At 40.1% G+C, this 288,358-nt stretch overlaps 2 protein-coding genes across 7 annotated transcripts; both read right to left on the reverse strand.

Moving 5' to 3' along the window:
• Nucleotides 1-28,597: 28,597 nt before the first annotated feature.
• On the reverse strand, nt 28,598-40,214 carry LOC309799894 (required for drug-induced death protein 1). Of its 2 annotated transcripts, XM_082613522.1 has the most exons (3): nt 39,883-40,214; nt 39,294-39,325; nt 38,942-39,019 (listed from the first exon to the last, which is right to left on the reverse strand). In XM_082613522.1, exons 1-3 carry the CDS (start codon nt 40,177-40,179, stop codon nt 38,962-38,964), a joined length of 387 nt encoding a protein of 128 aa, XP_082469648.1. In that variant the 5' UTR covers nt 40,180-40,214; the 3' UTR covers nt 38,942-38,961. The 2 variants fall into 2 exon arrangements, with proteins under 2 accessions (XP_082469647.1, XP_082469648.1); XM_082613521.1 differs by lacking the exons at nt 38,942-39,019; nt 39,294-39,325 and adding an exon at nt 28,598-31,104.
• A 12,145-nt stretch (nt 40,215-52,359) lies between these two features.
• MARK1 (microtubule affinity regulating kinase 1) lies at nt 52,360-195,283 on the reverse strand. 5 transcript variants are annotated; one of them, XM_082612507.1, is made up of 18 exons: nt 195,139-195,283; nt 118,736-118,939; nt 117,187-117,240; nt 103,204-103,252; nt 102,073-102,138; nt 98,131-98,201; nt 93,138-93,194; nt 87,752-87,988; nt 87,545-87,664; nt 76,190-76,289; nt 75,049-75,161; nt 72,313-72,466; nt 71,814-72,007; nt 67,866-67,966; nt 66,421-66,585; nt 65,190-65,441; nt 58,734-58,778; nt 52,360-54,902 (listed from the first exon to the last, which is right to left on the reverse strand). In XM_082612507.1, the coding sequence occupies exons 1-18, from the start codon at nt 195,187-195,189 to the stop codon at nt 54,548-54,550; spliced, it is 2,388 nt and encodes a 795-aa protein (XP_082468633.1). In that variant the 5' UTR covers nt 195,190-195,283; the 3' UTR covers nt 52,360-54,547. The 5 variants fall into 5 exon arrangements, with proteins under 5 accessions (XP_082468633.1, XP_082468632.1, XP_082468636.1 ...); XM_082612506.1 differs by having other exon boundaries at nt 65,190-65,444; XM_082612510.1 differs by lacking the exon at nt 195,139-195,283 and adding an exon at nt 127,237-127,304 and having other exon boundaries at nt 65,190-65,444.
• Between the last annotated feature and the right edge of the window lie 93,075 nt (nt 195,284-288,358).

Here is a 288,358-nt window from a genome sequence, read left to right on the forward strand (position 1 = left end):
AGATGTACAAATAAGATTATCAGAATGTGATGATAATCAACCTTCAATTCACATAAGAAATCTGATGAGTGTAAAATCTAAAATGTTGTAACCATCTCAAAATCTCAACAGCCTAACAAAGTAAAAGTTTATTTCTCACTTAATCCCAGTTCAGTGCAGACCAACAATGGAGCCAGTCATTCAAGGACCCAGGCTCCTTCAGGGTTGTTGCTCTACCTACCTTCCATTCAGTCAGTGAGAGGAGAAAGTGAGCAAGGCTCTTTCATGGGAGGTTTCATATTGGGCTGATCCCGGAAGTGGTGCACATTCTTCTACTCACATCCATGAGCCAAAAGCCAATCCCACAGCCACGTGTGTAGAGAGGTATAGAGAATTGAGAGTGTGCAGGCTGTTCAGGACAGGAGGAAGTAGAGTCTATCTGCTCCCAGCAAGAAGAGGGAATTTGAAAATGATGATGCTAGTGATCTCTACCACTGCTGGTGCCCCACTCAGAGCCCCTTTCTGAGAAAAGGTCCCCTTGGGGTTATTTCTGCACAAATGTGCTATTACCCTTGCCTTCTGGGATGAAGGAATCACCTTTCCTACCCTGGCTACGAAACCAGAAGTAACAATAAGGGAACCAACCATCTGTGAAGTGACTTGTCTCAAAACCTTATTGAATAAGAAAAATCCATATTGGATAACAACAAATTAGATCTCCTGAGAAATTAGAAATGGGAGATGCGCACAGGAAAGGAGGCTCACTGAACGGTTCCTAGGGACACCATGTTTTCTCCTTGGTGATTTCTCAGGCTCATCACTATCCACTCCGCTCAGATCCTCCTCCCTCTGCCTCCCCGACTCACTCTGAGTAGATGACCTGGCCTCCAAATTCACAGAGCAATAGAAGGCATCAGACATGACTCCCTCAATCCCCAGCCCCTAAATGTACACACTCTCACGCACCCCCATTTGCGCACCCTTCTTCCTCTCCTCCTGTTCATTGGGTCACACGTCTCCCCTGCTGCCCGAGGCTCATTCAGCCTTTGGTGCGTGGGATCCTGCTCCTGACCTGGGATCTACTGACTCACCAACCAGCACAAGATCACCTTTCCCTCTGGAGGCTTCAACCTCCTCTCACTGACTTAGTTCCTTCCAGCATTTAAACACACTAAAGTAATTTTCATCTTTTAAAAACTCTCCCTGACCTACCCCGTCTCCTCCTCTTTACAATCACACTCTTAAATGGGTTGTATGTAGACACCGTCTATAAACACTTTCTCAACCCTCACTTATGACCCCTCACAACCTGGTTTCCATCCTCATGCCCCAGACTGTTTCTTACCAAGGCACCATGCACCCTAGAACACTTCTCTCTCTTCCCTTAGTTGCACTATCTCTGATGATCTACTCTGTCTTTTTTATTCCAATTTATAATGCATAAATATTTCAAACCTACAGAAAAGTTAGAAGTATAATGCAACAAACATCTATACCTCCTTCATCTAAATTTATAAATGGTTAACTTTTGCCACATTTGTTTCTCTTTATTTCTCTCCCCCTCCATCTATGTATGTATATTTCCTGAAACGGTTGAAAGTAGGTTGCAGGCATCAAGACACTCACTTTGAAGTATCTAACTAAGTATCTCCTAAGAATAATAACATGCTGCTACATAAACACAAAACCATCATCACACCCAAGAAATTTGACATTAATATAATATTATCTTCTATGCAGCCCATATTCAACTTTCTCCAATTATTACTGGACTCTTTTATAGCTTTTTTTAAAATTCAGGATCAATGATGGATTATACACTGCTTTTGGTTGTCATGTGTCTTTAGTCTCCTTTAATCTAGAATAGTCACCACCTTCTCCTCTCTCTCTCTCTCTCTCTCTCTCTCTCTGTCTCTCTGCATGTGTGTGTCTCTCTCCCTCTCCCTCTGTCCATTTTTTTTGGTGGGGGGAGCAGGTGGAAGTCTATTATGACATTGATGTTTTTGAAGAGTCCAAATCATTCTCTTGTAAAAAGGTCCATAATCTACATTGGTGTGATTGTTCCTTCATGATTAGATTCAGGCAAAACATTTAGTAAGAATAATGTACAGGTGACATTTTGCACTTTCCCCTGCATCATATGAGGAGACATCTAATGTCAGTTAATCCAATTATGATGATGCTAAGTTTGGTCACATTATTAAGGTGATGTCCATTGTAATTAAGAAGTAATCTGTGCCTTGACATTTTGAGATTATCTGAATTTTTTGTTTTACAACAAAACTTCACTCAAGTGTTTCAGCCTCCACTGATGATCCTTGCCTGTAACAATTATTGTGTTTATAGTTATAAAATGGTGGTTTTAAAAATACTATCACTTCTACACTTATTACTTGGCTTTTTTATTTTTCTGTAAATAAGAGCTCTCCTCCCCCACGTTTATTTCTGGTAGCATTATGGATTCATGGATTATTTTTGAAGCTCCATTAATATTTTTGATGCTCAGCTTGACCAAGTTTGACCAGTGAAAGACCTTTCAATATGGATCCTTGACCTCATTAATCTTTGAGCATTTTCTGTTTTCTAGTATAAGATACTGTAGGCTCAACACTCCTTGCCCCAAACCTTGAATTCACCTTTTCTTCAGGGAGATCTGGTTCCTTTTAGAGAGAACGGTATTTAGAAACCAAGATCTGGGCTACAGGTGTTCTCACTGCTATTGGGTTGCTTCTAGGCCCATTCAGTGGGCAGAAATAGGAATTATAAACTTTATACCACAGGGTAATTTCTTATCTTTCTCCACTCCATATCCTGTCCCATTTCTTCCACAATGAGAACCTGGTCCCCAACAACATCATTATATTCTACAAGGCACACAAAATAGATTTAAGTTATACAATACCTCTGCCAGCAACGAATAAGTGAATTTTAAGATTTCCAGCTGACAGAACAAGGAAGTACATGTGTGTGTACTAAACCCATGTATGCACATTTCTATAAATATTTCTATAGATAGCTACCTGTATCTTTATTAAGCTGAACATGAGTTCATACTGATGTCTCCAACTCTAATCCACTACCTATAGATCCTTCTAGACTCTTCCCCTTCCTTATCTGAAAACTTTTAAACAAATGGTCCAGATATGTTAGCTAGTAAACTTTGGAGGTCAGAAATGAATGAATCTGATTTTCCCCTTCAGGAAAACAGTCACAGTTTGTTCCAGTTATCTGACTTAAATCACAGACATTCAGGATCAAGAACACTAAATACTTAGTAGAGATATATTCTGGCTCCCCTGTTCCCACAGGTGGGATGGTGCTGGGATCCTGAGAAGACCATTAATGGCCCCAGCAAGTGCTGGAGCTGGGTACCTAGTGATGACCACTTCCTGTGTCCTCAGAGCACCCAACCTGTATTAACCCTCACTCTTAGAATTTAATGCTGGGGAGTAAGAAGCTGAACATTCTCTGAGTGTCATTGTTTAATTTCTATTTATTGTATCCAATAATAGCAGAAATATAACCCTTGTTTTCCAAGTCTTAACTACTACTGAGAAATGAATGGTGGATTAGAGGCTACAGGTATATTTGGCCTACACTGCAGAACAGATGTCCTGTTCCACATGCACTTTGACCTCTCCCCTCTCCCACACTGTTCCCTTAGGAGATGGAATATTAGGAGGCTCCTCCCCACCCAGCTTCTAGGCATCATTGCATGATAATATGATGTTGACATTGTTACAACTTAACTTCTTGTTGCACACTGCCACCATCACACCGCACCATCGTAATACAGTCAGGCTTCAATCCCCAACGTCCAAATCTTTTGTTTGCTTATTTTTTGAGTGTTGAGACCTTTCCCATTTTTCTGTTTCAGACTTACCCTTCCTCAGCTGAGACTATAGAATAAATCCTTCCAGGCTGAGCCTAGAAGTTCTTTAGAGAAGCGTGTGCTGTACTGCATTACTAACCACCATTCTAGCCAGTCCAGCATCTGGAACAATAACCTGAGCACCGACTACTCCTCAGACCCAAAATCTGATGAAAAATTAAACCAGGGATACAATGTATGGGGTCATAGTTGGTTCCAATCTTAATGGATAAGAAAGCATTATTATCACGGTTGCAGAAGAGAATTGCAACTTCTTTTAATGTATATCCAAACATAGATATATTAATATATTAATAGAATGTATGTCATCTAATTCTGATAACATTTCATTTATCTGATGCTCATAATGGTTTCTTTCTAGACATCTGATTGCGGGAAGAGAAGTGTATGTTTGCCCCCTCACCAATGGCTCTGTTTTAATGTTTATCTCAAGTGAGTTTCCAGACTTTGGGTAACACGCTCTCCCAGAGACCAGTTTCATCTTGTCTTTAAGTTTGGAACAAGGTGTTGGTGCTGAGCTTGGATCTTGCTGGTCTTGGAATGACGTTAAAACTGTGACCGCAGAGTGAGCCACATACATAAATTAAATAAAGAGGGGTGCATTTAAACATCCGCAAGATGTGTGGCCCAGCTAATGAGGAAGAATTTGAAAAGAATGCAAAATGGAATCAAGCAGTACCTTGATTGTTTGAACTCAGTAAGTGCAGTATCAACCTGGCTGTGACTGCATATTCATCAGTAGAACACTGTGGAATAGGGGTAGGGCCACCCCATTAATAGGACATGAACTTGAAGTTCCTGCTTGGCATAATAGCTGATAAAAGAGTAGTATCCAGGGATAAGAAAAATATTTTGGGGTATCTGTAGCTTCAGAACCCCCATCCCACCAGAGTCTTTTTTTTTACAATATTTATTTATTTTTGGCTGCACTGGATCTTAATTGCGGCACATGGGATCTTTAGTTGCGGCATGCGAACTCTTAGTGCAGCATACATGCAGGATCTAGTTCTCCAGCCAGGGATTGAACCCAGGGCCCCTGAATTGGGAGCACAGAGCCTTAACCACTGGACCGCCAGGGAAGTCCCCCACCAAAGTCTTCATTCAACTTAAAATCTCCTCCACCTTTGATAATAACTCCATAATCCAAAATTACTCAATGAAATAACGGTAAGATTTAGAAGTAACTACAGAGATAATATAGAAGTAAAAGTTACTATATTAATGTTAAATATAGGAATGATCCTTGCATATTAGGTATTGTAAGTATTTGTAGAATTTAAGAGAGCTTAATGTATTACAGAATAGTTGGGAATACTAGAGATTCCAACTTAAATTATGTAATTGCTTACTTAATTTAGATTTTTTTAATGACTAAATGTCATAACTTTAAAAATATCCTAGGACTCTAAACAGTATTGGGAAGTTTAAAGGAACCTAAGCACTTCCATGTTTATAAGTTTAATTTATTAGATTACAAGAGCTATTGAAATACTTGGGAAGGTCTGTTTGTAAGTCAAACAGCTGAAGTACTTAAAAAGAAAAACAATACATTGAAGAATGCAATTCAAAAGTCTGTAAGGCCAAACTTTAATCAAAGGTCCCCTTAAAAAAAAGTGATCGTGAAAAGAAAAAAGTAAAATAAAAGAAGAAGCAGCTACGTAAAGTGAGCATAAAAATTAAGGAGACTTCTGAATTTGAAAATTAAGTAAATAAAATGCTAGTTAAAATAGTAATAATGGTAATGATCATAACACCTTGCATTTTACAGGACTTTACAATTTACGGAGTAATTTGACATTCCTTGAGATAGGGGTTGAAGTTTGAGGGAAAGCTGTATGTTGCACCGTGATGGCAGGAGGAGTGGGTGGATGACCTCGACACAGCTGTGTGTCCGTCTATAAAGTCCCCACTGAGTAGAGGGATCAAGGCAAACTCACCACAGCTCAAAATCTTCCTTTTAGCCTTTTAAAGCAGAACGTCTAACTTTTCTGTGTCCAAGAGTTGATTGGACTCAGGGAAGAGACTGATGATGAAAGCATCCTGCTCTTTTATCCATTGGCAATGAGGAATAGCTCTGCAGGCCCACAAGCTCGTGCATCAGTGTGACGAATACCTCCTCTTCCTCCCAGTGGGGACTGAACAGGGAGAACAGCCAGCTCACAGGGTTACTTGTGTGTTAGCTGGGCACCTCCCCTTCAGGCTACAAGGAGGAGACCCATCCAGATTACATTAGACTTAGGGGGGTTTGTGGTCAGGACACCCTGGGAAGTAATGCCTCAGCTGCCAAACGTGAATCCCAGAACATCCAGAGGCTGAGGGCTCAGAAGTCCAGTGGGGGAGAGAGCGACTTTCACTCCAGCCCTGCTGTGAGCTAGACGTTGGTCCTTAGTCTTTAATAATGACTAGTCTCAGATCTCAAGGGGTCAGGAGCCTACTGAGGATACACATAAGTAAATAGGCAGTTAGGTTACAAGGGGAGAAGAATTAGAGGAGGGGAGGGGAGGGGGTTCTTGGAGCCCACTGGACACTGGCACCCACTGCTAACAGAGACGCTGAGGTCCGACTGATCAGAAACATTTTGCTAGATGAAGAGAGGGTGAGGGAAGAGGGTGACAGAGAGCAGGGCATTCTGAGGAGTTAAATTCAGCATAGGCTGGAAAATAGGGGGCAAAGTTTGGGAAGATAAACCAGCCCAGGTAGTAGAAAGAATTACACTGTGTATGAAGGAATGTGGACTTTATCCAGATATATATACGATGAATAACACCATTTACTGATAAAAGAGAAACTGGTGGCTGGAAACCTGGAGGGATGGAAACTTTTCACTTGTACACAATTTATACCTTTTGCATTTTGAACAGTGAAAATTATTACTTATTCGAACTATTCAAAAATAAAAACATTTTAAAATATATTTTTAAACTATCTTACTTACAATGAATCTAGCTGTATATTAGGCCCTGGGTGAGCAAAACCTATCCTATCAGTTTCTAACCTATGAGGTGTTTTCAACACTTTATATCCCCTCAGAGACACAGCCCATGGGTAGATTCCCAATGTCCAAGATGTATAAACAAATAATTATATCATAAGCGAAGTGATTGTTATCCTAGAGATATGGGCTTAGAACTTTGAAAGCACAGGTTGGGGGTAGGCAACATACTATACCTGAAGGCTCGGGGAGGTATCCTGTAAATGGGGTTTTGGTGGGAAGTGACATGTAAACTGGGTTTTGAAGAACGCTTAGGAGCTTTAAAAAATAGAAAAGAGAGGAAGAGCACCTCAAAGAGAAATAGAATTTTCGGAAAAGGCGTGAAATATTCTTGGAGGAAAATAGTTTGGTATGATGATCAGGGCAGCATGGGAAATAGTAGGAGGTGAGGCCATCAGGGAGAATGAGGCCAGATTGTGCAGGCTTTGCATGTTGCACTGGGGAGTATGGATTTCTTTCCCAAAATGTTCAAATATACCCTCATGGACATTGATATTCTGGAAGGTGGTGAATATGTACCTTTATGATAATTTATTTTTTTCCCAAATAGCCAAAAAAAATAACAATGAAAAGAAAACTTTCTATTTTGCGTTTTTCCTCCCAAAATTTTGACTGAAATCTCCTAGTTTCAGGGGGTTACTATAAGAAGTTTAAAAAAAAAATCCATATGACAAGCAAATATAAATGGGAAACGTGAGAAGCAAGTGAGTTAGCTTGTTCTTTTTTTTTCTCCTTGTCAAATATGTTCATAGTGGCCATTTTTATATTTTATATAAAATGTTTCTATTACCAAGACCGTTCTTTGTTTATATGTTGGGATTAACTAATATAAATACTTTTCATCTTTTCCACGGAAATCAAGGCTTCCTGATGGTTTGCAGGCCCAAACTCTCACCCACGGCTTGTTTTCTTTGGCTTATACAATTGGTTTTGGTTTTGGTTTTTTTCAAGAAGGAAGTTTCTAGCTTGTCTTGAAAAATCAAAATAGCTGGTAATGCATGGTCTATATTCTGCATGACAATAGTCAGCTGGATGTGACTGGAGCCTGTTCCCTGCAGGCATCACCCCCCTGTGTAGGGCCCCAGTTCCAGCCCTTCCTGCGTTCAACCCCACGCACTCCACTGAGCCTTTGGGTTTGCCCTGGGTCTATGGAGCAATTGCTCCTGATTTCCACCAGAGAGCGCTGTGATCAACGTTTAGGAGTGAAGGCCAGGGAGGAAGTGCTGGGAGCTGATTCTATCCGGCAGCGAAAGGAAGCCCTCCCTCCTTTCCTTCCTGGAGAGTAAGTCTTAATGCACAACTTCCCTTGAGGCAACTCAGTGAAAAGTCAGGATCAGAGTTACTTGCAAGCCAAGTATTTTGAAATAGAAGGTGGAGAAACAAAGCACACTTTATGTTACCCTTGACCCTTGAATAATACTTTGCAGTCAATACAGTTCTGTCAGAGACAGAATGTTATTTGGTCCTCACAGCAATCCCGTGTCAGAAATAGGATACGGTGCCTATCTCTGTACCAGTGAGACAGAGAATCCCTTGTCTCGCCTAAGAGCACCCAGCCAGCAGGTGCCTCACCGCGGTTGCCTCCTCACACTTTCCCTTTGGTGGAGAGACAAAGGCCCTGGACAAAGCCAGGGTAGCAAGAATATGTGGCTGGAGATACGGAGCAAGGAATGGACAGACCAGAGAAATTTGAGATGTGTCCGTCACAGCCGACTTCCTCATTGTGAGGTGGCCTTCCGTCGGCGCTAGGATTGTGTGCCTACCTGTGAACCTTGGGCACGGTAGAATCTCAGTTTATATTTGGTGAATAAATAGATGATCCAAGGAATTCACTGGGCCTCTTCCTATACGGGAGGGGCACTAATATTCCATTGATGTCAAAGGCAAAACTGGAGGGGCTTGGGCCAGTGATCCTGAGGGACAGGACCTTCTCTCCTCTGGCCAACCTCTTCCAATGGCTGTGGCTGCGCGTCTTTGCACCTTTGATTGTGAGGATGTTATCAGCCAGGATGCAGAATCCTGCTTCCTCGCCCAGTTTTCGGTCGCTTTCCCCCTGTGTTTGTTTTCTTTGGCTGCTGTGGGGAGATTTGCTTTTCATCTGAGCAGCACGTGCTCTTCTTGGGGTGAAGGATGAGGCTGTAGCAGGATACCATCGTCTGGGAAGGGAAGAGAATCTCCTTGATTGGGGCTGTCCTTTCCAAAACACAGCCCCTCTACTGTAAATACCTGTTGCCATGTCTCTCCAATGTCCCTTAGTCCCCCAAGAAGAAAATAAGCAAGGTGCCTCCTCACCCACAATTAGTCACAAAATAATCTCTATTTCCCAGGCCCTCTTTCATTTTATGTATGTATGTATGTATGTACTTATGTATTTATGTATTTATTTATTTAACCTGCCAAAGTCTTGAACATCATTAGTATGACCGGAAAATAACGGCTTAGGTATGATTTACGGTACAACACTTGAGTAGCAAGCATTGTCCTGTTCTTTTTTGAAATTGAGATGCAATTCACATACCATGAAGTTCACTGTTTTAAAGTGTACAGTTCAGTCGGCTTTAGAGATTTCACTGTATTGTGCAATCATCACCTCTATCTCATTCCAGAACATTTCCATCACCGCAGAAACTCCATACCTGTCAGGAGTCAGCTCCAACTCCTCCCCCGCCCTCGCCTCCCCTGAGAACCACTCATCTGCTTCCTATCTTCATGGATTTGCCCATTCTGCACACTTTATGTAATAGACATCATACAGCATGTGGCTTTTTGTGTTTGGTGTCTTTCACTTAGTGTAATGTTCTCAGGGTTCATCCACGTTACAGCCTGTGTCAGCACCTCATTCCTTCTTGTATAAATGTATGTACCACATTTTGTTTATCCATGCATCAGTTTCCACTTTGAGTTATTATTCGTAATGCTGCTGTGAATATTCCTGTACAAGTTTTGTGAGACTGTTTGATTTCAGTTCACTTGAGGATATGCTAGGACGGAATTAGGCAGGTCAGATGGTAACTCTGTGTTTGATTTTTTTTTTTTTTTTTTCCCAGTACGTGGGCCTCTCACTGTTGTGGTCTCTCCCGTTGCAGAGCACAGGCTCCGGACGCACAGGCCCAGCGGCCATGGCTCACGGGCCCAGCCGCTCTGAGGCATGTGGGATCTTCCCAGACCGGGGCACGAACCCGTGTCCCCTGCATCGGCAGGCAGACTCTCAACCACTGCGCCACCAGGGAAGCCCTGTGTTTGACTTTTTGAGGGACTACTAAACCGTTTTCTACAGTGGTTGTACCACTTTACATTTCCCACCAACAATATATGAATTTCCCTTCCACTTTTTCCCAGTTGTCTTGAGATATAATTGACTATAACATTTTATTAGTTTAAGGTGTACAACATAATGATTTGATATTTGTGTATATTGTTAAACGATTCCTACAAAACATTTAGTCAAAATCCATCACCTCACATAGTTACAATTTATTTTTTTCTTTCTTGTGATGAGAACTTTTAGGATCTACTCTCTTAGCAGCTTTCAAAATACAATACAGTACTGTTAGCTATAGTCAAATTCTCTTCCAGGGAAGTCCCTGGAAGTCTGTACTTTTTAACCACCTTTTATTCTTACCTCTTATCATCCGATATCCCTTTCATTCTTAAGCCAAGCAATTAAGGGATTGTCTAGGTGGTCTTAGGTGAACTTACGTTGTCAAAGAGGTTAAACAGAGTCGAACGCTAGTTAAAATCATAAGGACAGATTTTAATCAGTAATAGCTGTTGCAACAAGGAAAAGAGTCCAACATGAACTGAATCCAGCTTCGATCTGTACAGAGGAGACTGGGCAATTTAAGAAGAGAATGAAAGCATAGGCAAGCAAGTGAGCAGGGGCTCAGAAGAGTCATAGAATTGAAAAACTACAAAAAGTGAGAAGGGGGCTTAGTCTTGTGAAAATCATCTGGGTTGCTAACTGGGGCTTATCTTCCCCCAGAGGCTGAGAGACAGGGGCCCTATCTTTAGATGTTGGCTGGAACAAACAGTAAATTCTTTCTTCCTGCAGCCTTGAGTTTCTCAGGCAGACACGTGAATGGGGAGCCAGGATCATTCTAGGTATTCAGCCCTGAGCTGTTAGAAACTATGTTTTAGTGTTTGCTTCAGTCTATACAGGACAAGGTTGAGGTCTAGCCAAGTCAGAGGAGCCTGGCTAGAGTTTAGTCAAAGAGAGAATGAAGAAATGAGAGGGGAATCTTTCTCTAGAGCTGTCCTCTTTTCATGTTCTCCTCAAAGTATACAATGAAACTTAACACTGATATCATCAACTAATTCATTTTAAAATGGACTCAATGCATCCTGCTATAGAAATTCCATCAACTTAATAGACAACTCATATATAGCATGGCTCAACCATTGAGAAGTAGCCAGAGTTGTATGTTTTCATGGATGTGGAATGGAAATACAGAACTGAAATCTGTATAAGGCCTGAGCAGGAACACTGCAGGTGGGGTGTCAATCTGACACCATCCTAAATGTGTAAAACACAACAGGAAATAAATTTGCCTGAATGATGTGCTAAAACACTCGTTGACACTAACAGAAGGAATCCTGGCTGATTTTAGATGAAAACTTCTAACAAAGAAGCTTTGGAGAGTGAATGTTTTTGGGCGGAGAATGCTGCTTTATAACTAACTCCACAATCGCTACCACTGAAAGAGTCTTTCATGATAAATAGGAAGTCAGATAAACTCTCTCGCTTTGGACAAGAGCCTCTGACAGCTTGAAAATGCGTAGCCCCTCACCACCCCCGCTGCTCTCTCTCTTTCAGTAATGAAAACAGGGACCAGTAGATTTAGTAACATCCCACGCACCCTACCCCATCTCTGTCTTCCCTGCACAAATCACTTTTACTCTTTTATCTGCTCACCATAAACTGTTATATTGATACACATGAATTATGACTGAGCATTTATTATATGCAAGATCCTATAGGGTTACAAAACAAATTTGGAGGCATTCTTCTCCCTAGAGACTTACAATCAATTGTGTAAAATAAATGTATAAATAAATAAATAAATATAATACAAGGTGAAAACCGTAAGCGTCATGTGGGAGTTTGGAATCTTGTGATTCAAAGGAAGGAGAAATAACTTCTGGCTGGAATCAAGAGAGAGAGAGTCCTTCCTTGTTGTTGAAAAAAGCCAAAAAAAAATCACCCTTTTGTGTTTTATTTGTTTTGGGGTTTTTTGGCCGCAGCATGTGACTTGCGGGATCTTAGTTCCCCGACCAGGGACTGAACCCAGGCCCTCAGCAGTGAAAGTACGGAGTCCTAACCACTGGACCACCAGGGAATTCCCCACAAAAGTACCATTTTGAATGGGGAGCTCACCATAGTACCAGGACAGCTATTAAGAGAAGTTTAAAAGGAAATGCACAGTCAGATTAATCAGATTTGGTGTGACTGCTGCTAGATACCCAGTTAGAGGAAGAGGGAATTTTTATATGTGTCACATCTAGGGCTTACTTCCTTCCCTTTGCAAATTGAGTAGTTCTTTTTTTAAGGCCTAAAAGCCTGTCTTTTGTCCAATTAGTTCCCCTAATTAAAAGCATCATGATGACAAATGCTTGCTCTCATATCCTGCATTTTTCCTAATCTAATTACACTGCTTCTAGATATTTCCTTCCAGTTCAAAGTTTTTACAACTTGTTTTAACACTTAAGAACAATGAGGAAAGGACCAGCTTTCCCCAATCATATATATAAGAGTGTATGTGCCTTAGGATTTTTATATTCTTTGGGGAAGTCCTTATAGATTTCAAGGGTCATAGAGGAAGCCCACAAGTCTAGAGCCTAGAAATTTTCTAGCCAATTATTAGGATATTAATGGGAAAAAAATTCCAAAAACTCACAAGGATTCAGAAGAGAAGCATCAGAATCTTCCCACGCTGGCTCTCTTTATCATAGCCTGGTTGGGTGGTATATGGGGTTAACGGTGACAGAGTGGGTTACTTAGGAGAAGATACTACAATAAAGAAACATAGGCCTCATCTTAAAAAACTTCAGGAAAGTTTCACTACTTTGTCTTGGCTTGACATGGTACGGAACCCACTTCCGTAATCTATTCATGGAACCAGTTATATCTGGTAGGTGCTAAGGATCTAATGATAAACAGGTAGAAACAATCCTGCCTTCAAGGTGGCCATGATGAGATCCATGTTTCCCAAGTTCATTTAGACCAAGCAGATCGCTTCCTTTTTTGCAATATCTTGAAGATCTGAGAAAGCAATGACTCAGAGTCTCTGGCAGTCATAACAGCAGTCATTATAAAAACAGAGGTTTGGTTTATAGTAATAATAGACTAGAAAACTCAGACACATACAAGAATATTTTTGGCAACATTATTGGTGGTAACCAAAAACAACCCAAATGTCCATCAGCAGTGGAATGGATAAATAAATTGTGTGAGTGTAGATGAATATCCAGAGCTGCTACAACACATTATTTTTATTTATTTATTTATTTTTAAATTTATTTATTTATTTTGGCTGTGTTGGGTCTTCGTTGCTGCGTGTGGCCTTTCTCCAGTTGCGGCGATCAGGGGCTACTCTTTGTTGCAGTGCTAGGGCTTCTCACTGCCATGGCTTCTCTTGTTGCAGAGCACGAGCTCTAGGCACACAGGCCTCAGTAGTTGTGGCATGCAGGCTCAGTTGTGGCTCATGGGCTCTAGAGCTCAGGCTCAGTAGTTGTGGTGCACAGGCTTAGTTGCTCCGCGGCATGTGAGATCTTTCCAGACCAGGGATCAAACCCATGTCCCCTGCATTGGCAGGCAGATTCTCAACCACTGCACCACCAGGGAAGTCCCCAATACATTATTTTTAAATGTCTGGTTTTCAACACAAAAATTATGAGACTTGCCAAAAACTGGGAAGGTGTGACCTATACACAAGAAAAATAGTGAGTAACAGAAATTACCTTTGATTATCTTCTGATGTCAGACTTACCAGACAAATACTTCATAGCAGATATTACAAATGTGTTCAAAGAACTAAAAGAAAAGATGCTTAAAAAAATAAAGGAAGATATGATGACATTGTCTCATTAAATATAAAGTATCAATAATGAGACAGATTTTTTTGTTTTCTTTAAGTATAACTGACCTACAGCACTATGTTAATTCCTGTCACACAACATAGTGATTTGATATTTCAATAAGTCTAGTTACAATATGTCACCATACATAGATATTACATAGTTATTGACCATATTCCCCACATTGTGCATGTCATACCCATAACTCATTTATTTTATAACTGGAAGTTTACACCTCTTAATCTCCCTCACCTATTTCTTTCCTCCTCCCTCTCCCCTTCTTCTCTGGTAACCATCTGTTTGTTCTCTGTACCTTTAATTCTGTTTCTGTTTTATTTGTTTATTCATTTTGTTTTGTTAGATACCACATATAAGTGAAATCATACAGTATTTGTCATTCTCTGTCTGACTTATCTCACTTAGCATAATACTCTCTAGGTCCATCCATGTTTCACAAATGGCAAGATTTCATTCCTTTTTATGGATGCGTAATATTCTCTTGTGTGTGTGTATATATATAGGTATACCATATCTTTATCCAAAAGATATTTTTAAATAAACCTGAAAAATACATCTTGCAAATTACAACCCATGAAAGCACAATAACAGCACAAAGGAGTTTGTTGGGAACAAAAGTGTATTGGAATAAGGGCACAATGCTGATGCTTACTCTACTCCTAAAGAACAAAGGAAGAGAACCAGAATCAGTATTAGTATAGTTTGTGTAGCTCTATTAGTAATCAGGCAATATAGACTTAAAAATATGTTACTAGTGATAAAGAGGGGTATTTTATGATAAAAGAACCAAGTCTGAAAAAATGTGAGTATTGAAATAATAGAAAATATGTTCTCCAATGACAGTGCAGTGAAATTGGAAAGTCAACACCAGAAAGAAATTTGGAAAATTCATGAATATGTGTAAACTAAACAAAATACTCCTAAATAACAAACGGTTCAAAGAAAAAATTACAAGGGAAATTAGAAAACACTTTGAGATAAGTGAAAATGAAATCACAACATACCAAAACTTATGGGATAAAACTATAGTAGTATTTAGAGGGAATTTATACATGTAAATGCCGATATTTTTAAAAAAGAAAGATCTCAAATTAATAATCTAAACCCCTACCTTAAGACTTCTGAAAAAGAAGAAAAAGTAAACCTAAAGTTATCAAAAAGAAGGGAATAATAACTATTATAGCAGAAATAAATAAAATAGAGGATAGGAAAAATAAAGAAAAACAATGAAACCAAAAATTTAATTAAAAATAGGCAAAGGATTTGAATAGATATTACACCAAAGAAAATATACAAATGTCCAGTAAGCACAAGAGAAGATGTCATTAGTCACTACAGAAGTGCAAATCAGAACCACAGTGAGATATCACGTCACACCCACCAAGGTGGCTATAACCAAAAAGATAATAACAAGTGTTGTTGAAAATGTGGAGAAATTGAAACACTCATACATTTTTGGTGGGAATGTAAAATGGTACAGTCACTATGGAAAACAGTTGGCGACTCCTCAAAATGTTATACATGGAGTTGCCGTGTGACCCAGCAATTCCACCCACAGGTATATAACCCAAGAAAATTGAAAACATATATCCACACAGTACACGTACACGAACATTCATAGCAGCATCGTTTGTAACCAAAGCACAGATGTTATGACTTTGTTAAATTAGCATGTGTTAAGTGGAGCACAGAGTGTTAGATGGTGAGCTTCAGTTCAACAATAGACCACAAAAGAAAGGGAAATAGAGAAGATTATCACTCACCAGTCCTAGAGGAAGTACATGCCATGCCCCAAGGGTCCACGTGGGGAGGTGAAGTCAGGGTACAGACAGAGAGAGAGAGACAAGACCAAGGGCACATGCCTCTCTTAGGGTCTGAGGGTAGAGTGCTTTGGGGTTCCCAGGCTAAGGTTAGATTGGTTAATTCAAATTTAAAAAGCAGGGTTTTGTTAAATCCCACAGTGGTCTTTTCTAAGGGGCACATAAGGAATACAGGCTCTGGGAGACAGTGGAGGCTTTTGGTCACAAAGGCTGTTGGGTAGTCACATCAGAAATGGGCTGCTATCCAGGGAATGTGCTTGCATATGAGAGGTGCGGGTGTCAGTTTAAGGTCCCTGGAGGCCACTTGGCCAAACAAAATGGATGCCAAGGCAGCAATCCCGTGGAGTAGCTTAGCTAAACTCGTGACAATGAAAGAACCCAAATGTCCATCAGCAGGTGAGTGGCTGAACAAAATGTGGTGTATTGATACAATGGACTATTATTCAGCCACTTAAAGGAATGGGGTACTGACACATGTGGGAATGTGGATGAACCTTGAAAACATATTGTTAAGGGGAAGAAGTCTGTCACAAAAGGTCACATCTTCTATGGTTTCATGTATACAGAACATCCAGAATAAAAAAATCCATAGAAAGATAAAGTTGATTAGTGTTTGTCTAGAGCTGGGAGGAAATGAGGAGTGATCACTAATGGGCACATGATTCCTTTTGAGGGTGATAAAAAGGTTCTAACTTTGATTCTGGAGATTTTGCACAACCCTAGGAACATAGTAAAGTGATTGAATTATGCACTTTGAATGGATAAACTGTATGGTATGTGAATGACAATCAATCTGATTTGAAAAAACACTGACTTTATATACAGCAATAGCTTAGAAACAGGGCTCATGTTCTAGTTGGGAATGCAGACTCCTTTCATACAAAAATAAATAAAACTGCAGTTCAATACGCTGATATAAAATGAGTGACACTCTCAGAGATATGGGATTTTCAGATAGGAGAGTTCCCCCAGGTAGAGGGACTGTTTTAGAAAAAGCTAGAACCTCAGCTGAGCCTGGAAAGGTGAAGATTCATTCCTAGGAAAGTAGGGAGAAGCCAGGTGTGTGGCCTTGCAGGTGCATCATGTCATGGACCAGGCAAAAAGAATGCAAATATGAAGGACGTCTCAGAAAGTTTGGCCCCAGCTCAGGGTTTCTATAAGGAAGCAATGGAAATTTTTTAAGTCCATTTGAGAGGTTAAAATGGTATATTTTTGTGCTAATTTGCATTTCTTCTATTATAGTGAGGGTGATCCATATGTTTATTAGTCATTTTATTTGAGAGAAGTTTGTATATTTGTGAGGTTTTTCTCCATTGAAATGTTTTCCTTTTTTCTTATTAATTTTGTAGAGTTCTTTATAAATTAATTAGTATATATTATAATTTATAATACATACATATAGGGCTTTTAAAAATATTTAAGTCACAATTCTATCTAAATTTTGGATGAGCCTATGGCATGGTATAGGGATTTTTTAATATATATATAAATAGCAAATTGTCCCAGAATCATTTATCAAGCAATCCATCCTTTCTACATGGATTGAAAATGCCTCTTTCATTACATAAGCAGTAGATCCAAGTACATGGGTCCCGTTTTCCCTCTGGTTTCTCATGCTCCCTGGCACACCACAGTGTCATGCAATTTGGAAAGCACCTTGCAAAGATTTCTCTCAAAGAGAAAGCTGGAAATCTCCTAAATAAAAGATAATAGAAGATCATGGTGCATGCCACACAATCACTTCAGATGATGCTGTGGAAGACCTAGAATGATCTGGCAAATGCCCCCCATAGTATCTTCGGCTGGGGGAATTACCAATGTTTCTCACTTTCCTCTTTTCTTCCATTCAAATCTTCTGCCACTAAAATATTCAGAAGACAAACAATAAATGTTAATAAAACAAAAACGCTTTCAAGAATTTAAATTCTTGAAGGTTTAAAAGAACTCAAACACAAGCATGTCTGGGTCCTGCACACAGAGTTATACCAGGTTCAGCAGCTGCTGGAGTTGGTCCTAGCAAAGTCCACACGGCGGGCTCCCCCAGGGAGATCTTTCCCCCAGGGAGCAGGGAGTCCACAGAGCCTCCTATCAGTGAGAGCCAACTGTTTTGGAAGCCACACAAAGGAGCTTCTGCCCCGAGCTTGGGGAAAACCAACATGGCGACCCACATACCCTCCAATGGGAAGACAGGTGCTGGGGGTGAGAGAGCGGTTCACTGTAAAGACCACTTGGATGCCCAGCATAAGGTATGTGGGAGGGTGGGGAACGATGGGGACCAGGGCAGAAAGAGTGGTTCAGTCTCCACCTGGAAGGAACGCGTGACCAAGAAGGTAGTGTTTGGATTTATGGGAAATGAGCCGCCTCCTGCAGGGCTTTGCGCACCCGTGAGGCCTTTCTGTCAGTTTCCTTAATTAAATAATGGGGATAATGATGTCTATGTCATTAAGTGACATGTGATATTAAGCGCCCAGCAGGACCTGGACTCTACTGAGTGTTCCTTTCCTCCACGTGTGCAGAAGGCATCCCTCCCTGCCCCCCACCCAGGGCCTGGAATGTGCCTTTAGGCAGACCCCGTGCCAGCAGAGACCAGCAGACCAGCAGGCAGAGCCTGTTCAGTAAGTCCCTGCCTCTCCTGCGGAGGCCAAGGTCAGGGACTGGGCCAGTCATGTGACTGTCCAGGCTCCAAGGTAAAAACTAGCGCAGGAGATATGCTGTGGCTGCAGCAGAAAACCCTAGGGCTTCCTTTTGTATATTGTATGTCCAGCCCAGCAAAGAGGCATTGTACAAATTCAACACATAAACAGCAGTTTTGGCCTTAAGCTCAAAAGCCTTTTGGCATTCTTCTGTTTCTCCTCCTAGCCGGCGCCTCCCCGGTGGCTGGGGCAAGAAGCCAAGAGAATTCTTTGATTCCCCTCTCTCTCCCTCAGCCCGGCACCCACCCCAGCAAGTCCTGCCACGTCTGTTTTCTAAACCAGGCTTTGGTGAGCACCCTCCTTCCTGCAGCCCTGACCCCAGGCTCTCTCTGGGGAGAAACCCAGCAGCCCCCTCAGAGCTCCCCGGGACCAACCTGTCCCCACTGCTGCTCTGGGGGGGGTCTTTACACACCGTGGAGTGGACCCCAATGCCTTCTCCCCAGCCCTGCTGAGGACCACCCCCTTCCCTTCCCTTCATCGCTGAGGCCCACGCGCTCTTTGGCTGCCTGCCTCTCCCCCTCCCCAGAACCTCCCTCTCGCCCTGTCCCCTGCTGGGTGATCCCATCACACTGGTTCTTCCTTCTCAGATGCTGCTGAGCCCCTTCCCTCCTGCAGGCGGCCCTGTTTCTGACAGCCTGGTGAAGCTTTCTCCTTGCCAGGAACCCCTGCCCCATGGCTGTCCTCTCCTTCAGCAGCCCTCCCCGCTCACCCCCTGGAGGCTCAAGGCCCCTTACTTCCTCCAGAGCAGCTGTTTACTCCCTTGTCTTTCTTTCCCTTTGGTCTGTCCCCCCAGGGATGCAAGGGGCAGGCACGCAACCTTGGTTACTTGTGTGCCATCCCAGCCCAGTGCTGGGCATAGAGGAGGTGTTCAGGTAACGCTTGTTGGACAGCTGAGGGACGGAATGTGTGGAAGAAGGAAGAAACTGATAAATGAATGACAGCGGACAGCCAAGCACCCTTGTCTGACCCTCCAAGATGCAGTGCCATGGCGGGGTGGGGAGAGGTCCCAGGCAGACACCCACACATCTGACCTCAGGCTGGCTTGGAGCCCCAGGACTTCCCATGGGAGCTTTGAGCGCTGAACCTTGGAGAGAACTCAACATCCGGTGTGCCAGCACCCCAGCTCCGGCTGTCGGCGTGTCCTCTGTCCTGGTCCCCTCATCAGCAAAGCCTCGTTGAACTCCTATTATGTGCCAGGCATCGTTCAAGGCCCCAAGGATGCAGCAGGGAAGCAGACAGCCCCTGCTGTCATGGCGCTTGCATTCAAGAGTGGGGAGGGAGACCCCCAAAGAGCGAGCAACTGAGAGAGAAGCAAATGCAGAGTGGGCCAGTAGGGAGCAGGGCACCGGGATGGAGAGTGACACGCATGGATGGCGGCTGGGGAGGGGGAAGGTCAGGCAGGTTCCTGACCTTCTCTGCTTCAGTCTCTTCATCTGTGAAATGGGCTCATGACAGTCCCTCCTCACAGGGCACCATTAGCCCGTAAATCAAGTCCCCCCCTCGCCTGTTCAAAGCCAGCAGTAGTGCCTCCTGACACTAAGAGCCCTGCAGGATGTCCCCACCGCCAGCTCCACGCCCCCCAGCCTTCACCTCCCTGAGCTCATCCCCTCCTACTGCACCCCCAACTCCCTCCGGGCACCCCACTGCTCCTCAGCCAGGCCAGGCAGCACATGGAACAAACTCCACTCCCTTCCAGACAATACGTAGGGCAGCCCCGAGACCAGACCCCTGAACCGAAGCTCAGGGTCTCACCCTCCCCACCATTCACACTCCATACACTCAGGGTGAGGGGCACCCAAGGGCAGCAGCAGGTTCATCCTGAGTAACTTTTCCAGCGCTGTCAGCAACTACACAGGGAGAGCTTCATGATAGCCTACTTCCTTGTTCCCGAGCCAGGTCATCCAACGGAGGTGCCCATGGAACCCATGCATTCTCCACGGATTTTTGTTCTGTGTTTTACGTTGGCCATAAAACGATAAACAGGGACCAATTTTTGCCCCAGATACACCACCAAGCTTCCGATAGAGATTTGTTTTGTTTCTGTCCCTTGCTTTCCCCACCACAACCACTTCTCCAGCACCTACTATGTGCAAACACGAGGCTGGAGGCGGTAGCGGGGGGATCACATGTGTTAACAACTCATTCTAACAGAGAGCAGAATACAATGGGGCTAAGGCTCATTGCTGTGTCCAGAAGAACTGATTCTTTCCAGCCGCAGAGCTCAGGGAAGGCTGCACGGAGGAGAAGCCCTTAAGCTGAGCCTTGAGAGAGAAGCAGAACTCCCAGTGCAGGGCTGGGAGGTGGCTTATGGAAGGGGGCAAAGACCAGGGGTGGGGGGCCTCTCCTGGCCAATCCTGGCAGTTCTCCCAACACAGGGAATCTTGGTCTGGAAGGAGAGCCGGGCAGAGGGTGTGGTGGAGCTGGGGAAAACAGCAGTGGTGCCAGAAAAACAACTTGGATACCTCTCGTTGGCAGGGGACTAAGGCTGCTGGGGAAGTGATTCCTATTGTTTCTGTTTCCTCCGTGGGGGGCTGCTTGAGAGGACGCAGCAGGTCTCTGATTGTCAGTGGCCTTGAGAGCTTCTCAAGAGGAAGGCAGAATAGGAAGAGGCCCCTTGAAGAAATAAAAGCTAAGCTAGGATCAAACGACAGCACCCGTGATCTTGTAAGAAGCAGGCTTCGAGAAAATTACTCAGATTCAGGATGCCGGAGCAAAGACGCACTCGGGCGCCATCCACTCCAGCCTCATTATTTTACAGAAGAGGATGCCCAGGTCCAAGGAGGTGAAGTGACTGGTACAAGGCCACACAGCCGATCGATTTCCTGACTCTGTACAGCACTCAGATTACTTCCTGGGGCCGAGAGCAGGTGGAGGGAAAGACAGAGGTCCCGTCTCCCTCCCTCCTGTGTTAGGAGAGGATGGTCCCCAATTCCCAGCCACGCAGGCCAACGCCTGCCCAAGCATCCATGAAGACCTCGTGTCACAGGGAGAGCCTCACACGGGTCCCGCGTGGCCCACCCCCTCCCTGCCCACCAGCCTCCTTGGCTCTGAGGCCCGGGAGGTCTGCCAGCTCTGGCTCCAGCCCCACCAATCAGGAGAGCAAAGCAGGACGGGCCGTGCTCACAGCAGAAGGATGTCTTCAGCGGGGGCCTTTGTTTGCCAAGGTCAAGGTCGGTGACTCAGGCGGCGACTCAGGCGGAGGCCGCTGCACTTTACCCACCCTCCCCCCGTCCCACTCCAGCCACCCCTGCTTTTGGGAAGCCTTCCCAAGACGGGGTGAGGGGCCCCTCCTATGGGCCCCTGGGTCCCCACACACACACACTCATCACACGGGGTTGTCTGAAGCCATACGATCAACTACAAGTTCCCTCAGGGGCAAACCCTACTTTGTTTATTCTAGAAATAACAACACCACAATGACACATTTTGAACTCTTTCTATGGGTTTCACTGTGGTGAGAATTAACTCACTCTCTCCTGATAACTCTACAAAATGGGTAGAGTTATTGCCCTCATTTGTCAGGTGGGCAAACTGTGATTCAGAGGCTGAGTCTCTTGCCCAAGGTCACAGAGGCAGTGAGTAGAGTCGTGGAGTCAGATTTCAGAGCCAGCGTGGTGGACACAGCAATGTGCCACCCACATTTGTCTGCTGGGATCGTTGTGTGCAGAGAGCTTTCCAGGCTCTTGAAGAGTCCTTTCAAGACTGCCTCAGTCCCTGAGAGCAGCCTCAACTAAAGTCACGCGCCTTCCCAAGGCAGCCCATGTCCATGGACTGATCAATGTGGGGTATTAGGCCTGGCCTTTCCCGGACAAGCCAGGTCAACCCTGAAGGGCCGTTCTAGCAGCAGAGCTCCTGTGAGTGGGAGAGGGCTTTAGTGGGCCTGCACTGCAACTCAGCTTCTCCCTCTGCTGAGTCCTGCTCCCTTTTCCTTGGGGGTTGATCCCAAGGCAACCCTATAATCACCCTGCACATGAATCTCCAACCTGCAATGGTCTGTTTGACACCAGGATACAGAGCAGTAACCATCCATCCAGTTGCCCTCCAGGGAAGCAGCTCCACCACCCAGCGTGGTGCCAGCTGCCAACTAGAAACTGGCACTTGCCATCTACCTCTACCAGGATGAAGTCACTAGCCACCGCAGTCACTGACCTTCAGCACCCCCTGAAAGGAGCTCAGGGTGGAGATCAGGAATGAGTTTTTCCCTGTGCTCTGGGAAACATTGGCAGAATAAGTCTTCAGATAGTTAGATATTTTCAGGAGAAGATTTTATGAGCCCAAATTCTTGCATCTTCTCAAATCTAGAAAAGCACTAAAACCATTAGTGCTTTAGGAGACACCTGTTCCTTGTGACTAGCAGTAAACTTCAGGAGACTAGCAGCCAGCCTCTGCCAAAATGTGTGCTTGACTTCATGTATCTTCCTTCCCCCAGATCACATATATGCTGACACCCCCCCACACACACTTCTTCAGAGTAGTTCCTCAGAACTATCTAAGAGGCTGCCTCCCAGGCTATATTTCTCATTTTGCCCCCAATAAAGCTTAACTCACAACTCTCATGTTGTGCATTTTTTTTCAGTTGACACGGAACACAGCAAAAGTGCTCGAAATGTATTTGTAATAAAGAAGACGTGGTGGGCTTCCCTGGTAGCGCAGTGGTTGAGAATCTGCCTGCTGATGCAGGGGACATGGGTTCGTGCCCCGGTCCGGGAAGATCCCACATGCCGCGGAGCGGCTGGGCCCGTGAGCCATGGCCGCTGAGCCTGCGCATCCGGAGCCTGTGCTCCGCAATGGGAGAGGCCACAACAGTGAGAGGCCCGCGTACCACAAAAAAAGAAAAAAAAGAAGAGGACGTGGTATACGCATACAATGGAATATTATTCAGGCCTGAGAAAGGAGGAAATCCTGCCATTTGTGACAACATAGATGGACCTGGAGGACATTATGCTGAGTGAAATAAGTCAGAAAGAGAAAGACAGATACTGTATGTTCTCACTTATATGTGGAATCTGAAGAAAGCCAACCTTGTAAAAACAGAGAACAAAATGGTGGTTTCCAGGGCCTGGTGGGCAAGAGAATGGGAGAGATGTTTAAGGGCACAGACTTGCAACTAGTAGATAAATAAGTCCTGGAGATCTAACACACAGTCTAGTGAATATAGACAACAATATTGTACTGTAGTCATCAAACTTGCTAAAAGACTAGACCTTAAGTACTCCCACCACATGCGTGTGCACACACACACACACACACACAGAGATAATTACGTGACATGATAGAGATGCTAGCCATGGCTACAATGGCGATCATATTCCAATATATAAATGTAACACATCAACATGTACACCATAAATTTACACAGTGTTATATAGCAAATATATTTCAATTAAAAATATTTTTTGAATAAATAAATGAACATAAATGAAGAGACTCCTTGGATGATTTCACAAAAGTGCGTATTTGCCTTCCCGGTCTTCACTGTTTAGAACACCTCACCAGCAGGTCCCCTGCATGTTTACGATGAGGGGGGCGGAGACCCCTGCCCGCCACCCCTCTTGAGCATTCTTGTGCTTTCCCACTGACGCTCAGGCTGCCTGTTTGTCCTCTGAACACTCTGTGCCCCGGCGACTGAAAGGACTTCTGCATCTCCATGTTACAGATGAGGCCAGTCTCGGTCTCCGGAAACAAGGCCCCTGGCAAACCAGACCAAGTTCAGGGTGAAAGTTCAGAGTCCTTCCAGTGGCTGGAAGAGACTAGAAGCTATAAATAAACCCTTTCCTGCTCTCGTCTGTCCTCTGCAGCCCTCTATCCTGTCCCTCCTGCTGTTCTTGCACACCACCCAACTCCAGCCCAGCTCCCCTGCAGCGCCAACTGGGTTTGTTTTCCAGCAAAGGGAAAGGTGGGGCTCTTAGATGATCAGGAGGACCCTGGAAGCCACTCACAGCAGATGAAGGATATGTTCAGGGGCAAGAGAGAAAAACACTAAGAGTGGATGGGGAAGCAGGCTGTCTCCCTGCCCCCAACTTCAGTTCTGCTGGGTTCCCTCCCTCGTACTCTACCCCCATCTCTCAGGCCTTCTTTTCCTTCCCTCCCACAGGTCAGGGCACATGCAGAGCTGAGCTGGGGCCACTGCAGAAGGCGAACCTTTAATATCCTGCACGCTCAGTTCTGAATACACCCCATACGTCATCTTCCAAAGAAACTGCTGAAGTAGATACTACTTACTCTACTTTTCAAAGGAAACTAAACCAAATCCTGAAATTCAGAGGAGTTGGGGACCTTGCCCGGGGTCACAGGGCTGGAGGATTTGAAGCCAGGTTGTGGATGCCAGTGCTGTTCCTATCCTGCAGGGGGGCTTCCCGCTAGCCTTGGGGCTTTGGCACGTGGGCCCGGGATGCTGGGATGAACAAGAGAGTGCCGGCTGCATGGAAGCACAGTTACCAGTCAGTGGGAATAGTAGGTGAGACTGCAGAAATCACGCTAAGCAAGTTTGGCAAAATAAAGTAAATTCAACCAAACTGACGTGGGGACACAGACCCCTTCCCCAGCCCAGCCCCACGTCCCCTTGCTCTGCGCCTTGACCATGGCAAAGCAGCAGCTAAGCAACCTCAGCATCTCAAAAATCCAGCGTATGATGGGCATGTAAGCACCTCGAGTCTTTTTTTGGAGGGTTTCTAACTACTTGGATGATAATATTGGAACCAGGAAGGCTCACTGGATGTAATTCCATTTAAAGCATTGCTCTTCCTCATGGTCGCTGGTGGTAACAGGAGCCTGAGAGGAAAGGGAATGAGAGCTGAAATGGGCAGAAAAAGTGAAGCCGTGGGCCCTGGTTTCAGGCCTCCTGGCCATCGCACTGGAGCAGAATTCCCTACCTTCCCTCAGCTTCCGTTTCCTCATCTATAAAACCCAGATAATAATATCTATCTTGTTGACTTTGTTAATGAGAAGTAGATGAAATTGAGAATTAAATTGATGTCCTCAAGCCACCCAGCACAATGCCTACAAAAAGCAAAAGTTGTGAGGTATGATTTATTCGGGGATCTTACTGAGGACTATAGCCTGGGAAACAGCCTCTCAGCTAGCTCTGAGGAGCTGCTCTGAAGAGGTGTATGGTCAGACCACTCAAGATGGCTGTTCTCTTGCTCTCTGTACATCCCCCCAACCTCCTGCTGGACCAGTGCCTGCTTCCCCTACAACCTACTCACAGGACTGACCTTCCTACATACTTGCCCCAAACAGCTTATCAAAGGGGAAGTAAAGGGCATGCCACTCTGCTGGTTTCCCTGGTAACCACAGGGCCAATTCCCCGTGGAATAATTCCCCCTATAACTGGTAAACTCCCCCTGCCCCTGAGAGTGAAGGCTGCCGCCTTGTCCTGCCCACTCTCTGCTGCACACAGTGGGGTGTCACCCCAGGACCTTGCTTCAGACATTGCCCCAGCCATTAAACCATTGATGTCTCTGTCACTGACTTCAGGTTCTGTCTTCGGTCTCAAGGCTGGGCAAGTACAAGGCTTGTCGGCCTGCAGCTGAACAAGAGGTAAGATAGGAGCCAGAAAAAACTATGCTAGGCTTCTGTTATCGTGGCTGACGCTACACGTATCACTATTCCAAGTGCACTCATCTGAAATTCTTTCATCTAGAGATAACAAATAAGCCTTAGAAGGCCTCATTCTCATGTTGCTATTTATGTACATAATTAAAATTCCAAGTTAAAGAACAGACAAAAAATATATGCACTTTTTTTTTTTGGCTGGGGAAAACATGTAGTCAAGCATAAAAGGAGGACTGCTGATCACAAAGAACAGGCATCGCAAGTTAATGATTTTAGTGTTTTTCTATCTCTGAGAAGATGCAAGAATCTTGGGTCACTGACATTTTTCCTTAGGTATGCATCTGAACTAGCCAGTATATCCAAAGTGCAGAATGCTTCTCGTCTCTCTGCATCCTGAGTTCCCCTCAGGGGCACTGTGGTTGGGTGACTGCAAGGGCTGATGGCTTGACCCTTGTAGAACTGGAACGACAGGCAACCTTTTTTTCTTGACAGCCTTGAATCTAGTAGATGTTTGCTGCATCTTGGCTTCCTTCTGATCCTACGTGCAGCAGAACCATGACCGGGGGTGGGGGGGAGCAGGTGGAATGGGGGCCTATCACAGGAGTGGCTCACTGATTTATTGAAGTGAAAACACTGAAAGACAAATGCAAGTCTGATTTTGTACAGAAACATGAGGTGATGAGGAAGAGTGCATAAATCACTTAGATGCCATTTTCTCCGCAACTCCAAAGATCTCCAAATACACGAATCATCGTCTACAACATAAAGTGTCTCTGCTTCCTAGCTCTGTGCCTGCAGGCATTATAATACCTAACTCAGGATTCTTTCAATGACTAAAGAAGATAAACAAGGGTTTTTCCAATGGGTAAGTGCCCCCCTCAAAAAAAAAAAAGGAAAAGAAAGGTTATATCACCACTTTCTACTTCTGCAGCAATTATAAACATCTTCCATAGGAAGCAAAACAAAAACAAGTGATCTTCCTTCATTTTCAATGAAGAAAGCTAGTCTGTGTGGAAGTGGTTTACTCTGGAATTACAGGGCAAGCAAGGGGAAGTGTGACCTCTCAGCTCTGTGTCTGTCATTACTTTTGCTCTGATTCTTTTGTCTGCTTTGAACCAGATATGTTTGTTTAGAGCCTTGTCAACAGATTGTGCAAGAGGAATCACCTGAGAAAACACCTTTAAAAAACGCAAAGCCAGTGCTTGAATGTGCTGAGTTCTGATCCTAATTTCTGTCTCTAGACGCAGCTGCAGGGTGCAAGGCACCAGGCACCCCTGGGGCATCAGGCAAGCCTCTGTTTTTCTCCTCCATTCCTCTCCCTTCTCTGCCTCCGCTCCTGTGTGGTTTGTGTACCCTCACCGGGATCTAGCAGTGAGACTTCTAAAAAATCTGAAGAGAGCTTCTTTCCCTTTGGCTACGATAGAGTGGTTTGGCTCAAAAACAACTTTGCCTCTAAAAAAAACCACGATTCCATGTATTATTAATTTTTTCCCATTTCTCCATGAATGGTCAAGGGAATTTGAGATTTTTTTAACTCAGGAACCATCTGGGCATTTGGCAAAATCACAGAACTTCTCAAATGCAGCCTGTACAAGGATGCTGAGGGCATTCGCTTTTTTTGTTTTATTTTTTGTTCTTCTTTAACTTTGGGTATGGTTTGTATTATAAAATAAGTTTACAGGAAAATCTATAAAGTTGTCACAACATTTTGGGCGTGATGGCATCACAAAGTTAAATTCAGTTTGTCTCTGCTCCCACAGAGGGAAAGGGGGACATCACAGGTGCAAAACCTGTCACAGCAGCCATCTGAATCTAAAATTGCATTGATGGCTTCTCAGCCCCACAAGCACTTTCTGTTGAGGGCACTGCCATGCCCAGGAGGACTATTGGTGGATGTGAGGGGGAGGTCTGAGTTCAAGTCCTGCTTCGGGGTACTTCTCGGTGACAGACAGCAGTTGGAGCTTCCCTGACAAAGCACAGGTGCTGAGCAGGGGGACAGTAGGGGTGATTCCAGGGCAGCTGAAGACATCAGGGACATAGCTTCTGCTTTGTCCTAAGCCTAAAGGTTGGTTGACACACGTGGCCCCAACCCTGCCTGGGTGGATAATCTGACAGCAATTCCAGAAGCTTCTGTAAGGCTGAGTGGGCATCCTATGTGTGCCCGGCTGGGGCTGGCACCTGCCTGACCTGAGGTCCCACCTTGGAGCCCACTGGCCAGTGTAACCTGCAGCAGCCCCTGGGTCCAGCATTTCCCAGCTCAGGCAGAGCAACAGCTGCTTCAGAGTCTTCTAGGCTGCTTGTGGAAAATGCAGCTTCCTGGCCACTAGACTCTCTAGATCCAAATCAGAGGTTCTGGAAATCTTCGTTATTAACAAATGCATCAGCTGAGGCTCCTGCACACTGACACCTGTTCTCTGGAGAACAGTCCCCCTTTAACACCCAAGCAGAGTCCCCAGTGAGTCAGGGCCCCTGTCACTCCTCTTGGTCTTGGGGCAGCATTGGGCTCCTGCTGCAGGCCCCAGGGAGGTGCCCCCCACTGCATGAAGGGGTGAAAAACTCTTCACGCACAGAAACATTAGACAAATTGGGGCTTTTATTTACAGGATACGGAAGAAAAGCATACAAAAGAAGCCTCTTGGTCAATCGTGTAAAGGGAAGGTTCCAAAACTCAATTTTTAGTAGGGTGTGAATGCTGATATATATATTTTAAAACTAAAGAGAAAGAAAAGGCAAAAAGGTAATCTGCAGCATGGGTGCCTTGTCTTGGGGGAAATGACAACTCAGCTGAGTGACAGTTTAGAGCAGTTCATCTTCTGTGCACACGAATCTGGCTCCCAGGACCATCCCTGCGATGTTTTGGCTTTTGAAATCTCTGGATTAATTCTTAACCAGAATTCTAAAACGTGAGGGCCAAATGTGCTTGGCCTTATAATGTCTCTAATTTGGGGGTGAGGGGGGGTGATTCTCCCTTGGACAGGCTTCAGCTGCTCTCTTCCCTGCCAGGTCACACTTCTACGTCCCCTGGGAGACTCAACGGGCTTCTCTGGGGTCAGGCCAGCAGCACTGGGCCACCGGGCAGGTGTCCTCAAACCCACACAGGCTCCTTCTTCCCGTCTGCCTTTCCTGTGACCAGCAGGTCTCACAGGCCTGACTCTTTCCCACCTGACGATGCTTTGCTTTTTCTTCCATGGATGTCGCCTCTTTTCCCTGACTCCCAGCGTGGCCAGGCACGCTATAATTATCGTACATGTGTGAAAATGTGCCATCAACTCTCATCATTTGAGCTAAAACAAGACCATTTGTTTTCTCTTTTCCTCACCGATATTAATGATGCAGGAATTGGGTCCAAGTTCATCTTCAGCGTGAGCCTCCAGAACGTGAAGCACAATCTAGCTTCATGGCTACAATGCTCTACTCCACTCGTTCCTCTTCCTGTCCATCTGTCTGTCTTCCAACCTTCTCCACTTCCCGTTGCCACCTGGTTGGGTCTGACGGGTGAAGCATGAGCACTGAGCCATTTCCCTGCCCCGGGGAACTTCACAGGGCAACAAGCAGCTGTTGCCACCAATCCTGCAGACTGGTCCGTAATAACTATTCTGGACTTCAGGACCTTCTGGAAACCAGGTCAGAACAGGGGCCTATCGTGGAGGCTGGCAGCGGGCACCCCCCTGTCCGATGGTCCAGTGGCAGTCCACGGGTCACCCTCCAGGCCCAGGACCCTCGCCCGCCCTAACTTTGAATCCAGCTGAGATGACGTCAAACTGGGCAGCACAGAAGAGGAAAGGCTGCTCCAAAGGCAGCCAGTGTGAGCTCACAGGCCTCAGAGGGTCTGGAAGAACGGTGTCTCTGGTCATCCAGCTTCCCCTGGACCCCGCCCAGAGCCTAAGATTTTCCGGCGCTGATAACGCAGACCTGGCACCTGTGCTTCCGCTTCTCTCGTCCAGCATCCTTCTTCTGCTTCCTTCGTACCTGTCTCCTACCTTCTGGGTCCTTCTCTAAATCATACACTTTCATTTCCAGGTATAGCACCTCCCTCTCTCCCCAAAGAGAGCACCCTTCGTTGGCTTGATGTTGAGGAAGAGGGGGCTGATGGTACCCCAGGCAGCTGAGTCAGGAGGCCCACGACCTCAGCCAGCCGTCTGCCTGCAGGAGAGTCTGGCCAGCTCCATGTGGCTGGGCTGGACTGGGCTGGACTGGGCTGGACTGGGTCCGGCAGCCCTCAGGAGCGCTCTCTCCCTCAAACAACCTGCACCTGAACTTGCAGATCCTCCCACCCTCATCACCACCTCCACATTCATGTCAGAGAAGGTGAAAGTGACAAGTCTTCATCTACTTGAAACAGTCATGACACATCGTCAACACAGTTTTCAAAGCATCGTAGCCTTCAAAGAGGTTTTTCTTCCTTCCTTCTTCTCAAGCCTGTAATTAAAACTCCTAGTGGCAAAGGGTACAGGAAGGAGATGGGGGGATGACTTCAGGAACAAACAGTTCCTTGGGTGTCCTCAGAACCAAAGCAGCTAAGGGCTGGGAGTCCTGTCAGCCTGTGAGCTTTCCAGAATTGAGCAAATCAGCTCACTCCAGATCCAAATCCCCCATCCGTGTCCCTGATCACCACTCTGCTACCCACCCAGAGCGCGGACTTCCGTCAAGTGTTTGTCTCCACACCAGCCCCTGCCCCCTTCACGGGCAGCTCCGGTTTTAGCGAACTAATCCTAATCCCAAGCCTGACCTCAGCCTAATTCTCTGCGGGATTGTCCACCAGGGCCACCTGTGTCCCAGACATGTGGAAAGCTCAGCAGCTGGACGGGGATGACTCATCCGAAACACTCATCCAATTCAACCAAGACATTTTCTTTCTTCAGAGTATTTTGTGAGTTCAAGTCTGAGATGCTCCTGGATTCGCACTCTTCCCGGAACAGAGGCTTCCAGTCACTCCCGTGGCATCTGCCCAGGCAGCTCCCACTAGCGGACAAATGACACCACACTGGTGGCCACTCCGAACGGGGCGGAGTAGGCAGCAGCGAATCCCTGCAGGCCGACCACGATGTAGCGGCATCCTTTGGTGATAACCTTCCCAACGTTCTATTTTTAGGAACAGAAGAAAAAAGCAAAGGGTTAGGCGAGGCACCTTTGTAATTTTCCATGCACCGTGGTGCCATACATAAAGAATCGTTTCACCTCATTTTCCCAGGGCAAATGAGCCAGCTAGCATCTTCTCAGCTCTCTGGGGTCCCACACCCAACCCCATCATACAAACACTCGGGGGCTCAGCACAGACATCAGCACCTTGAAAAGGGCTTTCCAGCCCCGCATGTTTCCAGAACATTCAGAGATCTTCTTGGAAACAGCAGTGAAGCTGCTACTTTTAAAACCAAACCAGTTTTGTTGTATTTTTTAAACCAAAGCCCATTCTCTTCTGTTCCAGCTAAGTTACTGGCTCTGCTGAAGGCTGGGTCGAGAGTTTTCCATCATTCACCTGATCTGAAAGCCCGCCCAGTCCCCCCTCTGCCTCCAGGGCACACCCCTTTCTGACCCACATTTGTGTGAAGAGTGCTTCCCTGGGCTTCCCTGGTGGCGCAGTGGTTGGGAGTCCGCCTGCCGATGCAGGGGACACGGGTTCATGCCCCGGTCCGGGAAGATCCCACATGCCGCGGAGCGGCTGGGCCCGTGAGCCATGGCCGCTGAGCCTGCGCGTCCGGAGCCTGTGCTCCGCAACGGGAGAGGCCACAACAGTGAGAGGCCCGCGTACCACAAAAAAAAAAAAAAAAAAATCTCCTACTGCTCTGTCATTGCTGCATCCACGGAAGTCTTGGGTTCCCGTTACAATTCTACACTCCTTGAGGGTAACGACTGGGCCTTCCTTTCTTGATACTGAGGTGAGTATCCACTCTCCCTCCTCCTTCTCTTCAAGGCCTGGTGCTAGACTGAGGGCATCCAAGGGATTCAAGTGGAATCACAACAGAAAAGTGAAGACCACCACCACCGACTAACCCTGATTGTGCTGCTGCCCCTCCCCCTTTCTCTCTCCACCCCCAACTTCTGTCATCCTTCTCCGTGACGACAACATCCATGTAGGTGACCTGGACATCATCACACATCTTGTCTCTACACCCTTGATTTTTCCAACCCCAATAACCACTTAAAATCCCTGATCACAATCACAAACCTGCCTTTGACTTCCAACACTGCCTGGCCAGCCTAGTCTGTCAGTCCAGTAGGCTGACTGTCCCTCTCTCCCAGATATTATTTCTTACCTTTTCCTTTCGCCAAAAGCCTCTCTGCCCCCAATGCACAGAGAGAAACACACAGTGTCCATACCCTCATTAGAGGATCCCACTTCATCTCTCCCTGACTCAGAAGTCATTAGGGAACCCATGCATCCTCTACCACTGTCTACACCTGCCCCAGCTTCTCCTCCCACCTTGCCGGTGTCCCAGTAGAGAAAATGGCCCTCTTCCCCCAAGGCCATTCCCTTGACACTTGCTGTTGGTACCCTCTCTCACCTTGCCCTCAGCTTTCCCTTCTCCAATATCACCATCCTCTTCCTCCCCATTGGATCATTCCTATCAGCTTACAGATATGCTCAGCTGTCCCCTTGACTCCATACCCTTCTCTAGGTCCTGCCTGGGTCTCTGCTCTCCTTCACGGCAAACCAGTGGAAAGCACCATCTGCATGTACAGCTTCCACTTCCTCCCTTCTTATTCCCTCTTCCTCTACCCTGACCCATCCAGGACTGCTTGGTCATGGCCATCTGCCACCGCCATGCTGCCTGAGCCAATGAGCATTTTTCTGTCTTCCTCCTGACTCTCAACAGCTTTGGACAAACTTCATGAAACACTCATTTGGCCTCTTTGACTCCATATTCTCTTGGTTTTTCCTTAACTCACATGAAGCCCCTCCTCAGCTTTCTTTTTTTTAAATAATTTTTTTTATGAATAAACACGAAAAATCCAATTTTATTCTAAATAAAGAAATCATGTGACTATCAAACTGGACAAGAACTTTTTTTTTAATTTTTTTTTTATTTTTTGCTTTATAACAAATTTAATCAGTTATACATATACATATGTTCCCATATCCCCTCCCTTTTGCGTCTCCCTCCCACCCTCCCTATTAAATAATTTTTAACTGAAATATAGTTGACACAATGGTTCAGGTGTACAGCAAAACGATTCAGTTATTCATCATATACATATATATATACATACATGTATATATTCTTTTTCAGATTCTTTTCCATTCTAGGTTATTACAAGATATTGAATATAGTTCCCTGCGCTATACAGTAGGTCCTTGTTGTTTATTTTATAAACAGTGGTGTATATCTGTTAATCCCAAATTCCTAATTTATCCCTCCCCCCACCCCCCTTCCCCCTTTGGTAAGTTTGTTTTCTATGCCTGTGAGTTTATTTCTGTTTTGTAAGTAAGTTCATTTGTATCTTTTTTTAGATTCCATATTTAAGTGGCATTATGTAATATTTGTCTTTGTCTGACTTACTTCACTTAGTATGATAATCTCTAGGTCCATTCATGTTGCTGCAAATGGCATTATTTCATTCTTTTTTATGGCCCTCCTCAGCTTTCTTTCCCTTCTACCAAACTTTAAAATGTTGGAGTTGTTCAGTACTGTTCTTTATTTTTTATTTAAAAAAATATTTTGGGCTATAATCTCTCCACAGGTGGTCTCATCCATTTCCAATGACTTTAAGTATTTCCTGTATGCTGATAAATCCCATATTTATATCTTCGGCTCAGACTCAAATATTCTGTTCTCTACTTGAGGGCTCTACTTTTTGAGGCCTCATGATCCCTCTGGCATACACTCTTCCTTGCTGCTATAAACAGACAGATCTAACTTGGACTGGCTACTAGTGCATTCCTAGAGGCCTTTGGCTATCAGGCTTCAACAAGAAGGATGCACCAAGGAGTTAAATTTATCCATGATTATACAGCTGGTAAGAGGCAGGGCTGAAGTTCAATCCCAAAGAAATGTCACCTTAGGGCCTGTGTTCTTACTCCCCACATACACTTCCCTTCTTTAAGGAAGTCAGTACATAACCTTGCAATTGATTGCTTGCAGCCTGGGCTTAAATTCCAGCCCAATCGCTTATTTAATTTTCTTTGGCTTCAGTTTCCTCACCTATAAAATGGGCACATTTAGTAACCACCTCATTGGGTGAAGAGGCTTGAAAAGGTTTACGCAAGGAAAGCCCTTAGGACAGTGCCTGGCACCGAATGCAGGCAGTAGGACTGCCCCCAAAGGTCAGCTATCTTTATTGGAAAATAACCTTTGCCTCTTTTTATTCTACAGTAATTTACATTTGTGGTGGTAATTTTGGAATCTAAGGTATTTTGTTATCTGTTCAGGAAAGTTTCTTAAGACTGTACTTTCCTATGATATCTGGCTTATGTCAGCTTTCAGAGACCTCAGGATAACAGGAGAGAAGGAGGTCATGCTCAGTACTGTATGCCCAGCATCCAGAAAGGGCCTGGGTGTTTCCTTTGGTTGTTCTCAGGCCAAAGGAGGAGATCTGGGAGAGGAAGGTAACTCTGATGGCCTCTTTAGACACTGATTCCCAGGACACTGCCTTGTCAACTTCCCAATGAGACATTAGGGTGTGTGTTGGGGGCAGGGAGGCAGTGATGCTGCTAAGAGAAACACCTCTATAAATGTGTAATAAGATTCCGTGGGAGAATTTTACGTACCTGTTAGAAATAACAACAACGAGAAAAACTGTCCTCCTGGAGTAAGTATTAACAGTCCAGAGCATCCTTTATAAGCCAAGCCCCTAGAATCATGGATGGCCTGCATTAAACTTGACATTTTGGGTATTTGTACATCCATTTCCCTCAGCCTGCTATTTTAAAAAACTGCTTGTCACTTCATCTTTGCAAATGAGAAAAAAACGTTACTAAAATAGCTCATTAGCTAGAACACAGTCAAAACACAGATTTGAGAAATGTGATGCAAAGAAATGTAAAATAGCATCCACCATTTCAGTGTCATTGAAGGGAGCAGATTTTGAAATCTTTTGATCCGAACAGAGTTTCAACACATATAATCTCTCAGAGGGGCCTGGGGGATCATGGGACAGTGTGGTAGGCTGAATAATGCCCTCCCCTCAAGATGCCCATGTCCTAATCCCCAGAATCTGTGAATATGTTACCTCATATGGCAAAAGGGATTTTGTGGATGTGATTTAATGAAGGATCTTGAATTGGGGAGACTACCATGGATTATCCAGGGGGCCCCAATCATTATAAGGATTCTTATATCTTTATAAAGATCCAAATAAAGACAACCACCCTTACAAAAGGGAAGCAGGAAGAGTCAGAGAGAAGGCAATGCAGTGCCAGAAGCAGAGGGACAGAGAGAAAGAGATTTGCAGATGCTATGCCACTGGCCCTGAAGATGGAGGAGGGGACCTCTGGAAGCTGAAAAGAGCAAAGAAAGGGTTTTCCTCTGGAGCCTCCAGAGGGAACCAGCCTGTTGACTGTAGCTCAGGGAAGACGACTTCTAGCCTCCAGAACTGTAGGAGAATAAGTTTGTGTTGCCTTAAATCACTATATTTGTGGTAATCTATCACAGGCAAACTAATACAGGGAGTGAGGCTTTTCTGGGGGTTCCCGGGTAACCCCAAAGATGTCGGAGATTTCCTGCCCCACCCCCAGTTTCCAAAAGGGAACCAGCTCTCAACAAAGATCCCTTTCCCCCAAGTATAAAAATCAAGTCTTCCCTTGTGAAATTTGGTCAGGACCCAGGCACAAAGCTGAGGTGGGCTGTCAGCTACAGAAGCTGATTTTTTTCTGAGTTAGAGCTCATTAAAAACGGATCAGAGAAGAAACAGTCAGATGGGACCTCTCCTCCATCCCCTTAGATAAAAGCCAACAACAATTACAGGACCCTCGCCATATGCCAGGTGCGTTCCAAGACCTGTACATGGACTAAACTCACTTACTCCTTACCACAGCCCTAGTATTAGCCCATGTGACAGATGAGGAAACTGAGGCAGGGAGGAGAGCAGAGCTCAAGGTCACACAAACAGTAGGAGGCTGAGCACAGCTGGCGCCTGGCAGTCTGGCTCCAGGGCCCCTGTCCTAACCCCCTACTTAGACGTGGGACATTTTTCTTCCTCTTGAGCTCAAGGTTATTCCACACCCTGTGTTTCCCCTCTCCAACCCCCTCCTAGCTGCCCGATTAACAAAATTTAATAACTTTCCTTATCTGCGCTTCTCCTTGTGGCTCTCAGAGGTGCCTGGGAAAGGCGACCTCCTATTGGAAGCTAAGTTTGGGGTTTGGTTCCCTCACCCCCCCTTCTCCCTCCACCCTAACTGCTTTTGAACAGGCAGGGGCCAGGGGAGACTCCTGACTCCCAGCTCTGCTGCTCTCCAGCTGTGTGGCCTTCAACAAAGAGCTTAACTTCCTGAAACTCCAGTTTCCTTCACTGCATAATGGGAGTCCATGGCTTTCTAAGGTCGTTGAGAAGATTCAGGGTTATTGTGCATCGTACGTGCAACAGAGCCCCCAGCAGCCTGTGAGAGCACAGCAAACCCACACCCTTTCCCCTTCCCTGCACCCAGAAAACAGCACTCTCCCAGCAACTCCTGACCATCTGAACACTCACATCATTACTTAAAAATCAACTGGGGCCACTGACTGCCAAGAGTCCCAGGCACCCAGCCTTTCGAGCCCAGAGGTTCCTGCCAGAGACTGGACCCAGCACAGCATTGGGTCAACCCTGTTTGGGGCCAAGGGGCAGCAGGGGAAGGGGAACCTATCCCAGGACAGTTCACAAAAGCCGAACACCTTTCTTTAAATAGAAGCAGGAAGGGACTTGGGTGGAGGATTTGAGCGGTTAACAGATAAAAAGGAACTTTATTCACCCTTCCTTGAAGGGTTGAGCTATTTGCAGGTCATTCCTTATTCTAATGGCCCACGTGCAATCAAATTTCACCTGGTGACCAAAGCAGGGAAAGTCACCTCCCCATATGTCTAGCGGAGACGTGGCTATTCTCATGGATTTTCAACAAAGAAGGGTGGACCATCTGCTTCCTCCATGTTGGGGCTTAGATGTCGACCTTCTTGGTTGCCATCAAGAAAATGGAAGTTCGGGGCTTCCCTGGTGGCGCAGTGGTTGGGAGTCCGCCTACCGATGCAGGGGACACAGGTTCATGCCCCGGTCCGGGAAGATCCCACGTGCCACGGAGCGGCTGGGCCCGTGAGCCATGGCCGCTGAGCCTGCGCGTCCGGAGCCTGTGCTCCGCGACGGGAGAGGCCACGGCAGTGGGAGGCCCGCGTACCGCAAAAAAAAAAAAAAAAGAAGATGGAAGTTGTAGGGCAGAAAGGGCACATCCAACTCCAACATGACAGCGTCCCCGCCTGGCCTCCGGGTCTATTGAACTAGCATGGAACACTCACTCCAGAGCTCTCACCTGCCTCATCTCTGCTAGCACTCTGCCCTCCGCCTTGGAGGCCACCCCTTCTTTACCTGGGGAAATTCTTTTTTTTTTTTTAGGTGAGGTGAAATTCACATAATGTAAAACTGAACCACTGTCAAGTGAATAACTCAATGGCGTTGAGCACCTTTACAATGTTATGCAAGCACCACTTCTATCTACTTCCAAAGTATTTCCATCATCCCCAAAGGCAAACCCCCACGCATTAAGCAGTCACTGTGCATTTCTCCTTCCCTTCAGACCCTGGCAACCACCCATCTGCCTTCTGTCTCTCTGGATTTACCTATTCTGGATATTTTATATAAATGGAATCATACATACGATACGTGACCTTGTGTGTCTGCCATGTACCTCCTTCCTTTTTACGGCTGAATAGTATTCCATTGTGTGTATGAACCACATGTTGTTTATCCATTTATCAATCGATGGACATTTGGGTGGTTGCCACTCTTTGGCTATTGTGAATACGGCTGCTGTGAACATGTACATGTATATTTGTTTGAGTGTCTGTTTTCAATTCTTTGGGGTATGTACCTAGGAGTGGAATTGCTGGATCATATGGTAGTTCTGTGTTTAATTTTTTGAGGAACTGCCAAATCGTTTTCCACGGCAGCTACCCCACTTTACACTTCCACCGGCAATGCACAAGGGTTCCGATTTGCCACGTCCTCACCCACACTTGCTATTTTCTGTTTTCTTTTTCCCTAATAATAGCTATGTTAGTGGGTGTGAACTAGCTCCTCATCATTAACCTGTGAAACCTTGACTCATCCTCCTGGGCCCAGTTTCCATGTCACCACTGATTTGAAAACTTCCCTGACTTTACAGCCTCATCCCTGAAGACTAACCACCCAGGCTCTTCCCATGCAGCTCCATGGTGGTGCCCCTATGGCAGCAGCTCCCTGGGAGGCTGTGGCCTCCTCTAGGGCAGGACTGCATCCTACCCATTTTTGTATCTCTAGTGCTCAGCACAATGCCTGGCACATAGTGAGAACCTTCAAAGCATCTTCAGCTCAGCCAGCCTCTGGGCTGAGATTTCCACATTATCAGTTTACCAACGGAGAGGCAAATGATGGCTTTTTTGTGTGTGGTACGCGGGCCTCTCACTGTTGTGGCCTCTCCCGTTGTGGAGCACAGGCTCCGGACGCGCAGGCTCAGCGGCCATGGCTTACGGGCCCAGCCGCTCCGCAGCATGTGGGATCTTCCCGGACCGGGGCACGAACCCGTGTCCCCTGCATCGGCAGGCGGACTCTCAACCACTGCGCCACCAGGGAAGCCTGATGGCTTTTTTTTTTTTGTGATCAGCTGGGACCAGGAAGAAGGATAGTTCGTGCTAGCATGATTCTAAGCCTGAAAGTCCCAACTTTATAGCTTTTATTAATATACTGTACCACTGCCTGCTTGTTTACTGTTCCCAAAGCTGCTGACATACCTTTAAAGAAGATGATGAAGCTAAGTTTCTAGGTGTGGCGACTTCGGTTTCAGGTATGATAAGAGGTCACTGGAGGACTGGATGATATATCAGATGGGGCCCCTGCCCTTTGGCCAGGATAGAATGAGTTTTGTGATTATCTTCTGGGTGGCCTTGTCCAGTCCCAGGGACCAGAGGCAGCAGTAGCTTCAAGCGCTTCCAGGCCAGAGCACCTGGGAACTGCTTTGGGGCTTTGGTCTCTGAGGAGGAAACTGCCGTTTTGTCCCATATTCATATTCTCTCTCTCTCTCTCCCACCCACCCCCATGCAAATGACAGTAGGTTTGCAGAGTACACAGATAGCTGTCTGGGAGAAAAGTAGATTCAACAAGTGAATACTTACGGATTGCTGAGCTCCCAGGCCCTGGAAATCACCTTGAGAATATTGGGAGAAATAACCAAACAATTCTCAGCTAGTAGGATATCCTCGAGAAGACATTGCGGGAAAACAGACAAACTGGGCGGTACCTCCCTGCTTTCCAACTGGGTCACCTTCTACAAGTCACCTAACCACGCTAAGCCCTCAGTATTCCCACTTTTAAAATAGGGACACTGATTCCCGTCCTACCAACTACACAAGGGAGTGGGAAGACACACCTAGGACAAGAACCACCTGGGTAAGCGACCCCTTGGGAAGGTTACCCACCCGCCAGCATCGGGATAGCCGTGGAGCGGTGCGCAGGGAAACCTCTGATTTAATCTCTATCACTCTCCGCAGCTCACTTTCCCCTTACTGCCCAGTTCACAGAGTGAGCAGTCTCGGGGCTCCAGGAGTGAATGCCGGGAAGGGGGTGCGCGTGGGAGGCCGAGGGGGTGCAGGGCAGCGCAGAGAGGCTGAGACCGTCAGACGGTGGGGAGCCGACTCCAGCTCTAGGGCGGGCGCCCCGCGCTCCCCGACCTCCAAGGGACAGTGGGGGCGGTGGGATGCCTACCTTGCCGTACTTCTTCAGCTTCTGCCGGTACCTCTTCTTGGGCTTCTCGCCCGGCGCCGGCTCCTCCAGCGGCTCGTAGCGCTCGGGGAGGACCGCGAGGTGCACCCTCCGCGCGCTCCGGGTCCCCGGGCGCTGCGCGCTCGCCCCGCTCTCCGCCGCCTCGGCCCCGCTCTCCAGGTGTTCCAGGATAGCAGCCGCCTCCTCGTCCCCCTCCGTCCGCCCTCGCCCCCGGGCGAGGGGCCTGCAGCGCGGGAGACTGCTCGCCGCCTTGCTTCGGAGCCTGGCTCCCACCGTCATGGTGCCGCGGGCCCTCCGGCTGAGGTCTGTGCACGAAGACACCAACCTTTGCGCCCAGCCTGCGCCTCCGCCCCCGCCGCCCGCCCTTGCCCAGCCCGGCCCAGCCTGCCCCAGCCCGCCCCAGCCCGGACGGGGCAGGGGGGCGGTTGTTGGGGGGCGGGGGCGGGGTGGGGGTAGGTGGATGGGAAACTTGGGATCGCAGCGCCCCCTGGCCCTAGGGCCCGGGATGGCGGCGGCTCCACCCAGGCCTGGCTTTCTGGGGGGCGGGCCCAGCCGCCAGCATCCCATCCTCCAGCCAAAGGGGTGAGGGATGCTCCAAAGCTCAATGCACAATGAACACGCAAAGCACGTTCAACCACACTTGCAACGAAATAAGTGAACCCCAAATAGTGAGACTTCCTTTGCACACGTGCAAGCTGGCAGAGATGATAAGAGATGGTGATGATGGTGGTGATGAAAAAGATGACAGTAAAAAAAAAAAAAAGATGACAGTAATAAAGATTATACTCAGACTTCCCTGGTGGCGCAGTGTTTAAGAATCCGCCTGCCGGTGCAGGGGACACGGGTTTGAGCCTTGGTCCAGGAGGATCCCACATGCCATGGAGCAACTAAGTCCCTGGGCCACAGCTTCTGAGCCTGTGCTCTAGAGCCCGCGAGCCACAACTACTGAGCCCGGGAGCCACAACTACAAAGCCCTTGTGCCTAGAACCCGTGCTCCACAACAAGCGAAGCCACTGCAATGAGAAGCCAGCGCACCGCAGGAAAGAGCAGCCCCGACTCCTCGCAACTAAAGAAAGCCCTCGCCCAGCAACAAAGACCCAACGCAGCCATAAATAAATAAATAAATAAACTAATTTAAAAAAAAAAAAGATTATACTCAATGCTGGTGAGGGTATGGTGAGAGGATAGTTATAATACAATATTCATGGGTCGCAAACTGGAGACAGGCTTTTGGAAAGGCAATCAGCAAATATTTATCAAGAGTTCTGAAAAACGGCCATACCTTTCTAGGTGCCTATGTTAAGGAAACATTCAGAAACACAGAGCAGCGTGTCCACGGTGTTAACCACAGTCCGACTTCAGCGAAAAGGTGAAGGAAACCAACGGGGATGGGCAGGTGAAATTCTGGTTCAAGCATATGATATCATATGAAGTAATCATTAAAATCACGATTTTCAAGAATATCACTCTGGGGGAAAAAAAGAGAATATCACTCTGGTAGGTATGCATTCTCAGGTCACTGTGAATCTCAGTCTGTTTGGGATGCCTTACTTTCTTATGTGGGTAAGTGTCTTTTAATTCTTGAAAACTAAGTATAAAATATATAAAGTATAAAATAAGTATAAAATAATGTGTTAGTATTTCATTAATATTTTAATACTATTAAAATGTGCGATATGTTTAAGAATGATTTGGTTACACTGCTCTAAGTACATAAAATAGTCATAATTTAACATATTAGAATATCAAAAATTACTGGGGATTTCAACGTAAAATGTAAAATCAAGTAGTTTATTTAGACTTATAAGTTTAACTTGAAAGGAATACAAAAATAAGTTGATGTCCAATTCCATGTAATGCTCAGAGACTTGAACTTGATTTTAAGTTAAGCCTCTCTCCTCCCTCAGAAAACTTAAGCACGTGCAGGGCTGTGATTATTCGCAGAAGGAGGGAAAACAGCAGAAGCGTGGCTTTCACCCTGGTCTGTTTTTCAAAGCAGGGAAGCGCACCTGATTATAAGCAGGCTTGCTACATTCCTTCCAGGACCCAAAGGACTCTGCAGCATGCTCATCTCCTAGCCTCTGCTCACAGGAAAGAGAATGGAAAGGGCTGAGTGCCAATCCATAGGAATCTTTCCTTCCTGGTAAGAATTAGGAACCTGACCTTCAAAGGAGCAAAAACATTGGAGGGCTAAGATTCATGAAAATATATCATCAGTTAGTGAGTAAAAAAAAAAAAAAACTTAGACACCTCAGAGTCTTAAAACTAATTGCTTATTTGGAATAACTTGCATAAGACAGTTACAGATATTGAAAACAAAGTTTCCATCTGTAGACATATAAAGGTTTTATGCTTTCATCTTTTGTTTTGTAATAAATGTGTGAATTTGGAAAGAAAGCAAAAAAAGGAAAGGGAGGGATTTTTATGGACCTGAAGTTTTATGCATTAAAATTGTTTAAAGCTATTAGTTTATTTGTGTAGGCTTAGACTCCAGAAGAAACATATCTCTGGAGCTGAAAAGAGCTGGTTATAAACAATGGAACAGATATAACAGGTTTAATTTTCCAAAGACTGCAATGTAAAGTGACAGGGTGAGCAGTTTTGAATCCTAGCTAAGTCTCAGTCTTGGGGCAGCCCCCCAAAAGGGAGGATGGTCTACCCTTGACTTTTCTCATGTTAAAACATTTTCTTTTAAAGATTTTTTTAAGTTTGGAGCCGTCTACATTAACTATCATTTAGTTCAAAAGGTGGTAAAAACAGATGGCATAATAGGAAGAGGAAATTTAACATTTGCATTTAAGTTTTTAAGTATTTTCTTTCTTTCTTTCTGTGGCTGCGTTGAGTCTTCGTTGCTGCACGCGAGCTTTCTCTAGTCGCGGCGAGCAGGGGCTACTCTTCGTTGCGCTGCACAAGCTTCTCGTTGTGGTGGCTTCTCTTGTGGAACACGGGCTCTAGACGCACGGGCTTCAGTAGTTGTGGCGCGTGGGCTCAGTGGTAGTGGCGCACGGGCTTACTTGCTCCATGGCACGTGGGATATTCCTGGACCAGGGATCAGACCCATGTCCCCTGCATTGGCAGGTGGATTCTTAACCACTGAGCCACCAGGGAAGTCCAGTATTTTCTTTAAAAATATCTCTGTAGTTGATCTGTGGTAATCCCATTCATGCAGATCCCAGTGAATGCAAAGTTGGGAATGTCAGGCACAGTACATTTTTATCTCACTTAAGGGGTTGGATTTCTGCACCAAAGATAAAGATCAGAGATTTGAGGTAAATACAATGGAAGCCTGGGACTGCAGTTAAAGGATGTTACAACTAAAATTTACTACAATTGTAAAGACTAGGGTCTTCCATAAATTGCTTCTCTTTGAAATCTGAAGAATTTTTTAAAAATTTTGTTTTCTCTTTCCCAGAGAGAGCAAGCTTTTTCCTGTCTTGTGATTACTGTGAGGGGCTGACCATGTGGAGCTCATCCAGAGTCATCTGAGCCCAGGCTGGGCTGGGCCACAGCTCAAATTAGACCCAGCTCACCTCTGATAAACCCAAGCCTCAACTTCTGGGTGACCACCGTCAAGAGGCCAAAGCAGTTGATCTTATCAGCACTGGGGTTGGAAGGGGATTGGAGCATAGTGTGAGCATTTGTTCACCTTGGCTTCAACTCCAGCAGGGCCCTGGCATCAACCACGGTGGGAAAGTTCGAGAAAGCCCACGTGCTTCCCAGAGCTGCCCCTCTGCGGCTTTCTCAGCACAATTCCAGGGATAAGAGGGCCATCGCGTGGCCAAGTGATTTGTTTACTTTTTATCTGGGGCTCGTCCAGATTCCAGTCTAGCTTGCCAGCCCACATGTAACTAAAAGCTTGGCTCTTTCCCCCTCACCTGTAGGCGTCACCTCTCAGTACCAGGCAAGCCCCCTTCCTCAGGTCCCCGCACCCAGCTCAGCAACTTGCCCGGGAGTGAAGGCTGCACGCCCGCTGCCCATCCGTGAGAGGCTTGTCCCTCTCTGGAATTCCATTCACCAAGGCATCCCTGCATCCCCCACTGGTGCATCATTCTCCATCAGAAGCAGAATCAGAAGTCTTCTGTGGATGAAGCTTTAAAGTGTAATGTATAACATTCAAAATCATCCTTCAACACTATAATGGAATTGTATCTTATTTGGTTGGATTTATTCAAAAGCCACTGAAGATTTGGAAAACCACTGAGCTATTTGCGCTGAATATTGATAACAGAAAAATGTATGTGTAGAGAAAAAAGGTCAGAATTATGACCTTATGAGTTAAAAGAAAACAAACATTTCTGACAAAACCTGAAAAACCTGCTTTGATATGTATTCTCCTTTGCCAACAGTGCATCACTCAATTATATATATATATATATATATATATATATATTTGAATATAATAAATAATAAAAATATCATGTATTTCCTGGAGGTGGGTTAAGATATTTTAATAACTGGTTCTGTATTTAGAAAACAGCAACATGGAAAACTATCTTGGCTTATATATAGTAAAACCAAGTAAATATTTAGTTTGATACAACAATACTTAGCACAAATAATGTACTGATTAGAAGGGAATGCTCTCATATATGGAAGAGAAAAGAAAAACTTGAAGCTGGCAGAGGGTGAGGTGGGGGAAGAAGGTCATTTAAAAGTTCTGATTTTAGGATAGAATTTAGTACAATGGAAAATTTAACTGGAGACATGAAACTGTAGATTCCAAATGTATTAAGACAAATTGAATAGGATGGGTTTGTCAGAATGGGTTTGTCTGGGTTTGTCCAGAATGCACATATATAAATCTCACACATATAGCTCTGCACAGAGTCATTGTAAGTGAGGCAAACAGCGACTAAATGAAATTCCTGTTCAGTACTCAGAAGATTGAACTGTTGAGGTATTTCTATTTATTTTCATGATACGAAGTAATAAAACTGACTTACCCTTTTGCCAGTGGCTGAATATAGCCCAAAGTAAAAAGCAGAAACTAAAATATTAGGAACTCAGAACTGTCAAATGTTGACCAATTCGACTGAAAATGAATGGAACCATTTGAACAGAACTTTGCTAACCCACAGAATGAGGGATTATTTCAGAGTTCTCTAGACCAAAGTAATTTTATTCTATATCCTTTGGTGCACTCTAAGGACGAAAGTAAGTACAAAGACAAATTTGAATTTCATGTAGCAGTTTAATAGTTACTGTTAATACTGGTATCACTCTTTTGGAACATTTTTCTTTTATTGGCAAGTAAAATAAATCAGTAATTCTGTTTGCTTTGTTATAAATCAAGAGTTTCAGAGTGACAATTATATGTGTCATTTATGATGAAAGAAGGCATAATTATAGTTTGGATATAAAATTAAGAATTTACATATTACAGTTGTGAAGTAATGTTAGGACTAAACTGAAAATGGCTATGAACTTATTACATATGAGTGTGTACATATAGACAGATGGATACATAGATAGAGAGGTATTTTTTTCCATCTGTCTACTGAAGTGGCCTACATCTCACATCATCCTAATAGCACAGAGTCAGATAAGCACCTCTAATGCTCATAGTTTGGTTTCTAATATCAATTTCCATGGAACGGAAATGCGGCTTAGGAGAAATTGGCTGAATGTATGTCTGGGATACAGAAGGTGTAAGATGGGCTTGGGATATCTTGTTACTAGAAAGCAAAGACAAGTAAATATTGTGCATTTTAGGCTACCTGGGCCAGTTAAAGGACTGCTTTAGCTAACATAACATTTTGGTCAAACACACACACACACACACACACACACACAACTAATGACCACAAATAATTGAAACAAATTGAGTCAATGAAAAGCCATTAGCTCATCACAGTATTCTAAGAGAAAAAAATGTGTACAGTATGAAAAGAATGTGGTTATAAAAGACTATGGTTTTTTTTAATGTTATTTTAATATCTCTAGGTTTTTGACTCTATTAGACTCACACAATATGAAAAGAATGCAGAATTCCATCAAGTTCCAGAAAATTTATAAAACCATTACATTTTGAAATGAGGGATCCAATGGAATGAAGTTGAGAGTGCCTTTGTAGCCAGATGGAAGGACATTTTAAATAACCTGAGTGAATCAAAAACGTGAAAAATTCAACTGAAGCAGCAAAGAATGTTAGCCTCAAATCCATGAGTAGGCAGAAGAAATAAACGTTCTCTTAGTTAAATCTAGAGAATGTGGGCCACAAGACCAAGCACTTTTCAGGGGCAACGGGGTGTCTGTTGTATAGACAGGGCTGTAGTGTTCCAACCACTGTGGGTAGTAGGACACAAGCACTGCATCCCGGACAGGGGTTTTCTGTGACCTCTAGCGGTTCCCTCTGGTAATAACTGGAACTAACAACAATCTCAACATGTCAAAAATTTTAAAAGAAATGGTATGGCATTTCTGTGCTTTGGGCTGGGATTATATCCATTCAATATGGTGGCAGGGGTTATCTCACCCTGACCCAAATCTTTGACTGACAAATGCATTATTACTCGAATGCAGCTCAAAAGACCAAACTTTTCTGAAGATGGTTCCACCAAGAGAAATATAAAAGGGGATGTTGGTGAGGATGCTGGAAAGCACTGGCAGCACAGAGACCAGAGTGTAAAACCTTCCTGGACCAGACTTTGGACCAAATCATTATGACATCTTTGAATTCTGTTTCCTCATCAGAGAAATGAGGGTGCGAATGAAATGATTTCTCAGGTCACATCTGTCCATGATATTCTGGGAATACAACATGCACAAGAGTTTAAAAATCTGAACCAGTTTCTCAGTCTGGATTCATTTCTTTTTTTATAACTGTAAGAAAATAAACATTTGTTAAACGTCTGGATTGGAGAAGGCTTTTTATGGTTAAGAGTGATGAAAGAAATTATAAAGGAAAGACCAGTAATTCAGAAGACAGCATTAAGAGAAATAAAAGACAAACAACAAGCTGAGAAATACTGGCAGCAAATAAGAAAAATAATAACAGCAAACTTCTATTGTGTCTAACATTTATTAGGGTCTTACAAAGAGCCAGGCATATTCTAAGAGCTCTACATGGTTTCATTTCATGGGTTCATTTCTTTCCATAGTTAATAAAATCCCTTTAACAAACAGGATCATACTTTTTAAAAGCAGCAGGTTAAAGAAAGCATTAATTTACTGCTCAAGTTTTAGATCCCATTTTGTACTTGACGTCTGAAGCAAAAGTGCTTGGATTATTTCACCCTGTCCAGCCCCTTCACAAGTAGCTAAGAAAAAAAATATGTCTGTTGCATATCTATTTGGAGGTCATTTAGTTTTCAAATAATAATAATAGTAAGAATCCATTTTTCATTTGCTGGAGAGAACAGCTGAAAAAAAGCTGTAGGAAAAGTGAAAAGGGGGACTGTCTTTTTAGAGAGAGAACAGAGATCATTTTGATGCTAGTGAAATTGAAATGCCACTGGGGAAGAATTTCCAGCATCATGTTTTCTAGTACTTGCCAGGTATTCTTTCCCCAAAATCTGTTCACTCTATAGGGAGGACGAAAGGCAATTTTAAGACACAAAGTTACCTGAAACTATACAAATTTGGAATCACCTATCTTGAAAGGAAAACATTGAAAGAGGCCTGCTAAATGAAGCCAAGCTGATTTTAGAAAACAATAATAATTAAGAATATGTGTATACCTACAGTGAGGGCATGACTCTTATGAGCTAGGGTTATTTCTGCCCTTTGTTGTTGTTGCTGTTCTTTTTTTTTAAATTGTGGTAAGATATGCATATACGATTGACCATCTTAATCATTTATAAGTGTAGAGTTCAGTGTTGTTGAGTACATTCACATTGTTGTGCAATCATTCTCCAGAATTATTTCCATCTTACAAAACTGAAACTCTAAACCCATTAAACAACAACTCTCCATTTCCTCTTCCCCCAGCCCCTGAAAATAACAATTTTACTTTCTGTCCCTATGAAATTAACTATGAGGTACATAAGTGGAATCATACAATATTTGTCTTTTTGTGACTGGCTTATTTCACTTTAGAGCATACTGCTTATGTTTTCTTCTGGAAGTTTTATGGTTTCAGGTCTTACATTTAAGTCTTTAATCAATTTTGAGTTTATTTTTGTATATGGTGTAAGAAAAGTAGTCCAGTTTGATTATTTTGCATGTAGCTGTACAGTTCTCTCAACACCATTTATGGAAGAGGCTATCTTTTCCCCATTTTATGCCTCGTTAGTCATAGATTGACCATATACATGTGGGTTTATTTCTGGGCTTTTTATTCTGTTCCATTGATCTATGTGTTTGTTCTTGTGCCCAATACCTTACTGTTTTGATTACTGTAGATTTGTAATTTGATTACTGTAGTTTGAAATCAGGGAGGATGTAAACTAAACAGGGTGTATAGTTTGACACAGCCAGTTTTGTTCTTTCTCAAGATCGTTTTGGCTATTTGGGGTCTTTTGTGTTCCCACGCAAATTTTGGAATTATTTGCTCTAGTTCTGTGAAAGATGCCATTGGTATTTTGATAAGGATTGCACTGAATCTGTAGATTGCCTTGGAGAGTATGATCAGGTTAGCAACATTAATTCTTCCTATCCATAAGCATGGTACAGTTTTCCATTTGTTTCTGTTGTCTTCAGTCTCATTTGCCCAATGTATACAAGTTGCTAGTTTTCAGATTTCTTTCAAAGGATATCGTTCCATATTTAGTTGTAGATTCAGTGTATCCATGGAAATAGGTGAGTTCAGGATCCTCCCACATCACCATCTTGAACAAGAACCAGCTTATCAATATTTTCTAAAAATTTTGAACATACGTCACTTTTATGAAAAGGAATAAAAGGCTTTATTCTTTCTTTAAACAGGATAGAGTATAAGATTTTTATTGCTATTATAAATTATTTTATGACTCTTCGATAGACAGGTAACATTCAAGGGACATCTCAACAGATGAAATTTCTGAATTGCTATAAATGTCCGTTGCAAAACTGAGCCAAGAAAAAACGGAGGCACTAAGACACTACTCTAACAGGTAAACATTGATCTCAGGAAAAATCTTTCAGCGACTTAGGAAGTAACTACTTGGGAAGGAAAATGAAAGATAATTATTAACAATTAGCATCAGTTCACTAATGAAACATTGTATCAGATAAACTTTCCCTTCTTCCTTTTGTTGTTTCGTTGTTGTTATTGCTATCATTATTAATGTGTACCATGGGAAGTGTATCTAGATTTAAGCGGAACATTTTGCAAAATCAAAACATGGAAGAGCGGGCAGAATAATAGATTTATTACTCATAATTGGTTACACGAAATACATGCAGATTCATTTCTCCATATGCTTGTGCTTCAAGCCCTTCCCAGTGCAGGCTGAAGCTGGGAGGGATGAGGGAGGGGATGAAGAGGGGTGTGCTTTGGGATGTGGGCTTCTACTTTGTGTCTGGACCTGCAAATATTTAGGGCAGCCTAGCCTTGTCTCTGCTGAAGCAGCATCAGCATGACCAGTTTTGGGGGATGGCTTAGATTCGGCATTAAAAGAGCTTTTCAATCATGATATTTTAATTCTTGGACTAAGTTTATTATCAATTAATCTAGACATGGATAACAATAATCTATACAAATTTCTCTAAGGGTTGAAAAATTTGTCCAAAGTGTTTATGGTGATATCAAACTTCAGAATGCCTCATGTAGAATAAATTAACTACTGATGGCATAAAGAAAAATAATCAACCCAATATAACTCAGGTTCCACCTTAATAAAATGAGCATTTTGAGAATCTATAGTAAACTTTAGTTGGCTTTGTTTATATAAAATAGACATGACTTGGACATATGTTTAAAAAATTTTTGATTTCTCACAATAAACAGGTGGGGTTTTCTATTGTTTTATTTGCTTTATTATATCCATGACACCATCTAAGTTAAAATATGACTTACCTAGAGGTGATCTGAGACTAGTCTTCCTCAGCTTTTTTCAACTTCATATTTCAATTCAAAGTGAATATCACTAAAATTTCTTTTAACAGAAAGAAATTTTAGTGAGTGTATAATCAAATATACCATTCAAACCACTGAGTGTAAGCTGAGTGAGCAGCTTTTAGGAAATTTTACAGAACATGTCTGTTTGTAATAATAATACAGTTGAGCATTAGTTATCTAGGTAAAAGTTTTTTGTTTTTTTTTAAAGATGATGTCTTTTACATATGATATTCCATATCAACAAACAGTTTTTTGGGACTTATTTCCATAACATACAGTATGTTGCTAAGCATGTTGAAAAAGTTGAAATATGTACTGGCTGTAGTATTACCAATTTTCTTTTCAGATAATTCCTCCTTATCATATGCCCTTCTCCTTTCCACACCCTTGCTTTATACTCATGAAAATGTAGTGTTCTGTTACATACAGAGAAAATGCAATGATGTTACAGACCAATGAGATGAATGAAAAAAATATTTAATTTTTAACCATGCTGGCTTAAAAAAAATTGTATTAAAAATGCTATGTAGACCAGTTTCTATATAAATATATGATCTAATTTTTTATAATAATTCAGTTAGAATATTAATATTTGCATGCTGGAAAGCTTTTGAATGGAGGCTATATATTGTGAATATTATTACCATGCCAGGTGATGCACACTTTGTATTCCTATTAATATTCTTGAGGACTGGTCTGGAACATAAGTTACCTAGAAATAGTTCTCCTGGATATTGCTTGTTAAACTTGGTTAAGCAGGACCAATGCAGTATTTAATCCAGGGTTAACTGGTTCCAACTACTGAGGCAAAACTGAGTACCCACTGACCCATGAATTATGAGGTTTTTCACTGTGGCTGATTGGAGCAGGCACTACTTCTGTATGAGGTTTGATGATTGTTCCAATTTTTCAGGTAGTTCTCTCATTGGCTTCATGTAGTTTCTTCACATGCATGCACCAATCTCTGCATATCTCTGGGGTTTGGGTACAGCTCTCTCCCCTCCAGACTTTAGCTGTCTTGGTCTCCCTGGTCTCTCAGCTCTGACTCCTTAATGAGGAGCTTCCACTGCATTTCCCCTCCATGTGTCACTGCCCGGAAATTCTCCTGAGGCAGAGAGCTGGGTCAATCCCCGGGTTCATGTGTTTCCTCTTACGGATCACTGTCCCCCATTGACTGATACACAATGTCCTGAAAACATTTCATCAAAATGAAAACATTGTATGAATCTATTGTTTCATATATTTTTGTCTTTTTCTTTCTTCTTGTTTTAGGTGGAAGGATAACTCTAGTACTTGTTATCTATGTTAGATGAAAGTGGAAGTCTTCATATGCAAGCTGCAAACCTGAATCATATGCCAGGAAGCTCTTTGTGCCACCCACTCCTCCCTTTTATAGTCCATATCCTACTCATGCTATCTTGTTGATACATCTTTTGAAAGGTCTCTCAAATATACCCTCCTTTTGATCCTGTGTTAACCACCTCTATCTAGACTATTTCATACATGCTTTATTGCTAATAGTCTCTGAAAAGATCTTCCTGGCTCTATCTAGACTTCAATCATCCCACAAATTTCTATTAGAGATTTTTTTTTTTTTTTACTGCTGTTTTCCCAGAACCTAGAATCTGATGTATATTGGTACTTGACAAATTTGCTGAATTACTGAATTGCTCTTCTTTTACAACCAATTTATTAGGTATTTCCTGGGCTTCAAAAGCCCTAACTACTCCCCTCTAACCACAAGTCAAGTCCAAGCTGAGGCTGCCAATCGATGCTTTACATAATCGTCTATCCATCAACTTAGGTGAACCCTGTCAACTCCCTAGAACAAGTGATTCATTTCTCACATGTGTCTTACAGCCATTATTAACTTCAAGCCTTTTCTCACATGTTCCTTCCATTCCGCCCCTTGAATTTTATCCATCCTCAAATCCCTTCCTTTCTCATGTTCATACAGCACTTGCCCCTCTCTGAATTCTTATAGCATCTATTCTTTGTGATTGAGCACTTTCACTGTCTCCTATTTGAGTGAGTGTTTTTTTGCCTTGTGCGTGTTTATATTTTGTCTTCCCAAATGGACCAAAATTTTGGAGAAGTAGGAACCCTCTTTTACAATTCCTCTATATACCTTAAGGCACAGTAGGTACCTCAATAGGTATTTTAAAAATGAAGGCAGAGATCTTGATTAACTGACACATGCTGTAAATCACTTTTTTATAGTAAATTGATGTCTCACTCATCACATGCCGTTTTGTTGTCCACATTGTGAAATGGTACCATTGGTGAAAATCACCTCACAATAAGGTCTTTTGGGTTTTAAATCAAGGCCTATCTTATTGGGTCAAGATTCTAGAGTGTATTTCAGCTTATTATTTATCAAATTAAATACTGTGCCCAAGTCTCTACAAAATAATTTAATATTAGGGATGTTATAGCAAATCATACTTAAACAGAAATGAAGGAAATCCTGATATCACATAGCCAGTGAACATAAACTGGTATTTATTTATGCAAACATACTATAAAATTCCTCTAAATCTTCAAAAAAAAGTTATGTCGCCATATAAAATGGGAAAATCTAAAGTGAATATTAAGATTTCATTTTTAGTTCATAAAAAATATTGAAGTAAAATTCCTTGCCCACAAACACAGAAGAGTTAACCAGAGAGAGAAAATGCGAAAGAACATCAGTTTTTTGCCTTGGAAAAGGCATGTCTATTTTTTTTTAAAGTGTTTTAATTGATAGGAACTCCAATAAAAAAGATTAAATTTTTCTTGTCATAATGACATCTTGGAAACCTACACAGCTTTCCCCCCATCAACTAAATTTAGCACACACAAAATAAACTCCCCATACAGAATACTTTTGCCCTAGAAAACAGGTAATTCACATTCTGATAAAGAGCAAAAGACAAGTGCTTTATTATGAGAACTGTTCAAGTAAAATTTCAGTGTGCACCAGTGAAGGTGAATAAAGATTTGCGTCAATTGTTTTGAATGAACACTAGGTTAAAAAGGGGCTACACAGTTGTTGTTGGTTTTTTTTTTTTTTTCCAAACACCATCCTTTGCTAAGGCAAAAATACACTTCATTTTAGAACAGAACTTTACAGAAGAAAGCTACATCACAGTACAGTACAGATCACCCTAGTCTGGAAGCCATCATGGAATGGCACATCACCTACGCTTAGAGCTTTCTAATGTAGGCTAGAATTACAGTATTTAATCACAGCTTTATTTTCCTTTAAATTGATAAAATTGGAATACACTTTCTATTTCTCAGGAGTGTGCAGATGGGGCCCATATGCTGATATTACAGTAATTACAACATTAAATAACATTGCACAGTCAACCTCCAAGGCTAATTCAGTAGAAAATAACAAGTATTAAAATGTACCTTTACTAGTGGTTTTACATCGCATAAATCACTAATTATGAAAGAAAAGTAGGCAAATGCCAATTACAAAGCTGCACATTATAGGCACAATGATGTGGAATAAATACAAGAAATCTGGCAAAATATTAAAAACAAACGGGTCACATGGGAACCAACTGAACAACCACATAAGCGTAAATCAATAATATACTGCTATAAATAGCATGTTTTGCTCGAAGTCTCTTAAGTAATGACAGATACTACTGTTCCGGGGGTGGGTGAAGAGGCTGGGAGGCGCATGAGGAAGATGCTCCCAATGCCAGTTAATTCCTGAGGTGGCGTTATTTCTTAACTGATGCATTGATCAACACTGTAAAGATGAGTTTGTGCTATGAAACAGTCCCAATATTATTGTACTTCCGCAATTAATGTTGTGGGATTTGGAAGGCAGCAAACCTAAGTGACATTTTACATTATAATAGCCAGATGAAGTATTGATTCTTTTAAATTTTGCTGCTACAATTAGCAGTGGGCCAGAAAATACTTTAAAGTTCAAAAGAAATTTGATATAGGTTTAACTTCTTCCCCAGTACTTCTTAGTTAGCTAAAGACAATGCTATTATTATTTTCACGTACTTTATTTTAAAAACGCTAAGTGCCAACACTGTAAACATTTTGTATCTTCTCAACTAAACCTTGTCTGATAACAAGGATAAGAGCAAAGATAAGCAGGAGTAGTTCTGTGTATAATAAAGCTGATCTATTTATCAGCTTCTGGTTTAAATTTAAATGTGATTTAAAAATAATTTTTAAAAGTCCATGCTATAATTGTAAAGACTATTTCTGTGCACTTTTAATTCTGGACACAATTCTCAATTTTCAAAATTGCATGACGGAGGTAAGAATTTTAAAAACCCACCAGAATGTAAATAACAGAAAGAACATTTTCAACTCAAAGCATCAAACGTACATTTACGTGCAGAAATCTAGACAACTATACAGGTTTTTAAGCAATCATCTGTTTTATTATACAACTCTATAAACAGAAAATGAACAGAAATACACAATATACTTACCTGTACATGTGAACCTACTTTTTTAGCTACAGATATTTATTATAGTTCATACTGACTTTAATTTTACAGTTCATAACTATGTATAACCTTATTGCAGTAAGGGCAAAATCTACATGGGGAGATTCACAGGCCAATCACATTAAGCATTGCCAGTACATTCAAAAACTGTACCTCATATATGGATGTATCTTCCCTGATCCTGTAAATTTGAGTTTCTTTACAGCTTAAGCTCATTTGCTATTTTAGATGCAATGTTCTTAAAGGCAATAGAAGTCCCGGATATTCGCTTGAAGCGGACCCCATTGAGGGACAGCCGTGGCAACTTGCAGACCTCCATCTCCCACTGCACAAGGCTATCCTGCCTGGCATCTCCATGGACACAGAAAAGCAAAAACCTCTCTTTTTGTTCATAATCACAGTTATTTGCATCTAACACTTTCCGGATTTCTCTCATCATGTCACTGGGGTCCATTGAACTAGTGGTCTTCATACTCCACGTGAACCGCAAAGAACGTGGCTTGGAATCTTTACCCTCCTCCTTGTCTCTTTCTTTTGGTTCCCCTGTTGTACTTCTGGAATAAGAGGACAGAGGGGGAAAAAAATGAAAACAGAGATTCCATTCAGCAAAGAAATCAAAACACACATAAAATCTAAGTGGTCATAATCCAGTGCTTAATAAAACTACCCAGTTTGCAGACTACCTTCAGGCAGATACAAAGATTTGTATCATCTTGCTGTTACAAAAACCAGACTCCAGGACACCATCTGTTTTGATTTTATTAATAGCTTCCATTTAAAATAGCACATTTCCTTAAATATATTTGTTTGTGGGAAATAAGTTTGCATCCAAAAGTAAAAAATTTGGTACTTTTCCTCCATATTTCTCTGTTTAAGTTGGAAAATGCAGATCCTCCATTTTCTGTACATTTATACAAAATGGATACCACTAGCATGCTGCTTATAAATACACATTTTTGAAATACAATGAAAAATTTCCTTTCTTTTTTACCTTTTTTGGGTAGGAGAAGGACTGGGGACAAGGAGAGCAGTAATGGCTACAGAGGGATTACTTGTACCTGATGATGTTGAGAAAGAACGTGGTACTGCAATGGGGTGAAGACGTCAGGCCATACCACACGCAGGGGTGTAGACATCAGTTCTAATGATTTCAACGTTTTGCTAAAGATATCCTTAAAATAGTCTACAAGGCTCCACATGACCTACACTCCAACTCCCAACCCCAACCCTTCATCTATTATTTTCCTCCTTGCTCATGCCCATCAAGACCCACTGGCCTCCATACTCTTCTCCGAACATACGGGGTATGCTCTTGCCTTATGGCTCTAACACAGGCTGTTCCCTCTGCCACGAATGCTTTTCCCTCACATAGATGAATGACTAACTCCCTTACTTCTTTCAAGTTTCTGCTCACTTTCTCCGTGTGGTCTACCCCAACTACCCTACGGCACCCCCAGCTCCTACACTGGCATGGCCAACCTCCTCACCCTGCTATTTTTTCCTCGATAGTACTTATCACATTCTTACATAGTATTTAATTCATTTATTTATTATGTTTATTATTTATTGTCTGTCTCCACGGCTAGATTGCAAAGGCCAGGAGGGTAAGGAGTTTTGTCTGTTTTGTTCACTGATACATCTCAGACATATAGAACCGTGCTAGGCAAACAGTAGATGATTAACACATATTTGTTAAATGAATGAACCTTATTGGATTTTCCTTATTGTAGGTCTCCCATAAATAATATAGTATCAGAAAACCTACTTCAAATAATCAAAGAAAGGCAAAATTCATAGATTACTTACGATTCAGAAGATGCCGTAATTAAATGTGTTGAGCAATTATCCACAGATGTTACAATTTTAACTTGTTAATCTATCTCACTTACATGTGATTTAAAGAAAAATACGATGTACTTTGAAAGTTTATATTCTACTATATAAATATTTTGTATCTGTTTATAGATTTTATATCACTACCATATAAAGTATATTCACGTATATATTTATATGTATCCATTTTTATGTACACATTTACATATGCTTTCCTCCTCATTCCTAGATATCTGGGCTGACAAAGCTCTGCCAACTATGCAAGCTTGAGAAAAGCAGGAAAGGAGTAAGTACAGAAAATATATTTCCAAAGTATGGAGAGTATTTATCTCAGTGGCTTCTCTATTATTCTCTTTTTTGCTCACTGAATCTAAGCCATGGCATCACAGGCCTCTGGGTGTGCAGGTCCGACCAGTATCATTTACTGGGACCACATGTACAATGCGGGCCATGGAAGCAGCCTGCTAGGGTGGGGATGCACCCACGACATCACTTGACTGAACACTCATTTTAAAAACAGAACTGTTGGCTAGGAAATGTAAATTACTTTCCTGAGGTCATAGAGCTAATGAATTGGAAAGCAAAGACTAGAAATCAGATGTTTTATTCCAAGGATAGTTTTCCTTCCATTCCATCAAGGAAACCTGGTGACCTTAAGACAACAGGCACATACAAGATATTTTTCTACCTGTATCTCAAAGGCATCAGCACAGGTAACGTTAACTGTAGAAAGTGCCTGGAAATACTGACACCAAGAGTAACAACTAACATTTACTGAGTACTTACTAGGTACCAGGAACTGTGCTAAGTGCCTAACATGTATTATTTACTCATTTACCCCTCACAACAACCCTAGGAGGCAGTCAGAATGAGGACGCATGGGCACAAAGAGTTAAAGTAACTTTCTTAAGGTAAGTGGTACAACACAGCCAACGCCCACGCGGTCTGCTATTCACCATCGTGCCCGACCATCCCTCTGAAAGGACAGAACCTCACTGTAACTGGTTTGGTCCCCCCGATGCTCCTTACTGCTTCTTCATCTGTAAAATGGATACTTTTCACTTGGTTGTTATGAGGATTAAATGACCAGCCAGTACCTTATAGATAGTAGGTATCAAATAAGTTTGCTCAAAAGCAAAACAGACAAACAGACAAAAAACCAAAAAGCAAAATTCAACAATGATCAAACAAAAGAGACATGCAGTCACATTAAAAAGAGAAATGCATGCAGATTAACTGCAACATCAGCAGCGACTTGTGACCCTACACGCGATTAAATGTCTCAGAGGGAAATCGAGTAGAAAGACAGGATGAGATGCAAGAACGGGGCTCAAGACTCAGTGACTGAGTGAGGGAGGAGTTGAAAACAAGAGTCCTGCATGTTTACTCAATAGGCAGAAGGAAATTAGACATATCTGTCCTGCCTCTCTTTGGCTCCGTACTATGGGGATTCAGGTACCTAACTCAAAAAATAAATATTTCAACTACTATGACTAAACATATATACAGCACAGTTTGTAAAATAAAAAGACTACATAGGAATGCTCGTTAAAGTCTTTCCATAGCTCATTGTGTTTTATGTTTCAAATAATTTTAAAAAGGAGAAATTAAACTGAGGCTTGTGTTTAGCTGGTCAAATATAATTCCTGAATGAAGCTGGGCCTCTGTCTTACTGAGCAACTGCTTGTTAAGGTTCTGAGATTTATACTGGACCCCTTAATGCTGGTGTCCACTCGAAATAATTGAATGCCTTCGTTTCTTAAATTTCCCATTTATAAATATGAACACAAGTACTAACATGTCACTAATGTGGGCCCCAGACCAGCGGCATCAGTGCCCCTCCCTGACAATCATAAACCCTGTGGGTGGGGCTCCGCCACCTGCTTCCTCAAGCCCTCCGCCTGATGCTGAATGTGCTCAAGTGTGAGACCCACTGCCAGAACGAATACACAACCAATATTAAATGTCAAGTAACCCATAAAGTATGACAGGGTGAGAGCTTTGAAATGTGGTCCACCAATGAAGAGTCCCCTAAAATATATTACTAATATCACATCTTCCTATGTATTTGGTAACCTCCATGTTCTGCATTATTTGACTGAGACTAATTTTTTTTTTTTTTGCTGCGCTGCAAGGCATGCGGGGTCTTAGCTCCCTGACCAGGGATCGAACCCGTGTCCCCTACAGTGGAAGTGCAGAGTCTTAACCACTGGACTGCCAGGGACGTCCCAAGATTGATTTTATTTACATCATTTTAGCGAGAAAAGGATCAGTACATTTTAATCTATGAATTCTTCTGCTAAGACATGTTTTTTAAAGGACAGAAAGGCAAGCATACAATTCAAAATAATGTTTAGAAAACACAAACTTAAAGTTAATAAACTTAATAAATGCTAGGCAACATTAGGAAAACCCATACCAATATAAAATTTTAAATACACATACTATCTGGTTATTAGTTCTATCCATGTTTATTAAGTGTTGTAAGTATTTCAAAAGTACGTCGTCACACACAGGGACCTAGCAGCGAAGTATTAATAGTGGCTCCTCACCTTGAAGTGTCGGCTCTGCCACTGGCTTCGCCTTCACTTGGATCCCTCAAAACAAAGTGAAGGTTGAGATTTAATGATAAAAGTGAAAAAAATACCAAGAAAACCTACATCTAAAATGATCTTAAAATAAACTTGTTGAGCAAACTTCCAGCATGACAGATTTCTACGACTAGTCAGTCTAATACCATTTCTTATGTTTTTCATCACAACCACACTTGACTACCATTTATTGAGCGTCTACTGGGTATTGTCATAGAGGAGATGCTAGGTGATGGTCTAGGATTTTTGCGTGATCTTCCAATTCCCAGCCACGATTTTAAAGTCATAATTTACCTTTTGGTTTAGCTTAGTTCAATCTAAAGTCAAAACTATTTAATAATTATCGACAGCAAGATTTAACTTCATAATGGTTATTAAACATAGTTTGAGTAGTCGCTCAATTTACAAAAATATAAATTAATCTTGTAGTTAGAAATGAAGCTCAACACATAAATATTTCTAAAAATAAATACTAGTTTTCAAATATGCAAGTAACTTATTTCAGAAGTTATGCTAATGATTCATGCACATGATAAAATATTATAGCAAACCAAACAGCCTATCCAAGCAGGTGAGTCTAAAGACATGAATTCAAACTTAAACAGAAACATTGATCTTACCTGGACATCCACCTGTGAAGTAAAACCAGGAAAACTCCACTAATTGTTCTTTTGTTGAATGTAATTAGTATTTTTGAAGTTTGCCAAAACTTAAACTATTTGTCATTTTCAAAGGTAATCAAGTATCTAACAGGAGTATCAAGTTATAAACCAGTTTAAATAGATTAAGAGAAGGCTGGTGATAGCAAAATACTATTAAATAGCTGGAAAAGTAACCAACTTAAACTCTTACGTTCACATTTTCTTAATGTTTTAACCATTCCAGAAACATTTATATTATTTATGTAAAATAAATGCAACAGGAATAAAATCAGTGCCACCTTCCCCATTCCCCAAATTAAGAAAATCCAGCAGTACAATAAGCTCTAAAACTTCAACTCATGGTTAAAAATATGAATGCCTTATATGCTTTTCAGGGTCTTTAACTATAGGGCTTTCTTGACAAAAATATTATGTAAAAGCCATTTTCCTATCTGAATTAAAAAGGATAATAAGATGTAGTCTCACATTCAAATGGGGTTTCTTAAATTTCTATTTTTAATAACTAGCATTTTCATTGGGAAGTATAATAAAAGTTCAAAGCCATCTACACAAACCTATTTTTATTATAGCACACTGAAATAAACGAAACATTTTTTGAGCAGGCTCAAAGTGAAATATATATTTTGAGTTACATGTGGATGTACTGATATATATACTGAACGGCAGTCCACCAGCTGGGCAAGAAAGATAATAATGCTGTTGATTCCTGCTGCTAAGATAAAATTCCTTTAGCAGGAAGGGACATACATCTCACTGGACTTTTCTGTCCTATTTATACTTTGCCTTATGAATCACGGCTAGCAGACTGCTGCCCAAGTGTAAGCATTAGGAATGAAACACCCCTTAGACCCTACTTCCCTTGCTGTAATTGTGGAAATAGCAACTGACTCGTCACATCGTTTCCCATACCCTGTTCCTGCCTTCCTGGATGCCACTAGGAACACTGAATGGAAGAATTTCTGCTATTTGGCAGTGGTTTCAAATAGTCCAGTTAAGTCAGCTCCAAGCAGCCATGGTGGGAGGCATCCAGGGATACAGAACGTGCCACTGGCTGTAACAGCATATGCAGTGAAGCATGGTCCTCCAATATTTAAAACTTAAAGGAAAGCCAAATATCTTATATATAATCAGTTGAACGAATCAGGTTACTCCCTATGTAAGAACTATGGTTAAAAAAATCATAAGGTTTGATCCAACCTCCTGTTTGTACAGTAGGTATACAGCACTGATCCAAAGCAAATCATTCTAAATGCTATTTAAAAGGCTTTGGAAATAGTACGTCTACATCCCCCCTTGACAGATTAGTCTAGTGTAAATCACTTTCCTAATTAGAAAGTTCTTTCTTAAAACCAGAAAACAACTCTCTCATATGGCCATTCTGGTGTCCAGCTTCTTACTGGCCAAGGAGAACTACTAGCTGGTTTCTTCTCTGTGATAATGGTTTTCAAATACATGAACGATTAACTCTGAACTATTCTTTATCCTTCTTTTCTTAAAGCTTAATAACCCAAATTCCTTTACTTTTTTCCCCTATAAAACCCTATTTTCTTCATCTTTTAAAGCCTTCAGTGGCACGTTGGGGACTTAGCTGGTCCCCGAGTCTGGAGGCGTCTTGGCCCCCGCACTGTGCTCAGAGCCAGCCTTGCCCCCCAGCACCCCGGGTGCCGGTGCGGGTCCCACGGGGGCGTCAGCATGCGGCCTCATTTCTTCAGGCTTTAGGCAGAGTGAAGTGAGGAAGGCAAAGGGAACAGAGAGGAAGGCCGGGCTTGAACCCAGGATGGAATTAACAAGACGAGACCAGTGGGAAGGACGATAACCTGACAGCTGAGTTGAGAATGTTAAACAATAAGGCACTGAGAGGTTCTCTAGCTTATCTCCAAGTCTCCAACCTCCGAAAGCTCAGCTGCCCGTCCCGTCTGCCAGCTGCTAAAGAGCTCAGCAGGTTCATCCCTGGGGCGGAGACCCATGCTTGCTTGTCTTCCTGCATTAAGTCATCAGGGGGGTAGTAGATGGCGTCATCTTGAGCCACAAAATGCTACCCTTGTGCACTGCTGTGGACGCAAACATACTTGTAAAGCCAAAGCTGTTCACAGGGTGACAAGTGGCCTCGGAGAAGAATTGAGCATTTTTTCTCTTCTCTCACCAAATCCAGAATTAATTAAAATATGTTAAAAATCAAGACATTAAAAAACCCTATCGGGCCTCCCTGGTGGCGCAGTGGTTGAGAGTCCGCCTGCCGATGCAGGGGATACGGGTTCGTGCCCCGGTCTGGGAGGATCCCATATGCCGCGGAGCGGCTGGGCCCGTGAGCCATGGCCGCTAAAGCCTGTGCGTCCGGAGCCTGTGCTCCGCAACGGGAGAGGCCACAACAGTGAGAGGCCCGCGTACAGCAAAAAAAAAAAAAAAAAAACAAAAAAAAACCTATCTAATTTCCGACAAAGGACAGCAAACAACCTCCGCTCTCCCTTCTTTCCCTACCACGCCCTCCCGCCCCCTGCCAAAACCCTCTACTAGATGACACTGTTCAAAGTGTAATAAGGCCATGGTGGAACCTTAGAAACTTCCACGCTAGCTCCCCTCACACGCTGGGTCTGAACACTCCTATGCCCTCAACCTTGTTCTCTCTTTCAGGACCTGCCCCCTTCAGAGCACTTATCAGAATGTATTACAAGCTTATTTGTTTACTTTTTAAACTGTCTTCCACACTATTTGTCCGCTCATTAGATGAATGTTTACTGAGTGCCAGAGTCTGTGTCAGAGGAAGCACCCACTGCTCAGCAGGAGATTCAGAACAAAACAAAGCCAACAAGCCAACGGCAAAGCCCTGTTCTCACAAAGCATGTCTCCTCGGCAAAGATGGACGATGAACAACTACGTAAAGCCAACATACTATCTCAGGTCGTATTAAGTGCTATAGAGAAAAATAAAGCTGGAAAAGGGAGTGTTGGGAGGAGGAGGGGATGATTTTCAACATGGGGTTGAGGAAGGCCTCGCTGAGGAAGTGACAGTCCCGCAAAGACCTGAAGGAGGTGTAGAAGCCAGCCACGCAGGTATCAGCGGAGTATGAAATCCTGAACAAGCGTGCCCGGTGTGCCCAAGGACAGTCAGGTGCCCTCTGGGGCTGGGGAAAGAGTGGGAGAAGATGAGGTCAGAGCAGGAACAGGTGGCCAGACTATGGAGACCAGTGGCAGGCTCTGAACTGCATTCTGAGTGAGATAAAAAGCAAGCTGAGGGGCTTCCCTGGTGGCGCAGTGGTTGACAGTCTGCCTGCCGATGCAGGGGACGCAGGTTCGTGCCCCGGTCCGGGAAGATCCCACAGGCCGCGGAGCAGCTGGGCCCGTGAGCCATGGCCGCTGAGCCTGTGCGCCCGGAGCCTGTGCTCCGCCACCGGAGAGGCCACAACAGGGAGAGGCCCGCGTACCGCAAAAAAAAATAATAATAATAAGCAAGCTGAGGATTTTAAATCGAGGACTTACATTATTGTGAACAGAACAGGAGGACAAGAGCAGAAGCTAGGGGACCTGTGAGGACGTGGAAGATCAACAGTGGTTTAGACCGTGACGGCAGTGGTAGGAGTGCTGGAAGCAGCTAAATCCTGGAACTGCTGTGAAGGCAGAGCCAACACAACCGCTCGTGGAACTGACACGTGGTAGGAAGAAAGGAGGGGTGAAGGATAATCCAGGCTCAGGGTCTGCGCAACCATAGGATGGTGTCGCCGTTACCTAAAATGAAGAAGGAGGAGGGAGGGGACAGTTTGAGGAAGAGAAGCGGGAGCTGAATTCTGGACAGGTTCTGTTTGAGAGTCTATCACACAACCAGGTGGAGAGGCAGCGCAGACTACTGGATACAGGAGTGTGCCCTTCCGAGGAGCGGCCTGGACTAAAAATCTAAGGTGGCATTGTTACCACGTGATGGAGCTTCATGTCATGGGCCTGAATGAGATCGCCAAGAGAGTGAGGATAACCAGAGAAGAGAATGTGTCCAAAGACCATGCCCGGGGGTAGGCTGGCATTTAGAGGTCAGGGGGAAGGGCAAAGAGACCTGAAAGAACCAGCAAAGGAGCCTGAGAAGGGATAGGGAGCCCGAGAGGGCGGAAGCCAAGTAAGGAAAAGGTTTCAGCTTTGTGGAGTGTCGTAAGACCATCAGCGACTCGCAGGAATGATGGGGCTGCTGGGTAGAGGGCCTGGCACGTAGTAGGTCTTCACATTTGTTGAATACCTACATGGCAATCCTCTTGTCTGGTGTTCCTTACTACATTCCCTCTAGAATCTAAATTTTTATTGCAAAGTAAAGAGCAATATTTTGTACAATGCTTAATGTACAGTTAGTAATCAAGCATTAAACTCAAAACCTGTTTTTCTTCACCTTAAAATTAATCGTGGATTAACCAGGAGAAAGTACTGGGTTTTAAAAATGGATTTAAATTGTCAGCTAAATTCCAACTACTGATAACCTAACTACTACCCTGCTGATGGCCAGCCAGCACTCCTGTCCCACTGTCACGCTGACTCTGCAGGGGAGCTTTCAGGTCTTTCTCTGTCCATGTGTCATGGTAACTGCCCAAGCGGTACAAAATCTCAGACTGATAACGGTTAGAAACAGACGTTGCAAGGGGGTATATTTAAAGTAATAAATTCAGCTGCGTGATCTTGGGCAAACTGATCCATGAACAGAGTCTATAAACAGCTCCAAGAAAAGGTGAGAGGCTAAGGACACTGCTTCTCTTTTCCACACGCACCATCTGAAATCCTAGGAACACTAAAAACATTGAAAATTAAGTACTGAAGTACTATTTTTGCCGCAAGCACAGAACTTTCTTACCCATAACTTCTTATTTCCTCAAACAACTGCCTGCTATGGAGCCTGAGCTTCCCTCCCGAGTCAGGAACCCCACAGTGCCTTGCCTGCACTTTCCTTTCCGTTCACGTTCATTGTATATCATGGCTAGTGGTGTCCAGTCTGATCCTTTTGGGGCTCTCCGAATCTTGAGGGCACAGATGCTGTCTCTTTATCTTTGAATCCTGCTCAGCACCTGGCACAGGGCTTGGTTCATACGGGACTTTCATGGGCTTTTAGTAGGACCTGATAGCAAACCAAACTTACATCAACCTGCACTGTGTTCAGCAACTTGTATAATTCAATGTGTATTACCCACTTAGGCTTAATTTTTAGAAAAGGGTACAATTTCATTATTCTACTGGATTAGGTTACTACACTTGCATTCATTTTGTGTTTACCATGTTCTGATGTTAGGATTTTATGATGTTAAATTACATAAGTGATCTCTGTGATTCCAATACATAGGCTTTTTATAAGGAGGAATAAAAGGTAAACGAGATATATATATATATATTATGTATATATATTGTTAGTGAGCAATTGAAGAGTATTCTTAAGAAATACTATTTGAAGGATAAAGGTAAAGTCGTATTTAATTCCTTTTTCTAAATCAAGGTTTTTAAGTAGGGGATACTCTTTTTTCGAACACACATTTTCGATGTCAAGTTTTCCTCCTTCCGCTCTATTCTACAGTATTCTTAAATTCTCATTTTGTTCTTTTGTTTTTCTTTCTTTCCCTTAAGGGAATAGACTTTATGTCTTCCTTGATCTTTTTCTTCCAACTTCTGTAAAAGAGCACGTCTAATGAAATGTCATAAAACCATTTTGGAAAATCACTGTAGAGACTAAAGAAAACAACGAATCTTCTTTGTTAATTCCTAGAGGACAGAAAACACCACAATATGTTGGTACTGACCTGCGGACGAATTTGGACGTTATTTTGCTTATTATACCAGTTGACGTGCCCCTCCTGGCGTGTGCAAATGCCCCCGTTTCATGCGAGGGGGAAGCGGGCGGCCCGTTGTAGGCAGCACCGCGGCGCTCACGGAGCTGCTCCCCATGGAAGGTGCTGCGGCTGGAGCTGCCCCGGGGGAAGCGGGTTCGGTCAGGGGTGGTGGTGCTGATACTGTGAGCAGACGGGGAAGCAGCGGGCGCGCGCTGGGCTGTACTGCTGGGACACATTGAGACGTATCTCTCAGAATACTGGCAGAGAAAGGTTTCACTCATGCTAAAAACCAGAAGAAAACTGCCATGGCTACTTTTATTCGGCCCTATTCTATTCTTTCCCGTTACAGATGTGATGCATGGGTTGACTGTAATTACTGTTATCGTTGGAGACGGATGACATTTCAGATTCAAACTAAATGCCTTTTATAAAAATTTAGTTACTAATGATTAAGAAATTACTGAAACGGGGATACAAAGATAAACACTCTTCAGTAGCAGGAATGCCAGACAAGGGGCATGCAATTTTTTTTTTTTAACTATTCTCTTAAACCATTCAGCAATGTAGAACACAGATTTTACTGTTTATCAAAAAGCCTTTGAATTGAAGGCTCATTTCCTATTTATAATTTCAGCCTCAGTGATAGCAAATGCTACAGGACACCACCAACGTGATTAACAAATCTAACTATCAAACATTTTCCTGAAGTCGAGAAATCTCAACATACAGAAATACCAGAAAAAGAGTTGTTTAACTTTATAACTGAAAGGGCTCTTCATGATCATCTGTTTCATCACTGACAGGAAAACTAAAAGTTCTTCTTAAGAACAAGTGACAGGCCAGAGCGGAGATTAACCAGGTCTCAACCCCTAGTCTCGTGGGTTTTTGTTTGTTTTTAAACCATAAAAACTCAATTTAACTGAATGATAAATTTGGCAACAACCCTTTACTTTATGGAGGGATTTAAAACAAAATCCTTGAAGAAAATTCCTCCAGAAAATGATTTAAATTGTAAGCAACATTTCTGATAACTGCTAGGGGATGTAGTAAGTTTATGTTACAATACAACTTTACCTCTGCCACAAATACTGAATCTTCAAAAAGCTCGTAATGTGATGACTATCTTGTATTTTTGTACGGTGCGACATTTTTTAAAACTCTTTTTAATGACAAACAAAATGAGATGCAACCAGCATGTTACCCGGGTCTGTAAGCTTCAGAGGTGTCTTTAATGGTCGGCAGTGTAACTTTAATAGGATGACCAGAAGCGGACATGGACTTCTGGTGGCGGGGTCGTGCTGAGGGGAGAGCGGAAGCCACGGCAGAGCCTGCAGAAGATATGCTGCTCGCGGACATCTCCGTGAGGCTTTCAACACAAGACAGTTGAGAAGACCGAGGAATGTAAAAACGAAGAAAAACTGCAGTTTACTAAAATTTAAGAACTAGATTTTTAAAAGTCTAAATTGACTAATACCTTTCATGACTGAAACACTTAGAAGTCAACATTAGTGGTACTATTACTGACTAACAACAACATTCTTGTCAAAAGTGTACAGGGTAAATTTACCACCACCTTCCATGGAAAAGATCTCACGCACTCTTGTTCTATATATGTGAATCTGAAAAGTATGACATTATTTTTATGGATAAAATGATTATGATTAGAGACAGTTTTCACTTTCCAGCAATCACAGTTGGGTGTGACATGTTGCTGTGGTTCACTGTCCGCTATTCAATAAGAATTCATAATTGTAGCGAAAATCCTATCTCTGGAAACATCATGAAAACACTTTTAGTTCATATCTTTAATCAATAGGTTAAACTGTTATAGACTAAAGGAGCTGCAGATTAGGATTTAGTACAGGAAAAAAAGTAAGTTAGAAATCAATTCCCAACAACCTTTCTAGCCTAAAGGATCTTAGGTCCAGGGAAGATTCATGTACCTTTCTATGCCTTATAATAACATTTACTTTAAATGCCTATTAACTGAGAGGAAACAAGTGTAAGAATGGTCTGTCAAGTCTGCTGAAATGACGAGGGATGGAACTACATGGAATTTTATTAGAAAAGACTCCCCCTGTCCTTTTGTAATATACTGATGAGCAGTCCTTAACTCACGATGAAAAGAACTTAGATTTTTACAATAATAAAATATGATGTATCATTATTTAAAATAAAACACTTTTAGAACTGTGTGCTTCTCAATGATCAGTTGAGATGGCCACATTTCTTTAGAGCAAGGCAAACAAAGCCTTCACTATTTGGATATAATGATGACTTGATGGGGGGTGGGTGGGAAGGAAGAAGGTAAGAAGGAAGCAACAAGGGTATAAAAGAGTAAGATTCAAATAATGAAGTTCAGATTAGGATGCTATGATAGGTTTTGCTATAGGGAATTAGTTACTATCATATTTTATTCAGAAAAATAACAGGTTAAGACATTTATCTCCTGTTTTGCCTAAATATTTTTCCATTGCTCCATTCTGGTACAGATGAGGAGGTGCCTTAGTAAGAATTGTTGGTTGCAATCTAACTAGGTGTTTTGTGTTTCCTTTCCTCTTGACCCACTCAGCTACAGGAGTTTTACCCAGAGCACTAATGCAAAGCAATGACGAAGGTAGCCCTGCCTGTCACTGTGACAGTTACCTGCTGTCTTTTCCATTCTGCAATGCTGTGTATCGATCTGTGGTTCTTTCACAGACGTATGTATTCCTTCTTGCCATGCTACCTCCAGGATACACATTGTTCTTTAAGAAGGAAAAAAAAACACATTAAAATATTCTAACTGTATTTGTGGAAAATCAGAGAAGTGAATTTAAGCTGCATATAACTGAAAATAATCTGTGGTAGAATTTTAATTTATCAGAATCTGATATTAACAAGTTCTATCTCCCACCCCTCTCCCTTGTAGGAATAAAAGGCAAAGCATAGCAAGCATCGCAGTTTTCTTAGCTAACTGCCCTACAGCAGTGGTGAACAGTTGTCTGGAAAAAGCTGGGTTTTATTCACGCCTTTGTAAGCTGGTGATAGGGAGAAGGCCAGGAGAGTGGCGCGGGCAGCTTCAGGGGACTATGCACGAGAGATACCCCACACTATCATCACAAACAGGAAACCTGGGGCCCTGACGATGGAAGGCCCCCTGGGAGCCTGTGGGTAAACCTTCTGCACCTGCTTGGGAAAACCCCACAGCCACTGGTGATGTTAAGAGACCAAAGCTCCAGGGTCACAGGCAGGCCCAGCTGAGGACACCAACACTGTGCAGTGCCACCCTGGGAATACTTCCTCTTTTCAGCTACACAGATATACAGTGTGTTTTTTTAACTAATAAATCCCTAATTTTTGAACATTTAATTATTTCCTATTTTGCTCCTATAGACTACTGAGGAGGTTTAACTGGAGATTAAAAATTTAGAGGAGAGGACTCCCCTAGTGGTGCAGTGGTTAAGAATCCACCTGCCAATGCAGGGGACACGGGTTTGAACCCTGGTCTGGTAAAATCCCACATGCCGCGGAGCAACTAAGCCCATGCGCCACAACTACTGAACCTGTGCTCTAGAGCCCGCGAGCCACAACTACTGAGCCTGTGTGCCACAACTACTGAAGCCCACGCGCCTAGAGCCTGTGCTCCACAACTAGAGAAGCCACTGCAATGAGGAGCCCGCACACCACAACGAAGAGCAGCCCCCACTCGCTGCAACTAGAGAAAGCCCGCGCGCAGCAACAAAGACCCAGTGCAGCCAAAAATGAATGAATGAATGAATGAATTTATTTAAAAAAATTTAGAGGAAAAATCCTGGAAATAAATAACAGAAAATAGGGGAAAATCCTGGAAAAGTATAAAACCACCAAGATATTACTAGAAGTCTGTAAAATTATCCCATGGGCACCAAATGTAGCAATATAAGAATATTCGCTTTTGATAATTTCACTGTTTTGGCTGAACTGTCACATGAGTAACCTAATTTTGAACAAATTCCTTGTCAGATCATGCTACCATACATCCTTCAGAGACCTCTAAAACGTTCCTGGCTGTCTTCAGTAACACTACTTTCCTTCTCAAAGTGTGATGGGTGAACAGTTTCTCCTTCAAAACTGTGCCTTCCAGGTTCCTGATCCTCACAAGCTGCCTCCCTGGCCTTGTCCCTTTGATGGCAGTGGTGCTAATACTAAGTGGCTAAGAGAAGAATTTCTCTACCAGAATCTTTTGGCTTATGTTAAAAAAAAAAAGTAAGTGTGGCATAGTTAGTTTAAATTTAAACCAATGCCTTAGTTTTTATGCCTTTTTAAAATTTAAATATGCTTTGAATACCCACTATGCGCATGATCACTAATGATTCTGAGGAAGCTACTGTGTCAGTGTGTAACAGGAGAACATAAATATGGGGAAACAACAGTGAACAATGCAAGGCAGCACATAGCTATGAGCTAAATAACGTGGTCCAGCAATCAGAAAGGCCAACAAGATCACTTTGGAGTGTTCAGTCCTAGAAGGCTCCATCCAGGAGGCAGGACTCGAAATGATCTATAGAAATGGGATTTTCATAATGTGCAGGGAGAACGTTAAGCAAGAGCACTGCATAAAGACAGGGGTGGAAACAGCTGAGAATATTCATGGGAAAATATGACCAAGTTGACTTGAACGACAGGTAATCTAGCAGAGTAGCAGGAAATAGGGGATGGAATTCTTTCTTTCTGTTATATGGGGTGATGACACTCTGGAAACTGTCCTTTAGTTGATGTTTAGATAAGAGGAAATGATGACTTGTCTAAAAAACTACTTATAAAAAATGTATTAAATCTATTATAGTTAAATCATTTCCAAACAGACCAGCTGGAATGTAAGTGGCTATATCCATTCATCCTTAAAGTGGTTATATACATCTGTTTCATAGACCAGAAGGTGATGATTAAATCACATATTTTTTTAAAAATATGGTTTCCATTAACTGTGTAAGACAATGGGTATTGGGGAGTTTAACCCATTTACAATCAAGGTTATGCTGGGCTTTCTGGTACCTTATTTCATGTTTCTATTTAAAGTGTCTTTATGTTTTCTCTCTCCTTTCCTACTTTCCATAAGCTAAATCAATTCCTTTTCTTCTGTTGGTTTAAAAGTTATACATTTTATTTTTGTCCTTATATTTCTTGCCCTTAAGTTCCTGAATTTATTTTTGCTTATCACTACAGTCGTCCCTCAGTATCCGCTGGGGATTGGCTCCAGGACCCCCTGCGGATTCCAAGCTCTATGGAGGCTCAAGTCCCTTATATAAAGTGGCTGAGTTATAGTTGGCCCTCCGTATCCACAGGTCCCGTGTCTTCGGGTTCAACCAAACACGGATGGACAGTGAGGGCCAACTGTACCGATTTCTTACACTTACCCCTATCTTCCCTTCCAAGGCATATGCTTTTTCCTTTAATTTCTATCCCTATCCTCACTTCCTGGATATTATCCAGAATTTTGGTTCTGAATTTTCATTTTTTTTCTTTTTTGTATATGTTACCACATACATACTTCAATAAGTTAGTTGATTGCTTTCAATTCCCATATATTTTACAGCAAAACTCTACATACCTTTCGCTTACTATAAGAGTACTTCCTCAAACAGTACAGTGTTTTCAAATGGGTCACTGTATCACAAGAGTTGAGGTACTTTATTCATAAGAATATGCTTATTGTACCTTTATGTTTAAATGACAGTTTGGTTGGGTATAAAATTCTGTGTTCAATGTGCTTTTCTTTTGATACTTTAAAAAAGTATATATTTTGTATCCATTTATCTTCCTGCATCCATCTTACTGTTGAGAAATCAGATGTCAGTCTGCATCTTGCTCATTTTAAGGTCACCTGCTGCCTCATTCTGGGACCTTTAAAGTTGCTTTAAGTATCTTTGCTTTTGGTATCCATATATCACACTTTAATGAGCCCAGGAGTAGGTTTTCCTTCTTGCTTCTGTTTGCCCTTTTGAGACCTTTTAATATGAAGTTTTCCATCTTTTTAAATTATTATTTCTTCTTCAAATATTTCCTCCCTTTCATTTTGCCCCTTTTCCTTTCTATACTCCTATTTCCTAAATGTCACTAATTCTACTTCTATCCTTCGTATATCTTAGTTTTCGTTTATATTTTCTCTTTATTCTTTGCTGCTGTCTTATAGGGGGACGTCTCAATCTATCTTCCAGCTCCCATTATATAATTTCTATAGTTTGCTGTTTTAAGTGCATAATGGGAGCTAACTCTATAAAGTAATTATTGTTGTAGTCTGCCTTCATTGAACAGTTTATTTGTAAACGTAAAATTAAATGCACCAATATAATATACTATCAAGTAAATATTACAAACATGAAAACTGAGGCAGGAAAGTTTAATGTACTGTTTTGTGGTAAGGTTAAATGTTATTTTAAGAATTCACAGTTTTCGTTCTTAAATTGCATTTATTAGAAGCTTGGCCCCCTTTGCACGTTCTTTAAATGTATGATTCACTTTAATATTTTTAAACTTGAAAAGAAAAGATAAAATTTAAAAAAATCTTTAAACAAAAAAATTCTGACAACAAATAACTACAGCATACTGCAGTTTGCCAGAATATTTACTCACACTTGGAATGGTTGAAGACTTTTTCCTTTCTGGCCCTACAAGAGGACTTGTAGTCATCTCACTTTTTGAACCAACTGTTGTGCTGCCAAGTTTACGAGCCACATCTTTGTCCCACTCCTCTTTCTGTTCACTTTCCACGCTGTTAGCCTGAGGCCTTTTGGTATATGATACGGCAGGGGGAATGGATGGACCAGCTGTAATTTTTTAAAAAGCATAATTAGCTGAAAAGCAACTGACATATTTTCTTCTAACGAACAAAAACTCTGTATTAAAAATATCTTTATTTGCATACTTTACACTCTGAATGAAGATTAAACTGTTTGATTAGAAAAATTAGGTCAGCCCCTGAAAACAGGATTATATTTATCATTCCGTAATATAAACCTGTGATAACTGGGAATGATACAAGAACATAAACATGTGAACTGTATAATGCTTAAAAAAAATGCAAGTTTGGGCAGACTCAGTCTGTCTTTCCACATATTTGACTTTCCCCCACCATGATCACTAAAGCGTCGTTGCTTCTGATTTGCTGAGATGCTCCGCTGGACCTTCAGGTGAGCAGGGGACTGCAGAGTGCTGTTGTTTAAGTCACTGTTGGGCCGTGACCTCTGACACAAGTTTCCACTGGATAATGATTCACCACCTTCAAACTATAAGAAGAAAGACCACCAGAATTTTAAAATTAAAAAAAAGTTCATAGAAACAATATGCACGCTTGATTTTTCTAATTTATCCCAAGTCGTACATGGAGTAATCAGAACTAAGAAAATTAAAAAGTTTGGATACAGAACTGCAAGTTGGCAAACAGGAAGGGAGAGAACTGGATACAGCATCGTTCCACAAGTACATGTCATCTTCTGTTATCTTGTACAAATGCCTTTGGGTCCTTCTGGGTCCAAATAATAGCTACCAATTATTGAATGGTTATTATATACTAGCCGCCATGCTGAACTTTTTATATATGTTACTTTGTTTAATCATTACAACAAACCTATGATCTATTAACCTGCACTTTTTAGATGGAAAAACTGAGGTTAAGAGATTCAAGAGACATCTTTGGGATTTGAATTCAGGTATAGTTGAGATTCAAACTTAGGATGAAATCTAAAATTTTAACTTCATACACACACACATTTTTTGTTTTGTTTTGCTTTCTCCACCAAATTTACAGAACAAAATTTGGTTTATTGGCTCTGATCAAGAAATTGCATCTACTTAGAGCTAAGCATGGTGTACTGGGGATTGATACACTTTCCCTCTCTCTGTAACAAAGAAGTATTTTGTTGCCAGCAAACTTTTGACTGAATCACTGGCATTCTAATGGGAAATCTAAATTCATATGTAAAGTTGCTAATGATAAAGAGCAGAGAAATACTGATGATGAAAATTTTAATAGATAACAGCTAACACAGAGCACATAGTAGTGTGCCAGGAGCTGTTCTGAGGACTTGAGAAGTATTAATTCCTTTAAACCCTCTCAGTGACCCTAAGAGATAGGTACTATTGTCAACCTCATTTTATAGATCAGGTAATTGAGGCACAGAGAAATTAAGTAAATTGCCTAAGTCACACAGCTAGTTAGTGGCTGTGCTGGGGTGGGGGAGGGGTGGGAATTCAAACCCAGTGACCCTGGTTCCAAAGTTCAGGCTCTTACTACTTATAGTGGCTTCATTCATTTATATTCAATGCAATTCAAACTTCATTTTAATTCATGCACGGGCTGGGTTGTATGCTTATAAAATTAGTGTTTCCTTTATACTTAGATTAATAGGAAAATTAAAGATCTCAGGAGTGAAATCTAAAATCTAGGTAGAGACAGTTCAAAGACTTTAAAGATAACCATTTGTACTATTTCCCACTTCTTAAAATTCTCTTGGCTTGGCTTCTTTGACGCCACTTCCCTAGCTATTAGCATCTCTACTGAAGATCCCTCTCCTCCGCTATAGTAGTACCTACCTGGTAGGGTCACTGAGAGGATTAGATGAATTAATACATGTAAAGTCCTTACAACAGTTCCTGGCACATTACTGTGTGGCCCTCTGATGATGAATCCCAAATCTATTCATGCTATTCAACTCATTCCCTTCAGATCCAGATCTTTATATCCAAATGTCTACTGAACAGCTCCAACCAACAGGAATCTCAAATTCAACCACCCGGAACTGAACAAACCTCCCATCTTCCCACTAAGGTTCACTCTTTTCCTATCTTGGCAAATACATCTTACAAAACCAGTCACCTATGCTAGAAATCTGAGAGTCTCTTATCCTTCATTTCCAACAGGTTATCAAATACTGTTAATTCAACCTCTTACATGTCTTGGCCTGTTGTGGGTGCCTGTCCCCTCATGTCCTTGAGTATCCTGTACATCCCCCTAATCAGAGCACGTTCCACACTGTACCACACTGTGGACCGATTCTCTCCCCTCTATACTGACGGCTCCTTGAGTGCAGCGACCTTCTAATCTTTCTATTCCAGTACTTAGCATAGTTTCTGGTACAGAATAGGTTCAATAAATGTCAGCTGAAATGTACTGATTCACTAATAGTTACTATCTAATTATAAATAATTTCATCCTATTCTACAAAATGCCTCCCACAGATGTCTAATTTTCAACCAACTGTCAAAGCTCTGGGCTGTTCTTGACTCTCGATTTATACCTTTATATTTGCTGTCCCAAAGGATCATCAAAGGTCCTATCACAATTGGCAGACAGTGACTTCCTTACTCTCTCTCCCTATTATAGACCTCGACTGGCCTTGAGAATTTCCAATTGAATGTATCAAAACACTTGACACTCTACCAGGCAAAATATATCACCAAACAACCTTCTCCTGGGTTCCCACCTACACATTTTGTTTTCAGTGCTGTCACCTCCTTTTGCTTCAGTTGCTGTCTTTTCTGCCCACCCAAAATAACTGTGTTACCTCTGGCAGGGCTGTTGCACTTGGGCTGCCAGAGCCATTCTCAAAGACGTGACTGTGAACAGGGCCTCTCAGAGCTAAGCAAGGCACTATGCCTGCTCTTCCAAAACAGAATCTCTCGGTATTCAGAAATAAGGTTAGTTCACAACTCAGCAACTTGAATTTTGAATTCTGATAAATAAGAACGTTAGGGTCTTTGTATTATTTTTGATACAACCTAAAATATATTTGCTAACATTATATCTATACTTAGCTGTGACTTAGCTCAAGAAATAATTCACATTAATCTGAAAAGGTGAAAAACTTACTTCAGGTGGTTTTCTACCTAGAAGAATATAAGTAGCCATGACTTCATCATATTTCTGATTTATTAAGGCATCATTTATCTCATCTCGTGCAAAACCCATGGTGACCATGATGTCTAGAAATAAAAAACAACAAAAGTCAAATTTTCTGAAAATGGGTTTATTTTAGTAAAGAAACCAACAAAAACGGGCAAGTTTGCCCACATCAGATATGAAAACTAAATTCTGAAAATTTAAAGCGTAACTTTAATTATAAAGCTTCTGGATTACTAATATACAGACACTATGTAGTTACAGATACTGGACGTCCCCACTTTTTCATGCAGAAATTATCTACATTGTGGGTTAATATATTCACAGGCTACTCCATTTCTCACTGCCCAGCACATCCTTGAGCTGAGTTCCTTTATCCAGCTCGACGTAGTATCTGTCTCTCTGTGACACACACAGAACACCTTCTCTCTCTCTCAACACACCCTCAGCCACTCATGGAGTGGTTTCTCTCATCTCTTAACAATTTCTGCTTCACTCTTTGGAAGGCTTGAATCCCACAGTTCTTCTGATCAGATTCCTAACACCCTACAATGCTCTTCCTCAGCTATTCTGCCTTCAAGCCAGACAGGAGATGACTCAACTGTGAGTTGCTGATGGCTCTGGGAATGAAGAGAGGGAACCGGTTGAGAGTAGCACACTGACTGGATGTGGGAGAATGGACCCTGCTGAGATAGTGGGAAACAAAGGGGGAGCCAAAGTGTTCCTCCCTCTAACTAAGGGCCTCTACATTTTTGGTTAAAATACATGCTATGTTTTGCTGATATTTATCAGTCTGATCAGTGCTGATTCTTAAATCAGTCATTCCTCCTGTTAGGAATTGCTGAAAGAAAAGAATGAGGTTTATCTACATTATCTTAATTTTTATATCACTGTTGCCAACAACTGGTTTAGATTATAATATATGAGAACAGAATAAGGAACTTGAATTTTGCAATGTTTAGTGTATATCTGGAGAAAGAAAAGATGATAAAGCAAGTATTTTTCAAATAAAAATTGCTTCCCATTTACATTTTAAACACGATTTTGGTAGACTAAAGGACTCTCACTTTTAGCCTAGGGACCACCCCTCTCACAACACTTAAATACTTACCTATTCTTTTTGCATCATTGAAATCTGGTTCAGGCTCAGCATATGGCTTTAGTTCTTCTTCTTCATGACCAACATTCATCCATCGATCTCTCATTATTTGCTAGGAAATAAACTCTACATTATGTTTGGCCAATCAGAACATTCAACCACTTATATTAGCTCTTTTTTAGTAAATGTGAAACTTACTGGTTCAGTCAACAAGAATCGTGATGTTTCCAAACTAAAGTTACTGTTTCTAGCTTGATTAGCAGGTCAACAGGAGGTGTAAGATTTTGGGACATACTTATATATCTTATGACAACTCTAACCATCATCCCACACACTCACCAAATGAACTGATTCAAAATATACTGCCTGCTGTCTATGCTCCTCTAAAAGAAATATTTTCACATTTGAAAAATTTAACATAAAAACCTACTGATTTTAACCTCTGCTTCATTTTTACATTTAAGATTAATGAAGAGATTTTTTTTTTCCTGGTCTCCTACCAAATATATACCTGTAATTTTAAAATCATCACTTACTAAAACATTAGGAAAGAAGAGATCATGGGAAATGGAAATCAGAGTTAGTAATGACAATATAGCTCAGAGAATACGGGAAGAGAGAACAATCAAGATTTAAGCCTGGAATTAGGAATTAGTAAGAATCAGGGTAAAAACAGACGTTGGTGTGCATTACCAGAGTCCAATTTAAGCTGAGATTGTGAAACAACAATCAATCCCAGGCTGTTAAAAGGCAACCCAGAAGGGGCAGCCTATGGAATGAGGAAACTACTGGCAAACCATATATCAGATAAGGGGTTACTATGCAGAATATATAAAGAACTCCTACAACTCAGTAACAACAAAAAACTGCCCAATTAAAAAAATGGGCAAAGAACTTGAATAGATATTTCTCCAAAGAATATATACAAATAGCCAACAAGCATATAAGATGCTCAACATCATTAATCATCAGGAAAATCAAAACCACAATGAGATATCACTTCATATCTGTCAGGATGGCCAGTGTTGAAAAAAATGAAAATAACACGTGTTGGTGAGAATGCAAAGAAACTGGAACCCTTGTGCACTGTTGATGTGACTGTAAAATGGCGTTGCTGCTGTGGTAAACAGTATGGAGGTTCCTCAATAAGCTACAAATGGAACTATTATATGATTCAGCAACCCCACTTCTGGGTACCTATCCAAAAGAATGGGAAACAGGATCCTGAGGAGATATTTCATACCCATGTTCACTGCAGTGTTATCCAAAATAGCCAAGATGCAGAAACAATCTAAATGTCTGATGGATGAATGGATGGATAAAGAAAATGTGGTATAAACATACAATGGAACATTACTCAGCCTTAGAAAAGAAGGGAGTTCTGTCATATGCTATAACATAGATGAACCTAGAGGACACTGTTAAGGGAAATAAGCCAATCACAAAAAGACAAATACTGCATGACTCTACTTATATAAAGTATCTAAAACAATCAAACTCATAGCAACAGGAGGTAGAATGGTGTTTGCCAGGGGCTAGGAGGAGGGGGCAAGGGGGAGCTGTTGTTCGATGGTACAGAGTTCCAGTCCTGTGGGATGAGAAAGTTCCAGAGACGTGCTGTGTGATGCTGTGCACATAGTAAACACGACTGTGTGTAATGTACACTTCAAACTTGAAGGAGGATACATTTACGCGTGTTTTTTATCACCCACAAACAAAGGCAAGCTAATGGGGATTAATTCTGTATTAATTTAGAAAATTTTTCAACTTTTTATTACTATAGGGTTCTAGGTTTTCATTCAAGAACATTCTAGGTGCTGATACATTAATATTCTTTTTCTAGATCCTGCAAAGTATATTCTCTATCTCTAAACTTTATTTGCCAATATTCAACTAATTAGAAAAATAATGTTCCATACACAGTTTTTCAGGCTAACCTTGACTCCTCAGGTACCTTCCCTTCAACTAATAATATTTACCCAAAGTCACTAAGCAAAAGATAGGTGCTCCAGACCAGATCTCTGATAACTGGGGTCTATAAGAATACTGCTGTGCGAGATGGGAAGATTTTCCTAAGGGTCCTGGTCACATGATACTGATATATTTTCATTAAACTTTGTAGATAGTTCATATATGCTTAAGTATGATATGTAGACATATAACACTTAAAAGATTACCACTTTCTTTTTTCGTAGTTGTTATACTGAGATATACTTGACACGTTAATTATATTGAGATATAACTGACATATAACTTGTATTAGTTTAAGGTGTACAACATGATTTGATATGTGTATATATTACAAAATGACTACCACAATAAGTTAACATCCATCACCTCACACAGTTATAATGTTTTTTCTAGTGATTAGAACTTAAAATCTACTCTCTTAACAATTTTCAAATATACAAGATACAGTATTGCTAACTAGTCATCATGCTGTACATTACATCCCCAGAACTTATTTATCTTATAACTGGAAGTTTGTACTTTTTGGCCATCTTCCTTCATTTCTTCCATCCCCTGCCTCTGGCAATCACCAATCTGTTCTGTTCCTGTAAGTTCGTTTTTTTTTTTTTTTTTTTTTAGATTTCACATATAAGTGAGATCATATAGTATTTGTCTTTGTATGACTTATTTCACTTAGCATAATGCCCTCAAGGTCCATCCATGTTGTAGCAAATGGCAGTATTTCCTTCTTGTTTCCACTTCTGGGTATTTAGCCGAAGGAAATGAAATCATTATCTTGAAGAGATAACCTGTACCTCCAAGCTCACTGCAGCATTATTTACAATAGCCAAAACATGGAAGCAAGCTAAGTGTCCATTGGCAGATGAATGGATAAAGAAAATGTGGTACACACACACACAGATACACAACGGAATACGATGCAAGACATACTTACTTCTTATAACCACTTTGAGCAATGGTAATTTAGGTACATTATCCAACTAATTTAAATAAAAGTAGACTCACTACAAATTTAAAAAATAACAATGCTATCACCAAGTCTTTAGTGATCATTCATCAATAAAGTAAAAGTGTCAGGGAGGGTGCACATCAGGAGAAAAAAAAAAGGTTTACAAAGCAGAGCTGTAAATTCCTGCCACATGATTTTCCAAAATATCAAAGTCCTTCCTGTTCCTCATCTGCCTCCTCCCAAACAGTATGTCTGGCAGAAGCCTAGACAGTAATCAGGCAGCAGCATCTGCAGAAGGAAAATTTTGTTGTTGGCAGAATTTCCTAGGTTGCATGGTGAATACATAAAAATCCTCAAAGAATATGATGAACCACTTAGGACAGCTACACAGTACAGTCAGCCCTCAGTATCTGTGGGTTTAGTGTCCTCAGATTCAACCAACGATAGACAGAAACTATTCAGAAAAAAAAAAAATTCCAGAAAGTCCCAAAAAGCAAAACTTGAATTTGTGACATACCAGCAACAATTTACATAGCACTTACACTGTATTAGGTGTTATAATAATCTAGAGATGATTTAAAGTATACGGGAGAATGTGCACAGGTTATATGCAAATACTACACACCATTTTATATACGGGACTTGAACATCCACGGAGGTTCCTGGAACCAGTCCCTGTAATCCAGCCCATCTAGTCCTCGACAACTTTACTCACTTCTGCAGCTAGACTGCACAAATATATGGAGGTGGCAGCTCAGATAGTGCTTAAAAATGGAAGTCTTGAAAAATGTTTAAAACAAATCTATAACAACACGACATGATAAATTAACTATACTTCAATAAAATAAATTAAAAAAAACAAAAAAACAAATCCATAACAAACCCCACCTCTCCACACAAACACATCAGTACAAACAAAGGGACCTAACTGTCCTTTTATCAACACATTACATTTTCGTGGCAGCTCTCTGAATGTTTGTTATTATTACGATGAATGAGAATGGGAAAACAAGAAAACTAACAAACATAAGCTAGACATAAATACTTCTGGTTTTTCAAATGAGCTGAAGTTAAGTCCTCAGTGATGTTCTCAAATTTAAGAGCACAATTTATTTTTTTAACATCTTTATTGGAGTATAATTGCTTTACAATGTTGTTAGTTTCTGCTGTATAACACAGTGAATCAGCTATACATAGTACACAAATATCCCCATATCCCCTCCCTCGTGCATCTCCATCCCACCCTCCCTATCCCACCCCTCTAGGTGGTCACAAAGCACTCAACTGATCTCCCTGTAAGAGCACCATATTGAGTTTGAAAATAATAACCAATGACATGAGATGTATAAATAGTAGAATCCCAAGTAAGTGGAGGTTAGATGCTGGAAGAGTAAGTAAGAGGTTATCCTGCAAGGAGGAACTGGAAGAGAGGCAAAAGCCTGCGAGCGACCCAGGCAAACAAGAGCAGGGCATGTGGGGGACGGCAGGTCAGTATGACTACATGAGGCGGGTGCTGGAGCAAGACCAGGGTGGAAAATTAATAGGGACCAAATCATGACGCTTCCTTTCAATTGGATAAAGGATATCTTGGAAGAGTGTGATTTTGCAAAGTCTCTCCGGCCAGTGTGTGGGAGTCATTCGACACTGGAGACTCAGAAATCCGCTAAGAGGCTGTAGCTGGAATCTAGGAGGGAGAAGAGACCAGCCCGCTCTAAGGGCAGGCAGTGGCAATGGGAAAAAAAGACATTTTCAGTATTTGGCTGGTAAAAATCAACAAAACTCTGTGATTGGAAGTGAGGGGAGAGATGAAAGAGCTCAGGGAAAATGAAGGCGATGATGAGGCTTCTGGTTTAGACAACTGAGTAGAGGCTGATACCATGTACTGAGACACCAAACTCGGGAAGAGAGGTCGAATGGACTGGGAAAGATGGAGCTCAGGTTTAGACAAACTGAGTGTGAGGTGCTTCGGCATATCCAAACAGACATGTCCTGTCAACACTTACTTTATTCTGAAGCTCAGGAGAAATCTGGGCTAGGGATGGAGATTTAGAAAGCAGCCAACAGATGATGACAGAGTGCTGGGATCCTCCAGAAGGGCGAATCGAGTGAGAATGAATACTAGAGCCTTAAAGAATGCCAGCATTACCAGCATGTAAGGGCTGGAAAGAAAAGTAATCCAAAAAGTAAATGGGGGGAGGAAAAATCTGCACAGAGTGACATGCAAGGCAAGGCGAGAGTTTTTCAAAGAGGAGGCAGTTGTGTCCTGTCAAATAAGGCGATAACTGAAAACGTAACCTGTTGTGTTTACAACAAAGACAGTTGAGTTTACTGAGGGTGGCTTCACCGAGTGGTGGAGATGGGAATCAGAAGGCAACGCACAGAGGCAAATGGACAGATAAGAAATTGGTGACTGCCGGTGGAGATACTTTTTAAAAAGTCTGGCCAGAAAGGGGGGAGCAAGAAAGAATACTGGATGGGGACTGGGAGGTTGAAGGATGCCTTTTTAAGAAAACTAGAAGCTCCTTAGGTATGGATAAAGGCTGAGGGAAAGGAGTTGGCATAGGAGGTTAGGATGGTACAGAAGAGAAAGCTTTACTGAAGGAGTAAGGTACTGAGAAGGCACATCACACGTGCTAAATCCAGCACCGGAATGAATGGGTAAGTCTTGGACGGGAGAAGACACCTCTCCACTGCAACAGGGAACTAAGGAGGTGGGTGGAGTTCAGACAGTACCATTAAGAGTATGGTGGCAGGAAATGAAGAGTTCATGACTACTGGTTTCTGTTTTCTGAGTAGAAGATAAGGATCTTTGCCTGGAATGTTTCCCCCTATTTTTTCCACCTAAGTTCCTTTTTATCGGTCTTACAATGTCCACACAAAATCTGGGCTCCTTCTATCACTGTCTTTCATGGTACTCTGATCTTTGTGTACAATTATGCAACCTGTCATTATGTAAATATTTTGTGTTTACCTGTTAATTACCTCCGCTATTAGACCATAAACCCAAACAAAGAATGACCTGCATCTGATGTGCTCAGTCTTGCATATCAAGCACCTAAACATACCCAGCACTTAAATGCTCAACGCATATTTGTAGACTGAAGGAATAAAACCTCTTGTCTGTTACTCATCTGTCCTTCCTCTGTGTTCCCATGGAACTCTGTATATTTCCTATTGTGACTGTTATCACATTCTACCTTTTATCACAGCTCCTTCACTATATTTAAAGTCCTTGAGGATAAAGACTGTGCCTTGTACTATCTTTCTCAGCACAAATGCTTGTTTGCTGCTTTTGAACAGGGCAGTGTTTTAACATAAGCCTGGACAGAAGCCTTGAGTAAAATTAAATGTAGAGAAGAGATTAACAACAAGAAGACAGCTTAGGAAGTCACTAAAATGCCCAGGAGATAGAGAACAGAGAACTGAACTGGACAGGATGCAACAGAAGAGAGAAAACCTGTAGAGGCACAATCTATAGCACCTGATGACAAAATTCGTTTTGAGAATGAGGGAAAGGATGAAATCCAAGAGGGGTCTGAGGATTTTAACTCAGGTGCCGGGAGGAACAGAGTAGCCCTAAGTAAAAAATACAAGAGCAACAACAGATCTGATAGTGGAAGACAAAATATTAAAAGCGAAATTAAGATAATCCAAAATTTCTGATGTTTCTCAATGAAATGGTGTGTATTTGGTGCTCATTTCACAACCATTATTATCTGCCCACATCAAGGAAAAATATATATGTGCACTAAACCCTGAGGTAATTTGTCTTTTATTTGGGGAAATAAGATTTACTCATAAAACCTGAAAATATTTGAATACACAATAGAATTAACTGTTCAGGATTGTGCTATTAGCAGTGAGTATTAATAAAGACGAAAAAGAGTAACTTGCAGTGTGGGCTGGAGTTTTCAGGGAAGGAATCCCAAGAAGTTAGGAAGTGAACTCACTCTCCAAATATAGGTAATATCTGGACTGGTGAACAAGTGAAGGCAGATGTGAGGGGGGAACAGTGAGGCATCCTCTCCTTTTGACTTGGAACAGAGGTAACATGCAATGAAAGAATAGGAGATGAAGTGAGTATCCTCAGATGATGAACTTAAACTTGATCTGATAGGCAATGGAGAAATGCCACATTTTATTAATGAGGAAGATAAGCAACATTTTAGAAACAGCACTGGGAAAGGAACAATCTGAGGGACACAGAAGAAGCACTGACTCTGCTAGTCTTCACACAAAATCAGATTTGAGGCCGGGCTGATCCAGGGAAGGTGGAAAATCACAGTGAAAGGAAAAGGCCACTGGGCAGCGATGAGAGAAAACACAGTTTCGCTTTCCTGTCTTAACTGTTCTGATCTCTGGGGGTCCCCGAGTCCACTTAGCAAAGTTTGTCTCCTTAAAAACAGTTGTGTTTCAAAGCAAAATAAAAATAATCTGAGGAAAAATGTCCTTCAGTAAAAGGAATGGGAGGTAACGGTAGGAAGAAAGATCTGCTTAAGGGAACAAGTAGCAGAATTAACTCCACTAGTTCTAAATCTGAAGGTCCTTTAGAGGAGTAAGGCACAGAGAGCAACAAAACAGGGATAGAGGAAAGAGAAGAGCATGTGGAAGTACCTGTCTTCAGTGTGTGAACCTCACGCCCACACAAAATTCCTCCATGGGAATCGCAGGGTTAACATCCAAAGCCAAGGGAGAAGTAAGTGTCCCCAGGAAATGGTGGGGCTGGTGACCGCAGAGTTCATGCAACCCTATTCCCGGTGGTTTCAGACACAGTGTAAACCACTGGCCGACACACTGCACTAGACCAGTTGAACAAACTAGTCCATTTCAGATTTCATTTGAGGTATCTCAACATGAGAAACAAGAGGTCCAACAAGATTCCCAACTTGAAGAAAGTTTACACTAGCCATCACTGTCACTGAACAGAAATGACTACTTGCTGAGAAGTTCTAACAAAATAATTGATTCAGATGAATTATAAAGAGTTAAACAAATTACCAATGGAAATATACACCCTATACATAGGTCCGCACTAAAAAATTATGGACTTTAGGCTGGCCAGATGAAAATAATTTTTTTTAATGGTTTCAACCTTTGTAAAGTATACCATATGCTTCTGAATTTGTACTTAGAAATTTTCATTAGAAAAATGGTTATTATTATTATTAATTGTTTTTTGCTTTACTGTCATTTGAACTGAGCAGACACAAGCAAGATTTTAAAGATTCTCTTAGCAGCAGCTGGAAAAGGTGTTAAAAGTAAAAATAAATACTTTGTGAGGAGGACCAAAGATGAGGGAGAAAGGACAATAATGAGCAACTTTGCTTTAGGCTCAAATTTTGTTATTCTTTTGAAAGGTAACACAGTCCATCTTACTTAAGGACTGGAAAAATGAAAGAATATACAAAGAGGGGGTAGGAGGAAAAAATATCAGTATCTTTCTAAAAAAAACCCAGACACATCAATATTCAAATAAATAGGAAAAAACCCAGCATACAACATAAAACACAAATCCTTTGAAAATCATGTGTGATACTGTCCCCCCCCATTATGAGTACAATTAGGAAGAGGTGACAACACTCATATATACAACCTGAAAAACTTATATTAACTGTTTAGATCTAGAAGCAACTATGGGTCAAGTAGAATGTGAAATTATTTAAAATAAAGATTCTTTAAATCAAACTTCAATATTAGCAAATTACATAGTGAAGACTAGAGTTTCGTCAATAACTCATGATACTCAACTAACACCGAAAAAATACATCAAGTTCCATTTCTTAAAATATGAGTATTAACAGGGAAATATTTCATATCAAAATGTACAAAGCTGATACAAGTCTATAAAGCTGAGTAACCAGACTCCTTTAGACAAGCAGTTTAGAGACACAGAGAGCTTACATATGAAGAAGGACGCTTAACCTATTCATTAAAAATATTGAGCATTATCTCTAATGAAAGAAATACAAATTAAAGCAATTATGACACACTGTATTACTACCATAAAGGCATCAAATACTAGAAATTATTTTTATCCAATGCTGAAACAAGCTGTGCAGAATATGTACCTTCAAATGCCTTAGGTCACACACAATCTTTTGGCAATGATACGCAGGACCTAGCAGACTGTTTATACCCTTTGACCGAGTAATTACTGTCTGGAGAATTTATCTAAGCATATGTCCCAGAGGGAAAAAGTACATCACATTATTTTTAGCAAAAACAATGAGAACTCACATTTGGAACAAACAGAGAATAGTTAAATAAACTTTGACACATAATCCAAGGAGAACAACATAGCTATTGACAGGGAAGGAGGTCACTCTCATGATAAAGCAAAGAGGACATACTAAAAACGTTGAAGTTAAAAAAAAAGAATGCAACATGACATGAAAACATTATTACTGAATAAAAATTTATGTTTACACACTGAAGACTGGTGTTTTGAAAACAGCTGCTTTTTATACTTTATGGATTTTTTGGTTGTAAAGTTGATAATAAAGTAGGTATGAAAATAAAAGTGAAGACTAATATAATTTTCGACATCATTGGTATTTCAAGGGGAGTTTGCTAAGATTTGGTATAAAGAAATCTTTTTTTTTTTTTTTTCCAATGGTGTCAGGTTTCTCTGGAAAATCATTTCTGGAATTGTGAAGCAGACCAGCCTTTATATGGTGATATCTGCAATATTATGATAATATTTCCAATGTAGACTCATGGTTCCATGGCTGGAAAACTTAATTTTGACAAGGTGGAACAGGAAGTTCCAGACTATATTCAAATACATCAAGTTGAGTTTCTGATGAGCAAATGTTTTCATAATAATAACTTGATTTTACATTCAAGTCAGAGAAATATAATACTTCAGTCCTTCATATTTTAATGCTAAGGATGAAAGACTTAAATATTTGGCCACTGTAAATGAATCACAGTTAAGACATGAAGCATATCTTATCAATCGTCCATAGAGATTTGTAAAATCTACTCCCCCCAGATAATTTTTGTTCTTTATGGTCTTTTTGTTCCTCTCATTAGCTGAGCTGATGCCTCAACTCTGGACATTTTGTTAAGTGACATTCAAGTAAACTTGGCTCCAATGATAAAAATGGGTCATAGAGCAGGATCAAGGGAGGCTTATGCTCCTATAAAATTTTAGAACTTGTATGAGTGTCAACAATTTTAACTATTTCACACAATTTTCCATTATAATGGTTGAAAGTAAGTTTAGAAGAGCAGTAATATGAAAGTGGGCTTTTTTACTGCACAGATTTCTCTTTTAAAACATTACAACATATCCTTTGACCCCCGAAGGAAAAAAACCACAAAAGCCATGGGAAGTAACTAATCACATTTAAACAAACAATTCAGTAAAAAATATCTGAGAATTGATTTACTGATAGAAAACATTTAAAATAATTTCCCAATGGAAGTCACCATCCCTCAACTTCCATCGAAACATCATATTGTATCTTTTAGTGAAAAGTACTGTGGTAATACAATTACAAAGCCCAAACTAACCTGAGAGCTCTGTACACAGGGATGGCTCACTATAAGGCTGCCTCCTAACCTGCATGGAGTCCGTGCCAGAAGGCCCCCATTGCTACACTAAAAAAGTACAGTTTAAATGAGGTTAATTCTCTAAATTTTCTACCCTATGTATTAAGGCAAATAAATGAAGACAAAAAATACTAGTGAATAATACATGCTGAATCTCTGAACTTATCTTAGTACAGGCTAAAATAGTCTTAAAAACAGATGGGCAAAATGCTTAATAAGTTGTTCCCACTGCAGTGTCACAAGGAAAAAAGATTAGACATTTTGGTTATATGAGCCTCTGATGTTACTGGCTGTAACATACTTAGTACTTTTTAAACAGCGTCTGTTATTATAAATAACCTCACGTACGCAGAATGTATGTAGGCAACACAACAGTGTGGTAAGAAATGAAATACCTATTTCCAACATGTTCTACTTAAATATTTGCAAATTTTCTGTACTGATGCTGAGAGGGTCCTATTAAATTTTTTACTATCAGATACAGCCATGAAGTATTCACTGGATTCAAATTTCACTATCTTCTTTTATCCTTGAAATATCTGTACTTACTAAATACAAGGTTTCTATATTGGACCAAGCAATCTGTGACAGAGACTAGGTTTTCCTTCTTCTTCAACTAAGTCAATTTTATCCCTATTTTGATGTTGTTTTAATTTAAGACTTCACTGCAGGACAAAGAAGACATAAAGAGTCTTTAGCCAAACCTACTGCACAACCTTTGAGTAGTGAAAGCATCATGTGACTTTCTCTAGATCTAAATAAAAGGCAAATGAGATGATTTGGCAATTTTCCTTAAAAAACATGGGGAAAAATTATTGAAATAATGCTCTGTAGTTCCTTGAATATTTTAATGGTTAGACTTTAAATATAGAGTGGAAAAAATTACTTACTTCTAAGCTGCCTCTCTTGATTGGATTCAGCACTAATAATTTCTTCAGGAGGTTTTCACAGTCGGTGGACATATAGAAGGGAATACGGTACTTCCCTCGTAAGACTCGCTCCCGCAGTTCCTTACAAGGCAAAAGAAAGCACGTATCACTGGCTTATGAAATCACTGTGCTTGGGGATAGAACACTAATATCAAATTTAGCTGATACCTTTAAATTCTGGCCATCAAAAGGCAAGGAGCCACTGACTAACGTGTAGAGAATGACGCCGAGACTCCACACGTCCACTTCAGGCCCGTCGTACTTCTTCCCTTGGAAAAGCTCAGGAGCAGCGTAAGGCGGGCTTCCACAAAATGTGTCCAACTTGCTCCCGACTGTAAATTCATTACTAAAACCAAAGTCAGCAATTTTAATATTCATATCAGCATCAAGGAGAAGGTTTTCAGCCTAAGAGGAAAATAATAAAAAGGACAATGTAAAGAGCCTACATAAAATAAAACGTTCATTATAATTGTTTCAGATCTCAAGCATCTATTTCTTGTCTCTCATTTTTAAGTGTAACATCAAATTGAGAAGCCCAGTAGAGTACTTCAATGTGTAACTTCTCAGGATTACATTTATATAAAACTGAATTTTAACACTATATAGGAAGGCTCCATTTATATGCATATATGTAACTGTTTAAGAAAGGTTACTTAAAAACCATTTTCTTCCATAGGTCATTTTAAACCTAATTTTTTTCCTCATGGTAAGAAACATCCTGGAATTGCACCTTAATATGACCTATTCTAAAGAATGTAAGTCAACATAACACTAATCCATCTTGGGCTTAAACCAACAAATTTACCCAAATATGCTGTTTTAATAGAGTATCACTGGTTAATGCAAGCCTCAAGCATATATTTAAACTAACTACCAGTCAGGGGTTCTATGACTACTGAATTGATTCCTTGTCCTTTCTTGCAAAATGCATCCTCAACAAAGTTCTTTTCTCAGTAAAAGAAAACAACACAACATAGCCTCCATTAGATCTTATCTGTTTTAAGCCTCTTTTTGCTTTTCTAAAACTAGATTCTCTTCTAGGGGTTTATTATGGTAGAAAGAAGTGACTTCTCCCATGTTTTAAAATGCCGGTTTTCTAAAATCTTCCTAAATCAGAATCATTCAGTGAAAACATTTAAATGTACCTTTTATAAATGCAAGCAATTCAATAAAGGATTTGCTTTTGTACATGTTTTGTTTCAAACTCTGTTACAACTGATAGACTAATGAAATTATAGCTTAGTTTGTAGATGTGTTTTATCAGGTTACAAAAAGGAGTAAAATTTGACTAAAATGAAAATCAGAGTTCTCTATAGTTTATACCACTGGAGGGTCCAACAGTCAGCAGACCCAAGCACTTTGCCCATCATATAGCTCTTCCCTCGCCTACTTCCTTCTTTTCCTTTTTAAAGGAATACTACCTTGGGATATTTGTTTTCATCTTGTTTCAGAAAATACACATCTAACACCCAAAAATATGCAAAAAATGTGATATCACTTATTACATAAATATTATAACAGCACACAGATTTGGGAGATTTATATTAGATCTTAACATTATGGACTGTGTGACAAAACCAGGTTACTTTGATGTTCTGATGTAAGGGCCTGGTCACTGTAAATTTCTGAGGCTGTCTTGGAGCAAGCTAGACTTTTCCCGGTCTCTCTAAAGATGTCTGGATGGATAGCAAAGTGCCCAAGGCTGCCTCAGAAGAGGAGAGCTGGAGAGCGTTTTGAGGTTTCCTCCCAAGAGCATACAGGAAACTCCTAGGTAATGAACATGATTTTTTGCAGATATTTTCCATATAAGAAATTTGATGACAAACTAGGAGTCAAACACACAGGCAGGGAAATAAATAGCCCTCTTCTTTCTCTTTCTTTGAAGCAGTGATTTCCCTTAAAATAGCTGAGGGAGGAAACAGAAATAGAAATATTTGGAGCAGGAGAAAATCTGTAAGCTCAGAACAATGGAGCCAAAATACAGGATGAGACTTTCAACAATTGTTTAGGACAATGTATTCAAATATAACACAAACTAGTGCTAGTAATTGACAGAGGCAATGGGAAAAGAAGTTGGGAAAAAAAACCAAAAAAACTCCTAGGTATGGAATATGCAAGTTAACTTTGGAAAAATAGAGAAAAAGGAAAAAAAAAACCAACTTTCTTAGACAAGGAATTTTCTACCTTCATTCAAAAAAAAAAAAAACCAATCCATCTGACCCCAACCATTCTTTCTTTCTCTAAATTATTTTATTTTTTTAAATAAAAATTATGTATATTTAAGTTATAACACATGATAATTTGATATACATACAAACAGTGAAATGATTACTTAAGTCAAGCTACATACTTCCTCTCAGTTACCTTTTTTTTTGATAAGTGTGATGGGAACACCTGAAATCCCTCTTAGCAAACTTCCAGTATTCAATACAGTATTATTAACTTTTTGGATTAGACATCAAAATCTCAGGCAACCAAAGCAAAATTAAACAAGTAAGACTACATCAAACTAAAAAGCTTCTGTACAGCAAAGGAAACCATCAACAAAATGAAAAGACAACCTATAGAATGGGAGAAAATACTTGCAAACCACATATCTGATAAGGGGTTAATATTAAAAATATGTAAGGAACTCATGTAACTCAATAACAAAAAAACAAACAACCAGATTAAAAAATAGGCAAAATACCTAAACAGACATCTGATTTCATTTCCCCATGAAATGAATCATGGCTCCCATGTTCACTGCCACAAACATTTCCTGACTATCACACATTTCTTATTCCAAAGTATGCTAGTTTATACTAATCATATGCATTCAGTATTCATAAAAACATTTAAAACTTTCCTTATTTCTTTGAACTTTAATGTGAGGATGAACACTGGCTCTTACATCAGACAAATCTGGATTTGTGCCCTGACCCTGCTTCTGATGGAATGGGGCCTCAGGCATTTTTAATTAGGAACAAAGTTCCTCATTTATGTTATTAAAAGAAGCTAATTAATGGAATCAACTCGTCTAGTCTTTAATGCTAGATAACTTCTCATCCACATTTTCTTCATTTCCTCAGTGAAAATACTGCCTTTTAAGAAAACATTCCTGGGCTTCCCTGGTGCGCAGTGGTTAAGAATCCACTTGCCAATGCACGAGACATGGGTTTGAGCCCTGGTTTGGGATGATCTCACATGCCGCGGAGCAACTAAGCCCGCGTGCCACAACTACTGAGCCCGCATGCCACAATTACTGAAGGCCACACGCCTAGAGCCTGTGCTCCACAACAAGAGAAGCCACCACAATGAGAAGCCCACACACCACAACGAAGAGTAGTCCTGCTCGACGCAACTAAAGAAAGCCTGCGTGCAGCAAGGAAGACCCAATGTAGCCAAAAATAAATAAATAAATAAATTTATTTAAAAAAAAAAAAAGACATTCCTATGATTTATGTCAGAGCATGTTTTGCCTATGTTCTCTTCTAGGAGTTTTATGCCTTATATTTAGGTCTTTAAACCATTTTGAGTTTATTTTTCTGAGGGTGTGAGGGTGTGGTCTAATTTCATTGATTTACATGCAGCTGTAAAGCTTTCCCAACACCACTTGCCAAAGAGACTGTCTTTTCTCCACTGTATATTCTTGCCTCCTTTGTCTTTGTCATAGATTAACTGATTGAAGACATGTGGGCTTATTTCTGGGCTCTCTATTCTTTTTTTTTGGCCACGCACGCAGCTTGTGGGATCTTAGTTCCCAAGCCAGGGATTGAATCTGGGCCCTTGGCAGTGAAGGCGCCGAGTCCTAACCACTGGACCACCAGGGAATTCCCTGGGCTCTCTATTCTGTTCCACTGATCTGTCTGTTTTTACACCAATACTGTTTTGATTACTGTAGCTTTGTAGTACTGTCTGAAGTCTGGGAGGGTTATGCCTCCAGCTTTGTTCTTTATCCTCAGGATTGCTTTGGCAATTCTAGGACTTTTGTGGTTCCATATAAATTTTAGGATTATTTGTTCTAGTTCTGTGAAAAATGTCATGGGTATTTCGATAGGGATTACATGAAATTTGTAGATTGCTTTGGGTAGTGTGGCCATTTTAACAATATTAATTCTTCCAATCCAAGAGCATGGGATATCTTTCCATTTCTCTGAATCACCTTCAATTTCCTTTATCAATGTTTTATAGTTTTCAGCGTATAGGTCTTTCACCTCCTGGTTAAGTTCATTCCTCAAGGCAAAAGAAATAAAAGCAAAAATAAACAAATGGCACCTAATCAAACTTTATAAAGTTTTTGCGCAGCAAAGGAAACCATCAACAAAATGAAAAGACAACCAAAGGAATAGGAGAAAATACTTGCAAATGATGTGACCAACAAGAGGTTAATATTCAAAATACACAAACAGCTCATACGACTCAATATCAAAAAAAACAAACAAAAAAATGGGCAGAAGACCTAAATAGTCATCTCTCCAAAGAAGACATACAGATGGCCAACAGGCACATGAAAAGATGCTCAACATCACTAATTATTAGAGAAATGCAAGTCAAAACCACAATGAGGTATCACCTCACATGGGTCAGAATGGCTATCATCAAAAAGTATACAAATATTAAATGCTGGAAAGGGTGTGGAGAAAAGGGAGCCCTTGCGCACTCTTGGTGGGAATGTAAGTTGGTGCAGCCACTATGGAGAAGAACATGGAGATTCCTTAAAAAACTAAAAATAGAGCTACTATATGATCCAACAATCCCACTCCTGGGCATATATCTGGAAAAGACAAAAACTCAATTCAAAAAGATACATGCACCCCAATGTTCCTAACAGCACTATTTACAATAGCCAAGACATGGAAACAAACCATGTGCCTATCAACAGATGACTGGCTTAAGAAGTTGTGGGGTGTGTGTGTGTGTGTGTGTGTGTGTGTGTGTGTGTGTATACACACAATGGAATATTACTCAGCCATAAAAAAAGAATGAAATAATGCCATTTACAGCAACATGGATGGACTAGAGAATATCATACTAAGTGAAGTCAGAAAGAAAAAGACAAATATTATATAATATCATTTATACGTGGAATCTAAAAAATAATACAAATGAATCTATATATAAAACAGAAACAGACTCACAGACATAGAAAACAAACTTATGGTTACCAAAGGGGAAAGGAAGCAGGGGAGGAATAAATTAGGAGTATGGGATTAATAGATACATACTACTTTACATAAAATAGATAAGCAATAAGGATTTACTATATGGCACAGGGAACTACATTCAATACCTTGTAATAACCTATAATGGAAAATAATCTGAAAAAAATATATATAATTGAATCACTTCACTGTATACCTGAAACTAACATAATACTGTAAACCAACTATACTTCAATTAAAAAAAAAAGAAAGAAAATACTACCTTTTATAAAAAGTTGCTGTGACAATTAAATAAAAACTAATTTCCTTGTACAGTGCCTGGCACAATTAGGCAATCAAAAAGACAGCTCTAAAAGTACCACATATCTGTTAATAATTAAGAAATTTTTGTTATAAAACCAATCACTTACCTTAAGATCACGGTGAACAATGCACTTTTGATGACAATACTGCACAGCAGATACAATCTGAAATAAATATTTGGATAAAAGATTCAAAATTATTATGGTAAAAACATCTCAATTTTTCCCCAATTATCATTCCAATTTAGAGAAATTACTAACTTGGATTTTAAAGTTACATTTAGCAATTTCACTGTTCCTTTATTTCAGAAAACCATATGTATTAAAGTTATGAAATTTTCACTTTTAAATGTGGACAATGTGGAAAAGTAGTATTCTCTTGCTAAAATACACTAAAATATTTGTCAGAGTCCATGAAGATTTCTTTATGGGTTGTTATATTTCTGTTTACATGATACAATGTATACACTTTGTAGTTTTGGTCAAATGGTTTATCCCACTGTTGAAATAAGAATTCTGGCACACATGAATCAGCATTCCAAGATAGCTGGCTCAAGTTCAAAATGCAAAACTCTATTTTAGGAATTATATTAAATGTGTTCAAGGCATGTTTCTTCAGGGAGGTCAACTGACTAAGAATTTATTAACAGGGTATTTAGCAATACCTTATTTTTGTCTCTTCATATAGTATAAAGCAAAGGAAAAATTTTTGAGCCTTTAAAGGAAATCTAATTATCAAAAGAAAAGAGGTAAAAATGAAATTTAATCTTAAACTTGCCACTAATTCAGCTGGGCAAAGCATTCTACCCTTGTAACTAGATTTTGTACACCATCTTAATTTTTAACCATTACATAGGGCTCTTTGGGGATAAGTGCTAAACAGGAAAGAACCCAATGATTTAAGGGCCAAAGATACCAATGAGAAATAGGTTATAAGCAATTCTATGATAGTTATATGCTTTATTACATAAAATACAGAAAAGGAAACAATCTGATAGCAATCAACTAAGAGTTACTTTGTACATATAAGTATATCTGATGTATAGGAGGGCCATTTTAATGCACAGCAGAATATTCAATTCTGTGGATTCAGTTAAACGTAAGTAAACACAGTTTGAATGTTGAATACTGGTTAGGCATTTACAAATGGGGACAGAAATGAAATTTTTGAAAGTGTAAAGGTGATGTGAAGTACGACCATGCTAATAGGATACTGGTTAGGAAAAAAAACCTTCAAAGTAGTACAAGTGAAACTGATATTTCAGTATTATAAAATTATTTTAATGTATATTAAAATGGTTCAAAGACAGAGAAGACATGAATTCAAAACAAAATCAACACACAGTGAGTAAGATGTAATTCAATTAAATTCATTTTGATTCAACAGTCAGTTTACTGAGTGCCTGCTATGTGCAAGAAAATGTGCTGGTTGCTAGGGGAATACAAAAATGTGTTCATGCACCCTACATGCACGCTGCCTTTCAGGAGCTTACAGTCTGAGTAGGAGGAAAAAAATATGTTTATGAGTAACTATACATACTACAAAGTAGAATCATAGAAGCACAGGTACAAAGAAGTGAGGGAATCATAAAAGATAAAGAATATTCTCAGTTACTAGGTGATATTTGATCTAAGCCCTCCATGAAGGATAGTAAAATTTTAAAATGTGGATGTTTGGGGATGGGGACGTAGCGGGTAAGGCGGTAAAATGCACTGATTTAAAAAAAATTTTTGGCTGCATTGGGTCTTCATTTCTGCGTGCGGGCTTTCTCTGGTTGTGGCGAGCAGGGGGGCTACTCTTCATTGCGGTGCGCAGGCTTCTCATTGCGGTGGCTTCTCTTGTTATGGAGCACGGGCTCTAGGCGTGCAGGCTTCAGTAGTTGTGGCACATGGGCTCAGTAGTTGTGGCGCACAGGCTTAATTGCTCCACGGCATGTGGGATCTTCCCGGACCAGGGCTCGAACCTGTGTCCCCTGCATTGGCAGGCGGATTCTCAACCACTGCGCCACCAGGGAAGCCCTGCACTGATGTTGAGGCAACACAATGTATTTGAAAAGTAGGTGGGAAAATGGTAATACTGGGAGTTAGACCCTGATAGACAAGTTAGTAAAAGTCTCTGAATTCCAAACTAAGCAGGTACTACAGAACCATGAACTGTGTTTGAGCAAAACAATTGTGAATGATTATAATCAATTTGAGGTGTGAGTCCTCCAAATACAGCAGAATCCTACAATGAATACATGTAGTATTAGTTTTCTTAAGCAATATGCTTCAAGATTCTAATATCCAATTTTCACCGTGTAATTAAGAGAGACATACATTTGTATGTAAATATTAATACATCTTATTGAACATACTATATAGGCTATAGGATGTTCATACTATAAGGCTATTTTTGTATCATAGATGACAGAACTTTGCTGATAATGATATTATCTTTTTCAAGTCCCCTTCTCTTGATACAGTGAAGAAGGCATGCTACAGATAATGACTTGGTTACCAAACATGCATTTCACATTAGACAAGATAGTTTCTATGAAAGCAGTTCTATAGGCACTTCTGGAATAAAAATCTCCTGAGTCTTAAAGACTTAAAAAGGGAAAGATAATCTGTAATATCATCACACTTATCTAGTAGCGTACAATTTCTGCCATAAAAGAAGCTCTGGCTTCTGACTCGCTTGCTGCAAGAACCCCCATGCACTAGCCCAAGTTTTACTGCAGTATTCTATGGCCAGACCCTCCCATCTCAAAACATTCTGTACCTCCACAAATAGGATGCAGAAACGTCCCTACAATCCTTTTGTTATGGATCTTGAAAACATGATTGACCATCAGTCCTGCACTGACCCTAAGACCAGACATGTCAATGTTTTGCCATGAGGTGCAACTGTGGGGGGAGGATGCTTTGCAATTATTTATACGTGGGTCAGGAATTCCCAAGCTTTAAGTAGTAGCCTTGATACTGGAAGGGTTGAATCAATATTATGATTTTTCTTGCAGGCCCTCAAATCTTAAGGAAGGCAGAGGCATTGTACGGGCAATGACTGCTAAACTGGTCTTGAACTGTCCTAGTGTCTCTGCTATATTTAATGGTAGGGTCAAGGACATATCCTTACTAACACAGTACACTCCCTTTCACTGTTAAAGTTTTTAAAGTAATTTTATGAAATACAGAGCAAATAAAAATAAAAGTAAATACACATTTATTAGAGTTTTAATTACACCTATAAAGCAAAATAAACTTAGCAAAAATAAATTGAAAAACAAATATAACTTTTTGCCAAATAACTATAAAGTTGTGTGTGTGTCCCTGGTTTTTAAAAATGTGAGTTGGTTACCTATTTAATTTGGGGGGAACACATACAGATAGTAAATCGTTTAATATTTATAATAAATAGATGATTATTTTTTAAATTGCCATTGTTTTACATTTTAAATAGCATTCATTTAACACTCAACCTCTGATTTGATTTCAAAGTAATCCAGACTTTATTTTAAAAAAGAGCCAATCAGTAATTATTTGAATCTTTATGAAAATATCTGTGTCCCAGCCTGCTATCCTGCTCTCACCCATCAGTAGAGATGAGTAAGCTCTTTAAAACAGCACCTTCTCTAATTCCATATAGTACCCAGTACAATTTCTGACCACAGTATGTTTTTAATAAATAAATAAAACCAACTGACTAAAAAGAATAAGAGTGAGTAGTGACAGTCCTTAAAATATATATTAAAACCCCAATGGAAATATTTAATGTCAATTGGAATTTTCTTCCTAATAGGCTACTAAAACGAGTGTGACTGAGATGGAAAGAAAGATGACATTTAAAGTGATGATTGTAGCTCTTTACTTAAGTAAGCCTGGACTTCCATTCCACGGTAGAAAAGAATTTAACAATATGTAGCTGAATACCATTCAATTTCTCAATGTTGCTTCCTCATTACCAGTTGTCTTTAGATTCAGCTATTTTAAGTCAAATGCTCCTAGGAATCTATCCTAAATATAAGGGCTATGTTTATCTTTGGTCTAAAGTATTTCATGGATATTGTTCCAAAAAGTAATGATTCTGTGAAATATTAATAATAGAGGTTTCACAAAATAAACTCACTCCACGATCGATATGGAGAATGCTATGTCAAAAAAAAGAAAAAAAGTTGAACAGGTTGTTTTCCTCCCATCTTCTTCAGGACTTCTCCAATTGTTTATATGTTAACATATATGTCAAATCTCACAGAGGAAGGTTTCACATCAGTAGTCAGTATTTCCCAATCTTATTGATTACAGGAACCCTTTAACTGTAGAATAATGTTTACAGAAGAGATACTGAACTATCTTTAAATGAATATTTTAAATTCACTTAGGTAAAGTTTGGGATATAGTAAGTTGTCTGTTGAAACTTTACTTCAGTAAATTTTGTAGACAATTTACAATTGATTAATTGTCATTTCTACAGTAATTTATAAAGTATGATAATTTTAAATACTTCATTCCTAAACATTAAAAATAAAATCTTAGATGAACTTAAATTGCTTTTTCTTATTTTATCATTTCTGTAACAAATCATATTCAAGTTGACCTGGAAATATCAATATCTTACCATATTCTTCACACTGGCAAGGTTCCTTCCCTACTTGACTAAATAAAATTGATCATAGTCTTTAAGTCTACAAAAATATGAGTTCCAAAGCTAAGACATCTTTAATTATTTAAAAAATACAAAAACCTCTTTAAACAGTACACATTTATACTGTACACATAAAGCTAATAATATTTGATAATAATTACTGGATAAAGGTTTAAGTATTTACTTTCTATCTCACTCTAGTCTGTATTTCCAAGACTCTCAAAGAGTTATTAATAAGAATCTCACCTATAAACATTTTACTATTTATGATGAACTAGAAATAACCAATGGCAACTATTTTAAATTTAAATTCAGGAAGAACAAATTTCTTTTTCAGTTTTCCATTCTTAAAAAGTATAAGAAAGCAGGAATTTTTCTTTTTAAAGTACCATGTACTCTGAATTCCGGTTTGTGATACTGTCCATTGTACATCACTAAAAATATCAGCAAAACAAAGTTGAAAACTACTTTCCATACCTGCCTAAATTTTGCACGGGCCTCTTTTTCTTTCATTCTTCCATGGGCAACTAAGTAATCAAATACTTCACCTGAATCAGAAAGGTAAAGCAGGCAGTAAAATATACATAGATTTTTCAGTTAACAATATATGCAATGTCAAGTTTTTGCCTTGTTTTTAAATAAGTTTTTGGCCCACACTTTTCTGATAGTTCTATATAAATCACAACTATTACATGAATAGAAAAAAAGGAAAAAAATACATGTAAAATTGAATATGGGTAGCGGCTTATGATTCAACAAAATTCTTTTAATAAAAAGTCATAAAAAACATAAGAAAACTTACTTTCTGCTTTCAAGTATTATGTAAAAATACAGTCAACTCTTTATTATCCATTCTAATAAAGGGAAGGCACAACATGGGCAATCAAAAATCACATTTGGGTTTGTATTTGGGGTCTACATTTCAAATAAAATAACACAAGTCATATTATGTTGGCTCACTCTCTTAAAGTCTACTAGTCATAGAGTCTTGGTCAAATTCCATCTCTCTACCTCCATCCACACTGATTTCTTTCTTTTCCTTCCTACACTGATTATGCTCATTCTCACAGTACTCATTTCATCTGCGTTGGTATTTAACTACTTATTATACAGAATGAAATCATCCTTGTGTGCATCTCCTATTACCCCAGATGAGCTGCAAACTCCTTGAATGCTGTCATCATACCCATACTTTACCTGTATCCCCATCCGCATGACAGAACACGAAGTGGATAGACAATACATATTTGTTGAAATAATTTAAAGATACTAGAAACCATAAAAATGTTCTAATAGATCTTTTACTTTACATGTCTGTACGTTTTTTTCATTTTCTCTCATCAATAATAATAAAAAACCAATTAATGTTTAGTTACATTACCAAAAATAAAATATCTCAGTGTAAGGGATAAAATTTTTATATCCTTATAATTTGTACCACATAGATATATACATGTATATGAAAAACCCATAAAGTGGCTTAAAGAGTTCTTGTAAAGTACAGCAAAGTGCTTAAAAACTCAGGTTTTAGAATCAGACCAATTCTGGTATTAATCCTTATTTAGCCCTAAGTAGCTATTGGGAGACATTGGGAAGATTTCTTAACTTTGTTTAGACCCTGTTTCTCCCTATTACCTATTTCACATGGGTGTTGTGAGGATTAAATGAAATAATACACGTGCTTAGCACAGTGAGACTGGCATATAGTAAGCACTCAATAAATTATATATTTGTATTTAGGTATACAGATATATTACATATACATATATGCAATATCAATCCTAGGACATAAGTAAAATGTTAAAAATCAAATATGTAATGATGTATGTCAGATGAAACTAATAAATCTACAATGTTAGTACATTATATCAAGCATACTTAAATGATTAAATGGGATGACGAAAACAGAGAAATGAACAGATGCTCTAGTTGACCCATCATAGTAGTTAATTCTAGATATGTGAGTTTAGGCTGGAAAAGATATACGGCAGGAGTTCAAAAATTCGGACTACTCTTAAGTTCTGCCTGAAACGCTCACACCCCCTGGATGTTTACGTGATTCAGTCCTTTACTGATTATATATTATTTATTTATGATTTGCTTCCCCAACTAGAACGTAATCTTTTTGAGGGCAGGGACCTTGTCTTTGCTCACCCATGTGTTCCTAGCACTTAGAATATCACTTAGTACACAGTAAACATTTAATAAATAATGTCTGCATGAGCAAAAGAAGGTATAAACACACTATTCCAAAGTAGTCCTGACGCCTACTTTTAATAGGCTCCTTTGAACGAAACATGGTTCAAAATCATAATGGAGTTCCCTGCCCTTCTAATCACTGAAGATCTTTTGCCCCATTAGTGAACCAGAATCAATAGATGTACTTCTGGCAAAGAGGCAGTTGTCTGACTCAACCCTTGTTCATGCTAGGATTCTCGTGTGCATGTCAGATTCAATCCTAAAATATCTAGAAATTTCAGAGGAAATATATTAAGTGTTTTATTCTCTAGAGTCACCTTGCCATTTATAGATTAAAAAGGCAAGAGGATGATTCTAGATTTACTGCTACAGAACGAAGATAGTTGTTACAGGATCACTGACTGACAAGACTCAAAGAACACCTATCCCTAGGAATCAGAACTGAGTAAGGGGCCACTGGCTGAGCTCCAGTACACACCTCCCTACACTACACTACACACTTCTGCCCTTCCCAATGCTACTGAAGGAGAGCAGTGAGGGCCCTACGTGCTGTCTATTACTCCAGCCATTGCTCCCCTTCACCAGCACCAATAAAGAGTTGACTGCACTTAGCATTAATCGTTAAAGCAGTACGCACATTAACACAGCCTTGTGGCAGACCTTCATAAAAATAGAATAATGCCCACAGATGTTTAGCTGTCTATAATTTCTCATATCAAAACATGTTTAGCCCCACTCTCTAGACTTTAGATCGCTAAAAAAAAAAAGTCTAACTGGATAAACACTCAGGGTTTCAACAATGATGAACTGATACATAGATCTAACTACAGGATAGAAAAGTAGAGAAAGTTTCATTATGTGGTATTTGTAGGTTCATTAATTTTATTCTAGATTAATATTTTATACAAATTTTCATGGCTGTATTAATATTTCTTAAAATCCTATAATAATAAAAAACATTAATGATGTAGGTTTCTAGGTTAAGTAAAAAACCTACAATGAAATATTTTCATGATAAAAAAAGCTATGCAAAAAACTAAATCTTTTAAAACTTTCAATCTACATAAAAAACTGAAAAAGCAATTAAAATCTGTTTAATATTTGTAGTAAAATTTTTTAGAAATCTAAGAGAGGGTATAAAAATACTTAGCCTAGAAGCTATAGACTAAAATAAATCATCTTTATTCTAGTTACAGAAAATCTGAATCATCACAAAAATCTATACACTTTATTAGCTAAAAGAACTCAAAACTAAATTCAACACTAAGTTTTTCAATTGATTAGCGAAAAAAGGTGATTAGCCAAAGTGGTTTAAATAATTTCTGCTGCCCTCTCTCTTCTTCAATTGCTTAAATTCTCTGAGCCCTTAAAACCTTCAAGTATCCTCATTTTACTTATTAAATGATTTAACTCCATAAATTTTAAACCTATTTCTGAGAAAGTTAAGTCTTATGCCTAAAAGAACAGTGAATCTGAGCCAATGTATCTCTCATTTGAGGGAAAGTATATGGAAATGATTTTCTATTATATATCAGTGTTTAAAAGTCATTCCTATTTTTGAACACTATATAGTCAGAATATATATTGGGTTGGCCAGAAAGTTCGTCCGGGATTTTCATAACATCTTCCAGAAGAACCTGAATGAACTTTTTGGCCAGCCCAATATTATATTCTACTAGAAATGTATCTTACTATTTCTCTGTCAACTCAGTCTCCTAACTTATAAAATATATAGATCAACACTCATTTAAATTGAAACATTTTATGGATTTCTTGAAAATGTATGTATATGGAGAATCTGTCATATATGAACAATCAGTGAAATAAACATCTGACCTAGAACATGCTTTTACTATAAACATTATTAAATACGTTCTGAATTTGAGATTTCCTGTTAATAGCCAAGAGCTTCTACTACTACTACTATTATTATATATTATATTATTTAGATAAGAATTGAAACATTCATAGATAACAATGCAAATTTAGAGTTTTGAAAAATGTGCCTAAGTAACTTTTAAATAAGCCAAAATCCTACTTTTAAATGTAGGATCAATAGGTCTTGAAACTAAACACTGAATTTTCCTTAAGATACCATTTAAAGGCATTTTATGAAACTATAAATTCATTAACATCAAAAAAGACATGAATGTTAATGATTTGTATTAATAATTCTATATGTCTCATCAAAGATAACTTTTCATTCCCTTCCATCCTTACCTCCACTCGCGTATTCCATGACTAAATAGAGGGTCTTCTCTGTTTCAATAACTTCAAACAATTTTACTGAAAAAAGAAATTAGAGATATAACTCTGTGGTTGTGAGCACATATTGGATATGCTTTAAGAAACTTTAAGGTAACACTAAACTAAAGGAAAATTTGAGTATTTACTAAAAATTATTAATTACAATTTAAAGTTTAAAATTTTTCTCAAGGGTTATTACGACTATGGAAGAAAACTATTTACTATGAAGTGATTTGGAACCAATTGCTGGGTCAAGAGAGTTAAATTTCTGGGATTAAAAAAATCATTCCTTTTCTAATTAGAATAAGGTAATAAAAAAGAAAATCTTAAAATCAAAATAATAAAATTTTAATTAAAGCTTAAAAAGACACTATTATTATAATGAGCCTATCAAAAAATGTTAAATAATCTTTGGTACAGAAACAAAAAATTTTATAATTATGTGATATTTTAAAAGTTTCTGGTTAAAAAAATACTAAATTATGAGACTTATGTATTGACAAATAGTTGAAATTATACACCACAAGTAACTGCATGAGTGTCTCTAATAAACATAAGATTTTTTAATGTGCAAGAAACACATGATTCAAAAATAAACAGATTAAAAGAAGAATTGCTTTTTACCTCTTACAATCCAATGACTTTGTATAATATATGTAATCAATAAACTTATTTGTAAATATGGGGGAAAAACAGAACTTACAAAAGTAAATTCACTAAAGCTGAAATCAACTCTACTTTCTTTAAAATTCAAACTAGTTATTTTGCTTATAAACTATGATCAAGCCCAAGTGCCTATTACCAAAATATCTGGAATTATTTTCTATAAATACCTAAATGGCATGCAATCTCTATTTAGAGAGATTTAGTAAGGAGATACAAAAATCATTTATATGCTTTAACTCCAAGTCATATATATTATTTTAGTGACAAGCAGAAGACAGCAAGGTAGTAGAAAACTACAATTTGTAGCCTTCAGTTAAGGCTATCTGAGGTTATCACTTTTCCTCATTTTACATAAAACATCCTTAAAATTGTATCCTTTCAAATAGCCTCAAATTAAGGAAAATACTTTATCGTTAATTGTATATATAAATTTCATACCTATGTTAGGGTGATTCAATATCTTCATTATTCGTACTTCCCGAAACAACTGTTAAAGAAAACAACCAAACAATTTTGTTAAAAAAGAACACTCAAGCAGAGAACCAATCAAAACATCTATCTGAAGACATTTATCTGCTTATAAGACACTACAGGATTCTGGTCAAATAAGAGATTTACTTCAGAGTCCCAACTCTAATTTTGCTGAGACTTGGGTCCCAGGACAATTTTAACTAATGAACTCAAATGGTTCTGTGTGTGTGGGTGTTTGTGTGTGTATGTGAATATATCATATACAGTAAAACAAACATTTATTTGAATACTCATTACTAGGAATAAAAGAAAAACACTGTGGGAATGAAACTAAATGATCATTCACGTGATTTTTATCCAAAAAAAACCTTCCTTGGGGTTTGGGGGGCCTGACTCTTTAATCACCTCTACTGGTTGATCAGACTATAAGCAATTATTAATAAAGCTGTATAAACCATGTGTAAGTTTCTGTGTGGACGTAAGTTTTCAATTCACTTGGGTAAATACCAAGGAGCACGACTGCTGGATGGTATAGTAGAGTATGTTTAGTTTTATAAGAAACCACCAAACTACCTTCCAAAGTGGCTGAACCATTTTGTATTCCCACCAGCAATGAGAGTTCCTGTTGTTCCACATCCTTGTCAGCACTTGGTGTTGTCAGTGTTTTGGATTTTCACCATTCTAACAGGTGTGTAGTGGTATCTCTTTTTTTGTTGTTGTTGTTGTTTTTTAATTTATTTATTTTTGGCTGTGTTGGGTTTTCATTTCTGTGCGAGGGCTTTCTCTAGTTGTGGCAAGCAGGGGCCACTCTTCATCGCGGTGCGCAGGCCTCTCACTATCGCGGCCTCTCTTGTTGCGGAGCACAGGCTCCAGACACACAGGCTCAGTAGTTGTGGCTCACGGGCCTAGGTGCTCTGCGGCATGTGGGATCTTCCCAGACCAGGGCTCGAACCCGTGTCCCCTGCATTAGCAGGCAGACTCTCAACCACTGTGCCACCAGGGGAGCCCCTATCTGTTGTTTTAATTTGCAACTCCTAATAATGTATGGTGTTGATCATCTTTTTATATGCATATCTGCTGTCTATATACTTTCTCTGATGAGATCTCTCTGTTCAGATCATTTGACCATTTCTAAGTAAGTTATTCGTTTTCCAAACTCTTTCCAATCCTCAACAATACCAGATGCCAGTGGACAGCAGTAAACATGGAATACTCATCAAATGCCATGTAGATTCTAGTTAGTGATGTCAGAGAATATGTCCTTCCCATGAGCAGCCCTGGAGGCCCTGGGCAGAGGGAGCCGGAAGTCACATACCCTCACTTCCTCCTCAGGGGTCTCAGAGGGGTAAGGGCCTTGGTGTGAGCTGGGTGGCCTCAGGTCAGCAGAGGGGAGTGTGGAATCTCACTCCTGTGAATATTCAGAGGGAGGATTGAGGGGACCTCCTATACCAAGACAGAGGGGATGCCGCCCATACCCGGCGTTTCTCACGATTGGCAGCAGGGGCAGAGCTCTGTGGGGTCTTCTGTATGCCTGGTGGGTAGTCCCCTCAGAATGCACTCAGGGTTTTTATCTTGGTTTCTGACACCACCTGGGTCTCCTCACTCTGCTTACCTGATGTGCCCCCTAAAAACAAGGCCCTCACTTCCCTGAGAAAACCAAAGAGGAAGTAAGGGGGCACCTCATCAGGTGACCTCTGCCCACGGACTCCTTGGGCTGACAGTAGAGGTAGACTCTGTGGTTTAGATTTTCAGAGGATCTGTATTTCTGGTTTCAACTTTTTTTTCTTATTATGGCACATTAGCAGATAAAATTCACATATAATATGAGCACATAAAATTTACATATAACTATAAAATCATAACTCACAAATCTGATGATTCTAGGTTCTACTATAAGCAGAATTTTTTTCTCCAGAAAAACAAGTCAAATATTATGTCTGCCTCTTATTTTTCCATGGCTTTCATAAACCCATTTTATAAGCACTGAGTGATAAAACATTCCATTTAAACATTTAAAATATCATTTTGTAAGAAATATACTATTTGTAACTAAAGTAATTTTTTTTAATGTTAAACTTTATTATTTAAAAATATTGACTTTTTTTCCTGAATCTCCACCCTGCACCCCAGGAATGTATTATAAAAAATAAATACAGATAGTCCTTATTTTGGTTTTGCTGTCCTGTATAGATTTTAAAGTTTTTGGACCTATTATTAATATGAGTAGCATTATTTTAAGTTTCATTTGCATTCATTAGTATTATCACTATTATGTATTTCTTTTTTGAAAATTTATTGCAGTATAGTTGATTTACAATGCTGTTAACTTCTGCTGTACAGCAAAGTGATTCAGTTATACATATACACACATTATTTTTCATATTCTGTTCCATTATGGTTTATCACAGGGTGTTGAATATAGTTCCCTGTGCTGTACAGTAGGACCTTGTTGTTTATCCATTCTATAAATAATAATTTGCATCTGCTGATCCCAAACTCCCACTCCATCCCTCCCCCAACCGGCCATCCCCCTTGGCATCCACATTCTGTTCTCTATGTCTGTGAGTCGGTTTCTGTTTCGTAGATAAGTTCCTTTGTGCCATATTTTTAGATTCCACGTATAGGTGATATCATATGGCATTTGTCTTTCTCTTTCTGACTTACTTCACTTACGTGTGATAATCTCTAGGTCCATCCACGTTACTACAAATGGCGTTATTTCATTCCTTTTTATGGCTGAGGAGTAGTATTATGTATTTCTTTTTTTTTTTTTTTTTTTTTTTTTTCTTTTTGCGGTATGCGGGCCTCTCACTGTTGTGGACTCTCCTGTTGCGGAGCACAGGCTCCGGACGCGCAGGCCCAGCGGCCATGGCTCACGGGCCCAGCCGCTCCGCGGCATATGGGATCCTCCCAGACCGGGGCACGAACCCGTATCCCCTGCATCGGCAGGCGGACTCTCAACCACTGCGCCACCAGGGAGGCCCAATTATTATGTATTTCTAATAGAAAAGTCCCCAATAACAATTTTGTTCTCCTATACTTACATGTAAATGAACAACCTCTGTTTTCTTCATTGACTGTTGCTTTCTTATTAAAATTTTATTTATCTGTTAAGCTGTAAGATGTGACTATACAGTCACAACTCACAAGCACTACAGTACAGACGCCTTTGTAACTGGCCTCCATGAAACCAACTGTCACTCGGCATTGCCTCTGCAAAACCTGCTGAGCACACTTGTGCACCCTCGATGCTCACTGTTCGAGGTGCTTCCTGTGCTCCTACATTTCCGCGGTTAAGCAGCATGCTTACCAAAGGTTATTTAGATTTCAGACATGTCTGTCAGTTACAGTTGTTACTGCAAACAGATCATTCAACTAATGTATTAGTTTTCTATTGCTAAGTAACAAATTACCACAACCCAGCAACTTCTAACAACATACATTTATTATCTCACTGTTTCTGTGTTTCAGTATCCACTGTGCGTTGTGGTCACGGCTTAACTGGGTCCTCTGCTGGGGGTCTCACAAGGCTGCCATTAAGGTGCTGTCCAGGCTGCACTCTCATCTAGAGGCCCGACTAGGGAAGAATCTACTTCCAAGCTAACCCAGGCTGTGGGCAGAATTCATTTCCTTACAGCCCTAGGGCTGAGGACCCTGGCTTCTTGCTGGCTCTCCTGGAGGCTGCCCTGACCTCTTAGAGACTGCTCATAGGTCTTGCCAAGTAAGCTTCTCCAACAGAGCAGTTTACTTTATCGAGCCAGCAAGGATAAACTCTAGAGAAAATTGGCTACCAGGACAGTCTTATATAACATAATGTGATCGTGAGAGTGAACTCTCATCACCTTTTCCTAATTCTACTGGTTAGAAACCAGTCACAGATCCTGCTCACATTCAAAGGGAAGTGATTATACAAAGGTGTGAACACCAGAAGGCAAGGATCCCTGGGGTTGCCTTAAGGTCTGTCCAACAAGATTAAATTTACATAAACCAATGAAGGACAAGTATGCTGTTTAACAAAACAAACCCAATTGAATGCTTTCTAAATACTAGATAAGAGGTGTTGGGGCTTCCCTGGTGGCGCAGTGGTTGAGAATGTGCCTGCCAATGCAGGGGACAGGGGTTCGAGCCCTGGTCTGGGAAGATCCCACATGCCGCGGAGCAACTAGCCCCGTGAGCCACAAATACTGAGCCTGCGCGTATGGAGCCTGTGCTCCGCAACGAGAGGCCGCGATAGTGAGAGGCCCGTGCATCGCGATGAGGAGTGGCCCCCACTTGCCGCAACTAGAGAAAGCCCTCGCACAGAAACGAAGACCCAACACAGCCATAAATTAAATAAATAAATAAATAAATAAATAAATAAATAAATAAATAAATAAATAAATAAATAAAAGAGGTGTTAAAGAGACTGCTGTCCTGTTAGGTGTGGGCAAGAAGACTGTAAAAGATTAAAAGAAAATCTAGGATTCTGCTCTCAGATCACTTCCCAGGAGTCTTTAAATTCTCCATTAATTAAAATAAGAAACCGATTAGAAATAGCAGCGAACATGGGTTTACGAGTATGACTTGTACAAGATAAACAAAGCCAATCAGTAGACCCAAACTTAAAAGAGAAAAAATAAATAAATAAAGCTTTGCACCTAAATGAAAAGACTGGTTGATGAATGTATATTTATGTGCTCAATTTAAATGTTAAATGCTATATAACTTTTAATAATTCCTCACTTTAACCTACTTTTTCGATTACCAGTCCTTACTGCCCCATGGAAGAGGGCTTCTGCCTTACTTTGTAACTGGCATAGGTACCTACAGGAAGTGTGGCCCATTCAGTTGTGGCATGAGTATGCCACACTGGCTCCTTCATTCTATCTTCTTTCTCTTCTGTCTCAAGAAAGAACATCAAATTGCAACAGAATGAGAACAAAACTGTCACATGGGTAATCCTGAATTTACTGTTAAATTTTATGACGTTATTGGCCAGTTCAGTAGTTTATTCTTAGAAGCAAACGGGTTGAGACACATCTGATCACTAATTAAAACATACTGGCAGCTCCATGTTTGAGAATAAGTAATCTAAAGGAACGGACAGCTACACATCCTTCAGGCATTCCCCTGTAAACAATGTCTTTTGTTTGTTTACTTGACTGAGTGGTGCTGAATTCGTGAATTTAGTCCTTGACTGGAGTCTAGAACATAGCTCTTCTGTTCTACGGAGAACCGAGATGAGCGGGGGAACAGTGTTAAAATCGTCCTGTGAAAAGTGGGGCACTTAACAAAAGCCGTACCTGAACAGAAGGCCACTCCACTTCCACCTGGAGATGAAGCCAGAGAAATACCACCCCTTTCTCATCAGAAAGGAATTTCTTATTCCAGTTAAAACAATAATACACAATCATCGGGTTCCTACATCTCAATGTCTTGAATACATTGTTCTATCCATAGTTTCCTTCAGCATTTAAAAAAAATTTTTTTATTGAGATATAGTTGACTTACAATGTTGTATTAGTTTCAGGTGTACAGCAAAGTGATTCAGTTATACACACACACATGCATATATATACACATATATTCTTTTTTAGATTCTTTTCCATTATAGGTTATTACAAGATATTGAGTATAGTTCCCTGTGCTCTACAGTAGGTCCTGGTTGGTTATTTTATCCCTCAGTAGATTTTGACAAGGAGTGAGAAAAAACTATAAAAACAAGCAACGGCATGAATGTGTGTATAAGCTGAGTGTATGCTGGCTAAAAGTGACAAGCAGTTGTGGAAAGAGGAAGAGTGGCTGCCGATGGAAGAAGTGGTGAGGGGGTTTTAAGTGGTATATTGACTCGGGACAATGAAATGCCAGAATCCTGCCCCGTCAATCACCCTTACTCCCAAGGAAACACTTGAACTGTCAGCCAGGTTTGACAGCCTGTCATTAACGTTTGTCATTAACGTTCTAAATCTAGAAAATCGGGGCCAATTGAATAGTATTAGCACGTGGATTCAGTAAAGGGCTATGATGTTTCTTCCTCTTCATGACTCCCCATAACCTCTTCCTAAACTCTAATACCTAGTTGGTTGCACAGAGGAAAGAGACTGGACTAATGTCAAAGTCTTCTGCACTAGCCCACTGAGTCAAAGGGAGCAGAAAAGGGAAGACAGTGAGCTCCTTATACATATTTGGTCTTTTCACCCAGAAGAGACCTTTACCAGCAAGGATGCCAACCTTATCTGTGCTTGCTCTTCCTTAGGAGAGGGGGAAAGAGGTGAGGGGGAAAGGAGAGCTGAACATTTAGACTAAGATAAGAAGTTTACCCTGAGATGGAGAGTTGTTGTAAAAAAAAAAAAAAAAAAAAAAGTCAATTATTGTATGTATTGTATGTCCAGGCACAAGTAAGGAAAACAGAAGTTTGTGAACATATTAAATAGGCCCACACCACTATCTGAGTTCCTGATTCTAATTTTTAGTCCTATTTTTCCGTTCTCATTTTTAAATTGTGACATCATGATGTTCCTAGCATATCCAAATTTAGTAGGAGGGCTCTGAATTCACTAATGCCTTTCAAACTACTGTTTCAATTTTGCTGTCAGCTGAAAATTAAGGCCAGAGTTTGTTAAGATTCTGTGTTGAATTAAAGAAGTGCGGAGAGAAGGCTTGAGGTGGGTCTTCTATGACTAAATGGCAGGGACTTCACTGTTTGGACTTTGTGACAGCTGTTCTAGTTGTTCAGAGGCCTCTATTGTTTCCTCCTTGGTTCTTGGTTTGGTTCTAGTAACTGAAGTTAGTGAACAATCCTCAATTCTGTGGACGGGTATTTACTTTCCAGTTCAGTCCTTCCTGGTTAGAGCTTAGGGTCGGGATTAGGCAAACTCCATTAGTGTTAATCAATACATATTTGCCTTAATTATTTCTTCTCTCAACTACTCTGTTCCTTCTTAACTCTTCCATTCCTTCTGCCTATTGTTACTTTTTTTTGATGGTGGAAAAATCTGTTCTATTTAGAAGTAGTCAAGTGGACATGGCTTAGACAATCCCCATTCTATTTACTCTCAAAGCAGCACAGCCAGGGGCCGAACACCTATCATCCTCTCTCTACCAGCCCTGCTCACCATGCTGCCCTTGGACTCATCAGTGTCACAGGACTTCTTCACTACTTCCTTGATCTTGAGGCAGATGGGGAACAACTCTGTGGCCACGGGGAGCTTGACAAAGGCTGTGGTCAAGCTTGTTCCCCCCAGGAGAGCTCTTCCAGGCTGTCATCAAAGTCATAGTAGACTGAGCTCATAAAAGGAGGGTGACGTTTGTTTGTGCCTTTTAACACAACCTTTTTGGCCTTTCAAGTACTTTTTTCTGATTTGGGTTTGAGGACGGGCAGAAGGCCTTCTTTACCTTTACCATAAACTGTAAAAATTCGACCTGTATCTCTGACAGCAGTTTACTGGCCTATTAATGTGGAGTGTGGGTGCTGTGCCGTACCCTGCAGGTGACGTTCGGCTCCAAGAGATAGTTAGGACCTTGTCTAGACTTTGTCTTGGAGATGCCAGTCATGGAGCTATATTAACAGAATCTTATAGGTTTAACTCTCAGGTTTTTTTTTTTTTTTTTTTTTTTTTTTTTTTTTTTTTTGCGGTATGCGGGCCTCTCACTGTTGTGGCCTCTCCCATTGCGGAGCACAGGCTCTGGATGCGCAGGCTCAGTGGCCATGGCTCACGGGCCTAGCCGCTCCGCGGCATGCGGGATCCTCCCGGACCGGGGCACAAACCCGTGTCCCCTGCATCGGCAGGAGGACTCTCAACCATTGCACCACCAGGGAAGCCCTAAACTCTCAGCTTTTTAATTTCTAGGATCACCATTTCACTCCTTTTTTACTTGAGACATCGTATTGGGACACCAAAATATTTTATAAAGTTATTGCTAGTACCAGTATAACAACTTAGGCTAATTTCTTAAGTTCTTCCCATAAACAGTAGTAGTTCAGAAAAAGAAATCTGAACATAATTAAATTAGTACATATTGATGATTTCTAACTAAAAAAATAAAATGATTGTTTAGTATTACTTCCAAACTTGACAACTTATAGTCAGTTATTCATTGCAAAACAATAGGCTGTGCCACTTTGCCAAAATTTGTCTTCATATATGAATTATAAGATTCTTATTTCTTATGAACTGGTACCAAGTTTATAATACTAGAGTCTTTCCCAAGGTCTTGTACAACTTTGGGCTCAGTTGGTGCTAAGTAAATAAAATTGTTTGAGATACCAAATCAAATAATCTCAGAGAGAAGATACTAAACATAAAATAGATTAAATTTGAAAAGATGTCCAATCTCACTATAAAGAAATCATGGAAATTAAAACAAGATACCATTTTGCTTCTATAAGGTTGGCAAAAAATTAAGAAATCTGATAATATAAAGTGCTGACAAGAATGTGAAGCAAAAGTAAATTGCATACGTTAGCAGAAGTAGAAATTGATACAGCCACTTTGAAGAGCAATTTGACATTACTTAATACAGTTGAGGATATGCATGCCCTTCACCCTTATTCTAGTTGGAGAGATATACTCTTCTACACATCTTCACAAAAAGATATACATAATAAGAATCATTGCAGCATTGTCTGTAACAGCAAAAACAAAAAGCTAACTAGAAAAAAAAAAAGAAACACTAAAACAACAGGAACGATCTAAATATAAACTAACAGAAATGAATTAACTGTAGTAGATGTCTATTAATAAGAAAATGGGTAAACTGTGGCTTATTTGTACAACGGCATATAATAATAGTGAAAATAAATGAACTAGACTATATATACTAACATGACTAAAACTGTAAGACAATGCTAAATGAAAAAAGCAAGTTGCAGAAGAATAGAAAGTTTAAAAATAAATAATACATAGTATTTCATGTACAGATACACATGTGAAAATTTTTAAAAAGAAATAAATGGGAATAAGACCAAATTCAGAATAGTAGTTATTTCTAGGTAGAAAAATACAGGAATAGAACCAAGAAATGGCACACAGGACTTCAACTGAATCTGTAGAATTTTATCTTGTAAAAAAAAATGATTAGAAATGAAACCATTTAGTCCAATAAATAAATATCATGAGAAAGCAAGTTTTTTTAAATGGGAAAGATGTTTTGAAGTTTCCATCCAAAAATTAAAAATAGACTAGTGTACTGTATAAACAAACTGAACTTAGAAAAAACAGGAGTATGACTCAAAGTAACTAAATGCAAATATGATTTTTAAAACAGCCAGACAGGGCTTCCCTGGTGGCTCAGTGGTTGAGAGCCTGCCTGACGATGCAGAGGACACGGGTTCGTGCCCCGGTCCGGGAAGACCCCACGTGCCACGGAGCGGCTAGGCCCGTGAGCCATGGCTGCTGAGCCTGCGCATCTGGAGCCTGTGCTCCGCAACGGGAGAGGCCACAACAGTGAGAGGCCCGTGTACTGCAAAAACAAAAACAAAAAAGCAAAAAGAACCCAGCCAGACAGTTAGTCTAAAATTCATAGGTGATTTAAAGATTTCTAGCTTCCTCCATTTCCAAGAGAAAATTCTTCTATATCTATTTCAGGAAATATTATATACTTTCTTGAGAATACAGAAATAGATGTATGCTTTACAGCCAAAAAAGACCAAGCAATTAAAACAGGTCTTCAGAGTCAGAGCCAGAATACAAGAATCGAAAGCAAAACGCAGGGACTTCCCTGGCAATCCGAGGTTAAGAATCCGTGCTTCCACTTCAGGGGACACAGGTTCAATCCTTGGTAGGGGAACTAAGATCCTGCATGCCACGTGATGCGGTGAAAAAAAAAAAAAAAAAAAAAAAGCAAAATCCAAACAGTACTACTCAAACCAAAACAAATAAAAACTAAAGTGATTGTTTATGAAGATTGTTTATAAATAATTCTTGGTTATGAGTGCTTAATTTTAAGAAGGGCAGGGGGATTTAACACTGTTGTTGAGACAGGAAGCTTTCCCTGAAGAAATGACTCTAAGGCTGAAATGTGAGAAATGAGTAAGAATTAAGTGAAGAGGGAGTGATAAAGGATTATGCATAGGGCGGGGTGAAAAGCTGGTAGCTAGAATAAAGAGTAGGAATAGGAGCAGATGAAAGAAAGCCAGTGAAGTTGGAGGAGGAGGGGGTGAGGAGAGCAGGGAGAAGCTGGGGAGAGTTGGTGGACCATGGGGTGGAAGAAGAAAGTAGGGCCTGTACACCATGTTAATGAATTTGATTTCTAGACTACAAAGAAAAGGGAAAGCCAACTAAAAGCTTAAATAGAAGGATGACATAATCAGACATATTTTGCATCCTTGATGACTTTTTAAACTGTGTGTGTGCATCCGTGTGTGTGTGTAACTGTGTGTGTGTGTGTGTGTGCGCGCGCGTAGGGATGCAAAATGCAGAAGGACAGGTTAGAAGGCTACTGGGGTAGTCCAAGGGAGAGATAATAGTAGTGCTGTCTAGAGGATCATGATGGGAAAAGACAAAAGCAAACATTCTCAAAAGATATGTAAGAAATAAAATCAGCACAACTCAAGGTCAGATTAGATGGTGAGAAGGAAGGAGAGGGAGGGGTCAAGGATAACTCTGAGGTTTCTGACTTGCTCAACTTGGGGACAGTGTCATTCACTGAGAGAGGACACTGGAAGAGCACTAGGTGGGCAATGTACCAAACAGGTGGGGTGGAGATCATGAGTTTAGTTTTGGACATAATAAGTCTGGGTTATCTTTGAGGGATTACAAGCAAACGTAGGGGAGGTCTGAGTTGAAGATATAAATTTGTGAGTTTGCCTACCAGTGGTAATTTAAACCAGAGTTACCTTTGAGACAGCCTAGGAAGAGAATACAGAAAGAGAAGTCCTAGGCCTGTGTCTTGTGAAACTGCAACACTGAGTGGCCCACAAAAAGGACAATGAGGGCTTCCCTGGTGGCGCAGTGGTTGAGAGTCCGCCTGTCGATGCAGGGGACACAGGTTCGTGCCCCGGTCCGGGAAGATCCCACATGCCGCGGAGCGGCTGGGCCCGTGAGCCATGGCCGCTGAGCCTGCGCTTCCGGAGACTGTGCTCCGCAGCAGGAGAGGCCACAACAGTGAGAGGCCTGCGTACCGCAAAAAAAAAAAAAAAAAAAAAGGGCAATGAGTCCCCTTAAAGGAAACAGAAAAGGAGGGGCCAAAAATGCAGAGGAAAACATAAGGAGAAATATAATCTTCTTTCAATAAATACTTGTTAGATGAAGAATTAATTAATGAACTCATGTATTGGGCTCCATGACGTGTAGCTTGAACCACAAGACAGTTTCCATTTCTAGTTTTACTTTTTTTTTTTTTACTTTTTATTTCTATTAAATTTAAAAAATCCTAAGTCACGATCATTGATTGGGGGAAGGAACAAAGCATTGGGTGATGTGTCAGAGACGTTCAGATTAATTACTGGATCCAACCTTACAAAAGCATTTCTCCAAGAAGACTATGCACAGCTCTCAGACAAATTCTAGGCTGCTGATCTAATCACACTAAAAGGTTAGAAGACTGGAAGTTTCAATTTGAGAGTTAATAGCAATGGGTTCTTAATATACTCTTTGGATATGCTTGTGTTGGAAGGTATTCTTCATATTTGGATGTAACATTTGTATGTTAACCTTGACCAATACTTTGTCATTGAACCCTTTGTCCAATAACTAATGAGGGCTAAAACAGGGTTTAGGAAAGTCAGATTTTTGGTCAGTGAACTGCTTGAAATACAGTTTGGTCTTTCCAGAAAATCTGGTTATCTTCAACATTTAAACTGTTGATATTTTAGCTAGACATTAACGTTATTGATATCACCTTTTAAAAGAAACTTGTTTGAACAACTTCTCCCTCAAATCCATTGTATTTCAATGTGAAAGATATACTTCCCACCAATTCTTCACACTGTATGCTAAAGAAACATCTTTCAATAGCCAGATTTTATGATAGTCCCTGTTTTCAGTATTCCTTTAAAACCGAATCAAGATCAGAGGTTATGTTACTGACCACAGATGTCATGGAGAATGAAGCAACGAGTGACTGGGCATTAGGTATGATCTTATTTATTCACATAGCAGTATCATTCCTTGCAGTATATATATTAAAAAATTCAGTAATGATTCAAAGACAACTTCTGCAGTCTACAACCCAGCTCACTAAATGCTAACCCTTCTCTTTTCACTTAGGTTTTCACTGATCCACAAAAGAATTGGTCAAGACTTTTCCTTCAAATGATCCACACACATAAAAAAGAACTGTATGGAAGAAGTACTCAGCACGTAAGTGGTTTTGCGCAGCTACAAAGTGAGATATGCAAATTAGCAAATTTCAATCTTTCCTTTGCTTTTATTTTTACAGATTAAAGAAAACAAAATTGCCATCATTTTTTATACACCTGTTTGGAAAAGCAACCATTTATCAGCAAGATTAGCAGAATTTATAATAGAAATTACATCAACAAGTATATTTTTTATCTGAATAACAGTCCACCTTCATGTCTGCATGTCCACATGTTTCAATAAGCGTGACTTTGGTTCTACAACCTTCTCTGGTCCCCCCTGGGAAAGACAGAGCGGGGGTCACATTACTGTGCCTCCAATGAGCACAACAGGCCTGGACTAGTTCTAAATGTCACTTAAAATCATTTAATTTACCAGATTAACCCAGGAAAAGTGACAAGGCTAGGTGGGCCATGGACTGGGCCACTGGGCTGGTATGTAGTCTGCATTGTAAAAGGATTCCCAGGAGAAGGGCAGGCAGAAATTTGTCCACTGTGGCTCTAGTCCAGGAAAACACAGCATCTTTGGATAACTCATCTGCCCAGGGAGGATGCCTTTTTATAACGCATACCACTAAATCATGATTAGCTGAAAGATGGGTGCTGGAAGTTTCTCCCAAAAAACATCCAATAAAGTATATTATCTCATACTCATAGAGAAAAAAATCCAGCAAACTTTCATGTTCTCACAGATGAGAAATACTAATGCTATGAAAAATGATATTGGTTGTCAAATTTAAAAGGAATCTCAGTAAGTACAAAGACAGATCTCTAAGTAGAAATATATAAAATAAACTGAGTTGTCTGGCACTGAGACAAGTGGAAAGTCTTGATATCACAGACCCAAATTTTTAATTTAATGGTAGAATCAGAGCAGGTGTAGTTAAACATACTATACTAAAATTTTCTTATAAAATTCTGTTTTAGAAATCCAAAGTTATTTACATCACACTTACATATGTGACCACGATTCCATTATATTCTAATAAAAATCATAATGTACTTTATATATATATATTATACATAAATATTATATAGTGAGCTATATACAAACATATATGACATAAATGTTAAAATATTTGCTTCGTTTTTAAAGTACTAATATGTGTATCTGAGAAAAATTTCCCACATAAATAACTAATGAAGCAACATGAAACAGCTTTACCAGGTCAATTCCCATCCTAACTGCTTTTTTTGGTCCCTCTCCTGCTTTATATTTTCACCCTTTTAAGAAATGGTCGTATCTTTTATTGTAAGTTAGTTGAAAGACTTGTTCTTGTGGAAGAAGGAAGAAAAGCAAGTGAAGCAATAAAAGGAAACCCACCTATGGACAACAGTATCTCATGAGCTGATTTTTAACAAAGCAGAATCCTTACTACTTCAAAATATTTGATATGAAAATTTTTATTCTACTGAATTAAAAGACATAAGTTCCTCTGATACGGTACATGCATTTGAGTAGCAGATATTTTTCAAACAAACACTTGATAAACATTTTTTAAATATTATTAAATGTAAATATTATGTTTTATATCAAATCTTTTCTTCATATATTAATGAAATGTAGTATTGTATGTAACAGGAAGTTTAGAATAACTGACTTTACAGAGTATCATATATTAATTAATAAACTCGTATTCTAATTACTTACTATTAAAATAATTAAATACCTTTTGTAGACTGGTAGGATTTAGCTGAGTTTTGTCTATTATTTTCACAGCAACCTACAAAAAAGAGAATCATTAAAATATATTTGAGAATACATATCTTAATGAATAAAATTTATAAGGAAAACATCTTTTGTTTCATTCCTAACTAGATATAATTTAGCTATGTTTGGTGTTCACATAATTGGATGGTAAAGTTTTGATAATTAGGCAGCCTTAGAATATATTCTATTGACCCAAGTCTTTAACCTATTTGATTCTGAGTCAATGAAATTATACCTTTGTTAAAGTTATTTCAAAGTAAAAATCATCTGTATCTTCATCTTTTACTCATGATCTTGATAAGTTACACTTATCAGAGGGGAGAGGCTTATAAACTTTTAGTAAGTTAAGTATTATGTGGGTAGAGAGATTGGACACCCTAACTTCCTTACAGCAAACTAACAAAACAGATTTAAATGTCCTCTAGGTCTCTGTCTAATACAGCCTGTGTTCCAACAGCTCCTGGGGTCAAAATGGACAGAGAGGACTAAATTTAACCGTATGTGACAATAATATTATGTATAGAACAAAATGGAAACTTAACAAAAACATTTTATGACAGGTTTTTCATAATGCCCTAACTGGATCCAGTAAACATTATATAATATAGAATGTTAGATGTTTAACTATTTTTAGTCTTTATTATATAAATTATTAAATATATTAATTATTATTTTAAAAACAAGTTTTGTTATATAAATACATCTGATTTGAAACACATGGGATTTTAGAAACCCGATTCTCTTATTATCTGAGAAAAACATCTGTAAAACACTTGCTCAATGTGGTTTCTAAATAGATAAAAATTAGTGGGTGACTTTCTACACATTTATACCTAATTTACCTCAAGCAGTAATTTAAAAATTTTTTTTTCTTTTTTTTTTTTTTTTTTTTTTTTTGCGGTATGCGGGCCTCTCACTGTTGTGGCCTCTCCCGTTGCGGAGCACAGGCTCCGGATGCGCAGGCCCAGCGGCCATGGCTCACGGGCCCAGCCGCTCCGCGGCATATGGGATCCTCCCAGACCGGGGCACGAACCCGTATCCCCTGCATCGGCAGGCGGACTCTCAACCACTGCGCCACCAGGGAGGCCCTAAAAAATTTTTTATTGAGGTAACAGTGGTTTATAACACTATATAAGTTTCACATGTACAACCTCATTTTCTGCTCCTGTACTCACTGCAGCTTAAGCAGTAATTAATAAGAAGTTATCCTAGCCCTGTTCATGGGGTCGGGTAAAAATCAGAAATTTTTACAGAAGCCATATAATGAAAGACAGAAGTCTGAGAAAACCTCATCTGCAGCACATCTGATTTATGAGATGCTAATACATAAGGACAATTCTTCTGTGCCATGTATAGATAACTCTATCTACATACATTCCATTCACACATATCCCAGTGTTTACCATATTGCAACTGTTACTTATTCCCAGAATCAGCTGTAGGAAAGCTTTTGTAACTAGACTCTGGAGAGGTCTAAGTAAATATTAAAAGGAATCATGAAAACTTACCTCTCTACTAGTTAGAACATGTCTTGCCAATTTCACTTTGGCAAAATTTCCCTTCCCTATTGTTTTTTGTAAACGGTAATTTCCAATGTGAGGCTGTTCATCTGTTGCTGACGTAATGGAGTTTCTACACCGAGGGATGTTCTGTCTGCTACTTGATTTGGTCGGCTGGATGTGGGGTTCAGTATACCCATCCACAGATGTATGCTGAGAAAAAGGTTACAAGGTTTCACAGTTAATTAAACTACATTATAAAAGGATAGTTTAAAAAACTACAAACAATTTTCATCAGTAATTCATCTCCAATGAAAATAGATTGTACTACACGATTTTAAAACATTTTGAGCATTCTGTTCATAATTTCTACTTGACTTTAGCTCCCTTTGCCAGTGGGAATATAACCATTTAAAATGAAATGTTCTGCATAGCTTTAGGTATATGCTTTTGATTTAAAACAAATACAAGTGGTTAGATAGCCAAGAGCCCCAAAGACCATTACTCCTGAAAGGGTGTTACCCCTGTGGGTTGAGAGGACAACACAATCCAAGATTGCTTCATTAAAATGGCAGAACGTCTTCAATGCCAAGGCAAACAACCTCCTGAGTATGGCTCTGTTTCTCTAAACCAGCCCAAGTACTCGTTAGGTTCACTCCTTCATTTGCTGGGCATATAACTTGGCCAGCTGACCTAGCAGCTTCCCACTGTAGGTACACCTCTAATCAATTCCTGCCCAGTCCCCTCACCACCTCACCATGCCCAAGCAGGAGCTATCTACAGCCCGGCCTGAATCCATGACCTAACATCCACTGCATTCCTCTTCAGTGCCCTTCTAAAGGCAGAGATGTCACTTTGTCTCCTAGTCTCACGCTAGCCCACAATCGTATTGAGTAGCTGACTCTGTTCCCCTGCAGGCTCAGCACCTCAAGTCCCAGGTAAAGCTGCCTAAGGAACCCTGTTTCCCCAGCTCTGATTGTTCCTGCTCTTGTCTAGTTTTGTCTGCATTCTGACATAAATAAAATTTCTCCCTTTTTGTGAAAACATAGAATGTAACATCTTTATCTAACTGGCATCTTAACAATAGCTGAAGATGAGTAGAACAAATTAGCAAAAGAAGGGGATAATTTTTATTTGCAAAGTAACTAATTCAGACATACATTGTCCCACTTACACCACCAAAAGCTTGTCTAAAAAATTTTGATCAGAAATTTCTTAAAGGCAGCTTCGAAGACGACTCCGTTTACGAACCTCACGCAAAGCATGACTCACGGTCATTTCTCTACTTGTTATTACTTTCTGATTTTTTAAAAAACTCAGCTCAGGGTTAAAGGATTTTTTGTGTTTTACACACGCTTGCAGCCTGCAGCCTCAGTCTGAGTTAGTGTCCTTCTGGTGTATTTCCACAGCAAACTGTACTTCCATGGATCTCAGCATCCATTCCACTGCACTGTCATTACGCATTCTCTTCTTTGTCCCAGCCACCCTACCACGAGCAATCTAAGGGCAGGGATGTTTTCTTTTTAACTTTATATACTCACCACATTGCAGAGTGCCAGATACATAGGAAAGATTCAATAAATCAATAGCTCTCAAAGTGTTGTCCCTGGACCAGTACCATCAGCATCATCTGGGAACATGTTAGAAATGCAAATTCTCTGACCCTATTCCAGACCTACTGAATAAGAAACTCTGGGAGTGGAATCCAGCAATCAGTGTTTTAACAAGTCCTCCAGGTGATTCTGATGCAGGCCAAAGTTTGAAAACTACTGCAGTAAATAATGCAAGAAGGTGGTAAATACAAAGTTATTCATTGGCTCTCAGAGACTTTTCTGTTATCCGAGCATAAACAAGAGATTTTAACTATAATCAATTTCTAACAGTTAACAGATTGCTATAATATTTCCTACAAAAAATACTTCTCTACCTGAACTTGTTCTGTAAGAACTGTGGATCTAACACAAAATTTAATCTCCTTCTCAACAAAGCTTTCTATGCCTTTTCATAAAGCAGAGTTGATTACCCCTCTCTTCTGCTGCTATCTTTATACCTAGTAAAAACTTCTGTTACTGAACTATCACACCACCTTTTAAGTCCTGTCCATGGTCTGTTTTCACTGTTAGATCTAAAGCTCCTTAAGCCCCAGAAGTTAATATGGTGTTAGGCACAAAAAAAGACACTAAATACATACTAGCTAAGTTGAAGAAGTTTAGGGTCCTTGTGCTCCTGACACCTATATTCAGAATGACTTCTGAGGAATGATGATTCCTTCCTGTCCAGATCTTTGATGCGTATAACAGCAGGATGAGTTAAAATATGAGTTGTAACCCAGCTCCCAATGCTGGTTGCCGAGTATATCCTCAAATAAACCAAACTATGACAGACTGAATTATTAGCTCCAGATTTTCGCAACCTTTGCCAGGCAACTTTCCAATGTTCTCCCACTGAGGATAGGATATAGTTCTCACTCTTTGGGCATCCAGTAATGTGATTTACTTTGGCCAACAGAATGAGTTCAGAGTGGGGCTTCCCTGGTGGCGCAGTGGTTGAGGGTCTGCCTGCCGATGCAGGGGACACAGGTTCGTGCCCTGGTCCAGGAAGATCCCACATGCCACGAAGCGGCTAGGCCTGTGAGCCATGGCCGCCAAGCCTGAGCGTCCGGAGCCTGTGCTCTGCAACGGGAGAGGCCACAGCAGTAAGAGGCCCGCGTACCGCAAAAAAAAAAAAAAAGCTATCAATTACTGAAGGGTTACTGTGTGCTAGAAGCTGTATTAGATGTTTTACATGCATTACCTCTTCTAATCTTCACAACGGCTCTGTCAAGAAGCATACCATGATGACTTGTTTTATTTATTTATTTATTTATTTATTTATTTATTTATGGCTGCGTTGCCTCTTTGTTGCTGCACGCAGGCTTTTCTCTAGTTGTGGCGAGTGGGGGCTACTCTTCGTTGTGGTGCGCAGGCTTCTCATTGTGGTGGCTTCTCGTTGCGGAGCACGGGCCCTAGGCGCGTGGGCTTCAGTAGTTGTGGCACGCGGGCTCAGCTGCTCCATGGCATGTGGGATCTTCCTGGACCCAGAATTGAACCCTCGTCTCCTGCATTGGCAGGTGGATTCCTAACCACTGTGCCACCAGGGAAGTCCCTGATGACCTGTTTTAGAGATAGGGAAAATAGTGGCTCAGAGAGGTTATGTACCATTAGACCCTGACCCTTCTAGTGTTCATGCCAGGTTCTACATAAATATCCATTAATGTGCATATATGTTTATGTTTGGGGTGGGTTGTGATCCTTATGGAGCTTCTAGCTCCATGTGCTTTTCTCTGGATAAAAAATTTCAAAAGCAAAAGCAAACAAAAAACTAGCGGACGTATTTTATGCTATTCCTAACATTGCTAGTGTAATGGTCATCTAGAAAGTTACCAATTCCCAGGAATAATATTGACCACACTAGTAACATATCAAAAAGAAAACTGGCATTCATTTCATTTAAACTACATAGTGAGTAGAGTTAGCCAAACAGCTGGAATTCTGAGGAAATAGAGATGGTTGTCCTATTTTTGAAAAATGAGATGGTTTATGCTCTCAGTGCAAGTAAAAGGAAAACTTTTGTTTTGTTTTGTTTTGTTTGCGGTACGCGGGTGTCTCACTGTTGTGGCCTCTCCCGTTGCGGAGCACAGTCTCTGGACGCGCAGGCCCAGCGGCCATGGCTCACGGGCCCAGCCGCTCTGCGGCATGTGGGATCTTCCCGGACCGGGGCACGAACCCGTGTCCCCTGCATCAGCAGGCGGACTCTCAACCACTGTGCCACCAGGGAAGCCCAAAGGAAAACTTTTTATTTGGGGTGCAGCTTTTTAATTGACTAAACTTTTCTGACTTTGTTGTTAAAACCGGAAAGTAGCCTGGAGACTACAAAGTTCAGGGCAAACAATGTGGTTTACAAAATCAAAGCAAAACAGGCACCTTAGAAGTCAATCAGCATCTAAACTTCCACAATTTTGCTCATTGTATTCATGCCATAGGTAAATATACCTTGAAATTAGGTCCCAATTTTAATTGCTAAACTCAGATCCTCCCACAAGGATGTATTACACTTAGGTATTTTCCTAGGCAAGGAAGATGTTTTTCCACATGTTGCCTCACCTGCTTGGATAAGGTTTATTTCTTTTTATTATTTTCACTATCCATCTTGGATAAGGTTTATTTCTTTTCATTATTTTCACTATCCATCAATGATTGTCAAATCAGATATTAAAAAGGACAAGTACTACCTCTCCCCAGACACAGAATTAGTCACAAGTGAGTAGGAAGCACTCTCCCACACGGCACTCACAATGGAGTTTGGGAATGCTGAGTCAACAGAAAGTCATCAAAGTAACTCCAAAGCCTCTGGCTTTATCTTATTTTTTGAACTGTATCTCCCATCTCACTACTCAGTGATTCGTTTACTCACTCATTCAATCAACAAAAATTTACTTTGACCTACTATATGCAAGACACTATCCTACGTGCCAGAGAATTGAGAGAAATCTAAATATAAAAAGTCCCGGTCCTCATAAAGTTTACATTTTAGCAGAGGGAGAGGTAAAAGGAAGAGAGAAGGGTAATACGTATGCAAACCAATAAAGAGATAAAATGCCAACCAGTGGTTCATGGTATAAAAAGAGAAACCAGTGAGGGTAAGGAACTACAAAGTAAGGGTGGTCATGGGTGGTCTCTGATGAGATGACATTTAAGAAGAGGCCTGAATGAAATGAATGAGTCTAGAAATCAACAGAGGTCTGGGCTGGAGATATTAATTTGCAAGTAATTCCTTGCAAAAATAAGCACTTCACATTCACCTTTCCCTTTGAAACATCTAAGTTGAAAAATAAAATTACATTTATATGTTGTCTCTTCCCATGTGTATGTGTACACACAAACACACTCCCCGCAAATCTACTGATCTTGATCCCTTGAACATTGGTATTTTCCAACCATGAAGAAGGAGCAAACATGTACCAGAGGATAAGAAAACCTATTAATTTTCAAAATGGATTTAGATTTTCTCCTTTGTGAATGTCCTCTGGCCACACTTGAAAAGGTGATACTGACTGAGGGGGATACTAAAAAGAGAAAGAAAACAAACTCTCTCCAAATTATTGAACAGTGAATAAATATGGTTCATTATTCTCAGCTATGGTTAGCATCATGGTTTTATTTTTATAAAACCATATCAATTTATTAAAGCTTACTCTAATATCAAAGTAAATCATGATCTTTTATAACAGCCACTGAATCTACTGGGTGACTGAATATTCAAATGTTCCTGAGAAGTCATATCATGTATTAGACCTGAAGTTAGGGATGCCATAGCTCAGTTCCCAGGACTCTAGAACATGCTGCTTTTGCACACCACAACTACTCTTTGGTGAGCTGATATTAGCACCATTACAGGCCATGACAATTTAGAAACAATAACCAAATTTCTATTTCTCAAAGTCATTTTTTAAAAAGTAGGGAAATTATGCTTCCAATAATGGATGAATAGTTTGTATCTGACTAACCTATCAGCAGATAAAAATACAATCTCTAGACAGAATATTAAAAACAATTGTTTCGTGGCCTGGAAGAGCCACAAAAAGCAGGCAAAAACTGAAGGGAGACTGATCTTTGTACAAAGGGAACCAAATAGGGTGAAATTTTTAGTTTTACAGTTTCTACCTGGGGGCAAACTCTGGCCCACCTATTCCTAGTGACTGAAATTTAAACACAAAGCAACAGTCTTACTGGCTAAAGGAGTCAGAGGATGGAGCTGGGGGCTAAAAAAAATTGACTGGACAGTGAAAAAGGAAACTGGCAAAAATAAAGTCACAAAGAATAAAACTCTGAAATCTTTATATAAACTACAGGTTCTTTATTGAGCCCTAAACCAAATGTGAGCAAGAGAAACTCCAAGGAACATGTCAGAAGGAGACAGCTAGAAAGTTAAGGAAATAACAAAGATTTGGCTGTTGCCCACCGTAGGGAAGGGAAGGCTAAATTTGAAGTCTGAGTCAAGCCAAATTAACTTCCTGCCAAATCAACACTTTTTAGAGGACGATAACTAAATCGGAGTCTCTGTATAGTATTATCAACAATGTCCAGTGCACAACCAAAACTTACTAGATACGTGATGGAACAGAAGAATGAGACTGTCAAGAGAAACAGCAGTCAAAAGAAATACACACCAAGATGTTCTAGAAGTTGGACTCAACAGGCAAGAACTTTAAAGCAGTTATGATAAATACATTTCTAAAAGTAAAGGAAAATATGATTGGAAAAATCAAACAGATGGAAAATATCAGCAGAGAAATGGAAACTATACTAAAGAAGCAAATAGAAATTCGAGAACTGAAAGTACAATACCTAAAAAGAACAATTCACTGGAAAGGCTTACAGTAGACTGCAAAGGAGAAAGGGTCAGTGAACTTGAAGACAAATAAATAAAAATTAGCCAGTCTGAAGAACTGAGAAGAATAATTAGCCAATCTAAAGAACTGAGAAGATTAAACAAAAATGAAGCGAGTGCCCCTATGATCTGTGGGTCAATATCACACAGACTAACACATTTGTAAATGGGGTACTAGAGAAAGAATACGAAGAAAATGAGGGAGAAAAACTTACTTGATGTAATAATGGTCATATAATTCACCCAAACTGTGAACTCCAAGCCAGATAAATTCAAAGAAAACGAAAAGTAGGTACATCACAGTCAAACTGCTAAAAACCATGTACAGAAGGGGAAAAAATCCTTAAAAGGAGTCAGGGAAAAACAACACAATACATACAAAGGAATGACAATACAAATGATAGTTCACTTCTTATTAGAAAAACTGGTGCTCAGGTGACAATGGAAGTTTTTAGATGTGCTGCAGAAAAAACAAATGCAACTCCATATCCTTTACCCAGTGAAAATATTCTTTAAACAAAAGAAGGCAACTATTGTAAATCAACTATACTTCAATAAAAAATGTAATAAAATAAAGACAAAATAAAGACATTTTTAGATGAACAAGAACTGAAAGAATTTGCTGCCAGAAGACATACACTATACAAAATGCTAAGGATAATTTTTCCAGCCAAAGGGAAGTGACCATAGATGGTAAGCTGAATCTACAGAAAGGAAAAAAGAGCTCTGGAAATGATAAATATGTGGGTAAATATAAAACAGCATGTAGTTTTTCATCTCTTAATTTCTTTAAAAGACATATGACTATTTAAAGCAAAAAAGTATAACACCATACTGTGAATTTTATAACATAGGCAGATGTAATATATGTGAAAACAAAAGCACAAAGGTCAGGGGAATTAAAAGATTCTTATAAGATTCTAACATTTTATCTGAACTGGTACAATACTACCCTATGTATGTAGACTGCAAAAATACATGGGTGCGTTCTGTAATCTCTAGAGCAACCACTGGGGGAAAATGCACTGGAAAAGATACAGAGGCATAGGTAAATCAACAGAGGAATTAAAAAAGAATACTAGAAAATATCTGATTAACTCAAAAGTAGACAAGAAAGAAAAAAAGAGAGGAACAACACCAACGAAAACAAGAACAGATTTAACAAAAATAACAAAAGAGCAAAATTAAAAACATCAAACATCAAAAATTATATTTAATGTAAATAAAAATTTCAATTCAAAGAAAGGATTAAATGAATTTTTAAAAGACATACTTTAAGTATGAATATACAGATAGATTGAAAGTAAAATTATGGAAAAAGACATACTAATGCAAACAGTAAGCAAAAGAGAGCTAGAGAAGCTATAATAATATCAGACAAAATAAACTTCAATACAAGGAGTACTAACAAAATAAACACACACATTTCATAACAATACAAGGGTCAATTCATTAGGAAGCTATAACAATCCTAAATATGTATGTGCCTAATAACCGAGTTTCAGTAAACAAAAACAGAAAAGGGAAAAAATACACAAATCCACAACTACGATTGGAGATTTTAACAACACTCTCAATAGTTTAAAGAATTTCACTCAAAACACAGTAAGGGTAAGGAAGATCTGAACACACTATTAATTTAAGGTAGGTTACAGAGTTCTTGAAGCACACAGTTCATAGATTCCATGTCAAGAACCCTTTTCCAGATCTTTAAAGCTCTACATATCAAATTACCTTACTGGAAAACTGCACACAGATATTGACAACTTTGGCTTGTCAAAGAACAACTTAAAGAATATCTACATGTTGTACAAACGCATGACTGAAAAGAAAATATCATTAATAATGATTAATGCCTATTTCATAAGGAACCCGGCAATAAATGAGTTTAATTGTCAGAAAAATTCTCTCAAATGGTATGCTTCCTTTATTACGTTATCATACGATAATGCCTCCTTCATTCCCCAATTTCAGTGTTCAAGGTGAAATTTCTTTTTAAATAGTGCAGTGGTGAGTTGCACTTCAGTGAAAATAGTTTTATGAGTGTCAAAAACTTACACAGCAGAAAAAAGAATACTTACTGAAAACAGAAGCCTGTGGATTCTCTTCCCTTGTGTTCCTACAGCACTTGATGGGCATACCTCAGAAATATAATGGGTTCAGTTCCAGCCAAGTACAATAAAGCAAATATTGCAATGAAGTGAGTCAGCGTCCTCTGAGCCTTCAGCGACTCATAATCTTTTTGCTGGTGGAGGGTTTGAAATATTTCAAGAATTATCAAAATGTGACACAGAGACAGGACGTGAGCAAATGCTGCTGGAAAAATGACGCCATTAGCCTTGCTTGAGCCAGAGTTGCCACAAACCTTCAATTTGTAAAAAACGCATTAACCTGTGAAGCACAATAAAGCAAAGTGCAATAAGACAGATATGCCTGTATATTCTTTTATACAACAATTAATACTTTAAAATACAATTGCCTTTTCTTTGGAAACTATCTCCTACTAAATTGTGAGCTTCAAAGTCACCAAGTACTGTATCTTTTACATTTCTTTGTCATTCAAATAGTTGGTGTTGCGTGAATATACCCACTAAATATGTAATCTTTTATTATAAGTATCCCACCCAAATTACAAATTTAAAAAATCAATATTATCTTATATATTAAAGCTTATTGCAATGAGATACCAATAGATCTGGCAAGACAGTCATGTATCAATTTCTAGAAAGATAAACCACAAAAACTGAAGTCCAACAAAGAAGACAAAAAAGTTATTAAAATAAATTACTACCAAAACCTTCTGACAGCTATCAAGCTATGCGCTGCATGAATCGAAGGGGCAAAGCTGTGCCATGTGGTGATCCTGCCTGTCTGTATTGAGTAACTGCATAATTTTACAAACTTTCATAATATAAGTGATCTTTGATCTGATGTTTTTAGGAACCAGAAATGGGTTTGATTTTAATACCTAAAAAGTATGATACTAATAAAGAAATGTGGCCAATATAGTTTATAGGCACACCTTGTTTTATTGCGCTCTGCTTTATTGTGCTTCGCAGATACTGCGATTTTTAAAAATTGAAGGTTTGTGGCAACCTTGCATTAAGCAAGTCTACTAGCACCATTTTTTCGAACAGTATTTGCTCATACCGTGTCTCTATGTCACACTTTGGTAATTCTAGCAATATTTCAAACTTTTTCATTATTATTATATTGCTTATAGTAATCTGTGACAGTGATCTTTGATATTAGTACCACAAAAAAATTACGACTCACCAAAGGCTTGGATAAGGGTTAGCATATTTTAGCAATAATGTATTTTTTTTTAAAATAAGTTATGGGTTGTTTGGACTGAGGTGACCCAGCACTGGAGCCTACAGGCCCTTTGGTGGGGCTAACAGCAGACTCTGGGAGGGCTCACACCAAGGAGTACTTCCCAGAACTTCTGCTGCCAGTGTCCTTGTCCCCACAGAGAGCCAAAGACACCCCTCCGCCTCAGCAGGAGACCCTCCAACACTAGCAGCTTCTCCTTTCTTTGGAGGTGGAGTATCTTTTTTGGTGAGTTCCAGTGTCTTCCTGTCAATGATTGTTCAGCAGTTAGTTGTGATTCTGGTGCTCTCGCAAGAGGGAGTGAGTGCATGTCCTTCTACTCCACCATCTTGAACCAATCTCTGGAAATACTTATTGCTGGGGAAACCCTGGACGAGTGGACCAGGTTTCTGAGTTTGAGTATGATTTATTCATTAGGCCAGATACCTATAATCCACGTTTCTGAGTCTGGTTGAACTTTACTGTTGAGAACATGAAAGTATCACAACCGTGTGGCTGACAGAGTCTTGGTGCTCCAGCCAGGTGTCAGGCCTGAGCATCTGAGGTGGGAGACCCAAGTTCAGGACATTGGTCCACCGGAGACCTCCCGGCCCCATGTAATATCAAACAGTGAAAGCTCTCCCAGAGACCTCCATCTCAAAGCTAAGACCCAGCTATACTCAACGACCAGCAAGCTACAGTGCCAGACACCCTATGCCAAACAACAAGCAAGACAGGAACACAACCCCACTCATTAGCAGAGACGCTGCCTAAAATCATAATAAGTTCACAGACAACACAAAACACACCACCAGACGCGGTCCTGCCCACAAGAAAAACAAGACCCACCCTCATCCACCAGAACACAGGCACCAGTCCCCTCCAGCTGGAAGCCTACACAACCCACTGAACTAACCTCAGCCACTTGGGGCAGACACCAAAAACAACAGGAACTACGAACCTGCAGCCTGCGAAAAGAAAACCCCAAACACAGTAAGTTAGGCAAAATGAGAAGAAAGACAAACACACAGCAGATGAAGCAGCAAGGTATAAACCGACCAGACCAAACAAATGAAGAGTAAATAGGCACTCCACCTATTCAGAGTAATGATAGTAAAGATGATCCAAAATCTTGGAAATAGAATGGAAAAAATACAAGAAACATTTAACAAGGACTTAGAAGAACTAAAGAGCAAACAAACGATGATGAACAGCACAATAAATGAAATTAAAACAAAAGACCTGTATGCAGAAAACTGTAAGACACTGATGAAAGAAATTAAAGAGGATACATACAGATGGAGAGATATACTATGTTCTTGGATTGGAAGAATCAACGTCATGTAAATGACTATACTACCCAAAGCAATCTACAGATTCAATGCAATACCTATCAAACTACCAATGGCATTTTTCACAGAACTAGAACAAAAATTTGCACAATTTGTATGCAAATACAAAAGACCCCAAGTAGCCAAAACAATCTTGAGAAAGAAAAACGGAGCTGGAGTCATCAGGCTCACGGATTTCAGACTATACTACAAAGCTACAGTAATCAAGACAGTATGGTACTGGCACAAAAACAGAAATACAGATCAATGGAACAGGATAGAAAGCCCAGAAATAAACCCATGCACATATGGTCACCTTATCTTTGATAAAGGAGACAAGAGTATACAGTGAAGAAAAGACAGCCTCTTCAAAAAGTGGTGCTGGGAAAACTGGACAGCTACATGTAAAAGAATGAAATTAGAACACTCCGCAACACCATACACAAAAATAAACTCAAAATGGATTAAAGACCTAAATGTAAGGCCAGACACTATAAAACTCTTAGAAGAAAACATAGGCAGAACACTCTATGACATAAATCACAGCCAGATCCTTTTTGACCCACCTCCTAGAGAAATGGAAATAAAAACAAAAATAAACAAATGGGACCTAATGAAACTTAAAACGTTGTGCAAAGCAAAGGAAACCATAAACAAGATGAAAAGACAACCCTCAGAATGGGAGAAAATATTTGCAAACGAAGCAACTGGCAAAGGATTAATCTCCAAAATATACAAGCAGCTCGTGCCGCTCAATATCAAAAAAACAAAAAACCCAATCCAAAAATGAGCAGAAGACCTAAATAGACATTTCTCCAAAGAAGATATACAGACTGCCAACAAACACATGAAAGGATGCTCAACATCACTAATCATTAGAGAAATGCAAATCAAAACTACAATGAGGTAACACCTCACACCAGTCAGAATGGCCATCATCAGAAAGTCTACAAACAATAAATACTGGAGAGGGTGTGGAGACAAGGGAACCCTCTTGCACTGTTGGTGAGAATGTAAATTGATACAGCCACGATGGAGAACAGTATGGAGGTTCCTTACCATATGACCCAGCAATCCCACTACTGGGCATATACCCTGAGAAAACCATAATTCAAAGAGTCATGTACCACAGTGTTCACTGCAGCTCTATTTATAATAGCCAGGACATGGAAGCAATCTAAGTGTCCATCGACAGATGAATGGATAAAGAAGATGTGACACATATATACAATGGAATATTTCTCAGCCATAAAAAAAAAAAAAAACGAGACTGAATTATTTGTAATGAGGTGGATGGACCTAGAGACTGTCATACAGACTGAAGTAAGTCAGAAAGAGAAAAACAAATACCATATGCTAACACATATACATTGAATCTAAAAAAAAAAAAAAAAGAGGTTCTGAAGAACCTAGGGGCAGGACAGGAATAAAGACACACACATAGAGAATGGACTTGAGGACAAGGGGATGGGGAAGGGTAAGCTGGGACGAAGTGAGAGAGTGCCATGGATATATATACACTACCAAATGTAAAACAGATAGCTAGTGAGAAGCAGCCGCATAGCACAGGGAGATCAGCTCAGTGCTTCATGTCCATCTAGAGGGGTGAGATAGGGAGGGTGGGCGGGAGATGCAAGAGTGAGGAGATATGGGGATATATATATATACGTATAGCTGATTCACTTTGTTATACGGCAGAAACTAACAGCCCATTGTAAAGCAATTATACTCCAACAACAATGTAAAAATCAAAATGAATAAATAAATAAGTTATGTTCGTTGGTTTTTTTTTAAAGACATAATGCCATTGCACACTTAATAGATTACAGTGTAGTGTGAACATAACTTTATATATAGTGGGAAACCAAAATCTTCATATGCTCATTTTACTGCAGTGGTCTGGAACTGAACATCTCTGATGTCTGCCTCTACTATATAGAGATCCAAAAAACCTAAAGAAAATCTTCACCACTATCTCTCAGTAACATTAAAGAATTATCATTACGGTCATTTAGGTATATGACCTAAGAAGGCAAAGTTAACCCTAAAAGTGGAAAGTGAGGAAATGGAGGCTGCTAGGGCAGATTATGACCCTGAGAAGTCTCACTGTGAATTAGAGGCAGGAGTATGACAGCTGGGGAAGAAAGAGGGGTGTGGAATTGAAGAAGGTTACTGTTCATTTGCATGTTGTTTTAAGATGGAGGAGACCTCAGCATGTTTAAATCCCAAGGGAAGGATCCTGTGGAGAGGGAGCTGCTGACAAGACAAGAGAGGGAAAAGATAAGTAAAGTTCCTGGGAAGGTGGACAGTGAGAAGATTCAGAGCACACAGATGGAGAGATTGTCCTTATGCAGGAAGAAAGACATCTCTTCTGTAACAAGTAGAAAGGAAGAGAATTTAGATCTAGATGTAGAAAGGTGCATACATTTAATGGTAGGAAGCTGAGGGAGTTCCGATCTGATGGCTCTTACTTTCTCTGGGTGGTTGAAGGTAAGGTCACCTGTTAAGAGTGAAGAGAGGCCACAGAAGTTTGCAGAGAGTTAAAAAAAAAAGATCTGAAATAATCTCTTTAGGAAAAGAAAAAACAAGTTAACCAAAGAAACCTGCTGTTGGGTAGGGCTGCTGGGCAGTACTGACAGCCTAGTTGAGATCAGTGACCATGAATTTATTATGGCTCTAATCTGTCCAGTTGTGTCATTTTTTTTTTCAGCAATACTCAAATGCACACAGATTACCAAGGAAGCAGATAAATGAGTTCATCCTGGCCTGGAGTTTGTCAAATAAGTACCACCAAAGAGAAAGGGCAAGGCAAGACAAGTTAGATTATTGGCAAGTTACTGAGATGACGGGTCATAAATCTAAGCTAGATAATGAAGGAAAAGAACACACAAAAAATTGATGGATGGGGAGTAGAGGCCAATATACTGGAGGGCTCAGTGAGATCAGAGAATAATTACAGCAAGACTAGCTAAGAAAGCCATCAGATGGCCAAGTACCTGTAGTCAGAAATCCAGGTGATTAGACTGGTGATAACTGGAAGGACAATTACCAGATGCTACTAGTATAGAATGTTTTGTTAAAATCACCAAGAATTATTCTGCATATTTTTCAGATTTTTTTTACCATGTGCCTATTCTATTTTTAAATGTTTTAAAGAACTGCATTAAATTTCATAGCCATATTATTAGAAATTATTTTTAATTATCTATAATTTTCACTGATTACATTATTCATGGTAGTTTCTTACATCCCTCCATTTCTTTTCCTTAGGTTCGCTTTTTCTAGTTTGTGAATTTTTTTCAGATAGGTGTGTAGGTGATACACTTTCTAAATCGTTGCAGCTAATTTTTCTTTATTTTAACTTCTATAAACAATAATTCAATTGGAAACAGAATAGGGTACAAAGAAAGTTTTTCCCACTTACTCCTGTATTTGTTCAGAAGGTTGAATTTTTTAGAATCATGACTTACTGATAACCAGAAAGTCATTACAATTAAATGGTGACCCATGAGTGACAAAATAAAAGTGAAAACATTTTGACAAAAGTTTGTCTAAGGAATAGATACAAATACAAAGGAGAATTAGTGAGATGTCAATGTTAGCATTTTATATCCGAGGGAAAATAATAGACTATTCAACAAATGGTACTGTATCAACTAGGAAAAAAATAAGTTGGAAGTCTAGGAGTGATGCATTACTTCTTACACCAAAATAAATTCCCAATTTATTAAGGATATAAATGTAAAAAAAGAAAGAAAATAAAAACCCAAAACAAAAACAAACAAAAAGACAAAGAAGCTGTAAAAGCGAGCACTAGAAAAAATAAATGACAAGCTAGCAACTGTTTTTATAGTCCCAGCATGGCAAATGCCTTCCTAACTATGACACACAATAGAAGCCATTAAAAGTTTGTTAAACTTAACATCATAAAACTTTTAAAAACACAGGAAAGTTTTAAAAAAGTCTTCTTAAAAGGTATTCTCTGCTCATGGATTGGGAAAATTAATATTGTTAAAATGCCTGTACTACCTAAAGCAATCTACAGATTCAATGCAATCCCTATCAAAATCTCAAGAACATTTTTCACAGAACTAGTACAAAATATTCTAAAATGTATATGGAACCACAGAAGACCCCAAGTAGCCAAAGCAAACCTAAGAAAAAAGAACAAAGCTGGAGGTATCACACGCTCTGATTTCAAACTATATTACAAAACCATAGTAATCAAAACAGCTTGGTACTGGCTGAAAAAGATACATAGATCAATGTAACAGAAGAAAGCCCAGAAATAAACTCACACATATATGAATAATTAATTTACGACAAAGGAGCAAAGAACATATAACAGGTAAAGGACAGTCTCTTCAATAAATGGTGCTGGGAAAACTGGACAGCCACGTGCAAAAAAAAATCCCAAAAACCAAAACCAAACAAACGCCAAAACTAGGCCCCTATCGTACACCATACACAAAAGTCAACTCAAAATGGATTAAAGACTTGAATGTAAGACCTGAAGCCATAATACTCTTAGAAGAAAACATAGGCAGTATGTTCTTTGACACTGGTCTTAGCAATATCTTTCTAGATATGTCTCCTCAGGCAAGAAAAACAGAAGCAAAAATAAATAAGAACTACATCAAAGTAAAACCTTCTGCACAGCAGAGGAAACCACCAACAAAACAAAAAGACAACCTATTCAATAGGAGAAGAAATTTGTAAACAATATATCTGATAAGGGGTTAATATCCAAAATATACAAAGAACTCATATAACTCAACAACAGTAACAAAAAACAAACAACCCAATTATAAAATGTGCAGAGGAGCTGAACAATACTCCAATGAAGACACACAGATTGCCAACAAGCTCCTGCAAAGATGTTCAACATCACTAATTATTAGGAAAATGCAAATCAACACAATGGGCTATCACCTCATGCCTGTTAGAATGGCTATTATCAAAAAGGCAAGAAATAACAAGTGTTGGTGAAGATGTGTAGGAAAGGGAACCCTGGTGCACTGTTGGTGGGAATGTAAATTGGTGCAGCCACTATGAAAAACATATGGAGGTTCCTCAAAAAATTAAAAACAGAACTACTATATGATCCAGCAATTCCACTTCTGGGAATATATCCAAAGGAAACAAAAACATTAACTCAAAAAGATATCTGCACTCCCATGTTTATAGCAGGATTATTTATAATAGCCAAGGCATGGAAACACCCTAAGTATCCATCAGTAGATGAATGGATAAAGCAACTGTGGTATACATATATACCCTGGGATAGTATTCAGTGATAAAAAAGAATGAAATCTTGCCATTTGCGACAACATGGATGGACCTTGAGAGTACCATGCTAAGTGAAATAAATAGGAGAGAAAGACAAATACAGTATGACTTCACTCATATGTGAAATATAAAAAATAAAATAAATGAACAAACAGAACCAAACAAAAACAAACACATAGACACAGAGAACAGAGTAGCAGTTACCAGAAGGGAAGCATGAGGAGGAGGGGGACAAAAGGGGTAAAGGGGATCAACTGTATAGTGACAGACGGAAACTAAGTTTTTGGTGGTAAGCACATGTACAGTATACAGAAGTAGAAATTTAACACTGTACACATGAAACTTATATAATGTTATAAACCAAAACTAACTTCAATAAAAAATTAATAAAACCTCAATAAAAAATTAATCTAAATTTTTTTTTAAAAATCCTCTCCTGAAATCAAACTAAAAGAGAAATAATAAACCGAGAAAAAATATTTGTAACATGTGGCCAGCAAATCGTTCATTTTTAAACACTAAAACCTTTGGTAAATCATTAAAAAAAAACACTCAAAGAGAAAATGAGAATAAGCAAAGGATAGGTATAAATAGTTCACAGAAAAGGAAAATTCATCACTTCCTAACGTTATTTTTCATGACAGTCAATCATAACAAGTCAAATACAAATTTGTTAAGCTACAATGAAATATTATTTTCATTTTTCAGATTAGCAAAGATCAGAGTCTGACAGCATTAGCTGCTAAAGCTATAGTAGAAATATGCACATTCAAATAGCATGGAGTGAAAACTAATACAAATTCTACATAAAGGAGTTTGGCAATATCTATCAAAGAAATTCCTACAATCATTAGACTAGAATTACTCCTCGTAATTTATGCTACAGATATAATCACAAATGATTCAAAACAATGAAGTCATACAAAGAAATCTACTGCAGCACTTTCTGTAATAGCAAAACATAAAACAAGTGTCAATATTCAACAATAGGGAACTGACCATATATGTATGGTAGGTATGCTCTTTGTATGTGTGTGTGTGCCCGTGTACAAGCATCCCCATGCTTCGATAAGAAGAGAGTATCTCCAGGAGATTACACAAGAGACATAAGTGTTAAGTAGTTCTCATTTGGGAGAGGAATTAGGGTACTGGGAATCAGGAATAGAGGGATTTCTAATGTACCTTTTAAAATATTTGGAATGTTGTTCTACATGCACGTACATTAACTCTTCAATATAATGAAACAAATGATTTTTTCAAGTTTATCTAAGAGAATGGGCAAGGGAAGAGGGAACCAGCACTTACTGAATGTTCACTCTGCACCATATGTTAACTGGTTGAATAACTTACTCAAATTCAATCCAATAAGTTGCATTATTGGGATTCAAACTCAGGTGTAATAAACTATAAATATAGTTGGAGACATGTTTTTAAAAATTAAAAATTGAAGTAGAACTTTTGGGGGCAAATGGTAGGTGACAGCACATTTGTATAATTCCTTCTTTGTAACCAACCAAAATTAATGAAGTATGAAAGAAATAAGTAATAATAATAATAATGTAGCCACAACTCCATTTCTCAAACTTCAAATTAATAAAAAATGCTAACTGAACAGTTTCAGAGGTGCCTTACTAATAACCCCTAACTAGGAGGGCTGATGACCAGATGTATAGGCAGACCACAGGAAAAATGGCAGATGGGCTAGTTGATATCTGAAAAGAACCATGTGGTGAGATCATCTTAACTTCTCCAATTCAATTTCCTAACTAGTAAAAAGGATTGTAAATCTTCTCATTCTGGAAAGAAAGACCAAAATCAAAGGAGTATTCCCCAATGGGCTAGATGTGACTCTGAAACCCTTAAAATTCAGTGAAACTATTCTAAGAAAATACACCTTACATGAGGTTATCTGATCCCGTCTGCGCCAACCTCCACCATAATCTCAATCCCTTTACCACTCACTCACCGCTTCCTTCAAGCTACTAAGAACTGAAAAGAGGCTATGAACCCATATATAATTAAACCCAGCTGTCAGTTCAAGTTCTATTTCCACTAAATGGGGAAACAAGTCAAGGAGAATTCTCACACATTATTCTTGAGCAAAAAGCAAGTCTAGATAAAATTCCCCATTCAAAGGATGAACTATAAGTAAAAGATTCCCACACTGTACCTATGCTTAGACACTGGATGGCGGGGGAGGCGGGGGGACTATGAAGAAATCAGGAAGAATTACTCCAGGAAACGGGAAAGAAAGAAAGAAAAAAAAACCCAACACTTTAGCTAAACCTTCTCTACAACATATACACACAGTTGCTTGTATTTGCAAAAGAACACGAGGATAAACTGAAAACTAACGAAAATGGTTACCTATGGGGGAGGGAGGGAACGAGAATGAGAGACAGGGAGGGACTAAGACTTCACTGAATATACCTTGTTACACAGCTTCGATTTAGAAACCATGTAAATGTTTTAAATATTCAACCAACAAAATCAAAACTAAAAGTAAAAAGTAATCTTGAAATATTTAAAACAAAATGAAACAAATGAACTTAACTATATGTCAAATTGGTAAAACAACCAAAAAGAAAAAAATTCCTTTAAGTGACTTTAGAACTGTGTTTTGAATGCATATCCTTCAAGGAACAACACTTTTAGACAAAGAACTGTTAAATATCATTCAGTAGTCTGATTAATAGTGATATTATTTGGAGACTCTATTTTATATATGTATATATACATATAATATGATAAAGCAAATAATCACAATATGTATTCATGTTATTTTAAAACTTCAGTATAAAATCAAAGTAAAATCATGTAGTATTAAATTTGAAGTACTACTATCAGTATGAACTCATGCTCTTTTTGTTTTAACAAAATGCCTACTTCCTGATTCTGGCCACAAAAAAGGCCTAGAGACACAGACAACCCAGTTACAATGGCACCCTCATTAGAAAAATGGCTGATTCCAGGTCTGGGGGGCAGGAGATTTACAGGATAAACCTGGGACACATCTTGTGCCAGAAGCAAGAAAGCTGGCAATTATTAATGAAGTTGTGTCAAAAGCCAGCCTGATAGGGCTGCCAGCGTCGCTCAGCTGTCTACTAAATAGCAGAGCTGGGATTGAAACCCAGGGAGTGTGGCTTCGAGAGTCATGTTCTTAACCACTATTCTAGACCACCTCTCAAACAAGAAAAATTAAATTAAGAGGGGAGGGGGCGGAAAGAGATGAAAACCAGAGACCAGAACAGAAGAAAAATATCTCACTTGACTCACAAGCATCTCTTAAACGAGTTGATTCTTCTTTCCTCCCTTAAATTCTGTCTTTACTTGGCTTTCACATATTCCTCCTACCTGAGGGCACCTTTTCAGACCTTGTTGTTTCCTTCCCTTCTCCCCAACTTCCTAATATTGAAGGGCTCCAGGAATTCAGACCTTGGTACTCTTTGTCTTCTCTGTCCACACTATACTAACTCCCTCAGTGATTCCACCCAGCCTCATAGCTTTAAGTAACATGTATGTGCAGACAACTCCAAAATTTCTATCTCCATTCAACTCTCCCAAACTCCAGACTGCCACCTTGACATGACCATTTAGATGTCTGTTGATATCCCAACCTCAGCTTGTCCCAAATTGGTCTCCATCCCCAATTCCTACAAAACCTGCCCCAACACAGCCCCCTCCATCTCACTGAAGACAAATCCATCCTTCCAGGTGCTCAGACCCAAAACTCTAGGGTCATCCTTAACTCGGACCCTTCCAACCCTCCCTCCCTCCCTCTCTTTCTCTCATCCTCAATTCAATCTGTCAGGAAATCCTACTGGTTCTACCTTAAAATATATCCAGAATCCAGCTACTCTCACCATCCCTATTGCTACCACTCAAGTCTGAGCTACCTGGATTATTGCATTAGCCTCCTAAGAGCCTCCTAACATGTCACTGTTTCTAACCTTCCCCATTCTACTCAGGGTAAAAATCCAAGTCCTTATAATGGCCCAACAAATCCTGACCCCCTATTACCTCTCTGACTTCATTTGCTATCACTCCCCTTTTTCACTCACCTTGCTCCAGCCAATGTGGGCTCATAGATGTTCTTCAAGCATGGCTGACACACTTGTACAAAAGGACCTTTGGTCTAGCTATACCCTTTGCCTGGAACATTCTTCTCTCAGATACCTGTTTGGCCAACTCCCTCAGCAAGCCAAATCTTTCCCCAAATTTCACCCTCTCAGTGAGGTTTACTCGGACCTATTTGATACCACATTACCCCCTTGCTCTACTTATTTATTAATATATTAGCTTTCTCTTCCCTCCCCCACTCTGATAAGAACAGAGGTACTTGTCTATTTTGTTTACCGTTGTACCTAAAATGCCCGAGAATGTACAAACATCAAGAAGCACTAAAAAGGTTCAAATAAAATAATTTAACAAAACTAAATAAATGTATCATATTATTGGAGCATAAGTGCGCTATTTAAAAGTAACTATTTGAAAGAAAGACTTTTACACTGGGGGAGAAGTACACCTAAATTCACCTATATGCTGCCTATAAGAGACACTTCTAAAACAAATGGAGTGGGAGAGACCTTCAAGATGGCGGAGGTGTAAGACATGGAGATCACCTTCCTTCCCACAAACACATCAAAAATTCATCTACATGTGGAACAACTCCTACAGAAACCTACTGAACGCTGGCAGAAGACCTCAGACTTCCCAAAAGGCAAGAAACTCCCCACGTACCTGGGTAGGGCAGGAGAAAAAACAGAGACAAAAGAATAGGGATGGGACCTGCACCAGTGGGAGGGAGCCATGAAGGAGGAAAGGTTTCTACACACTAGAAGCCCCTTCGTGGGCAGAGACCGCGGGTGGCGGGGTGGGGGGAAGCTTTGGAGCCACGGAGGAGAGCGCAGACACAGGGGTGCGGAGGGCAAAGTGGAGAGATACCCACACAAAAGTTCAGTGCCGGCCAGCACTCACCAGACTGAGACACGTGTGTGCTCACCCGCCGGGGCGGCTCGGGGCTGGGAGCTGAGGCTCCGGCTTTGGAGGTCAGATCCCAGGGAGAGGACTGTGGTTGGTTGCATGAACACAGCCTGAAGGGGGCTAGTGCACCACAGCTAACCAGGAGGAACTCTGGGACAAAGTGTGGACCTGTCTAAGAGGAAAGAGACCATTGTTTCATGGTGAGTGAGGACAGGGGATTCAGAGTACCGCCTAAACAAGCTCCAGAGACAGAGACAGGCGCAAGCCGCGGCTATCAGCACGGACACCAGAGATGGGCATGAAATGCTGAGGCTGCTGCTACAGCCACCAAGAAGCCTGTGTGCAAGCACAGGTCACTATCCACACCTCCCTTGTTGGGAGGCTGTGCAGCCTGCCACTGCCAGGGTCCCATGATCCAGGGACAACTTCCCCGGGAGAACACATGGCATGCCTCAGGCTGCTGCAACGTTATGTTGGCCTCTGCCGCTGCATGCTCACCAAGCATTCCGTACCCCTCCTTCCCCCCAGCCTGAGTGAGCCAGAGCCCCCTAATCAGCTGCTCCTTTAAAGTCCCTCTGTCTGGGTGAAGAACAGATGCCAGTTGGTGACCTACATGCAGAGGTGGGGTCAGATCAAAAGCTGAAACCCAGGAGCTGTGCGAACAAACAAGAGAAAAGGAAATTTCTCCATGCAGCCTCAGGAGCAAAAGATTAAATCTCCACAATCAACTTGATGCACCCTGCATCTCTGGAATACCTGAATAGACAATGAATCACCCCAAAATTGAGGCAGTGGACTTTGGGAGCAACTATGGACTTGGGGTTTGCTTTCTGCATCTAATTTGTTTCTGATTGTATGTTTATCTTAGTTTAGTATTTAGAATTTATTATCACTGGTAGATTTGTTTACTGATTTGGTTGTTCTCTTTTTATTTTAATATATAAATATATACATAATTTTTTCCTTTTATTTTTTTGTGAGTGTGTATGTGTATGCTTCTTTGTGTGATTTTGTCTGTACAGCTTTGCTTTTCCATTTATCTTAAGGTCCTGTCTGCCCGTTCTTTTTTTTTTTTTTAGCATAGTTTTTAGCGCTTGTTATCATCGCTGGATTTGTTTTTTGGTTTAGTTGCTCCCTTCTTTCTTTATTTTCTTTTTCTTAATTACTTTAAACTTTTTTAATTTTTAAAAAATATTTTAAACTTATTTTAATAACTTGATTTTACTTTATTTTCTTCTTTCTTTTTTTTTTCTCCCTTTTCTTCTGAGCCGTGTGGGTAACAGACTCTTGGTGCTCTGGCCCGGTGTCAAGCCTGTGCCTCTGAGATGGGAGAGCAGAGTGCAGGACATTGGTCCAGCAGAGACCCCCCAGCTCCACGTAATATCAAACGGCAAAAGCTCTCCCAGAGATCTCCATCTCAACGCTAAGACCCAGCTCCACTCAATGATCAGCAACCTGTAGTGCTGGACACCCTATGCCAAACAACTAGCAAAACAGGAACACAACCCCACCCATAGAAGAACGGCTGCCTAAAAATCATAATAAGGTCAGAGACACCCCAAAACACACCACTGGACGTGTTCCTGCCCACCAGAAAGACAAGACCCAGCCTCATCCACCAGAACACAGGCACCAGTCCCCTCCACCAGGAAACCTACACAACCCACTGAACCAACCTTAGCCACTGAGGGCAGACACCAAAAACAACAGGAACTACGAACCTGCAGACTGCAAAAAGAAAACCCCAAACACAGTAAATTAAGCAAAATGAGAAAACAGACAAACACAGCAGATGGAGCAGCAAAGTAAAAACCCACCAGACTAAACAAATGAAGAGGAAATGGGCAGTCTACCTGAAAAAGAATTCAGAGTAATGATAGTAAACATGATCCAAAATCTCGGAACTAAAATGGAGAAAATATAAGAAATGTTTAACAAGGACCTAGAAGAGCTAAACAGCAAACAAACAATGATGAACAACACAATAAATGAAATTAAAAATTCTCTAGAAGGAATCAATACCAGAATAACTGAGGCAGAAGAAGGGATAAGTGACCAGGAAGATAAATTGTGCAAATAACTATCGCAAAGCAGAATAAAGAAAAAAGAATGAAAAGAATTCAGGACAGTCTCAGAGACATCTCGGACAACATTAAACGCAACAACATTTGAATTATAGGGGGTCTCAGAAGAAGAAGAGAAAAAGAAATGGACTGAGAAAATATTTGAAGAGATTATAGATGAAAACTTCCCTAATATGGGAAAGGAAATAGTCAATCAAGTCCGGGAAGTGCAGAGAGTCACTTACAGGATAAATCCAATGAGAAACATGCCATGACACATATCAAACTATCAAAAATTAGATACAAAGAAAAAATATTAAAAGCAGCAAGGGAAAAACAAAAAATGACATACAAGGGAATCCCCATAAGGTTAACAGCTGATCTTTCAGCAGAACGATGCAAACCAGAAAGAAGTGGCAGGACATTTAAAGTGATGAAAGGGAAAAACCTACAACCAACATTACTCCACCCAGCAAGGATCTCATTCAGATTCCACAGAGAAATTAAAACCTTTACAGACAAGCAAAAGCTAAGAGAATTCAGCACCACCAAACCAGCTTTAAAACAAATGCTAAAGGAACTTCTCTTAGCAGGAAACACAACAGAAGGAAAAGACCTACAATAACAAACCCAAAACAATTAAGACAATGGGAATAGGAACATACATATCGATAACTACCTTAAATGTAAGTGGATTAAGTGCTCCAACCAAAAGACACAGACTAGCTGAATGGATACAGAAACAAGACCCGTATATATGCTGTCTACAAGACACCCACTTCAGACCTAGGGACACATACAGACTGAAAGTGAGGGAATGGAAAACGATATTCCACACAAATAGAAATCAAAAGAAAGCTGGAGTAGCAATTCTCACATCAGACAAAATAAACTTTAAAATAAAAACTATTATAAGAAACAAAGAAGGACACTACATAATGATCAAGGAATCAATCCAATAAGATATAACAATTGTAAATATTTATGCATGCAACATAGGAGCACCTCAATACATAAGGCAAATGCTAACAAGCATAAATGGGGAAGTCGACAGTAACACAAACATAGCAGGGGACTTTAACACCCCACTTTCACCAATGGACAGATCATCCAAAATGAAAATAAATAAGGAAACACAAGCTTTAAATGATACATTAAACAAGATGGACTTAATTGATATTTATAGGACATTCCATCCAAAAACAACATACTACACTTTCTTCTCAAGTGCTCATGGAACATTCTTCCGGATAGACCATATCTTGGGTCACAAATCAAGTCTTAGTAAATTTAAGAATATTGAAATTGTATCAAGTATCTTTTCTGACCACGCTATGAGACTACTTATCAATTACAGGAAAAAATCGGTAAAAAACACAAACACATGGAGGCTAAACAATACACTATTAAATAACCAAGAGATCACTGAAGAAATCAAAGAGGAAATCAAGAAATACCTAGAAACAAATGACCATGAAAATACGATGACCCAAACCTACGGGATGCAGCAAAAGCAGTTCTAAGAGGGAAGTTTATAGCAATACAGTCATACGTCAAAAATCAAGAAACAGGGCTTCCCTGATGGCGCAGTGGTTAAGAATCCACCTGCCGATGCAGGGGACTTGGGTTCGAGCCCTGGTCCGGGAAGATCCCACATGCCACGGAACAGTTAAGTCCATGCGCCACAACTACGGAGCCTGTGCTCTAGAGCCCGCTCTCCGCAACAAGGGAGTCCACTGCAATCAGAAGCCAGTGCACTGCAGCAAAGAGTAGCCCCCGCTCACCTCAACTAGAGAAAAGCCCGGGTGCAGCAACAGAAACTCAGTGCAGCCAAAAATAAAAAATAAATAAATTTCAAAAAAATAATAATAATAAAAAGAAACAAGAAACATCTCAAATAAACAACCTAACCATACACCTAGAGCAATTAGAGAAAAAAGAACAACCCCCCCCAAAGTTAGCAGAAGGAAAGAAATCATAAAGATCAGATCAGAAATAAATGGAAAAGATATGAAGAAAACAATAGCAGAGATCAAAAAAATTAAAAGCTGGTTCTTTGAGAAGATAAACAAAATTGATAAACCATTAGCCAGACTCATCAGAAAAAAAAAGGCAGAAAACTCAAATCAACAGAATTAGAAAAGAAAAAGGAGAAGTAACAAATGACACTGCAGAAATACAAAGGATCATGAGAGATTACTACAAGCAACTATATGCCAATAAAACAGACAACCTGGAAGAAATGGACAAATTCATAGAAAAGTACAACCTTCCAAGACTGAACCAGGAAGAAATAGAAAATATAAACAGACCAATCACAAGCACTGAAACTCAGACTGTAATTAAAAATCTTCCAACAAACAAAAGCCCAGGAACAGATGACTTCACAGGTGAATACTATCAAACATTTAGAGAAGAGTTAACACTTATCCTTCTCAAACTCTTCCAAAATACAGCAGAGGGAGGAACACTCCCAAATTCATGCTATGAGGCCACCATCACCCTGATCTTAAACCAGACAAAGATATCACAAAGAAAGAAAACTACAGGCCAATATCACTGATGAATATAGATGCAAAAATCCTCAACAAAATACTGGCAAACAGAATCCAACAGCACATTAAAAGGATCACACACCATGATCAAGTGGGGTTTATCCCAGGAATGCAAGTATTCTTCAATATATGCAAATCAATCCATGTGATAAACCATATTAACAAACTGAATGAGGAAAACCATATGATCATCTCAACAGATGCAGAAAAAGCTTCTGACAAAATGTAACACCCATTTATGAAAAAAAACCCTCCAGAAAGTAGGCATAGAGGGAACTTACCTCAACATAATAAAGGCCATTTATGACAAACCCACAGCCAACATCGTTCTCAATGGTAAAAAACTGAAATCATTTCCTCTAAGATCAGGAACAAGACAACATTGTCCATTCTCACCACTATTATGCAACATAGTTTTGGAAGTTTTAGCCACAGCAATCAGAGATGAAAGAGAAATAAAAGAATACAAATCAGAAAAGAAGAAGTAAAACCTTCACTGTTTGCAGATGGCATGTTATTATACATAGAGAATCCTAAAGATGCTACCAGAAAGCTACTAGAGCTAATCAATGAATTTGGTAAAGTAGCAGGATACAAAATTAATGCACAGAAATCTCTTGCATTCCTATACACTAATGATGAAAAATCTGAAAGAAAAATTAAGGAAACACTCCCATTTACCATTGCAACAAAAAGAATAAAATACCTAGGAATAGGGCTTCCCTGGTGGTGCAGTGGTTGAGAGTCCGCCTGCCGATGCAGGGGACACGGGTTCATGCCCCAGTCTGGGAGGATCCCACATGTCGCGGAGCAGCTGGGCCCATGAGCCATGGCCGCTGAGCCTGCGCATCCGGAGCCTGTGCTCCGCAATGGGAGAGGCCACAACAGTGAGAGGTCTGCGTACCGCAAAAAAAAAAAAAAAACCTAGGAATAAACCTACTTAAGGAGACAAAAGACCTGTATGCTATGACACTCATGAAAGAAATTCAAGATGATACAAACAGATGAAGAGATATAGCATGTCCTTGGATTGGAAGAATCAACATTGTGAAAATGACTATACTACCCAAAGCAATCTACAGATTCAATGCAATCCCTATCAAACTACCAACAGCATTTTTCACAGAAATAGAACAAAAAATTTCACAATTTGTATGGAAACACAAAAGACCCCGAATAGCCAAAGCAATATTGAGAAAGAAAAACGGAGCTGGAGGAATCAGGCCCCCCACTTCAGACTATACTACAAAGCAACAGTAATCAAGACAGTGTGGTACTGGCACAAAAACAGAAATATAGATCAGTGGAACAGGATAGAAAGCTCAGAGATAAACCCACGCACATATGGTCCCCTTATTTTTGATAAAGGAGACAAAAATATACAGGGGAGAAAAGACAACCTCTTCAGTAAGTGGGGCTGGGAAAACTGGACAGCTACATGTAAAAGAATGCAATTAGAACACTCCCTAACACCATACACAAAAATAAACTCAAAATGGATTAAAAACCTAAATGTAAGGCCTCTTAGAGGAAAACATAGGCAGAACACCCTATGACATAAATAACAGCAAGATGCTTTTTGACCCACCTCCTAGAGAAATGGAAATAAAACCAAAAATAAACAAATGGGACCTAATGAAACTTAAGAGCTTTTGCACAGCAAAGGAAACCATAAACAAGACCAAAAGACAACTCTCAGAATGGGAGAAAATATTTGCAAATGAAGCAGCTGAAAAAGGATTACTCTCCAAAATATACAAGCAGCTCATGCAGCTCAATATCAAAAAAACAAATAGCTCATTCCAAAAATGGTCAGAAGACCTAAATAGACATTTCTCCAAAGAAGATATACAGATTGCCAACAAACACATGAAAGGATGCTCAACATCATTAATCATTAGAGAAATGCAAATCAAAACTACAATGAGGTATCACCTCACACCAATCAGAATGGCCATCATCAAAAAATCTACAAACAATAAATGCTGGAGAGGGTGTGGAGAAAACGGAACCCTCTTGCACTGCTGGTGGGAATGTAAATTGATACAGTCATTGTGGAGAACAGTATGGAGGTTCCTTAAAAAACTAAAAATAGAACTACCAGACGACCCAGCAATCCCACTCCTGGGCACCTACCTTGAGAAAACCATAATTCAAAAAGAGTCATGTACCACAATGTTCACTGCAGCCCTATTTACAATAGCCAGGACATGGAAGCAACCTAAGTGTCCAATGACAGATGAATAGATAAAGAAGATGTGGCACATATATACAATGGAATATTAGTCAGCCATAGAAAACACGAGATTGAGTTATTTGTAGTGAGGTGGATGGACCTAGAGTCTGTCATACAGACTGAAGTAAGTCAGAAAGAGAAAAACAAATACCATATGCTAACACATATACATTGAATCTAAAAAAAAAAAAAAAAAAAAGGTTCTGAAGAACCTAGGGGCAGGACAGGAATAAAGATGCAGACGTAGAGAATGGACTTGAGGACACGGGGAGGGGGAAGGGTAAGCTGGGACGAAGTGAGAGGGTGGCATGGACATATATACACTACCAAGTGTAAAATAGATAGCTAGTGGGAAGCAGCTGCATATAGCACAGGGACATCAGGTCAGTACTTTGTGACCACCTAGAGGGGTGGGATAGGGAGGGTGGGAGGGAGACGCAAGAGGGAGGAGATATGGGATATATGTGTATGTATAGCTGATTCACTTTGTTATAAAGAAGAAACTAACACACCATCGTAAAGCAATTACACTCCAAAAATGATGTTAAAAAAATAAAAACAAAGAATAAAACAAATGGAGTAAAAAAAAGTTAAAAGTAACAGAATGTACCCAAACACTAGGATGGATAGAAAGCAGGGGTCAATTGGTATATAAGAAGATAAGCTTTGAAACTAGAGACCTAGGATCAAACTGTCTACACCACTTTATCGCTCTGACTTTTATTTAGGAAGCTTCCCTGAGCCTCAGTTTACTCATCTATAAAGTGGCGATATTACCTATACCTTGAAGGGTTTTTAATGAGAATTACATGAAACAAAGCATTTAACACAGTATCTGGCATATAATCAATACTGGAACATACTGTAATCACTGTCCTTGTCATATACCAAAGTGGAACAAATATCTTTCAATATTTCTGATATCAAAAATACAGTCCTGGGGCTTCCCTGGTGGCACAGTGGTTGAGAGTCCGCCTTCCGATGCAGGGGACACGGGTTCCTGCCCCGGTCCGGGAGGATCCCACATGCCGCGGAGCAGCTGGGCCCGTGGGCCATGGCTGCTGGGCCTGTGCGTCCAGAGCCTGAGATCCGCAACGGGAGAGGCCACAGTGGTGAGAGGCCCGCGTACCGCGAAAAAAAAAATACAGTCCTTATAAGAGTTGTTTTACAATAGGAGCAAACACCATAGTAGCAATTCTAGCTTTCAGATATCTATTCAGTTTTCTGAAGAGGCGTAAAGAAGCCGTTAATGTTAAAAGGCCTAGCATACAACCAGAGCCTATCCTAACTATCTTTTCTTCCCTCTCAGGTAAAACACAAATATTTATTATGCCCTACCAGAGGCTTCTTAGGTACTTACTCTCTGAGCCAGTAACCCTACTCTGCTCTAAGAACTTAGCCTACAAATAAACTCCCATACGTGAGAAATGCGAAGTGACATTTATAAGACACATGTACTCGCTGCAACATGACATTTATAATAACAAAAGGTCAGAAACAACTTAAATAGCCATCAGTGGTAAGCTTGGTTAAATATATCCATATAGTAGAGTACTAAGCAATTTTTTTAAAGAAGGTCTTTATGTAGTGATATGGAATAATCTCCAAGATACACTCTTTAAAAAAATCAAGGGAAAGAGTGAGTATCACAGGGCTGCCACTTGTGTAAACCTTGGTGGGAGGAGATCTATATTTGCTTATAAATGCATAAAATATCTCTGGAAAAAACTTATGATAACTAGAGGCTAGATTAGGAAAAGGTATACTCTTTCAAACTTTAAAAATTTTCACCTATTTGAATATATCACCTGTCATCAAAAATACTTAAATAAAGTAAAAAGACTATTGAGTAGTTAGTTTCTATCAGTGACAAGCAAGGTAAAGTCTGTCTGAATTTATTCACCAGATGTTAACTGCATACCTCCTACATGTTGATGTTTTTATTTTTTTATCTTCAATTTTATGATCTGACATCAAAAGCAAAGGCAACAAAGGCAAGAATAAACAAGTGGGTCTACATCAAACTAAAAGCCACATTTACTGAGCATGGCAAGCACAGTGCATTTACACCACTCACATTACCTTATTTTTCAAATAAAATAAATCCCTAGCAATGGTTTGCTCTCAGCAATGTGCCTGATCAATAATAGTTTCAAGTGCGACTAGTTTGGTCTACAGACGGAGATCCAAACTAGAAAATTCTAGTAATTAGAGCTATGGTGAAATGGTGTGCTCAGTATGATCCATTAACAGATCAATCAAGAATAAACAGCTTGGGCCTCCCTGGTGGTGCAGTGGTTGAGAGTCCGCCTGCCGATGCAGGGGACACGGGTTCGTGCCCCAATCCAGGAAGATCCCACATGCCGCAGAGCTGCTGGTCCCGTGAGCTATGGCTGCTGAGCCTGCGTGTCCGGAGCCCGTGCTCCGCAATGGGAGAGGCCACAACAGTGAGAGGCCCGCGTACCGCAAAAAAAAAAAAAAAAAAAAAAGAAGAAGAAATAGCTTATATTTACCTCTTAAATGGTGGTTCTCTCATCTTGCTGCTCCTCCATCATTTTATCCTAACTCTACTATGACCAGAATACATTGGCACCTACTTGTAATCCCTGAAAACAGAAGTAATGTTACTACCAGTCCACTAACAGTAACGGCAGCCATCAATTATTCAATACGTACTGACAATGTCCTCTGTGGTGACTGCTTTATTTAGACATGATTTTATTTAATCCTCAGGGTATACTTGAGAAGCTGAAAACATCACCCATTTTATAGATGAGAAACCACAAACTTGGCAAGTAAAACCAATTGCCAGTGGCCACATACCTAGTAAATGGCAATTCTAGGAGTCGAGGCCAGGTCTAGCTTACTCTAAAGCCTACGCTCCTCACTAGAATGCTAACTTACCTCCCCAAACCCTCCTCCTCCCCAAATTAACAGCGTCGGAAAATAGCAAAAGCAGTCCTCCTGGAACCCTTTTCCGAGGTGAGCGCTTACAGAGAACATGCGTCCTTATCAACTCTCATTCATTTGCAGGGCAGGCTCAGCTGCTGGCAGAGGCCTATGGTTGCCCAGACTTGCCAACAGCTAAAATCAAGATGGAGAGAGGAAGAGATCAAAGATCTGATGAGAGTTCTTAAGGACAGGGACAAGGAGAAATCCCATTTGTATCGCTCATTGGCCACCATGACTTGGGCAGTTTCCTCCAGCAGAGTCCATGGCGAGAGCTTTTGGTCTGGGGAGGCCTTTGCCTCCACCCACTCCCAGTAAACTTTGTTGCTCCAAATGCCCCACTCTGCAGTAGACCCAAGACCAAGGGCTCACCAAGTAGCCAACCCTCACAGAATAATGCAAGTAAAAGCACACTTTGATCTTTCAGCATTTCCTTCTACACCTCCGAAACCCTGAGGACATGTCACCAAACTGAGAGTATGGACCAGTTTACCAGAGCAAGTGTCAAAGCAGTGCTCTCTCGACGGTGCCATCAGAACAACCTCACTACTGTGGCACCATCTGAAACTGGCTGTTAGCTAATCACAGGCTCTCAGTGATGGTCACTGCTTAGAAAACCAATCATCTATTCTACAGCTTAAATGCTCAGTTAGAAAGGAATGGAAAAATATCTCATGAATGTGATTAAAATATAGTAATCTAATTTCCTCCTTAAAATCTAGTCATTTTTCATATCTACTATCCCATTCTTAATGCAAAAACTGTTGCAAACAATGCCTTATCAAGACAGAAAAGCAGAATGTTCCACACTTGGAATTTTATATCCTTTTGCATAAAATGGGTAGCTTTGTACTGGCCTAAACTATAAGCAGAATGTCTCTCCCTCAAAAAAAAGAAAAAGAAAAAAGAAAAAAGGAGGAAAGGTAATCTTGTAAAAAACAGAATGAGAATAAAGAGGAAATTATTTTGGAGGATTCCCCCTTTGGTATCTGAATAAACTGTCTTAAATATGAAAAAATAGTATTACTTCAATTACTTCAGGAATAAGATGAAACCCGTATACCTCAACATCACATTGTTTAGTTTAACAAACATTAATTGAGAACCTACAATTGCTGAACAAACATGATAACAAGAAATGGCCCTAAACATTAAAAGTTAGTGGGAAAAACTAATACAGTTTTGATAGGATATGGTAATTATTAATAGGTATACACAGCATGTTATTTTTCTGTCTGCTAGAGCTGTTTTCCAACATTAAACAGTTATTTTCCGGCCACCTGAGTTGTAACTCAGTAAATCTTCTTTTGCCCATCTTGTACCACATGGAACCTATTTGGATAATATATATAGGAAATAATTTGCTTATACATCTGGTCTTTCACCTTTCTAGCAATTGTCACTCTAATTAAATAACTGTACATCTCCAGGGGGCAGAAAAGGTGCTGATTTGTCTCTCACTGAGCAGAACACCTTGTACAAGATACCTGGCCCACAACAGGCTCTCGTGTGAAATGAATGAGCGAACATCCAAAAATATAAGACCCATACAATGATGGACTTCCTCGATGCAGTCTCTAATCCTCATTAGGTTATACACAGCCTTCAGTTAAATATAGTTTCAACTCTAAGCCACAAAAAGAAATTACAAACCAAAAAGTCCTAAAAACAAAAAACTCCGAAGTGTTTGTATTAAATGAAAATCACAGAGAACAGAGAGAAATTAAATCCACAGATTATTTAAAAGCCATTTAATGCAATAGTTTCTACTTTGTCCCTCAACAAACTAATGTTTTTAATGAATAAGAATGTAATCCATTTTAACTTGGCAACCCTTCTCTTTTCTACTGCTACTCTCAAATAGAAGTGCTGATTACGAGTGAAATGACCAAAAGGAAAACAGCACATGGAGGAGGAGAGCATTCAGTCTGGATAAACAGGATTATCAGTTTTTAAAGCAAAAAATGGCTGGGTTCAAATAAAAACACTTCCACTGCAAACATGATTTGATTATTCACTTCCACAGACCCTAGCGCAGCGATTAAAAGAAATGGGTCTGGAGTCGGGCTGCCTGACTTGAATCCTGGCACTGAGACTTAGCAGCTGTGTGACCTTGGGCAAGTTACCTAACCTGGGAAACACGGTGATAATAGGATCTACTTCAAAGAGCTATGTTCAACTGTCTCCCACCTACACTGCAGGCCTTCTCTAACCACCTTGTCTAAGAGCCTCCCTCCAGTTTCTCTCCATTCTTTAACTCTTCTTTATTATCTTCGTATCACTTACTACTAACTAAAACTGTTACTTTAAAACTTACTTGTTTTCATATGATCTCTCTCTTAAGAGTAAAAATCTTGTCTGTCTTATTTACTTCTATATCCCTGGTGCCTAGAAGCAGTGCTCGTTACGCACAAGTAGGAACTTGATATTTGTTGAGTAAATGGATGAAGAACACACAATACAGGGAGAGGTACTTCGTAAGCATTCAATAAATGTTAGCCATTATTATCCAGGTAAATAATTCAGGCTTTTGTGTTATATCTTTAAAAATTTTTTCTCATTGTCCTTACAGGTTTTATTTACTACTCACCAAAATCAAGAATTACATTAATTTACGGCTTGAAAGGATTTTTTCCTTCCACTATTAGGAGCTGCCATTGGGATAGACTACTTCACTGAAGTTCATTGCAGACATTTATTGAGCAACATACTATGATCCACATTCTGTAGATACAGCAATAAAAGACAGTCCCAGTCAGCCAAGACATTTGTGTCTCAGTTTTGTGCCTGGCTCTGGCCAAGTTACCTACTTAAATGCAGTATGAACAGGAATAAGGATCTGTGCAGAATGTAATTGGATTGGGGGAGGTGGGAGTTTGTAAAGGTCCTGACCATTTCATGGAAATCCTCACAAGGTTCAATGTGGAACTTCAAATTCCTAAACTCATTATGGCTAAAATTCTACCTTAGCTACTGTTTTTTTGATAATAATAATGAGACAAACTAGGTTACTGACTAGGTAGGTTCTCAAATGAGCAAGGTAGGTGTTTCTGAAATATCCCCCAGTAGATGGACGTTTACACAGTTCCTCAGCACACTAGGGACAATATGTTGGTGTGTGTATGTTAATGTATATACATTGTTAGTATAAGACTGCCAAATGCTCTCTCTTAAAAGGATCATTCTTTATTCTGAGGCGATGTCCTTCTACTCATCTGATATTAAGCTATCCTTTTTTGTAAAGTAAATATGTTGATAACTCATGGTGAGTTTTTCCCCCGCTTACTTGACAAACAAAAAGGTTCTTATTTTCGTTTGTTTTAAAAAAATTTTATCAGTGAAATTCTGAAATCTAGAACATCTAGAAGTAAACAGAACACAACAGCAGCCTGGCCAAACTCCAAATGCAAAATACTGGATCTTTTATTCATTAACACACTGTCTCTTCATTCACCCAAGCCTAATTTTCTTTAACCATCTGTCTATAACCGTTGTCTATACTATTTGAGCAGATCTAAATTATAACTCAGACAAAATTTATACAATTTTCCTCATCGTGTATGTGTTTGAGAATGGAATGGTATGGACTTTCCCAGAAAATGCTTACATCTTATCATGCACCGATATAAACACTATAATCAAACTATACTCTTGACTTTGTAACTTTTTTACTTTTCATGTATCCTAAGTCTTGTCATAGAGATGTTGAGAGCACTTGAAGCATTGATTTGATGTAATTAGCTCTTGTCCCCAGAATATTCAAATAATCTTGCACTGGAATTTTCAAAGCTTTCTTCAACCTCAAAACCTCTAATCCACCGACCCTTCCCCATTCACACCATTCATCCCTGTCAGGTCTTCATCTATCTCCTTATCCAGGCGATATGCCATGACCCTTTACTATAACTGCTCCCTTACAAAATTCCTTAACTACTCTGTTTTCCAGTTCCTCTTTCACATTTGCTTGGCAAACCCTCATTGCTGTGAAACTCAATTATGCTTCAACTCCGCATCAGCTCAACATCGTTAGAGACACGTTTACAAGTGGGCTACCTGATTCATTTACATTTTTGGCCACAAATCCCAAATGAGGGCTCAACACCATCTGACAATCCTTTATATTATACTTTGCAAAGACTCACTTTTCCTTTAAAACTTCCATTTCATGCTTTCTCCTCCCTCCTCTTATATCCCCACTTGCCAAATGATGTTTTGCTTTATAGTTCATTAATAATACAGAAACAATTAGAGAGCCACTCAAATGTTTTACCTACATCAAAACTACAGCCTATCAACAACCTTTATGAAATGTCCTTGATGTTATCAAAAACCCAAATCACCTCCCATGCTGTGGATCCCATTCAGTCTCACCTTTTCAAAGGTTTTGTTCCTGTACTTACTCTTGCTCACCTGAGTCATCAATTACTCCCTCTCAAATGGACTTCATCCAATACCATATAAACATACCCTTGTGTCTAATTTTAAAAGAGAAAATTGTCCCGTGACCATGTTTCTCCTTCCAACTCTGCTCCCCTACACCTAAAAAGTATCAAAAGAAACTCTTGTGGTTGTAAATTACTGTTGTCACTTCTCAATCTTTGCTTCAACACACGCCAACCAGATTTGTCTCCACCATTCCACTGGGACTAGTCTTCTCAAGGTCACCAGTCACCTCTATGTCGAAAAACCCAACTACATTTGACATGGCTGCCCACTCTTTCTTTATTCCCTTGGCTTCTGCAACACAACACTCTCCAGATTTTCCGCCTAACCTACTAACAGTTACTCCAGTGCCCTTTGCTCCTCTTCTCATGTACCACAGCCCTATCCTAAACACATTTTATTCATCTTTTCAAAGATTTTTTGGTGTTACTGATGTGTCTCATTTTTGTTTTTCTATTTCCTTACTGTCTGCTCTAATTTTCATTATTTCCTTCCTTCTACTTTCCTTATGTTCAACCTGCTAAGTTTAACTTGCAGAACTGACCTGAACTTACTTCGTTTTTTTCTAATTAATTCTTAGTCCCTTGTTTTCCAATATGTGTATTCAGAGTAACAAATTTTCATCTTAATTATACTTTAGCTGAACTATTCTATATATGTTCAAAAAGAGTATATTCTGTTTTGAGTATACATTCTACACACATCCACAGAACAAAACATTTTGCTTGTTCAAATTTTGTTTATTCTTACTAATTTTATTTCTGTTTGTTTCATCTTTAGATTTAAAAACAAAAAGCTATTTGTCAATTTCTTTAAAATGACAAATTTTTTATGTATTTGGGGGCTATGTTGTGTATACTTAGACTCAGTAATACGGTAAAATTATAAGATATATTAAGATTAATATAATATTAAGGTGTATTAGAGTAATGTAGTAATATATCCGTGTGAATAGCACCTTTGATTACTTAGGGTAAAGATCTACTTTACCTCTAATAATGCCCTTTATCTTGTTCGTCTGATATTAATGTTAATATGCCAAGTTTTTAATTAGCTCTTTCAACATTTCATTCACATTAAGCTTTAGTCACTTTTAAATTGTTGGAGTTAGGTTTTTATACAAGCTAAGAAACCCTTTCTTTAAACTGGGGAGTTTAATCCCCTTATATTTATTCTGTGATTATTATGCCAATTTTTTTTTCCTTTTCTTCCTTCTACTGGATTTAGTTTAATTTTCCTTCTCACTACAAGCTGGTATACAGTCTATTTCTTTTAGTTAAAATTTAAAATGTACAATATGCCTTAAACTTTCAAATAATCCATTTTACATCCTCTCCCCAGTAAACCAAGGCCTCAGAAGTTTTCACTGCAATTTTTCCCCTGCATTGTTCATGTTATTCTTATCTAGCATTTTTGTTCATTTTTTTCCAACATCCTAAAAATAAGCAATTACTCTTTTTATGTTACAATCCATGTTTATATTTATCAACCTGAAACTCTTTACTTATTATAATTTCTTGCATCCAATTCCTTTTTTCTAGATTCTATTTTCTTCTTCCTGAACAACATTTTTTGGTAGTTCAAGAAGTCAGGATATGTAGGTAGAAAAATCTCAGTCTTTGTTTGAAGATACCTTTATTTTGTCCTTACTCTTTTTTTTGCGGTACGTGGGCCTCTCACGTGGAGCACAGGCTCCAGACGTGCAGGCTCAGCGGCCATGGCTCACAGGCCCAGCCACTCCGCAGCATGTGGGATCTTCCCGGACCGGGGCACGAACCCATGTCCCCTGCATCGGCAGGCGGACTCTCAACCACTGCACCACCAGGGAAGCCCTGTCCTTACTCTTAAAGGATTGTTAAATTAAGAAGAGAATTTGAGGTTTATAGTTATTATCTCTCACATTATATAAAAGTATTATCCCAATTTTAATACATTAATTATCACTAATGAGACCTTTCCTGTTCATCCAATTATTGTTACCTGGAAAATGTTTTCTCTTGGACTGCTATTCAGATTTTTTTTTTCTATTTTGACTTAGCAATTCCACTAGGTACGGATTTCTCTATTTATTCTGCTAGGTATTCAGCAATTCCACTAGGTACGGATTTCTCTATTCTGCTAGGTATTCAGTGTGTACCTATCTAAAGACATGTATCTCCTCAATTCTGGATAACTCTCAACCATCATCTTTTCAAATATAGCCTCTCAAAGATTGCTGTTATTATCTCCTTCTGGAATGTCTACTAAAGGTACAGTGTACTTTTTCATTCTATGCTCCATATTTCCTAATCACTCTTTAATATTCTCAATGTCTATTTCTTTATGACTCATTCTAAATCATTTCCTCAGATCTATATTCTAGTCCATCAAGTCTATCTTCAGCTTGGTATAATCTGCTCCTTTTTTAAATTGAAGTACAGCTGATTTACAATATTTTAATTTCAGGTGCACAGCACACTGATTCAGTATTTTTACAAATTATACTCCATTAAAAGTTATTACTAGCAAATAGCTATAAAATCCCTGCACTAGACAATATATCCTTGTTGCTTATCTATTTTATACATGGTAGCTTGTGTCTCATAATCCCATACCCCTAATTGGCCCCTTCTTCATTCCCTCTCCCCTCCAGTAACCACTAGTTTGTTTTCTTTATCTGTGAGTCTGTTTCTGTTTTCCTATATACGTGTGTTTGTATCATTTTTTAGATTTCATATATGTGACAACACACAGTATTTGTCTTTCTCTGACTTACTTCACTAACCATAATACTCTCTAGTCCATCCATGTTGCTGCAAATAGCAGAATTTCCTTTTTTAAGACTGAGTAATATTCCATTATTATATATGCCACATTTTCTTTATCCATTTATCTCTTGATGGACACTCAGGTTACTTCCATATCATGGCTATTGTAAATAGCGCTGCTATGAACACTGGGGTGCATGTATGTTTTTTGAATTCGTGTTTTCATTTTTTCCAGATATATACACAGGAGTGGAATTACTGGTTCATATTGTAGCTCTCCATACTAAAATAGTGTTCTCCATAGTGGCTGCACCAATTTACATTCCCACCAACAGTGTACAAGTGTTCCCTTTCCTCCACATCCTCTCCAACATTTATTATTTGTTGGCTTTTTGATGATAGCCACTCTGACAGGTGTGAGGTGAGGTGATAACTCATTGTTTTTATTTGCGTTTGTCTAATAATTAGCAATGTTGAGCACCTTTTCATGTGCCTGTTAGCCATCTGTATTCTTCTTTGGAAAAATGTCTATTCAGGTCTTCTGCCCATTTTTTAATTGCATTGTTTGTTTTTTTGATATTGAGTTGTATGAACTGTTTATACATTTTGAAAATTAAGCCCCTGTCAGTCCTATCAAGTGTAAATATTTTCTCCCATTCAATAGGATGTCCTTTTTGTCTATGGTTTCCTTTGCTGTGCAAAAGCTTTTAAGTTTAATTAGGCCCCATTTATTTTTGTTTCCTTCTTTTGCCTTAGGAGACAGATCCAAAAAAAATATTGCTACAATTTATGTCAAAGAGTGTTGTGCCTATGTTCTCTTCTAGGAGTTTTATGGTCCGGTCTTACACTTAGGTCTTTAATCCATTTTGAGTTTATTTTTATACAGGGTGGGAGGCAACATTCTGATCTCATTCTTTCACATGTAGCTGTCTGGTTTTCCCAGCACCACTTATTGAACAGACTCCATTTTCTCCATTATATATTCTTGCCTCCTTTGTCACAGATTAACTGTCATAATTAATAAACCCATACATGTGTGGGTTTATTTCTGGGGGCTCTATTTTGTTCCATTGATCTCTGTGTCTAGTTTTGTGCAAGTACCATGCTGTTTTGATTACTGTAGCTTTATAGTATAGTTTGACGTCTAGGAGGGTGGTATCTCCAACTGTTCTTTTTTCTCCAGATTGCTTTAGCAATTCAAGGTCTTTTGTGGTTCCACATGAAATTTAGGATTATCTGTTCTAGTTCTGTGAAAAACATTATGGTTATTTTGACAGGGACTGCATTAAATCTGTAGACTGCTTTGGGCAGTATGGCCATTTTAACAATATTAATTCTTCTAAACCAAAAGCATGGGATATCTTTCCATTTCTTTGTATCATCTTCAATTACCTTCATTACTGTTTTATACTTTCCAGAGTATAGGTCTTTCACCTCCTTTGTTAAGTTTATCCCTAGGTATTTTATTCTTTTTGATGTGATTTTAGACAGGTTTTTTACTTTCTCTTTCTGATAGTTCATTATTAGTGTATAGAAAAGCAGCTATTGTATCCTGCAACCTTAATGAATTCATCTATTAGTTCTAATAGTTTTGGGGTGGATACTTTAAGGTTTTCTATTTGTAGTATCATGTCATCTGCAAATATTGAGTTTTACTTCTTCCCTTATAACTTGGATGGCTTTTATTTGTTTTTCTTGTCTGACTGCTGTAGCTAGGACTTTCCAATACTATTTAAATAGAATGGCAAGAGTGAGCATCCTTGTCTTGTTCCCGAATTTAGAGGGAAGGCTTTCAGCTTTTCACTGTTCAGTATGATGCTGGCTGTGGGTTTGTCCTAAATGGCCTCTATTTTGTTGAGATATGTTCCCTCTAGATCCACTTTGTTTTTTTTTTTTTTTTTTTTTTTTTGACGTGGGCCATTTTTAAAGCCTTTATTGAATTTTTTACAATATTGCTTCTGTTTTATGTTTTGGTTTTTTGGCCGTGAGGCATGTGGGATCTTAGCTCCCCAACCAGGGATCGAACCCACACCCCCTGCATTGGAAGGCAGAGTCTTAACCACTGGACTGCCAGGGAAGTCCCCCTCTAGACCCACGTTGATGAGAGTTTTTATCATGAATGGATGTTAAATTTTGTCAAATGCTTTTTCTGCATCTACTGAGAGGATCACACGGTTTTTATCTTTCCTTTTGTTAATGGTGTATCACACTGATGATTTGCAAATGCTGAACCACCCTTACAACCCTGGAATAAATCAAGCTTGACCACGGTGTATGATCCTTTTTTACATATTGTTGAATTTGGTTTACTAATACTATGTTGAGGATTTTTATATCCATATTCATCAAAGATATTGGCCTGTTATTTTCTTTTTTTGTAGTGTCTTTGGTTTCAGTGTCAGGTAATGGTGGCCTCATAAAATGAATTTGTTACTGTTCCCTCCTCTTCCATTTTTTGGGGAATAGTTTGAGAAGGATTGGTATTAATTCTTCCTTACATGTTTGGTAGAATTTCCCAGTGAAGCCAACCAGTCATGGACTTTTGTGTATGCTGGGAGGGGTTTTTTTTTTGTTTTTTTCGGGTTTTTTTTGGCTGCATTGGGTCTTCGTTGCTGTGCGCAGGCTTTCCCTAGTTGCAGCGAGCGGGGGCTACTCTTCCTTGCAGTGCATGGGCTTCTCATTGTGGTGGCTTCTCTTGCTGTGGAGCATGGGCTCTAGGAGTGCAGGCTTCAGTAGTTGTGGCACACAGGCTCAGTAGTTGTGGCTCGTGGGCTCTAGAGCGCAGGCTCAGTAGTTGTGGGGCAGGGGTTTGTTGCTCAGAGGCATGTGGGATCTTCCCAGACCAGGGATCAAACCCACGTCCCCTGCATTGGCAGGTGGATTCTTAACCACTGCGCCACCAGGGAAATCCCTGTGCTGCAAATTTTTTCAATTACAAATTCAATTTCACTACTAGTGATCAGTCTCTTCAAACTGTCTGTTTCTTCTTGATTCAGTCTTGGCAGACTGTATGTTCCTAGAAATGTGTCCATTTCTTCTAGGTTGTCCAATTTGTTGGCATATAACTGCTCATAGTATTTTCTTTTTGTATCTCTGTGATATCAGTTGCTATTTCTCCTCTTTCATTTCTTATTATGTTTACTTGGGTCCTCTCTCTTTTATGCTTGATAAGCCTAGCTAAAGGTTTATCAATTTTGTTTATCTTTTCAAAAAGCCAACTCTTAGTTTCACTGATCTTTCCTATTGTTTTTTGATTTCCACTTTATTTATTTCCTCTCTGGTCTTTATTATTGCCTCCCTTCTGCTGATTTTGGGCTTTGTTTATTCTTCTTTTTCTAATTCCTTTAGGTAGTAGGTTAGGTTCCTTGAGTTTTTTTCTTGTTTTTTGGGGAAGACCTGTATCACTATAAACTTCCCTCTTAGAACTGCTTCTGCTGCATTCCACAGATTTTGGACTGTGTTGCCATTTTCATTTGTCTCAAGGTATTTTCTGATTTCCTCCTTGATTTCTTCACTGACCAACTGATTTTTTAGTAGCATATTGTTCAGTCTCCACGTGTTTGTGCTTTTCCCATTTATCTTTCGGTAACTGATTTCTGGTTTCATACCATTGCAGTCAGAAAAAAATGCCTGATCTAACTTCTATCCTCTTACATTTATTGAGATTTGTTTTGTGGCCTAGCGTGTGACCTACACCAGAGAACATCCATGTGTACCTGAAAAGAATCTGTATTCTGCTGTTTTGGGATGTTATATGCTGTAGATATCTATTAAGTCCAACTGGCCTATTGTGTCATTTAAGATCACTGTTTCCTTACTGATTTTCTGCCTGGATGAGCTGTCCCTTGATGTAAGTGGAGTGTTAAAATCCCTCACTATTATTGTGTTATTGTCAGTTTCTCCCTTTATGCCTGTTAGTATTTGCTTTATATATTTAGGTGCTTCTGTACTGGATACATATATGTTAGTAGGTGTAATATCCTCTTCCTGTATTGATTCCTTTATCGTTGTATAATGTCCTTCTTTGTCTTTTGTTATAGCCTTTGTTTTAAAGTCTATTTTGTCTGATATGAGCCTTGCTATGAGCATTGCTTTCTTGTCATTTCTGTTTGCATGAAGTAACTTTTTCCATCCTCTCACTGTCAGCCTGTGTGTGTCTTTGGCCTGAAGTGGGTCTCTTGTAGGCAGCATACTGAAGGTTACTGTTTTTTCATCCAATCAGCCACCCTATGTTTTTTGTTTGTAGCACTTAGTCCAATGACATTTAAAGTAATTAATAATAAGTATGTGCTTACTGCAACTTTTTAACTTGTTTTCCAGTTGTTTTATAGACTTTTATCTATTCATTTATTATTTTTGTTTCTTCCCTTGTGGTTTGATGATTTTCTTTAGTAGTATGCTTCTGCTCCTTGCTCCTATCCATATGAGGGTGCTGGAATCACTTTTTTTTTTTAAGATTTTTTTGATGTGGACCATTTTTAACATCTTTATTGAATGTGTTACAATATTGCTTCTGTTTTCTGTTTTGGTTTCTTTGGCCATGAGCCATGTCGGATCTTAGCTCCCTGACCAGGGATCAAACCTGCACCCCCTGCATTGGAAAGCGAAGTCTTAACCACTGGATCACCAGGGAAGTCCCAGGAATCACATTTCACAATGCTTACACTGTATCCAAAAGACCTGAGCACTGTCATGCTGTCAGCTTGTGCCTACCTTTCTGGCTTTGATTTCTCTTCATTCCTGCCTGCTTTAGAGCTCAGTTGTGTAGCAAATATACCTTAAAAATTATGGTTAAGCCAATCTATGTTTTTGTAGCAAGAAGGAAGGAACCATCTAAATTCCTTCCACCATGATATTGGTACTCCCCTCTATTTTTCTAACTACACATTTTCCCTAGGTGAATTTACTATCATGTGACTTTCAATATTAGCTATACCACATGACTCCCAAGCCTTTTATCTCCAACAGTGACCCTTCCTTGAATTTTAGATATATTTTCTGACAAAGAACTTCTATCCAGAAAATGTATTTTTAAAAACTCCTACAAATCAAGAACAAAAAGACAACTGACCCGATTTTTAAAATAGGCAAAAGACTTGTACATACATATCACGAAAGAATATACACAAATGGCCAACAAGGACACTAAAAAAGCACATATCATCATTAGTCAGTAATGAAATATAAATTGAAAATTACAAGGAGATTCCACTAAGTACCCACCAGAATGCCTAAAATAAAAAAGACTGACAACACCAAATGTTGGTGAAAAACAGCGAGAACTCTCACATATTGCTGGTAGGAGTGTAAAATGGTACAACCACTTTGGAAAATATCTTGTCAGTTTCTTAAAAAGTTAAAAAGATGCCTTTGCTACAACCCAGCAATTCCACTCCTATGTATCTCCCCAAAAGAAATAAAAATATAAGTTAAAAAAGGACGTGTACAAGAATGATTGTAACAGCTTTGTTCTTAAGAGCCCTAACCTGGAAACAACCCAAATGTTCATCAACGGGTGAATGGATGAACAAATTTTGGTATATTAATACACAAGAATACTATTCTGCAATAAAAATGAATTACTTGTTGATATATACACAACATGGATGAACCTCACAGACAAGTGAAAAGAAATAAGGAAAATGCACGGCTTGATCCACTTATATGAAGTTCTGGAGCAGGCAAACCTAATCTATAGTAATAGAAATAAAGAGGGGAGTGTGCTCATTAGAAAAAGGCTGAAGTGAAATTTCTGGGATAATGGAAATGTTCTTTATCTTGATTGGGTTGGTATATACTTTTATCAAAACTCACTAAACTGTACCCAAAATATTTGTGCATTTCTCTATATGTAAATGTTGCCTTAATTTAAACAGCTAACCATCATCCTTTTACTTAACTGTAACTTAAATGCTTTGTTTTCACATGATCATTATATGCTTACTTACTAAGGAGAGCTAAAACACACCACAAAGTGGAATACTTTTGGAATATATATTGGGAATATATATACCCAATTGTTCTAAGTATACATGTACCAAAATATCTAGATTTTCAGCCATTTTTTAGGAGGGGAGAAACTTATTCAGAAGCATTTCATTTGCCAAAGCTACCATTCTGAATACTGTCCAAAATTTATAGAGAAAAACATCTCTTATGTGTCTGCTAAACAAATTGTATACTCTCACTTCCTTGCAAAGGTAGTTATCAAAAGCCACAACCTATCAAAAGCCATCACCAGCTAACATTCTGATAAAAAAGAGCTCAAACCATCAGAAGCCAGAAATATCCTTATTATATGTTGGTCACACACAGAGTCACACAGCAGCAGTCACACACTGCTGTGTTGCACAACTCCAGGGCACAACTTTCACATTTTAGTCCATTTCAAAGGTACCCCTGGACTCACACACAGCCACACACAGTGGCCCTGATCTCAGCTATTCCAAATGGGTAATTAAACTGAGGCAGCGATTGACCTGACTATATATAAGCAACACAGATCAGCCTGAAAAGTTAAATTACCCATGGTCAATACGAGTAATAACAGCTTCCCTGTACTCAACATAATGGTGCCACCAACTGCACCATCAATTTAACTAAGCTGCCATGTTTCCCCCAAATTCCCTTCACTCTATAGTTCTGAGTTACTATTGGCCATAAGGAACATGTGCAAGATTTGGAAGGCAGAAATGTTATGTTCTGGGTCTAGGTCAGGTGCTTTTGCAGCTCACACTTTGACTTGAATCAAAATATAGTTACAGCTTTCAAACAATTCCCAGACTTGAGTACTTTCAAGACCCAGAGCCCCTTGAATGAAGGGAAGGATACGTCCAGAAGAAGAACAACACTGCTTACCCCAAAATGTATACTATGAATCTTCCTCCTAGCTTTCCCCCAAGTGGAGCTGTGTTAATTTACTAGGATGACTATGCACTGGTGATGTGGGGCAAAAAAATCCAAACTGTCTCCAAACTAACAATAACTCCTCAAAACCCAAAACTCCACTGTGTTCCACCAGTCGCAGCAGGAGCTTAAGGAAATCAGATGATCAATGAACTTTAGAACTGGGCTCATTTCACAGTGGAACCCGTGGGTCCCCAAATCTGTCCTGTGGTTACCTCCCCAGTTCTGGGATATACACTTGGAATATACAAACTCAGCACCTACCAGAACCTACACGTTGGCTCCCAGGCCTATGAATTAATATAAGGGCATTAGACTGGGGAAGGGCAGGAAGCCATTAGAATTATGTGGTCTTACCAAAACAGTAAACCAAAAGCAATACTGCCTCCTGGAGGGACTGCAGAGATTAATGACAGCACAGAGATACAGGGATGGTAATTCCCCCCCATACATCCATTCCCACTCCATCTCCATTTCAACTCAATTATTTGGTCCGTGCAAAAAATAGATAAATCTTGGAAAATGACAGTAAGTTATCAAAACTTAACCAGTTGGTAATTCCGATTACAAATGCTATTCTACACGTGGTTTCCATGCTGGATCAAATCAACCTACCCTCTGGTACCAGGTGTGCAGCTACTCAGCTGGTGAATGCTTTTTTCTCTACTTCTTAGAAAGAACATCTGAAGCAATTTGCTGCTCCATTCACTATGCTACTTCGGGGATATTTCAAACCTCCAGCCTTATCTCATCATCTAGTCCACAGTTACTCAATCTGGGCACTACAGATGTTTGGGCGCAGATTATTCTTTGTTGTAGGGGACTGTCTAAAAGCATCCCTGGGCCTCTACTCACTAGATGACAATAGCAACCCCCCCCACACACACAACTTGTGATAATCAAAAATGTCTCCAGACATTGCCAGATGTCCTCTGCCAACTGCCCACAATTGAGAACCACTGATCTACCCCACAGGGACCTTATCATCTTTCTTTCCACAGGACATGTCACTAGTCTGTTATATCGATGATATTACGCTGATTAGATCTGGTAAGCAGGAATTAACTACTCTGATAATTTGATAAGGTATGTGTGTGTCAGAGAAAATAAATCCCACAAAAATCCAGGGGCCTGGCTCCTCAGTGAAACTTCTAAGAGTTTAATGGTCTTGGATGTGTTGAGATATCTTTCTGGGTAAAGAACAAATTGCTGCATCTGGTCCCCCCAACGTTTAAGAAAGGGACACCATGGATACGGAATTTGAAGGCAACATATATACTTCATTTTCATTACAGGTAATCCAAAAGCTTGCCAGTTTTGTATTGGGACCAGAAAAACAGGACTCTGCAAGAGATCTAAGGCTGTCATCAAGCTGCTCTGCTACTGGAATTCAGAAGACTCACTGGTGCTTGAAGCATTTGTGGCAGAGAGAAATCAAGTACTGAGCTTTTGACAGGCCCCTATATGTGAATCGCAGTGCAGACTTTCAAGATTTTGAAGCAAAATTATGCCACCCTCTGCAGATAACTATTCTCTTTTAAGGAAACAGCTTTTGGCTTGACATTGGGCCCCAGGAGAGACTGAACAGTTAGTTGATCATTCAACATGAGCTTCCCATTACGGCCTGGGTGTTGTCTGACTCATCAAGCCAAAAATTTGGGCATGCACAGCAACATTCCACTACCAGATGGAAGTGGTGTATATTAGAAAAGGCTTGAGCAGGTCTTGAAGGCACAAGTTGCACATCCAAGTGACTGAGGTGCCCCTGGCCCATACTCCAGGTACACTGCTTATTCTATATATTTATTCTAAACCCACACCTTTGGCCTCATGGGGCACTTAGAGGAAGAAAAAACTTCAAACCTAGTTTACACTCGTTTCTGCACAATATGCTGGTACCACCCATAAGTGGACAGTTGTAGCACTCCAGCCCCACTCTGCGGTGGCACTGAAGGAAGAATAGCAAAAAGAAACGTTCCCATGGGTGGAACTTTAAGCAGTGCACCTGGCTGTTAATTTTGCCTAGAAAGAGAAAGTGTGAATTATGGATCAACAGAGATTCACAGACTTGTGCTACTGGCTTGGCTGAATGATCAAGGACTTGGAAGGAACATGATTTGAGAATTAAGGACGAGGAAGAAGTATGCTAACAGATCTCCTTGAATGAGCACAGCATGTGGAGATGGTTGTCCCACGTGAAGGCTCACCAAGGATGACTCATGCCATAGATATCAGTCAGCCTCTTTCTCTAGTCACCCATCTTCCTAGCAACAGGGACTACCATTCACCAAGGCTAATCTGCCTATTGAACAGAATAATACTGAGGTCCCAAAGTGACACTGCAATTCCCAGGAGGGGGTGAGGTTAGCCTGGTAGCTGGTTGATTATATGAGACTAGTTTCATCATAGAAGAGGCAGTGCTTTGCTCTCACTGGAATAAATATTTGCTGTAGATAGGAATTTGCCTTCCCTGTCCATAATGCTTTTGCCAAAACCTCCATGGGCAGGCTGACAGAATATATTTTTCGCCATCATGGTATTCCATACAGCATTGCTTCCAAGCAAGGAACTGATTTTATAGCAAATGAAGCATGGCAATGGGCTCATGCTTGAAAGATTCACTGGTCTTATTACGTTCCCCAACACCCTGAAGGAGCTGGCTTGATAAACCAGTGGAATGGCCTTTTTAAAGATTCTGTGATGATGCCAGATGGGCGACAACACTTTGCAGAGCTCGTGCATCTTCCAGGATGCAATATGTACTCTGAATCAGTGACTAATATATGGTGTTACTTCCCCCACAGCCGGGATTCATAGGTCCAGGAATCAAGAGGTAGAAATGGGAGGAGCTCCTTTCACTATGATCCTTAGTGATCCACCTGTGAATTTTTTTCTTTCCAGTCTCTGCAACTTTGGGCTCTGCTACTATGGAAGTCCTCCTAAGGGAGGAATGCTTCCACCAGATGTCGTAGCAATGATCCATTAAATTGCAAGTTGAGACTGCTTCATGGCAGGGAATCAATAGGCGGAGAAGAGGGTCATTATACTAGCTAGGGTGATTGATCCTGACTATCAAGGGGAAACTGGGCTGCTATTACATAACGGCTTAAAGAGGAGTATATCTAAATCCAGGAGATCCTCTGGGGCACTTCTTATTACTCCCATGTCCTGAGATAAGTCAATGGAAAATTACAATAACCCAATACAGTCAAGACTTCTGATGGCCCAGACTCTTCAGGAATGAAAGCCTAGGTTACCTCACCGTGCAAGGAATTATAATCAACGAAAGTGTTTACTGAAGGCAAAGGGAGTATGGAATGAGTAGCAGAAGAAGGTAATTATAAATACCGTCTATCACCACACGACTAGTTGCAGAAACAAGGACTGTAATACTTATATTTCTTCCTTATACTGCTATAAATATATTTGCATATGTATCCACCAATTGTTTCTTCCTTTTTATTCCCCTTCCCCATTTCCCTATCTCCCAATATTAAAGTGTTAACATTAGCTAGTTTTTTATGTTAACACTGAAGTTACAGGGTATGAAAGGAGAGTGTGACTCAGAAGTGAACATCACCCAAAGAGGGATAAAGGGACTTTATATATATCTATCTTCTTTTAAGGAGAGGATTAGCATGTTTTTGGTCTACCTAGGATAGGTGCATCGTATTAGGCAAAAACATAATTTGCTGTTATCTTTAATTGGAAGTTAAGTATGGTTAAGATTAGTGTGGCCACATCCCATACTTAAAAGGGATGGCCAAGGTGACAAGGGACAGGCTGTGGCGGCTTCTGGTATGTTAACTTAGCTAAGCTGGAACTATATTTCCCAGAATTCCCTTCCCTCTATGGTCTGGGGTTAGTACTGGCACATTTATTTGCTTTGAAGGGCAGGGCAGGGCCAGACACAGCTGCAGTTCACGCCTGACACAGATGATCTGTTGGCATGTTTTGTGGGCACGGAGCAGCAGCCAGGCTTTCACAGCCCCTCCAGCTCCCACGGGATCACCTACTTCAGCTGCTCTGAATCCTGGTCCAGGTGACTGCGTACCTCTACGATGGAGGGCATCGGCTTACCCTGCACGTCACCCACCTTAGAGGCTGGAAAGCAGTGAGAGACAGACGTGAGTTCCTGTTTGTCCTCAGAGATTCCAATGTGTCTTGCTCTCTCCCACTTCACATTCATCTTTCCTTCCTAACTGGATGGCCCTGCAGATTTCAGCCTCTTAATATCAGACTCCAGAGCAGCAACCATATAGAGAATGCTTAACCAGTTCCCACAACTGTGTAACTTTAATCCCATAGCAAAAGCCTTAATCTATATCGCTTATAGGATTCTGCTTCGCTGGCTGAACTCAGATGTAATAATATATGTAAAATTGCAATGTTCTTACTTTTAAAAGGCAGTTGAACATGGAACTGTATTTCTAATTTAAGTCACTATTACATAAACTTCACTAAGGTGAAATTAATTCCTCCGAAGAGAAAAATACCTATCAAGCATTATTTTTAGAAAGATGAAGAGAAATGTATTTCCTTAAAAGAGAAGGAAGACAAATACAGAATTAGAAGAACTTTTCAGAACTCCACCAAAATCTTGCTCATCAAACCATTATCTATAATTTCTAAGGGGCAAAAATATAAGCCTCATGATTCAAAAAAGTCAAGAGAAGAACATTATATTCCAGCATACACGATGGCACTATCAAAATTATCCTCAACTTGTAAACGCCTGACTTAAAACCTGCCTTTAAATTTGGTTTCAGTAAAATCAATGCAGTCTCAAGAGAGAGATTCCATTAGCATGTTTAAAGCAGTAATCAATGCAAGTATATTTGTACTCAGTCTGAAGAATAAATGTATTGACAGGAAAAAAATGGTAAGCATAGGAAAAAAGGAAGCCCAAGGAACATGAGTTTAGTTGTGTATCTTCAACACTGTGGAGTAGAAGAAAAAATATATCCTGATGAGCAACTGTGAATCTTCTTTTCACCTTGGTTTTGTTTCTTTGGTACCATTACTGAGGTAATCATGTAATCGCCAAGCATGTAATGTGTATCTGATAACTTAAAACTGACAATCCACCCAACCAGGTATGTATTTTACTCATTTTACAGATAAGGAATTATACACCTTATAAATGACTAAACTGGGAATAAACCAACCTCAGGGATGTCTTGTGTACAAAATTTATGCTCTTAAGCATTACACATACCATAGGTATGTCCACTGCCAATTGAGAACACTGATGTCACCACACACCTATCCTCCTCTGTGCCCTGTTCTGATTCCTTGTTTACCTAGCCACATGCGGACAATTCGGATTCCCACTTGGCTTTCTTACACTTAAAAGAAGCATTTCAGTATGCCAGAAAGTTATACTTCACACTGTAAATTTAATACAACTTTTGTATTAAAATTTAACACAATTATTTTTGGGTATAAAAAGGAATAAATCCATGACTTAAAATACAGAAATTCTTAACAATTAAAATCATGTGTAATCCAGTAGCCCTAAGGTAAGCACTTAAAACTTTGGCATATTCACTTCCTTTATCTAAGTGTAATAATAATAATAATAATAATAATAATAATAATGGAAGCTAACAGTTACATAGCTTCTACTAGGTGCCAGGCACTGTTCTAAGGGCATTATATGTGTTCAGTCATTTAAACCTCACAACAACCCTATATGATAGGCACTATTGTTATTCCATTTTACAGATAAAGAACCTGAAACATAAAGAAATTAAGTGGCTTCCCAAGGTCACAGAGCTAGTAAATGGCAGAGCTTGGATTTGAACTCACACAGTCTGACTTTAGAGCATGTGCCCTAACCAAGAAGTGATGTCGCTTCTATATCTGAACTGGGGTATAAAAAGGGTGACCACCCCTCTTCAGGAGGTGAACAGGGAGTGGCTGAACCTGTGTTTTATTTCTAGACGCACTCCTCCCTAAGGTACTCCCCTCTACCCCAAAACATTCCTCTGGGAGGTCTTTCACTACAGCTGGCCATAAGACATTACAGGCTAACACAACTGAGTCCCCAGGGGATACAAGAAAACATCTGCCTAAATTATATCTAAAAATAACGGTATTATATTGTTTTAGAAACTTCCTAGTTCTTTCACTCCCACAAGTGCAAAAACCTTACAGCAAACTCATGCCAGAAATTACAATGGATGTTTGTTCTTTAAATCATTAAATTTGATTTAACTTAACACTCTAGTAGTCAAAGCTTTAGTCTTTTTTTTGGTGTGGGGGGGCTGTGTTGGGTCCTTGTTGCTGTGTGCAGGCTTTCTCTAGCTGAGGCGAGCGGGGGCTGCTCTTCGTTGCGGTACGCAGGCTTCCCATTGCAGTGGCTTCTCTTATTGCGGAGCCCGGGCTCTAGGTGCGCAGGTTTCAGTAGTTGTGGCATGCGGGCTCAGTAGTTGTGGCTCACAGGCTCTAGAGCGCAGGCTCAGTAGTTGTGGCGCACGGGCTCAGTTGCTCTGCGGCATGTGGGATCTTCCCGGACCAGGGCTTGAACCCGTGTCCCCTGCATTGGCAGGCAGATTCTAAACCACTGCGCCACCAGGGAAGTCCCAAAGCTTTAGTCTTTGACTGAAGACTACATCCAGTTTAGATATATTTAGTAAATCTAACAAAATCCAGTAATTATTCCTGAATATAAGCTAATAATCGTATCAACTTAAATGTCAATACACTTCCTGAATAATTTTTTTAAAGTACAGTAAAATTTTAACTGATGACTTTAACTCATGAACATGAGAATATGAGGGGTAGGTGGAAACCTCTCTGCAAAACACCTCAGAAGTTCATTTTAAAAATGACCAGAATTTAAAAGGCAAATACCATATCTACATAGCACCACCTCAGATTCTTAAAGTACTTCAACATTTTCCAGAGAATGAGTGACTCAACTGTATATATTTACTGAGCACCCATCAAGTAGCTACTGTGTGTACAGGACTGTACCAAAGGACTTTTGGAGAGGGATGTATTTTGCTGACATATTCTTGCTGTTTAATAGGACACAGCAAGCAATTCTGAAAGCCAACTGCCTGACTGATATGGGAATCAGTAACAGGGTTCTCAGTCTCAAGGAGTTTGCAGCATTGTATGTAAGACAGGCTTAAAAAAATGACAGTACAGGGCTTCCCTGGTGGCGCAGTGGTTGAGAGTCCGCCTGCCGATGCAGGGGACACGGGTTCGTTCCCCGGTCCGGGAAGATCCCATATGCCGCGGAGAGGCTGGATCCGTGGGCCATGGCCGCTGAGCCTGCATGTCCGGAGCCTGTGCTCCGCAACGGGAGAGGCCACAGCAGTGAGAGGACCACATACCGCAAAAAAAAAAAAAAAAAAAAAAAGACAGTACAGTGTGAAAGGACTGTCACAAAGAGCACACAGAGTAGAATCAACTGTGTGATAAATACCCAATTCTGGCCGAACAGAGAGCAGAGTCTCCTATTTGACATACCCTTCCCTCCCCTGCTTTTTCCCTCTCCTGGAGAGGAAGGGAAGGTAGAAGAAAAAGGTTGAATAGAAGTATTCAACCAAGCTGGTACCAACCTTTTCTATTCAAGGCTTTCCTCCTTAGCATGCTTTTCGGCCACTAGTAGTTAAGAACTTACTAGAAAATCAATCCCCAGGTTTAAACAAGTGGCCACTGATACCGAATTTATTTCCCTCTAGTTTTTAGTATCTAAGCAGTAAGCAGAAAGAATCTAGAGTGGCCAGAAGGACCAGTGGCATAATTTAGTAGCGCTATTCAGTCAACAAATAATTTCCATAGTGAAAAAGAAAGTACCAAAATGAGGTGTACCAATAAGTGCCAGAAGAAAAGGTAAATGACTTGCCCAGGATAACTAGCTAGTGACTCATTAGCAGCTAAATAACCTTCCCCCTTAGGTCAACTGTATTCACCATTGATAAAATTCACAAAGACAGGATGCAATGAAAGGATAATGAGTTACCAATCTCAGCATCTGCTAAATCCTTGTCCTAAGCCCCATGTATCACCCTATTCTTCTGCCCTAAGTCTGGAGAGGCTCTACTTTCTGGCCTCCTAATTTCTTTAAGGTTACTATGGGCTTCTCTAACCTTATTCTCAATACTTACTACCATAGTGAAATGTGTACAGGATTTCATCATGAAATGTGAATCTTTTCTTAACTGGTGTCAAAGAAATAATTATTCTAATACTGGTTAAAACAGTAGAAAGAGTTTATTCAAGATTCTTGCACAGGGACATTACAATACGGAAGAGAGATCAACTCTGAATACAGCAAAGACATCTGGGGATTTACAGCCAAGGAGCACAGGGAGGGAGTCAGTGGAAGGAAAATTACTGAGGAAACATCAAGGTAGGGGGATTCTCGCTAAACTGGCCAAACAGGATTCTTGCTGGAAGCAGGTCAAGAGCTTACACATCAAAGGTAGGGGCTGAGGAACTTGATTAGATATGCAGGGTGGTCAGATAGCAAGGGTGCGGGATTCTCACTAAACCGACTAGCAGAACTCTTTGCTGAGATGGGACTGTGCAGGCTGCAAGGACAGGACAGACTGGAAGGCTGAGGTCAAAGCCTAGTTGAAAAGAGGCTCAGAGTAGCCCGAGTGAAGTGTGATCAAGGAGAGAGCCTCTGTCACCAGCGCTGGCATCTCCCCTTTACCAAACCCTTCTCCCAATATGCCAAATAAAGTTTTTATAAGCACCATATTGAAAGCTCTTTCATGGGCCATGAGAAAGCAGGCCATGGAATTTAAAACCCGGAATGTCTCTAAAACATGCCAGCATACCCAGAACACAAGCTAATCATGCTGACCCTTTGCCTAAATCACCCAAGGGCCACCACTGCCCCCAGGGCCACTGCCTGCCGAGGCACGCATGCAGGGCCCTGCCTCCTCTCCTGCCTGGTCCTCTCATGCAACCCCTCCAGACTGCCGTCTGCCTCTGAGCCGCCTTACACACAGGGCCTCTGCAGAATGCTAGCGTCTTCCTCCCACCAACTCCATTTTTCACAGAGCCACTTGGCAAAGGACTACTTATCCTGCAAGCCTCAGTTCAAAGGCTATAAACTTTGCTTGGGCACTCCCTCCTGCTTCCCCCTTCTTTCTTTATTCTGTGTTCTGATCACTCAGATGACAAGGAGCTGTAACTTTCTACTGCACTTGTTTGTCTCTATGTCTCTCTCCCTCTGCAGGCTCTGAGTCCTTCCAGAACAGGGAACAGGTTTCATTGGTCTTTGTATCCCTATCCTCCCCAGTTGAGATGAAACAAATAGAAAAGGAAATAAAAGCAAACCGTCTTTTGAAATTGTGAAAGCAGCACTGTGGATCCCCAAAGGAAAGGTAGTCATGCTTTAAAGATTCAAAGTAAACCTGTTACTATATCCCTTACAGGTAGTTCATTAAGACTCTGTGGACTGTTTCTCAGCTTCGGACTTGTTTACAACCTGAACTAAACTGATACAGTGGTCAAAAAAGTATTAAATAATACTTTCTCAGAAGAGAGATTCAGTCTACAACCAAAACCACCCTTTATTTTGTTGGCACCTCCCCCTCAAATAGAGTACACCACATAAAGCTGGGAGGTGGGAGGAAGGAACATGAAAGTCCTCATTATCCCCTTCTTCCATCTCACACAAATGCCACACACGTACCTTATAATCTCCAAGAGAGACGATTCCATTATTTCCTACTGCAGTCATCACCTACCGAAAGGACTGATTCATCATTTCTCCTATCCCGCTTTCTTTAATAACCATCGAACATAGTTCTTTTTTCATTTTAATCAAAAGATGAGACTTATTACAATGTAATCATCATCATCACCATAGCAGTGTTTTTACACAGCCTAGTCAATGGATAGCAGCATCAGAACTCCCGGGGCCCTACCCTAGAGAAACTGAGTGAGTACATGGAGTGAGAGGGAGCAGGGCTTAGGGAATGGGAATTTGAAATGATCTCCCCAGCTGGTCTGCAGACTCACTGTATTTAAGAAAAAATAACCTTGATTTACTAAAATGCTGAGTGTCCAAAACTGTGCCAAATACTATGCTAGGTAACATAAGATATACATAAGTAATTTGGAAGTAATCGCTGACCTCAGAGTACTTCCAACTGAGTTAGGAAGATAAAATTTACACACAGAGGAATTTTAGAACAATGTTAACCTCTATCATGTAGAATGGTCTTCAAACGTTAGACCAAGTGCCCAATCTTTAAAACCTTTAAGTATGGACCACTTTAGAAATACTGATTTATATATTATATATGTATTACTTTACAAAGAGATTATGTACATTAAAAAATGACATAAAAAAGGTAAAAGTTCTTGGACATATAATAAATCTATAGTAGAGCAAACTTTATAGTAATTAATAAAACATTACTAATATTATGCAATATAAATATGTTTCTTGATTTTTTTAATCTTGGGTTAACAATTGGTAATACAGAGATTTGAAGGACTGGTTACAAGTTAAATTGATGTCAGTACTTGATCTCAATGACTGTCATGGATAAAAAAAAGTACCTCATACAAATAAAAGCAGTACATCTCTGGTTACGTTTATTTATTTATGATGTCTATATTTCAATTGATCCACCAATTATGAGAAAAATTTTTATAAAAGTAATGTTAGGAGACAACTTCCTGATGGCAATTAGCTGTTCTTGGAAAGTAACTATTTTAATAATTGTAACAAATGGCTTCCAAAATCTAAGATTTTGATCTGCAAGATTTATAAACAGGTTTGAAAACTGTCCATATTTTAGAGTATACAGATATGAGAATTTCAGAAATGACACAGTTTAGGGTAATAAAACTATATAAGTATGAAAATTTCTGAACACCCATTTTCAAAAAGCATACTCCAGCCTTTCTGTAGTATAGCAGGCAAGATATTGTAAAGAGTCCTCCAAGATAAAACACACTTTTTTTAATGCACTGCTGAGCTTGAAAGGCATAAGAGAAACATCCAAAGAAAAAACAAAACAAATAAACAAATATAAAAGACAAACTCCAGCTGAAAGCTACCACAAAAGCCAGCATTGCCCTAGGATCAAATACTAAGCCTTGGACCCACTACAAGGTGGGAGAGCTCAATCTACAACATCCTCATTGAGCCAGGATCCGCAGAGGAGACAAAAGAGTCCCAGGTCAGTAGGGGTTCCCATTAGGGGCAATCACAAACCCTCTGTACAGGAAATCATCCTCAGTTTGGTCTTCCAAGTTTCACACAGATAAAATCAGGCAAATATGAGTTCATCAGCAAAGATCAGCAAATAAAGGGAAAAAAACAAGTCACAGTGAACAAGTAGACACAAACAAGAGAGCTAAATCCCCAGGGACTTCAGGTAATGGAATTTCTAGGTATAGAATGTAAATAACTATATATTGAATGTTTAAAAAAATGAAGATTAAATCACAAAGGTAAACAAAGACCAACAGAATATAAAAAAAGCCAGTTTGGTCTAAGATAAAACCTTAGAACTTTTGGAGATGAAAAACAGTATTAACAAAACTAAAAATTCAACAGATGGGGAAACAGAAGAATGGAGCATGCATCGCACACTCTGGCTTTTCAGGGAATTGCCCAAGGGATTGGTTTCTGCCCAGCTCTACTCAGGGTGCTGATGGGAACTGGCATATGCTAGATGCCTAGTGGCTGCTGAGAACTAAAAGAGCTGTTTAGTGTGCTGCTGCTTCAGAGCAACCACAGTACAGCAGACAGACACCAGAGGGAGCAAGAGATTACAAGCTGCCCCCCTAAAAAAAAAAAAAAAGAAACCTAAAATTCCTCTAATCAGGAATCTACCCAGACAAGTGAAAAAGACGCAACTACAGAAAAGGTTTGAGATCCCTGAGCATCCCCAGCTGAACTGAATAGTGAAAATCTTTCCATGTATGAAGCCAGTACAGAAAGATTAGGAGAGGTAGCCATTTTTTTTTTACAAGTGTGGTTACCAACACAAAGCTACAAGGAACATAAAAACAAAACAAAACAAAACAAAAACACATGACCATGATCCACTCAAGGAAAGAAAATAAGTCTCCAGAAATCAAGCCTAAAGAAACCAGAGTTATACGTATTACTTGACAAGGAGTTCAAAATAACTGACATAAAGATGCTCAATGAGCTTATGAAAATGATGCATAAACAAAATCAGAATATCAATAAAGAGATAAAGAAAAGAACCAAACAGAAATTTTGCAGCTGAAGAATGCAATAACTAAACTGAAAAATTCATTAAAGGGGTTCAACCAATTCTTGATCAAGCAGAATAAAGAATCAACAAACTTGAAGACAGGTTGTTTGTAATTATCTAGTCAGAAAAACAAAAAGAAAAAATAATGAAAAAAGAGTGAAGAAAGCCTAAAGTGCTTATGGAATACCTATGGCATTTATAGGGACTAATACCCACATTTTGGGGTCTTAGAAGATGAGAGAGAAAGGACAGAAAGTTTATTTAAGGAAAAAGATGGCTGAAAAATTCCCAAATATGGAGAAGGAAATGGATATCCAGATTTAAGAAACCCTGAGAATTTAAATAGGATGAACCCCAAACAGGATGAACCCAAATATGTCCACACCAAGACACATTATAATCAAATTCTCAAAAGTCAAATATGGAGAATTTTGAAAGCAGCAAGAAAAAAAGTACTTGTCACATACAAAGGAACTCCCACAAACCTAGCAGCAGATTTCTCAGCAGAAAATTTGCAGACCAGGAAAAAATGCAATTAATACATTCAAACTGGTGAAAGAAAAAAAAAAAAACTCTGCCAACCAAGAATGCTGTATCCAGGAAAACTGTCCTTCAAAATGAAGGAAAGAAAAATTTTCAAAGATAAACAAAAGCTGAGGGAATTTATCACCACTAGACCTGCCTTACAAGAAATGCTACAGGCAGTCATTCAAATTGAAACAAAAAGACACTAAACAGCAACAGGAAAGCATATGAAAGTATAAAGTCTGCTGATAAAAACAAATACACAGACAAATACAAAATACTATAATACTGTAATGATGGTACACAAATTATTTTAATTCTGGTACATTAGTTAAAAAACAAAATTATTTTTTAAATTATAGCTATAAATGTATGTTAAAGAACACAATATAAAAAGATATAATTTGTGCAATCAATACTATAAAGTATTGAGGAGGGAAAAATAAAAGTGCAAAATTTTTATATGAAATTGAAGTTAAAATGTTATCAGCTTAAAATAGATTGCTGTAACTATAAAACATTTTAGATGAGCCCCATGGTAACCACAATGAAAACACCTGCAGAAAACACATACACATACATACACACACACACACACACAGGAGAAATAAATCAAAGCATGTTATTACAAAACAAAAATCAAAACACATAAAAAGACAGCAAAAGATGTTGAGACAAAAAAAATTATAAGACAGAAAACAATTAACAAAATAACAAAAGTAAATCCTTCCCTATCAATAGCTACTTTAAATATAAATAATTTAAACTCCATGCTCAAAAGACACAGTGACTGAAAGGATTTAAAAAGAAAATCCCAACTAGATGACATTTAAAAGAGACTCGCTTTAGATTTAAGGACACACATATGCTGAAAGTGAAAGCATGGAAGAAGATATCCATGCAAATGGTAACCAAATGAGAGCAGGTGTGGCCATGTTTATATCAGACAAATTAGACTTTAAGTCAAAAAATGTCACAAGAGACAAAGGACATTATATAATGATAAAACAGTCAATTCACCAGGAAGATATAACAATTATAAATATTTCTAGACCCAACACCAAAGCACTTAAATACACAAAGCAAACACTGACTGAAATTAGGAGAGAAATAGATGCAACACAATAACATTAGATTGTACCACTCACTGTTAATAATGGCTAGAACCCCAAAAGAAGATCAAAGAGAAAACAGAGGACTTGAATAACACTACAGACTAGATGAACCTAACAGAAATATTACGAACATTTCATTCAACAGCAGCAGAAAGCACGTGCAACAGTCTCCAGGTGACAAAACAAGTCTCAACAAATTTAAGAACACTAAAATCATACCAAATATCTTATCCAAACTGGTATAAAATTTGAAATCAATAACAGGAAGAAAAAATGGAAAATTCACATGTATGTGGAAATTAACACATTCTTGAACAACCAATGGATCAAAGAGGAAATTGGAAACATATCTTGAGACAAATGAAAACATAATACACAAAAATGTATGGAGATGAAGCAAAAGCAGTACTGAGGGGCATTTAGAGCAATAAATGTCTACATCAAAAAAAAAACATATATATATATATATATATATATATATATATATATATATATATATATATATATATATATATCTCAAATAATTTAACTCTACACCTCAAGGAACTAGATAAAGAAGAAAAAACTAAGCCCAAAACTAGAAGGAAAGATATTACAATTAAAAGTATAGCAGAAATAAATGAAATAGAGAATAGCAAAACAATAGAAAAAGTCAACAAAGAGTTGGTTTTATGCAAATTAACAAATGACATTTTTTTAGCTAGGCTAACTAAAAAAGAGAGAGAGAAGACTCAGATAAATAAAATCATAAATGAAAAGGAGATCATTCAACTGATGCCACAGGACCCTAAGGGACTGCTATGAACAATTAATTACGTGCAAAGAATAACCTAGAGGAAATGGAGAAATCCCTACAAACACAACCTACCGAGACTGAACCATAAAGAAACAGAAAATCTAGGGAGATATATAACTAGTAAGGAGATAGAATTAGTAATCGAACACCTTCCAACAAAGAAAAACCCAGTACCAGACGGCTTTACTGGTGAATTCCATCAAACATTTAAAGAAGAATTAATACCAGTCCTTCTTAAACTTTTCCAAAAATTGAAGAGAGGGGAACACTTCTTAACTCATCATATGAGGCCAGCATTACACTAATACCAAAGCCAGAAAAAGACACTACAATAAAAGAAAACTAAAGGCCAATAACCCTGATGAAGATAAAGGCAAAAATCCTAAACATATTAGCAAACCAAATTTAAAACATATTAAAGGATCATACACTATGACCAAGTTGAATTTATTGCAAAGATACAAAGATGGTCAACATATGATAACCAATGTAACACACCACACTAATAGAACAAAAGATAAAAATCATATGATCATCTCTATTGATGCATAAAAGGCATTTGACAAAATTCAATGCCCTTTCATGGTAAAAATTCTCAACTCTCTAGGAATAGAAAAATTACCTCAGCATAATAAAAGCTTCATATGAAAAGCCCACAGCTAACATCATACTGAAAGTTTTTCCTCTAAGATCAGGAATAAGGAAAGTATACTCACTATTGCCTCTTATATTCAACACAGTATACTCATCCCTCAGTATCCTCAGGGGATAGGTTCCAGGCCCCTCTCCCCCTATGGATACCAAAATCTACAGATGCTCAAGTCCCTTACATAAAATGAAAGAGTACTTGTATATAACCTACACACATCCTTCCACATACTTAAATCATCTCTAGATTACTATTAAGTAATATAATAATATAATATGAATAAAAGCTATGTAAATAGTTCTTATTCCACAACAAATTCAAACTTTGCTTTATGGAACTTTCTGTAATTTTATTTTTCGAATTTTTTTTAGTCGCAATTGACTGGACCCATAGATGCTGACTCTGCAGATATATAGGGCCAACTGTACTGGAAGTCCTAGCCAAAGTAATTAGGCAAGAAAAATAAATAAAGGGCATCCAATTGGAAAGGAAAAAGTAAAAGTATCTTTGTTTGAGCACGAAACGATCTTATATGTAGAACACCCTACAAATTACACACACACACACACAAACTGTTTGAACTATAAACAAATTCATAAAAGTTTCAGTACAAAATCAACAAATATCAGATATGCTTCTATACAGTACCAACAAACAACGCAAAAAGAAAATTTAGAAAACAATTCCATTTATAATAGCATCAAAAACAATAAAATGCTCAGGAATAAACTTAACCAAGGAGGCAAAATACTTTTACACTGAAAACTACAAAACATTGCTACAAGAAATTAAAGACACAAATAAATGGAAGGATCTCCTATGTCATGGACTGTAAGATTTAATGTCGATAAAATGTCCATACTACACAAAGAAACTACAGATTCAATACACTACCTATCAAAACCCCAATGGCATTTTTTACATAAACAGAAAAAACAGTCCTAAAATCCACTGGGAACCATAAGGACCCTAAATAGCCAAAACAAGCTTGAGAAAGAACAAAGCTGAAGGTCTCACACTTTCTGGCTTCAAAACATATTACAAAGCTACAAGTAATAAAACAGTATGGTACTGGTATATAGACAGACATATAAACCAATGGAACAAAATCTAGAGACCAAAAATAAATCTATCTATATATGGTCAAATGATCTTTGACAAGAATGCCAAGAATACACAAGGAGAAAAAACACAGTCTGTTTCAACAAATGGTGCTGGGAAAAATGGATATCCAGATGTAAAAGAAAGAAAATAGAACTTTCTCTTGTATAATATACAAAATTGAACTCAAAATGGATTAAAGGCTTAAACTTAAGGCCTGAAACTATAAAACTCCTAAAAGAAAACATAGAGGGAAAGGTTCACCACGTTGGTCTTGTCAATGATTTCATGGATATGACACCAAAAACACAGGCAACCAAAGCAAAAATAAGTAGGTGGGATTACATCACACTAAAAAGCTTCTGCACAGCAAAGGAAACTATCAACAGAGTGAAAAAGCAACCTATGGAATGAAAGGAAAGATTTTCAAACCGTATATCTGAAAAGGGGTTAACATCCAAAATATGTAAGGAGCTCCTACAATTCAACAGCAAAAAAGCAATCAGACTTTTTTAAATGGGCAAAGGATTTGAATAGATATTTCTCCAAAGATGTATAAATGGCCAACAGGTATATGAAAAGATGCTCACCATCACTAATCATCAGGGAAATGCAAGTCAAAACCACAATGAGTGATCACTTCACACCTGCTACAATATATTATCAAAACACAAAACCAGGAAATAACAAATGTTGACGAGGATATGGAGAAATCAGAACCCTTGTGCAATTAGTGGTAATGTAAAATGGTGCAGCCACTATAGAAAACAGTACAGAGGTTCCTCAAAAAGTTAAAAATAGAACTACCCTATGACCCAGCAATCCCACTTCTAGGTATTTATTCAAAAGAACTGGAATCAGAAATATCAAAATAACAAAGAGATATTTGCACTCCCACAGTCACTACACCATTATTCACAATAGCCAAGATATGAAAGCAATCCAAATGTCCATCAATAGCTAAATGGATAAAGAAAATGTGTGATATACATTCAACAGAGTATTTTTCCACCAGAAAAGGAAGGAAATTCTGTCATATGCTACAACATGGATGGAACTTGAGAATACTATTCTAAATTAAATTAGCCAGTCATAGAATGATTAATACTGCATGAGTCTAGTAGGGCCAAGATGGCAGAGTAGAAAGACCCTGAGCTCACCTCCTCTTAAGAACACATCAAGATCACAATGATCTGCAGAACAACCATCAATGAGAAGGACCAGAACCCACCGGAAAAGATCTTCTATAACTAAAGACATAAAGAAGGAAACAGAGCAAGACAGGTAGGAGGGGCAGAGTTGCAATATAGTCAAGTCCCATACTCCCAGATGGGTAACCCACAAACTGGAGAATAATTACATTCCAGAGGTTCTCCCATAGGAGTTAGAGCTCTGTGCCCACGTCAGGCTCCCCAGCCGCGGAGTCTTATACCAGGAAGACAAGCCCCCAGAGGATTTGGCTTTGAAGGCCAGCAGGGCATAATTTCGGGATCCCCACAGGACTGGGAGAAATAGAGACTTCACCACTAAAGGGCGCACACAAAATCTCACATGTTCTAGGACCCAGGGCAAAAGCAGTAATTTGATAGAAGCCTGGACCAAACCTATCTGCTGATCTTGCAGAGTCTCCCAGAGATGTGGGGGTCAGCTGCAGCTTACACCATGGACCCCTTCTACCTCATGAATGCTTGTGCTGGCGGGTGCCATTGTGGGATCCCCCCCACGCTCATCAGCACTGAGACTTGTACCCCCCAAAACAGCCTGTAGGACCAGTGGTGGGACGCCTCTGGCCAAGCAACTGGGTGGGGACACAGTCTCACCCATCAGCAAACAGACTGCCTAAAGACCTCCTGAGCCCACAGCACCTCTAGACATGGCTCAAGATATGGCCCTGACCACCAGAGGGCCTAGGACTCAAATCCACCCACCAGTAGACAGGCACTAGCTCCAGAATCTACTGCCCCACGCGGCTGCCTTCCAGGAAGCTCTAGCCTCTGGCAGCCTCACCAACCAGGGGACAGGCTAGATGCAAGAAAACGACAATCCAACAGCCTGCAGGCCCAGCCTGCAGTCCCAGCCTGCCCACAGCAGGCCAGACCCTGCCCTGAGACCAACTGGACCCCACCCTGCCCACTATCGGGCCAACACAAGCTTCAGGACACCCCACACCCCATAGCCCCATAGCCAACTCTGTCAGGAACCAGCCCCCCCAACCAATGACCTGACACCAGCTCTGGGATCCCTAGGCAACCAAACTCCAGGACCTGGTGCTGTCTGCGAGCAGTCCAGCACTAACCCCAGGACCTGGCTTCAACCACCAGTGAGTCGGCAACAGCCCCAGAGTTTTCTGGATCCTGACTCTGCCCATCAGTGAGCCAGCATAAGCCCCAGGGAGCCTAGGGGTTCTGTAAACAGCCACTTCGTGACCCAGTACCACTAACCAGCGGCCAGCAGCCTCTGCACAAAGCAGGGCCTGGCAAACTAGCAGACTGGGAGCCAATCAAGCCTATCAGACTGCCCACAGAGCCCACAACAACAGAAGGACCCATGCAGCCCTCACGGGGGAACTCCTAGAGCATATCACTTGGGTGATGAGAGGAACTGCATTCTTGGGAAACGTAATCAACCTACAGACACACAAAAAAATAAAAACAGTAACTTAAGTAAAATGTGGTGACAGAGAAATAAGATAAAACCTCAAACAAAGAAACAAGATAAAATCCCAGAAGGAGAACTAAGTGAATTGAAGAGAAACAATCTACACAAGAAGGTGTTCAGGGTAGTGATCATAAAGATGATCAAAGAATTCAGGAGAAGAATGAATGCACAGAGTGACAACTTAGAAGTTTTTAACAAAGAGTTAGAAAATATAAAGAACAACCAAATGGAGATGAAGATTACACTAACTGAAATGAAAAATACACTAGAAAGAATCAACAGTAAACTAAATGATAAATAGGAACAGATCATTAAACTATAAGACAAAGTAAGGGAAATCACTGATGCCTTAGAGAAAAGAAGAAAAAAAGAATGAAAAAAAATGAGGAAAGTTTAAGAGACCTCTATAACATCAAGCACACTAATATTCACATTATAGGGATCCCAGAAGGAGAAGAGAGAGAGAAAGGGGAAGAGAACATATCTGAAAACATCATAGCTGAAAACTTTTCTAACCTTGGGAAAGAAACAGATATCCAAGTCCAGTAGGCACAGAGAGTCCCATACAGGATTAACCTAAAGAGGAATACACAAAGACACACTGTAGTTAAAATGGCAAACAGTTAAGACAACATTAAAAGCAACAAGGGAAAAGCAACAAACAATATACAAGGCAACTCCCATAAGGCTATCAGCTGACTTTACAGCAGAAACCCTGCAGGCCAGAAGGGAGTGGCATGATATATTTAAAGTAATGAAAGGGAAAGACCTACAACCAAAAATACTCTATCCAGCAACACTCTTGTTCAGATTTGATGGAGAGATTAAAAGCTTTACAGTACAGATAAGCAAAACCTAAAAGAGTTCAGCACTACCAAGCCACTTTTAAACAAATATTAAAGGAACTCCTCTAAGTGAAAAAAGAAAAGGCCACAACTAGAAACATGAAAATTACAAAATGAAAAAGCTCATCAGTAGAGGCAAATATAACAAAAAGGTAGGAAATCATCCAGGCACAAAGCTAATAGGAAGTTAAAAAGACAAAAGTAGTAAAATCATCTATGTCCACAATAAGCAGTTAAGGGATACACATAACAATTAGATGTAAAATATGATATCAAAAACAGTAGTTGTGAGGGGAGGAGTACCAATGCAGGGTTTTCAAAATCCATTTGAAATTAAGAGACCAGCAAATTAAAACAATCACATATATACACGTAGCTAGATAAAAACCTCATGGTAACCATAAACCAAAAATCTATAATAGATATACACACAAAAAAAGAAAAAGGATACCAAACATAAAACTAAAGATAGTCATCAAATCACAAGAGAAGAAAACAAAAGAAGGAAAAAAAAAAAGACGTATAAAAACAACTCAAAACAAGTAACAAAAGGGCAATAAGAACATACACAGCAATAATTACCTTAAATTTAAATGGACTAAATGTTCCAATCGAAAGACACAGCCCGTCCCTGGTGGCGCAGTGGTTGAGAGTCCACCTGCCAATGCAGGGGACGCGGGTTCGTGCCCTGGTCCGGGAGGATCCCACATGCCGCAGAGCGGCTGGGCCCGTGGGCCATGGCCTCTGAGCCTGCGCATCCGGAGCCTGTGCTCCGCAACGGGAGAGGCCACAGCAGTGAGAGGCCCGCGTAATGCAAAAAAAAAAAAAAAAAAAAAGACACAGCCCGGCTGAATGGAAACAAACAAACAAAAAGACCCTTATATATGCTGTCTACAAAAGACTCACCTCATATATAAAGACACAGACTGAAAGTGAGGGGATGGAAAAAGGTATTCCATGAAAATGGAAATCTAAAGAAAGCCGGGGTAGCAATGCTTACATCAGACAAAATAGGCTTTAAAATAAAGACTGTTACAAACGAAAAAGAAGGACACTACATAATGATTAAGGGATCAGTCCACGAAGACAAAATAATTGTAAATATATATACATCCAACATAGGAAATCCTAAATACATAAAGCAAATATTAACAGACATAATGGGAGGAATCGACAGTAACACAGTAATAGTAGGGGACTTTAAAACCCCACTTATATCAATGGACAGATCATCCAGATAGAAAATCAATAAGGAAACAATGGCCTTAAATGACACAATAGAGCAGATGGACTTAATTGATATATAGAAAGCATTCCATCCAAAAGCATCAGAATACACATTCTAGAAAGAGTGGACATATGCATGTACAAACCTGATTCACTTTGCTGTACAGAAGAAACTAACACAACATTTTAAATCAACTACAATAAAAAATTTTAATTAAAAAACGAAAACAAAAATGAATTTAGCACCATGATGAACAGAATTGCGTCACTACCCAAAAACTGAAATGCAGAACTTTTTTTAATATTTGTGATTATTTTTACCAAAAGTACACTTTAAGAATAAATAATATGTAGATTTTACACATTCTTTCCAAGTGCACATGGAACACTCTCCAGGAGAGATCACATGCTAGGCTACAAAACAAGCCTTGGCAAATTTAAGAAAACTGAAATCCTATCTAGCGTCTTTTCCAACCACGATACTATGAGAATAGAAATCAACTATGAGAGAAAAACTGCAAAAAACACAAACGTGGAGGCTAAACAATATGCTACTAAACAACCAATGGATCACTGAAGAAATCAAGAGGAAATGAAAAAATACCTAGAGACAAAACAAAATGAAAACACAACGGTCTAATTCCTATGAGACGCAGCAAAAGCAGTTCAAAGGGCGAAGTTAATAGCGTTCCAAGCATCTGGGGAAACAATAAAAATCTCAAATAAGCAACCTAACCTTACACCCAAAGCAACTAGAGAAAGAACAAACAAGGTCCAAAGTTAGCTAGTAGGAAGAAAGAAATCATAAACATCAGAGCAGAATAAATGAAATAGAGGCAAAGAAACAATAGAAAAGATCAATGAAACTAAAAGATGCTTTTCTGAAAAGATAAAATTGATAAACCGCTAGCCAGACTCATCAAGAAAAAAAGGGAGAGGGCACAAATCAATAAAATTAGAAATGAGGAAGAAGAAGTTACAACTGACACCACAGAAATACAAAGGATCATAAAAGACTGCTACAGGCAACTATATATGCCAACAAAATGGACAACCTGGAAGAAATGGACAAATTCTTAGAAAGGTACAACCTTACAAGACTGAGCCAGGAAAAAACAGAAAATGTGAACAGACCAATCACAAGTACTGACATTGAAACTGTGATGAAAACTTTCCAACAAACAAAAGTCTAGGACCAGAAGGCTTCACAGGTGAATTTTATCAAACATTTAGAGAAGAATTAATGCCTATCCTTTCGAAACTCTTTCCAAAAATTGCAGAAGAAGGAACACTCCCAAACTCATTCTATGAGGCCACCATCACCCTGATACCAAAACCAGACAAAGATACCCCCCAAAAAAATGTTATAGCCCAATATCACTGATGAACATAGATGCAAAAATCCTCAACAAAGTGCTAGCAAAGGAGGCAAGAATACACAATGGAGAAAAGATAGTCTCTTTAATAAGTGGTGCCAGGAAAACTTGACAGCTACATGTAAAAGAATGAAATTAGAACATTCTCTAACACCATACAGAAAAATAAACTCGAAATGGATTAAAGACCTAAATGTAATGCTGGATACCATAAAACGCTTAGAAGCAAACATAGCCCCACAAACTGTGAGGCTGGGAAGTAGATATAGTCATGTTCAAGAAGTCCAAGAATGGCTTAACTTCCTTAGGTTTGTTTTAAACAATTAGTGTTGCTCTTTTTAACACAAAGAATACCAAGTTGATATGCTGTATGGCTAGGTCTTTGTTAGGTGCTCTGACATAAATCACAGCAATATCTTTGTGGATCCACCTCCTAGAGTAATGAAAATAAAAACAAAAATAAATAAATAGGGTCTAATTAAACTGAAAAGCTTTTGCACAGCCAAGGAAACCATAAACAAAACGAAAAGACAGCCCACAGAACGGGAGAAAATATTTGCAAACGAAGCGACCAACAAGTGATGAATCTCCAAAATATACAAACAGCTCATGCAGCTCTATATCAAAAAAAAACAAACTCAATCAAAAAATGTGCAGAAGATCTAAATAAACATTTCTCCAAAGGAAACATACAGACGGCCAAAACGCACATTAAAAGATGCTGAACATCACTAAATATTAGAGAAATGTAGGTCAAAACTACAATGAGGTATCACTTCACACTGGACAGATGGCCCTCGTCAAAAATTCTGCAAACAATAAATGATGGAGAGGGGGTGGAGAAAAGGGAAACGTCCTACACTGTTGGTGGGAATGTAAATTGGACAACCAGTGTGGAGAACAGTATGGCGGTTCCTTAAAAAAGCAAAACTAGAACTACCATACGAGCCAGAAATCCCACTCCTGGGCATATTATCTGGAGAAAACCATAATTTGAAAAGATACATGCACCCCAATGTTAACTGCAGCACTATTTACAATAGCCAAGACATGGAAGTAACCTAAATGTCCATCAACAGATGAACAGATAAAGAAGATGTGGCATATATATACAACGGACTATTACTCAGCAATAAAAAAAAGAATGAAATAATGCCATTTGCAGCAACATGGATGGACCTAGAGATTATCATACTAAGTGAAGTAAGTCAGACAGGGAAAGACAAATATGTGATATCACTTATATGTGGAATCTAAAAAAAATGATACAAGTGAACTTACTTCAGAAACAGAAACAGACTCACGGACTTCAAAAACGAACTTATGGTTACCAAAGGGGAAACGTGGTGGTGGGGGGGATAAATTAGGAGTTTGGAATGAATGTATACACACTACTATATATAAAATAGATAATCAACAAGGACCTACTGTATACCAGAGGGAACTCTACTCAAAATTCTATAATATTCTATAATAACCTATATGGAAAAAGAATCTGAAAAAGAATGGATATATGTATATGTATAACTGAATCACTTAGTTATACACTGGAAACTAACACAACATTGTAAACCAGCTATACTCCCAATGTAAAATAAAAAATTAAATTAAAAGATAAACAGCTCATAAACCTCAATATCAAAAAAAAATAATCCGCTTTAAAAATGAGCAGAAGAAGTGAATAGACATTTCTCCAAAGAGGACATGCAGATAGCCAAGAGGCACATGAAAAGATGCTAAACACTGCTAATCATCAGGGAAATGCAAATGAAAACCACAATGAGATATCACCTCACACCTTTTGGGATGGCTACCGTCAAAAAGAACACAGATAACAAATACTGATGAGGATGTGGATAAAAGGGAACCCTCTACACTGTTGGTTGGAATGTAGAGTGTTTCAGCCACTGTGGAAAACAATATGGAAGTTTCTTAAAAAACTAAAAATACAACTACCATGTGATCCAGCAATTCCACTCCTGGGTATATACCCGAAAAAAAAAACAAAAACACTAATTGGAAAAGATATATGCATGCCAATGTTCATAGCACCATTATTTATAACTGCCAAGATACGGAAGCAATCTAAGTGTCCATCAACAGACAAATGTACAAAGAAAATGTGGTGTGTATGTATGCAATGGAATACTACTTAGCCATAAAAAAGAATGAAATGTTGCCATTTGCAGCAGCATGGATGGACTTGGATGGTATTATGTGAAGTGAAATAAGTCAGACAAAGGCAAATACTGTATGCTATCACTTATATATGGAATCTAAAATATACAACAAACTGGTGAATACAGCAAAAAAGAAATAGACTCACAGATACAGAGAACAAACTAGGGTTACAAGTGGAGAAAGGGAAGAGGGGAGAAGCAATATAGAGTAGGGGATTAAGAGATACAAACAATTACATATAAAATAAGCTTCAAGGATATATTGTACAACACAAGGAATATAGCCAATATTTTATAATAACTATAAATGGAGTATAACCTTTCAAAATTGTGAATCAGTATATTGTACACCTGCAACTTACATGATATTGTACATCAACTATACTTCAAAAAAGAAAAAAAACTGTATGAGTCCACTTAAATGAGTTATCTAAAGCAATCAAACTTACAGAAGCAGAAAGTAGAATTGTGGTGGCCAGGGGCTAGAGAGAAAGAAAACTGGAAGCTGTTCAATGAATATAAAGTTTCAGGCATGCAAGATGAAAAGGTTCTGCCTCAGTTAACAATATTGTATTGTACATTTAGAAATTTGTTAAAAAGGCAGATCTCATGTTATATGTTTTTTCCCACTATAAAAAAATAAATTCAACAAAAAGTTTAACAGTGATTTAAATACAGCTAAAGAGTTTTAGTTAACTGAAAGATAGACCTAAACATGTTACCTGCAGAAATTGTACAGCAGATTGTACTATAGATTACAGTAAAGGGAAAGAATGAAATAGGGGAAAAAATGAATGAGCATCTAAGACATATGTAGGATAGAAAGAGAATTTTAGCATATCTAATCAGAGGACCAGAAACACTAGAGAGAACAGTACTAAGGCTATATTCAGAGAGATAATGGCTGCTCCATTTCCAAAATTTATGAAAGATATAATCCACAGAGTTTAGATCTAAACAAATTATACAGTTTGTAGTACAAAGACACAATAACTCACAGAAAAAATGAATCAAGAAGTTAAAGCATAGCTATGGAGAACAGTATGGAGGGTCCTTAAAAAACTAAAACTAGAGTTACCATGATCCAGCAATCCCACTCCTGGGCATACAGCCAGAGAAGATACATGCACCCCAATGTTCATAGCAGCACTATTTACAATAGCCAAGACATGGAAGCAACCTAAATGTCCATCAACAAATGAATACACAAAGAAGACGTGGCATATATACACAATGGAATATTACTCAGCCTTAAAAAAAGAATGAAATAATTCCATTTGCAGCAACATGGATGGACCCAGAGATTATCATACCAAGTAAAGTAAGTCAGTAGAGAAAAACAAATATCATATGATATCACTTATATGTGGAATCTAAAAGAATGATACAAGTGAACTTAGTTACAAAACAGAAATAGATTCACAGAAATAGAAAACAAACTTATGGTTATCAAGGGGGAAAAAGGGCGGGGGGGGAGGATAAATTGGGAATTTGGGATTAACAGATACGCACCACTATACATAAAATAGATAAACAACAAGCACCTACTGTACAGCACAGGGAACTATATTCAATATCTTGTAATAACCTATAATGTAAAAGAATCTGAAAAAAGAATGAAAAAAAGAATCTGTATTAACAATCACTCTGGTGTACACCTGAAACTAACATAACATTGTAAATCAACTATACTTCAATTAAAAGAAAAGAAGTTAAGGCATATGGAAGAGTTAAGGTACAACATAATCTAATCAGAGTACCAAAATAAAATTCTAAAGCGACCAGAAGCAAGGCAATGTTCAAAAAGATAATATATGGTAAGTATCCAGAACTAATCAAAAGAATATGAATTCAAAGACATGAGAAGCAAACAAGAAGAAAAGAAATCCATACTTAAATACACTGTAGTGAAAGTATAACACCTAAGGAAAAGAATCTTAAAAAGAGACAGACAGAAAAGACACCTATACCTACTGGCAGATGACTCCTGAACAGAAACAATGGAAATAAGTAGACAATGGAATATCAACTTAGAATTGGAGACTGAGCAAGGCTCTCTTTCAAGAAAATGGACAAAAAATATTTTCACATTTAAAAAAGAAAGTTTATGACTAACAATCCTTTACCAAAAGAACTTTGAAGATGCTATCAGGAAAAGGGAAAATGACCTCCAAAGGAAAGTCTGAGATGGAAAAGGGAATGGTAAAAAAATAATAATTTAAAATATGTGGCTGATTCTAAACAACCTGAGCTTTAAAAGAATAAGAAGGAGAAGGAGAAGAAGGAGAATTAGTAATAGCATTGAGTTCAGAAGGAAAATAATAGAAGGCAAAGACATTTTCTTCTCACAATGGACCATCCTGCATACCCACTTTGGAGACCAGTGGTATGGACTATACATCACAGATGTTCAGCTACAGCAGACAGCAATGATGGCTGCAATCATTTCAGAGGTCTTCTTAAAAACATGAGCCATGCCATAAGGGACTTGTAGGTTTGGGATAAGGGGAAAAGAATAGGGCACTCCAGACAGAGAAAACAGCAAAGGTTCAGGAATGAGATGAGCATGGCATACCCTGTTCTTCAACCAATAAAGTATCGCACATGTTCTTTTGAAATCTCTAAGACAAAAGCAAAACAAAGCAAAAACCTCAAGAAGCAATAACGTGAGTAGAGCAACAGTGGAAGACATCAGATATTCGTTATGACCTTGGGCGGGTCACTTCACTCTCTGAAGGCTTTGTATTATGTAATATCTACCGTTCCCAGTGTCACTAATATATTTTGATGACAAATGAAAAAATTCAAAAGGGGAATATTATAGGACTGATCTCTTATATATTATTACTAGTCATTGTACTGGCACTGGCGATACAGAACAAAGGAGACAAAGCAAATCAGCAATTAGAAGGCAATGTGATAGGTCCTGTGACATGAGAGGTATGCACAGGGTACTGAGAAAACCCAGCAGTAGTGGCAAAACCATGCTTCCTTCTTGCCTTTTCAAACTACTACTGTCCACCTTGGTGGTTGTTCCAGTCATCACAGTGAAATTCAGATCTATGAAAAGAATCATCATCAAGAGTTTTGTTATTAAAAGTTTCAAAATAAATTTAACCAAAGTCAATTTTAAAACAGCCAGAGAAGGAATCAAATCAATTTCCTTCATACTGATCAAAATTTCACCACAGAAAGCTAGTAGGGACACTTTGGATCCATAAAAATTAGCAAAATTAGAGTTTTTCTAAAACATGAAAACCATTCTTGCTCCATTTAAAAGTACATAAGAGTAATGGTAATATATTCTCTCTATCCACGCTGGAATTATCCAAGTATAATCTAACAGAAGCAAAAAAAAAAAAAAAAAGAAATATTTCAAATACCCATTCTCTTTCTGGACTTACACTTTACAACCTAAAATCAAACACATTTTGCATAAATTAATTCTATGATCTACAACATATGTTTTCTACTTCACTGCGAAGTATTCATTGCCTTTAATCATCGGTTGTTCTGTTGTATTTAGCCATTTGAGGCCTATTAATAATGCACACACAAATCCTTCATCTAAGAAAATACTCCTGAAAAAATACACACAGAATGTCCTCAGAGAAAAGCAATTCTTTCTCACTCAACTAGATACAGTAGTAGTAAAGAGGAGAATATTTACTACTAATGTTACAGGGCTGCAACATTCTTCTTCTGAACTGTTTAATATGTATATAATATTAACATTTACTTACATATCCTCAATATATATTAGTGACAGAGGGAAGGGTAGATATCACATATTCCCAAGGATACCAAATCCATTCACATATGACTAAAATGCTTATAATAACTGCAAATGACAATACAATTCAAAGATTCTTTACTTACCTTATTTGTTTAAATTAAAATATTTGGGGCAGTAATAAAATGTTTTTAGTTATGTCCTTAATATTCCAAAAGGCTTACAAGCATTTAATAGTCACACGAATGTAGATTTTCACAACCATTTTTTAAAATGTGTCAATTTAACTGAAAACTTCAAACAAATGTTCACTTTGATTACCACACTGGCCTTAATATATTAGCTAACAAGCAGATATGTTCCTTTATTTCACTGATGAGAGGTAAGCAAGAACGGGTAATGACATTTACTACCAACCAGAGAACAGAGAGAGACAGGCATGGTGATTTAATAGCCATCACTGGTGATCCCTTTGATAAACACCTATGGCAGCTATAAACCAATTTAGCCCTATTTACACACAGCTTTCTACTGTACACTATTTCTTTGGGACTATATTTACCTTTCTTCTTAAGTTCTTTGAGGGGAGAGGCCTTGTCTTAAATACTGCTTCTCTATCCCATCCAGCGCAAGAAACAAAACTGAGTGCATATGTATTGATAAATTAACAGCCACAGTATAATAGGTACTTCGCATGGCAATTAGGAGAAAATCAGGATGTGGGTAAAGGAAGCTAAACGGAGCTATAGTTATGCACAATGCAACCAACAACAAGGGACAAGATGATAAAAGTGACTTTGAAATAACATGCTCAGAAACAGAGCAAATCAGTTTACTTAGCACAATCATTTTCAGAAGGTATAGCAAAATTTAGCACACTTTTATTGCTTAACTGAACCCCTCCCCCCCTTTTTTTTTGGTCTTACAAGTGATGCTGCATTTTGCACTATTCCCTGATTCAGATTTGTATAATGCTATCTCATGTCTGTATAAAGCACCTTATTCATACAACTGTGGAAGGAGCTATACTATTCAAAATCCAAAAGAAAATAAAAACAATGTATTTTTCCACCTTTCCTAGGTTAAAAACACAGAGTGTTTTGCTAATAAAAACAAAGGTCATCATCTGTCTTACTTTTCATTCATACTGAATGACACGGTTTTTTAAAGATTCTCTGTTAGAAAAATTCTGTACTACCTTGGCTTTAAAATCAACTTTAACCCAATTTTGCACCTTTGTCTGTCACCTTCTTCAATCTCTCAATCAAAATTATGTATCAATTATATTTTTATAAACAATCAGGCTTTGAAAAACAGTTACGATGTAAACTAAGTTATAAGTTACGGTAACAGCAACCTTACACTATATCTTTACCATTTGAAATGCACGACACTAGACAAGACAAAAGCATACTCTGAAATCTCTTCCTGGGTCTTCTACAACAGTCTCTTACCAAAATTTCTTCTCCCTTCGTATATCAAGTTTCTGTGCGCCCCTACTCTCCAAGATTAAAAAATCTGTTTATACCTCCCTCCAACACTTCAGGGGTGAGTTTGTAAGTCTTCTGTCTCATATCTTTTGTTTAAGAACGCCAAAACCCTTCATTATTTTATTTTACCAACCCTATGAAGGCAGTGATACACCAGGGGCTGGAGGGTCAAGGAGTTAACTGGGCAATCAGAAATTGGACAGCCGACCAAAACTTAGCACCCCTCTAAGGGGTACGCAGACCCAGTCCGAAAAATCAGCAAAGGCCCTCTTTACAGGTCATGAAGGCTTTAAAAAAAATTATTTTTAAACCCTTTCCCACAAAGGAACTCACGCGTACACACAACTGCACTTTTCAGAATGTGGAAATACAACTGATCTGGTTCTTTCGGTTTTCAAGAGTTTAAACACCAGGGACATCTGCATCTAGATAAAAACTCCTGAGGGCAATTTGATCAAAGACACAGAAAATCCTTCCTTCAAAGAAATGCACCTTGTGACACTCCAAGGAGGAGGAGAGGTATTTAAAGTAAAACCTGCCCTGAATTATTACCACCGACTTGAGAAAGAGAAGCAAAAGCCGTTGGCTTCATACAGCTTTTAAACATTTTGCTGTAACCCTGGGGCCACAGAAGCTGATGGTGAAATTCTTCTGCTCATCTCTATAGAAGAGTATCACACAGCAGTAGAAACTCGGGACACACCAACACACACATCCATCTCTACTCCCATTCTCGTCCCTTCCATTCCCGACCTTCCCCCTTTGGTGCCCAAGACCCAAATGTGGACACAGTGTTACAAAAAGCAAAGTCATGGGGCAATGCAGGCGGGTGGGAGGGCAAAGGACCGAAAGAGCCAGGAAAGCAAGGGAAAAGAGGCAGTCGGCTGGCTTGTCTGTGATCATAAAGGAAACATTCGGGTGGGGATACGGAATGCCGCGTGGAAATAAAACCGTCCGGGATGCCCACTCTGCCATCTCCTTGTGCCTGTCGCCCTCCATCACCCCATCGTCTCCCGGAGGACCACCTCCGCGGGGAGGGCGCCACTTACGGTGCCCCCACCCTCACCCTTCATGGGAAAGCAGTGAAATGCGGCTGGAAGGGAGAATGGGGGCTCAGCCGGGGGCGAGGGTCACACCGGGCGCCAGGTGGACACCCTGCGGCGGGTGGCCGCTCTGGAGCACCGGGGCGGCCCATGCGGAAGGTGAAGGGGGTCCGGGGAGCGTCTGGCCCCGCCGCTCCCGGGGAGGCTCCGGCTACTCACGTTCTCCGTGTCCCGCTCATTCACCGTCGGCAATGGCGTCCGGGCCGACATTTTGTGCGGGCGGCGGGGTCGGGCCGGGGTCTCGCGGGCCGGGCTGCGGGCCCCGGGAGCGAGCGGCAGGGGTTGCGGCCGCGGGCGCGAGACCGGGGCCGGGCCGGGGCGAGCGGCTCCCACAGGCCGCGGGCGGTGCAACAAGCGGCCCCGGCGGCGGAGCGGGGGGAGAGGACGCGGAGGAAGGGGAGGGGGAGCCGCTTCCCGCGGCGGCGCCGCCGGGGGACGCGAGCCGGGGCGAGGGAGGGCTGCGGGCGAGGGCGGTTGCCCGGCGCGGGCCGGGCGGCGAGGCCGGCGGGATGCAGCACCGAGGCTGGGAGGCGGGGCGGGAGCCGGGGGGCGGCGTCCGGGCCCCGCTAGGCTCTCCCGGCCATGGCCGAAGGTGAAGCGGCGCCGCAAATCACTGCTTGGCTCGTCCCGCCGAGCGCGGCCGGGAGCCGGGAGCCGCGGCCCTGACAGCGCCGCCCGCGCCGCGCCCAGCGCCCCGCCTCAGGTGAGCGGCGCCGCCCGGCCGAGTCGCAGCCACGCGACCGGGGCCCAGCGCGGCCGCCGCCCCCGCTCGCGGCGCCCCGCGCCTCCGGCTCCCCCGTCCCGGCTCGGTCCGCGCGGTCCCCGCCGCCGCCACAGCCGCCGCGCCTGAGCCGGGAGGAGCGGCCCGAGCCGGCTGCGCGAAGAGCGGCGGGCGCGGCACGCTGCGCCCAGAGGCACTTGGCGGCCGCCGCCGGGTGGGCGGGCGCCAGCCGAGGGGGCCTCTCCATTCATTCCCTCATTAGGGATGCGGGGCCGCCTCCGGCTCCTCCCGCGCTCCCTAGCCCGCCCGTCCCCGTGTTTATTTTTGTTTCTCGCCCCACCCGCGGAGTACGGTCGTCTCAGAGCTTCTGGTGGTTTTTAGTTTGATTCATGTTTGGGTTTTGCCGGGGGGAGGTGACAGGGCGCTGATGCAATTGAGTGGTCCTCTTTTTGTCCGTTTCATGCGGGAAGAATGGGTACGATCCTACCCTGGATCCGACACCGCCTATCTCCTGGCTCAGGACTTTTCCCATTCTTAAATTCATCCCCTCCTCCCCCGTTTCTCAGTTTTCTCAGTTTCTGTCCGCCCCTGAGCCCTCTCCTGGGAGCCGTTGGGTTCAGGGTCACTCTGATAGTTGGGCAGAGGGCACAAAAGCCCCTAAAAGCGCCAGCAGCCTCGGAGGCTCTGCTCCAGAACCCTGTGCGAGGCGCTCCGGCCAGGCGGCTCGCCTAGGTGCCCGGCACCGGGCAGCCTCCTTGGGAACCGGGTCGGCGGAAGAGGTCGCCAGGCGCCCGCCGCAGCACCCCCAGAGTGGCTGAGCCCCGGGAGTCACGACGTCTCCCCTGGCTGGTCGTCACTTCCTGGGACGCAAGGAAGTGTCACTTAGGCGAGCTTGTTTAGGGAGGGAGGGGAGCTGTCACTGATTTTGGCCCTGGCCTACCTCCTCCAGGTGGCTTCCTCACCCTTCCACCCACCTGCCACTTCTTACATCATGCAGACATCCCTCTGTAATGCGTTACGCAGGGCCCATTGGCCCCCTAAAAAGCAATGCTGCTGCTTCCTATCTAATATGAGAGCTTACATTTTGCACACTCAGCCTCCAGAACAAAAACCTTACAATCTCCCTATTCCTCGTCTTTCCAATATGTCTTTTTCACTTTCTTTCATGACTGGTCAGGACGATAAAAAGAGCAATAGATAGAAGGGGATAAATTCAACTTTTAAGCTACTTCCTTAAGCCTCCAATGGGGATCTTAAGATGATAGGAAATTCCTCCTCTCTCCTGAAGTTCATCCATTTGAAGGAGGAATCTCTGCACCAGATGGGTTTTTTTTATCCTAACTCATAAATGTTGTTTCTGAAAACTTAACACTTGACCCTTAAAACATGTTCCAAAAGACCTAACAATAGCAGATACAAAGATTCTCAGAAAAAATCCTCACCCAGCATATATATTCACTTCTACAACATCATCTATGTATTTATTTCTTTAGCATTTTATTTGTAGACACTTCCCAATTTCACAAAGCAAGTAAAAATATCACAAGATCCCTTAGGTGTTCATCACCATTCCTCAAACAGAATTCAGGCTTTGGAACCGCCTGAATTAAACACTAAAATGTGGTGTGCAACCCAGGATGCCAAGCTTTTGTAGTCCCTCTGCAGAGATCCTGAATCACCAAGCTGTACTGAAGTTGCCAGGGTAGAAGCTTGTAGTTTTCTGATCAACTACAGCCACTGTTGCCAATCAACAGTGCAGCCACTCAAAAGTACCCCTGTTAACATGAGAGGAAGCAAGCATCGGTGAAAGGGTGTTCCATCCCACTGGAATATGAATCATTCCTTCAACTGGTCGCTTGGATGTTGCTTTTCAATGCCCACTCACATACTATCCTATGTCTTTATCCTTGTGGTGACCCAGACAAGCATATTTCTTCCCATTTTACAAAATTCCACTCAACTGACTTATTCAAGATCACAGACGCACCAGGTTAATAGTGTACAGAAAAGAGATAACTGGAATATATGGTACTGTTCAATCTTGCAGTGGTCGCAAGATCAACAGGTTCCCCCACCCCCTTCCCCCGCTCCACCGTGTAAGGTCATTAAACCTCAAAGATATGATGGCTAGTTAGAGACAGAGCTCAAAGGAGAGCCCAGGATTCTGGCAGAGTGGCTTCCGAGATTTTGAAGTATACATTAAAAGTCTTGGGTAAATCCCTTAGCTATATTTGCTACACTGTGCTCACATACTGAAACTTATTGAATATTACATAATAATAGTGAGGGATACTTATTTTTTAAATCAGCCCATAAAGATAGTTTTATAACAGTGGAGCTTCATTCAAAGGGAGTTTTTATTGGATGGGTAACTCAAATCCATAATTTTGGTTAACGAAATAGACTAGAAACAACTCTGTCCAAACAATGGCATTGAAACAATCCTATTCATACCCACAGTTTTAGGCTTAGTATATAAATTTCACTTTGCTTGGGTAAGAAAAGGGTCGTTGTGTCTTTAAAAGGAATTATTGAGTGCATACCCCTGTGTGAGCTCTCCTCCCCTTAAAATGGCGTGAGACAGCTCTATGGAGCAGAATTCTCTAGAACTACACTGTCATATATAGTAGGTATTAGCTACAGGTGGCTATTGAGCTCTGGACAGCTGTCCAGTGTGACTGAGGAACTGAATTTTTCATTTGATATCATTCTAAATAATTTTCAAACTGACATTTGATTCAGTTATTGGAGAATTTTAAATTATGTTGGGAAAAACTTGGGCACATGAATCTATCTTTTCAACTGTAAATATGCTGAAATCTAAATACAGATTTGGATAAATTTAGAAAATTTATCTGAATTGAGATGTGCTGTAACTATAAAATGCACACTGATTTTTAAAGACTTAGTAGAGAAAAAAAGGGTGTAACTTATCACTTTAATAAATTTTATATTGATTACATTTTGAAATGCTAATATTTTGACATGAGTTACATAAAATATATTATTAAAATTAATTTCAACTGTTTCTTTTTATTTTTTCAAATGTGAATACTGAAAAACATAAAATTACATATGTGACTTAAATCATATTAGACAGCACCTCTCCATAAAGTAAAAATTGAGAATAAAGAGATTTAATTGCTAAAGAATCAAAGGACTTGATTAGAAGCTATTAATAATTTGCTCTTTGACTCAACAAACATTTATTAAGTACCACTCCGCTCACTCTGCTCAAAGAAAACATTCTTCACCTAATAGTTAACCAGCAGTTAGCATTATAATATTCTCTTTACAGAGCTAAATGAAAAACATGGTGAATTCATACAAATGTTAAGAGATAGCAGTCATTTATAAACAAATAATTTATCAAATGTGACAGATTCAGCAGAATTCATAATAAACTCAGAAAACTGTACATTTCTTATCATGTGCTTTAAATGTATCCAATGTCTGATAGACTTGGCCAGTCAGTCAGTAACTGTTTGTTGAGGGCATACTTTGTTTCAGTACTGTACAAAGCTATCTCCAATCTCTCATTTAACCCACACAAGGAAACTACAAGATGGGCAGTTCTGTAAGGTAACAAAGAGTTGTCCCAGCTAAAGAGAAACATGGTCAATGGCCATCAGGAAAGGAACAATCAGTTCTTTTCATAAAATAAACTGGATCCTGATTGCTCTCCCAGCATTAACAAGGTAAATTTTTATTGCATGTCAACAATCACCACTTAAAATGGTGAATCACTAAAATGGAAAAGGACCTAAAGAGAAAAGATGTATTTGATCCTAAAAACTGTATAAGGCTCGTTATTTAGGTTAGGCCACCCTGCATGTGGCAAATACAATCTATGTCCAAGTGCCATTTAATCTCCTTCGGTTCCCCATAAAGACTCTCAGCTCAGCAATATCTCACTGTTTGGAGTTCCCCACATGCACCATATTGCTTTACTCCTCTGAGCCTTTGTGTCATCTGTTCTCTCTTTCTGGAATGTCCTCCCCTCTTTTCTGCCTGATGGACTCCAAGTTGATCTTTAAAAACCTTCTCCTGGGGCTTCCCTGGTGGCGCAGTGGTTGAGAGTCTGCCTGCTAATGCAGGGGACACGGGTTCGAGCCCTGTTCTGGGAGGATCCCACATGCCGTGGAGCAACTGGGCCCATGAGCCACAACTACTGAGCCTGCACGTCTGGAACCTGTGCTCCGCAACAAGAGAGGCCACGATAGTGAGAGGCCCGCGCACCGCAATGAAGAGTGGCCCCCGCTTGCCACACCTAGAGAAAGTCCTCGCACAGAAACGAAGACCCAACACAGCAAAAATAAATAATAAATAAATTAATAAACTCCTACCCCCAACATAAAAAAAAATAAGTTCATTTGTATCATTAAAAAAAAAAAAAAACCTTCTCTTGGAAGGCTTCCCTGACATCCCTACCCCTTCCGACACCCACAGAGTTAATTAATCACCACCCCCCACCCCTGCGCTATCTCTACCTTGCCCAGTCTTCTGCTCTTGCTCTCTTTGAACCATGTACATGGCTGGTGCTCCACCCAGCTGTGAGCTGGGTCAAGGGAGGGAATATGTCCTATTTAACTCTTTTTGCCCAAGGCCTAGCAGCAGTGCCTAGCAAATAGTAGATACTCAATTTCCTAAATGACTTTCATTGACTTGTCCCCTGTTGTAAATTTTCCTGCACTTCCACATTCTTCTGAATTTCTAAGAAGCATTACATGGGAATTGAAAAGCTGTTATAGGAGAATCATTAAAGTTTACAACCAGGGACTACAGGAGTAGGTAAGAGTTCACACAGTCTACAAAATATCTTCCTAAATCAATGTTGTTGACTGTGTAGCAGAGACTGTTCCGTCTCCTAGAGTAGTAGCCTAACACAGTGCTGCTAATTTTACTAACTTGTGATTTTACTGTAATCATTCTTTTTTTTTTTTTTTTTTTTTTCCGGTACGCGGGCCTCTCACTGTTGCGGCCTCTCCCATTGCGGAGCACAGGCTCCGGACGCACAGGCTCAGCAGCCATGGCTCACGGCCCCAGCCGCTCCACGGCATGTGGGATCCTCCCGGACCGGGGCACAAACCCGTGTCCCCTGCATCGGCAGGCGGACTCTCAACAACCGCGCCACCAGGGAAGCCCCTAATCATTCATTTTTATCCATGCAGAGGAGTTGCTGATCACTGATATTTCAATAAAACCGTCTTTTAAATAAGCATCTGCATAAACCAAGGTGTACTGACAGTAAGTTCTTAGGAGGAAGTACTAAAAGGTAGGTTGAAAAAATTAAAAGTGGAATAACATGATGACGGAGCGCTGAAAGCAATAAAGCGGGCAGATCAACTCCACGGAGGAGTCATCAGCACCCAGGTTGCTCTTCCCAAGCAAAACCAGCAGACTGAGCATCACAGCATCTCTTGGCAGTGCAAATGGAGAAGCAAAATGAAGGAACAGACACAGCAAAATGACCATTAGAGGTGAGTGACGCACTGGTCTTTAGCAACATCGAAAAATACAGATGAAAATCATCATTACTAGCATCATCTTCAAATAAAGGGACATTGATTATGCATAGACTCATACAGGTGTGGATACACTCACATTACTGTACCTTTCAAACTGTAGGTTTGTAATGTCACAGAGAAAGCAAAACAATCCTTTGAAAGTCTTATGGTAGCCGTTCAAAAGTAAGAGTTTGGTCATCTTTCACTTGGCATTTGCAATAACAAATTGAACATATTGTAATTCAACATCTATTTAAACAACCTTGTAATTTGATTATCTGACTTCATGGACAATATACTGGATGAATGGTTCCTTTAAATTCTTATGCTTATTTTCTTAGTATAAAAATATCAGATTCTTTCCATAAGCTCAACTTAATTTATTCAATCTGTTCATATTGTTTGTGCTGTGTTAAATGTTACGTTACTTACATTATGATGATTTTCTTTCCTTCCTACATAAATATGGACACTATTTGCTACTTTGCTTTTCATTCATTCATTTAAAAATATCGAGCCCTGCTAATGCTCATATAATGCTAATATATAGTGCTAAGCACTATATGAAGTGCTTCACAAAGAGCAGTAGATAAAATAGACAAAAATCCCCGCCCACATGAAGTTAACATTCGGATAGGCACTTTCAGTGTCTAGACAGTTCAAAAGCAGAGGCTCCCATAAAACAAATAACAGGGCTTCCCTGGTGGCACAGTGGTTGAGAGGCCGCCTGCCGATGCAGGGGACACGGGTTCGTGTCCCAGTCTGGGAAGATCCCACATGCCGCGGAGCGGCTGGGCCCGTGAGCCATGGCCGCTGAGCCTGCGCGTCCGGAGCCTGTGCTCCGCAACGGGAGAAGCCACAGCGGTGGGAGGCCCGCGTACCGCAAAAAAAAAAAAAACAAATAACATTTTATAAAACTATGCATTGGTTATTTTGCTCTTTTAACAAACATAAGCACCCAGGTCTAATTTATTTTTTTAAGTAATGAATTGCAGTAGTTAGATCTTTCCTTCAATCCAAAGGTAATTGCTTTCTCTCTTGATATTTTGGCCTTTCTCCAGTAAGCTTTTGTATAAATGGCTTCAACTGGTTCCACAAGTAGCTTGGGTACTTTAAAATCATAATAAAGATGCCTTCCTGACCAGGTGGCTTGTATTTGATCTACATTTTGTAATATTATCTAAGCTTTATTACCTTGACACCAGTATACTTAAAACCACATTTCAGCATTATGAACTGCTTTATCTTTAATCACTGATGGTTTTTTTCTTATTTCTATTAGTCCCAGATAAACTGTCAATATTTTAATAGTTCAGCGAGAATCGTATAATAAGTAGGAATCTGCATTTATAACCATTTTCGCAGTACTTTTTTTTCAGGTAAAGAAACAGTTTTGGAAAGTTCCTGTCAGTCCTATAAAAATTAAACCCCCATTACTCACTTTAATGGTGTACTCCACTTTTCCTATGTAGCTCTTACAATAATGACAAGTAGGGAGGCACTGTGAGTGTTCTTTCCAGTACTGTATCTCCAGTGCCTGGAACAGTGCCTAGAATATGGGAGTTCCTCAATTAACATTATCATACTAGAAATGACTAAGTGTATTCAGTCGGTGCACACTTAAGAATAGACAGGCTCCCACATGGTAAAGTTATTGGATATGAAATCCCACCGAGATGCACTCAGCAGTTAAAGGGGGTGGATGTTTGAGAAAATGCCTGAAGCTGGTGCCCTGAGGATAGGATGGGCAGGATGAGCCAACCCTCAGAAGATTTAAGAACCGTCCAGTCCTAACTGTCAATCGGACAAAAAGAAATAAGCTGCCAGAAATGGGAATGACAGTAGCTTTCCTACAGGCAGGGCTGGCTTCGTGGGCATACAACCCGTGCGATCACACGGGACCCTACTCATAAGGACCTGGGCTTGATTTAATGTTTTGCTTCCACTGTCTTGAAATTCTGAATAAATTGTAAATGAGGGGACCTGCCCTGGGGCCACAATTTATGCAGCCAGTCCTTCTTGCAAAGTTGTTCTGAGGATTAAGTGAATTAATGTATATAAGGTACATAAAATAGTTGTAAACACCATAATTACCTCTCAGTAATGTTATTTACTGTTTCTTCTTATTATTATTATTTTAATTGAATGAAAGATCCTTTAAGTTTTACAGTGCTTTACATTACTATTATTAGTATTATTATACATTACTTATTATTAATATTATTATTATTACTATTATTAGCTATGGTCCCGGAATACTGGGAAAGGAGACAATGATCTCAGTCCAACAAGCTTCACTAAACTTATAAGCACCTGCCCAAGAGGCTAAGCAGTTAGTGAAAGACTAGGTGTGTCCTAAATGCCAGTGTCAGACTTAATGACCATCTATCTAGCTCAGGAGAGTAAATGAGGGCCACTTCTATTAAGCGACTACAACAGCTGCAAAAATAACCAGCCACCGGGAAGTGAGAGCTCCCATAGTGTGCATTGTACTAGAATCACAAAAAAAAATAGATGGCTTCTATTATTTAACAGCCTACTGAGCACCCTGCAGTTCCCATTTATCATTTTGTTTAATCTCCACAGCAGCCCTATGGGACTTGCCCAGAGTCACACACACAGCTATGGAATATGTCAGATCCACTGTATCCTGATGCCACCAGGGGGAATTGTCCCTACTCCAAAGGAACTCACAGTCCAGTCAGTTAGACCAGGGCCCCCACTCACCACATCTCCACTCACCCTGATCTGCCACCAGGATCTAAACACACACACACAACACACACACACACACACATGCATACACACACACACACCACAAAATCAAAAGCATCCATAAAGGAAAATAACTGCCTAGAACGACAGTATAAAAGGCATCTATTAGGACCATGAGGGAAAAAATAAGTGGGTCAGAGTTACATGGGGTTAATTAGAAAAGTCTTTCTGGGGAGCAGAACCTTAAGCTGCGTTCAAAGAACAAAAAGATCCAATATAAGTGAAGAGGAGTGAATCAGGCGTTCTCTGAAGAGAAAGTAATGGGCAAAAGCATGGAGACAAGAATGAGCATGCTGTGGACAGGAGATGACACACAGATTTGTTTGACTGTCACAGACTTTTCAGCAGTACAGAAAAATCATTCATTTCAGGACTCTACTCTGGGTGCTTATATGTGAAAGTCGGTCTTTCCCTGAATAGAACCATGAGCTTCTACCAAGATGGCTTTAAAATAATGCTGGGAAACGTCACTGGCTCTTTTTAATTCCTTAACAGTTTTCTCCCCATGGGACCATTCAATTCTCCTTGTCTTTGGGCTGCTCTGAATTCTAACGGCACTCACTCCCTTGGGTCTATTAGACCCAAAAAAAGAAAAATCACAAAACTCTTTCTTTCCCTGAGTGTGGAATACAATTTCCATTTAAAGTTGAAATGTATTGTTGTGGGTTTTCTGACATTCTTTCCCCAAATAAGACCACAACTATTTGTACTAAAAGAATATTTTGCAGTTCGACATGTGGAAACTCATTTTGGTAAGATGCTTTAATGCATTACTGAAGAAATGTTTGCTTTGCTCTGCTGCTTGTTATTTTTATAGACCATTTCTTTGCGATAGCAAGAGCTTTCAACAATAAACAACACATGAACACAATCCTGACCCCCCAGAATCTCCTCTGGGGAGAAAATGGGGTCTGGATGTTAAGTCGTACCAGATGGATGGAACGATTGGGACTTCAGGTCCGATGCCTGATTTCAGCATGCCTCACTTATGTTTGTTCTCTGGGCCTCAGTTTCTCTACCTATTAAATGGAGATAGCCATTTTTACTTCACACTACATGCTTATAAAATATGTTCAAAGCCCTAGTGAGGTACAAATATAAATAATTACATATATATATATATAAACATAGGCTTGAAAGTACTCACTCCCTCCTATTTTGGTAAAAATACAAAATCTCCATGATGTCATGTTCCCAGAATAGAGCACTGATTATCCACTTCAGCCCTCTCAGATGGCAACCAAAGTGCCACTGAAAATCATATTCACGTAGATGTGGCCCAGTTCTGAGGGAGACGTTCACAGCTCTGGTCTTTGCATCACTTGCCTAGGTTTCTGAGCACGTGTCTATTGCTCTAGAACAGTGCTTATCAAACTAACTACACTGAAGGGCCAGGTCCCCCCCATCCCCAATTTCAAATCTGTCCCCAATTGACACTTTTGTAAAAATACATTTCATTCACAGAAATACTAAAATTTTAAAATTAGACACACAAAATAAAAGCTTAAATTTATTATTAGATTCCACAGACATAAAATTACTCTGTCAAATTCTACATGTCTCTAAACACACTCAATGTGTACTTAACTTGTTGCTGAGAGTGGATGAACAATTCCGGGTGTGGCATTGGTGTGGGGAACAGCCCTGCTTTGAGGAGTATTGCTCTGAAGCACCCATCTGAGAACTAAAATACTGCCTGCCATATCAGTTAACAAAGGATGTTGCAGCCATCAAGCCATCACATTACAGCTGCCCAGACAGTGAGCCCTGAGGGAACTCAGGATGAGAAAACACAGGATCCTGGCCCCAGATAGCTGAGGTGCATATCAAAGGAATGAATTTAGTCAGTCCAGACTCCTGCATCTTCCCATGCATAGAAAAGCACTAAATTCCTTCATCTGAAACATCTGATTTTCTTTTATTAACAGTAATCCTCTGATGCTCCAACTACCTGCCTTTTGCTGCCAAAACTTCTGTATATCCTGGCATCGCCCCCCTTGCCTCTTCAGAACAGTTTTCTCAGCGTTATCCGAGATGCTGTGTCCTGGGTTTGACGTCCTCAGAGAGTCTACCAAATGAAACATAACGCTCGACTTTTAGGCTGTTCATTTTTTTCAGATGACACTCCTCAAAGTCTCTTTCCTTCACTCCTTCCTGCGCCCTCCCAGAAACTTCTTAACACTGAAGCATGACTATGCATGGAGGAGTTTGCAGTTAGTGCTGGAGGTATAGCATCTTCTCAGTTTTTTTCTCCATTTCAAGTCCAGAGATGCATCTGAGTCATTTCTTAACCACTGGGAAAAGGCATCACCTTCTTGGAAAGAAAGCGAGGTAGTCCAAGCTTGCCCAAACCACTCCAAAGCTGTACACCACTCCTGAGCTCTCTCGGGGATTCCTGAGACCTGCTGTGATGGAACTACATCCTCCATATCCCAGTTCCCAACCCAGACCCAGTGGGGCCCAAGTGAGTCAGGCACTATAGAAGTCCTTCTCCTTCCCATCCTTTGTTTTAGCGACTTCTGCCACCTTTGTTAATAACCTCTGTCTCCTCAGAAAAAAAAAAAAGAAATGTTTCCAGTCAGCCATCCTTATTCTTTGGCAACATTTTTCTCTAATGACTGCATTCCTGTGATATCAGATAACTAGAAAAGAAAGAAGAACAGCCAATGGGTATCAGTCGTTATGACTATAAGACAAAAAGGAAGTAAATTCCTGGACCTTCAAGTCCTCCCTGCCATGACATCACGGTGGGAGGTTGCCCACTCTTTACTCTTGCTTCTGAGAGAGCTGCAATTAAATTAAGGATTGTTTATCTGGAGCCTGAGAAAGAGGGAGATCCAAAAACTCCCTGAAAAGATATGAGAAAGTACGTACGTGAATTTTTCTGTAAAATGGGGTCTTCGTGGTAATCCGATTTTCAAGAGTTGAATTTAAAAAGTTAAAACCTATAACTTAAGCAATCCTAAATGGTTTTCTACAGTATTAGACTCAAGCCTTATGTACTATTTCTACTTCATCTAGGCACTGTATTTTTCGAATTACAAGCTGTGATCTGTACCATGAATCACTGTGGGCATTAAAAAGATGAATTAGAATAGAATAAAATAATCACCCGTAGTAATCATCACCAGCCTCACACATAGTCCGGGTCTGTACTATTTCATGACACTTTTATCATGTGCGTGTACAGGGTCTTGTAAAATCTATTTCTTACACGCTGGGGCCAAAAAGGGTTGAAAGCCACTGATGTAGAGATTTAGTTCTCAGACTTGAGTGTATACGAAGATCACCTGGGCAGTGAATTAAAATGCGTATTCCCAGGGCCTTTCCACACAGAACCTTCTTATTAAAAATCTGTCGGTGGGCAAGCACCTCAGGTGACTTTGACGGAGGTAGGTTATGAGCTTAAGGTAACTATTACAATGCTGATATGAGTTGATTGGGACTTCCTTAATTAGGGTGCTTCCTTAATTGGGATTCTTTGTTCTTCTGTTTGAAAGAAGAACCATTCTGCATACAGAACCGCTGGATCATTTCAGGCCTGTCCTACACATCCGCCTCCATCAGGGCCCTCCAGAGGGGCTCACAGTTAGACAAGGCTCCACCTCCTTTCTGTTGCAGCACCTGGGGGTGTGAGGGGAAAGCAACCCCCTCCCCCCTCCCCTGTATCAAATCTTCCCAGGAACTTCTCAGCAGCAAGACGAAAGCCCACTCCCTTGATCAGTCAGTACAAGTTAAGTAAAGCACTTTCAAGATCTAAGAATAATCCTCAGAACTTCACATGAAGTGGAAATCAAGTATGGTTAACACGAGTTTAGAGATGAAAAAGTAACATGTAGGAAAACTCACTCACAACCTCACGGTGACTTATCTATCAATACATTAGTCATCAGTCATTACCTCTATGCTCCTGACTCCCCAAATGACATTCCCACCAAGGCCACTCATTTCTGATCTACCTACCTCCAAGGAAATTTAAGTACATTTCTACTTCAATGTCTTAATTTCAAATGGGCTCAAAACCAAATTTCGCATCTTTGTTCCTCGGAATGGCTTCTCTTTCTGACTTTCCATTTTGTTTCAGTATCCCATACCAAGACCTCGGATTGCTCTGTAGCTTATCCCTACATACACATCACACATAATACACACCATTTGTATTATAATTATGCGTGCGCGCCTATACTGCCCCTACTGAATTCAAGTGCTCAGAGGGCAGGAACTGTGATTCATTTTTTTACAAATGCCCCATCAGCATAAAATAAGTCCATTTTCCATTTCCTTAGAGATAGAGGGTGGAGGGCACTTGCAGTAAACCCCAACTCCACTTGAGCATTTCCACCTCCTCGCACATGCCGCTTGTCGGGGTTGCCAGGTAAAACCCCAGTTCCCTGGTGACTGCAGTGTTAAATGCTCCATAGTACGTGAGACTTATATCAAATGTCACAATTTGCAACTCTTTTGTTCATGTTAAGAAATATTTGTCTGGGGGGGGATAAATTAGGAGTCTGGGATTAACATATACACACTACTATGCATAAAATAGATAAACAATAAGGACCTACCGTATAGCACAGGGGAACGATATTCAATATCTTGTGATAACCTATACTGGAAAAGAATCTGAAAACGAATAGATATATATGTATAACTGAATCACTTTCCTGTACACTTAAAACTAGCACAATGTCATAAATTAACTATAGTTCAATCAAAAAAAAAAAAAAAAAAAAGAATGGGCTGAACGACCTAGAAAAAGAAAAAAGAAATATTTGCCTGGGATGGAGTTGAGGTATGTAGGACTTCTACTTATGTCATTGGGTAACGAGGTAACACAATTTGAAAGTACTTAAATTTAAGTACCTTAAGTCTTTCTGGCATGACTCTTTGGATGTCTTAATACCTGAGATTACTTCTCTGGTATATCAATCAGTCAACAGACTGGAGAATAGTATGTCCATCAATCACATGCTAGGTCGGTTCTAGTACACTATTTCAAGGCGTAATTCTTGACTTCAAGTATCTTAAAATCAAGTTGAAAGAATTGTCTATGAAATTAGAAACAAATTAGAGGGTACTAATATTGTATAACTGGCTATAAATTTGTAAGATTATTATGTACACCAATGGCTGAAAGACAGTTGCATAAAGGTGGGCCTGGGCTTGAGCTTTGAAGAATGAAAAGGGTTTAGAAAGATAGAAAGGAGACAAGAGGGGACAGTTGTGGGAAACCACAAAGAGTAATCAAGGTAAGCCTGATTTCAGCATGTCTGGAAGATGAATTAAAAAATCAGCCTGTCTGGGGATAGGAGTTTATATTTGGGAACAGAAGGTACCCTAGTTTGTACATATTATGTCAGCCTGGAATATTGAAGTCTTGGAATGATGAAAGGACTTTGAACTTAATCGAATAGGCAATAGAGAACACACTCTTTTCAAGGAAGTGATCAGAAGAATATGGGCGTAAGTATCTGTCATTGTGCATATGATGATCGGGAAGGATGAGAATTATGGGATGGTGAGGGGATGGAAGATTTGCCATAATCTATAGGTGAGAGGGTGAGAGGCTGGACCACAGCAGAGGCAGATGAGTGGAGGAAAAACTAAGGAAGGAATCTGAGTTGTTGAAAAGACTTAATTCAATCCACAGGTATCCACCGAATGCCTGCTGAATGCAAGAGCTTCTGCTAGCCATGAGAAATGAACGGCAAACAAGACACGCATGACCCTGCCCTCCCAGATTTTGCCTCTTACTGAGGGAGGCAAACAGTTCAAGAAGCAGGCAACCACAGTACAGCATCGTAGGGATTCTCATGGGAAAAGCGGGGAATAATCTCCACAGGCACAACAAACAGAATGACTCCCAACTCTCATGGGCCAAGGGCAGGGGCAGAAAGTCAGGGAAGACATCTAAATAAAATAACATCTGATACAGGAGAATAGAGTTAAAGAAAGAAAAGTATTCCAGGCGAAGGAAATCATACGCAATAAAGTGGAAAATAATGTCCCACACAACACACACAGAAAACAACCACAGAGTAGAGGCCCTTCTCAATCTTCAAATCATTTCTCCTTGATAAATGACAGAATCCTGGATTTAAGTCTTCTTTTTGGACTTGAAGGTAACAGAGACCGACAAGGTTTGTATCCCTATCTTTTCCTCCAGAAATATATCTTCTTGAAATATAGCAAGAAAGAGTCAAGATCCTTGCTCTAGGCAGCTGCTGACTGAAACAAGAGTAGGATATACTTCAAAATATGTTTAGAGGCAAACAAGGCTTTGGAGAGCAATCATGCCTAGTTTTTATACCTATGGCGATACCCCATTATATGCTAAAGGCTAGATACCAAAATCATTTGTTACAAAGACCCACTTGCAAGGGCAAAGAGGAACATGGAGACACCAGCCTGTGCACCCATGAGGTGAATGGTGGGGCAGGTAAAGCATATGAAGTAAGCTTAGGGACCACTCGAATTGATGATTGCCTCATTCTTTAATAAAGGGAATATACAGGAAGAGAAGCAGATTGTAGAGGGAAGGTAACAAGTTCGGTTGTTAACACAATAAGTCGGAGGTGTTATGGGACATCCAGTTGGAGATAGCCAATTTTCAGGTGAACCCGGAGCTCAGAGGATAGGTCAAGACACCCTGTATAATGAATACTTTCTTTAAAAAGAAAAGAACTGAAGTGAATATTGGAAAATGTTGACCTCTGTTAAGTTTTATTAGCAGAGATATAGGAATTTGAATCACCCACAGAACTATTTTCTTGTGCTAATATTTTTATAGAATTATCTTTTTATTAAGTAAAATATTCCAAATATAAAGAAACATTAGGGAATCATTTAGCAAACACACCTGTCAATCCTCTGCTGCCCTGAGCCTTTAAATCTATTTACCCAGAAACCACAAAGGCCAGCAGACAAAAGCCACTCATCCTCTTCTCTCCCATCTCTTGACCCATCTTCTCTTCCTCATGCCCTTTCTTCATCTTCCCATTCCTGTTTTGTCATGCCCTTCTCTCTATCTTACTTTTCCTTTTTTTTTTTTTTTTTTTTTTGCGGTATGCGGGCCTCTCACTGTTGTGGCCTCTCCCGTTGCGGAGCACAGGCTCCGGACCCGCAGGCTCAGAGGCCATGGCTCACGGGCCCAGCCGCTCCACGGCATGTGGGATCTTCCCAGACCGGGGCACGAACCCGTGTCCCCTGCATCGGCAGGCAGACTCTCAACCTCTGCGCCACCAGGGAAGCCCTTTCCTTTTTTCTTGATCACTATTCATCATCTCTGTCTGACAGACCTTGCAAGATGCTCCCTTCCTCTTCAACAGGATTAAGTTCACCACAGCTTCCTCTGTATCACCCCTGCTTTCTACAGCCCAGGATGAGGCCTGGGAAAAGGATGGTGACTGATCTCTGCAGAACTCCAGATGCATCCTCCTTTCCACCCTAAAGAGGCTCCAGCCTCTAAAAACAACCTGTGAATACCAACCATCCTCCCAAAAGAAAACATTGCACTCAGACCAACCAAGTATCATCCTGTAGCTCTCTTGTGTGTTCTTCATGCTGAGCTTGCTCTTACACTTCTGCTCTCCTCCTAATTTCCTTAGCTTCAAACCCATGTCAAAGTCATTCACTGTGGTCATAAGAGATCAAACATTACTGTCAATGTCAAATCCCTCAACATGCAAAACTCTGGGATATATGTTTTAGCCCCCTTTGGCCAGGAACAGTGTGACCTAGCAACTCAATTTAGATGTCTACATTTTTTTAAAAATCATTTTTTTTAGCTGAAGTATAGTTAATTTACAGTGTTGTGCTAGTTTTAGGTGTATAGCAAGGTGATTCAGTTATACATATAAATGTATATATATTCTTTTTCAAATTCTTTTTTCCATTATAGGTTATTACAAGATATTGCATAGAGTTCCCTGTGCTATACAGTAGGTCCTTGTTGATTATCTGGTTGATTATCTATTTTATATATAGCAGTGTGTATATGTTAATCCCAAGCTTCTAATTTATCTCCCCCCGCCACTGCATCCCCTTTCGTAACCATGTTTGTTTTCTAAGTCTATGAGTCTTTTTCAGTTTTGTAAATAAGTTCATTTATTTCATTTTTTTAGATTCCACATATAAGTGATATCATATGATATTTGTCTATCTCTGACTTACTTCACTTAATATGATAATCTCTAGGTCCATCCATGTTGCTGCAAATGGCATTATTTTATTCTTTTTTACAGCTGAGTAATATTCCATTGTGTGTGTGTTGTGTGTGTGCATATATGTTTATAACAGGCCCTCATCCACGTCCATTTGATGCATGCTTTTGTCATAGGATTGATTACACTGTCCTATAATCGTGGATTTTCTTGTTAGTCTCTCCTTCTGAACTGCATGTGTCTTAGGGGTTGTGACTGTGTCATCTTTGTATAGAAGTTTCTAGCCTAGTGCATGGCACAAAAAAGACACTTAGTGCATATGAATAATAAATTAATAAATAAGCCATAACAAGACAGAGCCCAGAAGTCTGAGAAAATGACCCTGATTTTGCTGTAGAGAGGTACTGGCTGAAGCAAGCTCACATGTGTCCAAAGTGTGAACAGCAATGGCCCATGCAAGAGCCCAGTGCAATCAGAGAAATCCCCAGTTTGCAAACCCTTGTGGTTTTCTGGGTGGAAGCCCTCAGAGAGCAATTGTTCTCACTTGTCACTTCAAACACACACACAAAGTGTCACCAGATTCCCAGGGCCCACAGCTGTTGACAAGTGCCATAAGGAACACTTGCACTCTGAGTCATCTCACCTACCTAAGAGGTCCAAAGACAGAAAGGTTCAAGAAAGGAACCTGGGGCTTCCCTGGTGGCGCAGTGGTTGAGAATCCGCCTGCCGAGGCAGGGGACACGGGTTCGTGCCCCGGTCCGGGAAGATCCCACATGCCGCGGAGCGGCTGGGCCCGTGAGCCATGGCCGCTGAGCCTGCGTGTCCGGAGCCTGTGCTCCGCAACGGGAGAGGCCACAGTGGTGAGAGGCCCACGTACCGCAAAAAAAAAGAGAAAGGAACCTGGCCTTGCTTTTCTCTGTGCTCTTACATAAGGTTTTCTAGCCACTTGTATTTTCTATCACGAGATTTCAGTCACAGGTCATAGGAAGGACATTGCTGGATGCAGAACTCAGGTTTCCTACCCCTGGACAGCTCTCTTCCCACCAGCTGATTCTAACGTCCTTCAAAATGAGCTCCAGCTTCACTTCCTGCAAGAAGCAGCTGACGACCGGCTACACAGTCACATTAAAATGCTCTCTTCTGTGCTCTCCGTGCAAAGTGCAGGCTTCTGTAGTAACACTTACTACCCTGATCAGAAGAGGGACTGATGGACTGGTCTGTTTTCCTCTCCCAGGCTGGGAGCTGTGAAAGGTCAGAACCCTGTCCCATATCTGGTGCTAAGCGCTGTGCAGCACAAACAAATCTTGCATCACTTCTCTCCCTGTTACTTCCGGGGGTGGGGTGTGGAGGGAGTAAATATCCTTTGAGGTTCCTCCTCGTTCTAATGGCCTGTGCTTTTGGTGAGGTCCACGTTTGCCTGTTCCACTGCTGCAGGCAGGAGGAAGACTTTCGTGTTATGTTCCCATGTTAAGATAAAGACTAATGAGGAAGATAGCCTAACTAAACTCCAGCAGCCCTTCCAGTTCCAAAAATCTAAAATGTCATTTGATGCCACCTTCCTTTCTCTCTCCTGCGCCAAGACCTTGCTCCTAGCCCAACCCACACGGGAGAACGCAGTACTGCACTCAGCTGCGTAGACATTGGAAGGCTGATGTTATAAACGCTCTCTGGGACTTCCTAACAGCTGGGAGGGCTGAACTGCTGTCGATTCAAAGACGGGGCCAGCTGCTAACCTGGGATGAAGGATCACAGGCAGAAGATGCTGAAACAACTGTTATAGATTTTACCGGCAGTGGCTTTCGACAGACTGGAATCGAGACGATAATTGGTGAAGGCGTCTTAGAGGTCGCCAGTGAATAGGAGAAAGCTCTCTGGCTTTCTATAATAGCAGTCTCTGCCCAAGCGGGATAATAACCTTGAGGACGGTGGCTTGAAAGATGAATTCTTGTGGGGAGAAAGTCTGGGAACACCTCTAAATAGCAGCTTATAGCTTTTCAGAAACAGTGCTGTAATGAGAGTGAAGTATTTCTCTTTAAAAGGCTCTTTGCTACCCATTAAGGTAGCCAAGTAACAGCACCCCTGTTTTATCAAAAATAAACCTCCTAAATTAATAAATAAGCCCAAGTCATTAGCGGGTATTTTCAGCAATGAACATATGTTTCTTAGCTGAGTAGAGAGGCTAGAGAAGGTAGTTTCTCCTTTCTGGCTGCAAGTGACCTTAAAGGCACTGTTAAATAATAAAGGTCCATTAACTAGTCTTAAAATAATTGCATTTAAACCAATTTTATGATCCTCTACAACCACATTCGACATCATAGTGCAGCAAGATAAAAATGCTCTATATTTCAGATATTAGCCGATCACAGAGGCAGTATTGTGAGAAGGATTAACTTTCAGGACATCGAAGGACCCCCAAGTGTCCCCCAGATATGGTGTCACCAGCCTGTGGCATCAATCTCCTCTTCTCCCATCAAGGGGACTAGAAACCAGATCATAAACATGAGAAAGTTGTTCAAAATGTCACACTTAAAAGGCAGTTATGTGACTCGACAGAGACTTTATCTAGCCTCCACCACAAATGTTTTTTCCAATTAGCTATTTATCCCCTTAGAAGGTAGAGGAAATCTGCTAATATTTATTGACACCTTAGAGTATTGAGGAAGTGAGCTGTAGAAATACGGGATATCATTTTATCATTGGTAGGTCTGTTAGCAACTTCTCTTTACACATTACTTATGTTTGTCATCATTATGACCTGAGTTTTTATGTACATACCCAAGTGTTCTAATGCGGTTGACGGTGCTTGGGAGAAAAAACTAGATGGAGAAGCAGCCCACTTTACTCCTTCATGTCTAGACTCCAAGTCAAGACTGACCGAGAAAGAGAGAGAGGGGGAGAGAGAGAGAGAGTTTTTTCTCAAAATAAAAACTTCTAATTTACATTCTTGGTATTCACTAAGAGAGTTTTTATGCTTCTTAGGAAAAACAGGGGAAAACATCTTTAGGGAGAAGCCTAGTATGTCATGACACTATAGATAGTCCTGCAAAGAGTTCAAAGTGGAGAACCTATTGCAGGTATAACCAAACAAGAACACAACTGTAAATACATCAGTTGCCTTGGTGATAGCCTAGATGGATATGGAGTATGTGATGCTAGGTGATGTTCTACCTTAATGGATTAGCAGTAGGTCAAATGTGTCCTGTGTGCTCCTGTTATGCCATGCGAGATAAAGGTACACTATATGCAAAGAGTACTCGTGCTTTGAAAGAAACTCTGCTCCTTGCTTTCATGAAGACGGCCTTCCCACTTTGGTCAGTAATTCTGAATCTTCTGGTACAGTTAGGGAAGGTGGGATGACCAGCCAGGGGTCAAACCAAGAAAAGCTGTCAGTAGCTTTTCCTTTCATATTTTCAACCTTCCTCCACCCCAGCCCTACACACTTACAGGAGTCCAGAACACATTGTGGACTCGTACTTCTTAATATTGACTCTACTTTCAAGACAGGGGCTCCCAAGAATGACAGTGAAACACTGATAAATGAATAGTTTGCCCAGCATTACTTGAAGGCAGCATGAATGAGTGGGATTTAGACTGTGTCAGAGCCTGAGTTGATGAAGGAAAAGAACGTGAATGTCCCCCTCCTCCAATCCCCAGGGATGTGCCTCTACCATCTCCCCACTGTGTTGAATGTAAAGGGAAAGGAGGGAGCAGGGTGCACCTGTCCAGAAGCACCGCTCCTCCCAAATGGGTGGAAATTCCCCATGATGGTGTTAGTCTATGTTGGAAGTAACTTAAACGACTGTGACCACTCAACAGATCAGCAGGCTCTTTCTATACAGTAGCATTATTTGAGAAGTCTGTGAGGTACCCTCACTTTTCTTCCTACGAACTACAGCTGATGGTCTGGTTGAAATCCACATGGTCGTGGTCGCCAGGCATGGAGACAGCCTCAGACTACTAATTCCTAGTCTGTTTCCCACATCTATGGGACAACAAGCTCTAAGGATGATTATTCAATTTAACTAGGGAGATTTTTCACAATACCTTTTTCACTGCATGGTTTCTGATTCAGTGTACTTTGAAAATCTAGGGGACTGTGATTTCCACCCCAAGTTAGATATCATCTATCACCCAGGAAGACATCCTCAGTCTCGAGTAAGAAGTGACCCAGGACAGCGCCAACCAGGACAGGAATGAGGACTAGCAGTTACTTAACTTCACATATCCAGTCTTCGTATCTGTAGAATAGAGATGGTTATGGTATCTGTCTCAGGGTGTGGTTATGAATATTAAATGAATAAAACAAGGTAAGGCATATAATACAGTGTCTGGCACCTGTATATTCTTGATAAATATTAGTTGGTGTTGCCTTTGTTTGGCTTTGAAGCTGCCTAATTAGAAATTGGAGAATGCAGCAAGGCTGTTTGAATGGGACCTGCCTGAAAAGGGGCTGGGGAAAGTACAAAAAAAAAAATCCAGCCCCTTTAAAAGTCCAGAGAAGAGCTGAATATTCTCCTATGGTCAATCTTTGAGGATTAGTATTTTATTAATTCACTTAAAAGGGTCAACTTAAAGCAGGATCATTTAATATCCATAATTTACCAGTTTATGTCATCCAAAAAAATCAGCATTTGCTCAAAGAGAAAAAGCAAAAAGGAAAGTATCTTCCCTGTTAATTCAGATTTTACTTGGAAGCCCCTGGCTTCACAACCATTCTTAATAACAAGTGAAAAATTCTCAGCCCTAATATTTAAATTCTAACTTAGATCTCAGGTCAGGGCAGTGTATTTGTTATATATTACTGTATAACAAGTAATCACAACCCTAGTGGCTTAGTGGCTTAAAACAACACACATCTTTTATCTCATGGTTGAATTCTCATGGGCTGTCAGTTCAGGCACAGCTTGTCTGGGTCCTCTGCTTCTGAATCTCTCACTCTGAGATTGATTGAGATGCCTGCCAGAGCGGAGGCTTATTTGAAGGCTCTACTGGGAAAAGATCTGCTTCCAAGATCATGGGGTTGTTGATAGGATTCAGTTCCATGTCAGCTCAGGCCAAGGCCACCCTCCCCATAACTTGCTTATTTGGGTCTCTTTAGTATGGCAGCTTTCTTCATTAAAGCCAGGAAGGGAGAGATTCTGTCAGAAAGACAGAAATCATTGTTATAGGTAACCTAGTCACAGAAGTAATATCCTTTCACCTTTGCTGTTCTCTGCTGGTTAAAAGTAAGTCACAAGTCTCACCCACACTCAAGGGGAGGGGATTACACAAGAGTATGAATACCAGGAAGCAGGGGTCCTTGAGGTCTCTCGTAGAGTTGACCTGCCATGGAAGCATTCCCCAAACTAAATTCCCCAAAACATTACTGTGTCTGAAGATATTAACTAACGTTCTAGAAAACAAAGTAAATTGAACCAATGCTAATGATTGTTTTTCATCTAGATGTTCTTAGGAAGAGAAATGCAAAATATACTTTTATATAATGACCCCACATATTATCTGCCATACTCAAGAAGACTTTCCTTGAAATATTAATACTTCATGTAAGAACGTAAATTGTTCACCCTCTACGTTAATGCAAAGCTGAAACCCCACTGACTTCAGGTTGATCCATGTAATTTATTCAATGCTGTTATATGTTATGTATCTTGTTTTACACTTTCAACATTAATTAATATTTAATGTTTCTTATATATTAAATATTTATATTATACAAACTCATTCTCCACAGATTCATGCTGAATGGAAGGATGCTTTCAAACAAAAAGCAGAGTCTTGAGATTCTCAAACTGTGCCACAAATAATCAAAAGTTAGAACACATCAAAATGAAGGTTATACCTTTGCTTTCTAAAAATACCTGGAAGCAAGCTGTCTAAAGTAAAACAATGAATTATTCTGGAATAATCTAAGTCAAGAATACCAAGATTTTGTAAAACATGCGATTTCTTTCTCTGTAACACATGTGAACAATATGGAATTTTTGCAATAAAAGGAAAATATTGATGTAATGCTGCACTTCATAGTTGGATTTTGATTCAACAATATCATTCTTACAATTAAGGCGATCTGTGAAAAAAACATTAAAGACACAGAAACACTATTTTCATTGGAAAGTTTGTAGTTTTAATGTCACATTTTATATTGGCATGTAAAATAAGATTTTATGTTTCCTTTTAACATATTCCATTTTTCTAATTTTATTGCGACAATGTTATGAAAGTGACAAAAATATTTAAACCTTAAATATTTTCTCCCTTGTCATACCTTCTAAAGAGTATTCTATGTTTTATGTTTAGTTCCTTGTACCTTTGTTGTACTGATGGGATAAAAAGGTGGGAGAAACTATGAGAAGGTCAATGAATTCATAGAGAAAGATCACCAAAAAAGTATGATGCAGAAATTTAGAGACAGAGGGAGGTCATCAGAACTTTTGAAAGACAGGGAAGAGAGCCGGAGGCAGCATCTGTAAATAATGTAGCTTTTGTATCGAAAAGGATGAGCAAAAACTTCCTAGTTTTTCTCTGTGCTCTGCAGTATAATGCCCTCTTTTGCTATCCCCTCAAGAAAACCTTCAATAGTAATAATTATTAGTCTTTAAGACTTTTGAAGCCAGGTGTGTGTTCCTTTTAGCTGTGTCACTGTGCTGCGGTGGCCTTCCAGTGGGCACACAGAAAGTGGCCTGTCTTCACAGCATCCTCTGTGTTTGTCCTGTGCCATTACAGACAGTTCTTCTCCCAATTTCCATGACTGAAAATCCACTCAACTGTGCATTACTGTGCAAGGTAGACTTTACCGAAGATTTCGTGGTGGAGACCAAGGAGATGTTTCCTTCCCATCACGGATAACTTCATTACAACTTGTCCCCTGGGACATCTCTCCCTAAGACTGTCTTCTCATCTCTGTTTCTCCATCTGCTTTTTCCTCCTTCCCCAGCTGATATACCCCTTTAGTTCTTTAGCTCTTCCAGACCTGCCTAACTATACCCTACATGGCAAACAAAATACCCTCCTTAGGGCTTCCCTGGTGATGCAGTGGTTGAGAGTCCGCCTGCCAATGCAGGGGACACGGGTTCGTGCCCCAGTCCAGGAGGATCCCACATGCCACAGAGCAGCTGGGCCCGTGAGCTATGGCCGCTGAGCCTGCGCGTCCGGAGCCTGTGCTCCGCAGCGGGAGAGGTCACAACAGTGAGAGGCCCAGGTACTGCAAAAACAAACAAACGAACAAAAAACCCTCCTTAGAAGTCCATGTAGGATGTTTTTCATTGCCACATAAAGTTAAAAAAATAAACACTGATCAAATTTTAATCATTTATTATAGCAACTGTTTTAACAGTCATTTTTATGATATGAATATAAACCAAGTCCCCATTACATCTCTTGACCTATCGATACATTCTAATTTGAAAGAGGTTTTGATGTCTCAATGGTTTCGGAAATTTTACAGTATGATGTATGTATGTATGATTTTACAGTATGATGTATGGGAAGTGGCATCCTGAAATCCAAGTTAGACAGGTGAGTCTGAGCAAAACCTGGGTAAGGTTGTGTGTTCAAAAGGATAAGTCACCTGCAGAGGGAGAGGCTGAAAGTTCCTTCATTCACCAAGCATTAGGTGTGCACTGACCATGAGTCAAATATGGAGCTGGGGCCACCATAGGAACCAAGGTGGACGTGGTCCCTGCCTTCGAGAAGTCTGTGGTCTAGTGAGAGAGATGAGTAATTAAACAAGCGACTTGAATATAATGTGCTGAGTGGCAGGGAAAGTACAGCATGAAATGGGACAGTATGTCAAAATCCCCTAGCTATTTATCCACGACAAATAGGAAAGGAGTGGGACAGGGCGAGGGGAGGTCTGTTGAGTGGAGGCAACAGCAAGTGCAGAGGTGAGGAAGTAGAGAAAGCTTGGGCAGCTTGAGGAGTGTCAAGGAAAGACCTCATTTTGGCTGTGACATGGGCTATGAATGTGGCAGCATAGGTAGAGTCCAAAAGAGGCCTGAGATGAAAGTTCCCTGTTTGGCTCCTGTATCCTCAGGTTTCTAACCCTCTGCAGTGAATTCCATTTCCTTCCTTTTCCCTGTGCTCAGCTGAAACCTAAGCTGTGAGCTATGCCTGTACTTTGACTGCATCCCTTTCTCCCTGGAGGAACGCAGTGTTTCGGAGTCAGAGGTATGCATCTTAAAGGCACCCCTCACATCTGACACCAGTTCTCTAAAGCCGGGTCAGGCAATCAAGCTATGGTTTAACCTTACGTTCCTCACCTTAATCACCTGCCTCTCAGAAAAAAAAGGAGAGTTTAACAAAATACATGTCTTTTCTTTTCTTTTTTTTGCAGTTCTTGGGCCTCTCACTGTTGTGGCCTCTCCCGTTGCAGAGCACAGGCTCTGGACACACAGGCTCAGCGGCCATGGCTCACGGGCCCAGCCGCTCCGTGCCCCCGCATCCGCAGGCAGACTCTCAACCACTGCACCACCAGGGAAGCCCAAAGTACATGTATTTTCTTGATACAAAAGAAATTAAATTCACTTTAAGAATTTCTTCTGAGAATGTCTTGACCAACCTTCAAAATGATAGCAAAATTTTGGTATATTACAAATTGGGGTTGAAATTCTTTTCCTTTATCTGAATAGTATGCATTTTGGAGATGAAAATGATTAAACACAGAATTGGTTGAATAACCAGTAATAGCCATATCCTGGTTTACATAGGAAAATCTCTCTCCAGAGTGCCCACTATCTAGGAAATGTACAAAGAAACCACTATAGATGCCTGTGATAAGGGAAGATGTAAAAGGCATTATTATAACCTAGACCCAAGGCATTGGGTTAAATGGTAAGCGGCTGGGCAAGGCTCACTGAGGAGGTAATGGTTCACATCAGGGAGTTGCTTCTCTTTGCCCTTGCTCCCTTTTCCCCTATTGCCTGATTATTACCATTCGCCCAGGATGTCTGGGACCATGTGCTCAATTACCACACCAATGTAGTAATTAGGTAAAAAGACTCTGAAATAAAAGCATTCTGGACATAAGAGCCTGAAGTTCAAAGGAAAGGAGCTGGTTCCTTTTCTCTTTTTAAGTTTTAAAAATATTTATTTTATTGAAATTTAGTTGATTTACAACATTGTATTAGTTTCAGAGGTACAGTAAAGTGATTCAGTTATATATATATATATATGTATATACATATTTTTATATTCTTTTCCATTATGGTTTATCATAGGATGTTGAATATAGTTCCCTGTGCTATACAGTAGGACCTTGTTGTTTATACATTCTATACATAATAGTTTGCATCTGCTAATCCCAAACTTCCAATTCATCCCTCCTCACCCCCATCTCCCCCTTGGCAACCATAAGTCTGTTCTCTATGTCTGTGAGTCTGTTTCTGTTTCGTAGATAAGTTCATTTGTGTCATATTTTAGATTGCACATATAAGTGATATCATATGGTATTTGTCTTTCTCTTTCTGACTTACCTCACTTAGTATGATCATCTCTGGTTGCAACCATGTTGTTGCAAATGACATTATTTCATTCCTTTTTTATGGCTGAGTAATATTCCATTGTGTGTGTGTGTGTGTGTGTGTGTGTGTATGACATCTTTTTATATATATATGAGACATCTTTATCCATTCATCTGTCAATGGACATGTAGGTTGCTTCCATGTCTTAGCTATTGAAATAGTGCTGCTGTGAACACAGGGGTGCATGTATCTTTTCAAATCATAGTTTTGAAGGAGCTTGTTCTTGGTCACTCTAGTCTTCTCTGTCTCAAGCCCCTTCTCATTACCATGTCTTCCCCCCTCACTTATTGGCCCATTTGGCCAGGGAGGTCTCCCCCAATGAACAGGCAGCTAGATGGTAACCTAGATGGTTCCTAAATACTCCAGCATTCCCCACCCCAACCCAGGAATTAATGTCCAGAGCAGGCAAAGAGAAGCTAATCAGAAAGACAGGGAGGCAGAGACCAAAAGATACAAACTTAGCGGACATGAACAGGATGCCCGCATGAATATATGAGGGTAAATATACTGTCTTGGACAGAATTTGTCCTAAATTTCTCTACAGATTTTTTAACACTTAGTTTCTAAGTGGAGAATGACAATAAACATTTGGGGTAGTGAAGTCAAATGAAATGATACTTGTTTTCTTCTCATGCATCTTGCAGTCACACTGAGAACAGATGACCCTTTGAGTATTGAATAGGAAAATTTGGATATTGTAGGTAGGCTTAGTTATCTGCAGTAGGTATCTTTTTCATCCATTTGTTCATTTGTACAACAAAAATATATAGAACCCCTACTACATGCCATACACTTTGGAACCAAAATATAAATAAGATGAGGTCAGCCTAATGAGAGAGTCAGCAAGTACAGTACAATGATTTGAGTACAATATAAGCTTCACAAAGGTTGGGACCATATTTGTCATTCAGAATTCCATCCCTAATACTTCGTGCAATACTTAACATATAATAGGTATGTGTTGAATGATGTGTATATGTGTCAAATGCAGAGCATAGCATGGAAGCAGGACACATAATCAGACAGGGTTGGGGGGTGAGGAATGTCTAGCTGAGCTTGGAGACCATATCTAGAGTGACACTATTCTGCTTGATGGTGTGAGTTTATGCAGCAGTGCTCAGCTGCTTGATTATGAATGGAATCATTGGATAATTTGGATAATAAAAAATAAGTTGCAGCAGGCAAAATATACTGGAGCAGAAAGGCAAAGGGCCCTCCTGGAGGGCAGTTGAAGCAACGAAGCATAAAGTCTAGAATGGATAGGGAAGGAATGAAAGTCAAAGAGAATGAAGATAGAGTGGTCAAAGAACCAGAAGCCTCATGAGGTTTAAAGATTGGAGAATGGGGTTTAAAGTGAGGAAACAGGACAAAGAGGGGGATATGTATGTATTGTATAAAGGTGGGAAATGGAGCTGTGAAGGATCATGTCAGTTTCTAGTGGGGATGCTGAAGTAGACTGGTGGCCATTTAAGTAGAGAAGGTCAAAGCCATATGTAACCCTTGGGCGGTGGTTGGGTCCCCTTTGTTGTGAAGGACAACGGCAGTGGTGACAGTGGAGGGGAAGAACCTGAGGCTAAAGACGTCATGGGAGCACTGACAGGGAAGTCAGTAAGTGACTGGCATCAGAGAGGAAGAGCCCAGATGGAATGAGCCTTGGGGTCAGTCTTAGCCAGGGTTTTCCCAGAAAGCAGAGCCTGAGTTGAGCTTGCAGGTAGTTACTTGATTTTGGAAGCAAGCCTAGGAAACAGGAGTGGAAGAATGAGGAGGGTGAAAAAGAGAGGAAGGAACCCAACGCAAGGGTCCAGTTTTGAGTGAGCACCTCTGTGGGTGAAGAGGGCTCAATCCTGCCTTCAGGAGCTTCTGAGAAGCCATATAGAATGAACCTCAGAATTTATCCATTGGTGTCTTCTCCCCTTTGTCAAGGGTTACCATGTGGGGCTTAAATTTCCCATCGGTGAGGCTGCACTAGTGTGAGTGTCAAACAGGGATTTTTTTTTTCTTTTTTTTTTTTTTTTTTGTGGTACGCGGGCCTCTCACTGTTGTGGCCTCTCCTGCTGCAGAGCATAGGCTCCGGACGTGCAGGTTCAGCGGCCATGGCTCATGGGCCCAGCTGCTCCACGGCATGTGGGATCTTCCCGGACCGGGGCACGAACCCGTGTCTCCTGCATCGGCAGGCAGACTCTCAGCCACTGCGCCACCAGGGAAGCCGCAATCAAGCAGGTTTTCACAGGTGTCCTACACGCTAAAGCCTCTGAGAAACCCCAGATAGAAATCAAAAGATAACTGAGTGCAGCTGAGACAATATGCAAACAGGTTTACACCTGCCTGAAGCCAATTGGCACAGCTGTGCTGGAGTAAAAGGTGGGCAGAGAGAATGTGAGGTGGAGAAAAAGAGGTGCCTATTACAATGGGTGAAAGAGGCACTGTCTGTGAGCAGTAGGTGGGAACAAGTAGAAAGCCAGTGCAGGCCTAGGCACCAGGGGTACCACAGATGGATGGCATTAGTGGCCATAGTTTGGTAGCTTTGGCCCTGGATGCCAAAGGAATGTGAATGAAAAGTCATCTTTTGCCTGAGCAAGACTCAGCCCTGAGGAAGGGACCCAGATGGAAAGATCCATGCTCATCTGGGCTTCCAGATGTACCCTAGGACCAAGCTGGTTTAACCAGGTCTAGAAATCTAATCAAGGCATGGCTGACTGTGAAAGCAAGCTGGAACCTAATCAGTGGTATCATGATTGGTATCAGAAGTCTGCTCTGAAGGTAGAAATGTGTGAGACTGTCTATCTAATTCTATCTAGCTAGCTAGCTATGCATATATATGTATATGTGTGTGTGTGTTTTCAGTTTTTCTGGGGAGAGACTAGAATGGGAAAAGAAGGAAGCATTAAACTGAGCCTTGAAAAGCTCCAATTTATAATGATACAATTGATCTGATCCACTTGGCAGTTTTCTTCCTCCAAGGTAAATTAACAGATTAGCATTCTGATTTGGATAGAACTCTCTTGGGAGTTTGTTTAATCAGTTAAGCTGCCCTGAGCCTGAACATCTCTGGACTTACTAATAAAGCAAGTCTATGGATGTCCAAAACAGAGGGTTGCACCTGAGAACTCAGTGACCACACCAAGGTGATGCCCTGTGAGTGTCTAGCTCACCTCCTTCTCTGGTATTTTATTTATTTATTTATTTATTATTTTTTTATTTTATTGGTTTTTTTCCGGTACTCGGGCCTCTCACTGTTGTGGCCTCTCCCGTTGCGGAGCACAGGCTCCGGACGTGCAGGCTCAGCGGCCATGGCTCACGGGCCCAGCCGCTCCACGGCACGTGAGATCTTCCCAGACTGGGGCACGAACTTGTGTCCCCTGCATCCACAGGCAGACTCTCAACCACTGCACCACCAGGGAAGCCCCTTCTCTGGTATTTTAAAGTTAATATTCTGATGTCAACACATGATATGTGACATATTGTGCAGAAGTAAAATTATGTCTGTGTGGCATTAGTTTCCTATTACTGCATAACAAATTGACACAAAACTTAGTACACACTATCTCAGAGTCCCTGTGGGCATGGCTCACCTAGTTCCGATACTGCAGACTCTTTCACAGAATATAATCAAGGTGTCATCCGGTAGCTAGTTGTCTTAGGCTGTTAAGGATCTGTTTTCCAGCTCCCAGTGCTGTTGGCAGAATCAAGGCCATTGTGGGCTGTTGGACTGAGGGTCTCAGTTTCTTGCTGGCTGTTCTTTCAGTTCCATGCCACACGGGCCTCTTCAACATGGCAGCTTGCATCATCAGAACCAGCAAAGAATCTGCTAGGGAAGTTACCATCTTTTGAATCTTAATCATGGAAATGACATCCTTCATCTTTGCCATATTCTGTTGGTTAGGAGAGAGCCACTAGGCAAGCCCACATTCAGCGAAGGGCACTTGCACAAACATGTGCCTACCAGGAGGCAGGGATCATTGGGGACCATCTTAGCAGCTACCTAGCATGCCATGTATTATCATAATGGGGACTGTGGCTCATTAGGGTACAAGGTAGGCTGTGTGTAACAAAGAGGTTCATATACAATGGCTTAAAGGATAGAAATTTAGCTCTTTCTCTCTCATAAAAGACCAGAGGTCAGCAACCAGTCCAAGGTTGAGAGGTGGCTGTGCCTCTCCAGGGACCAAGGACCCAGGTTCCTTTCATCCTGTTGCTCAGCCCTCCTTCAGGATGCTGTTATAGGCCAACGGTCAAAACTGGGTTACACTTCTTCATTCTAATTCCTGGGAATGAAAAAGAGGGGATAAGGACTGAATCAAATTTATTTTAAGGATGTGATGCAGCAGAGAAGTTGCATAGATCACTCCTACTCACATCTCATTGGTGGGAACTGGGGTCCTTGGTCATATATAGCTACGAGGAGGCTGAGAGATGTAGCTTTCCATTGGTCAGCCATGCGCCTGTCAAAGCTGGAGAAGGAAGCTCTTGTTAAAGAAACAGAAAGAGGGCTTCCCTGGTAGCGCAGTGGTTGAGAGTCCGCCTGCCAATGCAGGGGACATGGGTTCGTGCCCCAGTCCGGGAAGATCCCACATGCTGCGCAGTGGCTGGGCCCATGAGCCATGGCCGCTGAGCCTGCACATCCGGAGCCTGTGCTCTGTAACGGGAAAGGCCACAGCACTGAGAGGCCCGCGTACCACAAAAAAAAAAAAAAGAAGGGAAGGAATAAGCAGTCTCCACCAAAGTGGCCAACAATGAACAGAGGGCTGAACCTTTATTTTGTTACTTTCAGGTCATGCACCTGATGTTCATTTGTCCCAACTCTGACATTCTCTTTCAAGCTGTGATGGTTACCTAGAAAATTCTGTATGTGGGCAGGCATAGCTACCAAGCTCAGAGGAGCAATTTCCTACTTCACTAAAATACTAATTCCAGTCCAAATGAGGGTCAGTTCAAATGTGGTGTTTTCCCAAAGTAGAAAGAAAAATTAAGTGCATTACAGATTACCTCAATGTTCTACAGCTGTATTTTGTTATTAAAATATCTAAATGCTAAAATACAAACATATAACATATTCAAATTATTGTGCAATTACTGACAAAGAGAAGGATTCTTAACTTTTTTATACATTTCATCATTATAGTCCTTTAGATCAAGAGGGCTCCTAGTACATTTCATTTACTGTAAAAGATTAATTGATTTGAAAAGAAAAACTCTGTATTCCCCTGTTGACATAAACAAACTGGTGCCTGATAAGTTCTGTTAGAAATACAAGCACTGATTAGTTTTGATTGCCATGTTGTCTGTGTCATTTCCAGACACTGGTAGTGTAAGATTTCCAGCTGACAGGAGGAGACCCAGAATAATGCCTAGTATTTCTGAATTTTAATTAATTTTAAAACTTTCCTATATTGCATTATTTGACAGTGCCAATTTAGGTAACTCTATGGCTAATGAATTCCCATTGATTTATCCATCTTGAAAACTGTTAGAACCACTGGCCAGTGTCCTGAGGGGCAGATAGGGTCCGCTAGAAAGTTGGAAGTCCCTGGGCTGAATTTTCAAAAACTATCAACCTTTTTCTTCAAATAATTACCTTAGTCCAATGACATTTTGACAGAGTATTAAGAAATTCAGATGTATCTCTGTCTTTCACCCAGTCATTGCCAAACAGCTACATTTCAGATTTTTTAAAGCAAAATACAGTTAGAATGGTACATCTTTTTAACTTTTCCACCTTCTAGTGCAAGGAGTCTCAATGTAGATCCCATGGAACTGTTTGGGGAGTTTCTTGACACTCTTGAAAGTATACGTAAAATTTGTGTCCGCGTGCAAAGAGTCTTAAGAGGGTCTTTGCCACTAAAAAGGTTAAGAACAATAATTCCAGTGGTTGGATACCACAGTATGGAAATAAAACCTAAAAATAAAAGAAATAACAACTGTCACTTATTGAACAATTCCTATCTGTTAGGTATTATGCTAAATTCTTTACATAAAATATATCATTTCATCCTCACAACAACCCTATGAAGGATGGCATAATATCCCCATTTAATAGAAAGAGAGAGAAAGCCTGGCAAGTTTTGGGAGCATCACGTGAATCAGGAGTTGGACTGTACAGTTGGATGGGAGAGGAGTAAGATTATAATGCTGTGCTTAAGTTAGTAGAAAACAGAAGCTCATGTAGCTTGACCACCACATGGCTCATAAATGGGAGAAGCCATATTTGAACTCAAGGTGGTCTCACTCCATCCAATTTCCATGTCTTATCCTCCTGTTGTGATAGCAGGTCCAGGCAGAATCTGCCTTATGCTGATGTACAATATCTACACCAAGAGGACAGTTTAAAGACAGGGCAAAGGTTTGGCTTTATTTGTTTAGGTTTAGGGTTGGGGGTTTATTTGTCATTTGTTTATCCATCCATTGACTCATCTGTATCTTGAATATTTACTGAGAACCTCATGGGTGCTAATCACGCTACTAAATGCTAGGACCTCAAGATCAAAAGTTATGTTCCTCTTCTCAAGGGGGCTTACAAGTTAGTGGGGCTATGGGCTTGCTAACCTTCCATAACAGTAGAATGTGAAGGAACTCAAATGAATTCACGAACAAGCTACAATAAGAACACAGGAGAAGAGATACTTAAATCTCCCTGGAGAAGCCAGAGATGATTTAAAAGGTGAGAAACCCTTGAAATGAAAATTGAAAAGAGAGTAGTTTTTAGGAAGATAAGCAGAGGAAAGTGCAAATGAGAAAGAAGGAGGGGAAGAAAGAGAAAATATGACATGTTTGGGGAGCTTTGCCTGGTTTGACATTACAAAAGCATGACGGACAGGTGAGGAGGAGGCAGAGGTGGGTTGAGGCACAATTATAAGGCTGACAATAAGGTCTGACTATGAAGACCCTTGGATGCCAGGCTACATAGAGGATGAGGTACCACTGACATCATTTGGGCAGCAGAGTGACATGGCTCCATCTTTGCGTTAGAAGGCTCACTCCAACAGCACAGGGGAGGAAGGAGGCAGGGTTGAGACCAGAGCCTGTATACCTTCTAGGAAGCTATGGAACCATACAGGTAACCAGATGATGTCATCTGAAACCACAACAGTGGCAGTGGGGATGGACTCAAGAGACAACTGGAGTGTCGATTCAGTAGGTCTTGGTGGTTGATGGGATGTGGAGGGCGAGGGTGAGGGAAAAGGCTAAGATGACTCCCAGGGGTGTGACCTATACAACTGGTAGGTGATGGTGGTGACAGTCACAGATTGGGAACACAGCAAGAGGAATGGATTTGGTAAGAGTTCACTTTGGGACTTATCGAGCATGAGGGACGTGTGAGGCATCCCAGTGCAGACGTCCAAAAGGCAATTCCCTCCTGTGTCACAGAAAGCCTGAACCTCAAGCTGCCTCAGCTTCACAGTGGTCTGTGGTAGACTCAGGGAGAATGGATGTCTGCTGTATTCCGTGTCCTTCTTTGCCAGCTAGGCCACCAGAGCAAGGCTGCTTTTGCTCTGAGTCCCAAGCTCTCCTGAGAATTAGCTCCTTCAGGATCTGATTACATCTAACCCTCTTTATTCACAGTGGCTCAAAACCACTCTTTAGAACCCAGGAGGACCTCCTCTCTTGCCCCTAACTGACATGTATAATCCCTTCCCTCTTCCTTCATCCAGAATGTTAAGATCCCTGTGCATATGGGCAAGAAAACGCACACATGTATATCAGGTTTAAGGTGAGGAGATATCCACATCCCCAGTCTCCATTCAGGGACTCCCATCCCCGCTCCACACACGTATGGAATAAAGTCTAGGATGAGAGTGACAATGCTGACAATGATTAGCTCTATGTGGTGGCATGATAGATAGTTTTTATGTCTTTTTATTCACCTTGATTTTAAAAGTTTGCTATTGATGTCATAACAAAAGTTTTAAAAGATGTAGAATTTGTAATCTTCCATCCGTTCATTTTACTGCCTGTGCCCAAGGCTGTCTCTGTGATAACGCACGGAGCCTGCCCCTGGATGCCAACCATTGATCATCCTGCCTGTCCCAGCTTTCATTTCTACTCAGCCCCTGCCCTGCGATCAGCTGGAAATCACACGTCCCGTGAAAGGCAGAACCCATGTAAAAGAGAACTGATTGCTGTGAGCATTAACCGTATTGTAGGGAGTGTGAAAAGGGAACTGTAGCAGGCTGTAATCGGAGGAGAAAGGGAGCTCTATTCCTCATCTGCTGTGACATCATCGCCCATCAAATGGAAACCATGGCAATGAGTTAATAATGCGAAACAATCGCCTGAATTCTGAAACTAAGAGGAAGGTGGAACAATGGAAAGGTAGCTGGAAGGAACATGTTATCCAGGACAAGTGTGAAACACTGGATCCCGGTGTAATTTAAACTGGGCCCTGTGGGGACGTGACGGAGGGTACAGTGTGCCACTCCCTAGGGCATTACTCACCTTGTGCCTGTCAGGTGACACCCTGGCCTGAATAGGAATATTGCCTGACACTACAGAAACGCGGTCCTCTGATTCAGTACTCATCCACGGGGAAGGTAAAAATGAACGGTGACATTTACGCCGCTCCCACGCACACCTTCAGACTTCAGAAATGTCTCCTTGCAGAGGCCTCTTTGGCCTGCTGGCACCACACCCTTCACGTAATTCTTTTTTGTTGTTTTACAGCAAATAGCAACACTATTTCTGAACTGTGAGTGCTTCTGCAGAAAGGCCTCGTAGGAGGGCCAGGGCTCTCTTTAGCTCAGTGTCACGGGGCTCTGGAGGGTTGTGACCATCCTGGGAAGTAAGCAGCTCTTCAGTGACCTGACTTCTGGAATTCGCCTGGGCTGTCTCCAGCTCCCCAGAGCCTCTCTGACTGGGGTTTGCTTCCTCAGGGCCATTATTTTAAAATGTTATTGAAGTATCGATTTACAAGTTTGTGTTAATTTCTGCTGTGCAGCAAATTGATTCAGTTATACATATGTATACATTCTTTTTCATATTCTTTTCCATTATGGTTTATCACCGGATATTGAATAGAGTTCCCTGTGCTGTACAGTAGGCCCTTGTTGTTTATCCATCCTGTATATACTAGTTTGCATCTGCTAATCCCAAACTCGCAATCCACCCGTCCTCCGACTTGGCAACCACAAGTCTGTTCTCTATGTCTGTGAGTCTGTTTCGTAGATAAGTTCATTTGTGTCATATTTTAGATTCCACATATAAGTGATATCATCTGGTATTTGTCTTTGTCTGACTTACTTCACTTAACATGACAGTCTCTAGGTCCATCCATGTTGCTGCAAATGGAATTATTTCATTCCTTTTTATGGCTGAGTAGTATTCCTCAGGGACATTTTGACTTCTAAGTGAGTGCCTGGATTTGGGAAGCACCAGGAAAGTCTCTCCAGTTCTTCTAACACCTTGGCCATGTATTAACGCAGGCCTAAAATTTCATAATTAGAGTCATTCTTGTCCTTTGATCAGAGTTAACATTCAAATCACTCTACAAATGGAGGACAGATGGGTGAGTGAAGACATTAATACCCTTCTAGTCTTAATCCAGGTCCTGCTGGTTCTGCCTCTTTATATGAAGTTCTCCAGATTCCTTAGTCATCATGGTCTTCCCACTTCTCAGTTCCTACAGGGTCTAACTTTGTGCACGAAGCACCCTAGTGCCTACTGATATACCATTTGGGGCTGTTTCGTGGTCCAGTGATTCTTAAGTCAGGGCAAGTTTATCCTCCAGGGGATATTTGGCAATGTCAGAAGACATTTCTTTTTTTTTTTTTTTTTGCGGTATGCGGGCCTCTCACCGCTGTGGCCCCTCCCGTTGCGGAGCACAGGCTCCGGACGCGCAGGCTCAGCGGCCATGGCTCACGGGCCCAGCTGCTCCGCGGCATGTGGGATCTTCCCGGACCGGGGCACGAACCAGTGTCCCCTGCATCGGCAGGCGGCCTCTCAACCACTGCGCCACCAGGGAAGCCCTGTTCTAGACTTTCTTTCCCAAATATGGAGGTTCCTCTTTGAAAGAACTAACAATTTTAAAGAAGAATTTGAGGGTTTTTTTGTTTTTTGTTTTTGCCGCCCAGAAACACTGGAATTGACTCCTTCTTTTAAATTGAGATATAATTGACATAAAATTGCTTTAGTTTCTGGGGTACAACAGAATGATTTGATATTTGTACACATTGTGAAATGGTCACCACAATAAGTCTAGTTACCATCCATCACCATAAATAGTTACACAAATTTTTTTTCTTGTGATGAGGACTTTTATTATTTATTCTCTTAGCAACTTTCAAATGTAATACTGTATTATTAACTGTAATCACCATGTTGTACGTTATATCCCTGTGACTTATTTATTTTATAAATGGAAGTTTGTAGCTTTTGTCCCCTTGAGCCCTTCTCACCCACCCCCAAGCCCCCTCCCCTGTGGCAACCGCCAATCTATTCTCTGCATCTATGAGCTTGGTGTTTGTTTTGTTTTTTAGATTCCAAATGACCTAATAATTCCTAATGTATTTTAATGTACTATTAATGAAATATAAAAGGCTAACTTATAAAATAAGTTTGTTATAAAATAACAAAATTTGATAGGGATGAAGTTGTCTTACAAAATATCAATTTTCATTTATGCATAATGAATGTATGGCTAAAAAGAATATTGAGGGCACGCACACGTAATTTTCAAAGGTGAATTACTAAAATCACAAAATTTTACATCAACAGAAAAATAACTGTGACTTTTTCTGGTTTATGGCTCCTGAAAATTCAGATAAAAAGGCCTTTTATGCCTGGGTTTAATCTACTGTCTTGAGAGGTAATAAACCCCCAGGACCATCTCCACTGTTTCTATTACCAGACCCTGGAGCAGAGGTGGTGTTACCTTCTGAATCCTGAAGACTGCACATGTATGGGAGGAAAAGCAGCTACACTGAGCTCTTAGTAGATTTTTCATTATGCAGAGAATCAGAATTTCAAACAACTCACTTACCTTTTAAAAAATGTATTTTTAAAACAATTTCCTCACTCATTCTGTCAGTCCACAGCTGTACTTGAGACTAATTGTCCATAATTTTTTACACCATGTGTACTTGAGATGGTGATATTATAAGAATAGCTTCCTTGGGGAGCTTACAATCTATTAGGGGCACAGAACAAAACACAAACTGTATTAAGTATGAAAAACAGAATAAAAGGGAAAATACTTTGGACTCTGTTCAACAAGTCATTAGGTTCGTTTTAGTCCCAATTTCCTTGTCTGTATAATAAGGAGGTTGGATTAAACAGCCTTTAAAAGCCCGACCAGCCTTCCAATTGTCTAAATCTGTCCTGCTGTAAGTGTGTAATCTGAGTGCCTGTGTCCTCAATGATGGAGCCTTAGTCACAAAAGGATGTCATATAAGGGAATATAACCTGCTTCAGGAAGATCACCTCCAAGGTTCACCTGTAGACGTCAACCTCTGTCAGCCCTCTAACCAAATGCCTTGCCCCTGGTGGTTCCTGAGTCAGTCACATCATGGACAGGATATAGTCTTGCAACCTTAGCCTGCCCACTAGTGGGGTTTGGATTTAATTGGTTCTTCTGCTTTGGACCTATGGGCTATTGTTTATCCTAAGTACCTGCATACCTACCTAATCCTGGCCTGCCTGCCCAGCCCAGCATTAGCTGTCTGCATGTCTTGGCTTGGCTTTTGCTTTGTTTTCTTCCATTTGTTCACTCAGCAGGTATTTATTAGGTATGTGTTCCTATCAGGCACTGTCCTTGGCAACTGGATGCAGATGAAAAACAAAAGAAACACAGACCCAGCCTCCAAGAGCCCCCAGTCCAGCTCTACCTGGCCCTGGGCTTTGAGCCCTGTCCAAAGCCATTGTGCTGACTGGGGTCCTGATACCATTTTAGTCTCTGTCACTCCCTGCTGCTCAGACCCCCAGCTGTCAGCCGGAGTCCTACGATGAAGGAAATATAAGTCTAGAAACTGATGGCCTGGGCTCTGGCTACCTCACCTCACCTGTGACTTGGCCCTCTGCTGATATGAATACCTGTCCACGTCTCATACTTGTCTGCCTTCTCTTTTCTAGATCCTCTGCACAGCCTCTCCATCTCCACCTGGCCGCTGACCTGTCTCCTCTCTGGCTCCGTCTGGTCTTGACTTCCTCCACCAGCTCCCCGTGCTGTTCTTGAGGTGCCAGCTTTGGTCAATTCCACCTGAGGAATGACGGGAGGGAAGAATCAAGTCACCCTCATTGTCCTGGTCATAATCAGGAACATTTCTATTCTACGTGTTCTTAAAGCATCTTGCTTGAGATGTGTCACAAATAAAAACAGGAGCCTCTTAAACACATGGCTGTACGGTTAATATAGCAGTGGAGCGTTAATGGCATTGAAGTGATTAGCTAAGAGAGTTTCCCACCAAACCCTCGCATCTAGAGCCATATTTTGCAAAAACTGAGTCATGGAAAGTGTTCTGCCAAGAGTCCTCAGTTTGCTCTTTCTCTGCAGTCGTGCCACCAGTGCAAGGGTGATGCTGGTGATGGCCAAAGCCAGCTTTCCTTGGAAACGTCACTCCCAAGCTTCCTGTTCTGTCTCTCTGCATTCCTCTCCCCCGCGCTACCCCATCCCGGTAAGAGTTTCACATGCAGCACATCGGTGCTTCTCTTTGGCTGGGGATGAGGCTTTGCTCTGGAACCTGTAAGACTATCTTGCAAGCATATGAGCAAATCCTCCCTCTCCAGCCTCCTCTGTGTCCATCATCCCCTATAGCAAGGAGCAGGAAGGCAATGTAAGCCGGGCCACGGGGTGGACATGTTTACTTGAAGTCAGCCGCCCAGCCACCACCCTAACCCACCAAACACACTGTCAGCAAAAGGTCAGGCTCAGTTTTCTCTGTGAAAGGAGACTTTGAAACTGCTGCTTCCCAGCCCGAGGAATTCCAAAGGAAAGTTGCAATGGAAGTTATTGAGATCGATGCAGTGGGCTATCAGTAACTTTTTTTTTTTTTTGCGGCGTGTGGGCCTCTCACTGTTGTGGCCTCTCCCGCTGTGGAGCACAGGCTCCGGACGCGCAGGCCCAGCGGCCATGGCTCACGGGCCCAGCCGCTCCGCAGCATGTGGGATCTTCCCAGACCGGGGCACGAACCCGTGTCCCCTGCATCAGCAGGCGGACTCTCAACCACTGCGCCACCAGGGAAGCCCAACAATGGTACCTATTTTATAGGGTCATTTCAGGGTTGGCTGAGTTAATACATGAAAAGCATTGAGTTGATTCATGTCTGGCTCTTGAGTCAACACTCCATCATGAGAGATGTTATTATTATTTAGGATGGTGTGTCTACATAGACAGATGGTTTAACATTCTGAAACAGCCCATTTGCTTTAACAGCATTTGAGATTTCTTTTCTTCAACGATGGTTAAAGCCAGGTTGAAACAACTTCCTGCCATGTGTGAAAGATCATGACATGGCTCACAAAGCTTCTTGGTGTCTCAACAAAAAAATCTGAAGCAAACGACCACACAGTCCATCAGGCTGCCAAGCACACCGTCATCCACTTAAATGATTGAATATTGAATTTACCTTGGCCAGTTTGGTTGCCCTGTCTAGACTTGATCTAAGAGTGGCTGGAGACCAACATGGTGCAGACCCACAAGTGATGAGGCTTCAGATGGAGCAAAAGAACTAAATATTAATGAGAGGAACTCAATACCAACATGAAAACAACTGGTAAAAAATCCTTTTCTACTAATATGTGCGGCTAAGCTAAACGTCAGAATTTGAGTTAAGAAAGAACATTACACCAGATGGTAATGATCCAGAGTTTCCATTTGGGAGGAAAGCAGTGATACAAAATATTTAATTCCTCAAGGGAGATGGTTATCTCTGGCAGCCTTCTGAGTGACTTGTCAAAATGGAACACAAACCAAAAGATGAATCCAGTGAGACTTCACAGTTGTTACAAATGGGGAAAGTTACAAATTGTGCTTCTTACATGTACTTGGGCAAAAAGGTGGGTTTCTTCAGGATAAAGAAGGAAATTGATTGCTGTTGTTGAAGGAGTACCTATTTCTTTCGTGTCATAGTCCGGGTTCCAGTTACTGACCTTGATGTTCCCCTGCCACAAAGAGGGAAAAAAAATCTCTTGAGCACCTTCACCCTGGGCATTTAGCTGTTGAACAAAATCTTTACTTGGCTCTGAGAAAGAGCTGCTTTTTCCAGCTAGAAATCCATATGGGCAGTTAGTTGACCAAGATGTTTTCTTGTAGCCTTAAAATAAAATATGTACATGTGGCTGTCCCACTGCCTCCACGGGGGAAAGGAAAGCAAATTTTCCCTCCTCAGGCCACCAATGAAGGAGTCTCTTCAAGAGGTTTTGCTACTCAGTATCTTATTGGAAGACTGCTGAAGTGGGCTAAATGTCCAGGGGTAGAATGGAATAGACTATAAAAGGTTATGTATCTTCTACTGTGTAAATTAAAAAATTTAAAAATGAACCTCTTAATTTCAGCAAAACAAATACTTTTCTTATGCATCAGAATATTTCAAATCAAAATATTTGGGGGCCTGCATCGTCTGTAAAATATCCTCAGCTAGCATCTCTAATTTGCTAAGAGAAAACCTAGTTTTAAAATGTGTGTAAAACTTCCTAGATTTCTTTCTTTTCCCTTTTTTTTTTTTTTTTTTTGCTGTATGTTTACCCACATACTTGAAGTCTAAAGAAATTTAAATATTCCTTGTGGGCTTTGAATCCATTTAATCAACAGACATCTACAGATTTTATTACGTTCCTGATGATACTATTTGACTATAGTTTTTTTTTTTTTTTTAATAATGAGAGCCTGGGTATAAAAATTACTCTGTTTACTACTATTACTAATACTACTAGTAGGAAAAGCTTCTTTTTTTCAGCCAAATATATTTTCCAGGAGTAAAATTTTCACCCTAAAAAGCAACTGCATATTGTCTTGAGTGGTATGATCCTATCATAAGACATGAATGGAGTTTATTGCTATCAGCAGTAAATGGAACTGGGAGAACAATGGCAGAACTAGGGCTGGGAAAACCACCTAAGATTGCAGGAGTATAAAAACAGATCGTGGGGCTTCCCTGGTGGCGTAGTGGTTGAGAGTCCGCCTGCCGATGCAGGAGACGCGGGTTCAAGCCCCGGTCCTGGAAGATCCCACATGCCGCGGAGCGGCTGGGCCCGTGAGCCACGGCCGCTGAGCCTGCGCGTCCGGAGACTGTGCTCCGCAACGAGAGAGGCCACAGCTGTGGGAGGCCCGCGTACCGCAAAAAAGAAAAAAAGAAAAAAAAAACAGATCGTGGAGCAAAAGGACACAAAGAGTAGGAGTAAAGGAAGATGCAAGATGCACAGGTGTTGGAGAGCTCCTAATACAAGGTCTGCCCCTGCTCCAAGTACTTCCTACAATGCAGAGTTGGGGATATGTACCAGCATATATACATATTCTGAACCTGACTCTGAAGACCCAGGGGCTGAGCATGGCTGAAGTAAGGCAGAGAGTGATCAGCACAATCTCAAGCTGATTCACTTTGTTATAAAGCAGAAATGAACACACCATTGTAAACCAATTATACTCCAATAAAGATGTTAAAAAAAAAAGACACCGAAAAAAAATTAATTAAAAAAAAATACAGGGCTTCCCTGGTGGCGCAGTGGTTGAGAGTCCGCCTGGTGATGCAGAGGCCAGGGGTTCGTGCCCCGGTCCGGGAACATCCCACATGCCACGGAGCAGCTGGTTCCATGAGCCACGGCCACTGAGCCTGCGCGTCCAGAGCCTGTGCTCCGCAACGGGAGAGGCCACAATGGTGAGAGGCCTGCATACAGCCAAAAAAAAAAAAAAAAAAAAAAATACAATTAGTTGTTATTTTTGGCATTGAGTTTAAGAAGCATAACTACATGTTTCTCTTTTTAAACTTTTATTCCTTTAAATAAATTATTTTAAAGTATGCTTAAAAAAAAAAAAAAGTATCTGCTTGTCACCAGGACAACGGGTCAAGTCAGTTGGTTTGGCCAAATAACCAGTTAATTTGGTATAAAAATGTCAAATTTGTTGTTTGAAATTCATAAATCAATCCATTCATAACACACCATTGTAAAGCAATTATACTCCAATAAAGATGTTAAAAAAATAATTAATTAATTTTAAAAAATCAATCCATTCAAAGTGAAGGAAGTGATAGTCTGTATAAACTGTTATCAACAGGTTTTAAGTCCAGTAATCTCAATAAAAGAACTGTAAAATTTATTTGAAAAGCAATAACGCATATACAAATGTCAGATATTATTACTATGCCATAATTTTCCTGTACTTCCATTATTGGATTAATTTATGTTAGTATCACATTTCCAGTTTGGGCATGAAAGCCTAAATTACTGTATTCTAGAAAATGCACATTTTGGTACCCACACTGATATTTTTTTTTGGCATACAAATAAAAGTGTATTAATTGCCCTTGTTGATAGTCATGGATTTCTTAGGACCTTTTATCTGTAACTAAATTAATTGGCCTTGAATTCATTCTGACATTTTACTTATTCACTAGTTAATTTCTTAAAAGCAACTTCAAGTTTAAAATGTCACTAAGAGCATGCACTGAGTTATTCAATCCATATAATAATTTCATACAATATTCATATCAACCTAAATTTTCTCTGAGATCTTATCAAAATGTCTAACATATTTTTATATTCAGAAAATAACGTTAAAATTCTGACAACTGTGAGTAATATCCTTTGCTTGATAAATATGCACATTTTCCAAACACCTTATTTTTTCATATAGTCTAAGACTACCTGAAACCAGTTTTTAAGAATCAACCGAGAAATCAGTAAAAAAGTCTAGTTCCTATTGTGCATAGAACTATACCATGGGACGTATAAACACGTGGTAAAACTACACTCTGTTGGTGCTCTGTTCATATCCCCATGGAACACTTTACTGCAACCACTGAACATAGGAAACAATTGGAAACAAACAAACAAGCAAAAACTACTAACTGGCACTAGACCATATAATAGAATACGTATCTGTCTTGGTTTGGGCTTAGCAGATGAGGATACGTATGAAAGTGAAAGTGATTTGGGGAGTGGGGGAGTAGGACCTGAAGGGAAGTCCCATAGAGGGTAACTTTGGCTCAGTCTTATAGGGAGCTTTGAAGAGAGTGTACAGGTCAGGGGCAGGGGAACTGGGGTGTTTATACCTCCCACTCATCAGTCTTAGATTATGGGGCACCCTTGCTGGGAGGTGATAGGAAGAGGGGACTTATAAATTCCCAGTCCTTTGCTGCTATCTTTCTGGCAGGCAAAGCACATTATAGCTGCTTGGGAGCAGCCTTCCAACAGAGCAGGTGTTGGCTTTTGGAAATGGAAGCATATCAGTGTGCCATCACTGTGAAGAGTATGCCTGGCAATGGCCAAGTGTGCTAATGGGCTATGAGTGGAGCACTGACAGCATCTTACCCCCTCTACTATGGTAACACTGAGCTGCATGGGATTAATTACCAAATTAATTGTGTGGGCAGTGATTGCTGTAATAGATCAGAGAAAAAAGAGATCCTCTGGTCACAGAAGCTTTGGTTTGTTTCCCTTTATATAAATTTTATAGGGACAGGCCTGTCCCAGTTCATTGTCACCTGTGACTGGGTAAGCTCCTCTACTGGGATTCTGTATTAGGAAGTCACTTGCTCAGAGATAGAAAGCATGCTCTACAATAATACATTATCAGTAAAAAGATGATATTTTGATCTCCATCTATTTTACTCCTTGTATATATCTTAATTAGTTCAGGACTCAGGTGGGGAAATGAGGTGTTATTTATTGGCCCTCCTCAAACCTCAAAAAATAATAATAATTAACCTTTACCAGATACTAACTACGTGCCAGGAACAATTCTAAGCACTTTGCATAAATGGTCTTATTGCATCTGTTCAACAGCCTAATGACATAGGCCCTGTTCACACTTTTCAGTTATGAAAGCTGAGGTCCAGAGAGGTTCATTAGCTTGCCCAAGGACCCACAGCTGTAAGGAATGAGGCCAGGATTTGAACACAAAGACAATCTAGTTACATAGACTTTGTAAGTCTATACCCTTAACCACTACGTTAAAAAAAAAACTGAACTGAGAGAGGAATTCCCAAAGGATATTTGTAGCAGGAGGATGGTAACCCTATCAAAGAAGCCACAGGATAGACTTAGTGAGCGATGTTACAGAGAATCAGAAGGTACAGGCTCAGTGAGAGTTGAGGTGGGCTGAGACAGCGATTGAGAGCCACTGGTTCTTAACCTAGCCAAGAGAGCAAACCAGAAGTTTGCCAGCCACAGCTCAGTAGACACTAGTATAAAGAGACCTATAGACCTTACCAGATCAGAAACCCTTCACTTGGGAAATCTGAAAGGTGAGTTACAAAGACAATCAAAAGAGGCCAGCTTCCCCTCTTCCAATGCCACAAGATCACATAAGGACTCACCAACCCCAATAAACTCAGATTTCACTTTGGTTATTTTACCATACATTTTAGGTGTAATCATTTAGCTTACGTTGGATTTGCAGGGCTTTTTAAATCTGTGGATTAACGTCTTCCATCAGTTTTGCAAAATTCTCAGCCATTGTCTCTTCAAATTATTATTATTTTTTTTTTTTTTTTTTTTTTACTCCCATCTTCTCTCTCTTCCTTTGGAACTCCAGTTAAGTGTTCTAAGCTTTCCTTCACATAAATATTACTGTTTCTTGGTAAGTTCATTACTAATTATTTTTGTTATTATAATATTGGGAGGGTTTTTCTTCCATGATAGCTTCTAGAGGGTTTTGCTGGTGTATCTGAAAGTTGTTGGTCATTATGTTAATTTTGTACCCTGCCAGCTTACTGAATTCTCTCATTGTTTGCCATAGTTTTTCATCTGATTCTCCTAGGTCTAAATATAATCTGGAAATGGTAATAATTATACCTCTTCCTTTCCAATTTCATACTTCTGATTTCCCCCCCTTTTTCTAATTGAATTGGCCAGTACCTATGTACAGTATTAAATAATAATAATGATAATGGACATCCTTGTCTTGTTTCTGATTTTAATGGAAATAATCTCAGCTTTTGGACTGAGATATCTTTTTAAATTATTTTAAGGAAGTATCTGTCTTGTCCTAGTGAGCTTTTTTTTTTTTTTAATCAAGAATGGTTGTTGAACTTGTCAGAGGCTTTTTTTTAGCACCTATGGAGAGGATCAATAAGTTCTCTTCCTAACAACTATTAATTTGATGAATTATATTAATAGGTTTCCTAATCCTGAACCATTCTTGCCTTCCTGAACTAAACTTTACTTGGCTATGATATTAGTAATTTAATATTCTTCCAGATTCTATTCTCAAACATTTTTTTAAGATTACTGCATTGAAATTTATAGATGGGATTTATCTTTAGTTATACTTGTTTCATAGAGAAAATGTGGAGGTTTCATTTTTTTCCAAGGCTATAGATCTGTTAAAAGCCATTGGAATTATCTGCTCTTTAATGGTTTTATAAAATTCACCTGTAACACTACCTGGTCCTGTTGGTTTTGTGAGGGTGTAGCTCTTTGACAATTTTCTCCATTTCTTCTACAAAAAATCAGATTGTTTAGATTTTCTAACTCTTCTGGAATCATTTATGGTAAATTTGGAAAATTTCTAGAAAGTTATTAATTTTTATCTAGGTTTCCAAATTCATTTGCGTATATCTCAGTCATCTTTAATGGTTCTTTTAATGTGGTTATTTCTCCTTTATCATTTTAAATTTTGTGTATCTGTGCTATCTCCACATGTTTCTTAAAAGTTCCTTGGGGGCTTCCCTGGTGGTGCAGTGGTTGAGAGTCCGCCTGCTGATGCAGGGGACACGGGTTCGTGCCCCGGTCCGGGAAGATCCCACATGCTGCGCAGCGGCTGGGCCCGTGAGCCATGGCCGCTGGGCCTGCGCGTCCAGAGCCTGTGCTCCGCAACGGGAGAGGCCACAACAGTGAGAGGCCCGTGTACCGCAAAGAAAAAAAAAAAGTTCCTTGGAAGTTTTTTTTTAGTGGGGGCAGAATTAACTTTTCAATGTTGAATGTTATGTGCTACATTTTCTTGGAACATGGAATTCTTAACCAATGCCCAAGTACAAAGTCAGGTATAAATAACAACTTAGTTTATAATAAAAGTGACATTTAAATCACTGGGAAAATTTTGTCAAATTATGTTGGGTAAAATAACTACTGATATATTTGAAAAAAGTCTTCACGTCTAACACCACGCACTCCAGATGAATTTAAAGTTATTCTTAAAATGTATGTCAGAAGAAAACATTGTAGGATATTTCTCCAACTTTGGGATGAAGAAATAATTTCTAAACAAGGCCAAAAAAGCCACAAAGGAAAACAGTGGTAGATTGGTCCAATTAAAAATTTTAATACAGCAAAAAACACCATATGTAAAATTGTTATATGACAGGGAGAAAACATTGCTATACATTTAAAGGACTAATAATTAATATCTAGTGTATATTGAATCCTACAAATTAATAAGGAAATGCCAAATAGTCTATTTAAAAGGAGGCAAAAGATATTTTTAAAAGTTACAGAAGAGAAATTATAAATAATAAAATATATTGATGTTTGCTGTCATCTGAAACATACAAATTAAAATAATACTGTGCCAATTTTTGCCTATCAGATTATTAAAAATTATTGTAAAATAATTGAAAGTATCAAATGTTTGACCAGGAACTGATGCATAAGCAATTAAAATAAACTATAAAATAGTTATAGTTTATAATAAATAAACTATAAACTATAGTTTATAATAATAAACTATAAAATATAGGGTGGAGTGAATCTGAAAGAACAATTTTTAAAAATGCATATACCCTTTGATTCAGCAATTTCCCCATCCTAAAAATATACTTAGATATATTCACAAAGATGTTCACCGTTGGTTAGGGATGTTGTGATACAATATATATTGTATCCATAATATGAAATACCAGCAGTCATTAGAAGGAGGTAGAGAGAACTATGTGCAGTGAAGTACAAAGCTCTACAAGACCTATTGTTAGGTGAAAAAGCAAGTTGAAGAGTGGTCTGTCTATATATTATGATCACATGTATGTAAAACAAACAACAAGCAAGACCATGTTTCTGTAGTGTGTAATATGTGTGTGGGTGTGTATGTGTGTGTATGTATATATGTATATATATATATATATATATGCATTTTTTAAAAGACCAGAAGGATGTTCACCAAAATGTTGACATGTTCCCCTCTAGGTAAATGAATCAAATTGGGAAGAATGAAGATATTCACATTTCCATTTATTTTTTGTATTTTATATTATTTGAATCACTTACCATAAGAATTATTAAATATTAAATAAATATTAGTAGTATCATTTTTAAAGGCAGTAAATATTGTTTTCAAAAAGGTGGTCTGGACCTGCCTATTTGTATATAGGGGGCAAATATGGAGGGCGGGTGTGATGAAGAACAATTACTTATGACCCATTTGCAGTCAGTCAGGAGACACTTCCACATTTTGGTGAAATACTTTGTAGTACAGAACAGATCATTCAGTAAGAAACAAATATTTAAATCCTTTCTACCTGTCTCTTTTTCACACACATATACACGCAAATTCACATATTAATTTATTCCCTAGGTGTTTGTTGAGTACGGACCTACTTCTAATTCTGTTTTAAGTGTGATGACACTTTCTCGTCGCCCTGTACAGGTAAAAATATGCATTTTTCTCAAACTTTCTGGGTCACTATGCCAGCTTGTAGGACAGCATTGGTCTGCTGCTGTCAGTAAGGGTGGATGACTTCAGGCAATCTCAAACAAGCAGTTATTCCCCACCCCACACCCACCTCAGGCTCTAACTGCTTAGATGGAGCTGAAGGAAGCAGGGTTAGGACAAGGGAAAGGTTAGGGGGTATCTATTCAGAGGTGCGTGTAGTCGTAATATTGTGATTTATAATAAGAAATGTATCTTTGGTCTTTGTCCCCAATTTCTGCACAGAGCTCCTAAAACCCTTGGAATATCCTAAGTGATGGGAGTGCAAAGATGTATTTTATTATGTTAATGAGGTGACTCTGGGACTGTACCTAAGGATGGGAGCTGATTGCCAGTAGAACCAACCACATGATTAGAGGGTTGGAACCTTCAGTCCCACACCCCAGCCTCCAGGGAGGTGGTGAGGCTGGAAGTTAAATCAATCACCAATTACCAATGACTTAATCTATCATGCCTATGTAATGAAGGTTCCATAAAACCCCAAAAGGACAGGTTTTGGAGAGCTTCTGGGTTAGTGAACATGTGGAAATTTGGGGACAGTGGCAAAGGGAAGGGCATGGAAGCTCCACATCCTTTCCCCATGCCTTGCCCTATGCATCTCTTCCATCTAGCTGTACCTGAGTTATATCCTTTTATAATAAACTGGTGATCCAGTAAGTAAAATGTTTCTCTGAGTTCTGTGCCACTGTAGCAAATTAGTGGAACCCAAGGAAGGGCTTCATAGAACCTCCGATCTATAGCCCATGGATCTGAACACAGGTGATACCCAGGACTTACGACTAGCGTCTGAACTGGGGGTTGGGGAGAAGTCTTGTAGGACTGAACCCTTAAACTGTGGGATCTGACACTATCTCCAGAATTGAGTTGAACTGTAGGACAACCAGCTGTTGTCTGAGCATTGCTTGGTGGAAACCCCTTCACACACTGGAATGGGAGTGCAGTATTATAGTAGTATAGCCATCCCATTTTAGCTGTAGAAAAGAACTAGACAGATAAATGTTTATGCATTTCTTTTTTTGTGGATGGTAGGTAGTAGATTATCACAAGAAGGAAATGGGACATGGGACCAACAGAATCATCCCAAAGTGTTGTCCACAGGTGTGTTTGTAGCTTCTATAGAGAGGACAGTGGAGCTGACACTAAAAAATGAGGCAAAGATAGAGTGACTCAAGAAAAGCAGGATCTGGGAAAACACCAGAGAAGGTGGGTCAGTTGCCTCTACTCAAAGGAAAGAGACTAGTTTAAGGAAAATCTGGGCATGGGATCCAGAGAAAAGAATAAAGTAACTTAAGTTTCAAGGGTCAGAGTGAGACAAAGATTTCTCAAGTCTTACACACTGAAAAAGATGATAATGTGCTCCAGTACCGTTCTCATTTGTAACTGCAAATAAAAGCAATAATAATGCATAAACTCTGTAAAATATAGGAAGTATCCAAGTTTTTAAAAAATATTTTGTCTCATTTTTGCTGGTCCACCAAGCACGTTGGTAGGTGGCCTACTGGGTCATCTGTATGAATGAGCTTCAACTCTGAGGCTTGAACCGGGTACCAGCCTTAGAAAACTCCTGTCCTCAGGAACAAGAGGACTGAGGGTCGACCTAAGTGTCCTGCGCTCAAAACAAGAGAACTTATTCTCATAGGGCAACAAAACAACATGGGACACCTAAAGTGGGGCTGGGATGGGTATGGGGGTGAGATGGAAGAATGGCCATGACAAGGTGAGAAGAACGGTTGGTGAGGATTATCTCACAAGTGGAAATACGAGGTGGCAACGGTGCAAGGGAAACTGTCTGGTGTTGTGTGAAAGGTGCATTCGATTGCCTCCTTCTAATTGTGAAAGAGGTTGAATGTCATCTCTAAGGGTGTCACAGGTGTCTTCTGGTTCTAAAATCTGTGCTTCACATCTCCATCACTCACATTTAATTGCTTTTTCTGCAGGTCTTCAGGCTTGGAGAGCAATAATCATATAAGCAAAAGGAAACATAAGCTCAAGAAGCAACTTCCCTGTGTTAGTAAGCCCAAGGTCATCCTTTTACCATGCAACTTTCCAACAGTTGCTGCCTTACCCTCAGGGCCTCTGCCCAGCATGAATTGGGGTCACTGGACGGGCTGACCCTCACGTAATGTAACACATACTGTGGCATTGACTGCCACTTTCTCATGCCTATACATCCCACTGATCAGATATGGACTCTCAAAATTGTTTCCAATGTACTGGGCTCTCAGTTTTCTGACCCCCAACTTGTCCCTCTTTTTTTTTTTCCGAATTTCTTCTTTTTCTTTGTCCCTCTTTTTTTGATTAACAGTCCGTCTTTTCAGATGACAGCATCCTGGGAAGTAGTAGCCTTTTAGTGCTTATAGCTTGGCTCTAGGCTTGAAAGCCATTGAAATCAAATTAAAACACACCTTTATGATGGTAAATTCATTAATGTCAGTAATCAAACTCACTCTTTGCTTGTATTTGTAACTTCAAAGAATTATTCTCAGGGCTTTTCCATTCATTACTGGCACATGATGTTGTGTGTTTTGATTGGCTCAATCTGAGAGCTTTCAGCTCTGAAGCAAATTCTCTGCATTGAGGCAGTCTCATTTGCTAACCACAAAAATATTATTCCATTCATAAGTGGGTTGTATTTCTGCACATGTGCCTTACTTTTGTACAATGGCCATATATTGCTTGAACTACAGGGAGGGAAACCATTCTACTCTTCATTCAGCTACATTGCATAAGAAAAAGAAAATTCTATTAATACTGTATCTCAAAGGTCAAAATTTCAAGGTAGTCCTTATCAGAGATGTATTTGCAAAATAGCCTGCCACTGGCACTCTGACTACAGACAGAATAAATTAAACCAATTCTAAGGTAGGGTGGCAAAAACTGTAGTTGGATTAACAGAAGTATTTCCATTCACTGATTGTGTATTCTTTAGAAGAGGTTTGGTATTTTCCTGTGGTATTGCATGTGCAAATGTAACAAGCTGCTCTCTGCCTCCACCTTGATTTGATTTGTTTTTCCATATATGTGCCCGATAGTCTCAAAGAAGTTATAATACATCCATGTGAAGTGAACCATATCATAATGGGCCCAAGTGATGGATGGTGAAGTGGGCCTGACCAGGGAAATCTGGATTAGAAACATAATAAGACATACCATATAGGATAACCTTGAAGTTCAAAAGCTATAGATGGGCCCTTCTGTGGACATACAAATAGTGAACATCTTAATGTTATATTTTAGTTTATTTAGGGGATGCAGATGATTGAGTTATTTATACCCTTCAGTTCATAGTACATAATCATCAGTGATCTGTGAAAAGCCTTTTCCCTTTATGTTTTATTTCATTCATTCAATAAATATTTATGAAGTACATGCTGTGAACCAGGTACTATTCTAGGTAGTAGAGCTACAATGAACAAAACAAAGATCCTTGCTCTTGTGGTATTTACCCTCTAGCAGGGTTAGACAGACAGTAAATAATAAAATAAATAAGTAGGGCTTCCCTGGTGGTGAAGTGGTTGAGAGTCCGCCTGCCGATGCAGGGGACACGGGTTCGTGTCCCAGTCTGGGAAGATCCCACATGCCGTGGAGCAGCTGGGCCCGTGAGCCATGGCCGCTGAGCCTCTGCATCCGGAGCCTGTGCTCAGCAACGGGAGAGGCCACAACAGAGAGGCCCGCGTACCGCAAAAATAAATAAATAAATAAATAAATAGATTATACAGTATGATAGAAAGTGATGCATGCTATGGAAAGCTTGATAAAATACTTCCCAAATAAGATGCAAACAAACGCAAATTCTGAGATCAGAGTGCTGGAGAGCCAGGAAACATCTTTCAGCCAGAACCACGGAATTGGCTACATAAAAAAGTGCTTCATTCCTAAAACTTAGGGCAGAAGTACATAACAGAGAACAAGTGAAGACAAAGGTAGAAACTTGGAAAAACATGTTCTATTTCAGCATTTCTTAGAGTTCCAAAATATTTTAACAGTGCACCCAACCCAACTCTTGGACAATCTTAGAAGTGTATTGCTTAATCACTGACTACAGTTACTCTTGGATAATCTTAGAAGGGCATTGCTTAATCACTGACTATAATTACTGTCTTTTATACCATAATGCAATTTTTTTCTGCTCAAATGAAAGCCAGACAGCTTTAACCAGATCTTAAGCTTAAATTCTAGACCACTCTTCCAAACATGAAAAAGGCCCATTTCAACTATTGTTAAATGCAATGCTGACAGAAATGCAGAATGGAAAGGCTTTTTTTCATGGCCTCTACTCCATAATAAGGTGAGCCCCATGTTCCTGGTGTGCCTAGGAACCAACATTCATTCAATGGTCCTGTCTTATCTCTCTCCCCCACTAGCTGTGAAACCCTTGAAAGCAGGAACTGTGTTTTATTTATTTTTGATGAACTGGAATCTAGCTCAGTGCTGGCATATAATAATCAATTTTAAAATATTTAAAGAATGAATAAATGAATGTTCTGTAATGGTGCTGGACTCATATTCATAGTGACGAGTTATATAAGCGAAGGGGTTGCTTAAGAGTTGGACTTTCTTGTTAAAAATAGAAATATACAAATAATTTATCTGGCCTCTGCATATCAGATCTTTAAATCTCTGGTTTTTAAAGGTGATTTTTTTCATAATATGCTCTCTGGAGTCCATGCCTGTCTTGTCTTTCCTGCTCAACTATAAACAGGAAAGAGCTTCATCCTCAATGTCGAACCCTACCTAGTTACTGACTCAATGCTGGCTAATACTGGCGTCTCATTTTCATCAGTGTGTGTTTGTGTGTTGAGGTGGGATGAAATAGAAGTGAGGTGAGGGCGTAAAGGGAAAGTGTGAAATTAGTCTGGCTGTATTGGATGTGACTGGGGTGAACTAAGGGTATCTGTGCACCAAGATATCATCTGCCTGGTTCATATGGCTGAACTTCTGCTCAGAGACTATAGGAGATGCCACGGTATGCCATCCACACCCTCCCTTCAGGAACTGCCCTCAACCAAAAGGAACTGCCTTGCCCAATATTACAACCCTTCTTCGGGGCTGTCCATATCCAAGGGCTGATCAATGTGAGAGCAAAAGACTTAGCCCATTGCCTCATTTGGGACATCTTTGAATGGCCATTCAAGATGCAGAGCTCCCTGTGAGATTGGATGAGACCTTTATTACAATGGTATTACAACTTCATTTCTCCTTCTGATGAATCCTGCTTCCCTCACATCCTTACAGGTGTTGTTCCCAAGATCATTCCCCAAAACACTTCCTGCATGCAAATATCCACCTCCATTTGTTTTCTTGAAAAGTTGTTCCATGAAAGAGCACTACCTACCCTCCAGAATCCCATCGGTGTCAAGAGCTTGCCTCAAAATTTGGCTAGCTCAGCTGATGATCAGAATTCTTGTGAAGACCTTACCTGTCCCCTCCCACAAATACTTACTCACCATACCTTTAGCAGATGGACCAATAGACCATTTGAAAATATAAGACCACCACCTGTAAGGTTTTGAAGATATCATTTGCCTATTAATTCCACCACTGAGCCCCATTTAGTAACAAAACTGACCAATCAAGCCCTTTGGACACTATAATTTGATCTGTTGTATACCAGTTAGGGTTTGATTAGCATTCTGGATTAACACAAATTATAACTGAATTTATAGTTATTTCCCCTTCACAATGACCACATACCCATTCCTTTTCTGAGCCCACAAAGATGTAACATCCAACTTTCTCTACTGCATTGCATTAACATGCATTCATATACAATATAATATTTTGATATAACCTTATGTCTCTACCCCCCTTCCCATAGAGTGTTCCCAAAAAAAGATCTAGAAGGTTCTCACTCTGTCATTTAAGATGTGAAGTATGTGTTTTCTGTCACAGATAAATATATAAGAATAAGAGATCTAAGACAACCAAGTTTTCACATAAACAAATTGTACTTGATAAATAAATAAAATGTCAGGTTAAGTCTTTTGACTTAAATCCAATTTTAGGGCCTTATGAGACAGGATCACAAGAATAAATGTACAATAATATTTGTCACCATATTGTTTTATGTTAAATAACATTTAAAAAACAAAGGAAATAACCTAAAGGGAATTGGTTCCTCAATAGAAGATTAGATAAATAAATTATGGTACATCCATAAAAGTGTGCAGCCATGAAAAGTATGGCATAAAAGTACATTTAATTAATATGGAAAAAGGTTCACATCAGAAAGCTGAAAGAAATCAGGCTACTAAACAATATTAAAGATATGATCCATTTATATAAAATATATTTGGCATGGACATATACTGAGATAACTAGAAAGAAGATCATGAATATGTTACCAATTATTTTTTCTTAGTGGTAGATTTAGAGTGACATTTTTCAGAATTGCTTGAATTTTTATGATATATATTCAAGAAGAACAAAACTACTTTACTTTGCACTTTTCCTCCCAACAATTCTCCCAACTCTGTTTAACATCCTCTCAAAATAAGAGAAACAAAAATTATGTTCGTAACAACCAAAAGATGAAAGCAACCCAACTGTCCATCAATGGATGAATGGATAAACAGAAATGTGGTATGTATATGTAGTGGAATACTATTGAGTCTTAATAAAGAAGGAAATTCTGACAGCATACATGAACCTTGAAGATATCATGCTCAGTTAAATAAGCCAGTCACAAAAGGACAAATACTGTATGATTCTACTTATTTGAGGTACTTAGAGTGGTCAAATTCAGAGAGACAGAAAGAAGATTAGTGGTTACCAGGAGCTGGGGTAAAAGGAATAGAAAGTTATGGTTTAATGGGCACAGAGCTTCAGTTTTGCAAGATGAAAAGAGTTCTGGAGATGGATGGTGGTGATATTTGCACAACCATGTGAATTTCCTCAGTGCAACTGAACTGTACACTTAAAAATTGTTCACATGTGGCTTCCCTGGTGGAGCAGTGGTTGAGAGTCCACCTGCCGATGCTCAGACACTGCTTTGGGTTTGAGGCCCTTCAACATCTCATGGCCAAGCTCTTTCTTCATTTGTGGCAGCCCTTGGTCCAGTGTGAAGCTGTGACATGAGGCAAGCAGGGCTGGAGCCTTCACTTCAGGAAACCAGTCAGCCACCCATGCTTTCTCAAGCCACATTCTCTGTGCTGCTTCAGGAGCAAGCATTTGTGTGCTTCTTATGAGCAGAGTCCAGGATTCTTAGCCCTCATGTTAGTCCCACTGGCCTTCCAACCACTCAAGGGGGCTCATCTGTTGGACCCCAGGACTTGTGCACCTAGTATGTAGCTGAATAGCTCACTCCCCGTGGAGGATCTCTGCTTATATAATCCCCCTCCCAGAGACACAGGTCCCAAACTGATCACTTCTCTTCCCTCCTTATTTGATTCCGAGTGGATCTTTCTTACAGCCTTGGTTGTACAGGAGTCTTTCTGCCAGTCTCCAGTTTGTTTTCAGTGAGACTTGTTCCACATGTAGGTGTATTTTTGACGTGTTCATGGGGGGAGGTGAGTTCCATGTCTTCTTACTCTGCCATCTTGACCTGAGTCCTATCAAAGTTTTTTGAAAAATAAAAGGTTAGCCTAATTTTTTTTAATGCAGTAGGAGGGTTATATGATATAAATCAAAGAAATCTCCCATAAAGTAATCAGAAAAGAGAAAAAGGTGAAAAATAACAGAGAAAAGAAACCTAACGAAGTCACAGGGAGAGAATAAAGTGGTAAACTCTCATGTTTTGTATATTTTACCACATTTTAAAAAATACAAAAAAAGAAAATGGAAAGACATCTTCAAATGTCTAAAAGCAAATGGCTGTCAAGATGATATTCTATCATTCAAGAATGAGTGTAGAATAAAGACATATTTTAGTCAGACAAAGGTTAAAAAATTTATGTCCCGTGAATTCTGTCTTGTGAACCTTCTGCAAAGTGTGCTCCAGAAAGACAAGGGAGCATTCTAAGGAACAGAGAGACTAGAAACCATAGAATGAGACTCCAACCTATAAAAGTGGAAGGAGGGAAGTCAAAGGTGACTTCAAAGGAAATTCTCTGAAGAATACTGGAAAATAAGGCAGATTGGAGCAGGTAAGTAGAGGGCACCGGGACAGAGGTCTCCAGGAAAAACGTCATTATAGGTTATCTAATATGTTTGACAATTTGTAAAGCATTACTGATAGGCCAATAAGAAATAATAAAACATGATGACATTTTGAGCAAATTGGGTACATCATCTCCTCTAATTCTCACAGTAACTCCACCAATCTAAGAGATTTAACTCCAGAACCTGTCTGCTTCACCACTAACATATACTTTCCTCTAAAGAACCAGGTGGAAAAATCAGCCCAGATACCTGGAAAACTAAGGAAATGAATAAGAAGAGACATTTAAAATCAGGAAGCCAAAAGGTTGTGCAAGGAACGAAACATAATTATAGCACACAATTTGACTATTGGTAAAATCTTACATGGTCATAATAACATAAATATAATTGATTTGACAAGAAATGGTTATCAAATATAATTGATTTTGATAAGAAGAAAACCTTCAGAGGATAAGGAGTGGGGAAGGTGAAAGTTTGAAGCAATCAGACAATAGATCTGTTTCCTCATCTGCCATAAAAGGAAGTTAATGTATAATGTCTAACACTGACCAATCAAGAAATAGTGATAAAAGTCCGTTACTTAGAAATATGGAAGTAAATATCAGAAGAACCACGTGAGAGAATCAAAAGCCTTTGGGAGGGGGAAGGGGGTCAAGGAAGGGTGGGCAGGGGACTAAGGTTTCTCATTTTAAATGTTTTACACATACTGGACTTTTCACTGTGTACTTTGATTCAAATAGTGAAATTGTTGCTTCTAGGCTTTATGTCCCTGAGCATGAAGAAGGGCTCAGGTGCAGTCATGATTCTATGCCCCAGGGTGAGGGCAGCTCATGGGGGAAGGCAGAGCAGGGCAGGTGAGAGGCTAACTTTTCCTCGGAGGGGCCTATGGACTAAAGGGTATACAATTCTTAGAAGGCCAGACCCTATGGAAAGTAATAACTCTCTGAAAACCTCTTGTGGCTCCTGTCAAAACTAAAGTCATTTTCCTCTTATAATGCTCTCCTAGCACCTGTATCTATTTTGTCATAGCACTTGTCACCTTGTGTTATTGTTGTGAATGTGTCTGTCTCCCTTATCAGAATATAATCTCCTCAGTGTCAGGAACCATACCTATCTCATTCATTGTTGTGAACTCAATGCTTACCACCATGCCCAAAATATAGGAAATGCCCAATAATTGTTTGTTGAATAAATTAATGCTAATTAAAACTCTAAGAATTCCTCAGGATAGTCTGTCCACCAAGAAACATAATTCCTCTATAAAGAGAAACCTAAATCTTTGAAATCATCATTTTGCTTTCCAGTTCATGATGGCAGACTAGCCTCACATATTTATTTCCTAAGAACTCACTGAAATAAAATCCTGGAAGTACAGAAAGGAATAAACTCACAACAGGGAAATGAAAGATGTGAAAAGATTGACAGATGACAAATTCAACTAGTTTCTAGAAGATGGAAAAGAGATGAGAGAGGTGAAGGAGGAGGAGAACAGAACTGAGAATATAATGTGTAAGGGTTTCAGAGAGGTGGGAGCCAATCTTGGTGGTAGACAGACCCCTGGGGAGCATCTGGACACAGGGCCAGCCTGTCTGTAAAAATCAGAGGGAGAGAAGTAAAATTGTATACCGAGAAATAAATGGACAGCCAATATTTATAACTAGACAAAACACCACACCACAAAGGAAAGTTCTGGAGTGGGAATTGGCATTTGGGACAGCTGTGGGGTCTATGGCTTAAAAGCTATATTTTTTCCTGTTTATCCTAAAGTAAAGCCTTCCAGTATTTACACCCTCCTCCACTCTACCCAGAGGTCCAAATCAGAATCCCCACAATATCATAGAAACCATATACCCACTAATCGGTTCTGGCCTTTCTTTCTTAAATAGAAAAGAACAATGGAGATTTTATCTAGTTTTATCTCAGGTTATAGACTATGAAGAAGCAGCATGGATGCAGGGAGCCAAAATAAGCACATATAAAAACAGACCCTGGAGATAGTTCTTTCCTGTCCATGAATTATCTGTGCTATCAACAGCAGCAGCAACAATCTATACAATATATTCAGAAAGATTTGGAAAGATATTATACAAAATCTATAAAATAGTAAAATGATATGAAAAAGGAAAGAATATGAAAATTTTGTCAATATAAGAACTGCAAATAAGATCAAGAAAATCTCTCAGAACAAATAGCAGGACAGTCTACAAGATCTGATTCAATGTCAGACTAATATGAATCTTAGGAAAAAAGTGGACAGAGAAAATGAAATCCTTAGAGAAGCAATAAATTTAAATTTTCTAAAGTTAAAGGAAAAATGGTTTTTTAGAGGGAAAGGGGTTTTAGAAGAAAGAAGGGTTTTTTAGAGGAGGATTTTAGAGGGAAAAGGCTCACTGTCTACCAGGTCAGCTGATGGGAACAATAAAAATACTCCTACCTCAACCCATTGATATGAAATTTCAGGACAGCAAAGATGAAAGAGAGATATTAAAGCTTTCAGAGAAAATAAAACAAGTCACCTAGAAAAGAATGAGAATTAATCAGCCATCAAATTTCTCCAGCAACATTGGATGTTCAAATATGTGCCTTTAAAATAGTTTTTTTTAACCTAAAGTCTACACACGTCACATTATTAGGCAAGTGTGAGGGCAGAATAAAGTATTTTTGAAGATACAAAACTTCACCCTTTTGTAGGAAATTACTTGACAATAGTCACAGCAAATAGGAAGTAAACAAAGAAAGACATGATGTGGACTCCAGAGGATCCAACTCAGGAAGGCAGATTGGAGACTTCTGAGATGCCAGCTGAGAGTCAGCCTAAATTAGACAAAAAACTCCAGGAGGAGGTAGGTGTCTGGAAACAGATACTACAGAGCAGATAAAATGAGTTAAAGACTGGAAAACTTGAAGATATGATAAATTACAAGAAAAAGGAACAGAGATTAGGAACTCCAGGAAAAACAGAAAGCTCTCCAATTAAGACATAGATCAAATATTAAGCAAACAAAACCATCTAGGTTTTGTTGCAACTGATGCAATGTAAAAAAGAATAACCATTTAACCATGAAGCTAAGAACATTTTATTTTAACTAGTCCATGGATCTTTCCTGGACTCCCAGAAAGGAGTGTAATGCTAGCCCTCAGCATAGTGCAAAACAATCAAAATAATGTATCGATTTTTAACTTTTAGAGTCAACTCAGCAGAGAAGATTTGGTGCTTGTTGCAAGAGTGAAAGTAAATGTTAACAATTTTGACACAGTATAAAAGTAGAAAGATTTGGCTAGAATGTGGGATGAAATGGGGAGAGAGAAAAAAATAACAGAAAAGATAGAGAAGAAAATATCTTCATGTTATGAATTGGAAAATCCAGCAATCCTGTGCAAAGTGGACATAACAAGGAATAGACATTTTAGTATGTTAAAGAATCAAGTTTGAAGGTAAGCAGTAGAAGAACTAAAAATAATAAAGCAAACAAACATTGGTATGAAAGCAAGGGAAGAAAATAGAGTAATGTTATTAAGGGTTTTGTTTTGTTTTGTTTTTTACTTACTTACATCATGGCTGCACCAGGTCTTAGTTGCAGCATGCGGGATCTTTTATTTGCAGCATGCAGACTTCTTAGTTGTGGCATGCCAACTTCTTAGTTACAGCATGAGGACTTCTTAGTTGCAGCATGCATATAGGATCTAGTTCCCTGACCGGGGATTGAACCTGGGCCGCCTGCATTGGGAGTGAAGAGTCTTACCCACTGGACCACCAGGAAATCCCAATGTTACCAACTTAAATATTCAACTTTCATACTTAGGAGTCAACAGATGTAATATGTAGATAAATCAAGAAAAAGGAGTATAAACACATTATTTAGATGTTTGGAGGTATCCAAAGAACCAAAAACAGAAACAATTAAAAGAGCTTACTTCTGGAAAGTAGGATTCTGGGTGGAGAGGAGTGGAGGAGGAAACTATAGCTTTTCACCAGAATCTCCTCATGTGGTTTTGCAGGTGTAAAAGAGAAGTCCTGGTCCAAATGTGATGGCTCCTCTGAGGGCCTTGCCCCCATTATCTAGGACATCTCTGACTGCTGGTGCTTCCCAAGAATTCCCTGAGCCCTTTAGCACTCCAAATGAACTCATCTGTCAGATGCAGTTGAGAGAGGCTGCCCTTTGCAAATGGCCCACAAAAGGGAGGGGTACAGCAATCCAAAACAAAACACAGACCACCCAATCTCAAGAACCCAATTCTTTTTCTTTCAAACCAACCCACAACCTGGTTCTTCTTTCCATTCAGGCTCTATCTAGCTCCACTCCTCTTGGTTTGGTGTCTTTAAAAATGATTATTTTCCCAAGCATTTGGCCTTGTTCCTGGAACTTGCCCACCAAAATTGCTTGGGTCTGTGACCTTGGCCTCCTTAGTAGTAAACAACCCTCTTCATCTTCAACAAACAGCATATCAGCACCTTCCTTGATACCACAGTTTCTTGGCTTCTGCAGAGGATAAAAGAAAATGCCCAATAATATTTGGGTTCCTTTTTTAGGGTAATCATATCCTCCAAGAACCCCTTCTCCCCATTATCTTACTTGGCAGCTGGGTCACTTATCTATGAGGCTAACCTATAGCTTTTCTGAGACCTGCCTTTCCCACACCGTACCATCTGGATGCCATGTGAATTCTCGTTCTCTTCGCTTTATCCCTCCTGCATCTTAAGATGTAGCCTGAGTCCAGCTCTAACTCCACTTTCCTACAGGCAGATCCTCTCTTTAATTATCCTTTTCCTGCTTCCCTCCTCTTTCTCCCACTGGTTGTTCTATGGCTGGCCTCTCTTCCTGCCTGGTTCTTAAGCATAAAATCAACAGAAATATGTAAATAGCATTCAGGCAAAGAAAAGAGTTGTCAAAATGCAAGACATGATTAATTACCAGATGTATTGTGCAGATGATAATTGCCATAGGAATTCAGAGGAGACAGGATGTGAGCGTGCTAATGAACCATTTCTTTTCCTCTCCAGCAATTCTCCCACTTGACTGTTGTTTCTTTAATCATTGCCCTGGACCAACAGCATCAGGCACCTCCTTGTTAGAATTTGTTAGAAATGCAAATGCTTTGGTCCCTCCCCAGAACTGCTGAGTTAGAAGCTCTGGGAATACAGTCCAACAGCCTGTGTTTTATTTAACACACTTTCCAGGTGATTCTGATAAACACTCAAGTTTGAAAACCACAGGCCAAACTCTTATGGCAAATAGTAGTTTGAGTTAAAAGAAGTGACAATGATTTTTGTGAGCTAAAATCAGCAATAAATTATACCTCACAGCTTAGAAATCTGTATTTCATATCTACCACAAGCGAATCTTGCCACCCAAATCCTCCCACTTCCCAGAGGCCTAAAGAGATCCATCCCTTGCTACTTTCTACGTGGAATTCCTTTCCCCTAACTCTAAATGTTTGAAGACAGAAATCAAACCACATGTCAGATCTTTAAAGACAGCAAACATCAAAGGTAAACCTGGGATCCACCTCCTCTCAGAAACTTTCCATTATTTTATTGTTCACACAGAAGAGCAACGTTACAAGCAATTAGAGGTAGTTTGGCCCCTGTAAGCACTGTGCCAAGGGCTTTACATAGATGCTCAACGAATCCTTGTAACAACCCTAGATGGAAGGTGCTATCACCCTTCACCTTTCAGAAACAAGCTCACTCTTTCTTCCTTATGCTTAACTCTTTGATGCTCTCTGTGTGCTCATATTAAGGGTTCCCAAGGGAAAATGGAAACTTTTTTTTGGGAGGGGGGCATCTCTCCTTCTAGTTAAGCATGTAACTTCTATGGGGAATGTAGAGGAAAACCTCTGGATACATAGTGGATTCAGTGACTGGGTTAGGAAACTGTAATAGTCAGGGTTTGCAGGAAAAAAAACCCCACATGTTATTTATTTATCTATCTATATATCTATCTATTTATCTTAAGGAATTGGCTCATGTGATTATGGAAGCTAGCAAGCGCAAAACCTGCAGTGTTTGCTGGCAGGTTGGAGACCCATGAGAGGCAATGTTCTAGTTTGAGTCTGAAGCTAGTCTGCTTTTGAACCTGGAAGAACTGATATTGCAGATGAAGTCTGAAGGCAGTCTTCAGGAGAATTATTTCTTGCTTGTGGGAGGGTTTTTTTTCTCTTTGTATTATTCAGGCCTTCAACTGATTGGATGAGTCCCACCAACATTATGGAGGTCAATCTGATTTAAGTGTTAATGTCATGCAAAACACCATCACAGAAACACCCCAAAGAATGTTTTTTTAATACATAAATTTATTTATTTATTTTTGGCTGCCTTGGGTCTTCATTGCTGCACAGGCTTTCTCTAGTTGCAGCAAGCAGGGGTTACTCCTCATGTGGTATGCAGGCTTCTCATCGTGGTGGCTTCTCTTGTTGCGGAGCACAGGCTCTAGGCACACGGGCTTCAGTAGTTGTGGCTCGCAGGCTCTAGAGAGCAGGCTCAGTAGTTGTGGCGCATGGGCTGAGTTGCTCCATGGCATGTGGGATCTTCCCGGACCAGGGCTCGAACCTGTGTCCCCTGCACTGGCGGCAGATTCTTAACCACTGCGCCACCAGGGAAGTCCCCCAAAGAATGTTTGACCAAGTATCTCAGTAGCCCGTGGCCCAGATACACTGACACATAAAATTAACCATCACAGGAACATCCAAGATTAGGCTGGAATAAGAAAGCAAGTCTGACAAGTAGGATCCATACCTGCCTTATCCTGAAGGGCTGTGTCTGTCTTGTTCACTAATTTTTCCTCATTGACTAGTAGGCTCCACAGCACATAACAACTGAGAATAAATATTAGTTGAATGAATGAAATAAATATTTATTCAAAATGAATGAAAGCTTCCTGACATCCAACAAAGAGAGAGGTAGGAAACATTTTTAATACTTCTCCTTGCCTTTAATTAGACATTGCTTAAGGAACAATCATCTTCTGGACCTGAAATTTACTCATATCACCATAAGCTCTAGTGAGACATGGAGAAATGGATGGAAAAGTCCAACTGGTTAGTTTCAGATTGCTCTTTGAAGAATGAAGGCAAGAAACATTCCTACCCTCCTTTTTCTTTGTGTGCAACCAGTCAGGTGTCATGATCCACAACTGGTAATTCAGAGAAGATACTTAATCACATGATTACCACACACAGCAATGACCTAATTCTCCTATTGGAGAACTCTTTCAGCTTCAGAGAGGTATTGAGAGGTTGATAGGTTAACTAATTCCTCCTCCTGGGTCAAATTTCAATAATATTTGATAACCAACTATCCTCCAAACACAGTGAAGCTGATTCCTAGAGTCCCAGTGTTTAAAACATTTCATCTCAAAGATGGTGCATAAAAATCTTCTGGAAAGCCTTTTAAAACCATAGACCTTGGGGCCCTACAACCAGAAATTCAGTAAACCTAGGATGAATCTGCTTTTTTACCAAGCAGTCCCAGGAGATACTGATATATGAGGTATATGGGATACTCACACACACACAGACACACACACACACATGCACCTGACATATATAAAGGAGAAAGTTCACTTAATTCTTTCATTTAAGGATCAACTTAATTCACAAAGAAAATGTTCATATATCCTGGGAAACTTGTTATTACTTATACTGTACTTTATATTTTTTTGTTAACATTATTAACGCTAATATTATCTTTAATTTCAGTAAGTTTTACTGTTTATGAAGCACTACTATTTATATATTATGGTTTGTTTATCTTTTTTCTTTTTTTTTTTTTTTTGCGGTACGCGGGCCTCTCACTGTTGTGGCCTCTCCCGTTGTGGAGCACAGGCTCCAGACGCGCAGGCTCAGTGGCCATGGTTCACGGGCCCAGCCGCTCCACGGCATGTGGGATCTTCCCAGACTGGGGCACGAACCCGTATCCTCTGCATTGGCAGGTGGACTCTCAACCACTGCGCCACCAGGGAAGCCCTATATTATGTTGTTTGATCCACCCAATCACCCTTTATAAAGTAGGCAGAGAGAGGTATAATTTTCCCCATTAGACTGATGAAAAACTGAGATTTAGAGAGATTAAGGTACTACCAGATTGCTCAGGTAGTAAGTAGGGGAAAGATGACAAATTTTTAAGAGCACCAAAATTATTTTTGGTCCCAAGAGTGAATGTGAGTCAAGCTCCGGTACTTCCTTTTCACTCTTTTGTGCATTGTAAGTGCTACCAGGTACTAGAGGCTTCAAAAGGAGAACACAAAATTCTTTCTTGGAAAATTAGTCAAGATTGCTCCTTTCCCACCCCAGTCTGAATCCTGGCTCTGCATTTTGCCTGTTTCTTAGCTAGAGGTTTCAATCGCGATAGTTCTTGATAGTTCTGCTTGTATTCACTCTTTAAGCCTTTGGTGGTTCTTGGGTCTGTGTGAGCAGTCGTGGATACTGTGGTCTCATTTCTCCAACTCCATAAGACGCTTTAGTTTTCTTCCTCTAAATATCTGGGGCTACCCTTCAGGACTTCCCTCCAGAATTCAGCTTTGCCCCAAGTTTGAAGTTCACCTTTGTCCTACCCAGACAGCCCTCTCTAGAAAAATTAAAAATTCACTTAGTGAGAAATAGCATTTTTATTAGCAGAGAACACAGCTGTCTCATCTTTTGCTTTCATATGTAAAAGCTCCTATATGCCAATTTCCCTGTAAAAATCAGGTTTTATGCCTGGTTTCCCACTGTAATTATTAGCTCCCCCTTTCACTCCAGAAGTGTCTCAGATCGCACAATAAATTAGATGGCCATCCTACTCAGCTGACATCTCTCCACAGGAATTCAACTTATATGTTTTAGAATAACTGTTAGCATTTGGTGCTTCTCAAGGTTGGTTAGGCAACGTTACTCAGGGAGTTTATTAAAAATAGACTCAAAGCTTCTCGACTGCCCCTGCGCCCGAAAACTTCAGAAACAGCATTTTAGAGTAGAGGTAAAGCATCTGTAATTTGAGAAAGTTCCCAAGTGATTCTGATCATGTTCTTCTACAAACCCAAGTTTGGGGCTTTCTCTTCAATTGTATTTCTGCTGGACCCCTTGGTAGCTGCATGACCTTGGGCAGATTCTTTAACTGCTCTACATCTAATTTCATCTGTGAGGGTGCTATAAAAAGGACCCTGAGAATCTCAGTGGATTAACACAATATAGGTTTATTTCTCATTCGTGTCATGATCCAGCGCAGGTTGGAAGGCGGTTCCACCTCACACACATAGTCAGGTCCAGACTCCTTCCATCAGGCTCCGCTGTCCCCTCAGAGTTCCCTGATGGATCCTCTAAGCCAAGCTAACAAATGAGAGAAAAGAGAGGATATGGAGGATTGTGCAGAAGGCTTTTAAGGGCCAGGCCTGGAACTGCATAGAGGACATCCATGTATGCATTTACTGGACAAAACACAAAGACATGGTTGCCCCAAACCATAAAAGAGGATAGAAATATTACGTAAATGTACATCCAGGAGAAAAGTGAGTGATTGGATGAACAATTATTCAGTCTCTGCCATAGACCCCCATTCTGGTCATCAGATATTTGTTGACACTTATTCCTTCACATAGGCAATCCACAGGAGACAACCCAAATCCTAAAACACCTCCAGTCTCTGCGCCCAGCTTAAGTCTAGGATATGCAAGGGATGCACGGTCCTCTCCATCAGTTCCAGATGTAGCCCCTTCTAATCTAGACATCTTTTTTAGATGAAAAAAGACAACTTATACTCCCTTTCCCCAGTACACACCCAGTATACAATGATGGGTTAAGGAAGGGGATTCTCAGTAGGAAATCCCATTTTCAAAGGAGCAGAAGGGAGACACTCAGCAAAAATTTGCCCATGGCTAGACGGGCAGTAAGGGGCTCCCTTCCGTGAGGTTGGAGATGTATTTTCATTAGACCCTAATTTTGCTCTCTGGGAAGATTTCCTTTGTCCCTCCTTCTCTGTGGTCCCTGACTCTGCCCTTTATAGTGTTTTTTTCCTAGTTGATAATCTCTCTGTCCATGTCTGAAGAGAGCACTGGGGTATATGTCTTGGAGGTTTTACAGGAGTCCACTTCCTACTGAAGCACGTTTGGAAGCCCAGTGGCTGTTTTACAACTTGGAAAATACTTCCCACCAGTCAGTTCCATGTGCCAGTAGCCATGCCCGAAGTTCTTTCCTAGATATAATCCTTGAGCCTGACTTATTTCTTTCCTTCTTTGCCTCCATTATTCCCCTGCCCCTCTCATTCATGGAGACCACCTTGAAGTCATCTGAAACAATATGAAGGGAGAACTCACACCTAACCTGATTTTGGTCAAAAGCCTAAGTCACTTTGTTCAGTTGAGGAATGTTACTAGGTCTTTGTCACTCACAACTTTTTAAGAATCTTAACTTTGGGGATCTAGAAGCAGTTAGTTTTCCCAAATCTGATGCCCCAAATTCCTGGACTCGTTCTATCTTCTTCCACTGTAACTTGTAAATGGGCCAGCTGATTTGATTCCTATGTTGTTTTGTGTTGTTACTGTTCATTTGTTTGTTTGTTTGTTTTGTCATACCTTGTCAAAGAGCCAATTATAGTCACACTTTCACTAACACTTTGATATTTTCCAACTATTTTTCCTGGAGCTACAGTTCAAGTACACATGTTAATTGCCTTCCAAATTAAAGGAGGTGACAGTTTTACCAAATATTTCATCACCATGTAACATGGTCACTACCTTTCCACCCTTTGATGTTAGCTTCCATGCTACCTATTTTGCAACTGCTAAGCCAATGTCATCTAGTTTGGGGTTGTGTTTAGGCAGAACTCCCAATTCAAGGCACCAGTATAAGTATGTATACTGTCTAATATAACAAAACAACCAGAGTAAATGTTTATTTCTTGCTTATGTCACCAGGGTAAGCTCGGCTCCACAGACTCATTCAGGAGCCCACGCTCCTTTTTTTTTTTTTTTTTTTTGCGGTACGCGGGCCTCTCACTGTTGTGGCCTCTCCTGCTGTGGAGCACAGGCTCTGGACGTGCAGGCTCAGCGGCCATGGCTCACGGGCCTAGCCGCTCCGCAGCATGTGGGATCCTCCAGAACCGGGGCACGAACCCGTGTTCCCTGCATCAGCAGGCGGACTCCCAACCACTGCGCCACCAGGGAAGCCCCACGCTCCTTTTATCTAGTGGTTCCAATGTTTCCTTGGTGCCTTGATGTTCTCTGCAGGATCCTTTGCATCCACTCAGCAGATAAGGGATGAGAGACAGGTTGGAGGATTAGGTCAGAGATTTTAATGGGTCAGTGGTTTATATCACTTATGCCCACATTCTCCTAGCTATACCTGACTGCAAGAGTGCCTGGGATATACAGTCAGGGAGAAAAGAGAAGTGATTTAATAACTAATAACTGGTCAGTCTTTGCATACCTTATCTGTGAAATGGAGGAATCTATCTTGTTTACCCCAAAATAATAAAAGTTGAGTACTTACTAAGTTCTAATCACTAGGCTGAATGCTTTATGTATATTATCTAAATTAATCCCTTCATAATAATCCAAATAAGTGGCTACTATCCTTGACCTTATTTTATAGCTGAGGAACCTGATACTTGCCCAAGATCACATAGCCAGTAAACGACAGGCTGGTTCAAACCTGGTTGTCTGTCTCTCTGGGATCCATTCTCTATCACTCTTCATTACTGCCCCATATTGGAATGCCCAAAATACATGAAACAGGAAGACCCCACTCAAGCCAGGAAGAGAACCTGTCTCCTATTGACCCATCCAAAATCTTCCCAGGGACCAGGCCCTCCCAATAACCACCTTCAACCTGTCCACTTTGGTTCACTCCTCTACCTTTCCCCTATAACCACTCAGGACCACACCTTAGGTACCTAGGACCCCACCGATGAACCCACATTAACATGCCATCAATTGTCAGGAAATACTTTGTCTAACATAAATTCTTCTAGCTCTAGTTGAAACTCATTTCCCCTTGTATTCTTTGCAGTAGAGATGGAAAAGAAGACAGGAAGTCAGCATCCCCTGTATTGAGCTCCTTATCTTTTTCAGATCACTAAATGAGCCTCTCTCCCTTCCTCCACAACACACACACACATCTTTTCCCAGACTTCTTTCATTGCAATTATTCATTTTCAATCCTTAATACCTCTTGGTGTCCTCCAACATTTGATGAGAAGTTGTTGTTTTATTTTGTAACCTCCCTCCAGAATCTTATTTTAGACTTTGAACCTCACACTGTTTTCTTCCTTTTAAAAACATTCTTGGTTTATTTACTAAAAATAGTATTTACAATGCATCTTCAAAGCATTTCCTTTTATTTAGCATTAATATTAAAAATAAAAGAAATTGTATCATGTGAAAAAGACATTGATACATATGTCTGGATCTGGATCTGCCAGGCACAGTCATTAATATATGGAAAATCTGACTTAAATTGATAATCTTCTCTCTATCCAGGGTCAATTAAAACCCTGTGACAACTTCAACTTCCTGGGTAACAAAGTCATCCCATCCTAAACGGATGACCTTCCAGACCTCTGACTCTTATAGGTGACTCTTCCCTACAAGACTATCGATTGCCATTGTTATTCTGGAAATAACCCACCTCCACACAAGTGCTCACTCTCTTTCTGTGGTAATTCATTAGAAAGGATCCCATAGATTTTGGTTAATGGGGCCAGAGTTTAAAGGGGACCTTGGGTCTTTATAGGTTTGATTTAGCTAAGCTTTTCTCTTTCCCTTTAACTTTGAAGAGCAAGAATCCTTTGTTTTCAATGGGCGGATAGAATCTTTCCATTTGTGGTTTCCTCCCCATCAATACTTTTTAATTTGTTTTCAATGGGATTGATTCAATTAGATTTAAATTTATTTAACTCTTGTCACATTTTGAGTCTTTTTTTTTTTCTTTTTCTGCAGATGAGGTGTATTCATAAGCTCTTCTAGGAAGAGGAGTTATCTCTTGGAGAATGAGATGACTCTCTCTCATTCATGACCCCAGGAGACAAAGGCTGGAATAGCTGTCAAAAGAGGGGCATGTGGGTTCTGGAAGGAGATATAAAAGTACTCTAGGAGGACTTCCCTGACAGCACAGTGGTTAAGAATCTGCCTGCCAATGCAAGGGACATGGGTTCGAGCCCTGGTCCGAGAAGATCCCACATGCTGTGGAGCAACTAAGCCTTAGTGCCACAACTACTGAAGTCTGTGCATCTAGAGCTTGTGCTCCACAACAACAGAAGCCACCGCAATGAGAAGCCCATGCGCCGCAACTAGAGAAAGCCTGTGCAGCAATGAAGACTCAGTGCAGCAATAAATAAATAAACTCTTTAAAAAAAAAAGTACTCTTGGAAGGGGGCTCACTCTGAAGCTATTCAAACTTGAGCTTCAGGACCCCCTCATTTGTATTGGCTGCTTCCAAGGTTCTGGAAGAGAGCCTAGCATTTTGTATTTGTCCATTTCTATCACTTTTTTTTTTTTTTTTTTTTTTTTTGCGGTACACGGGCCTCTCACTGTTGTGGCCTCTCCTGTTGCGGAGCACAGGCTCTGGACGCGCAGCCATGGCTCATGGGCCCAGCCACTCCGCGGCATGTGGGATCCTCCCGGACCGGGGCACAAACCCATGTCCCCTGCATCGGCAGGTGGACTCTCAACCACTGTGCCACCAGGGAAGCCCCTTTCTTAAAAAGGAGCCACCCCACCCCCCAATGTTATAAGCTTTAGCCCCCAAAGTCTGTAACCATTCTTTGACTGTTGCATTGTACACTAAAGAGAAAAACAGATTCCCCTTGGAGGGAGATACTTCCCCTGCATAATCAGAACTGGACTCAGCATGGGCGGTCAGAGCCTTGGATGAATAAGGTAGGAGGTAGAATAGGGAGTGTTATCCTAGGAAAACAGCAGCCTGGGATGGGAGGGCAAACCACACCTGAAGAAATGACAGTCTCCCATATGGATTATGGCCACAACAGAAGACATCCTCATAACAGAACATCTTATTAAGGCCCTGCATGGAGGATAGTCCTGAACTGATCAGAGGCAAACAAACAAACAAACAACAACAACAACAGAAAAAAACAGCAGGAGAGGGAGCAGGGCCTATAGCAGTCAATGGAGAGCCCTGTGGGCCCAGTGGAGAAAAGCCCTCACGAGCACTCATTCTTTGACTCCAAGTCATGATGTTTAGAGGACCCCCAATTCCCAATAGGTGCATAAGGTAGAGGAAGCTGCATAGCAGGAGCCTTCCCCCTGCCCCACTTCCATCTGAAAAGCACAGTTTTTTATCTGTCCTATATATTGGGATTCTGCTATGGACAAAATGTTTGTGTCCCAACTTCCCCAACAAATCCATATGTTGAAGATCTAACACCCAGTGTAATGGTATTTGGAGATGGGAACTTCGGGAGATAATCAGACCATAAGTGTGGAGTCCTCTTGAATGGGATTAATGCCCTTACAGAGGAGACATGAGAGAAATGATCTTTCTGTGCCGTGTGAGGATACAGCAAGAAGGCCGCCCTCTGCAAACCAGCAACTGGATTGTCACCAGACACCAAATCTCTTGGCATCTTAATCTTGGAAATCCCAGTTTCTAGAACTGTGAGAAATAAATGTTTGTTGTTTAAGCCACACTGTTGTTGGTATTTTGTTATAGCAGCCCAAGCTAAGAAAGGTTCTGAATAAAATTTGTTTATGGGAAAAAAATTGCATTTCTTTAAAAGAAAAGTCCAACTATCAGTGATGTCAGGGTAAGACTTCTCTGATAGAGTGTGAAGCACAGAGGCATATTGTAGAACTCAGGCCTATAGATGCAAGTTTCTATTTATTAAATCTCTTTCTCTAACATTGTTAAGAGTCCTTATTATGGGGCTTCCCTGGTGGCGCAGTGGTTGGGAGTCCGCCTGCCGATGCAGGGGACACGGGTTCGTGCCTTGGTCCGGGAAGATCCCACATGCCGTGGAGCGTCTGGGCCCGTGAGCCATGGCCGCTGAGCCTGCGCATCTGGAGTCTGTGCTCTGCAATGGGAGAGGCCACAACAGTGAGAGGCCCGCGTACCGCAAAAAATAAATAAATAAATAAATAAATAAATAAATAAAGAGTCCTTATTATGGAGAAATGATTATTTGTGATTATTCTGTAGAGAGTATTTTTCCAGATTTCTGACTCTAGCTAGTGCAAGAGCCTACCTAACATAACTAGAGGACTCTTCCACACATAGGTTATACATAATGAATAAAAACATCAGGCAAAAAGGAGGCAGATAATACTAAGAACATCCAAAATCAGGATCGTGTGCACATTCTTCTCTATCCATCCTCCCTTTCCTTCTCCCCCAACACTTGCAAAAGAATTTGTCTTATTTTACATCTTCCTTCTTGCCTATAATCTTCATAGATCTGCACCATTGCCAATTCTATAGCAATCACCACAAAGTTACTGTACTGGAATAATACTGCTTTCAAACAAGTGCCAAAAAGCTTATTATGTTAGTCTCTATCAAAGAGGCTGGGATTTTTTTTTCAATCTACTTCTAACCATGCTTCATTTTGTTTGCCTTTCAGTCTCTGGAAACAATTCTTGAGAAATAAATAATCAAACAATGGAATACACTGAGAGAAGTAATGAGGAAAACATGTTAACAAAAATGCGAATGCAACTTAGAAGATGAGGCTGTGTTTAAATATAGCCTGCTGATTAAGGTTGAGTTTTTTTTGAGCAGTTTGGAAAGACATTTGCTGGTAACACAGATGTGCCAACAGGCTTCTCAAGTAAATATTGACTTCAGTTGACAAAGCCTGACATTTTCTCCAGTTTTTCTGACACTAGCAAGACACTTGCTTCATAGTATGTGCGTGAAGGTAGAGGGTAAATAAGCAAGCAGATGGTTGCTGACTCTACAGGAATAACAGGCAGTAGTCCACAGAGAACAGAACTCCCAGTGCCATGGTTCCCAAACGTGGAACAGAATGTGGAAAATGCATACAGATTCCTGGCCATGCTCTAATTCAGAAAGTTTGGAGATTGCCCAGGAATCTGTATATTTTTTAAGTCCGCAGGTGATTTTGATATACAGGCAGGTTTGGGGAATTACAGCTCTAAAGGTTCTAGCACAATTATAACTACTGGCCCAGCACCCACATCAGTAGGGCTCATGGGGGCCAAGATGGAATAAGATGTGGATGCATTAACCTTATGTCCTACAGAGAAGGTCCCTCAAGGTTATGGTTGAAGCACATGGCTACTGTGTCTATTTCTTGCATAAAGAGTGGAATTTATCCCATGGGCTGCCAATTTGGCACCCATTTGGAGCATTAAATTCACTTAGCAAGTCAGAAAGGGAGGCTTTTTTAAAACACCATTTCAGTTAGGGTAAATTTCAACTGCGAATGCTCATACTCTCTTTATTGTAGACAGCTGTTATTGCTCAGAACCGAACAACAGCACATAACTACACCTTGTGATTTAAATAAGGATCTAAATATTCTTTTGAAAATCAGTCAATTAACCATTCTTAGGAAATGCCAACCATGGTGCGTATAATGGATAAATCACTGGAGTTCATCAGATATGGGTTTGAACACAGGTCTACTTCTTCCTGGCTATGACCATGGGCATAATTTCTTCATACCAGTTCATCAGTGTCCTGCTCTATGCAATGGAGGTAACAATAGTACTTACAATATAGGGTTATCATGAAGTTATAATGACATGCAATACAGGTAAAGCCTCTATGTCATGATCTGGCACACAGTAAGCAATCAAAAGTGTCAGCTATTAGAGTTGTTGTTATTATTATTATTATTATTATATCTGACACATAGCCAATACTCAATACATCATGATGATGACCATGATGGTGTCAACTGAGATTATTCCTCCAGCCCACCGTCTCCACCACCAACACCTCTGAGGACCTTAAGGAGAAGTAATTAGACATGCTGCTCTTCAGTATCAAGTTCATATAAGATGGGTTGTGAATTAACTCAAGGCAGAGAAGGAGCCATCAATTCTCCCCCTGCATAATAAAGCTGATGAAAATATTTCACAAGGAAGAGAGTCCAAGTTATGTCAGTGGGAAGAATAACAATTTTTCTTGCAGACCAAAAAGAGGGAAGTCAATCCGCAATACATTCAGGGCACGTAGCCACCATCTGGAGAAGAAACTCTAGAGCTTCTGTCTCCCCATATATGGGACTAGATCCTGAAGGACAGGCAAACACAGGGGTGGTTCCCTGATCCTTCATCACTGACATTCAGTGATGAAGGCTATGGAATTGACAAGACCTGAGCTTGGAACTTAATGATTTCCACTGGGAGGGAATTGTGACGGCACTAGAAGTGGAAAGGAGTGAAAGAGAAAAGACTCTTAGAAGAGGGAGGTGAGTAGAGAGTTTAGGACCAAGAGAAGTCTGCAAGGCACCCTCAAGTTGCCTGGGAAACATCAAGGGAAGCCTCTCCCAGCAGGCCTAGGCCATGAGACCTTGACCTTTGTGTGATCCAGAGGGGCCAAGGAAATAACCTGGGGAGAATGCCAATACTTCTTGCATCCTTAAAGGTTCCAATGTGTGTGTGTTGGGCTGGGGGATTACCCACATATCCAAACAACTATGGGATACCAGCTGGGTGTCCTACAATTCATCTCAATTCCAACACTGTGAGATCCCACAGGTTAAGGGCTCAGTCCCACATTTTCAGATGCTATTCGCAAGCCCAGGTTGTTACCTGGACTTCTGACTGACTGGCTATGGAGGTTCCCACAACCTCCTCCTTGGGTTCCATTAATTTGCCAGAGTGGCTCAACTCAAAGAAACGTTTTACTTATGGAAGAGATGCCTAGGGTAAGGTATGGGAAAAGGGCACGGAGCTTCCATGCCCTCCCCAGGCTCACCACTCTCCACCAATCTCCACATATTCACCAACACGGAATCTCTGCAAATCCCAACCTTTTGCTTTTTTATGGAGGCTTCATTACATGAGCATGACTGATTAACTCATTGGCTATTGGCATTGATTCAACCTCCAGTCTCTCTCTCCTCCCCAGGGTCAGGGTTTGGGACTAAAAGTTCCAACTCTCTAATCACATGCTTCATTTTCCTGGCAACTGGCCCCAACCTTAGGTACGGTCCAAAACTCACCTCGTTAACATAACAAAAGGCATAAGACATCTTTATGGCTCTCACCACTTAGGAAATTCCCAGTGTTTTAGGAGCTCTGTATCAGAAATGAGGATGAAGACCACATATATATTTCTTATTATAAATCGCAATACCACAGTTCTCTTCCCCACTCTACAGAACTGTAGAATCATCAACTAAAGCCCTTCATTAAACATATCTCATGCCGAAAAGGAAACCCTCTTACATTGTTGGTGGGAATGTAAGTTGGTGCAGCCACTATGGAAAACAGTATGGAGGTTCATCAAAAACCTAAAAATAGAGTTGCCATATGATCCAGCAATCCCACTCCTAAGGCATATATCCAGACAAAACTATAATTCAGAAAGATACATGCACCCATATGTTCATAGCAGCACTATTCACAACAGCCAAGACATGGAAACAACCTAATTGTCCATCAACAGATGAATGGATAAAGAAGATGTGGTAATATATATATACACATATATAAAATGGAATACTATTCAGTGATAAAAAAGAATGCCATTTACAGCAACATGGATAGAACTAGAGATTATTATACTAAGTGAAATAAGTCAGAAAGAGAAAGACACAAACCATATGATATCACTTATATGTGGAATCTAAAATATGACACAAATAAACTTGTCTATGAAACAGAAACAGACTCATAGACATAGAGGACAGACTTGTGGTTGCTAAGGGTGGGGAGGTAGTGGAGGGATGGAGTGGGTGGTTGGGATTAGCAGATGCAAACTATTATATACAGAATGGATAAACAACAAGGTCCTATTGTATGGCACAGGGAAGTATATTCAATATCCTGTGATAAACCATAATGGAAAAAATAAATACTATAAAATATAAAAAAGAATATAAAAAGAATGTATATATATATATATATGTATAACTGAATCACTTTGCTGTACAGCAGAAATTAACACAACATTGTAAATCGACTGTACTTCAATAAAAAAATTTTTTTTTAATGTTTCATGACTTTATTGAGGTCCAGTGTAGGGTTACCTCAGGGAAAGTCAGGAGGGACTGTATTTCCTGTCACTGTTCCATGGGTGACACCCCTACTATGGACCACAGGGCAGCAAGAAGTAACCATTCACAGCCTATCATCTCAGACTTGCCCTGACCCTTCAGAAAGGATAGCTAGAGACACCACTGTGAACAGAAAAGGGAGAGGTCTACTTACATCGAGTTAATTGCTAGTTGTTTTGATAGATACCATGGGACCTAAAGGCAGCACAAACTATGTTATAAAGCCTTTCCAGGATCCAAGTAATTAAATCTTTGAACATCCTACCAAGAGTGTTTGTGAATTTTCCATTTCTGGAAAGCTTTATAATATGTAGACCATCATCTTGCACAGTTTAGATTTTAATGTTACTTTTACATAAGAAGCTACACCAGTTGACCTCTCAGATCTTTTAGGTTAAGCTCTTTGTGCTTATATATTACCAGCAGAAAGAAAAAAAGAGGCCATATAAAAAGTGACAATGGCCAAACTAGGTTCATATCGATATCACATTTTATCCTCAAAACCTCTTATGAGCAAATGAAATCACTGGGGTTCACAAAATTTAACTTGACCCAGGTCACAGAGCTCCTATAGAATGTTTGACTCATCCAAGGCTCCTGACCCCAGTCTCATACTGTTCTCTGGGTCATTCTGAGCCCCCCTGCCAGGGAGGGGTCAGCAGTGGTCCAAAGTTGCTTCATTGCCTAGAGATACTTCTAGGAGAAAGGAGCACTGAACATAAACTTCCCTGTGTAGTTTTAACATGTTTGAATTAAAACATAAAAATTCAGCTTATCATACAAATGATTCTTTACATTTCTGTTTTGTTTTTCCACTCAGATAGTTATTGAACTCCTCTATATACTCAAATATTCCTTGATCCATTCTGTGTAGAACACTGAGCTGAATGCTGTGATGCACAGTAGAGGTGGTCTTTTTGCACAGAAGGATGGATATTTGGCTTTTGCACAAGGACACAGGGGTCAGGGCAGTAGGTCAGAGTTTATTTCGACTGAGGTCCCCTTGCCCCTAGACATGGGCAAAAGTGCATGTTGGACAGATAGGGTTAGTTTGTGTCATGATCAAAGGTAGAATTCAAGCTTTGATGCTCAAGACAGCTTGAAAGGCAGAAAGCACCATGCAGGTCCTAAGATGAAAACTGGACAGCAAAGCACACTTTAGCCACTGAGGAAGACTGAACCCATGTTGCTCTGATTCTAACACAGGACTCAAGCCAGTGATCCCTGAGATCTACTTGGTCAAAATATTTTTTAAAGTAGGACCTGCGTACAACATTCATTCTGGTTCCTCAGCATCAGGTTGAGTCTTCCCTTATTATTAGCACCTGGTGGTACTAATGTCTACACAAGTTTTTTTTTGTGTGTGTGTGTATTTGTGTAACAGGGAAAAACAAATGTGACTCCATATTGGATCCATTTCTTTAACCTTTGTATTCTATTGGTTTTGCAACAAGTTAATCACTAAAGGGGTGTTGCCTATAGCTTGAAGTATACATAATGCTAAAATACCTTTGCTAAATACCTTAAGCTAAAATACCTTTGTTTAGCTCACAGGAAACATCCTGACCCAGCCCACCTATAAATGACTGCAGGAAAGAAGAAGTTAACACATACCCTCCAGAGTCTGGTCAGAACCAGGAAATATTTGCAACAACTTATTGCCTTTTATACTTTACCTCCTTACATCCTTCTCTTTGTTCTATAAAATAAGCTAGCAGGGCTTCCCTGGTGGCACAGTGGTTAAGAATCCACCTGCCAAAGCAGGGGATATGGGTTCAAGCCCTGGTCCGGGAAGATCTCACATGCCATGGAGCAACTAAACCTGTGTGCCACAACTACTGAGCCTGTGCTCTAGAGCCCATGAGCCACAGCTACTGAAGCCCACGTGCCTAGAGACTGTGCTCCACAACAAGAGAAGCCACTGCACTGAGAAGGCTGTGCAGCGCAACAAAGACCCAACACAGCCAAAAATAAATAAGTTAATAAATAAATAAATGAATAAAAGAAACTAGCATCCAGCCCAGACAAAATGGTTCTTTGGGACACTTGTCCACCATCTTCTTGGTCTGCTGGCTTTCTGAATAAAGTTTCTATTCCTTGCCCCAAAACTTGTCTCTTGATTTATTGGCCTGTCGTGCAGTGAGCAGTACAAGCTTGGACTCAGTAACATGTGTGAGGGAGAGAGAGACAGAGACAGAGAGTGAAGGAAAGATGACCTCTCACTGAGAGCCACACATCCCCCCAAGTTTCTGCAGTGCTTCCAACCCCCTGGGTCTGAGACCCACAGAGAATCCTAAATTTCAGTCCTTGATTCCATAGTCTTCATAGATATCCTATGCACTTTGAAATGTTTAGTTATTTAGTTTGTAAGAAACAGAAATAGAAGAATTATGTAGGAGAGTAACGAGAAAGAAAATTTCAAAGATGAGGTTTGGGCCAAATTCTGAGAACCAGACTAATGGGCCAAGGGAAGGTTTTGGGAAACATTGGTTTTTTTCTTTTAGAAACACATTTTGGAAGCTATCTGGATGTTTAGCCTCTGTAAACCAAAGATATATGTAGCTGACTACTCTTCAGCCAAAGATTTTGATAGCATTTAAACGTTGTCTTTGTACATTGGCCACAAGTTATGCAAAGAATGCATTTCCCAAAGGTTATATTTAAGTTACATGTTGCAAATCAAATCACATTTTAAATGTACTCAGGGGCCTTGCTATTTAAAGAGCATTTTGTCTACTGAACACATGTGCATATGAATGTATGTGTGTGTGTGTGTGTGTGTATACTAAATTCATCTTGGCTTAAAAATTGGGTGAAACTGTGGTTTACTCACCCACTAAATTCACCATTTTAAAAACTCTTGCTTTTCTGTAGTTTTCAAGCACTTAATGTCCTGAGACAGTAAAAACAAAAAAACAAAACAAAACAAAACAAAGCTACGGCCCTAGGTATCTGCCTAACTTTCAGACCGGAAGACACCAGTTCATTGTCATTTACTTCATGCACACAATAAGCTATCTGAAGTGTCAGAATGTCTGGTGACAGTGTGTTTTATTTTTAAGGGTATAAGAAGGAGGAGGGAAAGAACTGCCTGCCATCTCCCCAGTGTCTCTGTGGAATATTGTTTGTCTGTTTTGAAGGACACGGTGAGCTGGTGAAACGGGGAGGGGAGGGAGAGACTGTTCAAGGCAATGGCCTGCTGGTGGGAGGAGGAGGTTGCTAAATCCAGCTCAGAGGAACTCCACACATCAAAGAACTGGTTTGCTGAAGCTCTGCTCCCAGACCTTGCTGAATCACGCAGCTCAGCTAGACACAACGAGCCTGTTGCTTGAATTACCCAGCGCATTGCTCCAGTTTCCCCTTTTGCTTTGTCAGCAGGGACCTCTACTCGTGTGCATATAAGCATCGCTCACATTTGCATGCAAGAGCCATCTGTTTATTTTTGCACAGTCTGGCTGGAACCTCCTCTGAATATTCTCTGAATATTTTTCTGGTCATCTTGATCTTGAACAACCCTTTAACTACTCCCATCTCAAGGCTCTTTCTCACAAGACTTTCTGTGCTGGGATAAATGTGTCCCAGGGCAGAGATTAGGACAATGCCAGGGAGATAAAAATGCTGCCGGGGCAGAGGTGGGGTCATGGTACATCCCACCTGCCCTGACTCTACTTGTTTACAATCTCTCCACTTGGCCACACCACCTCCCTCTCCATGCATATTCATCATGCATCACAAATCATGACCAAATGTGGGGACATGGGTCATTTAGCTGATAATAATTGTACAACTGGAGCCTGTTTATCAACCCTGGAACAAATGAATACCAAATCTGAGGTTATGCTGATGTGATGTTTAAATATGCATTTAATTCAGCCCAATGACTAAAAAATTCCATTAATTATCTAAAATTCTGTCTATGAGTTTGACTGCTTTTTTACAAAATTGACTGTTGAGTTTCATGTTGATACCTCCTGTGAGTAGCTTATTCTCAAAAGCAGAATTTTTCCTTCCTTCTCAAACTCAACATGTCCTTGGAGAGTTCAGGGAAACCATGCAAAGACCCTCAAGACTTATGGAGAGAGCAAATGGGGAGGGGGGTAGCTTAAAAGGGTGATTTATTTTTTTATTTTCTGAAAATTTACATTTGGAATCACAGAGTTTAAGAATAATGAAATATGATGAGGAGTGGGACTCCATGCACAAAGCAGGCATAAAAGTAACTGAAATTTCTCACTGGAGTAATTACATTATCACATTCCCTTCCAATATTCATTCCATCATTGGCATTCAATCAAATAGATCCCTCGGTGAAAGCCACTTCTACCAACACTGCATAAGAAAAGAAGCCTGACCTTTTAATAATTTCCATATGGTCTCTCATATAATTCATAGCAATTGAACACTTACTAAGTGCAGGTATTGTATTAGGGACTTTGCAAACATTATCTTAGTTCAATTAATCATTATTTCCTTCCATCTACTAACTTCGGGCTTTGTTTTTCTTTTTCTTGTTCCTGTAGATGTAAAGTTTGATTGTTTATTTGAGATTTTTCTTATTTCTAGTGGTAGGCCCATATTGCTATGAACTTCCATCTCTGAACTGCCTTTGCTGCATCCCATAGATTTTGGAATGTTATATTTCCAATTTCATTTTTCTCAGGGTAATTTTTATTCCCCCTTTATTCCTTCATTGACCCATTGGTTTTAGTACCATGTTGTTTAATCTCCACAAGTTTGTATTTTTTCCAGTTTTCTTCTTTTTGTTGATTTCTATTTTCATACCATTGTGGCTGGAAAAGATGTTTGATATGGCTTCAATCTTTAATATTTATTGAGTCTCGTTTTGTGGGCTAACATGCAATCTATCCTGGAGAATGCTCCATGTGCACTTGAGAAGAATGTGTATGCTGCTGCTTTTGTATAGAATGTTCTGTACATATCTATTAAGTTTGTTTGGTTTAATGTGTTGTTTAAGGCCAATGTTTCCTTACTGAGTTTCTGTCTGTATGATCTATCCATTGATGTAAATGAAGTATTAAAGTTATAGTAAAATTATTGTATTACTGTCAATATCTCCCTTTATGTCTGTTAATAATTATATATTATAAACAAAATATATATATTAATAAAATATATAATATAAATATTATATATTTAGGTGCTCCTGTGTTGGATGCTTAAATATTCACAAATGTTATATCCTCTTGTTGGATTGACCCCTTAATTATTATGTGATGTCCTTCTTTGTTTTTTGGTACAGTCTTTATTTTAAAGTCTATTTTTGTCTGATATAAGTATTGTTACTCCAGCTTTCTTTATATTTCCATTTCAAGTAATATAATATCTTTTTCCATCCTTCCACTTTCAGTCTGCATGTGTCTTTAGGCCTGAAGTGAGTCTCTTGTAGGCAGCATATATATGGGTCTTGTTTTTTTTATCCATTCAGCCACCCTATGTCTTTGATCAGAGAATTCAGTCCATTTACATTTAAAGTAATTTCTTGATAGATATGTACTTATTGCCATTTTGCTAATTGTTTTCTGCTTTTATATTTCTTCTTTGTTCCTTTCTTCTTTTTCTCTCTTCCCTTGTGGCTTCCTTTAGTATTATGTTTAGATCCCTTTCTCTTTTTCTTTTGTTTGTATACTATAAGCTTTTTCTTTGTGGTTACTGTGAGGGTCACATATAACATCCATCCTATGTATATAATAGTCTCTTTTAAGTTGATAGCAACTTAAATTTGAATACAGTGTAAAGCTTAATATTTTTACTCCTCCCCACTACATTTTTAAATTTTTGATGACACATTTCACATTTAAAAATCTTAAGTATCCCTTAACTAATGATTGTAATTTTAGTTAATTTTATTGCTTTTGTCTTTTAACCTTCATACTTGCTTTATAAGTGATTGCTCCACTGCCTTTATTGTTTACCTTGCCAGTGAGATTTTTGCTTTCACATATTTTCTTATTATTGATGAATCAGTGTTTTTTTCTTTTTGACTTGAAGAAGTCCCTTTAACATTTCTTGTAGGATCAGTTTAGTGGTGATGAACTCCTTTAGCTTTTGCTTATCTGGAAAACTCTTATTCTCTCCTTCAATTCTGAATGATAACATTGTCAGGTAGAGAATTCTTGGTTGGGAATTTTTTCCTTTCAGCACTTTGAATATGTCATGCCACTTCCTTCTGGCCCATAAAGTTACTGCTGAAAAATCTACTGATGGCCTTATGGGGTTTCTCTTGTATGTAATAAATTGCTTTTCTCTTGCTGCTTTTAAGATTCTCTCTTTATGCTTAACTTTTATCATTTTAATGATAATGTGTCTTGGTGTGCTTCTCTTTGGGTACATCTTATTTGAACTCTCTGGGCTTCCTGGACCTGGGTGTCTGTTTCCTTCCGCAGATTAGGGAATTTTTCAGCCATTATTTCTTCAAATAATTTTTCAGGCCTTTTTTCTCTCTCTTCTCTTTCTAGGACCCCTGTAAGGTGAATGGCATTCTGCTTGATGTTGTCCCAGACATCCCTTAAGGTATCCTCACTACTTTTAATTTTTCTTTTTATCATTTTGCTGCTCTGTCTGGTTATTTTCCATTTCGTTGTCTTTGGGTTCACTGATTCATGCTTCTCTTTCATCCATTCTCCTGTTGAATCCCTCTAATGTATTTTTAGTTCAGTTATAACTTCGTTCTTATATTTTCTATCTTTTTGAAGCTCTCACTGTGTTCATCAATTCTTTTCCTGAGATCAGTGAGCATCTTTATGACCAGTACTTTGAACTCTTCATCAGGTAAGTTGCTTATCTCCATTTCATTAAGGTCTTTTTCTGGGGATTTGCTTTGTTCTCTGGTTTGGAATAAATACCTCTGTCTCCTCATTTTGCCTATCTCTGTGTATTTGTCTGTATGTATTAGACAAAAATGGCTCCCTCCCCTAGTCTTTTTTTTTTTAATTTATTTATTTTATTTATTTATTTTTGGCTGTGTTGGGTCTTCATTGCTGCGTGCAGGCTTTCTCTAGTTGCAGTAAGTGGGGACTACTCTTCGTTGCGGTATGCAGGCTCCTCATTTTGGTGGCTTCTCTTGTTGTGGAGCATGGGCTCTAGGCATGCGGGCTAAGGTAGTTGCAGCACGCGGGCTCAGTAGTTGTGGCTCGCGGACTCTAGAGCACAGGCTCAGTAGTTGTTGTGCACAGGCTTAGTTGCTCCCTGGCATGTGGGATCTTCCCGGACCAGGGATCAAACCCATGTCCCCTGCATTGGCAGGCAGATTCTTAACCACTGCACCACCAGGGAAGCCCCATCCCCTAGTCTTGAAGAAGTGGTCTTGTGTAGATGTTTCATGTGACCCAGAAACACAATCTCTCCTAGCCACCAGAGCAAGGCACTCTATGGACATCCCTTATGTGGGCTGCATGTGCCTACCATCTTTAGTATGGCCACAGCTATGGTGCAGGATGGGCAGAGCACAGGGAGTTTGACTAGCCCAGTTGTAGCTCAGCTGCTGCAAGGTGGGGTGCAGCTTAGGGTACCTGTCCAGTCCAAGGCATCCATCCTGCCCGATTTCTGGGGAATGTTGTGTGGAACATGCTCTCTGGTGCTAGCAGGATAGAGGGAAGTCACCACAAATGGTGCCCGTCAGCTCTGTCACAGGTGACTTAGGATGAGATTGAAAAAATGGCATCCATCAGCACTCTCATTCCCAGATAAAGTCCCAGGAAGCTCCTGCCTCTCCAGCAGGCACTTTCAGCCCTTATAGTCCAGGTGACTTTCAGACTATTGCTTTTGGGCTGGATCTCAGGGCAAGTGTGTCTACAAATGAGCCCTTTTAGTGTTGGTTTCCTATTCCCTACATTTCTATCATTCTTCTGACCCTAATCCCTGCTGATTTTCAAAACCTAATGTTTTGGGGGCTTATGCTTCCATGTTGGCTCCAAGGATCAGAGTTTCTGATGTGGGGCACAATCTGTTCACTTCTCAAGAGAGAGTTCCTTGTTTTAGGGAGACCCTCCTGGCTGTGGGTTGCCATGCCTGTGGTGGGGTCCTGGGCAAGGACTTGTCTCTGCCTCTTCTACCATCTCAGTGTGTCTTATTTGTATTTTGTTGTGGAGGTGCTGATCATCTAATTCTCAGGGTTTGTGGAGGGGAGGACTTTTTTCCATATGTAAATCCCAGCTCTGTCCAATCACAGAACCACAGAGGTAGACAAGTGACCAAGAAGGCCAGTTAGAATCTCTATCCCAAGAATTTGAATTTTGAGTGGAGATACAGGATTCAAAAGTAGTTACAGTGGAGTTGTCAGAGCAGAGTACCCTAAAGATACAACAGATTTAACATCACTGGAACTGGATCTCTGGGACTGCCTAGATCTTCTCCTTTGCAAAGGCTGGGTTTCAGCTCTTCCTTTGACTCTGGAAATGACCTCGTTTCCTTCCAACAAATTCCTTTGGGGAATGCTTGTGTTAGTCAGAAGTAGTTTCTATTCCTTGCAACCCAAGAACAGCAACTGATATATTTTAAAGAGTTCGGTAAGTTCTTAGATCTCACAGATACTCAGTGGCAAAGTTGGGCTTTTAACTGAGACTTGTATGACTACAAAATTCCACAAATAGCCATTAGTTATGCTGATTCATTTACCCTGTCTCATTCATCTCATGGCTTTTATAGTTCTTGTAGCAAGAGGATTTGTGATTTTTGCTTTTCTGCTTAAGACTTTGGCCGGTTTCTCATTAGTAAAACACCTCAGCCAATTCAGGGTTGTTTTGTTTTATTTCTTAATTTCTGCCAGAGAGCACATTAGTAGTATTAGTTGGACAAGTTATTTCACCTATCTGGATGTCTGCCTCCTCACCCCTTTATGACATAAAGGGAAGGGGGAATCATATAATTACAGGCAGCCTTCAAAGGAGGAAGGTAATTTGAGGGTCCTCTCTTTGCCGAGCAGAGGTGATGGAAGACAGTCAGGTGAGCTTGAGCTGCTGAGACACAGGCAAACTGTCCAAAGGCCAGAGGGAAGACGATGTAGAGCCTTGCAGATGAGCTCAACAGTTTTCAAACTTTTGTTCACACTTTCATGTCAAAATTTTTGGAGCATGCACTGCCCAATACAGTACATTATTTTCGTAAATGATAAACATTTACTACTGAACCATTCTGTCATATTATAAAATAAATGCAAAAAATAAAAATTTAAAGAATACATTAACAAGCATAAGCATAAGTTATAATATTTTATTTCTGCATCTGCATGATTATTTTCTGCACCTCCTAGGGTACCCACACCTACCTTGGACACCACTGAATTGGAAGTCAAAGAAAGGAATCCCTGTAATAAGTCTAGATAAATTCTTTCAGATCATGATTTTTGCTGCTGAGGGATTTTTTAAGGCCCTCCCCTACCGCCAAGGTCAGCGTATAAAAATAGTGTTCATTCACAGTACCAATTTAGCAGTTATCATATTACATTAACTCATTTTTATAAGTATTTTCCCATCAGACTATGACATTCTTGGAACTTTCCTGGTAGTACAGTGGTTAAGACTCCACACTCCCAATGCAGGGGGTCTGGGTTCAATCCCTGGTCGGGGAACTAGATCCCACATACATGCCACAACTAAAAGTTCACATTCCACAACTAAGGAGCCCACCTGCCGCAACTAAGAGCTGGCACAAACAAATTAATTAATTTTTTAAAAATTAAAAAAAAAGACTATGACATTCTTAAGGGCAGAGGCTATGTCATATTTATCTTTGCATTCTCAGTATATGGCTCTAACACAGTTATAGCACAATAGATGCCTAACAAATAACTGTTTAATTGAATAGAAACCCACTCCCTCTCCTTCACGTCTGTCGGGCCAGGGCCACCACTGGAATAGTTGTTGAGGCCCTCTGAGCAGTTGGCTAGGGTCCCAAGCCCAGCAGCTTTGCTCTTAGCCCAGCCTTGCTGTTCAACAGCAAATAATCAAGACATTTTAAACACAAACAAATGCAAAGAACTGAATATCAAGAAATTAGCCTGAGAGCTCAGAGAAGGAAATCTATTAAATAAATAGCACTATCTTAAAAGCTCTCTTTGTCTTCAAATGCTGATCTCTATCAGAGGAATGGGCAAGGTTTCCAATATGGAAATCCTGGAAATTACTCTGCAGTGGGAAAGACTCTCATGTGTGTCTCCGGGTTCTCCCCAGTAGCTATTGTGAAAAAACTCCATGTGGCATTAGGATCCCTCCATGGTGAGTTACATTGCCTGTGTATGTAGTTCTTTGGTCTGGAGGCACTTAGGTTTCGCAATCATGGTCTTTAAATCAGGTCAGGAAATCATGCATATGTTTCTCGGTTTCTCTATTCCCTTGACTCTATATTATCAGAGCTTATGGATGTGGTGTAGGTTGCATCTTGCATTTTTGTGAAATTATGCAATTCAGTCTTCTTTGGCGTCCCAGAGGAAGCCTGGGAAAACTCACAATGTCAAGTTTTTCTCTTTCCCTGAGGAGGAAATGGAATTCCATTCCTTTGTCCCTACTGCTTCCCCACCCCCAACTCCCAGAGGACAGAGCTGTGTACCAGAACAATTGACCAAGTAAGGTCCTGCACTCACGTCCTTGGGGAGGGAAAAAATTAATCAGATTCCCAGGGCTAGAGAGATTTCATCTGTCCAACTTCAAGGACTGTTCCCCCACACATTTTCAAGTGATGAAACAAAGGAATATCAGACCACATCCTCCATCTGGTGAATGAGGTGGAGCAATACACGGCAGGAAGGATGGGAAAAAGACAAAGCGAACAGAGAGAGGTTGAGGAACTAAAAACGTCGCTCTTGGAATCCGGCACCAAATGGATTATTTAACCTGAGATAGGGGATATTTCTTTTGAGATAAGATGTTTGTAATGAATACAGAAGGCTCTATCCTGGAGACTAGAGCTATATGAGGCTTGACTCAGAGTCCTCAGACAGGACACACAGCCCGAGAAGATTTATTCAAGTCCCTTCTCCTCCTGCACAAGTGCTGCCTCAGTTGTTTGTGGTGGGTACTTTCAGATGCAAATGTGACATTGGCCACTGGATGCTAATCTCAGTTGCTAGTCTCCTTGTTCCTCTGTCCAGGAGAGAATCGGCTGGAACACCAATGCTACTGCACAACATGCATTGTCACGGCTCTGTGCCTACTGTATTTTAAAAAAAAAGAAGGAAGAAAAAAGTCTTGTTAAAATTTCCCCCTCCAACAGAGCCAATTATTTATGGGCTCTCTCGACGTTCAGTGCCATTCAGTGGAAACCAACCACATGGAACCCCCAACCCCTCCCCTCCCTGTACTTCTCTACAAAATTCACAATGGGCAAACCAAAGGTGTGTCTTTCCTTGGTCAGATTTTTCTCTCTGAATCTGTGGACAAAAATATTACTGTAGCATTTGTGCACCTGAACCGTTCTCTCCCATTTGCACAGAAGACATTGCATTTGTCCTCTTGATCCTGGAAGAGAAGAAACTGTTCACCTGAGTACGTTTTGAAATTCTCTCCTTGAACTGGGTTTGGTTCCCATCATGGCCAGATTTGCAACATGAGATTGAGTGGTCTACAGGGCTGTCAGCAAAATAATATCACCTCTTTATGGAGGAGTGACGGGCCATACAAAGAGTGCGGCTTGTTTTATCTACTCATGCTGGCCACCAACTTTGTAAAAAACAGTTTCAATATTTTCCCACAGAATGTATGCTAATTAAAAAAAATGTCTATAACATAGACAAGCCAAATAATTCCACTACTTAAAGATAACCACTATACACACTCGATGTGTATAACTTGCTTGTCTTTTTTCTATACATGAATTTTCTTTTGACCAAAAAAAGAAAATTGACTATATATACTGTTTTATGTACCACGTTTTTACCAAACAAAATATACTGTATATTTTTCATATCAGACATTGTTCTAAAAATTCATTTATAAAGGGAATATATATACTAAAAAAATTTTTTTTACCTTATGGTATACCATAATTTACTTAACTAATCTCTTATTTGGGGAGACATTTGAATTTGCTTTTTTTAAAATTTATTTAATTTATTTTATTTTGGCTGCATTGGGTCTTCGTTGCTGCACATGGGTTTTTCTCTAGTTGTAGTGAGTGGGGGCTACTCTTCGTTGCAGTGCACAGGCTTCCCATTGCGGTGGCTTCTCTTGTTGCAGAGCATGGACTCTAGGCATGCGGGCTTCAGTAGCTGTGGCGAATGGGCTCAGTAGTTGTGGCACATTGGCTTAGTTGCTCTGCAGCATGTGGGATCTTCCTAGACCAGGGCTTGAATCCGTGTCCCCTGCATTGGCAGGCGGATTCTTAACCACTGTGCAACCAGGGAAGCCCTTGAATTTGTTTCTATTGAAAAAATTCTTTGAATAAAATCTTCACTTTGGACATACTTATGATCCTTTCCTAAAGATCAATTACTAGCGGTATAATTATTATTCCAATGGTAAAAAAAAAATGATGCCTTTCAACTCATCACTGAATGGCTTTCCAAAAAGACTACACCAAGACTATACCAATTTACAAGATTATACCAATTTAATATTTTTTTGGCATTTTGATAGGCATCCACCAAAAGGTATCTTATTATTGTTTCATTTTGCATTTATATTGCAATATTTCAATAGATATTACAGTAAACATTTAAAAAATATACTGCTTATTTGTAGTGCCACTTTTTTCATACACTATTAACAACTTTTATATGGTCTTCTATTGGGAACTGAGTATTTTTCATATTGATGTGTAAGAACTCTTTATGTATTGCATTCTATATGATGCAGTTTTTTTCTTCAATTTGATGTTTGACTTTCAATATTATTTATTGTAGGGGACATGTAAGATAATTTCCCTTTTATATGTTTACTAAGAACTTTAAAAAATAGAGATGCAATAAGATAAATAAAATATAAATACCTGAATATCACTACCCAGAGATAACGAAGACAATGAAGAAATTTTTACTTTTAGTAAAATTCAAACCATTTAAATATTTTCTATTATGATTTCTATCTTTCATGTTATTCTTAGAAATATCTCCCTTACTTTATAATCACCTGCATCTTTTTCTATTCCTTTTTTTTTTACTAGATCTTTATTGGAGTATAATTGCTTCACAATACTGTGTTAGTTTCTGTTGTACACCAAAGTGAATCAGCCAGATGCATACATATGTCCCCATATCCCCTCCCTCTTGAGCCTCCCTCCCACCCTCCCTATCCCACCCCTCTAGATCATTGCAAAGCACTGAGCTATCTCCCTGTGCTATGCTGCTGCTTCCCACCAGCCAACTATTTTACATTCTGTAGTGTATATATGTTGATGCTACTCTCACTTTGCCCCAGCTTCCCCCTCCCACCCAATGTCCTCAAGTCCATTCTCCATGTCTACATCTTTATTCCTGTTCTGCTCCTAGGTTCATCAGTACCATTTTTTTTTTTTTTTAGATTCCATATATATGCATTAGCATACAGTATTTCTTTTTTTCTTTCTGACTCACCTCACTCTATATGACAGACTCTAGGTCCATCCACCTCACTACAAATAACTCAATTTCATTTCTTTTTATGGCTGAGTAATATTCCATTGTATATATGTGCCACATCTTCTTTATCCATTCATCTGTCAATGGACATTTAGGTTGGTTCCATGTCCTGACTATTGTAAATAGAGCTGCAATGAACATTGTGGTACATGACTCTTTTTGAATTATGGTTTTCTCAGGGTATATGCCCAGTAGTGGGATTGCTGGTCATATGGTAGTTCTAGTTTTAGTTTTTTTTTTTTTTTTCTAGTTTTAGTTTTTTAAGGAACCTCCGTATTGTTTTCCATAGTGGTTGTATCAATTTACATTCCTACCAACAGTGCAGGAGGGATCCCTTTTCTCCACACCCTTTCCAACATTCATTGTTTCTAGATTTTTTGATAATGGCCATTCTGACCGGCAGGTGATACCTCATTGTAGTTTTGATTTGCATTTCTCTAATAATTGGTGATGTTGAGTGTCTTTTCATGTGCCTCTTGGCTAACTGTATGTCTTCCTTGGTGAAATGTCTATTTAGGTCTTCTGCCCATTTTTTAATTGGATTGCTTGTTTTTTTGATATTGAGTTCCATGAGCTGTTTGTATATTTTGGAGATTAATCCTTTGTCTGTTGTTTCATTTGCAAATATTTTCTCCCATTCTGAGGGTTGTCTTGTTTATGGTTTCCTTTGTCGTGCAAAAGTTTTTAAGTTTAATTAAGTCCCATTATTCCTTTTTAATTAACATGTAAGTCTTTCATTCATTGGGAGTAATTTTGGTGTAAAGTAAGGCTGTAACTTTGTTATCTTTCCAAATTCTCTTCCTCCTGCCCAGTATATCTCTCTCTATAAAGTACAGATATTTGGCTTTCTTTCTGTAGAAGGGTAGGACAGTGAATAGAGGAAACTGTGAGGAAGCCAAATAGTTCTGGGAAAAGCAAGGAACTATATCAACAGCAATAAAGACTGATGAATGCCAGTGGTCACATACAATAACTAGGTCAAAAGGGGGTCCCATAATGTGCAGTGAAATAATGGAAGGGCTATGGATGGTGAGAGGTGAGCTGACTGTTGACATTCAATTTCTAGCCCTCTGTCTTTTCCTCTGCCATCACCTGCCACCCCTGCTGCCGCCTCCTGGGAAGAAAAAAAAAAAGCCTACTCATTAAGGTGAGATGGAGTTAAGGCATAAGGAAATGTATGAACCCAAGTGAGAAATCTAGTGACCAGGATTTGAGGGCCCTGGGGTTGGATAGTTGAGACACAAGGGGGGGTATCAGACTTTCCTCAGTGCCATCTCTGGATGACAGAGTGAAAGCTATGGCTCTGTGTATATTGTTAGTGGCTTTTCACATTTTAAACAACTGGCTTACCCTGACTCCTAATCACATGAGAATTATGTAGTTCTATGATTTAGCTTAGACTATCTGCCCCACCCTCCTGGATACTGCCCAGGCCTCTGTTAGAGCAGCTTGCTAACGTTAGCTGCCCTGACAACATGGAGAACTCAGGCAAGCCAGCTTCTGCTTTTCCCTGCCTCCCTGTTAAAGTACTGTCTGACCTGAGCTAAGATATATGTTCATAAAATCACTTTGCTGTTTCTACAGAACAGGTCCTCTGTGCTAGAGCTTGGAAACCCTCCCAGTATCTTACCATCTAGAACTCCTTTCCGTTGGGTGGACCACCTTGAACGCTAACCCCAGCCTGCTTAATTGGAAGTTATGTCTAGTCTAGTCTCCCTTGGATAAACAGAACCCTTCAACTCTGTTCTTGGCTTGCCTTCTGGACTTTGGTACTAACACACCACTCACTGCTCTTGCTTGACCTGTCAAGTGCTCACCCAGAACACATGCTGGGCTTGATCCAAGCACTGGTCTCCCTTCCTCCTGGCCACTCTGGCCTCCCGGGATCCAAGACCGGATGCCAACCACCCATCTCTACTCTCAAATTGTTCGTTACTGACAATGAGATTTCCGAGTCAGTTAAAATAAAACTTGGAATTTATTTTCATCGCTACAGAAATTGACAACAATTTTTCAAAATGTTTGATGAAATCAAGTTTTTCTCTCTGAGTCTTTTGGCTGACTACTTTTGATTGGGGGGAAGGGGGTTTGAAATGTATTCCTAATTGCTCACTGAAGCATTTTTACAGTGGCTGCTTTAAAATCTTTGTCAGATAATTCTAACATGTCTGTCAGCTTGCTGTTGGCATCTACTGATTTTCTTTCTTTAATCCATTTGAGATCTTTTTAGTTCTTGATGTGACAGGTGAGTTTTGATTGAAAACTAGACATTTTGTATATTGCGTGCATTGTAAGAGATAGATCTTAATTAAGCCTTCTGTTTTAGCTGACTTCTTCTGACATTGTTCCAACAGTGAATGTAGAAGTCAGAGTCCCCTCCTCCCCACCCTCTCCTCCCCACCCTCCCCCCACCCCACTGGCCTCTGGGTGTTCTTAGTTATTGCTGAGCAAGGCTGGGAGTTCCCACTCCATACTAGGTACTAGGCTCCATTGATACCCCCTGGCTGGGAGGCATTGGAGCTGCCCCCTTACTGCTCCCCATGTGGCCTCTTCTGATGGAGGGTGGGGGGACCTCATTATTAGTGGGTTGTGAGGAAAGTCCACTCTACTAGGCCTCCTCTGATACCAACCCAGGGGAGGGGGAAGGATGTGTCTGTCCACCAAGGAGGAATGGAAGTTCTGGTCCCTCTGGGACGTCTGAGACACCACCCATGTTGGAGGGAGTAGGGGGAATTGGAGTGCCTCATTACAGCCTCACGAAGATAGAAATATTGCCTCTCCAGCCTTTGCTGGCAGGGGTGGGGTGGGACCACGGTATTTCCGTGTTGTTGGCAGGAGCAGACCAATTATTGTCTAATAGTTTTCTGCCATTTTCCTGGTCCTCTGGTTGAGAGAGCAGGCTTTTGGTAGGGCCTTTTTTGTCTGTGTCCACTGGTATTTGGGGATGCCAGCTTCTTGAGACCTGTGTCTGAGAAACATGAAACAAAAAGAAAACTCACCACTAAGTTTCTCTTCTGTTCCCAAAGTCATTAGTCAGTCAGCCTTCTCTCTTCTTTTCAGAATCATCTTATGTTTGTATTATATATAATGTCCAGGCTCTTCCATTGTACTTAGTGAGAGAAATACCAAAAAGCACATCTGCTCTATCTTTCTTAAATCTTAAAAGACAGAAATAAAAGCAGTAATATAGGAAAATATATACCTCTATGTATGAAACATATAAATTTAAAACACATACACGTATGAATTCCTACCATGGGAACACCAAATCCTGTGCTTCTTTTATCTGGTTTAATTTGCCTCAATACTTAGGTAAATATGAATAGTTTGTGTTCAGAAAGAATCTTGTCAGGAAGAGTCAGAATCAGCTAAATGTGGATCACTCTCTTTCAACATCTAATTAGACTTGTTACTGTCAGTTCTTTCTTGGTTACAAATCATCAGTAGTTCTTATAATTATATCTGTGTAAAGAAAGGCAGGGCAATTCTTCCTGATGCCTGTAGTTCTGAGCAATGTGAAAGCAAGTCTAAGTTCTTATATGAAACTCAGATGGAATACCCATGTGTGTGTGTGTGTGTGTGTGTACACATGCATACATGTCTATCTATCTCTATATATACTTACTGTTAGCAAATGTTTAAAGCCATGGCAAATTTTTTTGAGTATCATTTAAGAAAGAAACATAATTTACATCTTCATGGAAACAAAAGTGAGAAATGAAATGTAAAGATGTCTCTGACCAAAGCACTTTCCATCAACCTAGAGCTCTTCCAGAAAAGCAGGTCGAGTAGTGAAATAACCACCCCACTGGAGGCCAGGGGCCTGGATTTGCTATTAGAATCATAAGTCATTGGACTGAGCTGCTTGGCTTCGTTCTGTATCCTCGACCTGGCTTTTATGTCTCCCAGGACTGGCGGGAGGAAATGCCAATATGCTGCAACACAGCTACAAAGTAAAAGAGATGAGAAAAGAAAAAGATCCTCTGAAACAGAACCTGGGTGCCCCAAGAATGCATCACCAGATCTGCTTTATAAGAGTCATCTGCCTCTGAGATGCAGAGG

Source organism: Mesoplodon mirus (assembly GCF_964341445.2).
Source record: "Mesoplodon mirus genome assembly, chromosome: 3".
NCBI classification, from domain to species: Eukaryota; Metazoa; Chordata; class Mammalia; order Artiodactyla; family Ziphiidae; genus Mesoplodon; species Mesoplodon mirus.

Excerpts from the sequence above, each read along its gene's own strand:
- LOC309799894 (XM_082613521.1), bottom strand. The coding sequence starts at position 40,179 with ATGACGGTGGGAGCCAGGCTCCGAAGCAAGGCGGCGAGCAGTCTCCCG. Across the intron at positions 31,105-39,882 it reads AGCTGAAGAAGTACGGCAAG|AACGTTGGGAAGGTTATCAC; the intron begins GTAGGCATCCCA and ends TCCTAAAAATAG.
- MARK1 (XM_082612506.1), bottom strand. The coding sequence starts at position 195,189 with ATGTCGGCCCGGACGCCATTGCCGACGGTGAATGAGCGGGACACGGAG. Across the intron at positions 118,940-195,138 it reads ATGAGCGGGACACGGAGAAC|CATACATCTGTGGATGGGTA; the intron begins GTGAGTAGCCGG and ends CCTTTTTCTCAG. Across the intron at positions 93,195-98,130 it reads CCCGTGCAAAATTTAGGCAG|ATTGTATCTGCTGTGCAGTA; the intron begins GTATGGAAAGTA and ends TATTTATTTCAG.